The following is a 288,358-nucleotide window of genomic DNA, read 5'->3' on the forward strand; positions in this document are numbered from 1 at the left end:
TCTTCCTTCCCAAATCCACTCCTCGCCAATCTCCCCCATCTCAGTAAATTCCAGTTGCTCAGGCCAAGAAGCGTCATTCCTTATTCCACTCTTTCCCTTATATCGTATATTCAGTTATTTTGCATCTTCAGATTATACCTGGAATCTTTCCATTTCACATTAGTTCCAGTTCTACCACTGTGTTTCAAAACTACCTTTATTTGTTTCTCACCTGGATAACTGCAATAGCCTCTAACTGGTCTCCCTATTTCCTCCCTTACCACTTATACTCTACTTTCCACTTAGCATCCAGAATAAGCCTTTGAAAATGCAAGTTACTGTTGCATAATCAATGCCTAGAATAGTTGTCAGGATGTAGTAGATTCTCCATAAATATTTACTGAGTGAATGAATGAATGAAGGAAGGAAGGAATCAAACATGGTCCTTGCAGGGAGGATGATAGGTACATGATCGTACTACAGGGTAGACAGTGGTTAAGTCTTACTTTGGAGGTACAGATAAAGGGTTCTTGGGAGCTCAAAGAAGGGAGAGGTCATTCAGATATGGGAAGTGAGTCAGGGGAATCCAGGAGGGCTTAATGGAGGAAGTAGCATTTGAGCTGGGACTTGAAGAATGGGTAGTATTTGGACTTGGGATGTAGAGGGAAGCACAGGGAGTTCAGTTAGGCTTAAGTAGGGTATGTGAAGGGTGGCAGAAGTGAGAAATAAGATTAGAAATGAAGTCTTTGGCCAAAACATGAAGGTCCCTGAATGCCAGGTTAAAGATTTTGCCTTTAGGTGTGATATGAAATGGAGTGGATATGAAGGTTACAGAATTGGGTGAAAAAATTTGAGTCATAAATCAGTGATTTTCTCTGATTTAACTTTCAGGTCTTTACTCAATTGTCTCTTATTTTAAGTTGTTTACAGACTTAATGATATGGTTCCTAACCTACTCCAGGTAAGAATCAAACAGGAAAAAGAAGGAGAAGATATTTAATCTGAAAACAGATACACCTCCAGGGAGAGAAGGGCTAGATGACTGCTAGAAGGAAGAAGATGGAAACCCTAAACTGTAGGCTTAGAACCTCTGTTACTGTACAATCTAATAACTTTTTCTTGCTTCCACATTTAAATATTCTTTTAATAACTTTTTTCTGATTACAGAAGTAATGCATATTCAATATAAGACACTTGGACAACAGAACAACACAGAAAAAAAATCCCTCTGTGTCTATCTACCATCTGGAGACAAGCACTGCAAACAATTTGGTATCACCCTTTTCTTTGCACGTATCCACAAACGTATATACATATATATTTACATATTTTAAACAAAACTTACATCATGCTGTGCAGATATGAAATAGACTGCTTTTCTCACTTAACAATAAACGTATCATGAATATTTCTGAAATTGACATCAGTTTTAATGGCTATATGATATTCTCTTAGCCCTAATTTTGCTCATCTGGATTGTTTCTAATTATTTGTTATTAAATATCCTTCTTACATTCATCTTAGCACTTTTCTCTGCCATTTTTAAGGGATATATTTCTAGAAGTGAAATTGTTAGAATAACATATGACTACACTTTTAAAGTCTTCTCCCTTCTGAAAGGTTTTACTGTTCACACTCCCACCAGCAGAGAGGGTGTGCCTATTTCCTTATGCTCAGGATAACATAATTTTTTTTAATGAGACCTTCTATTTGATTAAGAGCTTCACATCTAAGTCCTCAACTCTTATCTTTCCTACATTGTATTTATAGACATACCAGTTGAAATATAGTTGCATTTGGATTACTTAATTCTAAATATCAGTTAAGATATTTTACCTAATTATTACCACAACACATAACTCAAACTGGCTCCCTTAAGGGGTCAAGCATCTCATTTGCCTGGAAAGTCTAAGTCTAGGCCTTGTGTCTCATCAAAATTAATAGTGGCAACGCTGCCACTCTTAAAACTTTCTCAGTTTTGAGTGACATATCTTATGGCCTCCATTAAAATTTTATTATTTTTATAGTTTTAAAGGTTACTTTCCATTTACAGTTATTGCAAAATATTGGCTGTATTCTCCGTGTTGAACAATACATTTCTGAGCCTATCTTACACCCAATAGTTTGTACCTCTCACTCCCTCACCCCTATATTGCCCCTCACCCCACTCCCCACTGGTAACCACTAGTTTATTCTCTGTATCTGTGAGTCTCCTTCTTTTTTGGTATATTCACTAGTTTGTTGTATTTTTTAGATTCCACATGTAAGTGACATCATACAGTATTTGTCTTTCTCTGTCTGACTTACTTCACTTAGCATAATGCCCTCCAAGCCCATCGATGTTGCTGCAAATGGCAAAATTTCGTTCCTTTTTATGGATGAGTAGTATTTCAGTGTGTGTGTGTGTGTGTGTGTGTGTGTGTGTATCACAACTCCTTTACCCATCCACCTGTTGATGGACACTTAGGTTGTTTCCATGTCTTGGCTATTGTAAATAGTGCTGCTATGAACATTGGGGGATAGTATAAACTTTTGTATTCATTTTCATTTTCGCTTAACTTTTTCCTTTTGGGGGAGATTTTAAGGAACTTTCAGGACCAGGGGACTCAGCCAATCCTGTCTGCTTTGCAGTCCCTGGTTGAGGCATTGGCATATTCCCTTTTCTCCTGAGCAGAACGGTACACTGAGGACAGCTTTGCTTGACTCCATCAAATGCTGATGCCCTAGGGACAATGAGAAGGATGAGGCAGCTGCCTGCATCTGAAATTGGCTGAGCCTCAGCCCTGTGGTGAGTAGAGCACACCCTCAGTGCAGTGCTGCTCTGGCCAGGGAAGGAAGCTTATTGAGGCTAAGAAGGGCAAGAACCTATGAGATTGGCTGTTAGGAGCTGACATGTGTATTAGTCACTCGGCAGGGACCAGATGGGTAGGTAAGAGACGAGAGGGGGACTTGGAAGGCATTTGTATCTGTTGGGATCTATAGCCTGTAAATTCAGGGTAACATCTATCAGGAATCAATGTGTATCTTGATGCGTGTAAGCCTGTCCTGATGTTTCAGAGAGAAATGAAGAACCAGAGGGGCCACTCAATCTCCGAAGTGTGCACTTCTGGACCAATAGCCTTTACGTGAGTGAGATATACCTGCTTCCCTGTGAACGTGAGCTGGGATGCTTCTATTCCAGCCCTCTGTCACTACGAGTGACTGGGGTGAGAACAGCCTGCTTTGGGGGTCAGACAGACTCAACAAGCCTCCTTTACTCCACTGCAGAGGACAGCCTCAAGGTTGCACACTAGCTGAAGCAGCTGCTGCTAGAGGCTCTGACTCTGACGCTGGATGCAGCAGAGCAGAGTTATGCTAAGGTAACCATAGAGAGTCATTCCAGACTGGCCTTGGGGCCTGGTGTCTGCAGTAGGTATGATTTTATTTTGTCTCTGTGCCCTTCCAAGTGAAGGAGGAGGGAGTCATGGGCCAGCTGGGGGAAGAAGGGGTGAATACAGTTGCTAGAGGGTTCACATGGGAGATGGTGGCAATGAAGGGTCTCTACCTGTGGCTTCTTCCACCTTTGTCCCTCAGGACTCTCGCTGCCACAGGCCCTGCACTGTCTCTGGCTCGCCAAGTTGATAACAGTGCAGATTCACTTCCTGAACACTGGCCAGAACACAATGCTCATCAACCTGGGCCGCCACAGTCTGATGGACCCTATCATGGCCCTACTTGGTTCTATTAGGTGAGCAAGCAAGAAAAATGTAGCCAGCAATGCCGGCATCCTCTCTCTCGCTGTCCCACTCATGGGACCCAGAGGCTGAGTGACTTGCCTAAGGTCTCAGGGCCAGTGACAGAACCGGGGAGTCCAATTCTTGTGACTTAGCTGTCTGATAAACCAAATGTCCATTTCACGGTAGTATTTCTCACTAGCATATTTGGGCAGAGGTTGGAGAATAGTGAGACAATACTGTGTCCTTTTCCACAGGATGTTAGGTCAGCAGAGGGGACAGGCACCTTTAGCCCTCCAGACCGTTGAGATTCAGAGTAACGTCCCTGCTAGTGGTCCCACGAGCAGGTCTTAGCCCCAGCATTTCTAGAATGGTGAGCCTGGGTTAGCATAGCTAGTTATGGCTGCTGGAGGCTGGTTTTAGCCATTTAATGAGCAAGGATGTTTATCAGGGAATCAGCCCTTTCATTGTTCCATGTGTAGTTGAGTTAGTGGAAGAATATTCTTTCTCAGTAGTTTTCTCATAACTAACGTTTTTAGTTAATAGTCATTGAGTCATTTGATATGGAGTCATCACAGCAAGGTCAGGACAGGTCAAGAACGCTCTATTTAACAGTATGGGAATGGATGTAAAACATCTTAGGAATGTTTTCATTTAAATTGATTTTTTAAAAAGGTTGGTACTGGAAGGGGCATGTTTCAGTTATCTGGTAAACTCATTTAAATACCTCAATGTCTTCTATTGCTGAATAAACAAAGCGTGATTGCTTGTAATACCGGTGTTGCTAAGTGCTGCACACGCTTCTGTGTGTGTATATGTGTGTGTGTGTGTGTGTGTGTGTGTGTGTGTGTGTATGTGTGTGTGAGTGAGTGAAAGAGAGAGGCAGAGGGAGAGGGAGCGGGAGAGGGGAGGGTGAAGGAGCTTATTATGTGAAAAACACTGAATTCAACATTCCAGGTTTTTCTCTCTTGGACTATATGGTTCTGGTCCACCGGGTAGAACATATTTCGTTCATGTATTAAAGCCCACTAATCTTGACTCTTAGAGCTCCTCCTTCAAACTCCTCAAGGACAGGTACACTCTCATATTCATCCTTGCATCCCCTATTGCTGGTAGAATGTCTTGGACAGAATAAGCACTTGAGCAGCGTTTGAATTGAAATGTTGTATTTCATGTCTTGAGGTCCAGCCACATGGAAACAAACTGTTTTACTGGTGTGGGTACAAAACTGTTTTTAAAAAATGGGAATAAGATAATGTCTTATATTTTGTTTCTATTTTTTAACGTGTTTAGAATTTGTTGTCTTTTTATGATTCCAACCACACATTGGACTTCTCTCCAACAACTCCCAGATCCCTTTCCTTTGCCAGAAATGATGGTTTGGAGACTAACATCTTGTGAACAGCATTTGTCTCATTTTCTCCTAAATGCAGTACTTTGTGTTTGCTCACATTGAAGCTCATCTGTCACTTCTTCACCCAGAAATACAGACTTGTGGGACTCTCCTGCCAGTTTTGTATTGACTTAGAATTTCACCATTTCAAAATGTACAAAAAAATCAGTATCTCTATCATTTGTAAAATTTATTGCTACTATGTGATGGGCACTGTTCTAATTTATAAACATTAATATATTTAATGAAACTAATCCTGGTCCCACTTTGGGGGCTCTCACTTTATATTTCATCAACCTCCTCTATCAGGAGTTTCTTTTCTTAACCTAGAGACTGTGGGAAGAACTTAGGAAGTGTGTGAATTTGGATGGAAAAAATACGTTTAGATTTTCACTAACCTCTAACTGAAGTTTAGAGTTTTCTTCCATTATAAATGTAAGTAAACAAAGTACAGAAGTATTAGCAGGACCTGTGACTTTTTCACAAGTATCACAGATATTATCATATCACAAGTTATTGCAGATTTTTTGAAATATTTATGTTTATCTACTTCAGAATTATAGTAGTTATTAGACCTGTCATTGCACGTTGCTATTTAATGTGTTATAGGAGCACATACGCTACTATGTCACACATGTGTTTTGATAACGGTATTATTTCAATACAGTTGTTTTCCTTTGTATTTTATTTCATGTATTTAAAAATGTTATTCTGATAGTTCACAGGCTTCACCAGATTTCCCAAGGGGTACATGGCACCAAAAATTAAGAACCCCTCCTTTATACTCTCTCAGCCATACAAGGCAGAGGCTCTGAAGGGTGGTGGAAATTGGGAGGACTCAGAGGAGTCCTGCATTCTCACTCCAGCTCCACCATCCATGTAGCTGTGTGACCTGGGGTATGGCTTTTCTCTTTCTGAGACTTGTTTTCCTTCATGGCAATAATGGGGAGGGAACCATCTGCCCCTGCAGGGTGTTGTGAAGATCAGATGACATAATGTCTGTGTACAGAGTTGGTTTGAAAACACTTTGAAGCACAATATGAGGTATTTGTTGAGGAGTATTAATGAGTTAAGGTTGCAGAGGTCTGATGCCCCAGAGATCTATCAATTTTAGGGTAATCTAATATTCAAACAGACTTGGAGTGAGCACAGTTAGGTAAAGAACACTCTTTCTTATGTCCTGCATCCATTTTCTACCCAAGATCTGAGATCATCTCCATAAGGTTATACAGCCTTGAGTGCTTGTACTTGTGTGTGATCAATTCTTTTCCTTCCCTCTGTTGCCCTAAGCAATTGCTTCAGTATGCCTTTGAGATCTTCCACCCAGATAGAAAATTTAGGCAAGCTGAGATCTTCAAAGCCTCCTGCCAAACTGGAAGAATGGAATGGTGTTATGGATCTTGGGATATGGGAAAGAAGATTAAGCCCCCTCTGGCCGCCTTATGACATGTGGTCTGTCCTGTGATAGGAGGGGTAAAATTGGAAGGTTACTGGAGACTGTATCATAAGACAGCAGAAGGAAGTTTCTTCCCTATGTCAGGCTTGGGCCAGGCATTACTTACCTCTGATGGAGCATTGTTCAGTAAAATCTCCTGAATTTTTCTGAACCAGCCAGTCTCATTCTTCTTTTGAGTTACCTGTGGCCCTATGGGATTCCCAATACTGGAAAGGTAGCTCTGGTGTCATTAAAGCATTGTTAATATGATTATTAGTTGAATAATTATTATAGCTCCTTATTGAGTATGTATTTTGCCAAGCATAGTTAGTAATGGGCACTTTGCACTGAGCAAAGCCTCTTAAATGACCCTTTGAGGGAAGTACACTTAGATTTCCACTTTATAGATGAAAAAACAAAGGCTCAGAGGGGTTAAGTGACAGTGTTAGAAAGTGGCCTTGGGGATCATGGTATGATAGAGAATAAATTGAAGCCAGGCAGATTGGGCTCAAATCCTAGACTTTGTCACATACTAGCTGTTTAACCTTTCTGAGCCTGTTTTCTCCTCTTACCATATTTCACACTTCCTGACATTTGCGAAGCCTTTCTTGATGTCCCTCCTGCAGAACCTTGTACATGACTGTGTCATTTAGCAAGCATCCCCACCAGAGTGTCCACTCTTGAAGGAAGAGGTCATATTTTGTTCCCTTTTGAATTTCTAGGACCAAGGCTTGTACATACCAGGTTCTCTATAATGGCATGTGAATGTATTGAATACAACATAGGGTTTGTAATAATTCTTAAAAATTGGGTTGATATGGAGGTTAAATAAGATACTGGGCCATTAGAAAGTTTTGAGTTTTCAGTTGGGCAGACCAAGATTCAAACCTCGTCTCTGCCTTTTAGGAACTTCTCAATTCAGAGTCTCAGCTGAAACAAGGAAGTGCTATCTACTTTTGTTTCACAGTTGTAGTAAACGATGAAGGATTTAAGCTCAGTGTGTTAAAGCCTACCCTTCTAGCTCCCTGAGGGCAAGGGCCAGCCATGCTCCTTTTTTTCTTTTTTACATCTTTATTTAAGTATAATTGCTTTACATTGTTGTGTTAGTTGCTGCTTTATAACAACAAAGTGAATCATCTATATGTATACATATATCCCCCATCCCCTCCCTCTTGCGTCTCCCTCCCACCCTCCCTATCCCATCCCTCTAGGTGGTCACAAAGCACCGAACTGATCTCTCTGTGCTATGCGGCTGCTTCCCACTAGCTATCTATTTCACATTTGGTAGTGTATATATGTCCATGTCACTCTCTCACTTCGTCCCAGCTTACCCTTCCCCCTCCCCGCGTCCTCAAGTCCATTCTCTATGTCTGCGTCTTTATTCCTGTCCTGCCCCTAGGTTCTTGTATACCACAGTGTCTGGCAGAGTGCCTGGGACTGAGTTAATGTTCCGAATATGTTTAAACAGCTGAATTTCCTTTCTTGAGGCCTAGCAACATGATGTAGCCCACAATTCTAGGTGTGAACACAAAAACATTTTTCTTAAAATGAGAGCAAGGTCACGACTCTTAATTACTTTTGACTGAACCATAATCATAAAATCGTAACTCTTTATTGTGAATGCACTCTGGGCTAGGCACTGGCTGAGCAATTTTCAGGTACTATCTTATTGAATCTTGACCACCACTCTCTGGGGAAGGTACTATTTCTCCTTAATTTAAAAAATGGAAGCTCCCATTGTGTCCACAGGTGGTAAATGACTTTAGGCAGCATGAGAGCATAACAGTTGCTCAGTAGATGGTAGCAGTTGTGGTGAAAAGTGAATCCAGGTCTTTTTGATAGACTGTCCAAGACAGCTAAGAATCCGAAGGGCTCACGCAGTCCTAGCAGGTGAGTCAAAAGGTCTTGCACATCTATGCTGTCTTTTCAAGTAACATAGTTTATTCTGCATTATATGAAAAGCATACATTTTGGGGCACAATTAAATATGAAACACTGTATAACTTGAACACAGATATGCGTCCAAGATTTGCTCTGAAAACTAACTTTTCCATTTGCATTGAAGACATTTAACAAGCAACTTGGTAATATTAAAAAATCAGAACTGGTGATGTCACAGGACTAGGAAGGGAGATGAAATAATCATTTGTAAAATAAAAGAATGCTTCTATTCATTATTATCTGGAAAAATCTAACTACTGTATCTCCTAAAAATAACAAAACAGTAAAATTTCAAAATTCAGGAGGAACAACAGAACAATAAATAGCATTTGTAAGGAAAAAATAGCTTCTTTAATAGATTTCTATGGTGAATGAAAAGGATTGTGAGAGATGGTATGTGCTGCAATTTGATTATGTAATATAATGCAAACATACTCTATTTTTTTAACACTGCTGTAGCATTCTCCTTTACTCTTTTTTAAAATAGATCTTTATTGGAGTATAATTGCTTCACAATACTGTGTTAGTTTCTGTTGTACACCAAAGTGGATCAGCCACATGCATACATATGTCCCCATACTCTATTTTTATACATTTTGAACAACTTTGGACTAGTGCGTTAGGACTTTCCGAAGAAACAGAACCAATGGGATGTATATGTACATACATACATATATATATATGTATATATCTGTATGTGTATACACATGTATATATGTGTGTGTGTATAAATATATATATATATGTATGTATGTATTTATTTTAAGGAATTGGCTGATGTGATTTTGGGTGCTGGAAAGTTTGACATTTTGCGGGGCTGGCTGGCAGTCTGGAAATTCTGGCAGGCGTTAACGCTGCAGTTTTGAGTCCAAAGCAATCTGGAGGCACAATTCTTTTCTCCTTGGAGGACTTCAGTCTTTTACAACTGATTGGATGAGGCCCACCCACATTATGGAGGGTAAGATATGTTGCTCAAAGTCTACTGGTTTAAATGTTAATCACATCTCAAAAATACCTTCACAGCAACATCTAGACTGGTATTCAACCAAGCAACAGGGCACTACAGTGTAGCCAACTTGACACACAAAATTCACCATTACAACTAGTATATTCAAGCAGGCTGGGAGAAGTACACCTGGACTAAGTTGGCAAGAATAATAGGAAGAGAGCATTTGTACTACAAGTAGATCAAGTGAAGGAGAGCAAGGGGCCTGGGTGTGGCAGTTGCTTTAAATGCATTTTATTTAACTTATTTAAATAAGAAATAACTGTTAAGTGGCAAATTTCCCCTATTTCATAGGTGTTATTAAAACAAGGTATTGCACGACCCCTGAGACTGATGAATCAAAGCCTGTAGCGTTGATGACAGAGATGCTTCATTGAGGAAGCTACTGTAAGAATAACCCTCGCTTCCTGCTGGTGCCACAGCTGGTTGCTTAGGGGGAAGCCAGCTTTCAGCATGAATGGGCTGCTGTGGAATCCTGTTTTCTAGCTGTCAAAGCAGAAGGTTTAGCATCTTCTTCCAATATTCTGGTAACTCAAAGGAAGAAATTGAGATGATTTACTAAAGGATTACTTAGAGAGCAAGCAATTCAAAACAGGACACCAAACTGAGGTATAAAAAAGGAATATTTATCTTTTAAAAATACAACTTTGAACACTACTGACATGTGATTTACAAAGTATTTTTGTGAAATACTCTTCACTGGCTTTGCTTAGTACATTCTCTTATTTTCAATCAAGACTCAAGGGAGGGCATGCTTATGTTATTACAAGCACCACCAACACCACAGAAGAAAAGACCATCTCTGCCTCAGGATATTAGTCCCCAGTTCTCATCCTTTCCATTTCTTTTCCATCAGCCAGGACTTCCTGACTGGTCCACGCACGCTCTGCCATTGTAATCTGCTGGTGGGCACCACAGAACTAGAGGAGTCCCAGTTCTCAGGACTCTAGGTGGAGCCGACCTATTTGTGCAAAGCTTCACACACCCTAGCCTACTATTTATTCATTACCAGGAATTTTCTATTAATACTCATATCAACTCTTTGCAGACATTCAGCATGAAGTAAACATAGTATTTACAGCAGTACATGGTTTGCAATTCAACACACTGACAGCAGAAGAAAAGGGACCACCAGACTTTGTAAGAAGACCAGAGGGGAAGCATATCAAAATAAATCCCTTCCGCTAATGTGTGTGTGTGTGTGTGTGTGTGTGTGTGTGTGTGTGTGAGCACACACGTGTGTTTTAATTCATAGAAAACTAAACATGCCCTCCTTTAAAAGCAGGCTATTTACAAGGTGACTCTGAATACCACATACACATGCCAGTCATACTGGACACTTGCTTTCTGTGAATACATCTAGTTTTTTAAAAATTCTGAAATAAACCTTTTATCTGATACATTAGAGAAAATAACTTTGAAACATTTGTCAACTTTTCGTTCACAGTAATTTTGTAAAAAGCCACAAACCATGCTTTGTCTTTTAAAAGGTGAACCTGGTCAAGCACCTTCTAGAAGACACTGATATGTTATTCACTTACTGGCCTACTGGGAATTGGAAAGACAATGTCAGTTATGGAGTCCCTAGTGCTCCTCACATTCCTCTCACCAGTAGCAACATTAATGTGAAGAGAAGTTCTGAAACACAAATCACATATAAATCATCAAAACATTTCAGTTAACAGTGTTTAAAAAATACTAAAGCCTACAACAGTAGTACAGACACTGAAAACACCCCAAATACTCTGTACCTCAGGCCTTTTTAAATACTACTAATAAAAAGAGACAACCAATTGACAGAAAAGGAGGAAGTTACAGCACTTGAGGTTTGAGTCAATTTCTTTACAGGGCCTGTAGCTTGAGGTGCTGCTCTAGGATCCTTATTTTAAGTCAAAAGATATTCCAGGAATGAATTGACAAATTTAAAGCAATTTCCACTTGAAAACCATTGAAAATACAAATCACTTTCTAAGCTTGTCCAACACACATTTATTTTCAGGATCCCAGGTTGTCAGGCAAAGGGATTCAGGTCAGTTTCAAGCCCTCAAAGCCACAGAATTTCCATCTCTTCTCCAGACTGGCTCCAACTCCAGTCATTTCCTGCTTGAAGGTATGCTGGAGTCTGCTCATGAGACATTCTACATCACTGGTACAGATCTGTGGGACAGAGAGGACATCTCCATTCAGAACCAGTCCCACCTTCCTAATCTGGCTTTCCCCCCAATGTTGCTTTAGAATGCTGACGCGCACGTGTGTGTGCTAGGCGTGGGGTTGACCTTCCCCTCCCTGTGTGTGTGTATGTGTCGGTTGAGTGGATTACAGATGGAAGCCTTCTTCTGCTTGGACTGCCTGAGTCCACTGAAATTTCTTTTTGTTTCTGTATTTCATAACTGCTTTATTTAGGCATAATTTACATACAATAAATTCACTTATTTTACATGTACACATTGATGAATTTTAGTAAAGTTATACAATAGTGCAACTGTCACCACGATTCGGTTTTAGAACATTCCATCACCCCCCCCACAAAGGTTCCTTTGTGCCCCTTTGCAGTCAATCTTTACTCCCAAACCCTGACTCAGATTGTTTTCACTGTGATTTTGCAGTTTTTGGAAATTTCATATATGTGTAATTGTACAATATATAGTCTTTTGTGATTAGTTTCTTTCACTTAGCATGATGTTTTTGAGATTGATCGCCACCAAGCTTTCTCTGGGAAAGAGCTGGTGTCGGTCATGCGGAGAGGCTTGGGTCTGCAGCCAGCTGAATGATGGCTTATCAGTTCTGGTGATGTTACGTTCAGGCCCACTGAAGCTACAAAGCCTTTGGGGAAGAGGGGGAGGCAGAAATGGCTGCCACCAGAGCAGACGTCTTCACACCCGTCTTAGTTCACAAAGGAAAAGTGACAGGAATAGAGAATGCTCTGTGTTCCTACTTCTCTGCTCCCTCTCCCCACTCCCCCCTCTCTCTCTCTCTCTGTCACACACACACACACCCCAATATAAAAACAAAAACAAATCTGTTGACCCTTAGGGTTTGCTTCATCTTTATGTTAGTAGCATAGTAGCAACTTTCCTAACTGTGAACCTGGATACTAGGGCTTGGCTGAAGAGCACTACGGGATCCTTAAAGAAACCCCAAGTTGCTGTCACAGTAAATATTTATAAAGGTGGTAGGAGGGACCCCCCAAATTCTTATAGTACCATTGCAGGCTCTCTTTGGGAGGCCCTGGTACTACCCTGGCAGGAAGCTGCTCGGGAGGAACTGGCACTAGACTAGGAGTGAGGTCATGCGTTCTCCCCAGTGCTAGTAGTGAACTGTATCCAGTTAAGTGAATGAAGCACACTGCACAGTAGCATGTAGAGTTGAATCCCCATTTCAAAAAACATAAATCTATAATGCTTATAGATATATACATACAATATAGGTGCAGCAGATGTATAAAAAAGGTCCGAAATAAGATATGCCAAACTGTTAACAATGGTTATCCTTGAGAGATGGGACTGTGGGGAACTCTCCCTTTGCCTTTACTGTAGTTCTATATTGCTTACATTTTAAAGAGAATATGTTTGCATTATTTTTGCAATTAAAAAAACCGGATCGTTTTTACTGACACAGAGTTCAGTTTCAAACCACCTCAACAGACCACTTGGTCCTGGTGCTCACATTGAATCCCTCCCTTCACTGCCAATGGGTTGGCCGCTTAATTGCAGAATAGCATCACTTCCCAGAGACAAATGCCAGGCGAGTGCTAGCTAAAACTAAAACAAATGCCGTGAGGAGGATGTATCACCACAGCTGGATTACCAAATGGGCCAGTGCCTCTGTTAAGAGGATATATGCTTATGTACCACAATGTTCATTGCAGCTCTATTCACAATACCCAGGACATGGAAGCAACCTAAGTGTCCATCGACAGACGAATGGATAAAGAAGATGTGGCACATATATACAATGGAGTATTACTCAGCCATAAAAAGAAACAAAATTGAGTTATTTGTAGTGAGGTGGATGGAACTAGAGTCTCATACAGAGTGAAGTAAGTCAGAAAGAGAAAAACAAATACCGTATGCTAACACATATATATGGAATCTGAGAAAAAAAAAAAGGTCATGAAGAACCTAGGGGTAAGACGGGAATAAAGACACAGACCTACTAGAGCATGGACTTGAGGACATGAGGAGGGGGAAGGGTAAGCTGGGACGAAGTGAGAGAGTGGCATGGACATATATACACTACCAAACGTAAAATAGATAGCTAGTGGGAAGCAGCCACATAGCACAGGGAGATCAGCTCGGTGCTTTGTGACCACCTAGAGGGGTGGGATAGAGAGGGTGGGAGGGAGGGAGACGCAAGAGGGAGGGGATATGGGAACATATGTATATGTATAACTGATTCACTTTGTTATAAAGCAGAAACTAACACACCATTGTAAAGCAATTATACTCCAATAAAGATGTTAAACGAAAAAGAGGATATATGCTTAAATGGCTTAACATTTTGGACATCCAACTGTCAGAAGTCTGCATTGCAATGGCACTTCTCAAAAGGCCCAGATCCTATGAAATAGTGAGTACAATCCATGAGCAGCTTTAACTGAATGCTGCTTCTGAAAAAATTGTGTCATGAGTTTATTTATTCTGAGGGGTCAAGAGTCCCCTCCTGCCTATATGAGGCAGGCATCCTTGACTTTCCAGGAACTGGCACTTACCCTTGCTCCTGATGCTTTGTGAGCTCCCCCACAGGATAGCATTCAGGGAAGGAATTGGCCCATGAGATCAGCTGTGAGCAAATACGCAGTCTGTATTACAGACTTATCGTTCCAAATTTTTTTGTCCCTGCCTTGATTGTGTCATTGTAGATAATGGCAGTGCTAATGGCTAAAGGCCCAGGGCAAAAGTTTGACTGGTGAGAAATATTTGTTAATTAGCATGTGATATGTAAAGTAAAAGGAGGAAAATTCTTCTAAGATATATCTTGGAAGTAGGGTGGCCAATTCATTCAGGTTTGCCCAGGACTTCCCCGGTGTCAGCGTTAGAAGTTCCAAGTCCCAGGAAACCCTTCGGTCCCAGGCAAACAGGGACAGACGGTCACCCTATTAGCAAGAGAGAAGCTTTACGCTGAATCACAGTGAGAGAATAGGTGAGGGAAATTTCCTTACAGTGATTGCTAATGACTTATTTGTGCTTGAGGAGAGTGAGGCCACCTGTTCACAAAGAACCCTACATCGCCTTGCATGGCCATCTCAGGCCCCCACATACCTTATTATCAAGACGGTGCAAGTAGGAGCAGATATATTCAATGCTTGCTCCAAATGGGTGGACATGAAGGAATGTGGAGATAATCCCTATAGAGACAATAGCATGGAGGTTACACTTGAGCATTGTATTCGTTGAGATGCCACATGATGGCGTCTAGCAAGAGTCAACTCATATGTACATCATATTATGTATTGGGCACTACTCTAAGTTTATATATATTTTACACATTTAATCTTTACAACGACCCTGTGAGGTAGGTATTACCTACCATCCCCATTTCACAGATGAGAAGACACTGAGCCACAGAAAGTTTAAGCAAATTGCCCAAGGTCACACGGCTGGTAAGTGGCAGGTATTTGAATCCAGACAGTTGCTCTCAACCACTATGTGTACTGCCTCTCACTGCACTATACCGCATGCAGAAAATCTGGCATTTGAGGAGTCACTTCCATCATTCATGATGGCTAAACGCCATTTGAATTCTACGTTTTACAATGAATTTAGACTTTTACAATGACTTTAGATTGTGCTGGGTTTTTGCAGTTCCTCTGAACCATCTTTAAATTGGATTTTAGCCTCTTATGCATTTAATAATGTCTTGCTGTTGTGGCAAAAGTACAAATCATGGACTTTGCCTGATTAACCTTGTGCCTCTCACAAGAGAATCTGCTGATTGTATTTGGGTTTTATTCCGTGAGTAGGTCTGTAAAGAAAAGCCAAACATTTCCTTCATTCAAGTGGTGACTAGCATTCTGTGTGTCCTCAGAGCCCTGAATCTCTTCAAGTAACAGAATTCTTATAGCAATTTACAGCCTCCAGGGATGTGCATGATTTCTAACTCTGGAGTGATTGGCAGCTACACATATTGCCTTGATTATTCTGGCCACCAGGTTAATTGTGCTAATACTACTTCTTTCTCTGGCAACAGGCAGCATATAAATTGTTCAAAAGTCTACTACTTTTTCTTTATTTTTTTTGAATTCATCTCCTTTCATAAGATCTTAGGTATATCAAACAGACCCAGAACTTAGTTTGCTGAAAACTGCCAGGAAATAAAAGCTAAATTTGATTTGGTTTATAAACTATGACTTGTCTATATCCCTTTAAGCACCTGGCAAAGAATATCACAAGTTTAAATTGTAGCTTAAAGTTCAAATAAATTCTCTGTAAAAGTCCTCCAATATTAGATGGCAAGCGGGTGGGTTGGAGGATCCAGGAGGAACTGATGGTAGGGTTCAAAACTTTATTCAGAATGGATACTATTACTTATAACACTACTTTACTCTTTTTTTTTTTTTTTTTTTTTTTTGCGGTACACGGGCCTCTCACTGCTGTGGCCTCTCCCCTTGCGGAGCACAGCCTCCGGATGTGCAGGCTCAGCGGCCATGGCTCACGGGCCCAGCCGCTCCGCGGCATGTGGGATCTTCCCGGACTGGAACACGAACCCGCGTCCCCTGCATCGGCAGGCGGACTCTCAACCACTGCGCCACCAGGGAAGCCCTACTTTACTCTTAAATGACTTGGTAAATTGAATTTCTAAACACTGACTCAAGCTGAGAAACTTAAATTCTGAAGAAGACAGTCCATATTCAAAGGAATTCTAGATACTATGGTCAAGAAATCCTGTCAAATACCAAGAAGTAACTCCATAGATTTCAAAATACGAAGCAGTTTTTGTGGGTTCACACCCAAATAACCAATTTAAAAAATAGATTTTCCTTTCTGTGAGTTCAAGACTACTTTCTTTAAAAAGAAAAACACTAAACACTTAAGAATCTTTGTTTCTAGAACTATCCATTTACAGAGGTTTCCTCCTACCCATAGCTCTTCTCTGACAGGTCTCCCTGTTGCCATGCCAATTTGTTAAAGAACTTTGAGTTCGAAAACGGAAATAAGTTGTCACTCTTCTTGAAGACTCACTGGCAGATCCCCCTGTGCATCTTTATTAACATATCAAAGTGTTAAATCTGAGTACAATATCCATTACTGAAGGAGGCGGATACATCTTTAAAATATGCAGAAGCTAATTAGTGTGGAGAACTTTTGAGATTGGGGTGAGGCTACAGTGTGGCCCAGCTTCCTAGAAGGCAGCTGGGATTATCTGCTGAGGCCCAAGATTAGCCCCTTTTAAATGACTGAATATTTTAGTCATTTTAAAGGGGCTCAATCTGCCACTGTTCTCCAAATAGAATATAAAGTTAACAAGCATTTGTGAATAGTGCTGTAAGTGCAAAATGTTTCTCATTTATTGAGGGCTTACTATGGGCTGGGCACTGTGTTTAGTGATTTAGATGAATTGTCGTATTTAATACTTGCAGCTACTTTTAGACAGGTAATATTATTATGCCCATTTTGCAGACGGAAGAACTGAAGCTCAGGATGGAAATGGTGGGGTCAAGACAGAAAGCCAGTTCTGTCTGATTCATTAACCACTTATGCTACCTTGCCTCTGTGAAAAAATTTTTATGTAACGAGAGCAATTGTAGCATTTATCTCATCAGAGCCCACCAGGGTCCAACACCCCACAGACAGCCTCGTGAGTCACCTGCCAGTAACCTGGAAAGACAGGAGAGAGACACACACCTTCTCCGGAGGCCCATCTGGAGAAGCTCTCTGCCAAACAATGTCTGCACTGTCCCTTGAGTGGGAGTGAGAGGGCTCACCTATCTCTGCTTAGAGATTTAAAAAATCTACAACGTGTTTCTCCAGTGGACCCCCTCTTAGCATAGCACTTATACTGACACACTGGATGTGGCAGTGGTCACCAGGAGTTTGAAGAGGGCTGGGAGCCGCTATTACCATTTTGATTGAAATCTGTACTTGTTCTTACCCTGTTGTCTTCAGGACTCTGGGTCCTTGCACTGTCACGCTTCATAAATGCTTGGCATGTGCTTATGCATCTTAGGTTAATGCTTCCCCCCACTCCACTGCACTCTATCCGTTGAATGTGTGTGTTAGCTTCCTTACCCACTAGCAGTGCTTCGCGTTCAGATTTGATAGGACAGCTGTTCAGGGTCTTCTCCAGAGGGTAGTCACTATCCTGGCTCGATGCACACAGTCTAGAGGCACAGCTTTCCTGTGGGAATAATATGTCTCCTGGGTCAGTGCACCTTATATGGTAACAGACTTGGTTTCAATTATACAACAGGGAACTTCTTAACGGCACCTCGAAAGCAATACTGTACAATTTTGCTTATTGAATGGGAGGAAAAATAGCATAAATTACAAAAGCATCACCAATAATCCAAAGCTTCCTTATAAGCCTTCAAAACACACAAAAATTTAGACATTCATCTTCACTAGTCTTTTTTTTCCCTTCTGCCTTTATCATTCTTGACTCTATGCAAGTAGTCTGGGGAACCAGACCCAACATTTATTGTCTGTAAGATGCCAGGTACTGTTAGGTATGTTTTATCTCCATTCTACAGGTGAGGAAAGTGAGGCTCAGATAAATCAGGTAACTTGCCTAAGATCACATTGCTAGAAAATGGTAGAGCCAGGATTTCATCCCAGGCCACCCAATGTGAAAAGGACCATTCTTTTTTTTTTTTAATTAATTAATTTATTTTTGGCTGTGTTGGGTCTTCGTTTCTGTGCAAGGGCTTTCACTAGTTGTGGCGAGCGGTGGCCACTCTTCATTGCGGTACGCGGGCCTCTCACTATCGTGGCCTCTCTCGTTGCGGAGCACAGGCTCCAGACACGCAGGCCCAGTGGCCATGGCTCACGGGCCCAGTTGCTTCGCGGCATGTGGGGTCTTCCCAGACCAGGGCTCGAACCCGTGTCCCCTGCATTGGCAGGCGGACTCTCAACCACTGCGCCACCAGGGAAGCCCAGGACCATTCTTTTTTATTTTAGGTCCACACTATGCTAAAGGTCAGTCCCATATTGGAATGGAGAATCTACAGTGTAGCCGATCCACTCACAGGTAATCAACTGTTGGCTCTTGAACTAAAAATTAGAGCCTCTATTTATTGACTGTCGGCTCTCTCTCTCTTTTCTCTGATAAGGACATTATCAATTAGGATATTTATGACGTTACAGCAAGAAATGACCATGACAGTGGACTTCTTTGTTGTTGAAAGTTTTCTCTTTCTGAGCATAGTGTGTATGTTTCATAAGAGATACTCAGGTGAAATCCATGACCAGCAGCCAAACTGAAAAATGCCTCCAGACCGTTCTCGGGATTTTCTTTCTCTCTTTGGTACTGAGAACATCTTTTCTGTATTATAAATGTGAAGCAGGAGCCTTCAGAAGAAGGAATAAAAGAAATCAGTGCTTCAGTCTCACTGCTGTTGTAAAAGAGAGTGCTGGGGAAATGTTCCGGAGGGGGGAGCAGATCATGGATGACTCGGATGCTTCGTCACTTCTTTCCTTCCAAAAGCCCTCAGCAGGGACAGGTTTCCTTCTTTTTTCTTTAAAGATGCCTTCAAAGCTTCCAGGATGCTGCCCCTGAATGAAACTAATGGTCTTTGCTGCGAGACATGTTGTTTTGTGGATTTACAGGCTTCCAGGCTGTAGTCAGAAGGGAAACCTTTCTTGATGACCTATTCAATCTTTGGTGTTTAGAATCCAATCCAGTCAGTAACCATCATGCCAAGTTTAATTTAAACTGCTGGCTCACTTCTAAGCCACGGGCTGTACATGTGCTTCTAACCCCCTTAAAACATTAAATGATCCAGTAAGCCATTTCTTAAGTGTGAGAGTTTAACAGATTGGGGTTCATTTAAGATATGTAGACATCCTGAGAAGTTTTAGCCATCTTGAATCAAAATGTAGCCTTACTGAAACCTGACTTCAATTTTATTATAGCTGGCATTTAAAAAATTAGAAGGTATATTGAAGGGATGCTTATCACCTTGAATTTTTTTTATAAACAAATATGAAGCTGCTTTATTAAGATACATCATCAATTCAGAAAAAATTAGATCCCCACAAATAAAACAACTAATTTCACAGATGACAGTATTAATCATGAAAAATAATAAAAGTAAAACATTATGAATTACTATGAAGCATATTCAACAGTTACAGAAAAGAGAGGAATAGTATTTTCCTAAAACTGGAAATACTGGAATGATCTCAGAGTGTTTATAACATAAACTTCATTTAAAGAAAAGCACACAGTTAAAATGTTAAATTAAAAATAAATGAAAAGGAAACAAACTGGAAAAAAAAGTTTAATGGCTCTTTTAAAGGGTAGAATGGCCAATAAGGTAGTAGGAAATGGGCGATCAGAATTCAAGGGAGGGTTCATGATATCACCTTGAATTTTACTAGCAGATTCCAAGAGCTAGTTCTTTCTGCAGTAAGACAGACATAAGTCACATTGTTATATTGCAAAACACTGACAATAACTCACACTGTGGTTTACTGTCAAGAAACCCAAACAAAAAGAAAAAATGTCCTTCCTCACCAAAACTTATTGCTTTCCTTTCAACCTGGAATTATTTTTGCAGTCTAATGTGATGGTACTTTGCTTCCTAACCTAATTGTGACAGTTTGAAATATTTGGTCACAAATCAGCTTCCCAGAGAAGATCAGATTATAATGAACTGTCATGACTTTCCCTGAAGGAAACCTCACTTAAAATAACAGGACAGAAACATATTCTGACTCACAGTTTTCTGATTATCAGTTGGATTTCTCTCCCTGTCCTCTTTAGCTGCCACTTCAAGGTATATTTAGTTGCAAATGGGAAACACTTAGACTTAGGTATAATATTGCAAGACTTTTCAATGCCATTTGACCCTTCACTTCTTTAAATGAAATACTTTACAAAGCAGAGAGCTGCTTACACGAAAATGTCCTCAAGTCAATTTGTGATGTCAATCCTGAAGAGTGATTTTAAGCTTGATGTCATTAGGATAACCCCACGTTCATCTAGAGTCTTCTGGCTACACTACACACACACTCCATCTTATGCAAGAAGGGAAACAGAGCTAAGTAGCAGCTCTGGGACATTTTAGAAGCTCTGATCGTATGAGGAAAGTCCTGCTAAATAGAGCAGCTTTGGCACTTTTCAATTAAATGCTTGATAAATGACTTTGTCTGGGATTATGCTCATTTCTTTAATAACACCCACAAAACTGGAAAGTGAGTTGGTTTTATGAAGTGGAAAAATTAAAAACATATTGCAAATGGCCTCCAGAAGAAAACACTTCACACTTTCAATCATTTGCTTCAATTACACCAAGGTTGCCAGTTCTTTTTTTTTTTTTTTGCGGTACGCGGGCCTCTCACTGCTGTGGCCTCTCCCATTGCGGAGCACAGGCTCGGGACGCGCAGGCTCAGCGGCCATGGCTCACGGGCCCAGCCGCTCTGCGGCATGTGGGATCTTCCCGGACCGGGGCAGGAACCCATGTCCCCTGCATCGGCAGGCGGACTCTCAACCACTGCGCCACCAGGGAAGCCCCCAGGTTGCCAGTTCTTAATGGCACTCTGGGGGAAGTCACTATGCTGGCAAACACACCCAGGGCTCGTATGCATTGCATCTTCCTGCCCTGAGCACAGAAGAGAAATAGCACGAGCTCTTGTGGAACCGTAGAACTGTGGAATTGATTTCTGGCTCTTGGTCTAAGCTCCTAATCTTCTCTCTCTTTTATTTTTTCTTTGTTATTTTTATTTATTTATTTTTGGTTGTGCTGGGTCTTCGTTGCTACGTGGGCCTTCTCCAGTTGCAGTGAGGGGGGGCCATCCCTCACTGTGGCGCGTGGGCCTCTCATTGAGGTGGCCTCTCCCGTTGCAGAGCACAGGCTCCAGGTGAGCGGGCTTCAGCAGCTATGGCACGTGGGCTCAGTAGTCGTGGCTCATGGGCTCCAGATGCGCAGGCTCAGTAGTTGTGGTGCACGGGCTTAGCTGCTCCGCAGCATGTGGGATCTTCCTGGACCAGGGCTCGAACCCGTGTCCCCTGCATTGGCAGGCAAATTCTTAACCACTGCGCCACCAGGGAAGCCCCCTAATCTTCTCTTTCTTCTGAGACATTAAGTCAGGCAGCTATGGTCAATGGGCCTTTCTTTCCAGAGGATAAGTTAACTTGAATGTTCAGGCATAAAGGAAATTAGAGACGTGTGACAGGGAGACGCCATCAGTAGACTTTACATACCTTAAATAGACTGGGCACCCGATGCATGGTTGAGATACATTAGTCCATCTAGAAGTTCGCAGACTTTCTCAGAGGTCCTCACTGGAGGTTCTATGGCTGCAGGCTCTCATTAGGCAAAGTCCCATTTTGCCTTCCCAGTTGCTATTATCTAGCTTTAGAATAATGTGTCTCCTTGTTTGCTTTCCAAGTTTCCCCCCTTTTGGTTTTGGCTGTTTCAACCTGCAGCAGCTCATTATTACACTAGATGGAGTGTCGGCAAAGAAATGGCAATGTTCTGTTGTACTTGTGTTCCTTCGTTTAATGAAATGCTTAATTGAAAGTATTTTGTGTCACATGGGCTTTCTATGTTGTTATTTCCTTGACTAGATGAAGCAGGGATGAGGTGTATACTCTGATCTTCTCCAAGAAGGAAGACTGAGGAATGTTAGGGATGGACAGACATTTTATTCATTGAAAAGTATACTCTCCAGAACCTTTAGAAATGCCTCATACCTAAAAGCAGAGCCCTTGATTCAAGAATTACCCTGGAGAAGGGCTTTTAATCCCCAATCAATCAACCAACCATTCCACATTGATACCTATTGGTAGGAGCTTCCAGGGCATTTTCATTGTCACTGAAAAGGGGGAAGGGGGCCAGGGAAAAGGGTCACTTAGTACTCATGTACCTTTTCTTTAAGATTTTCCAACATTTTTTCCACCTGTAACTTGTCATCTTTGATTTTTTCAAGTTCAGCTTCTTTCCGTTTGTATTCCTCTTGGACTTTGAGTAGATGCTACAAGAAAGACCAAAGACAATCAAGTCTTAAGAAGCCACACTTCACTTAAAAACACTGGCTGAAGTTAGATATTAGGCAGGCCTGCCTCACTTTCCCCCAGTACACACAACCATTTCTCCATGCAAAGATACTAAAGGGAAAATCAAGATACTTTTCACTTGAAGTTATTTTATCTGGCTCTTATGAATCTTTTGGATTTGTTCATATTTTAGAAAGAGTCTGAGAAACTAATTGATCTAATCACTTAACTTTCCTATTCCAGCCAGATGTAAGGGTAGGGTGCAGTTAATACTATGTGGACAATATCTTGATTTTGGCATAGAACTGAACTTAATGTGTAAAGCATTCTTGCAAGTAGCCATTTTCCAAGCCAAGTTCAATTTCTGTGAGAAAAGTAGTAAAGAATCCAAATTTCACAAATGTTAGTTCCCTTATCAGTAGGCAAGGAACTGGATTTATCATTAATGATTACTACAAATACTATGTATTTAGCATCTAACATGTGCCAAGTATTGGGCAAAGGGTTTCATATGCATGATCTCATTTAAGCCTCACAATAAAACTATGATACATAAGCCTGAAGGTTAGAGAGGCTTAATGGTTTGCCTAAGACTATTCAGATAGTCAGTGCCAGAGCTGGGATTTAAACCCAGGTTGAGTCAACCCCACAGCCCATGCTCTTAACCATCATATTAGACTATACATCTATCGGGGATAAGATGGGAGAAATTTTACCATTGTTTACAAGGCTATTGTCCAATAAAAAGTAATCAAAATGAGTAAAATTAATTTTTCAGGAGGTAGAGACCTAATTGTCTCACCGAAGTTTTTGAAGGGATGGAATGAAAAAAAAGTTCATTAGTTTTAAATTGAACCACTCCATTCTTATGTGGAGTGGTTTCAAATCAAGGTAAGAGGGGAAAACAACAACAAGAAAATGTTTTCAAAGTTTTGCTTTTCAGAGGCTTGCAAAAGACCATTGGGAGGGCTAAAAGACACAGTACGATGTACATGGTTGAAATTCTTTGAAGTCCAGCTGAGGAGATGTATTTTTTGGTGGAAAGATATTTGATGTAATTAAACTAGATCCCTGATCTAATTAAACTCCACGGTGACAGTAAAAGGAAGGTAAGCATTACTTCACACATTTTGTTAATAGGAAAGGTGAAATATTAATGTGATATTGCTTGTCACATAGGAAGACAATGATAGCAGAAGTAATAGGAACATGGGGCTCTTAGTGCCAGAAGAGACTCCCTGTTCACAATTTGTGATTTCTAAACATCAATAAGCTTTGCCCTAGATAATTCCAAGGCACACAATTAAAAAATTATTGGACAGTTTAAGTTGTGAGGAAAATGGCTGGTAGTCTGGCAAGACAGAAGAGGATAGTACCCTTACTCAGAAGTACTACTCCTTTACTATAATGGAAACAGATGTTGATATCTTTTAAATAGTAGTCTTGCTGTGGTGGTTACATAAAACTTCTAGATATTGACCATCTGCTACACAATGTTGTATTTGAATGCATTTACAGTTGGATGCACTTATTTACTTTACTTTTTATACTTGGGATAACGTGCTGGTAAACTCATTCACATAAATGACTGAAAACAAAACAAAACAAAAGCACATTGGTATTATGTGCCCAAAAGCACTGATACTTAAAAACCCATAACACCCCTCCTTCCAACCAAATCAAGGGTAGGATTCTTGCCATTTCTTCTAAAAGACTGTATTATTTAGCATTGTATCAACTAGATACTTATTCACCAGCACTGTTGCATATCTAAGTAATTAAGGTTCTTCATAATGACCTTGAGACCCTGTCCAAATCCCAAAGTACATTCTGTAGCATAAAGAAAAGATTAGGTTATGCTCAGTGTAGTTTTATTGTTAAGTATTTTTTACTGAATGCACATTCTTTGAAAACTGGTGATCCATTGCTATCTCTGCATTTGCCAGAATATTTCATGAACTATAATACATAATCCCTTCCTCAGCCATGCCAGAGAACACAATACCAAGAAAATAAGAAGTTTGCTATTCTATTTGCTTGCAGGGGCCCTTTTACAAGTGAGGAGCTGATTACTATCCTTCCAAAAAGCTCAGAGGACCAAAATGTCTTTACCTGTTGCATTCCTTGCAGGGCTTGCTGCAGGAGTTTCAGCTGCTGTTCCTTGTTTGGGTCATCTTCTCTGTGGGCTTTGCCTTGTTCTTGCTTTAGCAGTTCCACCTCATTCCGGTAGGCATCAAGCTGCCAACGGAGGCTGTCATTTTCTTCTTTCAGAGCTTCTGCCTGTGATACTAAGGCTAAACAATCAATACAAAGGAGTAAAAACCATATATCCAGATTCCGTTGTGGTTCACCTTAGTACCATGAAAACTTGGTGTTTTAAACTGACGTGTATAAAAAGCCTCTCAATGAGAAACTTTAGATCTGAGTTGGCCATGGTAGCAAGAGATGGACACAAAAGCACAAAGACTCGTTTTTGTAAATGAACACCGAATTCCAACACACAAAAGTCCTCATTGTGTTTCAAATTCTTCACCTCAAACATCACTAAAATATTTCTAGGTAACATCAGTTACTTTTACTTGAAATGCTGCAAATAATAAGAGCCTGTAATAATAAAATAGAAGGCTAATTGTCTTGAACTGATGACTGTCCACACAATAATTTGGCTGACAGTTATTTTTTAAAAGTGCAGCCTTAACTGATCCTATAGAGGAAAGGTAAATGTAAAAATTAAGACACAAGACTTCCTGGGGAATTCCCTGGTGGTCCAGTGCTTAGGGCTCTGCGCTTTCACTGCTGAGGGCCCGGGTTCGATCCCTGGTTGGGGAACTAAGATCCCACAAGCCGTGCAGTGAGGCCAAAAGAAAAAAAACTTCCAGTTTATGGTCTAGCATGTAAGGAGCTTAGAAGTCACCACTCCATCCTAACAACAAGTAAAAAGCTGAACAAACTGAAAAAAACCAACAATTCTTCTTAGATACAATAGAGAAGTGAAGTAAGAGGGCAAACTCATACACCCAAAATTGGAGAGACAAACAGGTGAATACAGAGAATCACAACTTACCAGACCAGAAACCCATGAGCAGATATCGCCACAGGAAACAGTGCCAAGGTAGGAAAACCTAAACTGTACTTGGCAATTTGCTGTAGGCTCAGTGTAAATAAGTCTGAGAGTTAAAAACTCCAGGGAGACCCAGTCATAGCTAGGTCCCTACACTTTTGTGAGTTTTATCTCCAGGGGCTCCACCTGGTCCTCAGAGTGAACACTGGAGAAAAATTCCTATGTGCTTCCAGCAGGGGAGGGGAAAAAGAAACCCTCTTGAGATATGCCAGAGCATCATGTTCTTCTTTAAAAGGGCTGCCTTCATAAGAAATGATTTTACCATAGCCTAACATACTGGGGTAGTACCAGAGCCTAACCAACCCAGGGAGCCAACCAGCTCCAGACCCCTCTAGCCATTCTGTCCCACCTAAAGGGGGAGAAGAAACTGAGAAACACTTGTGAAGTTCAAAGTCCAGAGGTATAGGCTCACTAAAAGACTGAGACCTAATCATAGGACTATAAAATGATTCTCCTCCCACCACATCTTACCACAATACCACAAAAGTCCTATTTAACAGAGTTCCTTTCACCTAGTACATCATGTCCAGATTTCAACAAAAAATTACAAGGCATACTAAAAAACATAGTTTGAAGAGACTGAACAAGGATCAGAACCAGAGTCAGATATGGCAGAAATGTTGGAGTTATCAGACAGGGAATTTAAAACAACTATTATTGGGAATTTGCTGGTGGTCCAGTGGTTAGGACTATGTGCTTTCACTGCTGAGGGCCCAGTTTCAGTCCCTGGTTGGGGAACTAAAATTCCCACAAGCTGCATGGCACAGCCAAAAAAAAAAAAAAAACACAACTATTATTAATATGCTACAGGCTTTAATAGAGAAAGTAGACAACATAGAAGAACAGATGGATATTGTATGCAGAGAGATGGAAATTCAAAGAAAGAATCAAATAGAAATGCTAGAGATCAAAGACTCTAACCGAAATGAAAAATCCCCTTGATGGACTTATTAGTAGATTGGGCATGGCTGGGGAAAGAATTTCTGAGCTTGAGGATATGACAATAGAAACCTCCTAAACTGAAAAGCAAAAAGAAAAAAAAATTACCCCCCCAAGAACAGAAAATGCAAGAATTGTGAGACAATTACAAAGATGTAATGTATACATAATGAGAATATCAGAAGGAGAAAAAAGAGAGAAACAGAAACAATATGTAAAATAATAATGACTGAGAACATGTCAGAATTAATGTTAGACACCAAACCACAGACGCAGGAATCTCAGAGAGCATCAAGCAGGATAAATGCCAAAACATATTCAAATTTCAGAAAATCAAAGAGAAAGAAACAATATTGAAAGAAGCCAGAGGAAAAAAACACCTTACCTATAGAGAAGCAAAGATAAGAATTACATGCTACTTCTCCTCAGAAATCATGCAAGCAAGAATAGAATAGAGAGAATAGTCAAAGTGTTAAGAGAAAAAAAAATCCACCAACTTAGAATTCTGTACCTTGTGAAATTATCCTTCAAAAGTGAAGGAGAAATACTTTCTCAAAGAAGAATTGAGGGAATTTGTTGCTATTAGGCCTGCCTTGCAAGAAATGTTAAAAGAAGTTCCTAAGACAGAGGAAAAATGACATAAGTCAGAAACTTGGATCTACATAAAGAAAGGAAGAACATTAAAGAAGGAAAAAGTGATGGCAAAATAAAAACTTTAATTTTTCTTATTCTTGAGCTAACAGATAATAGTTTGTTCAAAATAATACTGACAATGTGTTCAATTATGTATGCTTGTGTGTGTGTGTGTGTGTATGTGTGTGCGCGTGCGTGCGCTTATGTATAAGTGAAATTAATGACAGCAATGATATAAGGAATGGGAGGAAGGAATTGGGATTATGTTATCATAAGGTATTTGCACTACCCACAAACTGGTATAGTGTTATTTGAAAGTGGACTTGGATTAGTCATAAATGTAAATTGCAAATTCTAAGGCAACCACTAAAAAAGTAAAAAAAAAAAGAAGTATAAGCAATATGCTAACAAAGAAGAGAAAGTAGAATCATATAAAATGCTCAATTAAAACCACAAAGGGCTGGGAAAGTGTAGAAGACAAAAGGAAGAACAAAGAACAAGAGCAATAAATAGGAAACAGTAACAAATATAGTGGATATTAATCCAACTACATCAATAATCATTTTAAACATCAGTGGTCTAAATACAATTAAAATTCAGAGATTGTCAGAGTGATAAAAAAACAAGAAACAACTATAGTGGTATCTTTAAGAAACACACTTTAAATATAAACATACATATAGATTAAAAGTAAAGGAATGGAGAAAGATACTATGCTAACACTAATCAAAAAAAAGTAAAAGTAGCTATATTAATTTTAGACAGAGCTGACTTCAGACCAAGGAAAGTTATCAGGGCTAAAGAGGGGCATTACATAGTGATAAAGGGGTTAGTACTACAAGAAGACATAACAAACAATGTGTATGAGCCTAATAATAGTGTGTCAAAATAAGTGAAGCAAAATCTGGTAGAACTGCAAGGAAAAAATAGATGAATCCACTATTATAGAGACTTCATACCTCTCTATCAAAAGTGGAACAATCCAGTAGGAAGAATATCAGTAATGACACAGTTGAACTCAACAGCACCATAAATTAACTGGATACAGTTGACATGTATAGACTGTTTCATTTAACAAAGGCAGATTACACATTCTTCTCAAGCACACATGCAACATGCACCAAGATAGATCACATTCTGCATCATAAAACACATCTGAACACATTAAAAGAATAGAAATCACAGTAGGTATGCTATCAGACCACAATGAAATTAAACTAGAAATCAATAACAGAAAGATAGATGGAAAATTCCAAAATACTTGGAGATCAAACAACACACATCTAAAAGGCACGAGTCAAAGAAGAAATCTCAAGAGAAATTTAAAAATATTTGAAATAAATGGAAATAAAAACACAACTCTCAAAATTTGTGAGATGCAGTGAAAGCCATGCTTAGAGGGAAATGTATAGCATTGAATACATAGATTAGAAAAGACCTAAAAAGAAGAAAGATCTAAAATCAATTATCTGAGCTTCCACCTTAGGAACCTAGAAAAAGAAGAGCAAATTAAATCTAAAGTAAGCAGAAGAAAAGATATCATAAAAATAGATCAGAAATCAATTAAATAGAAAATAGGAACTCAACAGAAAATTTATGAAACCAAAAGCTGGTTCTTTCAGTAAAATTGATAAACCTCTAGCCAGTTTAACTAAGAAAAAAATAAAGAAGACACAAACTACTAATGTCCAAAATGAAAGAGAGGATATCACTATAGATCCTATGGACATTAAAAGGATAATAAAGGAATATTATGAACAACTTTATGTCCAACATTTGATAACCTAGATGAAGTGGGCCAACTCCTTGAAATACACAATCTGTTAAAACACACACAAGAAGTAAACATGGGAAGGAAATCTAAAAAGTATATGTATATGTATGGCTGATTCACTTTTCTGTACAGCAGAAACTGACATGGCAGTGTAAAGCAACTATAATATAAAAAAGAAGTAGACAGGGCTTCCCTGGTGGCGCAGTGGTTGAGAGTCTGCCTGCCGATGCAGGGGACACGGATTCGTGCCCCCGTCTGGGAAGATCCCACATGCCGCGGAGCGGCTGGGCCCGTGAGCCGTGGCCGCTGAGCCTGTGCATCCGGAGAGGGGCCACAACAGTGAGAAGCCCACGTACCGCAAAAAAAAAAAAAAAAAAAAAAAAGTAGACAACTTGAATAGGCCTGTATCTCTTAATGAAATTGAATCAATAATTAGTAATTCTCTAAAACAGAAAGTACTAGGCCCACATAAGTTTACTACTGAATTCTTTTAAACATTTAAGGAAGGAATAATACAAAATTTCTACAATCTCTTCCAGATGATAGAAACAGAGGGAATACTTCCTAACTCATTCTATGAAGTCAGCATTCCCCTGATACCAAAACCATACAAAGACATTACAAGAAAAGAAAGCACAGACTGATAACTCTCATGAACACAGATGCAAAAATCCTCAACAAAATATTAGTAAATCAAATCCAAGAATGTATTAAAAAGAAATACACCACAATCAAGTGGAATTTATCCCAGGTATGCAAGGGTGGTTCAACATTCGAAAATCAATTAATGCTATCCATTACATTAACAAGTTAAAGAGGTTAAAGTCACATGAAAGTATCAATAGATGCAGAAAAGGTATTTGACAAAATCCAACACCTATCCATGATAAAAAAAATCTCAGTAAACTAGGAAGAGAGAACTTCCTCAACTTGATAATGAACATCTACAAAAAACTTATAGCTAACATCATACTTCGTGGTGAGAAACTTGAATCTCTCCCATTAAGAACAAGGCAAGGATGTCCCCTCTTACCACTGTTTTTTCAACATTGTACTGGAAGTCCTAGTTAATGCAATCAGACGAGAAAAGGAAATAAGATGTACATACAATCGGAAGGAAAAAATAAAATTGCCTTTGTTTGCAGAGGACATGGTCATCTATGGAGAAAATCTGAAAGAACTGATAGAAAAACTCCTGGAACTAATAAGCACTTATAACAAGGTTGCAGGATATATAAAAAAGTTAATATACAAAAGTCAGTTGCTTTGCTATATACCAAAAATGAATAAGTGGAATTTGAAATTCAAAACATACTACCATTTATATTAACACAACAAAAATGAAATACTTAGGTATAGATGTAACAAAATGCATATGAGATCTATATGAGGAAAACTACAAAACTCTGATGAACGAAATCAAAGAACTAAATAAATGGAGAGATTAATGTTTATGGATAGGATGACTTTATATTGTCAAGATATCGGTTATTTCCAACCTAATTTCTGGGTTCAGTGCAATCCCAATCAAAATCCAAGCAACATAGTAATCAAGACAGTATGATACTGGCACAAAAACAGAAATATGGATCAATGGAACAGGATAGAAAGCCCAGAGATAAACCCATGCACATATGGTCACCTTATTTCTGATGAAGTTGGCAAGAATATACAATGGAGAAAAGACAGCCTCTTCAGTAAGTGGTGCTGGGAAAACTGGACCACTACATGTAAAAGAATGAAATTAGAACACTCCCTAATACCATACACAAAAATAAACTCAAAATGCATTAAAGACCTACATGTAAGGCCAGACATTATAAAACTCTTAGAGGAAAACATAGGCAGAACACTCTATGACATAAATCACAGCAAGATCCTTTTTGACCCACCTCCTGGAGAAATGGAAATAAAAACAAACATAAACAAATGGGACCTAATGAAACTTCAAAGCTTTTGCACAGCAAAGGAAACCATAAACAAGATGAAAACACAACCTTCAGAATGGGAGAAAATATTTGCAAATGAAGCAACTGACCAAGGATTAATCTCCAAAATTTACAAGCAGCTCATGCAGCTCAATATCAAAAAAACCAAACAACCCAATGCAAAAATGGGCAGAAGACCTAAATAGACATTTCTTCAAAGAACATATACAGATTGCCAACAAACACATGAAAGGATGCTCAACATCACTAATCATTAGAGAAATGCAAATCAAAACTACAATAAGGTATCACCTCACACCAGTCAGAATGGCCATCATCAAAAAATCTACAAACAATAAATGCCTAGATGGTGTGGAGAAAAGGGAACCCTCTTGCACTGTTGGTGGAAATGTAAATTGATACAGCCACTATGGAGAACAATATGGAGGTTCCTTAAAAACCTAAAAATAGAACTACCATATGACCCAGCAATCCCACTACTGGGCATATACTTTGAGAAAACCATAATTCAAAAATAGTAATGTACCACAATGTTCATTGCAGCTCTATTTACAATAGCCAGGACATAGAAGCGACCTAAGTGTGCATCAACAGATGAATGGATAAAGAAGATGTGGCACATATATACAATGGAATACTACCCAGGCATAAAAAGAAACGAAATTGGGTTATTTGTAGTGAGGTGGATGGAACTAGAGTCTGTCATACAGAGTGAAGTAAGTCAGAAAGAGAAAAACAAATACCGTATGCTAACACATATATATGGAATCTAAAAAAAAAAAAAAAAAAGGTTCTGAAGAACCTAGGGGCAGGACAGGAATAAAGACGGAGACGCAGAGAATGGACTTGAGGACACGGGGAGGGGGAAGGGTAAACTGGGACGAAGTGAGACAGTGGCATGGACATATATACACTACCAAACGTAAAATAGCTAGTGGGAAGCAGCCGCATAGCACAGAGAGATCAGTTCGGTGCTCTGTGACCACCTAGAGGTGTGGGATAGGGAGGGTCAGAGGGAGATGCAAGAGGGAGGAGATATGGGGATATATGTATATGTATAGCTGATTCACTTTGTTATAAAGGAGAAACTAACACACCATTGTAAAGCAATTATACTCCCATAAAGATGTTAAAAAAAATCCAAACACGTTATTTTGTGGATGTTGACAAACTGATTCTAAAGTTTATAAAGAGGGAAAAGACCCAGAATGGCCAACTCAATATTGAAAGAGAAGAATAAAGTTGGAGGACAGTTGCTACCTGACTTCAAGACTTAACAGAAAGCTGTAGTAACTAAGACAGTGTGGTGTTGGTGAAAGAATAGACAAATAGATCAATGGAATAGATTAGATAGCTCAGAAATAGACCCCCATAAATAGAGTCAACTGATCTTTGACAAAGGAGCAAAGGCAATACAATGGAGAAAAGATAGACTCTTTTAACAAATGTGCTGGAACAACGGGACATCACAAAGATTAACTCAAAATGGATCACAGACCCAAATGAAAAATGCAAAACTATAAACCTCCTAGAAGATAACATAAGAGAAAATGTAGGTGACCTTGAGTATGGTGATGACTTTTTAGACACACCACCAAAGGTATGACCCATGAAAGAAATAATTGATAACCTGGACTTAATTAAAATAGAAACTTCTCTGTGAAAGACAATGTCAAGAAGACAAGCCACAAACTGAGAGAAAGTATTTGCAAAGGACACATCTGATAAAGGACTGTTATCAAAAACATACCATGAACTCTTAAAACTCAACAATAAGAAAATGAACAACACATTTGGACTAAAGACCTGAACAGACACCTCACCAAAGATATACTAATGACAAGTAAGCATATGAAAAGATTTCAACATCATATATCATTAGGGAATTGCAAATTAAAACAAGAATGTGATATCACTAGAAACATATCAGAATTGCCGAAATTCAAAACAATGACAGCATCAAGGACTGGTGAGGATGTGGTGCAAACAAGAACTCTCCTTCATTGCTGGTGGGAATGCAAAATGGTACAGACACTTTGGGAGATAGTTTGGCAGTTTCTCACAAAACTAAACATACTTTTAGGATATGATCCAGCAACCATGCTCCTTGGTATTTACCCAAATGAGCTAAAAACTTTGTCCACAAAAAAACCTGCACATGAATGTTTACAGCAGCTTTATTTATAATCGCCAAAACTTGGAGGCAACCACAATGCTCTTTAGTGGTTATCTAACCACTGATATACTGTGGTGCATCCAGAAAATGGAATAATAAATGGCACTAAAAAGAAATGAGCTATCAAGCCACAAAAAGACATGCAGGAAAAGTAACTGCATATTACTAAGTAAAAATAATCAATTTGAAAAGGCTGCATACTTTATGACCCCAACTATATGCCAGTCTGGAAAGGGAAAAACTATGGAGTCAGTATAAAAGATCAGTGGTAACTAAGCATTTGGGGGGAGGGAAGGATGAATAGGTTCAGCACAGAGGATATTAAGTTACCTGAAACTATTCTGTATGATACTACAATGGTGAACACATACATTTTATATATTTCTCCAAAACCATAGAATGGATACCAAGAGTGAACTCTAATGCAAATTATGAACTTTGGGTGATGATGATGTATTCAGCTACTGTAACAAATGTACCCCTAGGGTGCGGGATGTAGATGGTGGGGGAGACTGTGTGTATATGGGCACAGGCAGTATTTGGGAACTCTGTACTTCCTGCTCAATTTTGCAATGAACCTAAAACTGATCTAAAACTTAAAGTTTATTAATTGAAAAAAATAAGACACATAGGGAAACCTAGGTTAAATTTAATTATTTATGGTTATTGCATATTTTTCAAGATCACAAAATCATAAAATCTACTTCAAAGTGTTTAATAAGAAAATTTTCATTCATTCAACAAACATTTACTGAGTTCCTTCCATGTTCCAGGCTTATGACTATTGTAAAAAATGAAATTCCACTAATCTCTATTGTTTATACTCCAAATTTATGGAAATATTTGTAGTTTATTCCCTTTTTGACTCCTAACAGAGTATAGATGAACGCCTCTGTACTACTATCTTCTATGCCTTCTACTTTCTTCAACCCTGATTTGTATACAAATCCCTTACATCTATTTCCTAACTACCTACTGTCTGAAGCTGTTTTCATTATTTTCTGCAAATCAGTCCCATCCATCAGTCCATTTCTATCAATTCTACTGTTATGGGTTGAATCTGTCCTCCTAAAAAAGATACTTTGCAGCCCTCAGAATGTGACCTTATTTGGAAATATGATCTTTACAGAGGTAATCAAGTTAAAATGAGGTAATTGGGGTGGGCTTATAGATTTCTATGACTGGTGTCCTTAAGGAAAGGGGAAAATTGGACACAGAGACAGACATGCACACAGGGAAAATGTCACGTGAACAGGAAGACAGAGATCGGGGTGATGCATCTTCAAGCCAAGGAATGCCAAAGATGGCCAGAAAACCACCAGAAGCTGGAGAGAGGTCTGGAACAGATTCTCCCTCAGAGCCCTCAGAAGGAACCAACCCTGCTAGAGCCTTGATCTCAGATTTCTAGCCTCCAGAACTGTGAGATGATAGATTTCTGTTGTTTAAGCAACTCAGTTTGTGGTTCTTGTTATAGCAGCCCTAGCAAACTAATAAAATCACCAACCTTCCATTCTCCCAGATTAGAAAACCTAGGCTCATTCTGAATTCTTTCCTTTCTTCATCATTTATATTCAATCTAGCACAAAAGACTTTAGTTTATTCCCCCAAAATGACTCCTAGCATCTTTAATGTCATACTCTCTGTTACCTCTTTTTCTTCTATCATTTTTCTCATTTCCTGTTGCCTTCACTAGTCCCAATCATCATCATTTTATATCTCAATTCCTATAAAAGTCTCTGGTTTGTCTCTATCAATCCAAACTTATCTCCTAAAATATACAATTCATGTTGCTTTTATCATACAAGTGCCATGGTTGAAAGACATGCTTATAGTGACATATTGCCTACTATGCTAAGTCTAAGCTTGGCATTCATGTCCCCTATGGTCTAGCCTCCTCTTGCCCATTCAATCTTTTATACCCTTAATCACATCATTCTTATTTCCCTCTTTGAGCCCTGCTCCTTCTCCCTCTCTGCATCAAGATGCTTTCTTACTTTCTTGCCTTTCATCCAAACCTGTTCATCTTTCAAGGCCTTGATCAATTTTCACTGACTGTGACTACTCTGGCCCACACTCTCTTGCCCTGGCTGCATTCTAATCAGTACCTTCCAGGTTAGCACCAAGTGGTATTCCTTATATTTTATGTATGTTTACATATATTACATCTTTATTTCTATCAACTGATAGGATATAATGCTTGTTAACTAACTGATCAAACTCCTAAAGTGGGAATAATGGGAGGTAGGAGGAGAGAAGGAAGGAGATTGGATACCAGTGGAAGAGAAAACTTTGGCTAGAACAGTGGAGAATTAGTCTAAGTCAATGTTTTCCAAATGTGTTCCCTGGACCACGATCATATAATTCATTTAGGATGGCTGATAAAATTTAGATTCCCAAACCCTATTACAGGCCTATTGAAGCAGACTCTATAGCACAGAAATCTGAATTTTAAAAGGTAACCCAATGATTCTTATATATATATATATACCAAATCTGAAAACCACCAATTTAAGTGAAGAAGGCAGAAGACAGATGCTGAAAGGGAACAGCTATCCTTATGTTTACTGGGTACATGTACTTTCCATCATGGTTAACAATAGAATGAAGTAGTTTCACACTATCATGATTTGCTTTGATGTGATTCTCCCTCTTCAACACATTGCTTTGAGCGCAGTGGTCTTTTCTTCCATGGCAAGAGTATTTCCAGTTCTGAATCACAAATATGGGCTAGCTACCATAGAGAATCTCACAGAACAGAAATTTTGTGGCACTTCAAGGAAAGGTAACAGACTGCTAGCTTTGACTCAGACTGGGAAGTATATTTAACCAAAAACATGCTATATGCTCCTGAAATTCAAGTTTGGTAGCATGAAGAGAGAGAAAAAAAAATTTTTGAGTTCTAGTTGCTTAAGCTTTTCATTGGAACCAAGCGATAACTAAAACATGTAGCTGATTTAGATAAAAACTGAGGACCTGCTCACCGGCTCACACTGAGCAGGATTTCTGCAGTTGAGTACTACAGACATGCAATAACAAAATTAGATACGATCAAGGGGAAGAAAAATGCACAGAAGTCCTTGAATTAAAATGAATTGAAACCTTCTGGGAGAAAAGCTATTTGGTAAGCTCCATTAAGTCCATTGTACATAGCTTTATTTGACAAAGCAGCATCCTGGCATGTGGAACAGGAAAGAAAATAGCTATAAGATGATCTGTCAGGGAATTTCCAGTCTCTAAAGAAATAAGATTCTGTGCAGTAGCCAATACAGCTTTTAACTCAAAAGAGATACAGAAGCAAAATGCAATTATATAACCCTAGTAAGTACATTCAATCTGAATCTCCCATATACCCCTCTCCTCCCCCAATAATTCCTCAAACTCAGCAACTTATCAAGTGGATGCTCAAACTTATGGTTGCATTCATTTCAGGGTAACAGTGGATTTATACTGTATACAATACTGCAGATACTGAGGTGGAGACAATCCTACAAATCAAAGATTAATCAGCTATAAAATATCCTGGCTAAACACTTAAATAATTTGAATAGCTCAATTATTATTAAATTTTTTGTTTATCTTGGCTATAAGTTTATAGTATGTGTCTACAGTTATTAGTTTGCTGTTCTGAAAATATTAACTATTCACTGATTACAAAGGGTTTATTTAATATATATGGAGGTTTATATGTTTAGGGATGTAACATATGGCAAAAATAGAGGAAATTCAGATGTAACAGCTAATGAATGCTTTTAAAAAATTCTGACTTGGTGATTTTCTTTCCTTAAGAGTTTTTGTTCATGGAGTGAAGATTCTGGGATCACTCAAGTGGCTAGAGCTGCTCACTTCAATATGCAAGTACAGGAACCAATAAATTTTGATTTGCATTATAATCAGTCTGTTTTCTATCTGTCTCACACAGACACACAGACACTCACAGAGACATAGACACACAGACACACAGACACATACACACAGTGGGGGCAGTATACTACCATATCTCCAATGTCTAGCACAGGGCTGGGAATGTAATAGTTATTAAAGGAGTGAATGAATTCACTTAACCATTACAAAATCTTTGTTAGATAGTTTTTATAATGTATTTCTTATAAGTGTGGAAGCTGAGGCTCACTGAGGAAGAAGTCCTTTCTATGTCAAGAAAGGCAGAGCTTGGACTAGAACTCAGGTGTTCTAACTTTAGGTCCAGTGTCTTGTCCACTGTGCTTTACTGACTGCTAAGATTGTATAGAATGGTTTACCTGAAAACACTCATCTTTTAGCTGATGTTTTAATCTCTCCCATGGTAACCCCCCTCCAAGATGATTTGTTATGAAATTGAAGGGTGGTGTCTTATATTGTTCAACAGTTTTGCCATTTGAGTTCCACTGGGGACCCATACCATGGCTGTCGTCTCACAGTGAGGTCCTGACTATACTAGGTAAAAGCAAAAGGCTTTACCCAGACAACTGTTTGTAGACCCCTATTTGGTTCCTAATAAACCTCCAGGTAACCACAATGGAAGGCAGCAGATAGGTAGACTCATATACTGTAGATATTTCCACTTAGTTTGTAGATTCTCTCTTTTTTTAAATAAATTTATTTATTTATTTGTTTTTATTTTTGGCTGTGGTGGTCTTTGTTGCTGTGCATGGGCTTTCTCCAGTTGCGGCGAGTAGGGGCTACTCTTCTTTGTGGTGCGCGGACCTCTCGTCGTTGTGGCCTCTCTTGTTGCAGAGCATGGGCTCTAGGCATGCGGGCTTCAGTAGTTGTGGCACGTGGGCTCAGTAGTTGTGGCTCATGGGCTCTAGAGCTCAGGCTCAGTAGTTGTGGTGCATAGGCTTAGTTGCTCCAGGGCATGTGGGATCTTCCCAGGCCAGGGCTCGAACCTGTGTCCCCTGCATTGGCAGGCGGATTCTTAACCACTGAGCCACCAGGGAAGCCCTCGGTTCTCTTTTAACTTTGTGATTTTTAAAGAGAAATATTTAATTTTTATGCAGATACATATATCAAAAATATCCTTTAAGATTTCTATCTTTGGAGATCTTCATCCCAAATTATATAACCATCTCCTACATTTTCCAACATTTCTTTTGCTATATATGTATTTTGTCATTTGAATCTTCAATCCATCTGCTATTAATTTTGGTGTAAAGTATAAGTGATGTAGGGATATAACTTTTTTCCTAAAAGTTTGGCTAGTTACCTATTTATACATAAACTGTCTTATAGTTTCTACTGTAGAACGTCTTATTAATAAGTCCAAGCCAAATATAGAACAATACCACCTAAATGTCCAATGCTCCTAGGAAAAGAAAGCCCACTTTTAGTTAGGTACTATGATGAAAGATGGCAGTAAACTAAGACCACAGTAAGTCCTGTAGCCACAGGGTTGACATTCAGCCAGTGTGTACTTATACAGCCTTACCAATTGTCTCTAGCTGCTTCCAGTCTGATGGGTTTGTGCCCATACCTTATCGGTTGTTAATGGTTTTAAAATATCATCCCTTCCAGTAGGTGTTAGTTAAATAAAGCAAAGCAGAATAATCTTTACCTGATTCCTCAGTTTCTTTTGTTTCTGTTGTTTCTTCTATTTCATCATCAGACATCTCCATTTCTTCTTCTCGCCTGATTCCCATTAATTCATCATTATGTATGTTGCGAATTTCCTAAGGTTAAAAGGTATGCTTTTTAGGTGGGAAAGCCTTGAAAATGTTGAGGAAATAAACAGAATTAAGGACTAGGTAAAGCAGGGTCTTTTTAAACGTATAACAAAACTTCAGAGTAGTCTTAAGGCAAAGGCAAAGGCAAAGGCAAAGGCAAAGGCAAAGGCAAAGGGGCATGTTGAGGCTGAGGACAGTCTCAATACACAAAGCAAACTTTGTACACTCTGTCCTGCATAGGCTTTCTTTCCATACCCAGAGCTCTAGCAGCCGATGATTCTTGTATCCCTCCCATTTTAGAAAGTACCGTTGACCATGAAATACCTTCCACCTCTTACATGGATTTCTGGACTTTCCCTTAAGGTTCTGCCATGTTCACCTTCCCATGTCAAATCCTTTGATCTTGCTGCTTTCTAACCTCTTCTCTCTCCCTTTACAGTCTTACTCAACAGAACTCTTAATCAAACATTTGCAGGTTTAGTAGTTAGAGTAAAAATGAGCTGTCAGGACTGAACTCCTACCAGATCAACCCTTCTGTGGATAATATCTATATTCTGTGAACAAAAAAACAAACCAAACCAAATCCCTAACTACTTGATGCCATTGGAGAATGAACAAAAACAGGCATATTCTGAAGAGGAGCCAACACTTGGAAGAAGGGTGTGGGTCTTCCAGTTTTAAAGGGACTTTTAGTCTGAGAGCAGACAACAGCTAGCACCTCATATGGTGGCTAAATTTTAGATAGAAAATCCAAAGTCTTCATATCCTAAAGAAATAAAGGAGAGAGTTCAGGGCAACCACTGGAAGCCAATGGAAAGTGAGGAGGGGATCCCAGAAAGTAGGTAGCCAAAGAGAGAGGGATCCAAATTCTGTGTATAAGAACTGTACAAATTTCTGCATGACCCTTGAACCATGAAAGCACATGGCAGATTCCAAACAACCCAGCTAGGCTAAAAAACTGAACTGAGATTTGAGTTGCCATCTAAGAGAGACAATTTCTAGCTTAAATTCAATGAAGTAAATTGACCATTAAAACAAAAGAAAACAAAATCAACATTCTTTGAAAGAATATAACAGAATCCAAAGACTTAAAAGCAAAATATTCACAATAAGCAGGTAAAGCCCCCAGTTAATTGACATACCTACAAGAACTAGGTTGAGATGACCCATTTTCAAGAGAAAAGACAATCAACAGAAACCAAGCTTGAAATGAACTAGATATGGAAATTAGCAGAACAAGGAGTTAAAGCAGCTATCATAGCTATCTCAATGATGTAAAGGAAATATGTTAATAATGAATGAAAAGATAGGAAATCTTAGCAGAGAAATAGAAACTTTGGATGAGCTTAACAGTAGAATAGAGATGACAGTATACAGAGAAAGCTTAAAGAGAGAACAATACAAATTTATCAAATCTGAAGAACAGAGAAACTAGCTGGAATCACAGAAAGAGAGGAGAGATTAAATGATTCAAAATATTTGAAGAAAAAATAGTTGAGGATTTCTTAAATTTGATGAAATATATTAATCTATATATTCAAAAAACTCAGTGAACCCCAAGCAGAATATGTGTGGAAAAACAGTATGTCTAGGAACACCATAGTCAAGCTGCTGAAAATGAAACATAAAGAGAAACTCTAACTCTTTAGCTAACTAAATTTATTGTGACAATCATTTCACAATACATGTAAGTCAAGTCATTATGCTGTACACCTTAAACTTATACAGTGCTGTATGTCAATTATATATCAATAAAGGAAAAAAGAGAAACTTTTAAAAGCAGCCAGAAAAAACCAACATATTATAAACAGGGGAAAAACAATTTGAATGCTTTGATTTCTTTCAGAAACAATAAAGACCAGAAGTTAGGGAAACAATTCTTTAAAGTGCAAGAAGAAATAAAAATTATCTATTTATTCAGAATTCTATATTCAGAGAAAAATTCTTTCAAGAATGGAGATGAGATAAATATATTTTCAGACAAATGTAAATGCGAGTATTTGTCACCCAAAGACTTGCACTATAAGAAAAGCTGAAGAAAGTTCTTCAGGCTGAAGGGAAGTGCTACCAGATGTAAACACAGATCTGCAGAAAGGCATGAAGAACATCGGAAATGATTGAGATCACACTGGAAAAGTCACTTTTTCAAAAAAAATCAAGCATGAGAACTCCATTTTGGAACAGCTTGCAATCATTTAAAGGCTACTTAATGCCTGTCAGAGGCTCCTCAGCAGTGAGCTGAGAATTCCTTGCCTAGGTTAGCTGCACTTGGGCCATAATACAGAAAATGTGCAAAGCCGTCTGGTGAAAATTGCCTCCATTTAGGGAGATTATAAGTATTTTAAATGGATTTCTTAATAATTAATGCTACAGTTAATCACTATCTCAACTAATATTCTCCTTTTTTATTCCTTTTATCAGGAAAATTAATGATTTCTATATCAAGTTAAGTTTACACTAAATATAAATAAAAGTACCTATTAAAAAGTGAGCTATTCAGTGTTATCACTGAGAGTTAAGAAGTAAAGGAAAAATAGAAGAAATAGAAAATAGAAATACTACCATAGGATCCCTCAATGTGCTGCAGAGGCATTACTTAAAATAGAAGAAAATAATGACTTGTTTGAGAAAAATGAACTTTAAAGGACTGTGTCAAGAGAGACATTTGCTATGTCTTATTGCACAGAGAGCAATAAAGGAATTGCCATTTCTAAGAATTCATCCTTTCTCAGGAGTCTGGATTTCAGTTATCAAAGAGCTGTTACTGGAAAGGTGATCATAATGAGGTTTGACACTGGCAAATTCAAATATTGTACAACTTACTTCATCAGGAAAAGCTGTGGCTCTCCTAGCTGCCTAACAAAAATGTAGACTGTCAGAGGGTATAAGCAGAGACCAACTCTCAATTCACAAACATGTTGTCTAACTCTGGGAAAGTTTAAATTGTGTTTCTCAGAAGAGTAAATTGTGTTCCTTCTAGGGAAATGTCCCAGGGCCGGAAGATCTAACTGATAGCTAAGACACGCTCTGTAGCTGCTCAGCATCCGCAAAGCATCTTTTCTGCTTCCAGCTGGGCAAGAAAGCATAATCTCTTCTTAGAAGTATAAAATGTTCAATAACTAAGTAATACAGCTTATCTAGAGATCTTTCACACCTTCAAAAAATCCCTAGAAAAATAACGGACCTATGGGCAAATTTTACCTCAATGCCTCAAAATACTTCAGAAACAAGAGTTACCAGTTCTTTTAGCTGATAATGAAATGAGGGTAAGAAAAACTAGGGAGAAGCTTGCTCTAAGTATTCAGCAGGCAGGCAAAGTGGCAGAGCCCAAAGCCCTCTAACTAGACAATCCTTCTTAGCTACAGAGAAACTAAGGTCCGTACCATTACTTTTTCTGTAAATATCGATACTAAGTCACATGAATGGAGATAACGCAGAGAGAACAATAGAGGCTATAGGATACTATACTGCAATAAACTTAAGGTGAGCGTTCAGTAAATGACACTACCTCTAAGTAAAGCAAGTGAGATTTTAATTCTTTGAAAAGTAAAGCACTTGATATCTAAGATGCCTATTTTCTATATTCTCTGGTGGATCAAAAAAGCTCTACTTTTGGAATCAAATCCTAACAAATACCTTCAGAGCGAAGGACTAAAAGGTGGCATTTACCTAAGGAAGGCATTCTACCTAGCTTGGACACAGGAGCAGGCAACAGGAGGACTTTGAGCCACTGAAGTGCAGGCAGCAAGAGAAATAGCTGCCTCCCAGATCTGCCCCTTTTCCCATCCTGATAGTTGGATCCAGTGCTGAAGCCAAAAGAGTGGCAATGACATGGAAAAACATTTTCCAGAAATTTTCATTTGTAATTCTCTACCTGAAATTGACTGGGTCACATCACTGATAGAGTACATAAAAAAAGGTAAGATAGCCTTCCTAAAGTTTTGATACCACACTATTGCCCACAGTAGACCTGTGATATTTAATCTAAACAGTGAACTGTTAGTGACTTCTCAAAATGCATTATAATGCCTTTAAGTCTATTCTAGTGGTAACTTTTTGCGAAGCTTAGAAATTCGCATATTGCTCCACAATGGAGGACAAAGCACTTTTAACATAGAATAAAACTGAAACCCTAGACAGAGGAAAATGCTGAAAAGAATCATTTTTGTACCAGCTGACATTTTTGATTTATCATAAAGTAGGCAAATCATAAATTATTGAACGTTAATTATCTAACTATATAGTTTCCAAAAAATTTATGTGGACTTAAATTCATCTTACTCATGTTTTATGATAGAAACATGACTATAATAAAAGCAAAGTTCCTTATGAACTGTGTAACAAAATTGTACTTACCCATACTTTGAAAATTAACAGGATACTCGGTGGGGAATGGGCCAGATGAAGGAATGGAAAGGAGCAGAGGATAGGAAGATAGCTCCTACACTTACACAGAAATTTGATTCTGAGATATCATTCAAGCCAATGAAGCAAAGCACAAACACAGGCTCTTAATCAATGTCCATTGTATGCTACATAATGGAAATACAAATTAGGTTGATCCAAATTTTGTTAGCATGGGGTTTGATGGCTGAAAGCCAATAGCTAGTGTTAGTGCAAATGGGTCCTAAAACGAGGGTATGCAGATAACTTGAACATCTATCTGCAACCAGTTCTTTGGGGTTTGGAATGATAGGCCTGGAAATCTAGAAAGTTATTTTAGCAATCACAGTATTTCATTTCATGAGAATGCTAGTACGTAATCACCATGTACGCTTTCTTCTGGTCCAATGGTATAAAAATCTCACATTAGGGAGAATGCAAGGGAGTTTCTTTGTGCCTACTGCTATGGCTCTAGCTTCTTAAATGCCATCCAAAGTTTAACTTGTAATCTAGGCCAGGATCTCGGTAAGATAAACACACAGGTTTTGAATGATTCTATAGAAAAAGAGTTCCCACAACACAGCACTATCAGTAAAGTCACTGTAGATGCTAACTTTTAGTAAGGGGAGGGACTTCAGCCTTCTCTTATTTTTATTACCTTTCAAATTGTATCAGCAGGAGCCTCACACACATGTAAATCAGGAAAGTAAACCAATGAAAAAGACTCATTATCAAACTAGTCTGCTTGGCAGATGCTACCAGGGTGAGTGCCTTAGCTCCCTGAAAGTGGGGACTTTTTCTTCTTACTTTATAACTTCTCTCTCACCAGAGTGAGACAGTGTCTGCTGCTGGAAGCATGATGACAATGAGACAAATAACAGGTACCTTGTGATGCGAGGAAGTCACCAGCTGGCTTATTCCCTGAGGCAACTGGTAGAAAAGGTTCAATGTCAGACCCTTCTACCTTGATGAAACCCCTAACTTAGGAATTGTAGCTTTTATGCCTAGGTCAAGAAAAAGTCAGTTTAGTTGATTAGGTCACTGAGATGCTCTGATTCTCAGTGGGGTGCTAAGAGGCAGTCCCAATTTAAGAGGACAGTTTTGTCACTTTCTACAGGATACCTCCTTTTAGTCCTCAGAGTTGCCTGTCATCAAGTGAAAGTACACAGAGGTTAAAAGAAATTTAAAGCCATGATTTAAAGAGGTGCCAATATAGAGTAGAAGAAATCTTTTAGGTTTAGGGAATGCAATGGCAGAGAAAGGTCATGAGCTATGTTCCACTGTCAGTAGTTTTACTTATAAAGATTGAGGTATTCAGGGTAGACCTTAATTTAGTCCAATCCAACAGGCAGGAAGCATTTTTCTGGGTTCCTACAAAGTCTACAAGGCATATCACAAAACATGTAGCAAGTCATGCCGGCCGTGTGCTTTATCCTCATCAGTGTGCCAAGGAAGCTCTACCTACAATATTAGGTGATAGGGTGTACAGCTCTCAGCTCTCCACAGCTCCAGAGAAATGTCCGGCTTACTGGCATAGCTATCTTTACTGAGGAGGTAATCAAACTCAAGCATATACCCACCAGATAGGTAGGCTTGCTATAACTACAGAGAGCCTTGATGAATAAAATTAATGGAGACTATTTTATTGCAAATTTGTTTACAAAAGGGTTGTGGCCTAGACAAGTCAGTTCTCCAACCAGAGGCTTCACTCCTCCCATGAAAAAGGAAATACTGTATCAGCAGGGCTTTCTGTAATGGGTGGGGCACTTCAAACAGCCTCTTCCACCCCCTAAAATGGATACATGTGTGCGTTGAAGGGAAGGTAGAGACTAATACTGCTTTGCTACAATTGGAAGACATATTGAGCATTTTTCTCTCAACTTTAATTTTTCTGAATTATTCAAACTAAATTAAGGATTTTGGATATTTTAAATTTAGGTGCTATGTGAAAAGATGCTCAATATCACTAATTTTTAGAGAAATGCAAATCAAAAGTACAATGAGGTATCACCTCACACTGGTCAGAATGGCCATCATCAAAAAATCTACAAACAGTAAATGCTGGAGAGGGTGTGGAGAAAAAGGAACCCTCTTACGCTGTTGGTGAGAATGTAAACTGGTACAGGCACTGTGGAGAACAGTATGGAGGTTCCTTAAAAAACTAAAAATAGAGCTACCATATGATCCAGCAATCCCACCCTTGGGCATATATCTGGAGAAACCATAATCCAAAATGATACATGCACCCCAATGTTCATTGCAGCACTGTTTACAATAGCTAAGACATGGAAGCAACCTAAATGTCTACCAACAGAGGAGTGGATAAAGATGTGGTACATATATACAATGGAATATTACTCAGCCATAAAAAAGAATGAAATAATCTCATTTGCAGCAACATGGATGGACATAGAGATTGTCGTACTGAGTGAAGTAAGTCAGACAGAGAAAGACAAATATCATATGATATTGCTTATATGTGGAATCTAAAAAAATGAACTTATCTACAAAACAGAAATAGAGTTACAGATGTAGAAAATAAACTTACGGTTACCAGGGGGTTAAAGGAGGGGGAGGGATAAATTGGAAGATTGGGATTGACACATACACACTACTATATGTAAAACAGATAACTAATAAGGACCTACTGTATAGCACAGGGAACTCTACTCAGTACTCTGTAATGGCCTATATGGGAAAAGAATCTAAAAAAAAAAAGAGTGGATATATGTATATGTATAGCAGATTCACATTGCTGTACACCTGAAACTATCACAACATTGTAAATCAACTATCCCCCAATAAAAATTTTAAAAACAAATAAATAAATTTAAGTGCTAAACGCCAACCCTCCCCTTGATCACTTTTGTTACCTTTTTAGCTCCCTGAGGGCAAAGATCATCTCATCCTGCATTGCCTGTCATGATACCTGAGACAGAGAATCTGTTCAGTAAACGTCTGAATTGAAATGTTGAATTTTGTTCGTTGGGCTCAACAACATGAGGTAGCCCTAGCATTCTAAAATCATTTTGTGCTACACTAAGATAATTGGTTCCTTTTCTGATCCAAATTATTATTTTTTTTAACAATTAAAAACTTTACTGGCTTTCTATGACCCTACCCTCCACTGGGCTGATGTCTTCAAGGATTTCTCCCTAGTGACTCATAGATCCCTTTGCTGAGTCAGAACTGATGGCTCAGAGACTGTTGGTTTATGAGCAGAGGTGGGCTTATCTTCCTCTAATCTCTCTTCACGGTTCTCAAATTGTTGCCACACAAACTATGTCATGTATTCTCATGAAAGACAGAGGAATGGATTATTATCTTCATTTTATAGATTAGGTAACTGAGGTTCACAAAGATTAAATGACTGACTCAAGACCACAAGGCAGTTTATACCAGAGCACAGATTGAAGAAGAATTTCCAGGCCTGAATTGACCACTTACTAGCTGTATAATTGTCTGTACATCGCTTAACATTTCTTTTTTTAAATTTTATTTTATTTTTGGCTGCGTTGAGTCTTCGTTGCTGCACATGGGCTTTCTCTAGTTGCAGAGAACGGGGGCTCTTTGTTGCGGTGCACAGACTTCTCACTACGGTGGCCTCTCCCGTTGTGGAGCACGGGCTCTAGGCCCATGGGCCTCAGCAGTTGTGGCACACAGGCCCAGCCGCTCCACAGCATGTGGGATCCTCCCAGACCAGGGCTCGAACCCGCGTCCCCTGCATTGGCAGGCAGATTCTCAACCACTGCGCCACCAGGGAAGCCCACATTGCTTAACATTTCTATGTCTCAGTTTCCTCACATGTAAAAAACGGACACTCTACTTACTTATTATTCCTTATGGAGTTGTTAATGATAAATTGAAATAATACTATTTCTCATTTATATAGCATTTACATTTTCATACTGTCTACATATCTCTTACCTCATTTAATCCAGGTGAAGTAATAAGGACTGAGAAAGGCTGACTAACTTGCTCAAAGTCACGCAGCTATAACGTTGTCAGAGCTGAGATTTGGATTCATGTCAACTCCAAGTCCAAGGTTCTTTCCACTACACCACATCTATTGAGGGGCTCGCATAGGTGAGCTAACCAATGTGAAAGTGCCTTATAATATGTAAGTTCCATACAAGTGCTATTTAACTATTAAGGAATATGACAACCTGCATTGATAGATATAATGGGACTGCTACTAGACTGGCAAAGAGGACTCAGAAACGAAGTTGAAAGAGTTGCTGCATACATAGATGGAAAGTGTCAGGGCTGGCTGGGTAAGGAAGCTACACATAGGAACAGAAAAACTTGAGGACTGTGTAACACCATTCCAAAGGCACACTGGTGTAAACAAACCTCCCATCTCGGTTTTTAATCTCAGATTTAGAATCGCAACCTAATCACATCAGATATGTTCTAGTGTTATGCTAAAAATGTCACTTGAGCACAAGCAGAGAGGTGTGTGTCAATCTTAATTTGAAATCAGAGTCCTCTGTTACCTTTAAAGCTGCCACCTATAAAGGTGGCTGAGTGGGTTTGATAAAGGAAGCTCAGAAATTTCAGTGCTCCAACGTAACACCAGGCAGCTTTCAGCCTCAACTGTCAAGATGCTCTAATAAATGTAAGACAGCCCTAATATTACTAACACTAGATGCACAGGTCAGTAATTATTGTTGTACCCAAGACTAGCTAGCTTAGGGAAGTAAACTTATTAATGATCGCGGCTACATTTTCACTACTAAGGTTTCCACCCAGCAGAATGCATTCAAGACAACATGTGCACATTTATTACCCTTTTGGCAGCAGGTGGTCTGGACACAATGACAGGCTATAGAACATGTCTCAGTGTTTCATTAGGGCCTTGTTGTGGCCATGGGAGCTTGGCACTATTTAATTCTAGCTAAACTCCAAATCAATAACTTGTTAAAGAAAGAAACTGTCCCCCTGAGGGGCTACCAGAGTAAAAAGTTACTAACCTCAGCTTGTTTACACCAAACGCTGATGTTTTTACGCTGGGCTTTTGTGAAGTGGTCCCAAGCCTTTTGTTTGGAGGCAGAATGGTACACAGCTACTATCTGCTCAACTGTAGCATCAGATCAATAGTTGAATCAGCATCATCCAGGGATGGCAAAAGAGAGGAGAAAAGAAATAAGAAAAGCATTAGGCTTAGTGTGTCTCCTACGACACTACTGGACTAGAGCTGTGCTAAAAAAAAAAAGGCTATGTGTGTTGGCATACCATGAGTTTAAAGGGGACGCAAAGGCAAAGATATCAATATACAGAAAGAAAAAATGAATTCTAGAAGGTTTAGGGTGAAATGGTGACTAAAGTTTTTTAATACAGGCAGTCTGTATTCATTCAGGCAGGAGAGGCAAGAGTCATGGTGAATGTGATTTAGCACCATTGACCCTGCACAACAGGACAGCAAGTGGTGAACTGTACCAGCTCCTTTTGACCCCTGGCTTCTTAAACTAGCCTTTCAGAATGAGCCTGGATGCTTCATTTCAATGGAATCCATCTTTTTATTATTCTGAGGTATGTTTAACCAGAAGCAACAAATCAAAACCTAAAATGGATGGGATCTATTTTAAGTCTACCTAGATAGGCTTGTTGACTGGAGAAACACAAGTTTTATGGAAGAATAGTGTGTAAGCACAGTCCTAGGGAGTAGTTTTTCAGGGTCGCTTAAAATGTCAAATGAGGAAATGTGGACAAATATTTGGGGGCTTTATCGCAATCAGTTCAAGAGAAGGAAAACTTAGTCATGACTTTTTTCTGGGGAAAGAAAAAAAGGACAAGATCCTGTGCCTGGCTAGGATTCAGAGATGTTATTTCTTTCTTTACAGCCCTGTTTGTACCCTGTCTACTAATGATTTAAGGATTTATATTCCCATGATGCTTGCTGCTCTCTTTTTCTATTTATTCTGAAGCCCTAAAAACATATGCTTTCTCTTCCTGGATTCCATGCCCATAGATACTTTCAAAATAGAAATGGAAAATGAAACAACTCCTCCTTAATCCCATTTATGTATCAGTCAGGTATGAGAAGAGTGGGCCATAACTGTTTAAAAGCAAAGTCATAAAACTGTACCTTTGTTCCTAACGTGAATAGTTTCTTACTCAAAAGATAAGAGTTCATAATTTTATAATACGGTGAACTAAAAACATTATTTGAGAATTTTTCTGCTCATTTAAGAGACCTTGGATAGGTTTGGAGTGGTACTAATTTTTGAAAATGTCTATTTCAGTGGCTTCCCATTCCCTTTCAGTGTCTACTGACATCCAGTAAAGGAAATGTTGAAGAAAGGAAACTAAAAACAAAAGGTAGAAGTAGCAAATTTGGCTTTTATTCAATTACCTTGGGAAATATAATTACATTTATCCCTAAAATGGAATACCTGAAAAGCATAATGATGCAAATCTGAAGCAAAGATGCTTACAAATCCTGATGCTACATTCTAACTTCAGCAGTGAAATACCGAATTTTCCACTGGAGCCTGAGGCTGCTTGTAACTTACTTTGAGAACAAGCGAAAGTAAAATCACAGGATTGTGGTCTAAGCGTCAGTGTTTCTAAGGAGCTGAAGTAGATATACCACAGAAAATGAACATAGGAGGTGCGCACGTGATTCCCATGAAACCAGAGCTCAGGCATTTGGCAATATAAGGAGAGCACAAGGCAGAAGAGGGCATTCCTTCTTGACACAGGATGGCTCTGGAGCCCTGGCTCCTGTGTAGAGAGAGTGATGACTAAGTGAAGTGCCCTCTCACCCTTCTGGCAGAACTATGACTTCCACTCACATTGAATGAGAATTCCAGAAAGGGCCTGCTTAAACTTCTCCTTTGCTTCTTCCATGTCTTTCTCATGGGCAGCTTTCTCATTCACTAGGCGGCGGACGTGGCTGTTGGCCGACTGGATCATGGAATAGAAGTTGTTGGCGCTGCGACGGTTCACCTCTCCTCGCTCAATCCAGGTAAGCAAGGTCTGCACGGCTTCTGAGAATTTGGAATCATCTGAAAAAAAGAGAATTTATTTTTAGAGTCATCGAAAGTAACCAAATCTCCATCTATTTTCCAAACATGCTGGCAAGGAGGCCACCATGGCTTTTTGGCAAAGGTTGTGAAATGAATTAATTGCAGAGGGCGAGGAACCATGCATGCACACGTGTGCACACACAGGCAGCAGGTGAGCAGAGAGACTGAAAGAATGAAAGATTCCAAAAGTAGGCAGATTGGTTGTAGTCTACGAAGAATTTTCAGAACAAGAGTATTTCTTCTTTTCTTAAAGTTTTCTTTACTGACATAGTTTTCACATATTGCAAATTTCTTAACCTCTGTGTGTGTGTGTGTGTGCATGTGTGTAATATATAAATTAGCGGTGAGAGAACTTCAGAATTCTACAATCTTATTTTTTAATAAGCACAAGTAAACTTGAGCCTTGAGCTTAACTTGCATTTGACTTTATCCTGGATCCATGGAATTAAACCTTTGGAAGGAGACTTAAGAAAGAGTTAAATGGCAATTCTTTAGGTATAAACACTTACATCTTTGACTTTTTGTAACATCACTCCTGCATCCAATCCAGCCCCAGGCCTTCCATTCAGTCCCAGTCACAATCTATTTTGATGTAATTCATTCTATTTCTACATTTTGCCACATCCTGTTTCTCTTGCCTGAGGAACCATCCATGTAGATTTCTACAGCTAGTTAGGAGTTACTCTCTGATGTTAAAATAGTAGTCTCTGGTTCAGCTTCCAAAGCCTCTGGTTCAGCTTTCTGAGATAGCCACTTACATATTCTGCTGTTAAAGACTCCTGAGAGGGAGAGTCCATTAGCATCCCATTGAAGGCCCACTGTAGGACTCCACATCCCTCTCTAGCCAGGAACCCTTATGTCCAGTGGAACCATCTCTCACTGTAATGTGAACTTCTTACCACTTGCCTTTGTAAGTGCAGATGTGTAATGAGAGGTCAGCCTCACCGTTATAGCAGTTTTCATTTCATTACTTACATACAGTCTTTATGTTGATGCTCAGTTTTTAAAAAATTATTGATGTATAGTTGATTCATTGATGCTTACTTTTTGCTTGAGTTCCACAAAACCAGCAAATTCATTTTTTTATAAAAATTCAAACTGAGCTGTTTGGTCTTATATGAACAGTTAAGTCTTGGACCTGGCATCTTACCAATGCTTTCAGCCTTTCCAGCTTTTCAAAGTGTACCATTATTTCTGTGTCTCTACTCTGGACTCTATGTTTCCTGCTTTTCTCTTACAGGAAGACAAATCAATCCAAACAAAGGATTTCTTTAACGTGTGAAACCCTTAGGCTATAAGGTGCAAACAAGTTTGGTGAATGAGACCTATTTGCAAAGGGGGAATTAGCAGCATCTTGCTGAGCCTAGAGCACAAGAAGCAAGAAAAATTCATACTGTTAGAGCTGGGTTGGTGTCACCAATAAGATCAATGGGACACCAGCACTCATCCAGTAAAATCAACCATACTCATAGAATGAAAAAACTGGATTTGAGCTACTAACACAGGAGACCAGGCAAGGCAATTAAGGTTAAATTAGCAAAATGGCTCTGAGAGTTAAGCAAGGGGAACAGGAATCAAAACTAAAGGGAAAGCAGTCTGATTTAGCAATGTCTGGAAGTCTCTGTAGTTACTGTGTGAAATAAATGTGTGATTAAAGGAGTCCTCTTTTAGTTGGTAGTAGCTACGTCTTTGAGTAATCTAAGAAGAATGTATACTGTAACTACTCTGGCCCTCCATTTTCTCATCTATAAAATGGAATTTGAGAGTTTTCTGAGGTCACATCAAGTTCTATTGTTCTGATTTATTCTGACTTAGAATTCAAAACTAACTTGCTATCCACAATGAAACGGGGTGGAGGTGCTTACAGGTCCCAAGTCATGCATGGATCACAGCTAAAATTCTCTGATGTGGAAAAGTGGGAAAAAAATGTTTCTTTCTAGTCACCTGATGTATGGAGAGAAAAAGTAACTTGAGACAGTTAAGGATCACAGACACAGGTGGGAGGGACAAATTTTTGGCTCTTGAATTACTAGGTACACCTTTCTAACTGCAAGGCTTCAACGCAAGAAATGCTTAGAATCCCTCAGTGGGAAATTCAAGGATAACTGTCAACAATACAAATATATTTATTACATTTCTCCAAAGAAAAGAGTTATTTTAATCACAAAGCTCGAGTGTTTTGTATACCTTTTAGTTTTTCAGCAACAATGCTGCATTCATGATCTGAATAGTGGACCACTGGAGGTGGGGATGGTGGGCGCAACCTTTCTTCTTCCATCCTTCTACGGTGGCGTTCCTCTCTTGCAAGCATACGCTGTTTGCATTCCCACTCATACAGGTCATCTCGAGCCTGTGCAAAATCAACATGAAGCCTACCTGTGTCCTTTTTGTCAGTGCTAGAGCCCAGGCGAATGCGGTAACCTAAGTGCACAAGAGGGAGAGAGAGGAGAGAACAAGAACAGCCCAGTGAGTGAGCCACTGTAAGTAGCTTTTCAAGTTCGGTACTTCAGATGCAGTCACAGCAGTTTCCAGGGACCACATAACCCCAAATTCTCTCCCCACTACTAGCAAGGAGAACATTAAAGACTTGGATTATAGTCTCTATCTCTGATAATAGTTTATTATTCCATGGTTGGGTCAGTCTTATTCATAGGACTTTCATTTCTCCATCTGCCACCTTACCTGTGACAGAGGGAAGCTCTGTGGGTAACTGTATCAAGAATAAGCTTTATGTGGCACCATGGGCTGGGAAGAATGCAAAAGGTGGCCTCAAATTGTGGTGTCTTTGGATAACTTCAAGAGTGTCAGTCATTCCGCCACTCAGAATTTTGATAAAATTTAGATAAAATTTAAATAAAATCAATAAAATTTTGATAAATTTAAATCAGCTCGACATTTCAATCCCCCAAATTGCTTCCTAGATGTATCTGGTGACTTGGAACCATTTTGGAGGGGGTGGTGGAATAGATATAACGGGGAGTGGTATGTGATCCAGGTGACATATAATTTTGGATCCTTAAAAAAAGAGGTAGTATGCTTATAGTATACTGGTATAGGACTAGGATTCAGATAACCAGGATTCAAGTCCACACCTCCACTTTTGGTGTCAGTTATAGCACCAAAGTTAAATCTCTCAACAAAAAAATCAAAAAAAATTAAGTTTTTATTAATCTTTTAAGTTTCAGAAGCTGAGCTAGCTGCTTCCACACACATTTATCTCATTTCATTCTAAGCACAAGTTTGCAGGGTAACTCCTGCCTTAAACAAGTAAAAATATGGACAAAATGTATGAAACAATAGTTTTTAAGACATTGGACATTAGGCAATGAAGACAGAGATCACTAAGAGACAAGAACCAAATGAAGTGATCCCTAAGATTTCCCCAGCTTATTGCCTGGAGAGAGTTTCCAGGCCTCAGCACAGGGAGGGGAACTCAGGCAAAGCATGGTGATCTCCCTGAGTTGAGGAGATTGAACTGGGAATCCAGGGAGACTATGGCAGACAGTTTGCATGGCAGGGTACTGGAAAGAAGAAAGCTACACAGAGAAAGAACTTCAGAGATCTGAAGAGGGTCCTCCCCTATTATGTAGCTCAGTATTGATGTCTATCTATGTGTGAATTACCTGAGCATTAGAGGTAATAATTCCTGGAGCTCATACAGGGCTAGGACTATTTCCTTTTCACACCAGCCGGAGGAGGAAATCTAATAATTCAGAGAGCATTGGATAGAGTAATCAAAAGAGTTTTGCCTTAGTGAGGAAAAATTAGCCCTAGACTAAACCCTGCTCTGGTTCTGCTGAATAAAACTTAAAAACAAGACCTAAAAAGATTAAAAAAATTTCAAGTTACTTAAGTGCATCCCAGAACAAAGGTCAAGAATACTTACAGGAATGAAAAATATTTGTCACCTGGTAAAATTCACAATGTCTGATGTTCAATAAAAATTTACCCAATATGCAAAGAAGCAGGAAAATCATAATAAAGATAAAAATCAGTCAACGAAGCAGGCCCAGAAGTGATGCAGATAATATAATTAATAGATAAGGACATAAAAACTATTATAGTTGGATTTCATATGCTTAAGAAGCTAGAGAAAAGATAGAACATATTAAGTAGAAACACAAAAGACATAAAAAAGAACCAAAATCAAACTTTTATAGATTTAAACTACAATGTCTGAGTTGAAAAGAAATCACTGGACAGGACCAATGACAAATTAGACATTGCAGAAGAAAAGATTAATGAACTTGAAGACATAGCAATAGAAACTATTCAAAATGAAATACAGAGAGAAAAAAGACTTAAAAAAATGAACAGAGTACTGGTGAGCTGTTGACAACTTCAAGGGGTCCAATATATGCCTAATTGGAGCCATGACTGGAGACAGGGGAGGGAATAGAAAAAAATATTTGAAGAAATAAGGAATGAAATGTCCAAATTTGATGAAAACTCAGATCTAAGAATTTCAATGAACCCCAAGTGGAAAACCATGAAGAAAATTATACCAAGACACATCATAATCAAATTTCTAAACACCAGCAATAAAGAGAATATCTTAAAAGCTGCCATAGACAAAAGACACATTTTATGTACAGAGAAACAAAAAGATAAGGATAACATCATATTTCTTGTTGAAAACAATGCAAGTAAGAAGATAGTGGAGCAACATCTGAGAGAGAGAGAAAAAAACTGTCAACCTAGAATCCTACACCCAGAGAACATATCTTTTAAAAAAAGTGGAATAAATTTTTGATACGTACAAACGCTAAAAGAATTTATCAGGAGCAGACTTGCACTACCGAAAATGTTAAAGGAAATTCAATTACAGGGAAAATGATACCAAATGGAAATCTGGATCTATACAAAGGAAGGAAGAGCATACAAAACATATGATTTCATTTATATGAAAATCTGGAAAATGCACACTAATCAGACAGAAAATAGATCAGTGTTTGCCAGGGGAGAGAACTGGGGAGGGTTAGGAAGAAGGGATTACAAAAGAGGCATGAAGGAAGCTTTTGGGAGAGGTGTACATACTCATTATTTTGACTATGATGATGGTTTCACAGCTGTATGTATGTGTCAATAGTATCAAATTGTATTTTTGAAATATGTGAAGTTCATTGTATGTCAATTATACCTAAATAAAGCTGTTATAAAGAATAATTCCCAGTCACACTAAAATATTCTTTTTAGAAAGAGGAAGAATAAATACATTTCATAAGTAAACTTTGCTAGGGCTCTTTAAAGTTTACAATGTACTTTCACACCCCCATTCATCTTATTTAATTATCTGAGCCATCGGAAAAATGGGGCTATTAATGATTACCTTGACTATTCTCCCAGGATTGTGGAGAAGATCAAATGAGAGGAGGAAATGAAACTTTTGCATAAACATACACAAGATACTGTGATGCTTTGAGGTGGTGCACTTTGTACAATGCCGGCTCCCAAAGGTGCTCAAACTCCAACAGAAAAAACAATTATGTCTACATTTCTAGCCCCTTTCTAAGGGATTTTTGTTTGTTTTAACCTCTTTCTTTTACAAAGTGGGAGAACAGCCATCCAATTCAGGAGTTTTCTAGCACGTGTAAACTTTCAGGGAGCAGGTTCAAATTTAAAGGGAAAAATTAGTTGTTTTCACATCACTGATTGCAATCTCCTTTCCTTTGGCAGCTGTGAGAATGTTTCCAGGTGGCTGTTACCAGAGAGCTGATTTCAATGACATTTAGATGGATACCTCCTGAGCAGCATGTCGTCTTTTATGTACAACTGTTCAGGGCTTTTCAAGACCTTTAAGTTTTTATTAAAATAGTCTATTGTGGAATGCTCTGTTATCATTGCTAAGGGCTATTAAATCTTCAGTAGTTGGATTTTACAGCACTTAGCAAATGTAAAAAGAGCATTCTACATCTGCCTCCCCTTCTCCTCTCCCATGTTACCAGCCTAATTTTTCCAATGCTCATTACCTTTTCTTTGGTCTATTGCAACAGGTATCTAACTGACCTCCTCTCCTCTTACCCATTTTTATACAGAGCGGTCACATTAATTTTTCAGAAACAATCTTCCTTGTTCAAGAATTTCTTCAACAATTCCCTATTATCTGAGAAGTAAAGACCCAACTGTTAAGCCTTTCAAAGTGTGCTGACGATGGATGTTTTCCCTCCTCCTTTCATGTCTACTCAGTACACAAACCACTACTTATTGTTTCCTTGAATGTTCATCAAAACCTACCACCTCTGTACCTTTGCTCATGCTGTATCTATGCCCCATTGTCCACATTCAAATGCTTTCTCTTTGTCAAAGACTTGGTCTAAATGCTACCTTTTACCTTGATAACCCCAGTCAGGAACCAGACAATTTCAAATTCTCGCTCTCTCTCTCTTTCCCCCTCCCTCTCTCCCATCCTCCCTTCCTTCCTCCCTTCCTCCCTCTCTCTCCTCTAAACTTCCATAACACTTTACCATACTTCTCGTACAGCACACATAACTTTCAAATGTCATTATTATTAGCAATGAGTGTGTCTTATCAGTGTCTTGAGCAATGCCAGGTGCTCAATGTTTCTTTAATGAATGTATGACTGCATACTAACCCTGGGTTCATTAAAGGGAAGAACTAGGTTTAACTCATTTTCTACTCTGTACAACATTTAGCACAATAGCTTACACAAAGGAGATGTCCAACAAGCGCCTGTTACGTGAATGAAGATTCTGTAAAATGTCTAGCACTTGGACCCAATTCTCCAAATTGTTAACCCTTAGGGAAGGGTTAGTAGTTAGGGAAGGAAGTAGTTAATTGTTCTATGCCCTTTCCAATTACTCTGTCTTCTGCCTTCATCTTTGTCCACTGCCCCATAAAGAAAAATAACAATTCAAATAAGCAAAGGATCAGCCATGAAACTTTATAATATTTACAAAGAAAATCATTCCAATTCCAATTGCCTCAGTCTCCCCAAATCTGAACTTTTACCAGGAACAAGTGACTTTATGCAGAGTAGTTCTTGCTATCTCCACTCCAACTACCATAGTATATAAGCCGCTATCACTTCTGGATTGGACTAATGCTATGGTTAGCTAACTAACCACTAGTCACCACACTTGCCCATACCCTTCAGTCCATTCTTTACCCAGAAGTGATATTTCTAAAATGTATATCAGATCACATCACCCTACTCCTTAAAATCCTTCAATGGCTTCCCATTGTATCCAGAATAATAAACTCGTTACTACAGGCATAACTTGGAGATATTGTGGGTTCAGTTCCAGGCCACCATAATAAAGTGAATATCGCAATAAAGTGAGTCACACAGTTTTTGATTTCCCAGTGCCTATTGAAGTTATGTTTACACTGTACTGTAGTCTATGAAGTGTACAATAACATGACATCTAAAAAATGTAAATACCTTAATTAAAAATACTTTATTGCTAAAAATGCTAACCTTCATTTGAGCCTTCAGTGAGTTGTAATCTTTTTTTTAAATTTTTATTTTATATTGGAGTATAGCCGATTAACAATGCTGTGATAATTTCAGGTGCACAGCAAAGTGACTCAGCCATACTTATACATGTATCCATTCTCTGCATGGGGGAGTTTGGGGGAGAGTTGTAATCGTTTTGCTGGTGGAGGGTGTCACCTTGATGTTGATGGCTGCTGACTGACCAGGGTGGTGGTTGCTGAAGGTTGGGGTGGCTGTGGCAACTTCTTAAAATTTAAGACAACGATGAAGTTTACTGCATCAATTGATTCTTCCTTTCCTGAACAATTCTCAGTAGCATGCATGGCAGTTTGATAGCATTTTACCCACAGTAGAACTTCTTTCAAAATTGGAGTCAGCTAAGTTTAACAGCTAAGTTTGGGTAATATTCTAAATCTTCTGTTGTCATTTCAACAATCTTCATAGCATCTCTTTACCAGGGAGTAGATTCCATCTCAGGAAACCACTTTCTTTGCACAGCTTTAAGAAGCAACTCCTCACCTGTTAAAGTTTTATCATGAGATTGCAGCAATTCAGTCACATCTTCAGGCTCCACTTCTAATTCTAGTTCTCTTGCTATTTCCACTACATCTGCAATTACTTCCTCCACTGAAGTCTTGAGTCCCTCAAAGTCATCCATGAGGGTTAGAATCATGTTCTTCCAAACTCCTGTTAATGTTGATATTTTGACCTCTTCCCATGAATCACGAATGTTCTCAATGGCATCTAGAATGGTGAATCATTTTCAGAAGGTTTTCAATTGACTTTTCCAGATCCATCAGAGTAATCCCTATCTATGGTAGCTATAACCTTACGAAATGTATTTCTTTTTTTTTTTTTTTTTTTTTTTCCGGTACGCGGGCCTCTGACTGCTGTGGCCTCTTCCGTTGCGGAGCACAGGCTCCGGACGCGCAGGCCCAGCAGCCATGGCTCACGGGCCCAGCCGCTCCACGGCACGCGGGATCCTCCGGGACCAGGGCACGAACCCGAGTCCCCTGCATCGGCAGGCAGACTCCCAACCACTGCGCCACCAGGGAAGCCCCCGAAATGTATTTCTTAAATAATAAGACTTGAAAGTTGAAATGACTCCTTGATCCATGGGCTACAGAATGGATGCTGTGTTAGCGGGCATGAAAACATTAACCTCCAGCAGAGCTCTTGGGTGACCAGGTGCATTGTCAATGAGCATTAATATTTTGAAAGGAATCTTTTTTTCCTGACCAGTCAATCTCGGTAGTGGGCTTAAAATGTTCAGTGAACCATGTTGTTAAACAGATGTGCTGTCATCTAGGCTTTGTTGTTCTATTTATAGAGCATAAGAAGAGCAGAATTAGCATAATTCTTAAGGGCCCTAGGATTTTTAGAATGATAAATGAGCACTGGCTTCAACAGAAAGTCACCAGCTGTATTAGCTCCTAAAAAGAGTGTGCCTGTCCATTGAAGCTTTGAATCCAGGCATTGACTTCTCCTCTCTAGCTATGAAAGTCCCAGATGATATCTTCTTCCAATAGAAGGCTGTTTTATCTACAATGAAAATCTGTTGTGTAGTGTATCACCTTCATTAATGATCTTAACTAGACCTTCTGGATAACTTGCTGTAGCTTCTACATCAGCACTTGCTGCTTCACCTTGCACTTTTATGTTATGGAGATGGCTTCTTTCCTTAAGCCACATGAACTAACATCTACTGGTTTCAAACTTTTCTTCTGCAGCTTCCTCACCTCTCTCAGCCTTCACAGAACTGAAGAGAGTTAGGACCTTGCTCTTGATTAGGCATTGGCTTAAGGGAATGTTGTGGCTGGTTTGATCTCCTATCCAGACAACTAAAACTTTCTCCATATGAGCAATAAGGCTGTTTCAGTTTTTTATCATTTGTGTGTTCACTGAACTAGCACTTTCAATTTCCTTCAAGAACTTTACATTTGCATTCACAAGTTGGCTAACTGTTTGGCATGAGAAGCCTAGCTTTTGGCCTATCTCAGCTTTAGACATGCCTTCCTCACTAAGCTTAATCATTTCTACCTTTTGATTTAAAGTGAGAGACTCTTCCTTTCACTTGAACACTTAGAGGCCATTGTAGGGTTATTAATTGGCTTAATTTCAATATTGTTGTATTTCAGGGAATAGGGAGGCCCAAGGAGAGGGAGAGAGATGGAGGAGCGACCAGTCGGTGGAACAGTCAGAACACACACATTTATCAGTTAAGTTCACCATCTTAGATGGGTGCAATTTGTGGCACCCCAAAACAATGACAATAGTAATATCAAAGATTACAGATCACCATAATAAATATAATAATAATGAAAAAGTTAAATTTTCCCAGAATTACCAAAATGTGACACAGAGCCACGAAGTGACGAAATGCTGTTGGGAAAATGGCTTTGATAGACTTGCTCAATGCAGGGTTGCCACAAATCTTCAATTTGTAAAAAACACAATATCTGCAAAGCATAATAAGGCAAAGTGCAATAAAAAAGGTATGTCTGTATAGATTAAGGGACCAACATAATTTGGTACTGTTTACCTCTGACTTCATTTCCCTTCACTGCCTCTCTCTCATTTACTGTGCTCTAGTCATGCTTACCTTCCCTCCTCTGCTTGAACATGACAAGTCCATTTTCATCTTAGGGTCTCTGACTTGTTCTTCCTTATTTTGGAATGCTTCTCCTACAGATGTTTGCATGGCAATCCCCTTCATATTGTTCAAATCTCAATTCAAATGTTAGAGAATACTTGCTTTCCTAGCAACCCCAGGTATGTTAGCTGTTTTTGTCTTCTTCATAGCATTTATTGGTACCTGATATTGTTTACATATATATCATATTTTGCCATCTTCAGAATGTAATATCCCTGATGGCAAGAATTTTGTATGCCTCAGTCTTTGCCATATCCTCAGCAACCTAGCATTCTGATTATCAGTCAATAAATATTTGATAACTAACTGACTTCCATAATTATTTTTGAGCATCTACTTTTGTACCAGGTTATGTGCTAGATGCTGGGGATTCAAAGTTAAATAAGACACAGTCTTTCCCCTAAGGAGTTCATTCTCTGTTGCAGCAGACAGAGGTAGAAAGAGACAGTTCTCATATGGTGTTACAGGTGTCATGCTAGGAGGAAGCACCAGGCATGGCAGAATCACTGAGGAAGGGGTGCCCAAACCAGCCTGGGGCAGAGTGGGGAGAGAAGTCAGGGAAAGATTTCTAGAACAGGTTATGATTGAGCTGGAGCTTTAGGGTATGAAGATGTGTGTATGGTGGGTGGGGATGGAAAAGGTAATTCTAGTCAGAGGAAAGGGCATAAAACACCATGGGCACATTCTGGGAACTAGAATTAGTTTAGTGTTAGGACATGGTATGTGAAGGAAGGATTGGGAGATAATGTTGAGAGGTAAAACAGATAATCAAGGCCTTTAACACTACAAGTAAGGAGTTTTGGAGTTATCCCATAGGCAATTGGGAACTACTTAAGAACTTTTAAAGGAATACATCAGGTAGTAACATGCATTTTCCATCTATGAAGGCAAGAGAGGTTGCCATTAAGCCCAAACTTTAACTGCCAAAGGTGCAAATACACTGATCCCCAATCTCTGTGCTGTGCCTGGTGGGCACAATCCTCATGACTAAACACCTACCAGAAAGATAAAGGGCTTTGTCCACCATGTACTCCTCAGCAAAGCGAATGTGACAAAAGTTTTTTTTGCTCTTCCGAATAGCAATGATCTCTCCACACTGCTCAAACACTTCCACGATGATCTGCTCTGTACCGTTTTCAGGCAGGCCGCCCACAAATACTGTTTTGCATCCTGGTGGTCGTTCTCGGGTTGCAGGAGGTGGAAGATCTAAGTGTAAGTGCAAAAGCATTTGAAATTAAAATGTTTGCTTAGGACAGACCTCTAAGAAACTTAACATGTCCCAGAGACAGCCCTACTGTCCCCATCAGACTTCTGCCTAAGAGTCCCAGAAGCATGTGGCCTCCAAGATGCTCATCTCTGCTCCATAGCAAATTGGTTGCCTGACCCTGAGAATTATTTTATTCAGTGATTTGGTGATCGTGATGTATGTATACAGGATAAAGACTTAGACCCATCTGTCTCATCAAAAGTTCTTTAATTTTGTTCTTTACTTTTGTTGTGACAACCCAGCTATGCCCAATTTTCAGTCATTTTTATTAAGAAGACAATTAGTGGAAAGAAATCCCACTTGGTTTAAACTTACTTTTGAGAATTCTTAGAACCAACGTCCTTGAGAGAAGGATTTGTTTAATTCAGTTTGTAGTTATTGTATTCTCCCTGTTCATGCTTACAGAAAGAACTGTTTCAGGATTAATTTGACAGTGAAGGGGTGAACATTTACAAAAATATTTACAGCTATCAGAATAATTTGGTTGACAAAGTCAGCCAGAGTACAGATCATCCCTTTTAGGTTTTTTGTTTTTTGATACCAGTGAGCTCTTCCTCAGATTCTTTGCTGGAGAAGTGAGGTCCAGAGCCAATCATGCAGCATTTAGAGGAAAGTAAGCTCATCTGGGAAATCATTAAATAAAGTGAGATAAATTTGGCTGTAGAGTTATTAAAAACCTACTTAATGGGCTTCCCTGGTGGCACAGTGGTTGAGAGTCCGCCTGCCGATGCAGGGGACATGGGTTCGTGCCCCAGTCCGGGAAGATCCCACATGCCATGGAGTGGCTGGGCCCGTGAGCCATGGCCGCCTAGCCTGCGCGTCCCGTTGCGGAGGCCATGGCAGTGAGAGGCCCGCGTACCGCAAAAATAAAACCCCCCAAAAACCTACTTAATGAGATGATTCTCCTTCTGCTTAAAAAATGTGCTTTCTACTCACTTATACATAAAGCCGGTTGTATCTGCCAGCTCCTTGTTGCTGTTTATATGTAGCAAAGCATTTCCCAAGCAAAATCCTACAGTTCATAGCCCAACAAAACAAAGCATGATGGTCAAGGGTTTTCTAGTGTTGGTTTTGTATCTGCAAGGATTTATTTTGTGTAATCTGTTCTTCCCATTCAGCTCTTAACAATAATTCTCCCAGCTCAAGATTTGGAGAGCTTGACAACCAGTGATTACAGCTCACATGCAAAACTAAATGAGTTTCACTTGTAGATTAGGCCAAGGCCCCCACCTGATTCTTATCCAAGTTGGCAAGCAGATGATTTGAGAGCTGCCTCAGCTATTAGCATCTTAAGCTTCCTCACTCTGCTTATTAGTGTGGGTCAGAATAATCAAGTTCTCATGATGCTCTCTTTCCCTCTATTTAGTCAGTAAAAGGGGTAGAGGGATTCAGGGAACCTACAAAATTTCTGTTAAAATTTTAAATGTCTGCAATTTCAAGAACTCACTGTATTGGTTTTTTATTCCATAGGAGAAGCTTAAAGGGAAAAGAAGATAACCTAGTGAGCAGGAATCTGAAATGTCTAACATTAGAGAGGTTATAACTTTAGCCAAAAAGGGAAAAATGAGATCCAGAATCTCTTGAGACTTATACTTCTGAGTTTTTTAAGAACTGTAAAGGATTCTAGATATCACACTTCCAGTGATTCTCAACTCTGGTAGCACATTAGAATCAACTTGGGAGTTAAACAAACAAACAATGCCTGGGTCTCACTCCAATGAGTCTGATTTTATTAGTCTGGGGTGTAGCATGTGCATCATTTTCTTAAAGTTCCTCAGGCAACTCTAATGTGTAGCTATAGTTGAAAACCACTGACTTGGCCTAAACTTATAATATTCTGAGGAAAAACCTTAGCTGAGTGAGGTTAGGTAACTTATTCAAGGTCAACAAATCAGATAGAAAGAGAAGGAAAATGAACCTGGAGCAGTTAAACCTGGACTTAAACCTTAATTACTCACTGTCTGTATGACCTTGGGAAAATTATATAACCTCTGAGAACTTTGTTTTTTCATCTTAAAATAGGGATACCATCCTCTACCTTACAAGGGTTATTGTAGGATAATTCCTACTGCCTATATTGCATGTGGCATAATGCCTAGCACTTGATAGGTTCTCAATAAATTGTAGTTATTATAGTGTTATTATTATTTACTATTATAGAACTCAGGTTTCCTAATTACCACTCTGAGGCTTTCTAAAATCCTACTACAAGTCCGGAGTGGAGTGATAACTAAGACCTGGATTTCTAAACCCTCAGCTCCTTGCTTTATCCAGATCTTTAGATAAGGCTGGGTTTGGGAAGGAATCACTCTTATTGGTAGAGAAACTGTTACAGAACTGAACTTGGGTCTGCTTCACACCCCACCCTCCCAGCAGCAAAACCAATCTACCAAAATCAGGTTGTACTGAAGGAAAGTATAGCATTTATTGCAGGCACCAAGCAAGGAGAATGGGCAGTTCATGCTCAAAAGACCTAAACTCCCTGATGGCTTTCATGGAAGGGTTTTTAAAGGCAACATTTGGGGTGAGGGTTGCAGGGTGTATGACTTTCTTCTGACTGGTTGGTAGTGAGGTAACAGGGTGGTGTTTCAGGAATCTTAATCATAAACCTTCTGGTTCCAACCAGTCTGGGGCATATTCCTTGCAGAGTAACTAGGACTCTGTTTTATTGTTGAATTATTGTTCAAGCTATCTTGCTCAACTGCTTTTCCTTTGTTTCTGTATTCCTTCACTTCTCCAATTAGTAACTGCTTGTGCCTGCTCTTTGGCACTCAGAAAGACCTAGGAGACAAAAATCTTTTCCTACAAACAAGAAACAGGGGACATGGAGGGCCTTTTGTATCCTGTAGGGCCCGTTGTGTCCTGCTCAGTTTCAGAATCTACAGCTGTGAAGACACACATGATTTTCACTATAGAACACAACCCGGCCACTGACTATATTAGGTAAAGAATTTTTAACAACATCTATTTAGTTAGAGCCATGTTTTCAAATCTAAGGCTTCAGAATAAAATCCTGCCTTAGAACCCTTCTGAAGTTTACTATTTAAATGAATTCGATAAAGAATCTTTTTATGAAGCAAATAATCACCTTTTTATATTATTTCAGTTAGCCTAGGTTTACCTTTAGGTCCATTGAGAGACTCTAAGGAATGTCTGGTTACTGCTATAGTTATATGTAATACTGACAATACCAAGGCTCTTTCCCTTGATGAAAGCATCACCCTATTTAGATGCTGTGATTATTCTGTGGTGACTGTCTGCTAAGTAAAGGCGCATAAAAGCCACTAAGAGTAGTGTCAAGAATGCTGGGGATTTATTTATTTTCCTTGGGTAAATGTAGCATTTGTTGAGATTTAGGTGTATGCCACCAGCAAGGCAATGGGCTGTACTGTCTTCCTTAATGGATAGTACTTGTTCTTTAATTAACAGCTCAAAGTACTTTGTTGTCTGGGCCCGATTTTCTAATCCCACCGAAATACAGTGATATGGGCATAGCAATGGTAACTCCATAGGAGTTAACCCTATTAATCAGGTAATGTGCTAAGCTCCTGTAACACCCCAATCACCACTCCGGATGGAGAAGAAGAAACTTCCATGTAAAAAGATGCAAGATAACTGGGAGTATAAAGCACTCTAATCTCTGGTAATGGAAAAGGAAGGGCTTCTAGCAATTCTAATTACAGCTAAGCACCCACTCTGGGGAATTGTGTTGGGGCAATCAGCATTAACATCAAAGTCACTGCTCATCTTTGAGAAGTGAGGCAGGGAGCAGCATAGAGGCCCAATAAACCACTTGCATCTTGCTTTTCAAAGGAGCATCACAGATCACTCAACTGGTTTGCCAGAATTTGCATCCTGCAAAATCTTTGAGTTGATTTTATCAGAAAGCCCAAGATTGAAGGTCCCCTAGACAATCAGCAGGGGTCAGATATATCTTAATGTAATCCCAACTGATTGGAAGTAATCAGAAGGCCAGCGAATCTTTATTAATTCTCAATTTATCCATTGTCTCTAAGTTTCTTTATAGAACCCAGCCCTAGGAGCCAAAATGAGTTCAGCCTGTTTTGGGATGGTAAAATGAAATGATTGCTCTTTTTCTGGCTCCTGGGTGCTTTCCCACATGCCTGCACACAGATAGCAGATGATATTCCACCGTTTATTCCATGTTCACTGTTATTTCACAGTAGATGAAAAACGCAACCTCTCCATACAGAAGGTCTGTCAGCTGAAGTGAAAAATCTTGACAGAATTGAGTTCTCTTCAGAGAGGGTGCTGTCCTCTTCTTATACCACCAACTGAGGACTGTTAATTGGGAATGCAGTAAATCTCTGATAGCCACCCTGTGAAAAAAAGTACCTGTGTTCCAGGGAGCTTTCTTTTGCCATATCTCTGACTCCTAGGAATCAGAGGATGTTGCTCCTAGGACAATTCACCATTTATCTTTAGGAGACTGGTGCACAGTCAGCTCCAGTCTAGTTTGATCTGTTGAATTTTTAGACCAGAACTGATTTTGCCTAGTCTAGATCAGAGAAGTTAAGTTACTTACCCAGGATTTCATGGCTATTTAGTATGGAGGTCTGGGATATGAAAGCAGGCCTATGTCACGTTGGGGCTGTTAATTATTATACCATACTGCCTGTTCCACTGAAGGCACAAAGCTCTACGGGCCACCTGCCAATTTGCCCTTGCTTTTCCTAATACATTTTGAGGGGCTTTTGCCTAGGTGAATAATTATTGTGGTAACTACATTTTTAATATCAAGAATCATATTTTTAGAACTGGATGAAACCTTGGAGGTATCTACGGTAATCTAACCCAATAGCCTCACTTTACAGACAAGGAAACTGAGACCTGGGGAGGTCATGCAACTAACCTAAGATCCCTCAGGTAGTTGGTGACAGAGCTGGGGGTAAAACACAATTCTCTCGACTTTTAATCTAGTAGTTTGTTCACTATACTATAATGCTGTTTTTTGCACATTTGATGTAGATACACCTGGAAAAGTCTAGTGGTCAGTTGGCTATATGTGTCTGAAGCTCAGAAGAGAGCCATGGACTGAAAAAATAGATTTAGAAGTTGTCAGCATGTGGTGTAATTACCTCATGCTCTCTTGGTTTGATTTCTAGACCTCTGACTTCTCCTTTTGTATTCATCCATCCATCCCTCCATCACTCAAGAGATATTTATTGAACACGTACTATATATATCAGATACTTTTCTCAGTGCTGGGGATATATCAGTGAACAAAACAGACAAAACTTCCTGCTTTTGTGAAGTTTACATTCTATAAATTGCATAGTTTGTTAAAAGGTAATAAGTATTAAGTGAAAAATAGAGAGGGTAAGTAGGACTGGGAGTGCGGCAGGGAGGGCTGAACTTTTAAATAGGTTGTCAGGGTTACTGAAGAGGAGACATTTGAGCAAAGACTTGAAGGAGGGAGGTGAGTTAGCCATGCAGATATTTAGGAGAAGAGTATTCTAGGCAGAGGAAAGAGCCAATACAAATGCCCTATGATGGAAGAGTACCTGGTGTGTTCACAGAACAGCATGGAGGTCAGTATAACAGGAACAATGTGTGATGGAAAGGAGAGTGGTAAGAGACAAAGTCAAAGAGATAATGTGAGAGAGGGAGGATCTTCTTTGCCATTAAAGGTCTTTCTGTGCCATTCAAGATAGGAATAAAGACGCAGACCTACTAGAGAATGGACTTGTGGATACAAGGAGGGGGAAGGGTAAGCTGGGACAAAGTGAGAGAGTGGCATGGACATACATACACTACCAAATGTGAAATAGATAGCTAGTGGGAAGCAGCCGCATAGCACAGGGAGATCAGCTCGGTGCTTTGTGACCACCTAGAGGGGTGGGATAGGGAGGGTGGGAGGGAGGGAGATGCAAGAGGGAAGAGATATGGGGATATATGTATATATATAACTGATTCACTTTGTTACAAAGCAGAAACTAACACACCATTGTAAAGCAATTATACTCCAATAAAGATGTTTTTAAAAAAAAGTCTTTCTGTGCCATTAAACAGACTTTGGCCTTTATTTTGAGTAAAACAGGGAGCCATTAAAGGGTTTTGAATAGAGGAGGGACATAGTCTGACTTAGGTTTTAAAAAGGATCACTCTGCCTGCTCTCTTGAGAATACATTGTAGGGGGCAAGGGTGAAAGAGGAAGACCAGTTAGAAGGCTATTGCAATAGTTCAGAAAATGTATTATGGGGGCATAAACTGGGTCATAGCAGTAATTATCATGAAAATAGTAGAATTCTAGTTATATATTTTAAGGTAGACCTGACAGAGTTTTCTAACAGATTAAATATGGCGTGTGAGGGAAAGAGAGTAGGTAAGGATTACCCTTAAGTTTTGGCTGAGTAATTGAAAGGATGCAGTTGCCATTATCTGAGATGGAGAAGGATACTAGTGGAGAAGGTTTGGGGGTAAATATTAGGGGTTTTGTTCTGAACATATTAAACTTGAGATGTCTCTTTGACAGGTAAGTGGAGATATCAAATAAGCAGTAGGATATGAGTTTGGGGTTCAGAGACAAGCTCTGAGCTAAATATATAATTTAGAGTATCACTGGCATACTTTTTTTCAGCCATGAGATTGGATGAGCATATCAACGGTATGAGTACAGAGAAGAGGTCCAAGGATTGAGTCATGGGGCTCTCCAAAGGTAAGAAGTCAAGCGAGAACAGAAGGTTATCAGCAAAGGAGACTGAGAAGGAATGACCAGTGTGAGAAGGAAAACCAATAGTGTGGTATCCTGGAAGCCAAGTGAAAAAGTATATCAGTGAGTAAGGAGTAATCAACTGTGTCATACATGGCTGTTAGGTCAGTTACGAAGAGAAGTGAGAATTGACCACTGGATTTAGCATTGTGAGGTCATTAGTGTTCTTTTTTTTTTTTAAAGGTATGAGAAAGTTTATAGCAACTAGTAACATAAAATAAATACATATTATAATGTGGTATCATTATTGTCTATCAATTTATCAAATATTTTAAAAGCATATTATGTAAATATAATTGCCATGGTCCTTATAAAAGACTGGTTTCCAGGTATGAATGAGAATATTTGTCTAACTAACTTTATTAGTGCTATAGACATTAGTGTTCTTAAGCAAGCATTTTGATAGAGGGGCGGGGCAAAAGCCCAAATGAAGAAGATTTAAGAGAGAAGAGGAGAAGAACTGGAAACAGTAAAGATTAAGTGCTTTAAGGACTTTTGCTGCTAAGGGGTGTATAGAAATGCAAATTCCCCTTTCTCTCTTAAATTTTGAAATGTTAGAATTCCTTAGGGTGCCCTGCTTGGTCATCCTCCTTCTTGATCTATATAATCTCTCTGGTGGTCATTCTAACACCTTCAAATGACCTAATGTTTCAAGAAGGACGAAGGGGTCACTAGTTCTAAATATAGTAAGAGAAATAAAGTAATTTAAGGACTAAAAAGTATCCATTGGATTTAGCCCCTAATACTTTATTGGAAATGCATTAGAACGATGAAAGATTAACTACCGTTTTAATTTCAGTACCTTCCACATGGAAGTGTTTGGGAGATGGCAAGCTTGGCGTTGGGCTGGAGAGGTGACAAGGACCTGGATGAAATGTTAGGTGGGAGAAAGGGGAAGGAATTGATGGTAAAGATACTTTCTAATGAAGAAACAAGACAGAAGCAGATCAGATGGGTGCATAAAGAGACTGTGAGAGTCCCTAAATCACATGACCTTATTGCTGAGAGGCCACTGAGTGCAAGAGAATATACCAGAGACAGGCAGGAGTAAGTACTGGGGTTTATAATCAAGGCTTCATCAGACACAGTTGGTGGGCTCTGGAGAAGATAAGTCAACATACCAAATTCCTACTCTTCCCATAGCACTTGCTCTTTCCATTCACCTTTACAAAGTCTTGGGGCTGTTAACAAAAATGGCACTTTTGCCACGCTCTCAGCAGAGAACTAAGGGAGGCTTATCCGTTAGTGTTTTCCCCACCCAAATAACCTGAGCCCCCTTTCAACAAAATTCAAGTTCTAAAAAGGAACTAGAACACTAGTTTACTTTAAGCTGTGTCAGGAGTCTTATATTTTGAATTCAATTCCAAAGCCAGGTTCCTTCCCAGAAGCCACCACTTTACAGGCACTAATTGCCCTGACAGCATTCTTAACACAAAAACAAATAACCAAGGGACTGAGACACCAAAACATTGTGACTTGTGTGGAGAGAAAGCAGAATATTACTTGGATTTGGAGGGAAGAGTGTGCAGCTTTTACAGTGTATGATCTCTTTTACTACTGGCATATCTGGTGGAATTGGAGGAGGTACTATTCCCAGGCCAGGCATCATTGGAGTTATTGGTGGAATTCCAGTCATCATTCCAAGAGCAGGATCAAAGTCTTAAAAAGGAGAGGAAAGAGAGAACAATAAATTACACCAGGCAAGATCAAGTAGAGGCAGAATGCTACCTTATAAGCTTCAAACCAAAGGTCTTTCTAAGACAGAGGCAAAATATTTAAGAAAACACGTTATTAGCATTACCAGGTCTTAAATATCGTGCCCTTAATTGTGCATTTTTCTTTTGGGCTAGGCCTGTTTGTTTTTGTTTGCCCAGTGCCTGTTTTGTTTTTGTTTGCCCAGTGCCTGTTTGTCTCTACCTCTCATTTTGACATCCAAGGCCCTTTGTAATATGACCGCGCCTTGTCCATTGATCTTTCCTTCCACTACTTTCCAACACACACCCTCTGCTCCATTCAGACAAGGCTTCTTGCTGTCCCTTGTAACACTTCCTGTCTTTTTGCAGTATAGCATGGTGTTAAGAGCATACAGTTTTGGGGTTCAGGAAGACCTGGGTCCTAGTTCTACCATTTGATTAGCAGGATGAATCTTTTGAACCTCCGTTTCGTCATTTGCAAACCAGGGTTAATTCCGCCTACTTTTATAGGGAGCTATGAGGAATAAAGAAAATGATGAATGAAATGTGCCTAGCATAATGCATAGCACAAAAATGCTGAAGAAATAACTATTTTCTGTGCCTTTGTTCCTGTTGTTCTCCCTGCCTGCCTGGAGTCATTCAAGCCTCCCCAAATTCTCCCCATGCTTCAAGGCCTGGCTTAAAGTCCCACCTTTCCAGATAATACTGGTTCATTCTTATCTCTTTATCTAAAAACTGTTCTACACCCGTTGCCACCGAATTTTATTTTGCATCATCTTTTGTTTCATTCAGGGGTGCTTCTAGGATGTGTGGGAGCTCCCCAAACATATTTTGTGGGGCTTGTCTAGATACACAATTGATTCACCACAAATCAGCATCAATACTATTCTGGTAGCCCATTCGATACCATGAAAGAAATACCATACCATATAGCTGGAGTGATTTACTTGCCAGGATACTCTCCTGGAACCAAGACTCTGGGAGGACTCCACAGGCACAAGTTCTGAAGCTTCTTGGGGGCATTTACTTGAGTCTACATGTCGGGTAAAGGATTGAAGAGTGCCTCAAAGGGAGAAAATGGGGACTGAGGTCCACATAGGTTCAATTTGAGATTGGGGCTCCTTGCTTAGATGACACTGCAGGCCTTTGTGAATCCCAGGCACTGGAGGGGAACCTAGAAAATGTTGAGAAAGCTGCTTCTTGCCATCAAGACCCACAGAGGAGCTGCTCTGGACTTGGGGCACCTACCCCGATGGCACTATCTACCTGGCCAGTCCTCAGCTCTGGAGAGGGACTTAGAAAATATCTGGACAGTCATTCCAAAGCTCGGGGTCCCCTGATGTGAGGGCCCACGGCAGGGGCCCCGCCTACCTGGGTCTAAAGGCGGTACTGATTTCATTGTTTAAATTTTGTCTCTATAACAAAATGCATGTTCTTTGAGAGAACCTCTCACCCCTGCCCTCTGTTATAGAATGTGTATTGCAAACAAAGAAAATATTGCATAAGGAGTTCTGATAATGTAGGGGTAGTCATGGTAGCAGTAGCAGGTCCTACTCCCCCAGACTTTACCCTGCTCACCACTCAGGCCCAAGGGACAGTGCCTTTAAGTATGTCCTCAAGGTGGCTCTGACCCCCCTGGGTGGTTCTCTAAGATGTTGAAGGAGGTGTATCTAAACAGTGGGAAGAACCTGTGGTTCATACAGAAGCAGGACTTCAAGTATGATAGGCCCAGAAGGAGGGAGTCTTGTGACTGGGCAGATAGGCAGGTGGGTGGCCCATAAGCACCTCCCATTGCAAGCCAGTCCAAGAGAGCTAGGGCATTCCGCATCCTCCCACATGCCTGTCATGCTGAGATGCCAAGACCTTGAACATGTTTATGAAGAAAGAATTTTCTTCTAAGAGGAAATTTTATTTTTCTGAAAACAAATTTACTTTTAGCCCTCATATGTTATCTCACCCAACATGTAAGTATTTACACATGCCTGTGCGTGCACACACACACACACACACACACACACACTCCTTCCCTTCCTCCCTGTGACTCTCATCTCTCTACTCTCCTCCACATGCTAGTTATATGACCTTGAGGGATGTTTCTTAATATCTGTGTGCCTCCATCTCCTTTTTGGTAAAAGTAGGGACAAATAATGACAGTTAGCTCAAAGGCTGAAAGGACAGAACAGATATGAAAACCTTTGGCATGATACATGGTGGTCCTGATAGGTAAGTTTCCTTCCTTCCATTCAAAACATGCATCCACACACTAATATATTCACTTATTCAGGCATTCACTTCCACATCCCACAAACATTTGTGATAGCTTCCTATATGTCAGGCTCTGTGCGGGGGGACAGGGCGTCCAGGTCTTTTTTTCCATCTTGGAGAACTTAGGAGCCCTGACACTCTGTGTTCCTATGCTGTAGAATGAGAGCACTGTGGTTAAGAATGCCATTTATGTCTTTGGAAAATTTGATTCCTTGTGTATAAGATTTTAGAAAAATTGTTAACATTATCTCCCCCATTTACAAACTGTTAATTTTCAGTAGGAAAAGATCAGATTAGATTGTGTGCCAACTAAACAATCCCATCTATTTCCCCCCGCTACTGAAATGTTTGTCTTCCTTTTATTGTTCTGCCTGCCTCCTCATTGTTATTCATATAGTTCTGTCACTCACAACTCTACCTTACCACAGATTACAGAAACATCAGTTCATTAAACAAGTTCTGCCACTTCGACTGAGAAAGAAATGCCTGCCTCCATGTACTGTCTACTAATAAATGGAGACAAACAAAAAACAAATACACAGGATAAAAATAACTCCTGACTGATGTACTCACCACTGTGCTGTTTGATATGATTACATTAATATTTTATGAAATTCATTTAAAAGCAAGTGTATTCATGACATATGGCTAAAGCCAGAGTAGATAAACTCCCTTTCTTCTTTGCATTCAATATGCCAAGAGTTCCATAGGCTACACTGCCTAGCAGGGCTTGCTAGAGGGCAGGATGTACATTGTACATGACATTTCAAGGGCTCCTATCACATTGATTATTTCTTTTGTTTATCTTCAACCATTAAAACCAAAGTAGACTTGAATTTCCAATACCAACCAAGAAAATAACCATTTGAAATCATGGGCCTTATACAAGTATTGCAGAATCTGAAAAAAATCAAAGAAGTCCAACACTAAAATACACTGGGAATAGAACACCAGAGAAATTCTCTCCCTTTTTCAGGCCCTATTCTGGCTTGAAGAGTACAGCCAACATGTACATAGTATTACCACTTATGTTAGGAATTTAAACTTCTGAAGGAGATTTGAAATCATTTTATAAAAGGGTTGTTGAGGGACTTCACTGGTGGCCCAGTGGGTAAGACTCCATGCTCCCAGTGCAGGGGGCCAGGGTTTGATCCCTGGTTGGGGAACTAGAGCCCACATGCACGCTGCGACTAAGAAGTCCACATGCCGCAACTAAGAGATTGCATGCTGCAACTAAGAAGCCCGCATGCCGCAACTAAAAAAAAAGATCCGGGGCTTCCCTGGTGGCGCAGTGGTTGAGGGTCCGCCTGCCGATGCAGGGGACGCGGGTTCGTGCGCCGGTCCAGGAGGATCCCACATGCCGCGGAGCGGCTGGGCCTGTTGAGCCATGGCCGCTGAGCCTGCACGTCCGGAGCCTGTGCTCCGGCAACGGGAGAGGCCACAACAGTGAGAGGCCCGTGTACCGCAAAAAAAAAAAAAAAGATCCTAAATAAATAGATAAATACATAAATAAATAAAAAACAAAAAGAAAAGATCCTAAATAAATACATAAATAAATATATAAAAAACAAAAAAGATCCTAAATAAATGGATAAATACATAAATATATATATATATATTATTTTATTATTTTTTTTGTGGTACATGGGCCTCTCACTGTTGTGGCCTCTCCCGTTGCCGGAGCACAGGCTCCGGACGCGCAGGCTCAGCGGCCATGGCTCACGGGCCCAGCCGCTCCGCGGCATGTGGGATCCTCCCGGACCGGGGCACGAACCCGCGTCCCCTGCATCGGCAGGCGGACCCTCAACCACTGCGCCACCAGGGAAGCCCCAGTAAATAAATATTTTTAAAAAGGGTTGTGGAAAAGGCCAGGGTATTCCCCTAAAGTCCTTTCACAATAAATATCCTGTTCTGTTTTGCTTTTACCACCATCTCTTCTTCTAACGCCTTTTCCCTACTGCCTTCTTTACTCTTGGCACTGCCATTGATGGAAATGTCATAAGATGTTGGTTTGTATTCCGTCTTTTGATTCATGTACATTCCAAACTCCCAGCTTACTGGAAATGCTGCAAATGCTGTTTTTCAGTTGCGCCACCTTGCTCCTCTGAGTTGCAGCTCTATTACATCTCTATTATATGATTTTAAGTAATGTTTCAGTGTAGCCTTAAGTCTTCCTGCTGCCTAGCAACTTGCACTTAACTCAACATAGAGTAGTTATCTAGCAATATTATCATCCTCCATTCTCTGTATACATCTGAGCCAGGGAGCTACAATGGAGGAAAATGTCATCTGTCCAGTCATCCATATATCTAACCATTTGTATGTCCTTCCGTATTTTGATGCCAGCCCCTCTGCAGGTGTTGGGGTTGAAGGAATAAGATAAAATCCTCGACTTCAGAGTACAGTTTGGGAACAGCCATGCAAACAATTATAATGCTTTATCATCAATTATTATTATCATCACTATAATTGTTTATTGGGTGCTTCCATTGTGCTAGGGACTGTGCTTAAGCATTTTATATAATCTCATTCCAAAAGACCAGTGGGCTAGGTACTGTTATTATCCTTCATTTTATAGATAAAGAAACTGGGGCTCAGAAGGGTTTAGTTACTTGCCCAAGATTCCACAGCCAATAACCTAGGCAAGACCTAGGATTCAAATCCAGGTTAGTTTAACTCTAATGCTTTTAACCACTGCACTGCCTGTCAATGTAGTATGGCAATTGTTTTAATGAATTAATTTAATTACAGGTATAAGGTGAAACAGGTATGCTGAAAAACATGGCAGACGAATAACAAAATGCTTCTATATAATTCTTTTTTGCAAGTGTGGTGGATTAAAGGTGGATACGAATTCTTTGTTTCCCCTCCTGTCAAGAGGTGAGGTCTATGCCCCATCCCCTTGAGGATCTGGATGGGCTCTAGAACCACTTTGACCAATAGAATACAGCAGAAGGGATGTTGTGCCTGTTTTCAGGGCCAGGCCTTAAGAGAGATAAAATTTCCACTTGTCTCTGGGAACACTTGCTATGGGAGCTTTAGTCACATAAATAAATTTATTTAGTCATGTCTGACTACCATGCTGGAGAGACCATGTGGAGAGGGCCTTAGTGTAAACGGAAAGGGAGGGATACAGCTGAGCCCGCTGTTTTATCTGTCCCTGCCAAGGTGCCATGAGTATGAATAAAATTGTATTGGAACCTCCAGACTATCCCACCACAGCTGAGGCATCCCAATTGATACCATGTGGAACAGGTGGATTGCCCATTTGAGTCCTGCTTAAACTCTTTATCCAGAAAAATCTTAAAATATAATAAAGTCATGTGTCTTAAGCCACTAAGTTATAATGTGTTTGTCATACAGCAATAGGTAAGCAGAATATGCAGCACGTCTGAAGAGTGGGGTGTGATTGGTTAATAGAGTTAGCTATTTTCAAGTAATTAAAATAGAAAGTACACTAAGCACCTAACTAGACTGCCATTATTTTTCCGATTATTGAAAAGGTGCTTTGGGATCCAGCAGGGCCCCACAGCCACTGTCTTTGAGCAATAGTTGTCACTGTACTATTGCTGTGTAGAAGGACCAGTTGGAACAATGCCAGATGACAACACACTACCAGATGTACAAAGACTACAGATGTCTACAAAACACTAGAAACCTTAGAGGTTGCCCATCTTTAATGCCTGACAAAGACACCACATATGCCAATTTTATGGTTCAACCCTTGATATTTTCTGGCAGGCCAGTTCACGATGGCTTTCTTCCTATAGACAGCAACATCTACTTTTGTGGCAGGGGAAGAGGATGCTGTCCATAATACTACTGCCCACTGACCAGGTGTATATGAATTTTCAGGTTTTATACACATCATCTCATTTAAACTTCAGAACAATCCTAAGGAATGACCAATATTATTATTCCCTACTTTACAGATGAGGAAATTGAAGCTTACAGAGATAACACAGTAAGGCCACACAGTATGTGGCTTTTACTAGTTATGCTCTCAATCATTACTCTACTCTGCTTCTCACAAAGTCCATGGGTCCACAGGAAAAAAAGATACTTCTTGTCAGACTAAGCTCTGTTATCTACGTACTCAACCTGTAGAGTCCTTCAAATGTTCCTGTCCAAAAGGCTACCATAGGATTGCTTATCTCTACAGCCAGAACTTCCTGTTGAGATATTCAATATATGTGTTGTCACAGCATTAGATAATTTAGAGCCCTCTGTTCTAAATCTGAAGTCTCAACTTTGACTCACAGGAGAAGTTGGAATTGTGGCAATGTATGAACTGGAGATAGGCAGATATAGGAGCTGACGTATTTACTATCCTGCTTGCCTTTTCAGAACTGGACCTGGTTCTGGCTGGCTGGAGTCCTCTTCATACCCTCAGAAAGCCTCTGCTTACACTTAGTGACTTCTCCCCATCCAAGTCCCCCGCCCAGGTCCATTAAAGGCATTTCCAATCTTTTAGGTATTCCAGAGACCCTTGATCACCAGGAGGTAGTTTGTATTCACAGTAAAACCACTGAAATGCAACTATGGATTAGTCTAAAATAAATGTTCCAAATAGGATCTAATTATATATGCATAATTAAGCTATTTTATAGAAAATTATGATTCTAATTCAGGTATACATTTCTGGTACATTATTGCTATTTCTTTACAGTTCCTACAAAATTCACTGGAAAATTAAGAATTATGCCTGGGTATTGAGAAATTTTAACTCACTACAGTCCTGGCTGCCTCCTCTCTACACAGATCTTGAAAAGACTTTTCAGGCAGCCAACCTGAAGAGGGAACACAGATTTCTAAGGAGAGCTTGGCTGAGCTGTGAGATGACCTTGGACTTACCACAAGCCCTCTTGGAAATAGAACACAAGTTTCTAAATTTTTGCACAATGACTCTCAAATTCACCAAAATCTGTCTTGCTTCTCCAGAAGATCATCAAAACCCTTGTTTCAGGTCAGTTGGAAAGTTGGGGTAGGGCCTGGTTCATGTACAATGACAAACGAGGCAGCAAGCTGGGCTTGGGTGGGTTATGTGGCATAATTTCAGCTCATAAAGACTCTCCCTAATAAATATCAACTTTGATCCCAAATTTCAACCAATGAAGCTTTATTTCATTAGTATAAGGACTATATATCTAGTCCACCTTCCCCCTATTCCTCCCTATTTTGTTCTTTGTGTTCTTGCCTTCTTAGAACATTTGACAGATTCAGGGTCATGCCCCTGACTCTCATCTAGGGATTCTGTGAACACCTTTGGAAAGGCATTAGGGAGGACATTTCACACTACATCTTTGGTTCCTAGATTTCTGGATTTTAGAGATGAATAAGAAATATATATATACATATATATATTTAAGGTTGCCAACCTCTTAATTTGCTAAGAAAAGACATGGAAAAAAGTAACAAAAATTAACCACATACCATTCATGCAATTCATAAAAGACAGAACATTTCAAAACCAAAAATATAGGAAATCTATAATCTCCAAATAAAGAACAGTCCTTTCAATTGAGCAAATTTAGCTTCATGAAAAATTCACTATATTCTTAGTTTCTACATTTTGCAGTGGATGACAGAAAGCAATATCAACTGGTCCTGGGCTCCAGCCCAGTGTTTGGAGATGACTCAACTACCTCACTTAGTGTGCACCCTTATGTATGAAGATCCCTATGAAAAAAGTCTTTCAGAGCTAAAGAGTCAAACACACACAAGTGTTAAGGGCCATGAAAAGTTTGACTTCTCCTGAGGACTGGTATATTTTCTCTTCAGGGAAAATGCAAATTATATAACTGATCAGGTTTCCCTTTTTGTTTTGGCTACCTGGTCACAAGTGCAGTTCACCTTTAGAAACTGGGTGGGATCCTATGACCTACATATCTCAATTCTAATTAACCTCCCTACCGGGGCTTCCCCTTCTATTCTCATTTATATTTTCCCAGATGATGGTTTATTTTACTTGTAATTTTTTTCTTTTACTGTAATCTTTCTTATAAGCTGCCTCAAATATTTTGTGGAATGGGGTGATGTAAATCAGCTCAGTATTTTTTTCCCCACACTGTATAGTCTTGCATACCTTCCGGTCGTTGGTGTACCACTTTCTCTGTTTAGGCTGTTCTTAGTTCCTTTTTTCCATCTGACACTTTCTTATATATCCCTGGACACTGAGCTCAAATGTTGCCACTTCTGTCAACCTTCCCTGATCACCACTACCCACCTAGCACCCCTTCCATCCTACCCTGGCTAAAACAATACTTTTCTACATCTATCTACTATGGCTAAACAATACTTTTCTACATGTATCTACTATGACACTTGCTACATTGTAGTGTAGTGATATGGACTTTGCTGCCTCTGCCACTGGATTCTGAGCTTGAAGGCCCATTTGGTATCCCCTTGACCTAGCTCAATATATTTAAGTTCATGGATGGGTGAATAAAAGCACAAAGGAACAAAATGTTTAGGAAGTCTTTGAGTTGTTGAGGGTCAAGAGGCAGCTCAAATGAGAACAGGTTTTATTAGGGATAAAATATGGGGGTTCTAAAAATACTCTAGTCACTATGAGGGAAGGAATCTTTCTCTTTTTTGTTCACTGATTTATCCCCAGGGCTCCTCGCAGTATCTTGCTTACAGCAGGCCTCAGTAAATATTCCTTGTATGAATGAATAAATAAACCATCTCACTCTACTGGACTCTTCATAATAGTTTCCATGGGGGAATCTTGAGAGTCCCATCACTTGGTAGGATTCAAGCTTGATTTGGAGAGACATTAGTTCTATTTGGTACAGTGGTTTATATATTATCGGCTCTTGGTGAAGTGTCCACCATGATGATGAACAGTGCTCTCCTTTCTCAGGATCTCAACATTATCTGCCACTGAAGCATATTCTATTTGTGGAAGATATTAAAATAATAGAAACCCAAGTCTGGGCCTCCCTGAGGAGCTTGAAGAACAGTGGCCTATCATGTGTCACACATCTTCATTCTTTCTTTCTGTTCTCATCAGAGTTTGCCTGCTGCATCCAGTGAGAACTGCCTCCTTAAGAATGACAATTCTCATAGATGGGCAGCGTCTTGCTCTGGGAATAAGGGCCATGAGTCATATTTTCCAACATCTCTCGTTATGGAGGAGGCATAGTCAATACAGTGGAGACACCATAATGAGGGACACTTCTTCTTTGGGACTTCACAGGCTCCACACTTGGATGCTAAGGATATTTTAATTTAGGGGAAAGTAAAGGAAGCAGCACACAGTATTCACTGAGTACCCTTTAATCAGTCCATTCTTGGATTCATCTGGGATGATGGGCAGAACAATGCTCCAAAGGTGGCCTGACTCTTTTTGGTGCCTCCCTTCATGTGAAAACTAACATTAGTCTTGTTTGACGAGCTTGGAGAAGCAAATAATCTTTCAGGAAAGACAGGTGCTGGCCAGAGGGGACCTTCAGATCTGCCATCACTGTGGATTAACTTTATTGAACAGCAGCTGTACAAAAAACACCATGTTAGATGAAAGGGAGCTCTACACCAAACCCCAGAGATGGCCAGTTTCTGCTCCATGCTCAAGGAATATAATAAGCTAGACACTGCCCAGATGACAAGTATGTGTCTAAGAGATTCAGCATCCATGACAGTATGGATTTGAGCTCTCTGGGGAAAGTCAAGGAAGCTTATGTATCATTTGTTTTTCATCAATGCCAAAAGCCTTTTCTGTTGTCACAGATAGGCCAGATGAGACAGGACAAAGAAAAACTCTGCCGGCTGAGAAGGAAACCTTCTAAGGGGCAGAAAAGTAGCTAAATTACTAAGCCATCAATGGGTGACCTCAGGAAAGAGTTCCATGTGGCTCCTTTGCTTCCTTTTCCATTTTAAGGAATTTGGGGCAGTAGGAAGAGGATTAGGGGGATGTTTTATCCCATTCAGTTAAAACATTACATAAAAAGGTGGCAGGCCCCCTGTTTCCCAGACTCTAGCAAGAAGAAGGGTAAGCAGCATTGGCGTGTGGAGCCAACTTTCTGCTTCTCTGGACACCCCCCACCAGAATTACAGGGAGCAGTCACCAGCATTGTCAGACACACACTGTTCTCTTCACCTGCCATTGTCCAGTTCTTCTCCAGGGAAAAATTTGTCCCTGCATTCATTATACTTCATTGTTGTTAAGAATAGAAATAAGCCATAATTCAACTTTTTGTGAGCCATATATCAGATGTGAACTTGAAATAATAATAATCATAGCTGAGTTCACTGAGGAATTACTGTGAGTCAGGCATCATTCTAAGACTTTACATGTATTAACTCATTAATCCTCATAACAATGCTATGTCATAGGTGCTATTATTATCTGTTTTACAAATGAAGAAACTGAGGCATAGAGAGATTAAGTAAATTGCCAAAGGTTACACAGCTACTTAATGTCAGAGCAGGGATTTATTTGAACCCAGGCAGTCTATATCCAGAACCCATGTTCTAATCTGATGAGTAAATTGCTTCCCTAAAATAATATGGAGAGGAGAAAAATCATTTCACATACAACTGAAGTGATTTTACACATAGCTTTACAAAGTATGTCTCAGCTTTACAATAGTAGTGTTATTGCCCTGTATACTTTTTTTTTTTTTTTTTTTTTTTGCGGTACGCGGGCCTCTCACTGTTGTGGCCTTTCTCATGGAGCACAGGCTCCAGACGCGCAGGCTCAGCGGCCATGGCTCACGGGCCCAGCCGCTCCGCGGCATGTGGGATCCTCCCGGACCGGGTCACGAACCCGCGTCCCCTACATCGGCAGGCGGACTCCCAACCACTGCACCACCAGGGAAGCCCTTTTTTATCGGGGAGGAGTATTTTTTTTATTTTTTAAATTTATTATTATTTTTAAGAGAACTAAATATCAGTATTTCTAAGACCAGGTTTCCCAAAACCCAAGTAACTTTACTTGGAGCATAGCTAAATGATCCCTGAGTCACAAGGTTGAAGGGGACCATGAGAAGCCATTTCTTCATAGTCCTTAAGAAAACAAGAGGGAGGCAAAGGGGCTTGAAGTAGAAATTAAAATCACTCTTGAGGTTTCAAATGTCTAGTTGGGGTGGATGTGATTAGCACTGACACTGGCTGCCTAGTACCCAAGTACTTTCAGTCTAAATGGCAGCTTAGCAGCTATTTGAAGGAAGTATGTTAGTATTTCCTTTATCTTAAATAACATGTAATATGACTAATAGCAATAATAATGGCACCAGTTAACCTTCACTGAGTGCTTATTATATACCAAGCATTGTGCTAAGTATATTATTTAACATTCACAGCAATCCTATGAGGTAGATACTATAACCGTCCCCATTTCACAGATGAGAAAACTGAGGTACAGATAGGTCAAGTAACTTGCTCAAGGTCACATAGCTAGCAAGTGACAGAGCCAGGATTTAACCCGAGCAGTTTGTCTTTGAGGCCTGTACTAAGCAAGGTACTGTCTCTGCAGAAATAGCCCTCTGAGCTAATGTTATGAAAACCTACCCCAATTTTCTAGGCCTGATATTGACCCTAGCACAGCTTTGGGCCTGTAACGATGGCCTGGATGATTTTTTACTCCCAATGTTAGGCCTTTTTTTGTTCCACATTATAGATGGGTGGCAAAGCACTGAAGATTACTTTGTGAGCATAGAGTTATGTTTAAATGTGGTAATTTACAAATAATCTAAGCTAACATTTAGTCCTCTTAGTAACAGAGTAGGTCTGGCCTCAAGATTTTTTCTGGGACATATACCCATACGGTTCAGTCTTCCATAAATTGGTAATATTTAAGCCAAATCAGATAATCTAGTCACTCTAGACTATAAGAGATAGTCTAGAGTGATTGTGATTGTGATTCAGGACCACTCTATATAAAGCTATAAAATAATATATAAGATTTTAGTTTAAATTCTATTATAATAAAATAATGAAGAAAAATGAAATAAAAAAATTACGCCCTTTGGAAATGTTTATGAGAAATATATTAATAATGATTTTTAAAGTATTTTAATAGCCAACATTTTTGAGCACTAACTATGTGCCAGGAATTTTACTAAGCACAATTTAATTCTCACAGCAACCCTAAGTGGCATCACTCTAGATCTGTTTCTCAACTTTAATGTGCTTATGAATCACATGGGGATCATGTTAAAATGCAGCTTTGATTCAGTAGGTCTGGGCTGTGGCCTGAGATTCTTGGATTCTTAACAGCTTCCAGGTTATGCAGACCACACTTGAGTAGCAAGGTCCTAGATTGGCCTAGATTGTCTTGGTCCTGTCATGCTTTTAAGTAGGATAACAAGTGAATCTGGGAGATTAATGTTTAGGATGTTTAAAAAGCACCCCAGGCTTCCTGATATGGCAATTCCCTAATGTCTTCATAAACCCATTTTTTGATCAAATTTATAATTATTTTATAACATTTATATCATTATTCATGATTTTATATTTGCAAATTTGCCTACTTGCTAAAATTTCTTTGTAACCTCCCAAATCAATACTCACAATACTTTCATGGTCATTTAAGGTCATATGCAGAGCAATAAAAAATTTGAGTTGCCCAAGGCACATTCACAAACCTATTTTTATGGTTAATGGCTCTGATAGTCCAGGAAGCTTTTCTGTGTCTAAACTAAGCCCTTCAGATGACATGGCATTTTTCTTCTGATTTTATCTTTAGTGGAGATGGAGTTAGTATACCATGCCCATTCTCTTACAGGTTACTTTGTTCTAAAAAATATGAACAGTTATTCAATGCTAACAATAGTCTTTGGGATGTTCCCCGCTATCTCCTGTCCTTCCCTCTAGGAACCTAAGGTTTTTGGGATATCTAAGTCAGTTCTCATTCTAGCTCCATGTTTATTTGCTTCCTCTAAGAAATGTATAAAATTAGACAAACTTTGTAATTCTTTGCCAAATCCTGCTGTACTTTTATGGCAATGAGTTAAATATTCAGTGACCATATCCTGCATCAGATATACCCCCAGCTTGCCCATAGTGCAATAGGGACTATACTAGTAACTACAGGCCACCCAGCCTATAAAGCTCATATTACAAAAATGCACACTCTAGGCAGAATCTGATAAATGTCAACTTCAAAATAAGTTGTGTCATATTGTTATATTTATGTCCATATGGTCAGTAAAAAGAAACACTTGTGAGGTGATTAAAAATAGCATACCAGGTAAAATTGGTTGTCCGGCAATTCCCAGCGGTGCCATTCCGAGATTATTCATTGCTGTGGCCCATGCAGTTGGATCAGACATGGGTAGTGTCATTGCAGTGGAATCCACATTCAGAGTTCTACTATTATCAGCTAAGAAGAAATGACAAGCAAAATAATTTGTTGTATTAAGGTTTCAGTATCTAGTTCACTTATCAATGTAAACTCTGGCAACTCTTTACAGAAATGGACTGATGGACAAGTGGTGGACACAGCCTTAATTTCAGCTCTTTACAAGGGTTAAAACAATACAGCTCGAACTGGCAGGAAGTTATAGAATTTGAAGGCCCTTTACCAGATGGCATTTTAGTGTTTCTTTCTTTCTCTCTCTCCCTCTCTCTCTCACCCCACTCCCCTCCCTCCCTCCCTCCCTTCTTTCTTTCTTTCCTCCCTCCCTCCCTCCCTTCTTTCCTCCCTCCTTTCCTTCCTTCCTTCCTTCCTTCCTTCCTTCCTTCCTTTCTCCTTGTTTTAAAGTCAATGAAAACTATTTTTTAGAGTAGTTCTAGGTTCACAGCAAAATTGAGGGGAAAGTACAGAGATTTCACATATACACCCACCACCCCCACATGCATAGCCTCCCCTATTATCAACATCTCTCACCAGAGTGGTTCATTTGTTACAACTGATGAACCTACACTGATGCATCATAATCATCAAAAAGCCATAGTTTACATTAGGTTTCACTTTGGTGTTTTACATTCTACAGGTTTTGAAAAATGTATAGTGACATGTATCCATCATTGTAGTATCATACAGAGTATTTTCACTGCCCTAAAATTCCTCTGTGCTCTACTTATTCATCCTTCTCCCCTCCCCAACCCCAGCAACCACTGATCTTTTACTGTCTCCATAGTTTTGCCTTTTCTAGAATGTCATATAGTTGGAATCATACAGTATGCAGCCTTTTCAGATCGGCTTTTTTCACTTAGTCATATACATTTAAGTTTCCTCCATGTCTTTTCATGGCTCCATAGCTCATTCCTTTTTTTTTTTTTTTTGCTGAATAATACTCCATTGTCTGGATATACCACACTTTATCTTTTCACGTACTGAAGGACATTGTGGTTACTTCAAAGTTTTGGCAATTATGAATAAAACTGCTATAAACATTTCTGTGCACGTTTTGTGTGAACATAAGTTTTCAGTTCCTCTGGGTAAATACCAAGGACTGCAATCACTGGATTGTATGGTAAGAGCATATTTAGTTTTGTAAGAAGCTGTCAACCTGGCTTCCAAAGTGGCTGCACCAGTTTGCATTTCCACCTCCAGTAAATGAGAGCTCCTGTTGATCCACATCCTCACCAGTATTTAGTGTTGTCAGTGTTCTGGATTTTGGTCATTCTAATAGGTTTGCAGTGGTATTTCATTGTTGTTTTAATTTGCATTGCCCTGATGACATATGATGTAGAGCATCTTCTCATATGCTTATTTACCATCCATATATCTTCTTTGGTGAGGTGTCTATTAGTCACTGGCCCATTTTTCAATCAGGTTGTTTGTTTTACTATTGTTGAGTTTTAAGAGTTCTCTGTGTATTTTAGATAACAGTCCTTTATCAGATGTGTATTTTGTAAATATTTTCTTCAAGTCTATGTCTTGTCTTCTCATTCTCTTGACATTGTCTTTCACAAAGATTTTTAATTTTAATGAAGTCTAGTTTACCAATAATTTCTTTCATGGATCATAACTTTGGTGTTATATTTAAAAAGCTATTGCCATATCCAAAGTCATCTAGGTTTTCTCTTATGTTGTCTTTTAGGAGTTTTACAGTTCTGTATTTCACATTTAGGTCTATGATCCATTTTGAGCTAATTTTTTGATGGGTATAAAATCTGTGTCTAGATTCATTTTTTTGCATGTGGTTGTCCAGTTGTTCCAGCACATTTGTTGAAGAGACTATCTTTGCTCCATTGTATTGCCTTTGCTCCTTCGTCAAAGATCTGTTGACTCTAATTATGTGGGTCTATTTATGGGCTCTCTCTTCTGTTCCATTGATCTATTTGTCTATTCTTTCACCAGTACCACACTGTCTTGATTACTATAGCTTTACAGTCAGTCTTCAAGTTGGGAGGCATCAGCCTTCCAACTTTGTTCTTCTTCTTCAATATTGTGTTGGCTACTCTGGGTCTTTTGCCTCTCCGTAAAGTTTAGAATCAGTTTTTTTTTTTTTTATATCCACAAAATAACTTGCTTGGACTTTGATTGAATCAAGTTGGGAAAAACTGACATCTTGACAATATTGAGTCTTCCTATCCGTGAACATGAAATATCTATTTATTTAGTTCTTCTTTGGCTTTTTTTTCATCAGAATTTTATAGTTTTCCGAGTTTTTTTTTTCAAGTGTACACACCACAGGAGCTTGGGATGATTAAGATGTTTCCCATTCTTCTCATAGTCTAGTTGCATATGATTACTTCAGCAGCTTTCATCCAAACTACTCATGCATGCAAACCAAGAAAAAACATCCAAAAGGGGTTTCCATAGTAGCAATGAAAAGGAAAAATTATATTCCTGATGGAATTTCATATCTTTGAGGCAGTACTTTTGAGTTGGACACATGATCAACAAACATCAATTTAACCAATTGAGTATTTGGGGGGTTAGGATAGCAGAGTCCAAGCAGATAGGAGACATAGTCCCTGCCTTCAAAGGTTATACAATCTAACTGAAGAGACCGATGATGATGGTGATGATGATTATTATTATCACTACTCTCACCACCTCCATCCATTACTACCACTAACTATTGAACATTTGCCATATGCTAGGTAAAGCTCTTGGCATGCATTATTTTCATTTAACTTTCAAAACAACCCTATGAGATAGGGGCTCTTTATATCTCCATTTAATAGATGAGAGGCTTTGAAGGGTTACATATATAGTCCAAGGTCACACAGGATGTGTACTTTTAGGCACCATGCTTTAGTATCTCCAAATAAACAATTAGGAAACAATGAAAGACTCAAAGAGTATAGACTAGGAATGTTATTGAAGTTTAAGGAATGAGGCTTTGTGGAGAAGACAGGATTTGAAAGAATGGGCCAGATTTCTGTAGCGTATGTCTAGAATTATGGGTAGTTATTAAATAGGTAAGGAAGAGGGGGTAAGACATTCCAGAGCAGGGATGACATAAGCAAAGACGCTGAAGCAGGTTATACATGCATGTGCATGTATATATTGCACAGTTGGGAGAGATATAGTCGTAAGTCATCTGAGCACAAAAAGTCTTTTATTTTGGTAAATTTCCCTCTGACTACTGATAGCCATTAAAAAAAAACTTTCCACTGCTTTCCTCCTACCTCCCAGTATGCACTCCTGCCAATTACACCCCCAAAGGCAACTCTATTCTAATAGTAGCTTGCTAACATCCATCCATCACATCCTTCCAACCTGGCAATATGAGGGATGATCCTTGGCTGGGTTATTTATACAAGTGCTATTTTGGTCACTGATTGGTCATTACAAGAAAATGCAAATGGCCAAAAACATTATTTCTGAAATATTAGTTTTTATTATTCTCTACTGCGAAATTGCCTATGCTTCCCCTCCATAAACCCCACCCCCCACACACAGAGTGATTGATGGCCCTAAGCATTTCAGAACTGGTGATTTCTCCGTCTGTAGGAGCTCTAGTCCTCACACCCAGTTTTCAGTGGTCTCTGAGAACGCATACAAGAAGGCTAGAAATAGCATCTTGTAAATATTATCAAGAAAACAAACATGGGGCATCAAATATCCTTTGGGTCAAGAGTTTATATAATGATTATTAGGTTCATCTTGACTCCCAATCCCCAACTAGGGAGACAAGTTTTAGAGAATGTTATAGCTAGAAGGGACCTTTAGGACGTTACTGAGTATGCACTTTGATTTTCTCTGCTGGCTGGAGAATGACTCTTAGAGGAAACAGGTTCAGAAGGACTGGTCCCCAATGCTAAAAATAATTTTTTGCAACAGTCTGGCTACTCACTGGCTCTGCAGGCATGGGAAATACATAAGAGAATTAGGAATTATTCTCAATAAAGAATTTTGAGATCAAAGATTAAGAATTTACAATGTACTTAGCCAAACTCTGGACTAATTTGGTGGGGGTGGGGGAGAGAATGATCTAAATTGTCCGTTTTTTTAAAGGACAACATAGTATCACTATTTTCAAACTACATATTAATTCACAGTGCTTGTTAAAATGTTAGCAAGTAGAGTTCCTATTAGGCTTGTTTACAATGAACAGATAAGGAACATGCTAATTAACAGCATTATTTCGCTACAACGAACTCGGTTCTTAAATCCTTAAGGAGTTCTGCTTTAAATGCCCTTCTCATCACCCTCCCTTCCCCCAACACCCATCTCCACCTGTCAAGTCCTACTCATTTTTCAAGGGTCGTCTCAAATGCCACCTTGTCTGTGAAGCTACCTCACTGGAATTAATTACTCCTTCCTATGTGTTCTCATAATATTTTATGTAGAATTTGATTTTCATCTTTGTTTATTCTCTCACTTCTCCCCAAACCAAACTTTTATTGAGTCTTAGTATATGCCACGTTCTGTGCTAGTGACTAGGAATATAGAGAGGAACAAAATTCATTTACTGTTCTGGAAGAACTCACAATACAATGAGAGGCATGACATATAAACAACTAAATACAAATCATTATAATAAGTACTGTAAAAAAACTATGAGGAAAGTGCTATGGGAACAGAGAAGGAGTAATGAAATCTCTGTAATGGGTCTGGACATATGTGTTTGGGGTTGAGAGGTGGAGGAGATGAGGAATAGTCAGGGAAGCCTTCACTGGCAAAGAATCATTTGAAGTGAATCTTTAAGGAGGGATAGGATTTTCCTCTAGGTGGTGAATGGAGGATTAGGGTTGAGGAGCATTCCAGGAAGCAAGAACAACTGAACATTTACCATTGACTGCCTTGAATTATAGTTATTGGATACATGTCTCTCTTCTGCTAGCCTACATGCTCCTTTAGGTCAGGGACTGGGTTTTAGGCATCTTTGTTTCCCCATTTCTTAGTTTGGTGTCTGGTATGAAGTAGGTATTCAAGAAATATTTGAATGAATGAATAAAGAAAATCAACTTACATTGATTTGGGGCACAAAAAGCAATCTATGCAATGACACTCATTTATTATTTGTATACCTTTTCAGAACGATAAATTGGGATGCCATCTTAAAGGGGATGGTATAATTGCTAAACTGATTCACTCTCTAGGACAACTGAATTTATATGTAGAAATTTATTTAGAGTTATAACCAGGGATAGATGCACCCAACTAATAATTCAGTTTGATTTTATTAGCTATAATCTTTTCCCCATATAGGCACAGTCATATATATAAGCAAGCTTGTAAATTTTTACTTTCAAAGAGAAATCCCAGATGATCATCTCTGGCAGCAATCTGGATTTAAGGTCTGTACTAACAAAACATGCTGTGCTACACATCTGTTACGAATTATCACTTAATGGTGGAAAAGTTAGGTCCTGATTCACTTTTCAGACTAAAATTGCACATCTAATAATTTCTTTAGGTGTTTTATAAAAGTAGTCCTACGTCACTAAAGGAAGAAATTGCTCATTTTCCCATGAGTCCTATACTCACTGGCAACAGCCAAGAATATTCAGAAAGTAAGTGCCAGTGGTTGTCAAATGGTATTCAAAATACCTCACCCAAGTCTGTAGATCATGTCCTGCTATGCTGGTTCTATTGTTCTGCTTGTGTGGCAACTCCTCAAGACATCAAGTTGTAGAGTGGCTGTAAATGAGTGCCCTCTAGGTAAACTGATTGAAGATATGGCACTTTGGAACAAGAGTTCATTAGCACGAAAAAAATTAAACATTGGAAACTGAAATCCACTTTAAGCTGGTATCACCCCAAAACTATCAAATCACTACTGCCATCTGTTTATTTTTACACTGTTTATGCTTCACTGATTAAGTAGTCAATTACTGTCAAAGTTATTTGATCTTGAAGACAATACACACACACACACACACACACACACACACACACACACACACATATTCTGTGATACACCTCATCCTGTAGTGGAGTTAATTATTTCAAATGTTTCCCTTATTTCCTTTGAAACAAGTTCAATATGTTGGTGCCATCTTGCCAAATATATTTTATTAAGACATAAACTCTTCTTCTCTGACAGTTTACTCCCCTATAATTTTTCTTTCTTTAGTTCAGTTTTACATCCATTGGTTTTTATGCTTGCTATAACTTTATTACACAGTATTGTACATTATATTTTTGTCCCCTTTTTCTGTGGCTGTCTCTCCTCCTAGACTTTGAAGTCTCTTACTCCTCCTTGTTATTCCTAGTGCATACAAACTGTGTCTGACATAGAGAAGATGTCCAGCAAACAATTTAAAACAAATTAATAAGGAAATCTATGAGTATATATATAAGGGAGTCTTGCACAGACATTGTTGTTCCCAGAAGCAGATGCCAAGCTATTTAGTTATTGTATTGTAATGGCAAGCTATTCTGTTGTTGTATTAAGATAAAAAATATTTTAGTGAGTTTCTTATGAATATTTTAAATGGAGAGAGAGACAGATGAAGATAACATGGTGATAATTTGGGGTATTATAATCTGAACATGCTGATAATGTAAGAGAATCACGATTACGGAAATACTAACTTTAAGAAAGATAAGTCTGGAGATGGGGAGATAATTTTCATCACAGAAAAATTCTTTATAGGTAAGAAGGCAATGATTGGAATTACTTTGAGAATGTAAGGTTATTAAATTTACTAAAATAAATGTGCATGTAGCAGCTATATTTGTTAGCACCTTGAGGGCAGGGGATATAAACCTCATTTACTTTTGTGTATTCTCCAGTGACTAGCTCAAAGTATGTGCCAATAAGTTGGCTTTTAAATAAGTGAAGTCTAAGAACTCAGTAATTGTACAAAGTAGGGCTTACCTGCAATGCCTATTTCATAGACCCATAGCCATTTAAAATTTCTTGGCATTGTGTGGTCCTGAACCGTGGATTTAGCTCTCTAGTCATTTCTGCAGAAGGAAAATAGTGGGTCAAAACTGGGTGAGACATCAGGACTCTGGAACATACTAGGACTTAGATAAATGGTGAATGATAGTATTAATGATAGTAATTATAACAAGATTAATAATAGTTAACACTTCTTTAATTCTTATTATGTGCCAGGCATTCTCCTAGACACTTTATGTACATTAATTAAAAACTCATAACCCTGTGAAGTAGGACCTCTCATTATCCTCATTTTACTGATGAGGTAGCAGGAACAGAGAGGTTAAGCAACCTGTCCATGGTCATACATTAGCTTGCAGTGGAGCTGGGATTCAAACCCAGGCAATCTGGCTCCACAGTTCATGCTCTTAACCACTATCTTATACAAAACTAAAGGAGTCAGAAGGTTAGAGAATATTTGAGCTGGGAGGGCTATAGAGCTCATCATTACATATGGGTGCTCCCCATGTCCTGTATTGTAGTGATTCTTAATGGGGGCTGAGTTTACCTTCCCTCCCAGGGACATTTGGTAATATTTGAAAACACCTTTGGTTGTCACAACTGGGAGTGAGGAGGTGCTACTGACATCTAGTGGGTAGAGTTCAGGGATACTGCTAAACACCCTACAACGTACAGGACAACCCCCCACCACCAAACAATTATCTGACCCCAAATGCCAATAGTGCCAAGTTTAACAAACCCAGCTCTATTGTAGCAATTTTCATATGTTCTTACTGGAGGGTGCCTTATACTCCTGGTTTCTTTACACTTCCTTCCTGTCCACCACATGTGCAGCCAATCCCAACTTCTGCAGCTTATGCCCTACACCCTTACGCCACTGTGCTAAGACTAATCTGATCACACCCCTCCCATCCTCAACCAGGAATCTATTAACATTTTTAGCAAGGTTAATTTTATGCTTCATGCCAAAGAAATTATCCTTATGGTGAGGAATCCAGGTGCTGTGGAAGGCTGATGGGGTACTGTTTTGAGAGTGGTCCTGGAAATAGCACTAGGAATACCATGACAAAGGAAAAGAGAGAAGTGTAGAAAATGCTTGTGTGGAATACAGAAGAAAACCCCATCTCCAGCATATCACACAGGACCTTGCATACAGTAGACATACAAGAAGTATATGTTGTGGAAGATTATGGCACAAGGTCAGGATGGGGTGTCCTAGAACTCAATAACATTGTATTTTCTGTTCTCTGGCTAAGGGAAAGGAAACAGCAGGATAACTCATGTTTTGGGTCTATGTTAAGCCTAGGGCTCAAGGGTTTATCTTCTGTTTGGTATTTATTGTTCAGGAAGTAATATTGTGCGTTGTAGGTGTTATTTTGAATCCTTCTTCATTTTCTTTGAGAATTAACAATCCATTATTGTTTGTGAGCAAGGCACTGAAGCCCTGGGCACCTCTCTCTCTGACCACAGACATCACCAGCAGTGACGCCACAGCTTGCATCATGGCTATGCAGGGTGAGAGAAGTGACGGGGGCTTTAATACAAGGCTCCCAGGAGGCTTGAGAGAGATGACGCTATCAGGCAAGCGAGGGCTTTATCTCCTTATGAGTGTTACCAAGGATGAATCAAAGAGCCATTCAAGGGGATCAGGATGCCATAATATATTCTTCCTTGGGGAGGGGGAGGGAAGGAGAGGAAAAAGAAAAAATAACAGGGAAAGGGAAAGGTTTTTATGCTAGCCCATATAGTAGGTAATTATTCTCACAGGAGCTGTGAGTGTGGTGGGGTTGGGGGTGGGAAAGAGTAGCTTGATCCTCAAGGTATGCAGATGAGAACCTCAGGTTAGAGGGTGCTTTCACAAACTAACCCCCATGCTGGAAGACTCACTGTTCTAGTCTATAAGCCAAGGGGTCTTGGAGAGAGCCACCTCCATATTGGAGCAGTTATAAGAATGTTCAAGGTTTTAAACTAGGTGTATAAGAAGCCAGGGCACCAAGCCAGCCCTCCAGATGGCAGTTGCAGTGGGGGTGTAGTGAGGAAGAAGAAGGCCAAAAGTTTTGGCATACATCTCTTCAAGGAACTCACAGCATATACCCTACATTTATGAAGGGAACAGGGTATAGTGGGAGGAGTACAGATCTTGGGGCCAGACAGATCTCAAATCAAGTCTTGGCTCTTTTACAAGCTGTGTGATTTTAGGCAAGTTTTGAAAACTCTAGCATGTTTATTCACCTTCAGTTAGAGATAATGATACCTATCTTTCATGTACTAAGCCAATGATAATAATGTTGATCCCTAATATTGATTAAATGCTTATTATGTACCAAACACTGTTTCAAGGCTTTATATTATTATTTAATCTAATCCACATAACAACACTATGAGATAGGTAAGATTTATCATTAGACCCAATTTACAGATAAAGAAAATGGAACACAAAGAAGTTAGGAAGTTGCCCAGGGTCACAGGTGGAGTTGATGCTGGAGGTGAAATTCAGATTCAGGCAGTATGGCTCCAGAGCCCAAATTTTAGCCACTGAGCTATATCCTGTCACTACAGTATAAAGTACACAGAACCTGAGACACAGAGCATGTACTCAGTCATGATTTAACCCCACTTCCTTTATCTTTCCCTTCCTTTTTTTTTCTGTTTAAGAAAGAAACCATTCAGCTGCCATGTGAGGGTCTCTCCTCCCACTTCCCTAAGCTGGAGCCAGGGGCCTCCTTTGTTATTTCAAGATGGGCTGGCACGAGTGAGTTGAGGAACCTCAGATATAGTGCTTGTCACTTCAAGGTTATTAGTTGAATGTGAGCCAGGAGAATAGGTTGAAGTCAGATGTAGGAGTCCTAGAAAACCAGCAGGCTCCACCATGGGAACCTTGGAGGGCTTCCTCAGTCAGTAAGAGCAGTGGCTAGCTGTACTAGAGAGGCTCTCTTGGGCCTTTCCACACTAAGGTCCATAACTTCTCACTCCTGGTTTCTTGGGCTTCTGAGATACCAGTGAACTCATATTACTCAGGTCTAGGGTGAATGGTTGACTGTGGCCATTAGTCTTAGTCTTTAGGATTACATCATCACATTCATTCCACATTTCCTCACCTAACATTTAGATAAAGAACACCAGGGATTTCCCTGGTGTTCCAGTGGGTAAGACTCCATGCTCCCAATGCAGGGGGCCCAGGTTCGATCCCTGGTCGGGGAACTAGATCCTGCACGCATGCCGCAACTGAGAAGTCCACATACCACAACTAAGAAGCCCACATGCTGCAACTAAGAGTCCACATGCTGCAACTAAGAAGCCCACGTGCCGCAACTAAGAAGCCCGCATGCCACAACTAAGAAGCCCGCATGCTGCAACTAAGAGTCCGCATGCCGCAACTAAGAAACCTGCATGCTGCAACTGAGTCTGCATGCCGCAACTGGGAGTCCACATGCTGCAACTGAGTCTGCATGCCACAACTAAGAAGCCCACGTGCTGCAACTAAGAAGCCCATGTGCCACAACTAAGAAGCCCACGTGCTGCAACTAAGAAACCTGCATGCCGCAACTAAGAGTCCACATGCTGCAACTAAAGATCCCGCATGCCGCAATGAAGATCCTGTGTGCTGCAACTAAGACCCAGTGCAGCCAAAATAAATAAATAAATTAATTAATTAACTAATATTTTTTAAAAGCACCAAAAGAATAATTGGGCCACAAAAAATACTACCATATATCAGCTACTTTAACATCTCCACTAATTGGCCTGTTAAGCCTCACATTTCTTTTCCTAGTTTTGAAACAGACACATTAACATTACTGTCAGGTCCCAAATATTGTAGCTACTGGTTTTCAACTATAAATCTTAATATTTAACAAATCAACTAATTGCATTTCAGGTACTGAGCATGCTCTTTAGGTTAATGGCATGGTCGGTGGTGGAGGGGGAAATGGAGAAAGAACAAATTAGAAGCATAAACTCTGAAAGTTCCCAAAGTCCTGTGGTCAATGCTTTTCTGAGGTAAGTTGCATAAGAGATGATTTGGCAAACCTGCTACTATGCTGTTGGAAGTCTGGCAAGATCTCTTGGAGGAGCAAAAAATAGACAGCCCTGGGGTTAATCTACAAGCCGTTTTGCTTTAGCCCTTTTTGCTGAAAATCTTTCCAACATGTTTCAGTCCACTTCCTTGCCATAGGAGATAGAGTACAACAAAGATAAATATAGCATGGGCTAGATCTGGAACTAGGAGGGCTGAGTTTGAACTCTGGCTCCACTATTTACTCGCAGTGCAGCAATCACTTACACCCGTGTTTGTCCAAGTGCATTCCAACCATGTGCACCAGAATCACCTGCAGCACTTGCTAAATAGCCAAGTTCCAGGGTCCCTGGCTGAGGTTTTCATCTGGGTGGCGCTGGGGAATCTGCCTGTTGAACAAGCACCCTAGATAACTCTTATTCCCACTACAAATTTGAGAAACAGAGTTTGTTTTCTCATCTATAAATGAGAATGGTACCACCCCTTTCCCAGGGTTGTGGTAAAAACAACACAGGTGGTCAATATGTGCTAGGCGTACCTGAATCTTTGAGTGAGGCTATGGCAGGGCTTCAGGATACATTCTGAATATTAATTTAACAAACATGTTAAATCCACACAGCGTTTGATGGTACCAAGGTGAAAAATCCATGTTTCCCTGCCCTTTGAAGGGTTCATAGACTAATGGGAGAGACAAACGCGAAAACAAAATTATTGTTTGATAATGGCTAAACAGATATGAAGAAAGGCGAGGTAGCCACTTTGCTAGGACGAGAGGTGGTGGTGGAGGAGGGAGGGGAGCATAGAGGAAGTGATGTTAAGCTGGAGAAGGTTATTTTAAAGTGAGTTTTGAAATATAAGTCAATTATGGTACTGTGGATATCTTAAAAGTGTAGGAGATAAGGTTGTATTTGTGCTAAGTCTAAAACCTAGAATAGAAATTGTTCTTATTTGGGGGGATGGGCATGAGTGGAGAATATTTTCCATATCAGTTTACTTATTATTCCTTGCTCCTAAAAGTAGAATGTTAAAAAACTGGAGTCATTTTGTGTTCTCCAGTTCGTTGGACTCTGAGAGGATGGGTATTAGCCTACGTTGTTGACTTGCTTTGCAAGTCACTGGCTGCAAGGCCATGGTCTAAGTCGGGGGGGGGGGTAGGACACTGGCCATGACCACTATAAACAAGTCAAGTGTTAAATCCTACTGATAATGGGAACTTTGGCTTGAGAACTAGCTGCCTCAGCAGAGTCATCCTCAAATACTAAGGGCAATGCTATATATACACATACAGCCGCAGGAGGCAGTGACTAATGGCTCTGCTTTGGGCCAGCAGCCCTGGCCCCTTTCTAGCTTCTCCACCTCTATAGGCAGCCTAACTTGAATTTTCAAACTCCACCTCAATTTGACAAATAATCAGAAAACAATAGACTTTACTATACAGAACTTCACACCATCCCCACTACCCTTCATTTTTCAAAATGATTGAGGTTTTTTTGAAAACTGCAACACACTTCCAGCAATCCCCATCATGCCTTTGGCCAGACTAAGAATAACAAACTCTCAACCCTTAATGCTGTGTGACCTTGAATGAAGAAAAAATGGGGTTGTAACAGGAGTTAGGATCATGCTCTTTGGATTAGATCCAAGTTCTAATCTTGGCCCGAAACTTATTATCTGTGTGATGCTAAGAAAGTGACTTAATGTCTCTGTTCTTCATTTTCTACGTCTGAAAAATGATAATAACAAGTACCTATCTCATTGGGTTGTGGTAAGGGTTAAAGGAGAAAATATGTGAAAAAAAAGACCCACTGCAATGCCTAGCTTAATAAGTAGAATGCCAGTAATTATTATTAATATATTAACCATAGTGGGTATTACCTCTGATATCTTATGGAAAGCAGGGGCCATTGTGGGTGAGGAGAGAGGGGAGTGTTATGATTACGTCAGGTGAAAAGGGCAGGAAAGTACCAGTATAGGAACCAGCCATTAATAACAGTGGGGAATATATTTAAACAAAAAAGAATAAGATGGCTTCTCTTTAACCAATTATTTACCAAGAGCACTGCTAGAAAGAAAAGCAGGACTAATTTATATGCCTCTCATCTGATCGATGCATTTTCTAAAAGTGGTACTGGTAATAAAATCCTCAAAAGATTTTCTAGTGTTACCCTCCGCCCCCACTGTATATACATACCACAAACCCATCAGATCTGCTGCCAAAACCCACTTGCTTTTTTCTCCAAAAGCATGGATGGCATTGCATCCAGGCTCTCTTTTGTGATCACCCCATCTGTGGTGAAAGAAAACCAGAATAACTTAGTATTACGTCTCGATTATCCATGACCAGGATGGGAGGCAATGTGGTAGGCAGGAGAAGAGGTTGCTCTTCATGGCAAGCTTTCCAGTAAGACAAAGGGAGGTTAGAAAGGGAGGTCATGGCTGTGACCTCTGTGACAGCTGAGCAGGGGACACCCACTGTATGTGTCAGCCTACTCCAGGAATAATCCATATGCAAGTGATTTGGTCAACGGTTTGTGATTCTGGAACAGTATTAACAATAGTGCCTTTCCTGGAATCTATCTTATATATGATGTATTTCTTCCCCACTTAATTCAATAGCTCTCCTGAATATTTTAATACAACAATAGTAGTCTGAATAGCAAACACATGTGAGTTATTGACTTGCTTTCCTTTTATCCATTTCTGCTGTAACTTAAATTTTCTTCCTGAGTGAATCTCCAGGCCACTAGTGACATCACCTTTAATCCATTTGTATTTCTTTTTTTTTTAAATTGGCATTAACATGGAGGAGACAAAAGAGGTTAAAAAATAAAAGACGTCTACATTGGTGATGATCTCCAGAGCAAACCTTACAGGGATTGGTAGAGCAAATTTGATTTGAAAATGATTTCAAAGGGTGAATTCCCTGTAAATAATGAATTGGAAACAAAATAAGGCTGAGAGTATTTGCTTATCCACTTATTTCCACATGAAGAAAAGCCATAATTCCTGTCAGCCTGTGCTTACAGCATGCCTAGACTGGCCAGAGAGAAACCAACCAGTGATGAAAATAAATACACAAGCCCACTCGTTGACTGCATTCTCTGTCAGGTCCAACACCAAGGAAAGCCTAAAGATAATATGTCTTTGGGTAACAACCCATAAAGCCACAGTTACAGTTCAAGCACTTAACTTCAAATTCCCAAATGACCATGCCACTGTTCTTTCCTCTTCCAGAAGCTAGAAGTTCACTGTCAAAAAGGAGGGGATGAGAAGGGAGGGGCAAGGCAGCTGAAATGCTCAACGACCCTAGCAAAATTCTGGGAAAGCATGCCCTCCTCACAAATCACAACTTCTTGAGAAGCTAACTGGTATGTCACTGGAAGACACTGTCAGAGCAAGCTTGCTAAGGATTTTATCAAAGTGCACTTAGCTTTCAAGAGCAGTGTTCCTTAAAAATGTAAAGTTGATTTCTGTATAGCAAATCCTATTTTTCCACTGACTCACACTTTCTTCTATTTTTTAAAAATTAAATATTGAGTAGGTACAAAGAGGAATTTATGAGACAAGTGTGAAGTATAAAAAACTATGGTGCAATGAAAATTGTATGTCCGACATGCAGTTGAAGAAAAAGAATATAACTATTACCTTTAAAGGCCACTGTGTGCCCCTCCTGTAATTCCTTCCATCTCCCCTCGGAGATACCACTATTCTGAATTTTGTGTTCATTATTCCTTGCTTATCTTTATAGTAGTACTATGTATAATGACGCTGTCTCTTCAGAAATGTTTTATCTGAATTTCGGAAGGATTCTTCAGTTGCCAGGAGCTTTAATTTGTGGTGTTCTCCTTCATATCCCTCCCCTCTGCCTGGCTTCCCCCACCCACCTCCATCTTGCCCAGTAGTTGGTAATGCATGAACAAACACGAGTGTCAAAGGTATCATTTAGTAGTGAACCCATACGGAGAGTCAGTAATTCTTTTGTAACAAGGCTACTTTCCTTTTGTTTTTCAAGCAAATCCCTGCATGGGTCTTAATTTGTTTACCCAGAGATCTGGGGACATGGCGGTGGCAGTGGGCTAGTGAGCAGGGTGACAGTGCTGTGTGTATTGCCTAGCAGGGGTACCTCAGGGTTTTGGGGTCAGAAGGCTAGGTTATTTGCCAGCTATGTGACTTTGGGCAAGTCACTTAATGTTTCTGAGCTTTGGTTCCCTCATCTCAAAAACACAGACAGCAATAATACTGATCTTACAGGGTTGGTGAGATGTTTAAACAAGAGATATTTATTGTAAAAGTATTTTGAAGGGTATAGGATACTCCATAAATGTTAGCTGTTAATGTTGTGTGGCTCTGCTGCTGTTGTTGATGCTATGATATCAGTGCTGTTAAAGTCAAGGTAAAGGACTAGATGGTTATGAATTTCTAAAGTCTGGAGCGAATCCACAGATTTAGCCTTGCCACCTGTCTGGCAAAGCTGGCACAACACAGACAAAATTAAAATTTCTTTTCCAACTCTGTATTACTGGTCTATGTGGAAACTTTCCACCTTTGAACATCTTCCTCAAATCCCACTGAACCTGTCCAATCTGCATGTGTGAGAGTTGTGTTTGCTCTGGCCTATGTCGGTGCTGAAGCCTAGGGCAGAAAGTAGTCACACATTACAGGCATCTAACATTTTCTCTTCCTGGTTATTTCTCTTAGGACAGTGCAGGCTGGTGACTCAGCCATGTGTACAAGATGTGATGAGTTTGCGCCTGAGGAGCCTTCTGAAGGCCCTGACTTTTGCCTGTGTGATATTAACATAACCATTTGCATGTCATTTCCATTTTGTTTTTAAAAAGGTCTCTCCTTGAAGATCTATAAGAATGAGAGTAAGCAGTGGAAAGCAACGTTTCCATTCTACAAACGATATAATCAAATCTGTAAACGGGCAAAAATACACACGAGACGCTCCATAAAACTGTTGGCAATTATTTCAGTGAACAGACGCAAGTTGTGCACAATTCCCCACAGCTGCCGCAGGTGTTGAAGGAAGAGATTCAAACAACAGAGTGGAAATATCGATCATCTTTTTGAATATGGTGCTAGGCTACCTGCTTGGGCGCCCAGGAGGGGGTGAGGGAGGAAGAGTGCTGGTAATATTCCCACACATGTTTCCCAGCCTTGAGGCTGGACAGCCACATACCCATCTGCTGCTAAGAAAAAAAAAAAAAAAAAAAAGACAGGGCTTAAACGCATGGGACAGGCTGTTTGACCTCTGAGGTTGCAAGGCTCTTGGCCTCCGCCTAACAGCTGACGCCTGGAATAAGCAGGCCAGCCCCTCATGGCCTCTGCAAGGGCTAGCACGAGGGCTCCAGCTGAGGGGTGGCTGCAGCTATGGCAACAAATGCCCAGGAATGAGTTAACACCAGCCAAAGGGGTTAATGGGAGAGGCAAGGGCTTTTATACGAATGTGTTGGGGGAAGAAATGCGATACAGTGGGAATGAGGCCCATTAATAAAGCTGAGTGATAAAATCCACCACCATTCTTAAATTGGACTTGCCTACTTAAACTGCTTTTCCAAATCAGTCTCCTGTATTCTAGCTGTTCATTGAGACACTAAGCTTATTTAAAGAATAAAAACAATACCATAATATGCAATATAAAAGGAGAAAATAGGATAGACAAAGGAAGAAAGAAAAACAAGAAATGTGTACAACTATGTTCTGAATATGTTCAAACAGCTTGTCATTACTAACAATCACCACCTGACAATAAATTACCCCCCTACATGTGGATCACAAGCTGCATTATTATGATGCATTAGAATCAATCTGAGTACTAACGATAATGGGTGGTTGGGTGGCTAAACATGGCCCCCAATTACTGCTGAGTGCCCTCTCTTTCTGTGGCTACAAAACAACTGCCATCAATATTCTCTCATAGAGAATGTTTTCTTATCAGCATTATGTCCTCAAAACATCCCTGGAAGGCAGGTCGATATTGATGGGCTTTTTTGAAGAAAACAGGGAGGCATGGAGAGGTTAAGTGAAAATTAGCAGAGGCAGTACGACCACCCCACATCAGAATTTGGGTTAGAAAGAGAGCCAAGGTACAGAGGCAAAGGGCTTTGGGCTGCTCCTTTGATGATAGCAGCACCTACTGAATGCAGTAGATCAGAGTTTTCAGCCACTCTCTCAGCTACAGTGAGAAGCGTAGATTCCTTAAGCCACTACAATTGGAATATCTGATTGTAGTTCAAAGCACAGATCCACAGAGTACATTTTTACTTCTGGCAGAGTACAATACAACCTCAGAGTAAAATTTCATTTCTGAGAAGAAAAAAAGAGTACACTGGAATCCAGAAACAGTATAGTCCATTTGAATAGTATTTCCTAGTTTCATGAATGAACAAACGGTACTTATTGAGCCCCTATTATGTTTTGTTAGACTGAGAGGGACACGAGAGAAACAAAAGACAGTTACTTCCCTCAGATAATTTATAATCTACTTGGGGCTAGAGGTTGGCAAATTCACACACAAAATGAAGACCGAACAAGACTCCATAGGAGACCTGAGTATGAAGTGACAATCCTGTTTGTCCTACTGGTTAGAGGAAAAGAGTAAGAAAATCTTAAAGGTGGGATGTTGGTAAGCTCCTCCATGAAAGATACCAGAACTTAACCTGACAAGTATATTAGACATTTCCATCAGCAGTGAATGCACTCACAAAAGGGGTACACATAGGAGGTGAACAGGAGAGAGCATGAGGTACATGAGAAGGACAGATGAGGTTATAGGGAACCAGGACAGAAGTGTCTGCCATTATTTTAATATGATCATGTCATTTTGGAACCAGACTCCACTGATGATAGGGCCTGCTTCCCTGGAGACAGCACTTCTTAGGCAAGCACATCTGGTTGGCGTGTCCCTATATATAGCTAAGAGCTATAGGGCAGGTAATTCAAGAGGGAGTGCTCTAGTGAGCACATGGAAGGCCGACAGTCTGTTGTGGGCTGAAGAGAGGCCCACATGTTTTAGCTATTAGACATAAAAACTGGCCAAGCTGTCATTCTGTTTCAGAAATTAAGGTGTTTGACTTATGTGTCTGTCCAGATGGAATGTTAGCCCCCTCATAGGGTATCTGCAAGGAGGGATTGAATTTTCCTGAAAAAAAAACATTTTGGATCTGTTTTAGTGACTTAGCTGGTGTTCAGTATTCCAGATGATGCCTTCCTGAGTCACTTCACTTTCTGCTTTCCTCTGCTCCAGAGCCTCAGGCTATACATCTCACCTGGCCTTGTCTTGCAAACACAACTGGCTATAGGAGACTTGGGCAGAGGATGAGGATTACTCAGAAAAAAAGAAAACAACTCAACCACTGAACACACACGTCCTGCACACAGTGGGTCAGCAGTATGACTGCCACAGGTGAAAGCTGAACGTTGTAAGGAACAAAAGGCTACAGAGCTTCCCTAGGTCTATTTGTAAATTTCTCATTGAGAAAAATTAAATTCAGAATTGCAATCTGACTATATCTCCCTCTATTCTCTGGAATAGAAAATTGACTATTGCTGTCTCTTCTAAGGAAATTTGAAAGAGACCACAATTGTGCCCAAAGGAACTGTCATGATATAAGAAGTTTGTGACCCCAGCCCCTATAGCCTCAAGGTATTGTAGCTCTGACAATAGCCTGGATATGACCTGAGAGCCTCAGATACCATCTTTGGATTTTTCCAGGAATATAAATGGCAAGTTATTATTACATGAATGTTACTTGTAGAACTTGAACTGATGAGTATATTAGACACATACGTCAGGAGTGCATGAACTCACAACAGGCTTGGCCAAGAGAGGTGAGCTGGAAAGAGAGAACCCGTGGTAAATTAGGAAGACAGATGAAGGTTAAAGGGAACCAGGATAAAGGTATCTGCCATTATCTGAATACGATTATGTCTTTTTTTGAGCCAAACTCCACTGATAGGTCCTGCTTCCCTAGGGGCAGCACTTCTCAGCAAGTTTAGAAGTCATTTGGGAAGAAATATTCCTTTTCTCTGACATGAGCAGCTATGTGGAAAAGATGAGCAGACATTTGCTTTGGGAGCAAGAGGTGCTGAGCTTAATGCCTATCATCTCCTGGAGATGATGATGATGTATTGTATATATATATAAAATCACTGCAGCTGCTTGCTTTTTCCAGGGGGTCAAAGTACACAGTCTTTATCTCCAAATGTCTGGCTCTCAATCTGGCTATATCTTGAAATCTGTTTTGAATACAGCTCAGACAGGAAGGTTTTGGTCAAGCATGCAGTGACTAACCTTCAAGCACAACAGAACACCAGGAGAGCAGCCTGACCTTTGCAGTAAAATTAATTTGATGCTTACAATCTAACCTAGAGTCCATAGCCTTTATTCATATGACAGAGTCACAAGACAATTTAGCAGGGATTATTAAAGTCCACTTAAGCTCATCAGAGGGGAGAATTGAGGTTGATGCATTTCAGGATACCAGTGAATTGGCCAAAACATGTGGGAAAGGAAAGGAATATAGACTTCTAGGAATAAAGTAAAAGAGGCTACACTTAGTGCACAGTAGGTACTCAGTGAGAATTGATTCAGTGAATGAGGCAAGAGTAAGACAAATGTGATGTCTGACACCTAGGGAGCCCCTTCCCTACCACCCACTGATGCAACTTCAATCCCTATGAACTTCTCACATAGGGAAGCCATTTGGCAAGTGTCAGAGACCCCAGCATGAGGCTGGAAGGTGAGCGGGTTAATGATGGTACGAGATATATCAGCCTGCATTCCCCTACCCATTCCAGCTGGTGGTAGGAAGTCTGGAGCAGAAGATTGCTAACCAGAAATGAAGAAAGCCAAATGGATACCAACAAATTAAGAAGGATGCATCCTGTCCGAGATGGCTAAGAGAACCTCACACAGGAGAATTCAATTGGGTTTCCAGAAAATCTCTGCGACAGTAGTACCAACTCCAGCATCACCTAGGAGGAATAAGTGTTCTAGTCACTGCACTTTAAACAAGTGTGTTATACACAAAGGCCTGTTTGCAGTGGGAAATCCTGGTTGGTTTTATTTAGGCAATATAATAATGTAACATTCTGAATCTGATGCTGTTTATTTGAACACTCATTATAATGATTCATCTCTGCTCTTCTTTCTTTACCAATGATATTTTCATTCTATTAGCAAATACAATTTCATAGAGGATGATAAGGAATCAAAATTATCCAATTTGTTTCCATCATAGGAGCAGAAGGAATCCTTCAATGGTCTGTCTTGCATCATTGTACTGATTTCAATAAGCTTTTCTTTGGTAATCAGGGTTTGTAGCATTAAATATTACTCATCATTGTAGTTAGTACTAATTTACTATCACAGAGATGATAGTCTGGTTTTGTCTAAGTGAACCCCCTCTTATTTTTTCTTATACGAACTGAACATTTTCCAGTCTGGGGGTTCCCTTGTACAACAGAAAGTATGCTGACATTGTATTCAATACATATCTAAGAGATACTTCGTGCTAGTACGATTCTCTAAATGGCCATCAGTATTTTACCTTGTATGAATAATTATCTGGTAACCTGCGATATTTCCTCTGCTGGGTTGTAAGAACTTTGAGGGTAGGGATGGTACCTTATATACCGCTAACTATGCTCTGGGATATGGCATAGTGAATGAACAAACAGCCGAGTTTGATCTCCTTCAATTTGCTGACAGCACTGTACTACCTGACACTAATTGTGGCTCACAGTATTTACTGGTTATTTTTTTAAGTAAAAATGCTTTCCCCAAATTTTATACAAATTTTCCCCAAGTTAATCTTGCTAATATTTTCCCTATTAATTTCTTCTTTCACTAACTGAAGCTAGCCTACATAAGAGCAGAACAGAAACTCTACTAGGGGTTCTCTGGTTAGCTGGTTGGTTCTGTCTACAGAAATGATCTGAAGTCATGGGAATAAGATCAGGGGAACTAGGAATGATATTCAAAATATTCAAACACCAGTATGGCATGAGCAACCAAACAGAACCTTACCACTGGAGTAGGGCCCAGGAAATCCCCTTGTTGTGCCAGAGGTCAATCCATTATTGCTAGACCGTGGGAAGTCTGGAGGATACCAGGAGGATCAAGATGGCCTGGGTGACAGGCAGTCACTTAGGGGGGATCTGGACAGTGATTATTTATTGGCAGGAATGGCTGGTTATCACTTATGGGGCACCTGGCAGTACCTATCTACCAACTGGAAGAGAAGTTTTCCAATATTTTAAAACTGGTATGACCATCCAGGGCACATTGGCTGAATATCAGCCTGGAGGTTGTGGACCTATCTTCACCTGGGCATGCAGCATAATAAGCAGATAATCCTACCCACAGCTGCAGTCTCCTTAAGTAATCTGTCTTAATGTTCAAGAAAACCACTGTGATCAAAGTTATCACTTATATTAAACCCCAATGCAAAAGAACCCCTTTTCAACAGAAATATTAATCTATCTCCTCTTACTCTGTTTTCCCAGGGGATGATCTTCTAATCACTTTTAATCTGTTAAACATGCTCTTTGGTTCCTGTAAAGAGATTTTAAAAAATGCCTCTCAGTGATGTTTTGAGCCTAAAAAGGAAAATATCCCAACATGTATAGTTTTTCCACTCCATGCAATGGAAGGTGAGTCAGGTAGGGGTAGCTGGGAAGCAGAGACATACAGTGGGAGACTGGGTAGCTGTGCTTGCTGTCTCCTGCTTGAGTAGAGAAAGCAAATTTTTTTTTAAAAAATGGCAGAGGCTGGACAACAGGGAGTTCTTTGTTCAAACCATTAGAAGCAATGGAAATAAAAGTGCCATGTTTTTGCGCCCTTTAAAGTCCTTTGTTATGCTAGTTCAATATCCAGGTCTCTGGGTAGCAGATCCACTCCACGTGAACATGCAGTCTCTGCTTAGGCACCTTACTGCCATCTACCCCCACCTGTACATGTCCACTCACTGTGTTGCAATGAGTAGCAATTGCTTCTCTGTTGGGGGACTGGCTGGATTCCAAGGCCTTGGTTTGGGTAAGCTTGTCTTTGCCATTTAGTGTTAATTTTACTTTGTAGGAATGCTAATGAAATTGCTCAGAAAGTTGGATAGGATGTGTGGGAAACTGGCAAGGTGACTAATTCCTATTTCTCTAGAGGTGATGGCTGCAGCTATACTAGCTATTGTGAGTAGATGTCAGTCGCAAATTTCCTTACGTATAGGCTGGGTAAATGGATGAGTCAGAATCACAGTTTCTGCCTGGAAGGAATGTCTAAGCAACAACATTGGGCATGAAGTGTTCAGCGTACCCTAGTGTTGGGGTATTAAACCTGAAATTCTTGCTTAGTAATAAAATAAAATAAGTAGGAATAAATGAAATAATACAATCAACAAAGTAGGAATCCTCACAAATGTATGTTTAAAAGAAAAGCTCAGGAATATCATGTATAGTTTACTTTCTGGGACACCTCTAAGATTGCAAGTTGGACATACAAAGGAACTTGGAGTGCACACTAACGAACAGTTTCAAATGGCATGTTGCATAGTAGCCAGGAGGCAAAGGACTTGCTGCAAGTATTTATTTGTGAGTTCCAAGGAAATATCCCAGAAATGGCCCCTTCACTCCTCATCAACTGTAATATAAAGAGATCTCCAACAAAACAAAGCCCTTTCCCTTATGTGTGGGATTTCCTTGTGAAGCAGTGGCTCCTTGGGTAGGATCGATGCCTATGGAACATACACTGAAAATAATGGCTCAGGCTCCATAGAGTGGAAGAGCTCTAACAAGCATGCCCAGTGGGAGAGACTGATTAGACAGTTACAGACTTCTCCACTTTTTATATTTATCCCTGCCTCCTGCTAAGTTGCATGAGTTCAAAAAAGGTTAAGATGTCTTACCCAGAGATTTCACTTATGCAGTAGACCAACCAGATATTCATACATGAGTATAAATGGCTGCTTATGAAGCACCTGAAGTTTTTTCAGTAAAGCAGGAGTTTTGTATGTGTCACTTGGTCTGCACTCTGCCAGGGGCATATCGCTCTGACAGTAGAAAAACGTGCTCTTTTCAACACGATTTAGTCTCATTTCCTTTTTCTTCCAAGTCTCTCTCTAATGACTGGAAGTAGAATGAGACTTCGATTTTAGGATGATTTAGAGGTCTGTGAGTTGGCTCTTTCTTCCCTTGGTGTGTAACCAACTTCAAAGAAGCAATTGTGTAACTACTAAGGAAATTAGTTTTTTGCCAAGGGATGGAGACCTTTTGTCATAAGCCAGAATGAATAACTAAGCCCTTCTGTCTCCATCTCAAGAGGGCCTCTGGGCTGAGAGGAGTGTCTGGCTGGTGGTCTAGGTTTGCTCATGAGAGCAGCAGGCAGTCGGCTGGTCAAGAATATTGTTTTTGTTCCTTCTGTAGGCAGAAGCACAGAGTAGGGAGGCTAGGGTGAATGGGGGGAAGACAAAGGGGAAATAAGACAGTAAACAAATTAACAAATGTAAAGTACATAGCACAATGCCTGATAGGTACACCTCTATGTAGAGCTATCACTTATTGAGCACCTTCCTGTGTAACTTACTGCATTAAGTGTTTTATTTGCATGTTATCCTTACAACAACCTTATGAGGCAGGAGTTATTATGATTCTCACTTTATGGAGGAGCAATAGGTGTCAGGCATTATATTTGGTACATTACTTATGCCTAATCCTCACAACACTCTTGAGTTGCAGGTATGATTATCTTCATTTACAGTTGAAGAGATGGTGGTTCAAAGAAGTTAAGCAACTTGCCCAAGATCACACAGGCAGTAAGTAGCAGAGTGAGGATTCTAATCCAAGCTTGACTCCAAAGCCCATGCTTTTAACCACTGAACTCTGCCACCTCTACTGCAATCTGCTATATGTTAGACATTAAGTAAATGCTTGTCCCCATCCCAACTGGTACAGCAAAGGTAGCTGGAGAACAAAGAGTTGAAGGTAACCTGATTTTAGTAGTCAGAGAAGAAGAGGTTGAGTAGTGGAGATAAGAGCTATAGCTGCTATTTTCCCCTGTGGCTGTTGTTACATAGGATGTGGGGAGAGGCGATAAAAGATAGGGAGACAAAGGGTAACTGATTTCTATCTCCTCATCCCAAATTGTAAGAGGAAGAGAGATCACTCAGAACATGAGCTGGGGCTAGGAGCTAACACTATTAGAGAGTTACTATTACCTGAGCTAGGTTGGTGTGCCAGTTATCAATTTGTTGCCTCTTACCTTCAAATTCACCCTTATTGCTTGCTCTGTGTAGAGTTCTTGGCCCTTTAAATATTTTACCTTTGCCAGCTGGCACAGTGTTAAGCTTTGTCAGTAGGGGGCACGAGAGAGACATTTCAGCAGGAAGGAGCTGTGTTTCCTGGTCCCAGTGTGCTGGTGCGTTCACCTGGCAGGCTCCTGCAGCCTAGGCCCCCAGTTTCCTATGTCCAGCAGCACACACAGCCTTCCCAGCACTAGGTTCCTGCAGTGCCTGCAGTTTCTGTAGTACGGGGCAATCAGAAGCACCCAGAAGCTTCTCCCAGTACCCCTCCCTCAGGTAGTTTTGTAGTGAAGTGTCTTATGTTGAGATACCTCCCTGTGAACAGCTCTCCTGTCACTGTAGAGGGTAGATATTCCAAAAGTTCCACTGGGCAGATTTCTAGAAAGTTCCAGGAGTCATAATTCCAGAAAGTTCTGCCAGCAAAGCACCACAGCAATTTCTCTGCTATCCAGTGAACCACAGCTGTGCCCTCTCCTGCAACGTCTGGATCTCATCCCTTTTGGAAGGGTTCTCTCTTGGGTGCTTTAACTCAGTCTTACGGTATAGTGGTTGTTCCTTATATTTGCTATTCCTACGTTCTTTACAGTTCTCTTTACTTTTCACTAGCCAATCCCCCATTATTGTTAATAGCTACAGTAAACTTCCTCTGTTTAAATTACCATGTGGTTTCTCTTTCCTAATTTTCTCAAACCAGTACAGTTCACTCCCTCTTCCCAGGTATCAAAGTAAGGTGCTTCCTTATGCAAAGGGATGCTTCTAGGAGGGAAGTGCAGGTAGGGAGGATGGCCTTTTTCCCCAGAGACAATTTCTAAAGAGAAAAGAATATCTTATTTTTCCAGGAGGCAGGAGATGACTTCTCTGTCTTGCTTTCCAGTACAAAAAAATTAATTAGAATGCCTGTGGCCTTTCAGTTATTGGAATTCTTTCAATGAGGAGGAAAGAATCTGCAAGATAAGAAAGGCAATTGGAAACTTGAAGACTGCTTAGGCAATGAGACTCAAAGCGCTTATGCTCATTCCTAGTCCAAATTGTCCCTGAAGTTCTATAGCTCAAGTGCTCCAAGGGATAAGTGGGTATTTGTAATAACAGCCTCAGATTGACCACCCTCTTTAAGAAAACAATGAATATTAAACTCAAAATCTCTATCATTGCCCACAGAACCCTTCTTCATAGCTCAAGGTTGTCTTCCAGAGATAAAATATTTTCCTGTTTTCCCCCTGGCTTTACCATTGACACATTTATAGGCATTTTCAGACAGCTTAAAATGTCATGAATTCTGGAAAAATTTCTGAAACCAGGATATAAGTTAGGTGTTTGGAGTTGGCGTGTCAGGATATTTTCCAAGTGCCATGAGGAGGAATGGTTTTCACCAGTGAAAAAACTCCATCATAATTTTTGTATTACCCATGGATTTGTGCAGCTGGGTTCTTTTTGAATTTGAATAAAACGTTTTCCAAAACACGTGTTGTTAATTAACAACTACCTTTCTACTTTTGTCCTCTTTATGCCTTCATGCTTCCCCACCCCTCCAACCAGCTCAAACTACAATATTGCTTCCCCAAAGCTCAATGGATGCAAAATGGAAGGCAAGCAGTTAAGTAGGAGAGAATAAGGAAATGTGAATCTCAAGGTCTGATAATCAACAAAAATGTTCCCTTTACATAATACAAGGTCATCTTTGGAGAATTTAGGAAGCACTGGCCCAGATCAAATTCAGAGACACTAAAAGCATCACAGCTAATCAGCCAGGCTGCTCAACTGCTAGGAAGTTTTCCATATACACTTTCCATATGTTTGAGGCCTCACAGCAATAACAACTGCATTTGGAGCCATAGCAGTTTTCAATAAAGAGTGTTTAGCCAGAGTGGTTATTGAGGGGGTTCCAGGTGGTTTTCTGGATCATCCAGGGCACCAATATGTTCATGTTTGGGTGAAGATCTCAAGCAACATGGGTGAAAGAGGGAAGTTTGAGTAATTTTACATACTACGATTCTCTTGCTAGAAAACTAACAAATTGGAGTTTCAGAAAATCAGTCCAACTATAGCCTCTGCTTCCCTTCCTCTGTTTGCCCTTTCCAATCTTGACCCTGGCCCAAGTCCCTGCAAACCTTCACTAGCCTTCCCTCTTTCCCTTTGTCCCCCACATATAAACACACATATACACACAGAAGGATCCCACAGCCAAGAATGGAATGTGGAAAGGAGCATTGCCTCAGAGCAGTCTGATGGTTTATACTGTGGCAGCTGGTAAGGTGGAATTGGTGACATGTAGGGGTTTGTTGCCCTAGTTAGAATTTCTTCCTAAAGAGTGAGAAGGTCATTGATATAAACCAGGGGTTGTAAACCAGTGCAGACTTACCATCACTTTCAAAACAGGAATAAGTCCTTTGTTGCTCTCATTATAATGATTATAGATTAGAGTATTGGTTCTTATGCAGGGTGGTTGGACAGTCTGGCACATGAAGAACTGGTGTTGAGAGAAGGGGTAGCCTAGTGGTTAAGATAGGCCCTGAATCAAAACCTGGGTTTGACTCTCAGATTCACCACTAACCATGAGCAAGGTACTTAACTTCTCTGAGTCAGTTTTCTCATCTGCAAAATGGTAATAATAGTATGTGCATTATAGGATGTTGTGAGGAATAAATAAAATAAGGTATGAAAAGTTTCTGGCACATAGGAAACACTCCATATATGTTAGCTACTATTATTTATATAGTATTATTTACTAAAAAGCACACTGACATAACATCCTTGGCTGTCTTAACTCTCTTTTGTCAGTTTTGGAGATGTGAATGGAGGTGATACTGTCAGGGGTAAAAAAGATGTGTCCCAAACAAATATTCATCATTTTTGAAAAAGGTACAAAACCAATTCAGTGATTTTCAACAAATGCTGTTCAGGCAATTGGGCATGTGAAGAAAGAAAGAAAGGAAGAAAGGAAGAAAGAAAAAGAAAGAAAGAAAGAAAGAAAAAGAAAGAAAGAAAGAAAGAAAGATACTTGACCTAAATCATATACCTTATACAAAAATTAACTCAAGATGAAACATAGACTTAACCATTAAATGTAAAACTTTAGAAGAAAAACAGGGGAAAATCTTTGGGAACTAGTGATAGGCAAAGAGTTCTTAACTTTGACACCAAAAACATGACCCATAAAGGGAAAAATTGATAAACTAGATTTCAACAAAATTAAAACTTTTGATCTGCAAAAGACCTTGTTAAGAAGATGAAAGGCATCCTGAGGAGTAGTAAAAAATATTTGCAAACCACAGATTTAACAAATGAATGGTATCTAGAGTATATATAAAACTCAATAGAAAAACAAAGAAAAAGATTCAATTAGAAATTGTGCAAACGATGTGAAGAGATATTTCACCAAAGAAACATGCACATGAAGAGATCTTCAACATCATTAACCATTAGGGAAATGCAAATTAAAATCACAATGAGAGACTACTACACACCTTCAGAATGGCTAAAAGAATAAAAAATTGACTACGCCAAATGCTGGTGAGGATGTGAAGAGACTGAATTGCTCATACATTGCTGGTGGTACTGTTAAATGGAAGAGTCATTCTGGAAAAGTTTATCTTTTCCTTTAAAAAATTCAATATTCACCTACCAGATGACTCAGCAATTGTACTCTAGACATTCATCCCTGAGAAATGAAGATTTATGTTCACACAAAATCATGTACATGAATATGCATAGTATCTTTATTCATAATAGAAAAAAACTGGAAAAAAACAAGATGCTCTCAAGAGATGAATGTTAAGCTGTGGCACATCCATACAATGGAATACTACACAGTCAACTACTGATACACACTATTATTTGAATGATTTTCAAGGGAATTATGCTGAGTGAAAAAAAGCCAATTCAGGAAGATTACATACTGTACAATTCCAGTTATATGATATTCTTGAAATGCCAAAATTATAGAAATGGATAACATATTAGTAGCTAGTATATGGCAGGAGGGAGGTAGGGTAACATGAGGGATCGTGTGGTGATGGAACTGTTCTGCATTTTGACTGTACCAATGTCAATATCCTGGTTGTGCTACTGTACTACAGTTTTGCAAGATGTTACTGGGTGAAAGGTATATAGGATCTCTGTATTATTTCTTACAAACATCATGTGACTCTTCAATTATCACAAAATTTAAAAGTTTGATTTTTAATAAAAGGAAGGGGCTTCCCTGGTGGCGCAGTGGTTGAGAGTCCGCCTGCCGATGCAGGGGACACGGGTTCGTGCCCCGGTCTGGGAAGATTCCACATGCCGCGGAATGGCTGGGCCCATGGGCCATGGCCGCTGAGCCTGCATGTCTGGAGCCCGTGCTCTGAAACGGGAGAGGCCACAACAGTGAGAGGCCCACATACCACAAAAAAAAAAAAAAAAAAAAAAAGGAAGGAAAAAAAGATGTGGATAGACAGAAAAAGCTGAGTAGAGATAGACCTGTTCTTTTCAATACAGTTCAGATTTGTGTCCCAAATTATAGCAGGGTTTCCAGCTTGGCAGGCTTATCCAAGGGACTGCAGACATCCCCTCAGTGTAGGAAAGCAAGGAAGCCTTTTCATGCAGAGATAGCACTTGTTCCTCTCACTGGGATATTAGTTATTGCTCTCACAAGTTTGCAAACTAGGAGGTATATGACACAATTAATGAAGGTTAGGAAGCTCTGGGTTAGAGTCAGTAAAGTTCCTGAAAGTCCTCCAAGCAGCTCTGTTGCTGGTACCCTGGCTGCTACTGAAGATGCATCCTGTGAGATCATTTAAGCAGAGGGGATCTCGGAGCAAATAGTATTCTATTGCTTGGCCTCTGAAGAAGAGAGACAAGGGAGGGCAGCCATAGGACAGCTCTCTTCTTGAAGACAGTGTGCAGAAGCAAAAGAGAGGCCTGTGAGTGGTAGGGGAGAAAGACTGAGGATCACAGGCTTGAGAAGGAAGAAAGCAGAAATTTCTCTGCCTCCCATGTCTGGGTAATTGAGCATCTCTTTACCTATCACTGATGTCACGGAGTACTTAAGGCAACTTGGAAGGAAAGTGTTGGGTAAAAACCGAGTGTTGACATCTCATTTTTAAAGGCTAACTGTTCACACGTGAATGATTGTGCAGAATATTAGGGCCCAGTCTGCTTTTCCATCTGGACGATGGATCACCACAGGGAGAATGCATTTCTACTACTGGCTGAGTATTTTCAAACAGACACAATATTCTTGCTGCTCTCTTCTTTTTCGTGATGTCATTAAACTATTCGATTTGGTTAACACTGACTTTTATGCTTCCCCACACACTGGTTCCCTGTTTACCAAATCTGCTGAAAAATGCCCATCCAGGCGGTCTACCTACAGTCAGCAGAGTTCCCTGTGTTCCCGTGAATCTCCAGTAAGTCTGAATTAAGGCGTTTTAAGGTGACCTAAGAACCTCATTCATGTGAATGCCTGCTGCAGCAATGGGGGTGTGGTTGTTTCACAGGAACGGTCCAGGGATAGTGCCACCTCTGTGCCCATTTCCCATCTCCCCTAATAATGCTCAGGGGCACAGAGGAGCTTCTTGGGCCTCCGAGTGCATTTTGTCTTTAGCCCATTTCCACAGGGCATAGTGCCTTCCTGTCTTTCTCACCTCTTCTGACTGCTAGCTCTATTACCTCCATCAGAAATTTGATCCTGCTAGAAGAGCTGTGGGGCTTTTTTTGGCCTATTCTTTTAATAGAGCCTTCCAGTTTCCTTTGGGCCATTATGTTCTCTTGAAGCAATGCTTCACCGTCACTCTTTAATATTTAATGTGACTAGAAGCTTTCACAAAAACCTATTGAGATGCACATGCTTTAAGTAGCAAAACTGTTATTTAATGATCTTGGGTGGGTACACTAATTCAACCTACCTGTGAGGGAAGGTGACCTCCTAGTCCCTCTGGCTCTGTGTCTGCATTAATACAATTGAAATCTCTTGCCATTTATGGAAACATCCATTCACCCTAAAAGAGAGGGCTGTAGGATTTTTCTGACATCATAAAAGTAACTGATGATTTATGAAAAATTGGAAAAGAATATAAAAAATACAAGTGTGAAAAGACATACATATGATGAATGTCTGCATTGCCATAAGAAGAAAATAAATTAGGAACAATCCAACTGTCCAATAATAGAGGATTGGTTAAATAAATTAAATGATATATTTATAAATGGAATACTCTGTAGCCAGTAGGAATAATGATGTAGATCTATGTTTACTGACATGGAAAGATGCCAAGGTACATTAATAAGTGAAAAAATCAGGCTAAAAAACAGTGTGTACCATATGTTTCAATTGTTTTTATTTAAAAAACTGACACACTGGCCATAAAGCCAGAAAAGGTATATGCCAAAATGTTAATAGGTGTTCTCTCCAGGTGTCGTTATTGTGATTTTCACATCTTTCTTTACTGTGTGAACTTTCAAAAAGCATACACAACAAAATTATTTTGTTTAAAAAGTATTATGGGATTGTAGCTATATAACTTACAAATTACTTTCACTTAACAGTGCAATCCAAGCAACCTTTGTATTTCCATTCAAGCCCCAGTTTTTAATCTAGAGCAGAGGTTGCCAAACCTCTATAAAGGGCCAGATTGTAAATATTTTAGGCTTTGTGGGCCATGTAGCCTCTGTCATACTACTCCACTCTGTACCTGTAGTCTAAAGCAGTCAGAAACAATATGTAAACAATTGGCATGGCTATGTTCCAATAAAATTTTATTTATAGAAACAGGCAATGGGTCAGATTTCACCTACAGGCTAGAGTTTACTGAACCCTGCTCTAGAGTGCTGAATAGAAGAGGCTCAGGTCCCATGTGTCTTGAGAATTAATCTTGTTTCCTCTGTTCTTCTGGGTCAATGCAGGTTATACTACTAGTTGCTGCTCTCCAAAATTAAGGCCAAAGTGGCTTGGAGACATCACTGGAACTTATTATTTTTTGCTACTTAGTTTGAGAATTTTCCTACTCCATACTTGGGACATGCTTTATATAGGGTCACCCTGCCCACCAAAGTGAACCTTAGATCTGCCACAGATAAAGCCATGGCTACAGAAGTCCCATAGTGACTCAAAGGGTTGAAGAATTCACAACAACCAAGTGAGTGACTTTAGCTAGAACTAGAAAGCCCAAAAGGATCAGTGCTTCCTATAGCTCACCAGTATTAACACACTCCATAAAGCAGTTTTCTGAGGAGATGGATCATTATAGTCTGTCACCAGGAGAGCTTTTAAGGAGTCTTAAAATGTTCAACAAAACCCTAATTTAGGAGTTTAAAAGACTTATATAGCTGAAGCAAAATACACATGGGGGAAAAAAGGAAGTTTTAGCTGAAGAAGGGCAGCCACTCCTGGTCACAGACAGCACCCTGATTCCCAGAAGAGCAGTGGAACTAGGTTAACTGTGTGGATTTAGTTCACGTAATTGCCTTTGCCTTAAGTTACAATCAGTGCTGCGGATTCTTAAAGCAGTTTACTTGACATATCCAATCCGTAAAGAATATTTTTTATCTTTTCTTTTCAAAGTAGAGGGATTAAATTATTGCGTGCGCACACACACACACACACACACACGAAACGCTTCCAAATTACACAGCTTTCAGATCACCCCAATTCTGTTATCTAAAGTATTATTCAATCACACTTAATGGTCTGGCCACTCAAAGGAAGTCACCTAAGAATAGAATGTATTAGGTACAGGACCCAGGGAGCCAGAGCAAGATACTCAGGATTCAGGGTTACAGCAGAGCTAGATGTCCTGAATTCCTAATCTGGGAAAATCTGACATATAGCATCAAATATTAATGATAGAATCTCAGGACATGTAGGTAGCCCAGGGCACTTGTGGAGCCCCATCACAACACTCAGAAGAGTGGCCAGTTGGCTAAGGTGGGTAAAGGAAAGGGGAAGCAGGAAAAGGTCTTCAAGAGAACCAAGAAAATTCGATGGACAGTGTTTCGAAGGTTCGGAAGGAAGTGGGGGTTGGAGTCAAGGTGTTGGTTGAAGTGCGATCTAAGGGCAAAAGGGCAAACCAGAGAGGGAACACAGATGTGCTGCTAGTACTGTGGTTTCCATTTGACAGAGGCAGGTTAGGTGACTTGTTCAAGGTCCCTGTCAATTATATTGAAGCTAAATTAACTCTTTCAGTTTACTCTGATGTTCTATCCCACCATGCCACCCAACTGCTCATGAAGATGGTGCCTGTTCATTTTCCTTTAGATTTAAACAACTTAGAAATACTGTGTAGTATGTAGATGTGAAATAGTTGCTTGACTCCTCTGTGGAGATGACAGAAAATTTAAGGTGTGGAAAATTATTTCCCTAAAAACAGTAAGTGCCCGATTCTAAATAAATGGGGATGGGACATTCCAGATGTTCCTGGCTAGTAGACTACAGGCAGCTTTTCCAATTTAGAGAATGTCACTAAAATTGCTACCACTTCTTAAAAAGTTGCTAAAGTCTAACTTAAATGAACAGATGTAGAGGAAAGTACGGTGGGCAAGAAGTATGAAGACTTGGGAGAAACTTGACTTCTAGTGTCAGCTCTGTCACTAAGTTTACTGTGTGATCTTGAATAAGTCACTTCCTTTTTCTGGATGTTAGTTTCCTCACCTGTGAGATGAGGCAGTTGGACTCCATAATCCCTAAAGGGTCTTTCACCTCTCCCATTTTATGATCCTGTAATTCCTGGTGGGTTTTTTCTCCTGACATTTACTTGCAAGGGCCATTCTGCCATCCACACAATTTAAGTTTTCATTAAATCACAGATGGTCTTAAATAAAATCTCCCCCTTGAAGAGGGGAAAAGAACAGGATGTTTGTGCTGAAATGGCTCATGTCAGGTATGACCTTTTTAATTCAGAGCAGCTCTCTAGTGGTTCATTAACTCACCCCAAGGGCAGCACAGCAAGCAAGTACCATTACAAAAGGCCCCAACTGTGCAGCCAGAGAGAGCTGCCCTATTACCTAGTGAAAACAAAGTGGTTTCCTCTTTGTGCCCACAGTGGTCAATTTTTAGATCAGGAACATATGATTCTATCACTGAAGGAATCCTGGCCAACTCACAGAAACCCTGTGCCAAGTCTAATACTTGCTTTGAGGACTAAGCTAGAGTCCTTTCCGCAGGAAGTAATGGAATTACTTCTAAATAATTGATAACTGTGGCTCTCTTTCCCAGATAATTAAAAATGCTTAGAAAATATAATATTCTAATAGCCCAGTTCTGCATAATGCTTTATATTTTACAACACATGCCAATAAATTTATTTTCTCATTTACATTTTCTTAACAACCCACTAAGGTGGGGAAAGTAGGTATTATTATCCCCATTTACTAGATAAGGAAACTAGGGCTCAGAGAAGTTAAGGACATGTCCCAGGTCTCATAATAAGTGTCAGAGATGACAGTAGAACCCACATCTTGACTGGTTCAGTTAATTCACCAGTACCCTTTTCAACTGTCCCGTTATACTAATTTAGGTGTTGTCAGGAGTGCAAGTTAAAGATAAGAGATTTTAGTACTGTGTCTAGATATTGCAAAGTATTTTTACACTCATTTGAAGACTGTGGCATAGGTTTAATTTCTCATAATGGGAAGAGTGGCTAGGAGAACTCTCAGAAAATATTCAATACATATTACACAATGAATTCGGTTGGTTATTATATACCTACTAGAGTCAAAGCAAATATTTATTGAACATCTATAAAACTGACCCTGTGCAAGGTGATATGGAGATACACAAAAATATAAAACATGATTTCTGACTTCAAAGAGAGTCATAAACACTAAATAGTGTATAATAAAGTGCTAAATGTTGGAGTTGCAACAAGTGCCATAGAGGCATGGGAGGGGAGAAGTTGGTGAGGAAAGCCTTCTTGGAACAAATGGAATTTAAACGATGGGTACAATTTCATCGGCAGAGAGGAGGAAGAGGTTAAAGTGCAAGTGAAAGGTGTGGGAAGGGAACAGCATGAGCTAAACCAAAGGGGCAGGCATACATGAGATTGGACATCTGTGAGAATACTGATCTGAGTGAAGAGCAGTGGGGGAGTGTCTGGTAAAGCTACAGTTCATCCTAAGTGTTCAGGCAGAGGGCTGTCTGCCTTTCACAGCATTCTATCCACTCATGAATAAAATGGCATCGAAGGTAGACACAATGATGGCTAAGAGCTTTGGCTCTGGAGTCAGAGAGACTTGGATCTGAGTCCCAGAATTACCACTTACTTGCTGTATTACCTTGGGTTAATTAATTAACCTCTTGGAGCTTAGTTTCCTTCTCTGTAAAATGGGGCTGCAATATGGATAAATTAAAAAAGCGGTTTTGGTCCAAACACTTGTTTTAATTTTTTATTCAAATTTTGATTTAAAAACCATGATGACCATGGTAGTGGAGACAGAGTAGGAGATGGTACTGAATAGGAAAGTTAAGATCAGATCCTGCAGGAGCTTCATGGTTGGTTTGAGAAGATTGCCCTGAGAGGAATACATATGCCTTCTGACTGAGGAGAAGGAACCAGAGGAATCAGTGCAAAGGCACTCAGCCAACTGCTGGCAAAGTGTTCAAGCTTGCAAACTGCTCACCCTTACCTCCATTCACTCATCCAATTGACACTCTGGACTCCTCTCATTTTTTCTAATGAGCATTTCTTAAAGGTATGGTATGCTGGGCACAGTTGCCATCCCTCATATACTTTCTGATAGATGGGAATTTTGGATCCTAATTTTGTCCTGGAGGCCCTGGGTCATAATTAATTTCTAATAAGGGGTCAGGGACATCTAAGCAAAGGGTCAGATTCACTGAGGAGTAGTCTGAGAAACTCTAGGGAAGTAAATTCCTGGCTTGAGTGAAGTAGGAGGAAATAACAGGTGCCAACAAAGATAAGCAATAGAATCCCAGAAAAAAGCAACTGTTACCTGAGCCTGGAAGGTCATGAATGTGAAGCACATTTGCAAAGTAGGATCCCAGGGACATAGCTGTAATTACCAACCAATGAGCCTCCCCTTAGTACCAGGAAAACAGATGGATACACTAATTAAAGGGGGATAGAGAGGGAGAGACAGAGAACAATGTAATATTTAAACATGAGGAACTCAAGAGAGTCAAACTAGCTTTGTTTCTGATAAAGAAAATTAGCCTTTTGATTCCAGATAGCTCTAACCACTGCCTCCTCCCCCCAGAAACCTATGCCAAGTTAAGTGTTTTCACATAATCATATATAATTTTCCTTGGTCCAGGGTGTACTGCAGTGTTGCCTTTGAAGTAAAAGAAAGCTTGAGAAGCTACCCTTACGACCACATGGACCATCTTTCTTATGCTTTTCTCCCCTTTCTTTCTCAAAGGGAGGGGAAACAAATTTTTTTAAATGACAGCTTGCTGAGCTTGTTGGCTATCATTGTAAAAGAATGGTTTATTAAACAGATGATGTAAGTACTTAAGAAAGTAAGTGGTGACCAGAGACTCCAGTGTGAGAACATGTCTGGTTAAGTAGATACTTTTTTCTTTGAAAAGGATACTAGAATGACAGCTTTACAGCAAATCCTTCAGAGTTGCCTTATAAAAAAGACGAATAAATATGGATCAGATGATAATTTAGTTATAGCTGTATTCCTAGCTGGTTGAAGAGTTGTACTCAAAGAGTAGTGATGAATGGATTGACAACAGTTTGGAAGGAGGCCTCTAATAGTTGCTACAGGGCTCTCTACTTGCCCATGTCCTATGCAATATTTTAATATATGATTTTTTGATGAAGTTATAACAGGCTTGCTTGTTACAACTGTAGATAAGATAAAGCTTGGGAGTAAACACACTTGATTATAGAACTGAGTTTCCAAAACAATTGTCACCACCATTTATTGAGTATCTTCTAGGCACTATTGTATAGAAGCTATCTTGTTAAAATCTTAAAGACACAGAAAACTAAGGCTTAGAGATGTTTTAAGTAGCTTGTCCAAAGCTACACAGCTAGTAAGTGGCATTGTTAGTATTTAAACCCGAATCTGTCTGCTATTAAAGCTCATGCTCTTTCTCATACACTATACTGCCAGCCACTACTCTATATTGTTTTGACAAGCTAGAGTAGAATGTGATTTCTCCTGAAGATAGGACAGAACTGAGCAGAAGCTGAAAGCTCTGGGAAACAAGAAAGGATCAGACCACATGATTTACTATGGCTTTCATGAAGGATCAGAGTGGTGCTAAGGTGATGGTGAAAACCAGCACTTGGACTAATAAATTGCTGAGAATATTCTGAGCGAGAAGACAGTGAATGTCACTATCTCCTAGCTTTGTTATTATATCTATCTTTATTTATATGAGGAAAAGTGGCTGGAATGACAAATCCAGAATTATGAAAGTGGAATGTTAACACAGGAAAAAATGGAGGGTAGCCATAGAAGAACAGAATGGAGGAAATATGACTTCACTGTAACTCACATTACAAAGATCTAGGGGATTAGTTTCCAACTTGAATATGAGATAACAATATGAAGTAGCTTCCAGAAAAGCAGATGTAACTCAGGCTGTATTAATAGAAGCCTAATTAAGTGGACTCTAGAGGCTGAGAAATAACAGACACAGTTTTCTGCTCTGGCCGCTGTGTTCTGCTGTGATGGGCAGGTAATAAGAGCAATACTGAAATATCACCAAAGGGAAGCAACTGGGGTGAAGTGTTTGGAAACCATCTCTTATGAGGTGCATTTTGAAGTAACTAGAATATTTAGCATAGTGAGGAGAAAACTTGAGAGCATTGAGCTGTATTCAAATATTTAGAGGACCATAGCAGCTTAAGGTTCGATACAAGAAATACATTTGTAATAATTAGAGTGGTCCCACTACAAAGTGATAATAATAGTTAACCTTTAGGTACCCAGCACTATGGTCTACGGCTGACATGTCAGCTCATGGGATCCCCACAAGAACCCATGAAGTCCATGGAGAAGGGACTAGCTGCATTTTAAAGCAGTGATCTTAATATCATTTGGAATATTTAAACACAAGCTAGATGAATGCCTGTCAGGAATGTGTCATATGTGATTCTGTATTGAGGTGGTAGGGTAGGGAATAGGAGTTGAATTAGATGACTGTGTGAGGCTTTGTCTAATCTAAGACTCAGTAAAATTTCTACTTTACCTGTTTTCAACTTTATAACATTAAACATTATAATCTGGCAGTCCAAATACAGCATTTTGAATTCTTCATAAGATTGTTGCTATGTGTCTGTGTGTATATGAACACACACACATACACTCATATACGTTAAAAAAAATCATACACACACCAGGGTTTAAGGAGAAAGATAGGGATACCAGCTGGGTATGTGGAGGCTTCAAATAATTTGGAATCCTAACAATACTCAATCTATTAATTAAGCCCATGCAATAAAGTGAGAAAATATGATGTGCTGCATTTATGATGGGCAGGAATTGAAATATACATCATGCTTTCAAAATCAGACACTGAGAAAAATTTAGAAAACATAAATTTGAAAAGGATTTCCTCTCAATTACTGCATCACAGGATGATTCTCTTGCTCTGTCTTTGTGGAGCACAGACATAATAATAATTTACAGACCCCTAACTTCGACTTTGTGTCCATCACTGTGCTAGAGGATTTCAGTGTATTACCTTACTTAATCTTTGCAACAATCTGACAAGGTTGGAACGGAGATATTACTTCTGTTTTAAAGCTGAGGAAACAGAGTCTCAAAGAGAAGCAAATAATCCAAGATCACACAGTTAGGATATGGCAGTGCCAGGATTTGAACCCAAGTATTTTTGACTTCATATTGTCTACTATGCTAAATCAGTATCTTCCTTCCCTTTTCTTTCCTCTGTTAATTCAGAGCTCTTAAAAAATGTAAAGTATAGCACAAATGGTAATAGCTATCATTGATAAACAACTATAACATCCAACATCTAGATTCACATGATCCCTGCCTTGAAAAAAATTTACATTAAAACAGAAAACTTGCTGGGGCTTCCCTGGTGGCACAGTGGTTGAGAGTCCGCCTGCCGATGCAGGGGACATGGGTTCGTGCCCCGGTCCGGGAAGATCCCACATGCCGCGGAGCTGCTGGGCCCATGAGCCATGGCCGCTGAGCCTGCGCGCCCGATGCCTGTGTTCCGCAACGGGAGAGGCCACGGCGGTGAGAGGCCCGCGTACCGCAAACAAACAAACAAACAAACAAAAAAAAAACAAGCAAAAAAAACAAAACAGAAAACTTGGGGACTTCCCTGGTGGTGCAGTGGTTAAGAATCCACCTGCCAATGCAGGGGACATGGGTTTGAGCCCTGGTCCAGGAAGATCCCACATGCCACAGAGCAACTAAGCCCATGCACCACAACTACCGAGCCTGTGCTCTAGAGCCTGCGAGCCACAACTACTGAAGCCCACGCGCCTAGAGCCCAGTGCTCCGCAGCGGGAGAGGCCACCACAATGAGAAGCCCACGCACCACAAGGAAGAATAGCCCCCGTTCACTGTAACTAGAGAAAAGCCTGTGGGCAGCAACAAAGACCCAATGCAGCCGAAAATAAATAAATAAATAAATAAATAAATAAATAAATAAATAAATAAATAAAACAAAACAAAACAGAAAGCTTGGTACTTTAGCACAGATGGGGAGAAATTTGGGGACTCCTGGCCTGTTCTATAGGCTTGATTTAAAGATAAGAATGCACTTGAACTATTGGAGGAAGAAGTCATAGTAAAATGTGCTCCTCTATTTTCTGCAATCTAGATTCTAAATTGCTGAGAGATGAGAAACATGAAAAACCAAACAGTCCATGTGATATCACTTATTGCTTATCCACTATATGCAGAACGCTGCAGTGGCTACTGTATGAAGATCCAGTGGAAGAAGAAGGACCGAGTTCCCTACACGGGTGAGCCCCTAGTTGAAAGGTACCATTAATGAAGGTATTAAAACAATGCAGTGAATTTCCTGATCAGTCTAAGATCTACTGCTGCAAAGGTAGTCATCTATTTGATGGAGCTTAATGCTCATCCTCCCTCCTGCATTATTATAAATGAATTAAGTTTAGAGAAAGTCCTGAGTTCAACTGGTTCTTAAGTAAGGATTTAAAGAGTAGAGACAAAAGATGTCAATGAAGTACTAAAGACTGCCAGGAAAGAAAATTTGGTTGGTCAGCTCCAACTTTAAGCCCCTTTTCAGGACCTGTTATTTGTTCTCCACAGCCTATGATGAATTATAACCCCTGAATCAAACAGACCACAAGTTCTCACTTCCGAGAAGGCATCAGTGGTGTGAAGAGAAATTGGTACTGTGACAATTCAAGCAGTTGGTGAAAGGCCAGTGCATTTCCCAGCTTACACATTCCTCTTAAGCTTCCCATTAACAAGAGTCAACGGGCTTGCCAGCAGACACTGTTTGTACTCACCATTTTTCCCATCCAGACAGGACACTCCAGGAACAATTACAAAATCATGAATTTGAGCCACATCCGTAGTCTGACATAGTTTTATTTCCCTAGTGGACTAAAGTGTAACTGCTTCACTGCCAGTACAAGACTTCTCATAAACTCACAGCCTCGTCTTTCTCTACATTGGGACCTTGCTTTTTGTCTTCTCTTATATTTTAGTTAAGATGTCCTCCTTGTTTTAGGTGCTGAGGATAGTAATATAACAGCAGCAAACCAGTGCTTGGTGTCTACCAGAGGTCAGATTTACTTCTGCCTTAATTAGCAGTGCTTTTAAACATCCCCGCCATCATCCCCAACTTGATATGAATCTGAGATCCTCATTTCCCTCCAAGAAGGATTTCCCATTGCCAAAACTGCCTACCACAAGGGAAAGAACAATTAAGCTGGTCTCCCAGCACAAAGAAACCCAACTAGCTGATGAGGAATTTAAAAGCGAGACTAGGGTCTATTCAAGGAAGAATGGGGAAGATGATTTGCCCCTTATCCCCAGTCCCAAACCAAGCTGGATGGTTGTGTCCTTGAGGGGCAGGCACTGGCACAGCCAGAACGAGGGCTCCTATGAGGGTCTTCTCTCTTCATCACAGTGGGACAGCTGTGTGCAAGCCAGAGATGGGTTAAACATCTGGAGGCTAGGAGGCCAGCTGAAAGGCTATTCAAGTGTGACATAGGCTGGTGACAATGAAAATATAACAAGAGTGCTATACGTGCTTATCTCCCACTCTTATATATTAACAGGAATATGAAGGAGACTGGTGCCATGGGGTTAATCAAAGTTGTTTGATGATGGCAGCTAGTACCATCAAACTCAAGCTTTTAAGTTTGGGTGGAAGGGTGATTTGAGGCATTTTCCTTGGCCAGGGAGGCAGGGAAGTCAAGTTATGAAAAATATCCGTGAATCACAACTTAAACAATTATTCTAAATGAAGCCCTTGTAAGTTACATGTGGTCTTAGATTGTACTCTCCTAGTAGACAGGAGACAAGTCTACCAAGTTTCTATTTTTTTTCCAATACACCTAAGACAGCAATTAGCACTTAGCAGAAAGTTTGAATTCCCCTAAACCTATTTATATAGGCAGTGGCCTTTCAAATGAAAAAGGCTGAAACATAAAGGAAATTGGAATCAATTCCCAGCTTAATACCAAGAGCTTCAACTTATTTTCAGAATTTAATTTCTATGTTCAATTTTGTAATAGTCCATGCAGATAAAAGGAGCCTAAGTGCCCCCTGATTTCAGCAGAATATCGATCACTATCTCCATGAATTTACTTTGGAGTTTCACCCCTTGGGTGACTCCAGATACTATATAGAGATGACCTGTTTTAAGACACAAAGCAGCTCCAAGCTGCGGGCCTGGTGCCCCTGAAGCAGGGCTTTTCAAAGAGCTTCTCTGCTGATCAAGCTCTTTGCACACTGCAATTAGGCTCAACAAGCAGACGAATGGTTTCCCATCCTACGTGTCTTCCAATAATAGAGATTTGCAGCAATGTGTACCAGACTTGGAGTATTACTCAGATCTACCAAGTCCCCAGTTTGGGGAAGTGGCTCTGACTGAGTTTGGAATCTTCATTGTCTTTGGACAGATGTATTTATTCAACATGTGGAGGCCTGTGGACAATTCAGATTCTAACTCAGGCTGTAGCCTCTATTTGAGAAGGCCTGCAGACAATGACCAAAGATTAGAAGCAAATGTGAGGTGATGTAGTTAAAGGAAAATGCTCATTAGGCTCTTGTTTCTCCCAAAGTTGTGAAAATTCAGAATAACAACAACAAAGGGCACTGCTGGTGCTGCAAAGGCAGAGTGCATATTAAGTACATCACTATACTCTGGTGGGTACTCCATACATCCCAGTTTTCAAAGGAAACTGGACCTGGAATCAAGAGGCCATAATTCCATTGAGTCACTTCTTTCTGAGCTAATAATAAGAAGTAACATATTAAGCATCTATTATGTGCCAGATACTGTAGGAAGCACATTACTCCTTACTTACATTATCTCATTTATTTCTTCACAACCACCCTATGTCTATCGTCTCCCCCATTTTTCATGAAGCACAGAGAGGTCAAACATTTGCTGAATGTAACACAGGATACACAGAGCCCAGGTTAGCCTGAGGCCTAACCTCTTTGTCTCACTGCCTGTCTTTGACCTTAAACTCCCTACTTAACTAGGCTACAGTATTTACTATACTATATTACCACTCTTCCTTCATTTCCTTGATTAAGTGGGACTTAAGGACTGCATGATCTTACAGCCTGCCTAATTCTAAAAATCCAGTAATTACATAAAGAGTGAGAAGAAAAAAGATATCTTTTTTTTTCCAGGTAAGTGTGGATACAGTTCCAGTAGACAGCATTCCAACTTAGATCTTAAATCACATGCTGTGTGATTTTTTCTCCTGCAAACGTTAGGTACCTGATGCTCTGGAGGACTGACTTTCCTGTTCATCTCTCTATAGCGTGAGTGGCCTCCACAAAGCAGGCTGGGGAACTTTCCAGGAGACCAGACCACTTCTGTCCCCTGTACTCCATCTTAGCAAAGCACAAACCATGCAGACACCCTCTCACTCTCTAGTTCCCTCAGGTCAAATGAAAAATGTCCAGTGGTTCTAGGAGGAAGGCTAAGCTGGTTCTTAGCATCTAGCTCATAACTTTCTCCTTCTGGGCAGGAACTGGGCTGACTAAAATCACCTGAGACTTGGTAGTGACAAAAAGGCCACCTATGGAGCCCATCTTATTTATCTGCACATTGTTTATACAGTTGGGGGCAGCAAATATCAGATGCCAGTCATAATGAAGAAAAAGCCAGAAGTCCCTTGAAAACACTTAAGGTGAAATGCTTATAGGAAGAAGAGAAGTTTCCCCTAGATTTTTCATTTAAAAAAACGAAAATAATGTTAAACTCTTTGGAGCTGCAGCTGAATATTAAATAGAAACACATCTTAGAGAAACTTGCCTGAGAGCTATATGAATTCTAAACTATGAAAACAAGACACTCAATAGAAAACTGTAATAGAGAAAAGCGATAAGTTTGCTTTATCAAAGAAACAAAACATTTTCCTCCAGGGAGGAAGGAAGCATGATGGGAAATCTGCAAACAATGGACTTCTGAGAGATTTCATGTGTTTGCTTAAAAAAAAAGTTAACAACAACCCAAACCCTACAGTACTGACAAAGAACAAATGCTCACAGTATTGACATGGGACAAGTATTCTCCTACCTAATAGCACATGGGCCCTGGGATATTTCCAAAAGGCAAAGAAGTTCAGATTCCATCTCCTTCCCAGCATGATTTGAACCTTCCCACAAATCTCTACCATGTTGCAGGCACCTTGTGAAAATTCCTCCCCGTTATCCTCTATGTAAGACTAAACAATGAAGGGCATATGTAGTGGTGATGGTGGGGAGAGTTGGGGTGAGGCATGAAAGGGTGCCTCTGTGTATTCTGCAGTTTGCTTTTCTGACCATATTTTTGGGTGTCTGTCTCTATGTCAGATGTCTGTTTTTCTGTTTTTTGGTTCTGTTTCTGTCTCGCTGTTTCTCTGTTAGTCTCCCAGTCTGTCCATGTCTCTTTCTCTCCTCCTGTCTATCCTTGTCTGTCTTGATGCTCTCTCTGTCTGTCTACCTTCTTGCTTCCTGTCTCTGTATATCTATCTCTCTCTCTCTCAGGTTCTGTCTGTTGATACGTCTTTGTTGGCCTGCAGCTCTGACTGTTGGTCTCCATCCTGCATTCTTTCTCAATCTCTCTCTCTTTTCTCGCTCTCTCATCCCTCCCTCCCTGTGTCTGGCTGCATCTCATTTTGCCTCTTGATTGGTCTATTTCTGGTTTTGCCTGCCTGCCTTCTATTCTGTCTCTGTCTGTCTCTTACCAATGACCCCTGACCATCTCTTTATATTCTTTTTCTCTCTTTGTTTGAATATGTCTCTGTTTCATCGCTCATGTCTGGTTCTCAGTCTGTCTGTCTGTCTTTTGGTGTGACTATGGTGCTGTATGGCTACCTTCCTGTCCCTTTGTCAGTCTCTCTGACACTCTGTGCCTCTTTCTTTCTGTTCATTTGCTTCTTTGTCTCTGTTTCTGTCAATTCTTTGTCATTCTATCTCTGTATATGTCTCTTTTCGCTTCTCTCTTTGTCAGTTTCTTTCTATACCTGTCTGTCTGTCTGTGCTCTGGCTATCTATGCAATCTGCCAGCCTGTCTCTCCATTAGTCTGCTTCTGTCTGCTTGTTTCTTTGATCGTTTGCATGTATTTATATCAGTTTGAACTTCTGTCTCTTAGTCACCTGACTGTTTTTCTCTCTTTTTCTTTCTCTCTCTTCCTCCCTCTGTATCTGACTCTCTGCCTCTTTTGGCTGCTGTTTCTCTCTCCATAGGTCTCTCTGTCATGCTGTTTCTCTCTCAGCTTCTGTATTTTTTGTCTTTTGGTCTATCACAAACTGTCTCTGTCAGTCTCCCTCTGTCTGTCTCTGTCAGTCTCTTCTCTATCTCTGCTTTTCTGTTACTCTCTCTCCCTTCCCAATAGTCTGTCTTATGGTCTGTCTCTTGGTCTATTCTTTCTCTCTGTCTCTATTAGTTTTCTTTTATCTCTCTCCTTCTCTCTGTGTCTGTTTCCCTCTTCCTGTGTCCTATGTTGTGTATCTCCCCACATTAGTCCTCTGTCTGCATTCTCCTCTCCTGTGTCTACCTGTACTCTTTATCTCCCTGTCTTTAGACTCTATTTGTGCTCCTCTGTTTCTGTCATTATCTCACTCCATCTGTCCGTCTCCCTCTCTCTGCCTGCCTGCCTGTCTGTGTATCTATCTGTTATCTGACTGTCTGTCTGTGTTTACCTTTCCTTCTAGCAGTCTGTCTGTCTGCCTGATTCTCTCTCAGGCTATCTTCCATCTCTCTCTCTGTCACCTTGTCTATCACTGTCTGTGTCTGTCTTTCCCTTTGTCTACTTCTCTCTTTCTTTCTTTTTTTTTTTTTTTGCGGTACGCGGGCCTCTCACTGTTCTGGCCTCTCCCGTTGCGGAGCACAGGCTCCGGACGCGCAGGCTCAGCGGCCATGGCTCACGGGCCCAGCCGCTCCGCGGCATGTGGGATCTTCCCGGACCGGGGCACAAACCCGTGTCCCCTGCATCAGCAGGCGGACTCTCAACCACTGCACCACCAGGGAAGCCTCTACTTCTCTCTTTCTTAGTCTCATTTTCTTCTTCTCTCTCTGTCTCTTTCACTCTTTTTATTGAGGTGAGATTCACACAACATAAAAATTAACCATTTTAAAGTAAACAGTTCAGTAGCATTTAACACATTCATAATGTTGTACAACCACCACCTCTACCTAGTCCCCAAATATTTGCATCACCTCAAAAGGAGAGCCAGTACTCATTAAGCCGTCACTCCCCATTTCCCCCTCCCTAGCCCCTGGCAACCACCAATCTATTTTCTGTCTCTATAGATTTCTTATTCTGGATATTACATGTAAATGGAATCATATAATCTGTGAAATTGTGAGACTGGCTTTTTACATTTAGCATAATGTTTTCGAGGTTCATCCACATTGTAGCATGTATCAGTATTTCATTTCTTTTTTCCCCTTCTTTTTTCCCTTTTCTTTTATTGAAACTTATTTTTTTAGAGAAGTTTAAGGTTCACAGCAAAAATGATAGGAAGATACAGAGACTTCCCATATAGTCCCTGCCCTCATACACATATAGCCTCCCCCATTATCAACATTCCCTATCAGAATTGTATAACCAGAGTGGTAAAATTTGATACAATTGATGACCCTACATTGACACACCATAATCATCCAAAGTCCACAGTTTACATTAGGGTTCACTCTTGGTGTTGTACATTCTATAGGTTTAGAGAAATGTAGAATGACATGTTTCCAACATTATGGTATCATACAGAGTATTTTCACTGCCCTAAAAATCTCTGTGCTCTGCCTATTCATCTCTTCCTCCCAGCCCCTGGCAATCACTGATCTTTTTTACAATCCCCATAGTTTTGCCTTTTCCAGAATGTCATACAGTTGGCATCATTCAGTATGTAGCCTTTTCTGATTTGCTTCTTTCACTTAGTAATATGCATGTAAGATTCCTCCATGTCTTTTCATGGCTTGATAGCTCATTTCTTTTTGGTGCTGAATAATATTCCACTGTCTAGATGTACCACAGTTTATTTATCCGTTCACCTAATGAAGGACATTGTGGTTGCTTCCCAGTTATGGCAACTATGAATAAAACTGGTATAAACATCTAATTTGTTGTTAGGACTGAGTGTCGAATTCCAAGCTCCTTAGATGCAGAACTGGACACTGGAAGTCCTATTTTATTTCTTTTTTATGGCTGAATAATATTCCAGTAGAGATATATCACAATTTGTTTATCCGTTCATGTACTGATGGACATTTGGGCTGTTTCTACCTGTTGATTATTGTGAACATTACTGTTATGAACACGCATGCACATATATTTATTTGAGTACCTACTTTCAATTCTCTTGGGTATATATACTTGGAGTATATACTTAGGATATATACTTGGGTATGTACTTAAGAGTAAAATTATAATATTAGATCAATGGTAATTCTATGTTTAGATTTTTGAGGAACCGCCAAACTTCCAAAGCAGCAGAACCATTTTACATCCTTATCAGCAAGTGGGACTAGGAGGGTCCCAATTTCCCACATCTTCAAAAACAGTTGATATTTTCTGTTTCTTAGATTCTAGCCACCCTAGTGGATGAGAAGTGGTGTCTTGCAGTTTGGATTTGCATTTCCCTAATGACTAATGATGTTGAGTTTCCTTTCACATGCTTAGTGGCCATTTGTATATCTTCTTTGGAGAAATGCCTGTTCAAGTCCTTAACCCATTTTTCGATTGAGTTGTCTTTTTGTTGTTGAGTTGTAAGAATTCTTTATATGTTTTGCATGCTACACCCTTACCAGATATCTGGTTTGCAAATTTTGCAAATCTTTCCTCCCAGTCTGTTTTTCTGTTTCTTTCTCTCTCTCTCTTTTGATTTTCATACTTTTACAATTGAGAAATAATTGACATATAACATTAAATTTGTTTCAGGCATACGACATAATGATTTGATATTTGTATATATTGTGAAATGATCACTGCAATAAGTCTAGTTAACATCCATCTCTTTTTCTCTCTTTTTATTTCCCTCTGTTTCCTTCTGACAGATTGAGTCTTTCTGTCCAATTGCTCGTTTCTGACTACTTTTCTATTGGCCTTTTTGTATCAGTATGTCTCTGTCATGTCTCTATTTGTTTGTTCTTTCTCCTACTCCCTCCCCCTCCCTCTCTGTTTCCTCTCCCTTTCTCCCCCTTCTCTCTCTTTTTCAGTTTCTCTCTGGAGCTCTGTCTTCCTGTCAGTCCCCATATCTGTCACTGACTCCGTTCTCACTATTTTTCTCTCCCCCCCAGCCATCTCTCAGTCTGTCTAACTGTCTCTCTGTCTGTGCATTTAGTTGGCTCACTTTCTCACTCTCTCTCCACTTTTCATCTGGCTCCGTGTCTTTCTGATCTCTGTCGGTTTGTCTCTCTGTCAGTCGGTTGATCACTCTCTTTCGTTGTCTCTTCTGGTGTGTCTCTGTCCCTCTGTATCTTTCTCTCTGTGTTGGCCTTTACCTCTGTCTCTGTCTCCCTGAGTGTGTGTGTCCCAGTATGTCTCTCAGTCAGTCTCTCTGTATCTCTGTCTCTGGCATGTTCTTTCTAGCTCTCTTGACTGTTTTTCTCTTTCTGGATCTGCCTCTCCATCTCTCTGCACCAGTTTCTTTTGGTCTCTTTCTGTTTCTCTCTCCTTACTTGTTTCTCTCCATCTTTCTATCTTGCTGCCTGTCAGCCTCTGAGTCTCTCATTCCGTCTCTCCATTTAACTCCCCATCTCTTGCTCACTATCTCTCTCCCCTGCTTCTCCAACATAACTCTGTCTGACCGACTGTTTCTCTGTCTCTCTATTTGTTTCTCTCTCTCACTACCTTTCTGTCTGCTTTTTTGTTTTTCTGTCTCTTGTAGTGTCTTTTACTCTCTATGTTGGTCTGACTCTGGCTCTGTGTGCACCTCCCTCTCTTCTCTCTCTGCCCATTGCTCCTTCTCCTTCACTCACTCTGTATGTTCTCTCTGCTTCTCTCTTCTTCCTGTCTCTAGCTCTACTTCTCCTTCTCTCTACAACTCCTCTGCCCCAGTATTGTGTCAGACTCTTAGGCTCTCTCTTTAATGAGAGTGACTCTCTTCCTTTCTCTCTCTGTGTCCATTTCATTCTCTCTTTTTTCTTTGTGACTCTCTTCCTCCCTCAGTTTTGGTCTCACTTTCTGGCTTCCTCTAGTTCTTTAGCTCTGTTTCTGAGTCTCTCTTTTTCTCTGTACCCCTTTCTCTCTCTCTCTTTTAGACTCTCTCCCTTATTCTGTCTTTTCCATTTGCTTCAGTCTGTCTCCATCTCCCTCTCCCTGTTCCTCACTGCTATCTTTGGTCCTCTTTCTTTCTGGCTCCCTATCTTGTCTTCCAATTTGTCTGCCTCTCCTCCTGTCTGCCTCTCTGTGTCTATCTGTCCATCTCTCTTGATATGCTTCCATTGTTCTATATTTGTCTGTTGACCTCTATCCCTTTATCTATCTGTTTTTCCCTCTGTCTCTCTTTTTTTCCATCTGCCTGTCTCTGTCTCTTTTTCTTGGTCTGCCCTTCCTTATCTGCCCATCCTGCCTCTGTCCAACTATCTGTCTATCTCTCCCTGGCCAGCTACCTGTTCTTCTCTGCCTCTCCTTTGAAACTGCTAGGGAGATTGATGTTAATGGCACTAGTCTTTTATAAAAGCTGAACTATAAATCTCTTCCCAACCTCTACCAGTTGAACACATGCATCTCAGAGAAAAGACTTTCAGTCTCTGGCTTGACAAAAATGCATGGATTATACAACTTTCTGAAATATAAGTCTAATATGTCAACTGGGTACCTTTAAAACACAAGTATACACTAACTGTGATGGCTTTCAGCATTGTTACTTATTTGTTCATTATTGAAAAATACAACAAAATCTATGTACTCAAAGCACGTCTTGTCAACCCTTCACTGATCTTATATCTTAAGTAAGCTTCCAGAAGTCAAGGAAGTTAAGAAACTCTATTATAATTGGAATAGGAGTTAAGGAACAGACCACATAAAATATAGACTGGAACAGATTTTCCTTGAAAATTATATTTTCACTGAAACATAGAGCAATCCAGAATTCAGCAGAATGTATTACATCAGAACAACCACTTGATTTTTGCCTGACAATCTAGTTTGGTAATCTTATCATCCAAGCCCCTATAATAAGGAAATCTTTAGAGGCATTAGAGGAACAATGTCATTAAACCTCTCTGTGTCTCACTTTCTTTGTCTATAAAATGGAGCTTATGATAATAAATGATGTCAGAGGGTTGTTAGGAATAAATTAGTAATCCATGTAAAGGTCTTAGAATAGTGCCTGGCATAGTAGGAACTCAAAAAATGTTAGCTATTATTACTTCTATTGTTGTTATTATTGCAATTGTTGTCACTGAAATTGTTATACAAACATCTAAACAGCAGGTCTACTCTTTAGGCAGTTTCCTATCTAAAAAATGAAGCTATACCTCTAAGATCATTTATGGTTCTACGGTCCTAGAATTCCATATGTCTCTGAGTGCAAAGCACATGGGGTCATGTTTGTATCAGGCTCCATGATACAATTTTCATTCTCAAAAGTTTGTCACATCTGTAAGTTACCAAGGAAATAAAAAAATCCATGAGGATTAACTGTTGATTTTCAAACATTTCTAAATCCAATCTGATAGCTGCAAACCTCTGCTTTCTCATTGACTTATTTACCTCTCACAGGATCACAACAGAAAACATAAACTCAGGAACAACTTTCATTCTCATTCTTTCTCCAATGCTGCCCATATCAGACACTTAGGGTAGTTGACATTTCCACAAAGAGATGAGGACTTGGATCCCTTATTAGCTAGAGTGACACACTTTTCAATAGGGATGTGCACTTTGCTTCAAATTACTACCTGTGGATGCTGTACTTTTCCTGGGGATGGTGTTCATGGATATGGTATCTTTCTTGGGAATGCTGTCTATGCATGTTCTACCTTCCCTAGGAATGCTGTCCATGGATGTTGTACTTTGCTTCAGAATACTGTCCGTGGATAATGTACTTTCTTTGGATGCAATTTGTAGCAAAGTCATCTCCCACATTGAGGGACTCTCGAACACTGTTCAACCTTGAGTTTCTCTTTGAAGCTCCTTGTCCTGTGTAGCTTCTGAAGGAGAACTGTATTAGTGTATACTTGTGTTTTACATTTCTGGAATTTGGGGTTTGTAACTTGACTATTGGCAAGCTGATTAATACTTTCACCAGACTGAGTGGATCTCATGCTTAAAACTGTGTTCAATGAATATAATTTGGCCTATTGTTCACATTTTCTGGATGGGGAGCTGGGGGTGGGGGCCTATGGGGGAAAACCAAGAACATCAATCAGAAAATTGACTTCAGACCTGAGAAAACAGCCCGTAGCATGCAATTTCTAACTTATTAGCTAGGCAAAGCAATTGGCAATGGTCCCTCTGAAAAAGATGAAAACTGTGGAAGCACAAAGCATATTTATTCATGCAAAAGGCATTGCTTCCAAATATCTTGGCATAATGTACCCTGCACTGTGGTAAATGAATCTTCACCTTTAGAGGCACAAATCTTATTAACCACTCTTCCATTTTCTTTGTCTTCAAGATTTGTTTCGAATGAAAATGGCAAATTCCCTGTAGGTATGTAGCAACATTCATCTATCCTTAACACCTGTCTTGTCCCTGCTCCCTTAATCTTGCCAGCTTTAGCATGCCTGTGCTCATTCATATACATGCTTGCTCCCTCACAAACTCATGTTCTTCACCCCTGCAGTCATACAGAATGCATTTTGTCCAAGCTGTACAGGTGAAAGAACAAGGTCATGTAATAAGGAATACTGACCTTGGGGGGAAGATCCATAAAATTTACACAAAATATTTCCAGGACCCGTCCTGTTTAGTTCCTACACATTCACCTTTTCTGCAACAAAGCTAGATAGGCAGTAAAAAAAATAACCTGTCATGGAGAAGATTGGTTCAAGATGGCGGAGTAGAAGTACGTGCACTCACTCCCTCTTGTGAGAGCACCGGAATCACAACTAACTGGTGAACAGTCATCGACAGGAAGATACTGGAACTCACCAAAAAATATACTCCACATCCAAAGACAAAGGAGAAGGCACAATGAGATGGTAGGAGGGGTACAATCACAATAAAATCAAATCCCATAACCACTGGGTGGGTGACTCACAAACCGGAGAACAATTATACCACAGAAGTCAACCCACTGGAGTAAAGGGTCTGAGCCCCACGTCAGGCTTCCCAACCTGGGGGACCGGCAATGGGAGGAAGAATTCCCAGAGAATCAGACTTTGAAGGCTAGCAAGATTTGATTGCAGGACTTCACAGGTGTGGGGGAAACAGAGACTCCACTTTGGAGGGCACACACAAAGTAGTGTGTGCATCAGGACCCAGGGGGAAGGAGCAGTGACCCTATGGGAGATTGAACCAGACCTACCTGCTAGAGATGGAGGGTCTCCTGCAGAGGCAGGGGGTGGCTGTGGCTCACCATGGGGACAAGGACACTAGCAGCAGAAGTTCTAGGAAGTACTGCTTGGCGTGAGCCCTCCCGAGGTCTGCCATTAGCGCAACCAAAGGGCCTACAGGGTCCAGTGGCTGGGTCGCCTCAGGCCAAACAACCAACAGGAAGGGAACTCAGCCCCACCCATGAGCAGACAAATGGACTAAAGTTTTACTGAGGTCTGCCCACCCGACCAACACCCAGCTCTACCCACCACCACTGCCTCCCATCAGGAAGCGTGCACAAGCCTCTTAGATAGCATCATCCATAAGAAGGCAGACAGCAGCAGCAAGAAGAACTACAATCCTGCAGCCTGTGGAACAAAAACCACATTCACAGTAAGACAGACAAGATGAAAAGGCAGAGGGCTATGTAACAGAAGAAGGAACAAGATAAAACCCCAGAAAAACAACTAAATGAAGTGGAGATAGGCAACCTTCCAGAAAAAGAATTCAGAATAATGATAGTGAAGATGATCCAGGACTTCAGAAAAAGAATGGAGGCAAATATCAAGATGCAAGTAATGTTTAACAAAGACTGAGAAGAATTAAAGAACAAATACCTACAGGAACTAAAGAACAAACAAACAGAGATGAACAATATAACTGAAATGAAAACTACACGAGAAGGAATCAATAGCAGAATAACTGAGGCAGAAGAACGGATAAGTGACCTGGAAGACAGAATGGTGGAATTCACTGCCACAGAACAGAATAAAGAAAACAAGAATGAAAAGAAATGAAGACAGCCTAAGAGACCTCTGGGACAAAATCAAATGCACCAACATTCGCATTATAGGAGTCCCAGAAGGAGAAGAGAGAGAGAAAGGACCTGAGGAAATATTTGAAGAGATTATAGTCAAAAAATTTCCTAACATGGGAAAGGAAATAGCCACCCAAGTCCAGGAAGTGCAGAGAGTCCTAGGCAGGATAAACCCAAGGAGAAACATGCTACGACACATAGTAATCAAACTGACAAAAAATTAAAGACAAAGAAAAATTATTAAAAGCAGCAAGGGAAAAATGACAAATAACATAAAAGGGAACTTCCATAAGGTTAACAGCTCATTTCTCAGCAGAAACTCTACAAGCCAGAAGGGAGTGGCATGATATATTTAAAGTGATGAAAGGGAAGTACCGACAACCAAGATTACTCTACCTTGCAAGGATCTCATTCAGATTCAACAGAGAAATCAAAAGCTTTAAAAAAGCAAAAGCTAGCAGAATTCAGAAACACCAAATCAGCTCTACAACAAATTCTAAAGGAACTTCTCTAAGTGGGAAACAAAAGAAAAGAAAAGGACCTACCCAAACAAATCCAAAACAATTAAGAAAATGGTAATAGGAACATACATATAGATAATTACCTTAAATGTTAATGGATTAAATGCTCCAACCAAAATACACAGGCTGGATGAATGTACACAAAAACAGCACCCATATATATGCTGTCTACAAAAGACCCACTTCAGACCTAGGGACACATACAGACTGAAAGTGAGGGGATGGAAAAAGATATTCCATGCAAATGGAAATCAAAAGAAAGCTGGAGTAGCAATACTCATATCAGATAAAATAGACTTTAAAATAAAGAATGTTACAAGAGACAAGGAAGGACACTACATAATGATCAAGGGATCAATCCAAGAAGAAGATATAACAATTATAAATATACATGCACTCAACATAGGAGCACCTCAATATATAAGGCAAATGTTAACAGCTATAAAAGAGGAAATCAACAGTAACACAATAATAGTGGGGGATTTTAACACCTCATTTACACCAATGGACAGATCATCCAGACAGAAAATTAATAAGGAAACACAAGCTTTAAATGACACAATAGACCAGATAGATTTAATTGATATTTATAGGACATTCCATCTAAACGCAGCAGATTACACTTTTTTTGTCTCAAGTGCACAAAGAACATTCTCCAGGATAGACCACATCTTGGGTCACAAATCAAGACCTGGTAAATTTAAGAAAATTGAAATCATATCACGCATCTTTTCCAACCATAACACTATGAGATTAGAAATATATTACAGGGAAAAACATAAAACATACAAACACATGGAGGCTAAACAGTACATTACTAAATAACCAAGAGATCATTTAAGAAATCAAACAGGAAATCAAAAATTACCTAGAGACAAATAAAAACAAAAACACGATGATCCAAAACCTATGGGATGCAGCAAAAGCAGTTCTAAGTGGGAAGTTTATACCAATAGAATCCTACCTCAAGAAAGAAGAAAAATCAAATAAACAATCTAACCTAACAGCTAAAGGAACTAGAGAAAGAAGAACAAACAAAACCCAGTTAGTAGAAGGAAAGAAAGCATAAAGATCAGAGGAAAAATAAATGAAATAGAATCAAAGAAAACAATAGCAAAGATCAATAAAGCTAAAAGCTGCTTCTTTGAGAAGATAAGCAAAATTGATAAGCTTTTAGCCAGACTCATCAAGAAAAAGAGGAAGAGGACTCAAATCAGTAAAATCAGAAATGAAAAAGGAGAGTTACAACGGACACTGCAGAAACACAAAGCATCATAAGAGACTACTACAAGCAACTCTATGCCAATAAAATGGACAACCTGGAAGAAATGGACACATTCTTAGAAAGGTATAACATTCCAAGATTGAACCAGGAAGAAATAGAAAATATGAACAGACCAATCACAAGTAATGAAATCGAAACTGTGATTAAAAATGTTCAAACACACAAAAGTCCTGGACCAGATGGCTTCACAGGTGAATTCTATCAAACATTTAGAGAAGAGCTAAAACACATCCTTCTCAAACTCTTCCAAAAAATTGCAGAGGAAGGAACACACCCAAAATCATTCTACGAGGCCACCATCACCCTGATAACAAAACCAGACAAAGATACTACAAAAAAAGAAAAATACAGACCAATATCACTGATGAATATAGATGCGAAAATTCTCAACAAAATACTAGCAAACAGAATCCAACAGCATATTAAAAGGATCATACAAGATGATCAAGTGGGATTTATCCCAGGGATGCGAGGATTCTTCAATATATGCAAATCAATCAATGTGATACACCATATTAACAAATTGAAGAATAAAAACCATATGATCATCTCAAGAGATGCAGAAAAAGCTTTTGACAAATTCAACACCCATTTATGATAAAAATGCTCCACAAAGTGGGCATAGAGGGAATCTACCTCAACATAATAAAGGCCATATATGATAATCCCACAGAAAACATCATTCTCAATGGTGAACAACTGAAATCATTTCCTCTAAGATCAGGAAAAATGCAAGGACGTCCACTCTCGCCACTATTATTCAACATCGTTTTGGAAGTCCTAGTCACAGAAATTGGGGAAGAAAAAGAAATAAAAGGAATACAAATTGGAAAAGAAGAGGTAAAGATGTCACTGTTTGCAGATGACATGATACTATACATATATAATCCTAAAGATGCCACTAGAAAACTACTAGAGCTGATCAGTGAATTTGGTAAAGCAGCAGGATACAAAAATAATGCACAGAAATATCTTGCATTCCTATACACTAACAATGAAAGGTGAAAAAGAGAAATTAAGGAAACAATCACATTCACCATTGCAACAAAAAGAATAAAATGCCAAGGAATAAACCTACCTAAGGAGGAAAAAGACCTGTACTGAGAAAACTATAAGACACTGATGAAAGAAATCAAAGATGACACAAACAGATGGAGAGATATACCACGTTCTTGGATTGGAAGAATCAATAATGTGAAAATGACTATTCTACCCAAAGCAACATACAGATTCAACGCAATCCTGATCAAATTACCAATGGCATTTTTTACACAGCTAGAGCAAAAATCTTAAAATTTGTATGGAGACACAAAAGACCCTGAATAGCAAAAGCAATCATGGAAAAAAACGGAGCTGGAGGAACCAGACTCCCTGACTTCAGACTATACTACACGGCTACAGTAATCAAGACAGTGTGGTACTGGCACAAAAGCAGAAATATAGATCAATGGAACAGGATAGAAAGCCCAGGGATAAACCCACGCACCTATGGTCAACTAATCTATTACAAAGGAGGTGAGGATATACGACGGAGAAAAGACAGTCTCTTCAATAAGTGGTGCTGGGAAAACGGGACAGCTACATGGAAATTAGAACAGTCCCTAAGACCACACACAAAAATAAACTCAAAATGTATTAAAGACCTAAATGTAAGACTGGACACTATAAAATTCTTAGAGGAAAACACAGGAAGAACACTCTTTGACATAAATCACAACAATATCTTTTTCAATCCACCTCCTAGAGTAATGGATATAAAAACAAAAATAAACAAATGGGACCTAATGAAACTTAAAAGCTTTTGCAAAGCAAAGGAAACTACAAACGAGACAAAAAGACAACCTTTAGAATTTGAGAAAATATTTGCAAACAAATCAATGGACAAAGGAGTAATCTCCAAAATATTTATGCAGCATATGCAGCTCATTATTAAAAAAAAACAAACTACCAAATCAAAAAATGGGCAGAAGACCAAAATAGACATTTCTCCAAAGAAGACATACAGATGGCCAAGAGGCACATGAAAAGCTGCTCAAAATCACTAATTACTAGGGACATGCAACTCAAACTACAATGAGGTATCATCTCACAGCAGTCAGAATGGGCATCATCAGAAAATCTACAAACAAGAAATGCTGGAGAGGGTGTGGAGAAAAGGGAACCCTCTTGTACTGTTGGTGGGAATGTAAATTGATACAGGCTCTATGGACAACAGTATGGAGGTTCCTTAAAAAGCTAAAAATAGAATTATCATATGATCCAGCAATCCCACTACTGGGCATATACCCAGAGAAAACCATAATTCAAAAAGACACATGCACCTGAATGTTCATTGCAGCAGTATTTACAATAGCCAGGTCATGGAAGCAAGGTAAATGCCCATCAACAGATGAATGGATAAAGAAGATGTGGTACATACATACAATGGAATATTACTCAGCCATAAAAAGGAATGAAAGTTGGTCATTTGTAGAGACATGGATGGACCTAGAGACTGTCATACAGAGTCCGTAAGTCAGAAAGAGAAAAACAAATATCGCATATTAACGCATATATGTGGAATCTAGAAAAATGGTAGAGATGAACCAGTTTGACAGGCAGAAATAGAGACACAGATGTAGAGAACAAATATATGGACATCAAGGGGTGAGGGGGGTGGAGGTGGTGCTGGTGGGATGAATTGTGAGATTGAGATTGACATATATGACTAATATGTATAAAATAGATAACTAATAAGAATCTGCTGTATAAATAAAATAAAATTTAAAAAAAAAAACCTGTCGTGGATGAATTATTTGTCCATGCTTTAAGATGGCCAGAGAGGAAAGGGTGAAGAGGTCACCAAGTCAAAAACAGCTCTCTTTCAATTTTTGTTTGTTTGTTTGTTTAACATCTTTATTGGAGTATAATTGCTTTACAGTGGTGTGTTAGTTTCCACTTTATAACAAAGTGAATTAGTTATACATATACACATATCCCCATATCTCTTCCCTCTTGTGTCTCCCTCCTTCCCAACCTCCCTATCCCACCCCTCTAGGTGGTCACAAAGCACCCATCTGATCTCCCTGTGCTATGCGGCTGCTTCCCACTAGCTATCTATTTTACGTTTGGTAGTGTATATATGTCCATGCCATTCTCTCACTTTGTCCCAGCCTACCCTTCCCTCTCTCCATATCCTCAAGTCCATTCTATAGCAGGTCTGTTTCTTTATTCCCGTCTTGCCCCTAGGTTCTTCATGACCATGTTTTTTTTTTAGATTCCATATATATGTGTTAGCATATGGTATTGTTTTTCTCTTCCTGACTTACTTCACTCTCTAAGACAGTTCTAGATCCATCCACCTCACTACAAATAAGTCAATTTCGTTTCTATTTATGGCTGAGTAATATTCCATTGTATATATGTGCCACATCTTCCTTATCCATTCATCTGTTGATGGATACTTAGGTTGCTTCCATGTCCTGGCTATTGTAAATAGAGCTGCAATGAACCTTGTGGTTCATGACTCTTTTTGAATTAGTTTTCTCAGGGTATATGTCCAGTAGTGGGATTGCTGGGTCGTATGGTAGTTCTATTTTTAGTTTTTTAAGGAACCTCCATACTGTTCTCCATAGTGGCTGTATCAATTTACATTCCCACCAACAGTACAAGAGGGTTCCCTTTTCTCCACACCCTCTCCAGCATTTATTGTTTGCAGATTTTTTGACGATGGCCATTCTGACTGCTGTGAGATGATATCTCATTGTAGTTTTGATTTGCATTTCTCTAATGATTAATGATGTTGAGCATTCTTTCATGTGTTTGTTGGAAATCTGTATGTCTTCTTTGGAGCAATGTCTGTTTAGGTCTTCTGCCCATTTTGGATTGGGTTGATTGTTTTTTTTGATATGGAGAGCTGCATGAGCTGCTTGTAAATTTTGGATATTAATCCTTTGTCAGTTTCTTCATGTGCAAATATTTTCTCCCATTATGAGGGTTATCTTCTCGTCGTGTTTATGGATTCCTTTGCTGTGCAAAAGCTTTTAAGTTTCATTAGGTCCCATTTATTTTTTTTTAATTTCCATTTCTCTAGGAGGTGAGTAAAAAAGGATCCTGCTGTGATTTATGTCATAGAGTGTTCTACCTATGTTTTCCTCTAGGAGTTTGATAGTGTCTGGCCTTACATTTAGGTCTTTAATTCATTTTGAGTTTATTTTTGTATATGATGTTAGGGAGTGTTCTAATTTCATTCTTTTATATGTAGCTGTCCAGTTTTCCTAGCACCACTTATTGAAGAGGCTGTCTTTTCTCCACTGTATATTCTTGCCTCCTTTATCAAAGAGAAGGTGACATATGTGTGTGGGTTTATCTCTGGGCTTTCTATCCTGTTCCACTGATCTATATTTCTGCTTTTCTGTCAGTACCATATTGTTTTGATTACTGTAGCTTTGTAGTTTAGACTGAAGTCAGGCAGCCTGATTCCTCCAGCTCCGTTTTTCTTTCACAAGATTGCTTTGGCTATGCACAGTCTTTTGTGTTTCCATACAAATTGTGAATTTTTTTTCTAGCTCTGTGAAAAATGCCATTGGTAGTTTGATAGGGATTGCATGGCTCCGAAGCTTCCCCCCCGCCACCCCCGTCTCCTCCAGTGAAGGGGCTTCCTTGTATGTGGAAACCTTTCCTCCTTCACAGCTCCCTCCCATTGGTGCAGGTCCCGTCCCTATTCTTTTGTCTCTGTTTTTTCTTTTTCCCTACCCAGGTACGTGGGGGGTTTCTTGCCTTTTGGGAGGTCTGAGGTCTTCTGCCAGCGTTCAGTAGGTGTTCTGTAGGAGCTGTTCCACATGTAGATGTATTTCTGATGTATTTGTGGTGAGGAAGGTGATCTCCACATCTTACTCTTCTGCCATCTTGATGCTCCTCCTCTTTCAATTTTTTTACCACAGCTTTCCAGAATGAGAATTCACCTGTACTTAAGTATCCTAAAACCTTGGTTTGTCATTCATTTGCCTTATTTTTTCTTTTCAATTAAACTTTTAATTAGAAATAATTATAGATTCACTTGCAGGTAAAAGGAATAGTACAAGAGACATCCTTTACCCATTTCTCCTCAATGGTAGCATCTTGCGAATCTATAGTGCAATATAACAAGAAGGATATTGACATTGATATGGTCAAGATACAGAATATTTCCAACACAAGTATCCCTCATGTTTCCCTTTTATAGTCATACCCTCTTCCCTCTCTCGCTACCTCTCCTGTTAACACCTAGCAATCACCAATCTGTTCTCTATTTCTATAATTTTGTAGTTTCAAGAATGTTATATAAATGGAATCACATAGTATGTAATCTTTCAGAGTTTGCTTTTTTTTTCACTCAGCAAAATTCTCTGGAGATTCATCCATGTTGTTGGATGTATTAATACTTTGATTCTCTCTATTGCTGATTAGTATTCCATGTATGGATATAGCACAGTTTGTTTAACTATTCACCCACTGCAGGGCATTTGGGTTGTTTGTAGTTTTTGGTTATTATGAATAAAGCTGCTATAAACTTTCAGGTACAAGTTTTTGTATCTCTGGGGTCAGTTCCCAAGAGTGTAATTGCTGGGTTGTGTGGTAGTTGCATACACCACAGTTAGTTTTTTTAAGAAACAACCACACTTTCCCACAGTGGCTGTACCATTTTATATTCCTACCAGGAATGTATTACTGATTCAGTTTCTCCACATACTGGCCAGAATTTGGTGATTTCATTATTTTCAATTTTAGCCTATTCTGATAAATGATATCTCATTGTGATTTTAATTTGCATTTCCTTAATGATATTGAACATCTTTTCAAGTACTTGCCATCTGTATATATTCATCAATGAAATATCTATGTATGTCTTTTGCCCATTTTATAATTGGATTATTTCACTTTTTAACTGTTGAACTTGGGAGTTCTTTATATATCCTAGGTACTAATCTTTTGTTGGATACATGGTTTGCAAATGTTTTCTCCTAGTCTGTAGCTTGTGTTTTCATCCTATCAATAAGGTCTTTCACAGAATTAAAGTGTAATTTTAATGAAGTCTAATTTGTCAATTTATGCTTTTATGGATTGTGCTTTTTGGTGCTAAGTAAACTGGTGGTGTCTAAGTAAACTGTTTGCCTAGCCCCAGATCCCAAAGACTTTTTCCTATTTTTTCCTTAAAAGTTTTATAATTTTACATTTAAAAATTAAGTCCATCATTCATTTTGAGTTAATTTTTGTATAAGCAGTGAGGTTTCGATCTAGGTTCTTTCCCCCCCATGGATGTCTAATTGCTCCAGCACCAGTGGTTGAAAAGATTAGCTTACTTCCATTGAATTACTTTTGTTCCTTTAAAAAATCAGTTGGGTGCATCTGTGTGGGTCTAGTTCTGTTTTCTATTTTGTGTCACTGATCTATGTATCTACCACTCCACCAATACCACACAGTCTTGATTACTGTGGGTATATAGCAAGACAATATTGGGTAGATTGATTCCTCTGAATATATTATTTTTTCAAGATTGAATTAGCTCTTCTTGGTCCTGTGCCATTCCATATAAATGTTAAGATAAATTTGTCTATGTCTCCAAAAATACCTTGTTGGAATTTTGATAGGAATTGCATTGAACCTAAAGATCAATTTGGATAGTACTGACGTCTTTACTTGTACCTCCTGATACATGAACATAGTGTGTTTATCAATTTACTTAGGTTTTATTTGATTTCATTAGTGTTTTATAAATTTCAGCATATAGATCCTGTACATGGTTTGGTTAATTTATACCTAAGTATTTAATTTTATTTGGATAATTTTAAATAATTGTATTTTTAATTGTAGTGTCCAAGAACTCATTGCTAATATATAGAAATACAATTGATTTTTGTATACTTATCTTGTATCCTGCAACCTTGCTGAACTCATGTATTAGTTCTAGGAGTTGTTTTTGTTGTTCTTGTTGTTAGATTCTTTGGGATTATCTATGTAGATGATCGTGTCATCTGCAATCGTTCTGATCTGTATGCCTTTTACTTCCTTTTCCTCCCTTATTTCACTGGCTACAATTACTAACATTATGTTGAATAAGAGTGGCAAGAGTGGACAGCCTTGCTTTTTTGCTAGTCTTATGGGGAAAGCAAATTAACTCTTTCATCGGAAAGCACAACGTTAGCTATAGGTTCTTAGTAGATGCTCTTTATCAAGTCAAGGAAATTACCCTTTATTCCTGTTTTTTTCTTGAGAGTTTTTATGATGAATGGTGTTTAATTTTTAAAATTCTTTGTGTACATTGATTGATACAATTTTGTGGTTTTTCATCTTTAGCTTGTTAATATAATAGATTACATTGCTTGATTTTCAATATTAAACCACCCTTGCAGCCCTTGGTCATGATGTATAATTCCTTTTATATATTGCTGAATTTGGTTTGCTAATATTTTGTTAATAATTTTACATCTACATTCATGAAGGATATTGGAATATAGTTTTCTCTTTTGTATTGTCATTGTTTAGTGTTGATAGCAGGGTAATAATTTCTTCATAAAATCAATTGGAAATTGCTCTCTCCTATTCTATTTCTTAGAAGAGATTGTGTAGAATTGGTGCTAATTCTTCTTTAGAAATTTGATACAATTATCCATGGAAACCATTTGGCTACAGAAATTTGATTTTGGGAGATTTAAAATTATGAATTCAATTTCCTTAATAGGTATATGACTGTTTAAATTAGGTATTACATATTGACTTTTGGTAGTTTGTGTTTTTCAAGAAAGCGGTCCATTTCATATAAATTGTCACCTTTACTGGGTACACCAAGATGGCAGTGTAGGAGACCCTAGCCTCCATCCCCCCAACAAAGATCAACAATTATATAGCTATCCATGATCAAAAACAGTTCTGGGAGAGCTCTGGAGTCCACGTAAGAAACTTCAGCAAAACAGTGGAACAAAAAGCCTGAGAAAAACTTCCCAAAAAGGGAAGGAAGAAGAGCTTCATTTTGCCTGAATCATCTCATTTCCCAAGCCAGCACTGCTTAGTGCCTACAGGAAATGCTCCAGATAGAAAGAGTTCCTGATGCTGGGAAACGAAGAGTGGGATGAGCAACCAGCTTCCCCAGCCTTTTGGGCCACTACAGGAAGGACTCACTTTGGTTTCACGCCACCCAGAGAGTGGCAAAACTGAGATGTACAGAGATCACTAGGAATAAGGAGGAAAAGCAGGGACTACCAATAATAGTCACAGAGTGAGAGTGACTGTAGTTCCCAGTGACATGCTCTGCAGAGGACCCAACAGCTTTTGCCACTGAAGAAACCTATGGCCAACACAGCTGCCATGGATTCCTGCAGATTTCACCATTTTTCATCTCATGGGTATTCACATTCGTTTTTGCCAGCTGCCTGAGTCTCTTTCTCCCTCCCCCGCCAGAGGCTGGGAACTGCACCAACTGCCAGCCCAGGCCTCTGCAGCTGCATGAAAGCAAGACACCAGCTTAGACCCTCCATGGCTGAGCCAAGGCCCCCACAGCTGCTTACAGGTCATGATTCAGCCCTAAATCCTGTCACTGGCCTGCAACACCAGGCTTATCTGCAATTAGCCCCCTTAGCTGTGTTCCTACATGCCCTCAGCCTGAACCTCATCACTGACCTCTACTGCTGTGTGCATGCCTGTGAGGAGACTACAGCTACAGAAGTGTACACTGACAGCCAGGACCCCTGAAGCTGTTTGTGAGCCCAGTTCTGGTCCTGTCTCCTGTCACTGGCCTGCCCCACTGGGCTCACCTGCAGCTAGCCCCTCCAGCTATGCACCCCCACACCCCCTGACTTCCAACACCAGCTTCCACTGCTGTGTGCCTGTGGTGTGACCCAGCAACCATAGTAGTGAACACCAACAGCCAGGGCCTAGTATGCCCACAATTGTTCCCAGCCAGTTCCTTGTCCTGGCTCCCACCACTACATGTGTGCCTGCACCTGTTCCCTACCACAACACAGTCATGTGTAGCTGGTCCCCACAGCTGAATGTATGCACACCAGTGACTCTGGCCACCACTGCTGCCTGCCATGGTCCCTAGTTGATGGACCTGGAGAAGCCACTGATGACCTCAATGGTCCTTGCAGCTTCTATGGACACATGCAACACTTGCCAAGGACAACACAGTTGTCGATGGTTGTGGACTCCAGCAAACTGAGCTGATGAGTCACCATGACCCACTGGATCCTAAGCTATCACAAGCCCCCTGCACATGATTCCCTGCACCATTAGACTTGGGGTGACAGCATGCTCCAGCATGCCTCCATTTGCAGCTGAAGGTCTTTCCTTACTGAAGTCAGTCCATAAAGTCTGCAAGAGGTGACTGTGCATTCAAATGCATAGACACCTATGCAAGGATACTGGGATCATGAAGAATCAGGGAAACAGCACCACCAAAGGAACACAGTATATTTCCAATAACTGACCATAAAGAAATGGAGATATTCAAATTGCCTGACAAAAAATTCAGAATAATTGTTCTAAAGATGCTCAGAGAGATACAAAAGAACACAGATAAACAATGAAATGGAATCAGAAAAATAATACAAGAATAAAAAGAGAAGTTCAACAAAGAAATAGAAAACATAAAAAGAATCAAAGAGAAATTTTGGATCTGAAGAACACAATTACTAAACTGAAGAATTCAATCAAGAGCTTCAAGAACAGATTGGACCAAGCAGAAGAATGAAGCAATGAGACTGAAGACAGATCATCTGAAGTTATCCATCCAGAAGAGAAAAAAAAAAAGAAAAGGAATGTAGAAATCCTACAGGACATATGGGACACCATTAAAACAAACAAACAAAGACCCCTACACAACAATGGAGTCCCAGAAGGAGAAGAGAGAAAGAAAGGAATACAAAGCATATTTAAAGAAATAATGACTGAGAACTTCCCAAACCTGGGGAAAGTTTTGTATATCCAAGTTCATGAAGTAAATAGGTCACCCCAAAATGTCCATCCAAATTATCTTCTATAAAACACATGATTTAAAAACTGTCTGATATCAAGACAAAGCGAGAATTTTTAAAGTAGCAAGAAAAAAAAATCTCTCATACAAGGGGACCCCCACAAGGCTATAAGCAGATTTCTTAGCAGAAATCTTGCAGGCCAGGAGAATGGGATGATATATTCAAAGTGCTGAGAGAAAAAACTTCTAACCAAGAGCACTTTACTGAGCAAAGTTGTCCTTCAGAAATGAAGGTACAATAAAAACTTTCCCAAACAAACAAAAGTTGAGGGATTTTTGTCACCACTAGACCTGCCTTACAAGAAATGCTGAAAGGGCTGCATGTAAATCCATGAAGTTAGAACGCACCCTCATACCATGCACAAAAATAAACTCAAAATGGCTTAAAGACTTAAACATAAAACGTGATGCCATAAAACTCCTAGAAGAGAGCATAGGCAAAACATTCTCTGACATAAATCGTACCAATGTTTTCTTAGGTCAGTCTCCCAAGACAATAGAAATAAAAACAAAAACAAAGAAATGGGACCTAATCAAACTTACAAGCTTTTGCACGGCAAAGGAAACCATAAAAAAAAGGAAAAGACAACCTACGGAATGGGAGAAAACATTTGCAAATGATGCAACAGACAAGGGCTTAATCTCCAACATATATAAACAGCTCATACAACTCAACAACAAAAAAGCAAACAACCCAATTGAAAAATGTGAAGAAGACCTTAATAGACATTTCTCCAAAGAAGACATATGGATGGCCAGTAAGCACAAGAAAAGATGCTCAACATCACTAATTATTAGAGAAATGCAAATCAAAACTACAATGAGGTACCACCTCACACCAGTCAGAATGGTCAACATTAAAAAGTCTACAAATAGCAAATGCTGGAGAGGATCTGGAGAAAATGGAACCCTCCTACACTGTTGGTGGGAATGTTAAGTTGGTGCAGCAACTATGGAAAACAGTGCGGAGGTTCCTCAGAAAACTAAAAATAGAATTACCATATGATCCAGCAATCCCAGTCCTGGGTATATACCCAGACAAAACTATAATTCAAAAAGATACATGCACCCCTATATTCATAGAAGCACTATTCACAATAGCCAAAGCATGGAAACAACCTAAATGTCCATCGACAGATGAATGGATAAAGAAAATGTGGTACATATATACAATGGAATACTACTCAGCCATGAAAAAGAACAAAATAATGCCATTTGCAGTAACATGGATGAAACTAGAGACTATCATACTAAGTGAAGTAAGTCAGAAAGAGAAAGACAAATACCATATGATATCACTTATATGTGTAATCTAAAATATGACACAAATGAACCCACCTACAAGACAGAAACAGACTCACAGACATAGAGAACAGACTTGTGGTTGCCAAGGGGGAGGGAGGTGTGGGAAAAGCAGATGTAAACTATTATATATAGGATGGATAAACAAGGTCCTACTGTATGGCACAGGGAACTATATTCAATATCCTGTGATAAACCATAATGGAAAAGAGTATTAAAAAAAAGAAATGCTGAAAGGAGTTCTTCAAGCTGAAATGAAAGTATGCTACCAAGTAACATGAAAACATGTGAAAATATACCACATATCTGTAAAGGTAAATATATAGTCAGATTCAGAATACTCTAATACTGTAATATGGCAGTGTGTTAAACGCTTAACTCTAGTATAAAGGTTAAAGGACAGAAGTATTAAAATATCTATGGTTAGGGACTTCCCTGGTGGTGCAGTGGTTAAGAATCTGCCTGCCAATGCAGGGGACACGGGTTCAATCCCTAGTCTGGGAAGATCTCACATGCTGCAGAGCAACTAAGCCTGTGTGCCACAACTACTGAGCCTGCGCTCTAGAGCCCATGAGCCACAACTACTGAGCCCATGTGCCACAACTACTGAAGCCCGCATGCCTAGAGCCCATGTCCACAACAAGAAAAGCCACTGCAATGAGAAGCCCACACACCGCAATGAAGAGTAGCCCCTGCTCGCTGCAACTAGAGTAAGCCCACGCGCAGCAAAGAAGACCCAAAGCAACCAAATAAATAAATAAATAAATAAAATAAAAATGCCAATCTTTAAAAAAATATCTATGGTTAAAAAATAAAGCAACAGTAATTTTTAATGGATACACAACATAAAATCATGTAAACTGTGACATCAAAAACAAAATGTCAGCTGGGGGGAGTAAAGGGTAGAGTTTTAGTATGAGATCAAAGTTATCTTGTTAACAGTTTAAAATAGACTGTTACATCTATAAGATGTTTGAAGTAAGCCTCAGGGTAACCACAAAACAAAAACCTATAGTAGATACAAACAAGAGGAAAGAATAAAAATATACCATTAGGGAAAATCATCAGTTCACAAAGGAAGATAGTAAGAGAGGAAGGAAGGAACAAAGAAACTACAAAACAGCCAGAAAACAATTAACAAGGTGCAATAGCAAGTCTTTACCTATCAACAATCACTTTAAATGTAAATGGAGTAAATTCTCCAATCAAAAGGCATAAAGTGGCTGAATGGATTAAAAAACAAGACCCAACTATATGCTACCTACAAGAGACTCGCTTCAGCTTCAAGGACACAAATAGGCTCAGAGTGAAGGGATGAAAAAACATATTCCACATAATTGAAATCTAAAGAGAACAGAGGTAGCCATACTTATATCAGATAAAATAGACTATAAGTCAAAAACTGTGACAAAAGACAAAAAGGTCATTATATAATGATAAAGGAGTCAACTCATCAAGAGGATATAAAAATTGTAAATATATATGCACCCAACACTCAAGCACTGAAGTATATTAAGCAAATACTAATAGATTTGATGGGAGTTATATACGACAATACAATAGTAAGGGACTTCTATAACACACTCTCAACAATGGATAGATCAGCCAGACAGCAAATCAGCAAGGAAATATTGGACTTGAACTATACTTTTAGACCAAATGACCCTAACAGATGTATGTAGAACATTACACCCAATAGCCCCCAAATACACATCCTTTTCAAGCACATGAAACACTCTCCAGGAGAGATCATATATTAGGTCACAAAATAAGTCTCCGTAAATTTTATTTTATTTATTTATTTATTTATTTATTTATTTTTGCGGTACGTGGGCCTCTCACTGTTGTGGCCTCTCCCGTTGCGGAGCACAGGCTCCAGACGCGCAGGCTCAGCGGCCATGGCTCACGGGCCCAGCCGCTCCGTGGCATGTGGGATCCTCCCAGACCGGGGCACGAACCTGTGTCCCCTGCATCGGCAGGCGGACTCTCAACCACTGTGCCACCAGGGAAGCCCAAGTCTCCGTAAATTTTAAAAGACTGAAATCATACCAAGTATCTTTTCCAACCACAGTGCTATGAAAATAGAAATCAATAACAGAAGGAAAACAAAAAATTCACAAATATATGGAAACTAAACAATGCACTACTAAAGAAACAATGGATCAAAGATGAAATCAAAGGGGAAATGAAAAAATATCTTGAAATGAAGAAATATGGAAATACAACATTAAGAAAAAAGGCCTCAAATAAACAACCTAATTTTACACTTCAAGAACTAGAAAAAAACAAACTAAGCTCAAAGTCAGCAGAAAGTAAGTAGATAACAAGATCAGAGCAGAAATAAATATAGGAGAGAAAAACAATAGAGAAGATCATTGAAACTAAGAATTGGGTTTTTGAAAAGATAAACCAAACTGACAAACCTTCAGCTAGACTAAGTAAAAGAGGACTCAAATAAATAAAGATATGAAAGAGGAGACATTACAAGTGATACCACAGAAATATAAAGGATTATAAGAGATTATTATGAACAGTTATATGCCAACAAATTGGACAACTTAGGAGAAATGAATACATTCCTGGAAATGTACAACCTACCAAGACTGAATCATGAAGTAACAGAAAACCAGAACAGACCAATAACAAATATGGTGATTGAATCAGTAATCAAAAACCTCTCAATAAAGAAAAGCCCAAGAACAGATTGCTTCACAGGTGAATGCTACCAAACATTTATATAAGAATTAATGCTAATTATTCTCAAACTCTTCTAAAAAATAGAATAAGAGGTAACACTTCCAGACTCATTTTACAAGGCTAGCATTACCCTCATATCAAAGCTAGATAAAGACACTACGAGAAGAGAAAACTACAGGCAAATATCCCTGGTGAATGTAGATGCAAAAATTCTCAGCTAAATACTAGCAAACTGAATTCAACAGCACATTTAAGGGATCATACACCATGACCATGGGGTATTTATCCCTAGGATGCATGATGGTTCAATATAGGCTAACCAAGATATGTGATATACCACATTAATAGAATGAAAGATAAAAATCATGTGATCATCTCAACAGATATAGAAACAGCATTTGATGAAATCCAATATCTTTCCTTATAAAAACTCAATATAAAGATGTTAAAAAAAAACAAAAAACCTCTCAACAAATTTGGTATAAAGGGAACATACATCAACATAATAGAAGTCATATATGACAAGCCCACAGCTAAAAACATACTCAACAGTGAAAGGCTGACAGTTTTCCCTCTAAGATCAGGAACCAGATAATAGTGTCCACTCTCACCACTCCTATTCAACATAGTACTAGAAGTTCTAGCCAGGACAATTAGGCAAAAAAAAAAAAAAAAAAAAAGCTTCCAAATCAGAAAGGAAGAAGTAAAATTGTCTCTGTTGATGACATGATGTTATTTATAGAAAATCCTAAATATTCCACCAAAACCCTGTTAGAACTAATAAATGAATTCAGTAAAGGTGCAGGATACCAAATCAACATACAAAAATCAGTTGCATTTCTATATATTAACAATGAACTATCTGAAAAAGAAATGAAGAAAACAATCCTATTTACAATAGCATCAAAAATAATAAAATACTTAGGAATAAATTGAACCAATGAAATGAAAGATCTATATACCAAAAAACCGTAAGACAGTGATGACAGAAATTGAAGAAAACACAAATGGAAAGTTATCTTGTGTTCATGAACCATAAGAGTTAATATTTTTTAAATGTCCAGGCTACCTAAAGCCATCTATAGATTCAATGCGATCCCTATCAATTTCCTATTTTTCACAGAAATATAAAAAACAATCCTAAAATTCGTATGGAACCACCATAGACCTTGAATAGCCAAAGCAATCCTGAGAAAGAAGAACAAAGCTGGAGGAATTACACTTCCTGATTTCAAACTGTATTACAACGCTATAGTAATCAAAATGGTGTGATATTGGCATAAAAACAGACACATAGACCAATGGAACACATAGACCATTGGAAACAATGAATCAGAAATATACCCCTACATCTATGGTCAACTAATGTTTGAAAAAGGAGCCAACAATATTCAATGGGGAAAGAATAGTCTCTTCAATAAGTGGTGTTGGGAACACTGGACATGCAAAAGAATGAAATTGGATCCTTATCTTATATCTTTCACAAAATTAACTTAAAATGTATTAAAGACTGAAATGTATGACCTGAAATTATTAAAGAAGAACATATAGGGAAAGAACTCCTTTACATTGGTCTTGGTAACAAATTTTTGGATATGACACCAAAAGTGCAAACAACAAAGGCAAAAATAAATAAGTGAGATTACATCAAACTAGAAAACTTCTGCACAGAAAAATGAAAAAGGCAACCAACAGAATGTGAGAACATACTTGCAAACCATCTATCTGACAAGCACGTTCATAATTTCTCATTGAAAGATTTTTATCATGGCTGCTTTGAAATCTTTATCAGATAATTCTAACATCTCTGTCATCTCAGTGTTTGTATCTATTGATAGTTGTTTTTCATTCAGTTTGAAATCTTCATGGTTCTTGGTATGAGTGATTTTCAGTTGAAACCTGTAGATTTTGCATATTATGTTATGAGACTTTGGATCTTATTTAAACTTTCTGTTTTAGTTGGCATTGTTTAACATCTTTCTAGCAGGGGTAAGGTGGCATTGCCCCATTACTGCCAGGTGGAAGTAGAAGTCCAGGTTCCCCATTTAGCCTCCATTGACATCTGAGGGAGGTGGTATCCTCATTACTACTGACAGGCAGGGGTCTGAGTTCCAGCTCCTCATGTAGTCTCCATTGACACCTGCTGGAGGCGGCCTTGTTACTCCTGGGTGATGATGACAGTCATGAATCTCTATTACCTCCTCTGACACAACAATGAGGAGGGGCAGCCTTATAACTTTCAATTGTCAGAGAGGAGTAGAAGTCCAAGCTCCCCAGATGGTGTACCCTAAAAAATTTGGGGTGGTGGTAGTTTATTGCTGGCTAGTGGAGATGAAAGCTCCAGCTAGGTACCTTGTATTCTCTGACACTACCCTGGCAGGAGTCCCTGGCAAAGGCACTGGAGTGCCTCATTAGAGCCTTGTGGCAGATGGAAATCTACGTTTCCCTCTTGGCTGGGAGTGGGTGGGAATAGGGCAGCAGTTTTTTCTGTGCTGTTTGGCTGGAGCAGAGCACTTAGCTGTATTGTCTGTAAGTTTTCCATCTTACTAGGCTGCTCTTTCCTGGTCCTTTGGCTAGAGAGAGCAGGCTTTTGTTTGGGCTTGTTTTGGGTCTGTACCCATTGGTGTTTATGAGTTGCCAGCTTCTTCAGCTCCAAGTGTGAGATATATGAGGTAAAAAGAAAACCCACAGAACTCACCACCATGTCATTCTTCAGGTCTCAAGCTTCCTAGACAGTCTGCCTTCTCCTCTGTACCTTTCAGTCTTATTAATTTTTTAATATAATATCCAGAGCTTTTAGTTGTACTTAGTGGGAGTAATAGGGAAAACTATGTCTACTCCATCTTCCTGGAAGTAGAAGTCCCCCTGTTTGTCTTTAATTTTAAGATGCTCATGCTTAAAGGGACATACATAGCCTAATATCTTCACTTTGTCCCAGAAAATGAAGACTTAGAGAAGATAAATTACTTGCCTAAGGTCAAACAATGATATGAAGGCAAAAGCTTAGACTAAACTCCAGGTCTTTTGGCTTCTCATTCCTATATTTTTCTCCCTTTACTACCCTGTCTTTCTTACCCTTACCATTTTCTTTCATACAATTTCATCTTCTGCTAGTCCTTCTGTTTTCCTTTTCCTACACTAATCCCTCCACCTTAAAAACACACTGAGATCAGACAGTCACCTCCAAGTCATTTTTACTCCCATTGTGACATTAAAAACTTGTTCTCCTAAGAAGTTATAGTTCAGCTCTTTTGATATTGGGAATAGAGGAATGTTTGTGGCAGGGAATGAAGAAAAGGTACTATGTAAAATCTAGTAAATAATCATAGCTAACAGACTTACAGATCCAGGCTAAGAGCACAAGTTTTTTCTCTAACTACCCATTCATCACATACTATAATCTTCTAGCAGAGTGCCCTAACTCAGTACCATCTGCCGCTATTATATTAAATTACTATTATGATTTTGAGTACCAAAGTCATAATATGCAGAGGTTAAAGCTTTTTGGTATTGGTAACATCCTAGAAGTACATGTGCAGAGTACTTTGATAATTTTTTAAAAAAGCATAATTCAATGAAAGAGGTCTAATGGATTTATAAAAGGTTGAAAACTCAGGAACTATTGAATTTTGAACCTCGTTCTCTCAGTCATTTGGAGTGACCTCATGTAAATTAATATTTCTAATCATTAATTCTCAGGCACAACATGAAAATTATGATTGCTTGACAGGAGGTAAAATGAAGAGGGGTTGGAGAAAGAAGAAATGCTAGCAATGACAACTGCCATTTACCCAATCTTATTTTGCACCAAAAGAACAGGGCTAAGTACTTTATTTTACATGTATTTATTTGAGGCTCTCAGGTACATGCAATTGTATTAATCATGATACTTAGTTCATGATCTACTTTCAGCACTGGTCCCCTAGTTATTTAGTTAGTTATTTTTAATAATATAATAAGTACCTGCAAACTCACAGCCACCAAATAAAGACTAAGACCTTGACAATAATCTCCACCTAAGTATAAGGATTCCTTCACCCCCATCCTACATGCTCCTTCACCCCACCTCTCAGCCAAGGTAACCATCATCTTGAATCCTGTGTTCATTATCTTTTTGCTTTATAAAATTAGTTTTATTACACCTATATGTAATATAAAACTTAAATTTTTTGTACTTTATAAAATATAATATGTTCTATGTACTCTTTTAGGGTTTACTTTTTCATCTAATATTATATTGCTAAGATTAATCCATATTTTTTGTGTGGCTGTAATTCATTTGTTCTGAATACTGCATAATAATTCACTGTATGAATATACCATGGTTTATTAATCCATTATTAACATTGATGGAATTTAGGTTGTTTCTAGATTTTTGTACTGTGAACTGTGCAGTTATAAACATAGTTATATGTGTCTCCTGTTATGCATGAGGAAGTTTCTCTTAGGTATGTATCTAGGAGAATTTTTGTGTCATAGGGTATATGAATGTTCAACTTCAGGAGATAATGTCAAAATGCACCTCAAAGACTTTGCAGCAATGTATATATATTCCTAATAGTAATATATAAGAAATCATGTGACTCTGCATCTTCTCTAATACTTGCCTTTCTGAGTGACTATCTCCTCTGTTCTCTCAAGGATGATACATAAATGGTACCATTCTAGATGCATAGAAGAGAAGTTAATTCTTTACATGTAACGGATACCTTAGGGCATTAGCAATTTGTTCTCTCCAGGAACCTCAACTGAGAAAGGTTCCTTCGTATTATCACCTTTTACTTTTTTTGCCAACCAATTGGATATAAAATGGTATCTTACTATGAGTTGATTTTTATTTTCCTAGTTAATAATGACATTTTAATTGGCCATATGTGTTCGCAATTTTGTGAAATGTCTGTTCATGTCTTTTGTCCATTTTTCTACGGGATTACTTGTGCTTGCTTAATAATTTTTACAGCTCCTTTATGTATTGTTGACATTATTTATTTGTCAGTTGTGTTTTGTGAATATTTTCTCCCAGTTTGTAACTTGACTTTCCTCATGCTTTAAGGTGTATTGTTTTTGAGCCTTAAGATAGCTTCTATTTCAAAGTTAGGAAGATATTCACTGACATTTTCTATTAAGAGTCTAAAATTTCTGTTTTTGAAACTTATACTCAGTTGATCCTGTATGAGATATGATTTATTTTCATCTTTTCCCACATGAATAACTATTTTCCAGCTTCATTTATTAAACAGTCTCTACATTTCCCACTGATCTCTCATGCTACTTCTTTTATATATCATAACTCCATACATACATGGGTTTACTTCTGGGCTCTCTATAAAAAGTTTAGATTCATTATTCAATGCAGTCTCCATAATAAGCAATTTAATATGGATTATTTCATGTAATCTACAAAGTCATACTATGAGGTAGGTGCTATTTTCTCCATTTTACAGATCTAGGAAACTATGGCTTAGAGAAGTTAGTTACTTGTTCAAGATCACAGACTAGTTTATGGCAGCTCCAAGTCCAAGACTCCAGAGCCCACGGTTTTAAGCAGTAATCGATACTGGATTTTACCCTACTACCTCATAAGGATGTTGTGAAAGTCAGTAAATATCACAGACAGTGAACTATATATTTAGCTCTGTACTAAATACTTAGTGGTTTGAGGTAGGGTTGGGGTAGTCTTGTAAAGGAAAGACAAAGTCTAGATGATCTCTAAGTGCCGCCTCTTTCTCATCTCCCATTCATTCTTCCAAATACCTCACTGCATGCTCTAAGCTTTCAGTATAACAGTGGACACCCCCTGTAGAAGTTGTTTGGCTCTTCTGGAGGTGCTCAGGGCCACAAATTCTTTTTTTTTAAACATCTTTATTAGAGTATAATTGCTTTACAATGGTGTGTTAGTTTGTGCTTTATAACAAAGTGAATCAGCTATACATATACATATATCCCCATATCTCTTCCCTCTTGCGTTCCCTCCCTCCCACCCTCCCTATCCCTCCCCTCTAGATGGTCACCAAGCACCGAGCTGATCTCCCTGTGCTTTGCGGCTGCTTCCCACTAGCTATCTATTTTACGTTTGGTAGTGTATATATATCCATGCCACTCTTACTTTGTCACAGCTTACCCTTCCCCCTCCCCATATGCTTAAGTCCATTCTCTAGTAGGTCTGTGTCTTTATTCCCATCTTGCCCCTAGGTTCTTCATGACCTTTTTTTTTTTCCTTAGATTCCATATATATGTGTTAGCATACGGTATTTGTTTTTTCTCTTTCTGACTTATTTCACTCTGTATGACAGACTCTAGGTCCATCCACCTTGCTAAAAATAACTCAATTTCGTTTCTTTTTATGGCTGAGTAATATTCCATTGTATATATATGCCACATCTTTATCCATTCATCTGTCAATGGACACTTTGGTTACTTCCATGTCCTGGCCATTGTAAATAGAGCTGCAATGAACATTTTGGTACATGACTCTTTTTGAATTATGGTTTTCTCAGGGTATATACCCAGTAGTGTGATTGCTGGGTCATATGGTAGTTCTATTTTTAGTTTTTTAAGGAACCTCCATACTGTTCTCCATAGTGGCTGTATCAATTTACATTCCCACCAACAGTGCAAGAGGGTTCTCTTTTCTCCACACCCTCTCCAGCATTTATTGTTTGTAGAGGGCCACAAATTCTTGTCTTGGAAGAAAACTAACCAAGAGTGGCCAAAGAAACCTGAATGACTTGAGCACCTGCTCCATAGGGAAGGAGATAGAATTACTGGGCTGCTGATAAGTTGCAAAAATAACTCCTGAGCTCTCGTGGAAGTGAAGGCATCCTGATCCTTTCAAAGAACAGTTGTGAGAAATGGTGTGAGTATGAATGTTGTGGGTAGGGCGGGGTGCAGAGAGAGAGAATTCAGAATTGCAGAGCTATCCTCGAAGTTCTGATGCTTTAGAACTTCCCCACTGGGTCTAAACTTAGTTTGCACGGGGAGCGGGAAGGGTAAGCTGGGACGAAGTGAGAGAGCGGCATGGACATATATACACTACCAAACGTAAAATAGATAGCTAGTGGGAAGCAGCTGCATAGCACAGGGAGATCAGCTCGGTGCTTTGTGACCACCTAGAGGGGTGGGATAGGGAGGATGGGAGGGAGACACAAGAGGGAGGAGATATGGGGATATATGTATATATATAGATGACTCACTTTGTTATAAAGCAGAAACTAACACACCATTGTTAAGCAATTATACTCCAATAAAGATGTTAAAAAAATAGAATAAATAAAAATAAAAACCAAAAACAAAAAACGTTGAAGTTTGGATGGAGGTGAGAGGGTAGGTTAGAGAGGGAAAAAATGATCAATCTGATATCCATAGTCGTTTTTTTAAGCTGACCTATACTCTTAAGAAACTTTTAAATTGCATACACAAATGAAATTGTACCTTCAGCATGAAGCTCTATGAGGTCTAATTATCAGAGCAAATGTTTACTGAATTAATTTAAGAACTACAATACCAACACTGCCTATTTCATAATCTAGGGGAAGCATTTTCTTCTCAAGCCATGTTCAGTGTGCAATGGGAAGCCAATTATCAACCCAGAACATTTCTCAGTGAAAAATATGTCATTCTTTAAGACACTTAGGGCTTAAGCAGGCTTAAGGCCCCTATCTCATCGTTTCTCTTATTTCTACCATCTAAATACCCATCAATCCAAGCCAAGATTATGTTCACCATTTCATAGCTTAAAGGTGTCAATGACACGTGGACAAAGAAAATTTTGGCAAGAGACAAGGCATAATTTTTACTTACTTGAATGCTCATACCAGCTTTTCTGAAAACAGAGTATAATAATGGGGCTTCTGAGAGAAAAATACAGTAAACAGGCACTGTTACTGATTAAATGAGGGTGAAATCAGTTTTATTGCTTTTAAGCAAGCGCAGTAATTCTAACTAAAAACTAACCAATATGGTCCCTTTAGAATTCCCAGGGATGTGTTTTTCATCAATACAAGAAAATACTTTCTATTTACCAGATGTAGGCACCTTATGGATGAGAGCCTTGTTCATATTTCATCTTATTCATCTTTCAGTTTCTAGCAGTTTCTGCTAGAAAGTAGCATTTTCATCTACCCCTCCATCCAATATCACCTGACACACAGTAGGCATCCAATAAATGTTTGCTGAATAAATATATTAGCATATTATTTGTTTGTAATTGTTTACTGCTCAGAATGCTTTTAAACTGGCTGTATAAATAGGCTAAATACTATCCTGACATTTTAAAAACTTTGATTATCAGAACTTTCTATTTCTTAAATACAACTAATTTTTATAGTCCTAAAGAATATGGATAGGAATTTAAGAGATTTTTTGGTGTGCCAGAAGAAGTTCCATTTCCCTTTATAGACACCAGGCAGAACTTTTCCAGACCTCCTTCTGTGTAACCAAACACTTTCAAGTAGCAACCAAACATCCCAAAGTGCCTAAGCTGGCTGAATGTCATAGCAGAAGACAGCTGGGGACATGATGTTGAGAATGACCAGTGTTTACACGATATTTACATACCAGATTCCACAGCTTTAAGACAGGTGTGTCCTGCTACCCTATTTTTTTTCCCTCAAAGAGCACCTGGATCCTGTCTGGAAAACAGATCAAGAACTGCACTGCCAATCACTATAGGTGGGATGACTAAATTTTCTAACTCTATAATTGGAAAAGCATGATTTGACATATGGATTTCTACTTTTGAGGACAATGGGATGGAACATGTAACACTGGGGCTGCTCTAAAAAATCCAAAATATGTGTTTTTTCCATACTCACAGGAATGACAAGAAAATCAAGAGGGACATAACTTTATAAAATAAATTCAATATGAAAGAACACAGCATAAACAATGTTAAAATACATGGGAAAAAATTCACAACACATTTAACAGAAAAATGATTAATTTCCATGACATAAAAAGAACCCTTACAAGTCCAAAATTTAAAGATAAATAACCACAGAAAAATGGGCAAAGGATATCACAAATGATATATAAAAGAAACATAAAGGATTAGTAAACATTTGAAAAAGATGCTCAAACTCACTATTTATTAGAGAAATGCAAGTTAAAGCAATAAGGAGCTACAATTCATCACTTGTCTAATGGGCAAAAAGTCATAGGATTAAAGGTATTGTGTGCTGGCAAGAAGACAAAGAATGGCCCTCTCAACACTGGATGTGTTGACTTGGTGAGGCCTTTGTAGAAGTCATCATGGTATTGGCCATCAAAACGTACAAAGCCCTTAACACTTCAACTCTGCAATCCTACTTCTTAGACTCTATTCTAGAGTAACACTTGCTCACATGTACAGGCTAGCATGCTCATGGATGTCCTTTGCAGCATTTTTGTGGCAGCCAAAAGATAGGAATAATCTAAATATTTATCAACAAGAGGATCCCAGTAGTAAATTTCCCAATCTCTAACATGGTCTACCAGGCAGTTATTAAAAAGAGAGAGAGCAAGTCAGGGCAGAAATTATTCTTGGAGGGGAAGTAAGTGTCTACAAAAGGGCACCAGGGTCTTCTAGGGTGCCAGAAATGGTCTATGCCTTGTCTTAGGTGCTGGTTACATAAGTGTGTTGTTTGTGAAAGTTCATTGGTGTACACGTAAGATTTTGCACTTTTATGCACATCAATAAAATATTTTTTAAAAAATTAACTAAAAAACAGATTTGGGAGACCCCATGCTTTAGTGGAAAGAGTACTATACTAGGAAGAAGGAGTTCTGAGCTCCAGCTCCTTTCTGCCCAAACTAGTTTGGGACTTTGGGCAAGTCACTTGGACTGAATTGCAGTTGACTCAATTCAAGGTAGGAATAATTTTATTCTGCTGAAAGATAGGGAACTGGGCCCAATGATTTCCATATCTTTTTCATTTTTAGGTTTTATGGCTCTTTAAGCCATAACAGTTCAGTATTATTTACCTCCATTAAGTTTCTTTTATCTATCCCCTCTTCTCCATCCCTACTCCCATAACACTGATTCAGGCCCATATTTCACTTCCCTGGGATATTTCAAAAGTCTTCAAACTTGTCTCTCCAGTTCTGCCCCTTTAAAATCTATAATAAGTGACAGGGCGAGAGAGAGTCATGGACATATACACACTAACAAACGTAGTGAAGTAGATAGCTACTGGGCAGCAGCCGCATGGCACAGGGATATTGGCTCGGTGCTTTGTGGCAGCCTGGAGGGGTGGGATAGGGAGGGTGGGAGGGAGGGAGACGCAAGAGGGAAGACATATGGGAACATATGTATATGTATAACTGATTCACTTTGTTATGGGGCAGAAACTAACACACCATTGTAAAGCAATTATACCCCAATAAAGATGTTAAACAAAATCTATAATAAAACACTTTGGTTAGAGTATCTTTTGACAGTACAGCTCAAATCACGTCGCTGCTTTCTTCAAAAACCTTATAAATCAGTGGGGCATGGTGCAAAGTGCACAGAACCATTATTGGAAAATCTGGGTTTGAATAGCTTACTGGCTGTCTAATCTTGGGCAAGCCATTGAGCCTCTGAATCTCAATTACCTCATCTGTGAAATGAGTGAAGTTATGGGACCTTCTTCCATTACTGCATGTCCCATGTACAAAGAACAGACTTTTAGCTACTGATGTGTCAAGTCCCAAGTCACACTTAACATCACCTGCCAGGGGGCCAGAGTAACGGCAGAGAATCAAGTTTCTTAGCTACCTTTACTTGACTTACTCCAATCAAGAGAGAGAATACTTCTGGGCAGACAGCTTCAACACAAAGCTCTACAACTGACTGGCTGTTTGACAGGAGAACAAAGAGTGAAAGGTGCCTCCCTCTTTGCAGGCTTTGCCACAGAGAGAGTGGCACCTCATAGCGAAGGTTAACAGTCTTAACTGATAGGAAGCCCAGCCTGTAAGATCTATAGACCTCTCTGTACACACCTAATGTTGGTAAGAACTGCTTAACAGAGATCTGGCACAGAATCAAAAGAAGCTAAAATCTTGTGGTTACCCTGCTGAGATAATTTAGGATGCATTAGTCAATGTTTCTCAGGCTGTTCATCCTGGATCAGGATAATTATGGAGAGGAATAAAAAAGGCCAGATTAGAAAACAGCTTGCCAGCAGAACCACTATATTTGCATGGGTTGATATTTAAATCAGCATCTGAAAACAGTACGTAGTTATGACTTGTTGCCTGCTCAGACTTTATGCCAAGTTCTGAAGCAAATTCAGCACTTGGCATTCATTTCAGAGGGAAAGCCTGGTTCCTTGTTACACAAGCCTCTTAAAATCTCTATCTTGCCAGATACAAAGGCCACTCAGGCTGAGGATGCCCCTCACATTAGATGACTTGCATGATCTCCAGGAACTAATTTTGGAGAAAGAAGGCATATTCTTAACTTGATCTCTCTTCTTCCCAGGAAACTCAACCAAGAATCTTCTGAAATTTCACCTCCTTCCCTCCAAAGCTTCCTTGCTTGTCTGGAGGAATGAAGGTGTCTTCATTAACCTCACCCTGATCTGAAATAAAATTCCATGAAAATGCCTTTACTCTTCATCCAATTACGCATTTGCACTCAATTTCTTCCTGGCTTAGTGCCCAGCACATAATGGCCACTTAGTAAATATTTGCTCTTATTTACTGAGTATTCACTGTAAGCAGTCACTCTTTGATAGCACTCAGCATAATTACAAATAATTATTTGCTTAATGACTGTCTTCCTTACTAGACGGTGAGCATCACAAGGCCAGGGTTGGAGTTTGTCTTATTTACAGCTGTACTCTTAAAAACTACCACAATGCTTCACACTTAATACCCAATAAATATTCATTGAACAAAAGAACTTAATCCTAAAACAACCTGTACACTGGTATTTTTTTTTTAATTTTTAAAATTTTTTGCTGTACGCAGGCCTCTCACTGTTGTGGCCTCTCCCGTTGTGGAGCACCGGCTCCGGACGCGCAGGCTCAGCGGCCATGGCTCACGGGCCCAGCCACTCTGCGGCATGTGGGATCTTCCCGGACTGGGGCACGAACCCGTGTCCCCTGCATTGGCAGGCGTACTCTCAACCACTGCGCCACCAGGGAAGCCCTACACTTGGTATTATTATTTCTATATTATAGGTGAGGAAACTGAGGCTCAATACTTCAATAACTGTGCTTCAATAACTTGCCTAAGGTCAGAGCCAGGGTTCTGAGCACGTGCTCTTAACAACCATTGTATCCTGCCTCCCTCTTTTTAAGTCCTGTTCTACTATATACTAGCTGTAGCCTGGGAAAGTTTCATAAGTTTTCTAAGCTTCGGTTTTGCTGTCTATAAACAAAGAAAATGGTATCTATTTTATAGATTTGTTATGAAATTTGCTTGAGTTTATATATGTAAAACACTTGGTTATAGTGGTTGGCATACAATCAATATTTAATAAAAGCTGCTGCTCCTGTATTGTTGTTATTGAATCAAATATTCAGAAGAAAGGGACTGTAGCTAGGGAATGCCACTTGCTGAAACCTGTCTCCCCTGCAAAATAGCACATTCCATTTGAGCAGTTGGACACATCTAATGGCTTTCTGTGCCACCCTCATCAACCCTCACTCAGCACATTCCATAAAACAGCTTGCATGTGAAAGTTGCTTTTGCTTAAAATTCAAATGTAGGAGAAGCAAAATATTTTAAAGTTAATTCTATTACACAAGCAATTGCTCAATAGAAATACTACAACCTGCATGGCTTAAAGTGAATAGCTCACGTTTTCAAGGAAATTGAGATTGGAAAAAAAAACCAAGACTGCCTCCCAACCCCTTACAAGAGGGAACTTCATCATTACAGATTTTTATTTCAATAGATAGTAAATTGATATCAGGAAACAGAGCAAAGAAAGAGAAAATTGCAAATTAGGCAGTCACTTCTTTCTGTGTTGAAATAGCTAGAGTGGTCAACATATACACAACCACTTTATTTGTCACCTTCTGGTCTACTGCATCACTGTCACTTTAGTTCTTAACAGAAGACTCTAGACATACTTTATCATAGAATACAGTATCCACGGTTTTGCTTTCTGTGGTGTCAGTTATCCGAGGTCAACCACAGTCCAAAAAATATTCAATGGAATATTCCAGAAATAAACAATTCATAAGTTTTAAATTGCATGCTGTTCTGAGTAGCGTGATGAAACTTTACACTGTCCTGCTCTATCCCACCGGGGACACGAATCATCCCTTTGTCCAGTGCATACCACCTGTAAGTTACTCAGCTGCCTAGGTTATCAGGTCAACTGTCATGGTATCAGCAGTGTTTGTGTTCAAGTAACCCTTATCTTACTTAATAATGGCCGCAAAGCGCAAGAGTAGTGATTCTGGCAGTTTGGATATTCTCTTACTGTGCCTAATTTATAAATTAAACTTTATCATAAGTATGCATGTATAGGGAAAAAACATAGTATATATAGGGATTGCTACTATCCACAGTTTCAGGCATCCATTGGGGGATCTTGGAACATACACCCTATGGAAAAGGGGGGACTACTGCACTACGAATGTCCAACATTCTGAACCACAGTGGTCTAGGTACACCTAGTTGCCCTGATGCAGTGTGGGTAGCTGAGCTGGTCCTTAAGCCTGACTGCATATCGGAATCATTTGCAGTGCTTTTAAAGAACATTGATGCCCGGATCTTCCTCAATATCCATTCTGATTCAACTGATTTTTGACAATAATTTTAGAGCTATCCTGCCTGGGTTTGGATCTTATCTCCTCTACTTACTATTTGGACAAATTACTTAACTTCTCTGTACTTAAGTTTCCTTACCAGTAAAATGAGGATAATCACAGAGTTGCCATGAAAGTCGAATAAGTTAACACATTTGAAATACTTAGAAAAGTGTCTGGCACACTAGTAGAGGTAGTAATAAAGTATTTTAATTATTATACTCTGGTGTCATGGAAGAGAAAGGAATACTTGTAGAGTTTGCAATCACATGTGGAATGACAATGCTAAAATGGCAGCAAAGGTGTCTGTGTTTGAAGTTCATGAAAATGAAATCTCCTCACTGTAAAGTACTACTCTGAGGCAAAATCAGATGATATAAAATTGAGTTCCATCTGGAACTTGTCTTGACTTTATACATGGAGAAGTAAAAATCTAAACATAACACATGGTTCTAGAACAACCCTATTTATTTGTACCCTCAATGGACCATCATTGCTAGTTTCCCCTGGCTAAAAAAAATTCTAAGGATAGAAAAATCCAAAGTCATATTTATCTGCAAATAAACAGCAACGTTAGGATGGTGGGGGTTCTCTTCACACTTGGCACCATTCCATGGGGAGGAGGGAACATCCATTCTACTTGTGAGAGAGGACAAAGAGTACTAACGGAAACTTGTCTGGGCTTTCTCTCCACCCCTGCTTACTCCTTGGCACAGCAGGAGCATCGACTTATCTGATTTGTAAGATTAGAATAAAAATAAGTGCTCATTCCTGACTTAACCTCTGCATTCTGGCTCTTGGGTCAGAATGTCCTCAAGTTGACATGACCCTTTCTCTCTTATGAAGTGCGCAGAGCTTTTATTCAACCTTCAAAATAAAGACGCAGACCTACTAGAGAATGGACTTGAGGATACCAGGAGGGGGAAGGGTAAGCTGGGACAAAGTGAGAGAGAGGCATGGACATATATACACTACCAAGCGTAAGGTAGATAGCTAGTGGGAAGCAGCTGCATAGCACAGGGAAATCAGCTCGGTGCTTTGTGACCACCTAGAGGGGTGGGATAGGGAGGGTGGGAGGGAGGGAGGGATACGCAAGAGGGAAGAGATATGGGACATATGTATATGTATAACTGATCCACTTTGTTATAAAGCAGAAACTAACACACCATTGTAAAGCAATTATACTCCAATAAAGATGTTAAAAAAAAGATCCTCTAGACAAAATTATCCAACAAAGTTTAAATAACAGATAAAACATGATTATAAAATTTTTTCCTATTTGGATGGAGTGGCCTTAGGGTAGGCTTGGATGGGGGACACAAACTGTCCCCTGCCAAGTAAGCAGGTGTCACAAAGAGTTTCTTCTGTGATTTGCTGAGCTGCTGGAGTTCAGCTCTATAAAAGCAATTCCCTCATAGGTGTTTCCCAGACTCAAACTCCTTTTCTAGTTTGAGATCAAAGGGCCCTCCCCTGTGTGGCAGACAGAACAGATATGGGACCTCATACACCACTGGGTTAGCTTGCTATAGATCACGTAATACTACCAGCAAGGGGGAAGCCAGCTCCTCTAGGTTATAGATATACTTTCTGCAATACAAATGAATCAATCACATGCCACAGTCCTAGCCAACTTGAAATGATTATAAAGATCTGGTAATAATCAGTTCTAGATTTGCTACTAATTAATCATGTGACTTTAGAAAAGTCCCTCTCTGGCTTTCAGTTTCTTCATTTGTGAAAATGATGGAGTTAGACAAGATTGCCTCCAACTCTAAAATACTATGATTCAACAGCTTCCACTTGCCTCTATATTACCAACACATGAGGCTGACTCACACTTAATGTCTGTGAGAGAAGAACTTATGAGGTACAATGAAGTCACAAAATCATTCCAAAGCTATTCCAATTGTTGGAGCAACTTAAGAGAGACATATTTGCATTTTTCTATGTTGCCTCTTCCATTTCACCCTCAATCTCCCCTCCCCCTGACAGTCCTTTAAGATGAAAAATTTCACACTGAGTTTCTATCAGAACTGAGAAAGAAAGAAGTCAGCTTACTTTTTTGATCATCTCATTATCAAGATAAGGTTTTATTTTTTTGAAACTGTAATCAGATAAAAATGTCCAAAGGACTAAAGAAACTGAGTAAGGCTATTAGTCTACTCATTTTCTTATTTAATTCCATCTGAGGGAACAATAGGCTCTTCTTGCCTTTGGCAATATAATAATTCAGCTGACATGCTAGAAATACCACACACCAAGATATAAAACGGTGGCCTTTTCTCTCTTTAAAAACAATCAATGCTTTCATTTGTGGACTTCAAAGTACACGTGAAATGAAAGTCTCAGCCCTGTGAGTCTAAGGTAAATCAAAGGGCTGTAAGTGTCATAAAAAAGTTTCCTGGTTCATTGCCCTTCTTCTAGGTAAGAAAGGAAACAAAAGTACTCCCAGGCAGATGAGTGTTCATCTCATTTTTATATTTCTTTTCCAAGCAGGCTTAAACAACTTCCCCTGATAACTCATTCCAATACAGTTCTCCCTTATGTCTGACTGAACCTCTCCTTGCTGCTTTGAAGGCCTACTTCCTCTTGTTAATTTAGTCTTGGCAGTGCTGAGACTGTTCACTGTCTTTCATATTGTCATCTCATTCTGACTTCCAGAAATTCTAAAAGAAACCTTGAGAACTGAGTTAGGGACCTATGATCAAGTTTAGATATTACCTGGAGGTCCTTATCATATCCTAACATTTCTGGTGATGCTATTCCACCTCAGTCAAAGTTATTTCTCCTCTCTGGTTATTAGTACCTCAACTGTAAAATGAAATGAATATGAAAATATGTTAAGAGAAAGAAAGAATCACAATAGTGATGCAAATTATTATTGAATTGAAGGGTCTTCCTGGAGAACTTGAACTCTTGGGGTTCAATCATTATTGCAAATTGAAAATGGTTGAAGATCCCTCTTTTCATACTGAGCTATTCATCATTCACATGAACTTTGGCAAAACTGCTTAGTATTAGGCATCACATAATTAAACGCAAACCTATCTTTCAATGCAGAGCTATGAGAGAAGACAATAGAAATAGGACTATGTCCACATCTGGATGATCATTCTGGTATTATAATTATCCCCAGGTTAGTTGCCCACTCTTCCAATGAGCTGGCACCTTCTTAGAATGCCAGTGTACCATGATGTTGGTGCTTAAAACAGTCCATTTGGTTTTAGTCATCATCTGGTTGGCCTTGCTGACTCATGGATTCTTCCACTTTAGTGGAAGTATTTGAGAAGAGGGTTGGTATCTGTTTCTACAAATCCAGGTGGATCTCAAACCAGGAGACAGTTCGTATCTTCTGGACAGAAACTTGGCACTATGATTTGACAAGGGTTTAAAAATCTTCTACTCTTTGGCCATAGAGCATCATGTGAATAAGTGGACTAACCACAATCTTAAACAATTTGTGCAGCTGCAGCATCACCAAGGAAACATTTCCATGGGGAAAAGGTGAAATTTGAGAGCAAACACATTGAAGAATTCTGAGCTCACCTTAAGATAAAAGCTGCAAAGCAGCCAGATCCACATAGCAAGAGTTTATGGCCAAATATTGCAGTAATATCTAATCCAGGTTACGGATCTACTTCACAGAGGAGTTGGGACAGGACACCCAATTCCACCTATCAGTTTCCCTTGGACACTCATGAAATTTCATCTATTTAAGAAGAAGAGATTCCATTAGGGCCAGGTTTCACAAGCACCCAGATTCGATGTGTGGTTGCTCTAGGGGTATAATCTCACGAATGTCTGGAGTCTGACCTTTAGGGACAAGTGAGGCAGTCAGTTGATCAACATTAGATACCGAGTGCCCAGTTTGTGCACAGCTCCACCCTGGGAGTGACAAGAGAATAATAGAGAATATTAAGGCAAAGGGAAAGCAATTCTTCAGCCAGATATGTGATCAATCAACACATATTTCTTGAACATCTATTGTATGCAAGACACCGTATCTCTGCCAAAAGACATGAATCAGGGGCCCTTCCAATCAGGGGCTGATGACTAAGTTGAAAGGTTAAGACATATTACTATGAACAGATAGCCAATAGTTCAAGGTGGTCTATAATCAGTGTCAAGTGATTCATATGAATATAACAACCAAGGGGTTTCAGAGGTACAAGTGAACAATTCTAACTGGGATGATCCAGAAGGCTTCCTGGAGAAGGTAGGACTTGTACTAGGTGCTGTCAATTAGATAGGATTTTGACACATGAAAGAAGAGGACAAGCATGCTAGGCAAAGGAAATGGCATGAGCAAGGTCCTGAAGTAGGCAGGTCCAGTGCCTATTTGGAGAGAGGTAGCAGACAACCTTGGCTGAAATAGAAGACTTGTTGAGAGAAGCAGAAAAGAAAGCTGCACAGAAGGAACCATGGGATCTCAGAGTTTGAAGGGATCCTAGAGATGATCAAATCCAAGCTCTGCTTGCCTTATTCTCACACAAACACAGCTTTCCCTAGTGTGCCAGCAATGCTTAATATGCATTTTAATAATGGGTCCAGATTCCTAACATCTACAGACATAGTAATTCTGGGAGAGTAGTTAGAGAAAGGCTTTGGAGTTGGATGCCTAGTTAAACCACTTGCTAAATGTTCACCCTTGGGTAAGTTTATTTATCCTTTATTTTTTCACCAATAAATGTGGATAATAATACCCTCACTTAAAGTGGAGGTAGGAAGAAAAGGAGATAGAATGCTTGAAGGAGTCAGAAAAGGAAGAGGAATCTGCAAAGTGTATTGCCAAAGAAAGCAGAAGTAGAAAGAATTCAAGCAAGGGGAGGTTGTTAACAGCATGAAATAAAGCAAACAGGTCAAGGTAGTTGAGACCTGTCATAAGGCCACTAACTGTGACAATTTGGAGGTCGCTGGTGACCTTTAAGAGATCACTTCTCGTATAAAAGGAGAGAGGCAGTTTGTAGAAAAAGGTGAGAAAGGAGGGGTGAGAAAGGAAGAAGAATAGAATGTAAAGGAACTGGAGCTGCAGGCACAGACCCTTCCATCATTTGTAGTGACAGAAGAGGGAGAGAGATGGTTTAGATTCAAAGGGGTCACAGGGTTGAATGATGTAATGGCTGGATGAGTATCTCAACTTACAACTGAAATGGCTGGTAGCTCCTGTAAGGACTTCTAACCCTAGCTTTCCTCCTTACCAAGAGGCAGGGAATGTGATAAAGGAAGAAGGAAGTTCCTACTCACAAAATATCTTCCCTCTTCCTTTTGTCTAGAACTGCATAGGAAAAAAAAACCTTTATAAAACAATCTGCCCATTTATAATACCATAAGATTGTCAGCTGAACAATTATGAGACTCCCTGTGTAGTAAAATCTCATTAATCTGGACTACACTAATTTGGAATTTGTGGTAATTTAACCTGGGCTGGAGTTACCTTTGTACTACTTACAAAGAAAGGGTTCACTAAGCAAATAGTGTTGAAAAGATTACAAGGGAGCTAATTTAGCCTGCCAGGGGCCTAGTTCACCTATCTTTAAGAACATGCTGTTTTTTAAGAACTGAGGCATATTCATTATTTGAATGCAAATTGATTCTGCTAATTATAGATGAACATAATCTACTGCTAAAATCCTATATCTGCAACAGTTACTTTGCTCTCACTGAATATGCTCATTAGAAATAAAATTGCAATTCTTTATAGTTGGTTCACAATTCAGATTTATACATACCCCCTTTCTCCACCCTCATGAGTTAACCAATGTTCAGGAGGTATTACTCTAAACCAGCACATCACTTACCATGAACACAGTGGAAAAACTAATAAGTGATCAAAAAAGGCCTCAGAGCAGCCAAAATAGATGTCTTAAAGTTGATGCCTAAATCCTATATATCTCTCCAGAGCAGGTTCTCTCACAGCTGATTTAACTCTTACTTAACATACTAAGTTGACACACCAACTTGGAGATCTTGCTTGTTTGTTTTTTAAAGTTTGTAACTAAGAAGAAGGAGAAAAAGGGTTGTTAAATGAAGGGACACTGAGAGAAGCTAGAAATGACTGCAGACTGCAGAAAGGAGACAGGACGTGGATAAAATGTGGCTGTAATAACTAAAAAGCCACCATAGTCTAGGACAATTTAGAGTTAAAAGGCCTATATTCCTTAGTAAACCCAGAAAACTATAATAGAATATTATAGAGCAGTACAATGACTAATGACTAAAATTTTCCCTTTAAATGATCAAGCAAAGTTTAGATTATGTTGAATATATGCCTTAAAAAGACAGATAAGTTTACAAACACACATACACACACACACACGGTTTGTATTCATAATGGTTAACCTAAAAATGTGAAGTGCATTGATACTTAAAACAATGAAGTTCATAATATTATCATATAATAATAATAACAATAAAATAGCAACATTTATTAACTGATTTTTTAAGTGATGAAGTATGTGCAGATATCAAGCTAAGCCCTTTACCTACATAATTTCATTTAACTCTACTAATAATCCTAGGAAGTTTTAGTACCATTTCTAACTTTACAGTTGAAGTGAAAGTCAGAGAGGTTAAGGAACACACCCTAAGCCACAGAGAGAGAGGTGGGACTACAACTACAACTCAGTCCAGTTCCTTGGCTGTATACTATGCCTTTCCAATGCTCCAGAAAATACAGCTCTCTAAAAATCATACTTTTCTTGAGGGCTCCAGATAGCTAATGTCTTACTGTATTTTTGTTTTCCAAACTTGTATTTAATAAATATCTTGATTCATAAGCAGAAAGACCTATGATCTAAGAGTCAGGTATGATGTTGTATGTTTGTAAACATGCTCCATTTTATAAGCTGAATGTAAAAGTAATAGTAAAAAACAGAACAAAACAAAACCAAAAACCCCATGAACATGTCTATTAGGCCCATCTTAAAATCTCAGATCAGTCTCTATAGACTACGGATACTGTTTTCAAATGAATAGCCAAGTAACAAAGAGATGAAATTTTAAAAAATTAAGTGATCAGTTAAGATCTGGTCTCCCATTGTTTCCCCACTCACTCTGGAGAAATTTAACATGAGAATGGGCCAACGGAGCACGAAGGATGGGGGAATTGCAGGGGAGGCTAGAAATTCAGTTGGCTGTTATACAGGATTTAGGACAATCTGTTCATCAGCTGTTCTAAGAGAGCTATGAGGGCATAGAACACATGTGGGCATAGTGTGTACTGGGGGAAACAGGGGTGGGGTGGGGACATGCAAATGTATGCAGTTATCCACATTAGGTGTACAAGTGAGGGTAGCCACCACTTGTATATACAAAGAAAGACGTATAGTGACATCATTCACTCATGTAATTCCTTATACCTAAACCAAATGTTCTTTACTCATCTCTTCTTGTCTTAGGTCTACCCATTCAAGGGCCAGCTACAAATGCCACTTCTGCTGTGAAGTGTTCCATGATGCCTAAAGCTGAATTAAACTCTTTCCCTGTTTGGGCTCCCATAGTTTTTTTTCCCTTTTACACATTTACCACAGCACTGATGATACTCTATCTTATTATTAGAGTTATTCAAGTATGTGCTTTTTCTGCCCTCTATTCTACCATGAGTTCCTTGAGGGCAGGGGACTCTTTCTCATTTCTGTAGCTCGTACAAATCATAGCACAGTGCCCACTACATACTAGTTTCTGGGACAATGTTGACTCAGTGGCACTGGCCTAAGAGAATGGATTATCGTCTAGCTTACCTGAAGGAGCATTTGTTCTCTTTCTTTTCTTGCTTGACTCCCCTCCATTCTCAATGAGGCCTTCTGTGACCAGAGGGCCACTGGTACTGCCAAACTGCAGGGGCTCGTTGTTGTTGGCAGGGTCAAAGGGCAGCTGGTTCAACCCTAAAGAAGAAAAAGAAAGCCAAAATCCAGACTCCATTAAGGACTGGGATGTCTCCAGATTTTATTATATGAGCCACTAGAGGAAAACTCTCTAAATCTTAAGAGCCCAGGAGTAACAGGTGAATTCCTTAAAGCCAGTTGCCCTCTGCACTTTTTTACAGATCTTGTTGATAAATACAGAATTAAAATATAGGCTCTTCTAAGACCATGACTCTGTCATTTGTAAGATCCCTCCTGTTTCTCGGAAATTAACATTTTTGACCGCAAGCTATCAATTATCTTCTACCTCCTCCTCCCTTAAAGAGATAGGGCCCTCTTTAAATGTGGCTATGGATGGACCCACTCTTCCTTTGAAAAGCTTTTTTAGATTATCTCCTGACATTTTCCCCATTCTTTCATTGCAAGGGTTGTTGAATTGATGCAGATATAATCATTAGACTACCCTGGTGTCAAAGTCATTTCCACTGATAATATAGAGGTTGGCTTCCAAAAAAGAAAACCATAACTCCATAGCAAACTAGAAAAGGAAAAAAAAAGATATAGAACACGCAAGGGGATTATTTAGTAATTGGAGTGATGGGGAATTACAACCCAAGTTTGAGCAGGGTTAATCCCATCTTCTTCAAATGATCCCAGAGCATGGTCACTTTACTAGTAGCTGCTGCACCATATAAAATGGCAAAAGGCATTTTCTGTTATCCAAGTCCTATAGGTTTCATCCAGGGATGAGCAGAGATAGTTTCTTACTCCCCTGGCAGCAGCATCTGGAATTTCAAGTGTTTCAATTCAAACTTCATGAATACCATATGACCCAGCAATCCCACTACTGGGCATATACCCTGAGAAAACCATAATTCAAAAAGAGTCATGTACCACAATGTTCATTGCAGCTCTATTTACAACAGCCAGGACATGGAAGCAACCTAAGCGTCCATCGACCGATGAATGGATAAAGAAGATGTGGCACATATATACAATGAAATATTACTCAGCCATAAAAGGAAACGAAATTGAGTTATTTGTAGTGAGATGGATGGACCTAGAGACTGTCATACAGAGTGAAGTAAGTCAGAAAGAAAAACAAATACCGTATGCTAACACATATATATGGAATCTTAAAGAAAAAAAAGTTCTGAAGAACCTAGGGGCAGGACAGGAATAAAGACGCAGATGTAGAGAATGGACTTGAGGACATGGGGAGGGGAAAGGATAAGCTGGGACGAAATGAGAGAGTGGCATGGACTAATATATACTGCCAAATGTAAAACAGATAGCTAGTGGGAAGCAGCCACATAACACAGGGAGATCAGCTGGGTGCTTTGTGACCACCTAGAAGGGTGGGATAGGGAGGGTGGGAGGGAGACGCAAGAGGGAAGAGATATGGGGATATATGTATATGTATAGTGATTCACTTTGTTATAGAGCAGAAACTAACACACCATTGTAAAGCAATTATACTCCAATAAAGATGTTTAAAAAAAAAACTTCATGAAATGTGGAATGAAAAGCCTTGTTAAAGTCCAAAGTTAGGTGATCTCTCCTAAGCCTTTTATCTACTACTGGTCCTCTAATCCTATCAAAAGAGGAATCAAGTTGGCCTGCTATGGCTCACTCTTTAACCCTCAATTTTTCTATGGCCCGCAGCTGTACAATTCTTAAGGTAATGTTTGTAAAATGTCAATGAAAATTTGGAATCCAGTCAGCTAAAGGTCAACCAAGTTTCAGTAAAATGAATGCTAAGGTTCTAACAAAATGGCTTTACATTCTTGTTTCTTTTTTTTGCGGTATGCGAGCCTCTCACTGTTGTGGCCTCTCCCGTTGTGGAGCACAGGCTCCAGACGCGCAGGCTCAGCGGCCATGGCTCACGGGCCTAGCCGCTCCGCGGCATGTGGGATCTTCCTGGACCGGGGCACGAACCCGTGTCCCCTGCATCGGCAGGCAGACTCTCAACCACTGCACCACCAGGGAAGCCCTACATTCTTGTTTTTAATAAAAAATATCCCTATGCTGTTTTCAGCCCATGTAACAAATACCATTTCTTCTGCAATCAGATTCCACTTGGAACACCTCCATTAAATGTCTTCTGAGACCTGTCAAACATTTTTCCTTTACATCATCTGAGTGAGTAAGTGAAAGAATGAAAACTTGCTTCTGTATCTTAAGTCAACCATTCACCGTATCATATCCATGTCCTATTAAATCCCTACCATGACTAGAACTAAAGAAACACTGATCACTATGTATTAGAAAACATTCAGATCATGACCAAGACTATTTTCAAAGAAGACTAGATTTTTATATAACTTGCAAATGAAGATGTTTCTTGCACCTGAGTAGTCACAGAGTCAAATGTGATTAGTGTACTATTCCAAAACTTTTCTTGGTATTTCTTTTGGCAATATCAGAATGACCAAAAAAAGTTCCACGGAAGATGGAATAGTATAGTGGAAACAATATGTGCTTCGAAGCCTGACAGATCAGGGTTCTAATCCTGGATCTGTCCTTTACTATCTGGGTAGCTTCTGGCAATTCATGTAATCGCCCTTAGTCTTAGTTTCATAATGTGTAAAAGGGGGATGATAACACTGCACAGAGCTGTTGTAAAGATAAGCAGAAAAATATATATTCTACGTGAATTAAAACAAACTTTTCCCCTATAAGTTTGAAGTTTGTAAGCAGCTCTTCTAAGGAGGACCTCTCTCTCTCTCTCCCACAACTGTATCCCTGATGCCTAGCACCATGCCTGGCACATAGTGAGTGTTGAATGAATTAATTCTCAATAGGGAGGAAGTAGGTGACGCATTCTATTAACTCATGTAGTTAGAATAAAGAATTAATGACAAAAGTTCTGATGCTGATTATATCAACATTACTTAAAATAATTAGATTTCAAATGCATCTCCATCATTTGAGTACTATACTGCAGGATGGTAAAATCTTGATCAAAAGGAATGCTCAGGGATTAGGAGGTTCTGATTAATAATGGCTAATCAGAAATTTTTTTCTTTTGCATTTGATAATTTTACAGAATAACATATTAGTCCATTTTCCTGCCTTATTAAGTTGGTAACTGATGATATTACAGAGCTTCAGAGCTATGACCTGTAAAAGGAGGCTGATAACAGTACCTAACTCATGGGACTGTTAAAAGGATTAAGTGAGATCACATATGTAGAACATTCTGCATCACATCTGGCATATAGCAGATGCTCAATAAATATTAACTGCAAATTTCCATTTCTAATTTCTAGAATTTCTGATGTACAATGTGAGATTGGTCTGAATTTACTTTTATCCAAGGATATACCCTACTTTCATCATTGAACCTTTTTATTGCTGTTTGTACTGTTTTCTAAAAGTTGAAGGAGTCCAGGAACAAAATCTGATGAATTAAATGTATTCAGTTATAGACATTTGGCTATAATTGTTCTTCCCTTTTATTTAGTCCCAGATGGTAACTTTAGGGCTTTAGGTATTTTGCTCCCTGTACTAATGTACAGATTTTTGTTTGGCACTGAATAAAACCGAGATTTCAAGTACCTTCTGTGTATCCACCTCATAAATGATCCAAATATATGAAAATCTTGATAATTCAACACACCATCTCAGGCATTGTTTCTTATAGAAAAAGACCTCATATCAAGGAGAGAGAGACATCCCACTCAGTAAGCTGATCCATTGAATACCAATCCACATTTTATATTATCCAAGACCCAATACAGTCTCCAAAGATTTGTAGCTTGAAAACAAGAGCTATAGACATAGCAAAATTCTATGACACTAGTGCTTCCCAGCTACTTTTATTGTATTGTTTCAGTCCTCCTTTAAGACAGCACTAAATCAACCAGTAAATCAGTAGGTACTTATAGGATCTTTTCTGTGTCATGTATATGTGGTCCACATTGGGAGTGCTATTTTAAGTAAAATAGCCCCATTAAAACTACCTAAATTCTAAAAGGAAAACCACCACCACTTTAATTTCAAGAATTCTTATTGCAGAAATTTCAATTATGACTTGAATATAAAATATTAGCAATTATGATATTTTAATTCTCACCCAAACTACAGAATTTACCTTTAAATCTCTTATGGAAGCTATTTCTACCATTTTTCTACTAGACATGATGGAACTATTAGATAATGAAGATATTAGGAAAATATTAGATTAGGAAGAAACTTTTTTTTTCTGTGCCATGCAGCCCATAGCAGTGAAAGCGTGGAGTCCTAACCACTGGACCACCAGGAAATTCCCTAGGAAGAAACTTCTGAGGCTATTTAGTTGACTCTTCTATGCAAACCAGAAATCTCATCTATAGAATTCAGGACAGGCCTAAATCCAGGGGTTACTTCTTAGCCTGGGGACCATTCCTTGCTATGCTCCTAGGGATTCAGCTTGCTTTCCTTACCTTTTTTAAAACTACACTTACTCTATTTTGAGGGTTCCTTTCATCTCCCCAAGACTGCCTGTGAAGTAGGATACATTTTGTTCAATTGTTAACTTGCTTATTGTCCCTAAAATGAGCACATGGGATGTCTAACTTTTTAAGGACTCTACTGATAATCACTGCAAGAAAAACAAATGAGGGAGTCATCAAGAATTAACAGAATAAAGAAATGTTCTAAAGTCTTATATATTTCCTCATATTATTTGCCCTTTTATTCCTGAGGATAAATTTAATAAAACTTTGATCCTTGCTCATTCATTTCTCCTCCCATCTTGTCCCCTCATCGCCTAACCCCACAAGCTACACAGTTTGTCTAAAAGGAAGCACGAATTGTTAAAGTAAAACAGATAATAAACATTAGTGCTACAGAATTCTATTTCTGTATCTTATGTTCACAATTAAAGTCCATGTGGTAATGTAATCTCGTCTAAAACCAGGTTGACTGGTTTAGACAGCTGACCAGCTGTTATTTCATGTCATGTCAAAATACAGATTCTCTGACTTTATAACCCACATGAGGCCACTACAGAAAGTATGCATATTGGGGAAGGGTGAGGATGGGGTCGTTGGAGAATGACATTTATTAACCAATGGAACCAGGGGATTAAACATCTCAGAATGAAGTGTGGTTCCCAATGAATCCTCCAATCTGCAGGTCAAGGAGTTCACATGCAATGATGCCTGCCATATAGATACAAATGATTCCTGGGCTTTGAGGAAAACACTGAAGAATTTTCATGATTCTTGTGAAAGGTCAATGATCTCTTTGTGCCCAGCTGCTGTAATAGTTACTGCCACAATTCACTTTACAGAGCTTTCTACTATCAGGTCAAATTAGGACTAACCTTCATGATGCAATCTAACACGTTTAATGATTGCCCCAGGTTACAGCACCAAAACATGACCCTGTGGGTCCCTGTCACTTCTTATTTGCAGCTGCAGCCCACAGACTTAAGGTGGTTCAACCTTAGCACAAAGAAACACAATTCTACTCTGGATTAGTTCTCTTTAAAAGAAAATGGTCAGGTCCTGAGAAATCTGGTAAATTCAATTCAAGGCAGCAATCTCCAGACAGACATTCATGTTGAAAAAATAGAATGTCAGTTTTTGGCAAAAGGAACTTTATAGCTAATTTGTGTATAAAACAAATTTCTGTAACCCGAGTCCTATTTTCCAATTGACTTTAGTTTAAAATCAGATATGGGACTCCATGGTAAAGAAGGTCTCCAAATTAGTTTTTAATTCAAAACTCTTGAAGTAAGGGGTTAGAATAATAGCCAAGCCCTTGATGTGCTGGCAGGTGCTTTTGTAGGATTTATCCATCCTTGGGAGACCCTCCTCCTTCCTCAGTCCTGGCCTGAAAACTCCTGACTCCACATTTTCAGTTCTCACTACCCAGCAATTCCACCTGCTACTTCTGAGAGAATATTTACAATTTCTAAAGAGTTGGACTGTAGTATCACTCTCCAGCCACAGGGGTTAGTAGCCAAAACAAATGAACATTTCTCAGTTCCAGGTCTTAGTTGATGTCAAACAAATGAAACCTACTTTGTCAATTTTGAGGGTTCAATATTCTGTATAACTGATTTAGCTGAAGCAAGGGTAACTGTAAAAGATTAATGGGTGAGTGAAGGGAACGGGGAAGTGATCAGAAAGAAAAGGGCCAAAGTCTTCTTTTACTAAGGAGCTTGCTTGAATGGTAGTGAGCATAAGAATTTTCAGAGCCAAAATGATGCTTAAGTCACCTTTTTCAAGGTGTGATACAGGTCACAGGTGGATTTTCATTGACAGTGATCCTACAGCAACTTTTTTTTTTTTTTTTTTTTTTTTTTGTGGTACGTGGGCCTCTCACTGCTGCGGCCCCTCCCATTGCAGAGCACAGGCTCCGGACGCGCAGGCCCAGCGGCCATGGCCCACGGGCCCAGCCGCCCCGCGGCACGCGGGATCCTCCCGGACCGGGGCACGAACCCGCGCGCCCTGCATCCGCAGGCGGACTCTCAACCACTGCGCCACCAGGGAAGCCCCTACAGCAACTTTTAATGACTTCCCAAACTACTTGGTCAGGCATTCAAGCCCTTCCTAATAAGGTCCCACCATTCTGAGCCTTGTCTCCTACTATGCTCCAGCTTGTGCTCTACTTCAATACTTCCTGAACTTTAATGTGCACACATGTTCCCCGGGAATCTTGTTAAAATGCAGATTTTGAGTCAATAAGTCTGGGTTGTATTCTGTTTTTCTAACAAGTTCCCAGGTGATGCTGACCCTGCTGGTGTGGGGAATCGTACTTTAGGTAAAAAAAAAGCTGACACTCTAGCAAAATAGGACTACCTAGCATTCATTGAATCATTCCAGTACTTTCCTACTTCCACAGCTTTGGCTCACGCTGTTCCTCCACTTAATTCTTGATTTCCAGCCTTCAAAAGACTATCTTTCCTTTAGGGTTTATCTCAGATGTTATTTCCTTCATGATGCCTTCCCTTATCCACCTCCACCCAACCCAATACATACACAGCAGTGGAGCAGGGCCACCAGGGGAACTACCATTCATTGACTGTTCAGAATGTGTCCTGCCTTGTATTCATTATCCCACTATTTTATTTTCTAGTTATTTGCCCCATTTACAACAAAGAAAGGTAAATTTATAGAATTTAAATTTCCCAGGGTCACACAGCTAATAAGCACTATTACTAATAAACACCATTCTGGCCTTCCTCAGATCTAAATCTGTACTTTTCCTATGCCTTTCAGAGCATGCCTTGTGTTATAGTTTGAGTATTTGTCTTATTCTCCCTTCCCTCCTGCCTTAGCCCATCACCACTAAGTTGTAAACTCCCTGAGGACAGACTTTATGTCCCAGTCATTTAAAAAATCTCTCCTCCTCCAAGATGCCTGGCATGGTGCCTTGTACAATATTATAAGCACTCCAGACATGTGTATAGAACTGAACTCAGCTACAACTTTGGGTATAATAGTTGTGTTTCCCATCCCAGATGCCAACCAACCTGCTGCTGGGGCTGTTATGAAGGGAGAAGGAAATATGGTTTGGGGGGTTCCTTCGGCATTCCTGGTATCCCCTCTATCCTAGGATCCCCAAAGACTCTTTGGTGAGTGGTGGTAGACTATCATACACTGTACCCCTGACTATGACTCTGCATAACTTCACTATCCCTTTCCAAGAAGCGAAGCAGTCCTTCTACTGACTAAGACCTTTCTATAAGAAAACACTATAAAAGAAATCCCATATATGGATCTTCTCCTAATACATCTACGGACACCAGGTTACAGATTCCTGCTTTACAAACTACAGTCAAGAAAAGGCAATCCCTAGAGATGTACCATCCAACACAGTAGCCATTAGACAGATGAAGCCATTTAAATCTAAGTTTAAATGAATTAAAATAAAATAAAAAGTTCAGTTCCTCAGTTGCACTAGCCACATTTCAAGTGCTCGGTAGCCACATATGGCTAGTGGCTACTGTATTGGACAGCACAGTATAAAGTATTTCCATCATCACAGAAAATCTTATAAGTTGCTCTAGAGTCAGACCTGGATTCAAACCCATATCTGCCACTTACTAGGTGTGCCACTTACGAGGCGTATAAAACAAGTCACTTGATTTCTCTGAGATTGTTTCTGTACTGCAGAATGGGGATGATAATGACACCCCTTATAGGGAAGTGAAGAAAATTAAATGAGAGAATGTATGTCTAAGGTCTATCATATATCAGACACTAAATAAGTGTTAGCTCCCTTCTTCTAACTCAGTTGGGGATTTATATGTATTTGTCCAAAAATGGATTAAGAAAATTTGAATAGTGTGGCTCCTTAGGTCCCCACACTATATCCTATTTATGTCTTAGAAGATGTTAGCTTTGCATTCATTTTATAGTCCTGTTTTTCAGCTAATACACAGCCGTCAAGGTAAAACATTAGTAAATAATGCTGGGAGTAGTCAGTGACTGCTCTTTGCTTGTACTATTTTTAGGAAAGGAGACCATATTTGTCACCACCTTGAACTTTCCAACATGAAAGAACCATATTTTCCCCTTACAACTTAAATGCCTCCTCCCAAAGCTTTCATCAGTGCTCACTTTCAGCTGGTTGCTGTATTATTAGAACACTGCTAACAGTGACACTTGAGCCGGAGTACAGAAGGTCCATTTCTCTCTAAATCCATATTTTCCTATGCTCAGAATGTTCCCTGTGTTTTTCCTAGGAGGCTGATATCTCCCAGGCCTGGTAAAGGTGAATTATTTGAGAGAAGTCTGAACTAAATCTGTTAAGGTATTTGAGTTCCGTGAGCAGGAAAGCAAAATACATATTTCTAACTTCAACGAGAATGCTTCAGGACTCTTTTCCCCTGTTCAACTTAAGGCTTGGGAAACACAGCGAAATCACATTCCTCAATGAAAACAAAGTTCAAAAAATGTTGATTTGATAGAACAGTTCAAAGTGACAGATGGTAGACAGGCGATCTATCATTTTCCTTAGGATAAAGTCTGGCAGTCTTCAGAGAAAGTCTTATTTTCCTCTACTTTAGCCCTGGGAACGGTTATAGCAACTACCCTTCTCTCCACATCTTTGGGGGTGGAGGATTAGAAAGATGGTGATTCATCAGTGCCCGCTTTGAGCTGGCTCTAGGCCGTGCTGCAATTCCTGTTGACCAATTTTCTACTTGAGTGACAGGAAAGGGGCAGGTTGCTAACATACTGACCATTAGGTTAACTGTTTAATACTTGCCTGAGAACGTGCCCAGAGGTACCATATTATGGGTGTCTCTGTCTAAATAAAATAAATAATTGCAGATTTCAGAGCCTGAGGGCAGAGAGTTGTTCTGGTATTGAAATTGGAGTCTATCTTGTCAGATCTGTAATGAGGTCTTCCCTTCAGGCTGATTGATTTCATAAAGCTGAGGTAATTATCAAAAGCAAGCACAGTTCTCCCTGTAGAAACCACTCCACTGGTTTTGACAACTAGCTAGTCAGTTGGATCTGGTCAGGGGCCTAGGCTGAGCCAGCTCTTTCAGTAGGAATGGTTACTACACACACTAATTTACTTTAATAGATTCTTAAGACGCCAGTAAATAAGTTGTAAACAAAGTGCAGCAAAATTTCACATGCTGTGAGTGAGTGAAAATTGAAGTAGCAGTCAGATAAATCTGCACTTCCGTGCAGGATGCTTTTAAGGGAGAATGAGAGCTAAAACTCTTGTGGTCTTTGGAGAATTAATTTTATCAACTAATACTAGAAGGATATTGGTTATCCTTTAAGACTGATATGCTGTATGAATAACGTGTATCTTCGCTTTTCCCCAAATGTACACAGTCATTTCACCAGATTTCTTTTATTCATTCATTTAGCCTTCATTAACTATTTATCCAATCACTGTGCTACAATTTTAATTACTTTCTAATTAACCAATGATGAGATTGTGATTTAGCATCCCCTAAATATAGAACTACATAAATACAGTAAACCTCCATTTACACGTCCAAAAATATTACCCTCTCTCCTTTCCCCTACACCATTAATTTTGCTATACTGTATCATTAATGTTCTGGAGTTATGCTTTCTGTATTCCTAACGTTTGAGCCTCATTTGAACTAGTTTTTCAAGAATGTATGATAAACAATCCGTTGTTGGCTGTGAAATTAAACACACGGGAGAAAACAGAGATTCCTGTAATATGCTAATGCATCTTTATAGATCCACACTTCCTTTACAACAATTCCACCACAGGAGTATCAGTATAGGGTGTTGACAAGTGATTAACTCCTTTAGAGAGGTACCTGGGCTGAAATCAAACTGACTACTGAGGAGAAAGCTAGAATCTACTCCTCGAGAAAACAATGACTATAAAGGAAAAGCCTGCAAAAAAGAACTAATCTGTGTTTGAAACAAGTCTTACTGCTGTTGTTGTATAAAAGAATAAGTAGGATCTTAATTTTGCTTCAGTCTGGAGTCTAATTGAAGTATTCAATACATATTGGAATGAATGAATCAATCAAACAATATTGACAGCCTCTCTCCTTATTCATCCAATTCATTCAAACAATTCTATGTACTTGGCAGTATCCTAGGCCCTAGGATTTCAGGACTTGATAAGACACAGTTTTGTTCCTCAAAAAAATCGCAACCAGAAAGGAGGGCAGATAAATACACAGAAAATCTGGGCCAAATTACTGCATCTTCATCTCTTGCCACTTCCCCCAAGTATCCTTTACTTCATTCATACCAAACTTCTCAAATTCCTCAAACATGCTATGCCTTTGCATGTCTCTGCGCTTCTGTTTTAAAAACTTAATTTTATTGTGGTAATAACACTTAACATGAGCTCTACCTTCTTAACAAATTTGTAAGTGTACAATACAGTATTGTTAACTATAGGCATGATGTTGTACAACAGATCTCTAGCATTTATTCATCTTGCATAGTTCAAACTTTGTGCTTGTCGATTAGCAATTTTCCATTTCCCTGCCACTCAGCTACTGGTAACTACCATTATATGCTCTGATTCTATGAGTTTGACTATTTTAGATACCTCATACAAGTGGAATCATGCAATATTTGTCCTTCTGTGACTGGCTTGGTTCATTTAGCATAATATCTTCAAGCTTCATCCATGTTCTTGCATATTGCAGGATTTCCTTCTTTTTTTAAGTTGAATAATATTCCATTGTATGTATATACTGTGCTTTCTTTCTTCATTCATTTGTTGGACATTTAGGTTGCTTCCATATCTTGGCTATTGTGAATAATGCTTCAATGAACATTGGGGTGCTAATATCTTTTAAAGATACTGATTTCAATTCGTTTGGATAAATACCCAGAAGTGGGATTGCTGGATCATATGGTAGTTCTATTTCTAATTTTCTGAGGAAACTCCATATGTTTTCCATAGCAGCTGCAACAGTGTACAAGGGTTCCAATCATTCCACATCCTTGCCAACACTTATCTTCGTTTTTTTTATAATAGCCATCCTCACAGGTATAAAATAATATCTCATTTTAATTTTGATTTGCATTACCCTAATGATTAGTGATGTTGAGCACCTTTTCATATACATGTTGGCCATTTGTATACCTTCTTTGGAGAAATGTTTATTTGTGTCTTTAGCTCATTTTAAAAATTGGGTTTTAGGGGTTTTTTTCTATTGAGTTATAGAAGTTCTTTATATATTTTTTTGAAATTAACCTCTTTTGTTTTCTCCCATTCAATAGGTTGGTTGACTTTTCACTCAGTTGATTGTTTCCTTTGTTATGCTAACACCACTTAGTTTGATGGGGTACCATTTGTCTATTTCTGCTTCTTTTTTTTTTTCTTTTTTGCGGTACGCGGGCCTCTCACTGTTGTGGCCTCTCCCGTTGCGGAGCACAGGCTCCGGACGTGCAGGCTCAGCGGCCATGGCTCACGGGCCTAGCTGCTCCACAGCATGTGGGATCTTCCTGGACCGGGGCACGAACCCGTGTCCCCTGCATCGGCAGGCGGACTCTCAACCACTGCGCCACCAGGGAAGCCCTATTTCTGCTTTTATTGTCTGTGCTTTTGGTGTCATATCATGAAATCAGTGCCAAGACCAATGTCACAAAGCTTTCCCCCTAGATTTTCTTCTAGGTATTTTACAGTTTCAGGTTTTATATTTAAATCTTTAATCCATTTTGAGTTGACTTTTGTGTATGGTGTAAGATATGGGTCCAAATTCATTCTTTTGTATGTGGATATCAATTTTCTCATCACCATCTATTGAACATACTATTTTTTTCCCAAGGGGCACTCTGGCACCCTTGTTGAAGATCAACTGATGGTATTGGATGGATTTATTTCTGGGCTTTCTATACTGTGCTTCTGTATATACCATTCCCTCTGCTTGAAATACAATTTTCCCTTTTCTCCACCTGGAAAGCTTTTATTCAACCTTCAAAATAAAGACAGACCTACTAGAGAATGGACTTGAGGATATGGGGAGGGGGAAGGGTAAGCTGTGACAAAGCGAGACAGAAGCATGGACATATATACACTACCAAACGTAAAATAGATAGCTAGTGGGAAGCAGCCGCATGGCACAGGGAGATCAGTTTGGTGCTTTGTGACCGCCTGGAGGGGTGGGATAGGGAGGGTGGGAGGGAGGGAGATGCAAGAGGGAAGATATATGGGAACATATGTATATGTATAACTGATTTACTTTGTTATAAAGCAGAAACTAACACACCATTGTAAAGCAATTATACTCCAATAAAGATGTGAAAAAAAAAAAACCCTACTCAATTGTTACCTATTCAATGAAATGTTTCCTAATCCCCAAAAGCTCTCTCTATAGGAGTATACAGAGCCTTTTTATCAGAGCACTTATTGTAGGACCTCAGGGTTCATTCTCGATGTTTATGGGTTTGCAGGTGTTCTGGGTTGTCAATATCTGATATCTGCCTTAGAAAGTTCATGCTTATGGCAGAATGAAGGACACACAGGAGGTAAGAAGGCACCAGAGACAGAGAGACCAATTACAATACCAAAGTGACACAGTGGAGAGATGACAGTAGTGTAACCTCAGACCAGTAGCAATGAATGGAAAGAAATGGATTTCAGAGATATTCATGAAGTGAAATCATCTGGATTTAGTGTCTGATTGAATCTGGAAGTTGAGGGGAAGAGAGGAGTCTGAGATGATCCATTTTAAAATTAAGTCGCAGTCCTGAAAATCCTACACGGTTTGGGAGTTCAGTATGAGAAAAAGCACAATTTATTGGAAGCATATCCACAAAGCTACACTGGAAAAGAAAACTGCTTCCAATCTCTATTTGCCATAGGATAAAGGCTGCCAGGAAACACCATCAAATGGCTTACTCTTGACCTTTACTATGTATTCTTAACAAAGCCTGTCAAAAGATATCAATTCATCCAGAAAAAAAAAATAAATCATAATAGTCTAAGAGTCAGGGTAACATAGTATTGGGCTATGGAGGGAGAATAACATTTTAATAATAGGTCTCAGACTTGGTTTATTTTGTTTGCAGCATTCACTGACGAAAGTGTCTTTGAAGGTCAGGAATACTTAACAGATTCCTTCCCTTTCCCCTGCATACTTCTCCCTTTTCTCCTCCTCCCAAACAACTCCTCAAAATGATCTTATTAGAAAACCTTGCATTTTAATAGCAGTTGTATTTTGGTTATTATCGTATGTTGGATTAAGCTGACAATTCTCCTTTTAACAATACTCAAAGAAAGGTTGAAAAAATTAATGCTACGTTGTTTTTCTCCCTGCCAAAGAATATAGCATTGTAATTGTCTCCTGGAGACGAAGCACTCTAATCATCTTTAACTTTAAAGTAAATTCATTTCAGGAAGATGCTTTGAGACAAACAATTGACAGAGCAAATCAGGGCTCCTAGGAGATTGTGAAGCGTTGGATTGAGTCGAAGAGAATGCCATAGCCGAATTCAATTCCGTGAACATTTTCAACTTAAGAGTTTCTCTGCAACAAAATAGCACTGTATGGGAGTTAGAGTCATGTTCCATTGTGGGAGATAGGCCTTAAACATTGCACAGATTCTTAACACCTAAGAGTTCTAGGCACCACAGAGGCAACAAGCATACAACACAATTATTCTGATTAAACAATAGAGGAAGCTGTTATACCACGTAAAGTCAGAGTGTGAAAGCATAGTAACTTTCCAAAATTGTGTTTAAAAAGAATCCAGGACTGGAAAAGACTTAAGAATCCTCTTGTTCCAACTGATGTCATAGGAATCTTGGAATGGTCCCAAAAGCCAGAGATCATTTCAACTTTCACTCCCTCCCTAATTAAATCCATCTCCATCTTCCATTGTTCTTGCTTTGTTATTTTTTGAGCCTCTCCTGTTCAAGGTTTGGGGAAATACATCATTTGGATACAGATTTGGATTGGTAAATTTATAGCCTTGGTAAATTAACAGGCTCAGAATTTCCTGGAAATTGGGCACTTGCTTAGGTTGATGGTGGAAAGAAGAAACGCAATAACAATGAACTAAGGCCCTGAATACCTGACCAAGCAGACTAACCTCCTGGACAGATGCCAAGCATGAGCATAAAGCCATAGTGCAGTAAACCAATTCTATTTAAGAACCCTCCCTTTGGGCTACTAAAAGGCAATTGTTTTCTTTGATACACATGTGACCCACATCTGGTTTTCTATAAGGTGAATGGTGCCAAAAGCCGTTCCCACATTATTTTGTTTTTCACCAGCTACTTCTTGCCTCAACTCAATCACAAACGTCAAAGACTTGTTAGGAGTATCTCCAGAAGAGAGTGAGACTTTAAGACAGTGCCTCATCACTGTACATATTAAAATCACCTGGGAAATTTTTAAAACATACCAATGCCTGGTCCCCACCCCCAGAGATTCTGATTTAATTGGTCAGGGTGGGGCCTAAGTGGCTCATTTTTCAAAAGCCACCAGGTGATTCCTTTTTTTTCTCTCTCTCTAGTTGTGGCACATGGGCTCTGTAGTTTGCAGCATGTGGGCTCTCTAGTTGAGGCGCGTGGGCTCTGTAGTTGTGGTGCGCGGGCTTGGTTGCCCCACAGCATGTGGGATTTTAGTTCCCTGATCAGGGATCGCTCCCGTGTCCCCTGCATTGGAAGGGAGATTGTTTACCACTGGACCACCAGGGAAGTCCCCCCACCAGGTGATTCTAATGTGCAGCCAGGACTGAAAACCACTGGTCTAAATGGAGCAAATGCGCATACACTACCCAAAGTGTTGTGGTTTTTTTAAGGTTAAAACCAAACAACACTTAGAGAATAAGTTCATTTACTCTCTACCTACAATATGCAGGGCACTGTATCGGTTGTGTGGTATAAATAGGTTAGACCTAAACTTGTCTGGTTTATGATGCTTCTAAGGAAAAGATGGAAAGAAAAGGTTAGAAGGGTTGCTGGCAACCACAAAAACCCTAAACCAAAACCTGAAGTCTTGGAAAAAATTCAGGCAAAATATAATTACAGGATTATGTCCTTTTCCTTGGTTCAGGAGATTATAGCTAAAATGCTTCAGAAATATTCTGTTTTCTTATCTCCAGAGAAAGATTCCACACTGCCTTGGGAATTAGTCTCCAATCTCACAACTCTTGGGACCCCAGGCCGGTCACCCCTGCCCTCAAGTAGATCATTCATTTACTCCACTACACGTACAACGTCATGAAGGATGTTGGGAAGTACTGTGTCTAAACTACAGCTACATTTAATAAAATCAGGCTGCAGTGTGGTTTGCCTGTATTACTTGTCACCTCAATGATTCCTTAGTGATTCCACTGAACTTTAGGAAGGATCTGGTAAACTAAAAAATGCAAAGGAAGCAGTTAAGTATAGTGGAAGAACAGGCCACAAAAACACAAGCTCTGGTCTCTGATCTTCCATTAACTTAGTGGAGAACCTTGGGCAAGTCATTATTGGTCAAGGTTTCCTCATCTGAAAGATGTGTTGAACCATGATCTCTAAGCTCTGTAGTTAAGATAAAACAACAATAACAGAAGTGTGGATAGAAGACATTAATAGAAACCTGATATAAAAGTCAGTAATGGGGTAGAAAACAAGAGAGGAGGGAGGCCTGGAAGAATGCCTTCCTGGTACCACCTACTCAAAACTTATTTTTCAGTCAGTAAATGATTTAATGGTAGTACAGTTAAGGCACCCTGAAAAAATTCAAAGCATTTCCAACACTGCTCCAAAAAAATTCTCCTTAAGAATTTTGCTAATTATAAATAAGAACTTACAAGTGCAGAAAAGTTGTTTTTTAAAAATAAGATGTTTAAATACCAACATATCTTCTAAGTAACTTGCTATCAATTCATATTATTTAGATAACAAGTATTCTGAAAATCAGAATAAGAATCTAATGCTGAAATGCTAAAAGAATGCCTAACATGTTAGGAATAAATTACCCTAATTGACCAAAGCTTTGCTCACATATGAGATATTTCAAAATGTAATGATGTGCTAACAAAAGTTCTTGTATCCCTCTGCCAAAGTTATAGGGACTGCTATTAAATCCAAGTATGGTATTTGTGTACACATAAGAGCAGGCAACAATTACAATCTAGAGATATTTTAAATTTAATCTTTTTTTAATTTATTAGTATTGTTATGCAGCAATGAGCATTCAGGAAAAAAAACCAATCAGTGTGCATTATGCAACAATCAGACAAAATACTCCTAATCCTCTTCCTTGGCCCCTGGGTACTCATTAAAGGTTAATTTATTTAAATCTCTCAAACATTAATTTCAATCTACTTTAATAAACTAATGAATCTTTGGAACTTTGCCTAATCAGCTTATGTTTTCTATTTTAAAATATGTATAAAATATCTTTTTTTAAAGCTCATTTTTAATAGTTATCTTCCCTCTTGGATATAGAATTGTGCTTCAGTAACAACCTGATGTGAGCATTTGGTAACACACTTATAACCTCATCCAATACAGAGAGAATGGCTGTGGCTTGCCTATTGCTCTTAAACACAGTTATACTTTAGAGGATAGTGAATTGATTTATGTTTAGTAGGATAATAATCCTCCAAATTTAAATGGTCATTTTGCAGTTTAGTGGGAGTGACAATTATATTGAAGCAAAGCTCCTAACAACTTTGGTGCTTGTCAAATGCTATGAGGGCCTATCAGTGAAACAACTCCATTCTGGTCATTGCAAACCAGAGCAGTGCATGGTACATGCTATGTGGATTGGCAAATATAAGCGAAGTCTTCAAAAGAGCAGCATCTAAATGGAGTCAAAACTTCTACCTTACAATCTGTTCAACTTCCATGTTAAATACATTTTGTTTAATGGTAACTTTAGGAAATCTTTCATGTAACTATCATTAAGTTGAATGTTCCCAGGGTGGTGGTCAACATTCAGGAACTGCACTCCACACTGTATACCAGAATGCCAGAAATCAAAGTATTGGAGCACTAGGACATTATTTCTAACTCCTTCCCCAACAACTGACACTATAGAATTTTACAGCTCATCAAGTGCTTACACAACATCCTTATACTAGAGGAAGGGATTAATGTCCTTGGATTATAGAGGAGAAAACTGCAGCTCAGGGGAGCTTCAGTGATTAACCCAAAGTTTTAACATGAATGTATGGAGGAGCTAGAACCCAGACCCCCTGGCTACAGATCTTTCCCCTATACCATGTTGCCTTACCTGTAGCATTTGTGTTGAGGTTAATGTTTTTACTGTTGCATGGTTCACCATTGATGAAAGAAAAATTGTAAAAGTTACTTCCAAGATGTTTTGGCAGTAAATAAATCAAATTGATTAAAAATAATTATGATAAATTATTCAACATAACTTATCTTCATAATATAGTAATTCATTGAAGTGTAACACCAAGTGTAAGAGCTGGAATTCTTAATTTTAAGTTTTGTTTTCATTCTACATACAAATCAGTAAACATAATAAATGTATTCCCCACCCTTGGTCTAGATTTCAAATATTTAAACTTCTAGTGGAAGTAGATGCTTGGCTCTCAGTTATATTGCTAAAGGTTTTCAAGTTGTCACCTCTGCTTTTCCACACAGTAACTCCAAGGAATTACCTTTCAAAGTTCACTGTTCATTCATTACTCGTCTGTCCACCCATTCATTTATCCAATCATTCAAATGACATTTATGGAATGCCTACTTTGAGCCAAGAGACATGACCGATGTGGACTCTACCTGAAGCTCCTGCTGCTGCCTTACTTCCTTAGACTAAGAACTCCTTGAAGACAGGAATCCTGTCATTCTGTACAGAATACAGCCAGTTCTACTTGCAGAAAATCACTTAAACACTCTTTTGACAGTGAGATTTCTGGCTCCCCTGCCACCCACATGCCCCTCCAGACATATGCAAATTAGGGGAAGAAACAGCAGAGTCTGCTTATCAAGTCTGACCTTTGGATAATGACTACAGTTCTCGCATTCGAGCTTGCTGCCATTCTGCCTTGTGGTCAACAAAATGATTCGGCTCAAAAACGGCAATATGTCTGTTGCTGCTTCCCAGATATCCTCTAGCAAGCTACATTTTAAAAAAATTTACTTCTGCCCTTCAACATAGTGGTGAACTGCATCACCAAATGTACTGTCTTATCTGATTCAGTGAGAAGTAGGAGCTTATGGACAAGATGCAGATAAATTTGGAAAAGCTGCAAAATCAGGAACATTCCATTACTCCCATCACTAAATAGATGCTTGATTTTCTTATTTTAACAATAATAACTTACATTCAGAGACTGCTATTACCTTTTCAACTCTCCTTCACATCCACCTCAAAGCTACCTTGTGGGAAGCCGCAGGAGGGGTTAGAGCAGCCAAGCTGCGAGGACAGCCCAGGACAGCAGTGGTGACCAACTGGAGCATCAAGTCTGACGGGGGAAAGATACATGGTGGACTCCCAAATGTTCTGTGAGCCTGGAGCCTCCTGGATACCACATGTTATGTAGGTGGTCCTACTTCCCCAGAGCTGGGAAATTTGTGGCTTACGCTTCCTGTCCCCGTCATATAGCCGTGTGGCTGACAGGGTCTTGGTGCTCTGGCCAGGTGTCAGGCCTGTGCCTCTGAGGTGGGAGAGCCAAGTTCAGGACATTGGTCCAACAGAGACCTCCCGGCTCCACTCCACATAATATCAAATGGCAAAAGCTCTCCCAGAGATCTCCATCTCAACGTGAAGACCCAGCTCCACTCAATGACCAGCAAGCTACAGTGCTGGACACCCTATGACAAACAACTAGCAAGACAGGAACACAACTCCACCCATTAGCAGAAAGGCTGCCTAAAATCATAATAAGGTCACAAACACTCCAAAACACCACTGGACGTGGTCCTGCCTACCAGATAAGATCCAGCCTCATCCACCAGAATACAGGCACTAGTCCCCTCACCAGGAAGCCTACACAACCCACTGAACCAACCTTATCCACTGGGGGCAGACACCAAAAACAACAGGAACTACAAACCTGCAGCCTGAGAAAAGGAGACCCCAAACACAGTAAGTTAAGCAAAATGAGAAGAAACACACAGCAGATGAAGGAGCAAGGAAAAACCCACCAGACCAAACAAATGAAGAGGAAATAGGCAGTCTACCTGAAAAAGAATTCAGAGTAATGATAGTAAAGATGATCCAAAATCTTGGAAATAGAATGGAGAAAAGACAAGAAACATTTAACAAGGACCTAGAAGAACTAAAGAGCAAAAAAAACAATGATGAACAACACAATAAATGAAATTAAAAATTCTCTAGAAGGAATCAATAGCAGAATAACTAAGGCAGAAGAATGGCTAAGTGACCTAGAAGATAAAACAGTGGAAATAACAACTGCAGAGCAGAATAAAGAAAAAAGAATGAAAAGAATCGAGGACAGTCTCAGAGACCTCTGGGACAACAGTAAATGCACCAACATTTGAATTATAGGGGTCCCAGAAGAAGAAGAGAAAAAGAAAGGGACTGAGAAAATATTTGAAGAGATTACACTTGAAAACTTCCCTAATATGGGAAAGGAAATAGTTAATCAAGTCCAGGAAGCACAGAGAGACCCATACAGGATAAATCCAAGGAGAAACACACCAAGACAAACATTAATCAAACTATCAAAAATTAAATACAAAGAAAAAATATTAAAAGCAGCAAGGGAAAAACAACAAATAACATACAAGGGGATCCCCATAAGGATAACAGATTATCTCACAGCAGAAACTCTGCAAGCCAGAAGGGAGTGGCAGGACATATTTAAACTGATGAAAGGGGAAAACCTACAACCAAGATTTCTCTACCCAGCAAGGATCTCATTCAGATTCGATGGAGGAATTAAAATCTTTACAGACAAGCAAAAGCTAAGATAATTCAGCACCACCAAACCAGCTTTAAAACAAATGCTAAAGGAATTTCTCTAGGCAGGAAACACAAGAGAAGGAAAAGACCTACAATAACAAACCCAAAACAATTAAGAAAATGGGAATAGGGGCATACATATTGATAATTACCTTAAATGTAAATGGATTAAATGCTCCAACCAAAAGACATAGACTGGCAGAATGGATACAAAAACAAGACCTGTATATATGCTGTCTACAGAGATATTAAATGCTCCAACCAAAAGACACAGACTGGCAGAATGGATACAAAAACAAGACCTGTATATGTGCTGTCTACAGAGACCCACTTTAGACCTAGGGACACATACAGACTGAAAGTGAGGGGATGGAAAAAGATACTCTATGTGAATGGAAATCAAAAGAAAGCTGGAGTAGCAATTCTCATATAAGACAAAATAGACTTTAAAATGAAGACTATTACAAGAGACAAAGAAGGACACTACATAATGATCAAGGGATCAGTCCAAGAAGAAGATATAACAATGGTAAATATTTATGCACCTAACATAGGAGCATCTCAATACATAAGGCAAATGCTAACAGCCGTAAAAGGAGAAATCGACAGAATACAATCATAGTAGGGGATGTTAACACCTCACTTTCACCAATGGACAGATCATCCAAAATGAAAATAAATAAGGAAACACAAGCTTTAAATGATACATTAAACAAGATGGACTTAATTGATATTTATAGGACATTCCATCCAAAAACAACAGAACACACTTTTTTCTCAAGTTCTCATGGAACATTCTCCAGGATAGATCATATCTTCAGTGTCAAATCAAGCCTCGGTAAATTTAACAAAATTGAAATCGTATTAAGTAACTTTTCTGTGCACAACGCTATAAGACTATATATCAATTACAGGATAAAATACAAACACATGGAGGCTAAACAATACACTACTAAATAACCAAGAGCTCACTGAAGAAATCAAAGAGGAAATCAAAAAATACCGAGAAACAAATGACAATGAAAACACAATGATCCAAAACGTATGGGATGCAGCAAAAGCAGTTCTAACAGGGAAGTTTATAGCAATACAATCCTACCTCAAGAAACATCTCCAAAAAACAACCTAACGTTACACCTAAAGCAATTCAAGAAAGAAGAACAGAAAACCCCCAAAGTTAGCAGAAGGAAAGAAATCATAAAGATCAGAGCAGAAATAAATGAAAAAGAAATGAAGGAAACAATAGTAAAGATCAATAAAAATAAAAGCTGGTTCTTTGAGAATATAAACAAAATTGATAAACCATTAGCCAGACACATCAAGAAAAAAAGGGAGAAGACTCAAATCAATAGAATTAGAAATGAAAATGGAAAAGTAACAACTGACACTGCAGAAATACAAAGGATCATGAAAGATTACTACAAGCAACTAAATGCCAATAAAATGGACGCCCTGGAAGAAATGGACAAATTCTTAGAAAAGCACAACCTTTGGAGACTGAACCAGGAAGAAATACAAAATATAAACAGACCAATCACAAGCACTGAAATTGAGACCGTGATTAAAAATCTTCCAACAAACAAAAGCCCAGGACCAGATAGCTTCACAGGTGAATTCTACCAAACATTTAGAGAAAAGCTAACACCTATCTTTCTCAAACTCTTCCAAAATACAGCAGAGGGAGGAACACTCCCAAACTCATTCTATGAGGCCACCATCACCCTGATACCAAAACCAAAGATGTCACAAAGAAAGAAAAGTACAAGCCAGTATCACTGATGAACATAGATGCAAAAGTCCTCAACAGAATACTAGCAAACAGAATCCAACAGCACGTTAAAAGGATCATACACCATGATCAAGTGGAGTTTATCCCAGGAATGCAAGGATTCTTCAACATGCGCAAATCAACCAATGTGATACACCACATTAACAAATTGAAGAAGAAAACTCATATGATCATCTCAGTAGATTCAGAAAAAGCTTTTGACAAAATTCAACACCAATTCATGATACAAACCCTCCAGAAAGTAGGCATAGAGGGAACTTACTTTATATGGTCATAAAGGCCATATATGACAAACCCACAGCCAACATCATTCTCAATGGTGAAAAACTGAAACCATTACCTTTAAGATCAGGAACAAGACAAGGTTGCTCACTCTCACCACTATTATTCAACATAGTTTTGGAAGTTTTAGCCACAGAAATCGGAGAAGAAAAATAAATAAACGGAATCCAAATCAGAAAAGAAGAAGTAAAGCTGTCACTGTTTGCAGATGACATACTATATATAGAGAATCCTAAAGATGCTACTAGAAAACTACTAGAGCTAATCAATGAATTTGGTAAAGTAGCAGGATACAAAATTAATGCACAGAAATGTCTTGCATTCCTATACTCTAATGATGAAAAATCTGAAAGAGAAATTAAGGAAACACTCCCATTTAACTTCGCAACAAAAAGAATAAAATACCTAGGAATAAACCTACTTAAGGAGCAAAACACCCTTATGCAGAAAACTATAAGACACTGATGAAAGAAATTAAAGATGATACAAACAGATGGAGAGATATGCCATGTTCTTGGATTGGAAAAATCAACATTGTGAAAATGACTCTACTACCCAAAGCAATCTACAGATTCAGTTCAATCTCTATCCAACTACCAATGGCATTTTTCACAGAACTAGAACAAAAAATTTCACAATTTGTATGAAAACACAAAAGACCCCGAATAGCCAAAGCAATCTTGAGAAAGAAGAATGGAGCTGGAGGAATCAGGCTCCTTGACTTCAAACTATACTACAAAGCTACAGTAATCAAGACAGTATGGTACTGGCACAAAAACAGAAATATAGATCAATGGAACAGGATAGAAAGCCCAGAGATAAAACCATGCACATATGGTCACCTTATTTGTCATAAAGGAAGCAGGAATATACAATGGAGAAAAGACAGCCTCTTCAATAAGTGGTGTTCAGAAAACTGGACAGCTACATGTAAAAGAATGAAATTAGAACACCCCCTAACACCATACACCAAAATAAACTCAAAATGGATTAAAGACCTAAATGTAAGGCCAGACACTCTAAAACTCTTAGAGGAAAACACAGGCTGAACACTCTATGACATAAATCACAGCAAGATCCTTTTTGACCCACCTCCTAGAGAAATGGAAATAAAAACAAAAATAAACAAATGGGACCTAATGAAACTTAAAAGCTTTTGCACAGCAAAGGAAACCATAAAGAAGATGAAAAGACTACCCTCAGAATGGGAGAAAATATTTGCAAATGACACAACAGACAAAGCTAAGACTTCTTTCATAGCCCCTTCTAACCTTGAGATGTGAAGATAAGTGGTATAGAAGATGGGTAAGTGAGTTGTATATGTGAACGGGTTAGAAAGTGCCGGTTCCAATATTTAGCCATAAAGCTGGAATAAATAAACAAACAAAAATGCACACAAAATCACCACTAATTTGGTATAAAGAAGGGCATATGCAACTTTGGAAAGAAATTTCAAACTGTGTAACACCTGCAAAGATCTCAGATATCTGCTACTCGTAGCAAGGAAGGTAGACCCCAAACTTCGGCAAATGTGATTTTGGTGGTATAGAAAAAAGCCTAACAAGACCCTCAAAAATGCCTTCTGGGAATAACCCTATAGCATAAGGAACTCTCCTTAATTTGTATTATCCAAGTACATGCAGTTTCTATCACATTATTGAGCTATGGAATGTATAGTTCTTCATTTTGTATATTGTCTCCCATTTCACAGAACTAGAGACTAAACTAGCAATTTTATATCTCTCTTTGTATACCATAGAATGCATGTTTATGATAAGCTCCTAATTGCCTTAGTGTGTGATATAAAGATCAGTAGGTTTTTAGTTATTTTTAATTAGCTAAGGCTGATCAATATTTTCTTTAAAATCCTCTGGCCTGGAAGTGAGTTCCTGTTATGTTCCTATTGACCAACAAGAAATGGTGATAAAAGTGACAAAAGGAGCAAGTGATAATATTCATGAGAGTTTTATTAAGTTTATTAATAGAAACATGTTGCTTTAGTTACCTAAAGATATCAGAAAATTACAATTTGTTTCATCTTTGTTGGTAGCTGCACTAGCTATTCCATTACAGAGGAGGAGTTAATTTATGTGTAGCTGTTGAAAACACAATGAACCATTCACCACAATTTTAACAAGTGTTGATGCTGGAATACCTACTTCAGATAGCATCTGTAACACTGTCATGAAGAAAGTTTACAGTACACTACCTAAAGTAATGACGCCATATGATCACCTCAATAGATGCAGAGAAAGCTTTCGACAAAATTCAACACCCATTTATGATAAAAACCCTCCAGAAAGTAGGCATAGAGGGAACTTTCCTCAACATAATAAAGGCCATATATGACAAGCCCACAGCAAACATCATCCTCAATGGTGAAAAACTGAAAGCATTTCCACTAAGATCAGGAACAAGACAAGGTTGCCCACTCTCACCACTCTTATTCAACATAGTTTTGGAAGTTTTAGCCACAGCAATCAGAGAAGAAAAGGAAATAAAAGGAATCCAAATTGGAAAAGAAGAAGTAAAGCTGTCACTGTTTGCAGATGACATGATACTATACATAGAGAATCCTAAAGATGCTACCAGAAAACTACTAGAGCTAATCAATGAATTTGGTAAAGTAGCAGGATACAAAATTAATGCACAGAAATCTCTGGCATTCCTATATACGAATGATGAAAAATCTGAAAGTGAAATCAAGAAAACACTCCCATTTACCATTGCAACAAAAAGAATAAAATATCTAGGAATAAACCTACCTAAGGAGACGAAAGACCTGTATGCAGAAAATTATAAGACACTGATGAAAGAAATTAAAGATGATACAAATAGATGGAGAGATATACCATGTTCTTGGATGGGAAGAATCAACATTGTGAAAATGACTCTACTACCCAAAGCAATCTACAGATTCAATGCAATCCCTATCAAACTACCACTGGCATTTTTCACAGAACTAGAACAAAAAATTTCACAATTTGTATGGAAACACAAAAGACCCCGAATAGCCAAAGCAATCTTGAGAACAAAAAAAGGAGCTGGAGGAATCAGGCTCCCTGACTTCAGACTACACTACAAAGCTACAGTAATCAAGACAGTATGGTACTGGCACAAAAACAGAAAGATAGATCAATGGAACAGGATAGAAAGCCCAGAGATAAACCCACGCACATATGGACACCTTATCTTTGATAAAGGAGGCAGGAATGTACAGTGGAGAAAGGACAACCTCTTCAATAAATGGTGGTGGGAAAACTGGACAGGTACATGTAAAAGTATGAGATTAGATCACTCCCTAACACCATACACAAAAATAAGCTCAAAATGGATTAAAGACCTAAATGTAAGGCCAGAAACTATCAAACTCTTAGAGGAAAACATAGGAAGAACACTCTATGACATAAATCACAGCAAGATCCTTTCTGACCCACCTCCTAGAGTAATGGAAATAAAAACAAAAATAAACAAATGGGACCTAATGAAACTTCAAAGCTTTTGCACAGCAAAGGAAACCATAATCAAGACCAAAAGACAACCCTCAGAATGGGAGAAAATATTTGCAAATGAAGCAACTGACAAAGGATTAATCTCCAAAATTTACAAGCAGCTCATGCAGCTCAATAACAAAAAAACAAACAACCCAATCCAAAAATGGGCAGAAGACCTAAATAGACATTTCTCCAAGGAAGATAAACAAAATGCCAACAAACACATGAAAGAATGCTCAACATCATTAATCATTAGAGAAATGCAAATCAAAACTACAATGACATATCATCTCACACCAGTCAGAATGGCCATCATCAAAAAATCTAGAAACAATAAATGCTGGAGAGGGTGTGGAGAAAAGGGAACGCTTTTGCACTGCTGGTGGGAATGTGAATTGGTTCAGCCACTATGGAGAACAGTATGGAGGTTCCTTAAAAAACTACAAATAGAATTACCATATGACCCAGCAATCCCACTACTGGGCATATACCCTGAGAAAACCAAAATTCAAAAAGAGTCATGTACCAAAATGTTCATTGCAGCTCTATTTACAATAGCCCGGAGATGGAAACAACCTAAGCGCCCATCATCGGATGAATGGATAAAGAAGATGTGGCACATATACACAATGGAATATTACTCAGCCTTAAAAAGAAATGAAATTGAGCTATTTGTAATGAGATGGATAGACCTAGAGTCTGTCATACAGAGTGAAGTAAGTCAGAAAGAAAAAGACAAATATCGTATGCTAACACATATATATGGAACTTAAGGAAAAAAAAATGTCATGAAGAACCTAGGGGTAAGACAGGAATAAAGACGCAGACCTACTGGAGAACGGACTTGAGGATATGGGGAGGGGGAAGGGCGAGCTTTGACAGGGCGAGAGAGAGTCATGGACATATACACACTAACAAACGTAGTAAGGTAGATAGCTAGGGGGAAGCAGCCGCAAGGCACAGGGATATTAGCTCTGTGCTTTGTGACAGCCTGGAGGGGTGGGATAGGGAGAATGGGAGGGTGACGCAAGAGGGAAGACATGTGGGAACATATGTATATGTATAACTGATTCACTTTGTTATAAAACAGAAACTAACACACCATTGTAAAGCAATTATACCCCAATAAAGATGTTTAAAAAATAAATAAATAAAGTTGGCAGTGAACAGCCTAACAAAAAAATAAATAAATAAATAAAGTAATGACGCTAGTTCCACATTTGCCAAGATTGGTGTCACTGCTATAGTACTAGGTTCCACTGGGGTGGCAATGAAAATTTACTCTTTCATGGTCTTTTAAACAAGGCCAAGACATATGTCTTAGAATGCTGTTTTTTATTCTCTTCTTATGGTCTAAGCTTTATAGCACGTGGACTGGGCTAATATGAAGTTTATTTTGGTTGTCCACAAATAAGTCACTCCTTATATGTGTCCTCTTCTTATTCTTTTTTTTTTTTTTTTTTTTTTTTTTTTTTTTTTTTTGCGGTACGCGGGCCTCTCACTGTTGTGGCCTCTCCCATTGCGGAGCACAGGCTCCGGACGCGCAGGCTCAGCGGCCATGGCTCACGGGCCCAGCCGCTCCACGGCATGTGGGATCTTCCCGGACCGGGGCACAAACCCGTGTCCCCTGCATTGGCAGGCAGACTCTCAACCACTGCGCCACCAGGGAAGCCCGGGGTACATCTTTATGACAAGTGAAAATTAAGTTTACGGAATGTGTGTAGTGTGTGTGTTTGCGGGACCTGCAGAACAGATATAAACAAGTAGCCATAAAACAAGGTGTTGGGTATAAACAAAGTGCTCAAATGCAGTGACTAGGGGCTTCCCTGGTGGCGCAGTGGTTGAGAGTCTGCCTGCCAATGCAGGGGACACGGGTTTGTGCCCCGGTCCGGGAAGATCCCACATGCCGTGGAGCGGCTGGGCCCGTGAGCCATGGCCGCTGAGCCTGCGCGTCCGGAGCCTGTGCTCCGCAATGGGAGAGGCCACAACAGTGAGAGGCCCGCGTACCGCAAAAAAAATAAATAAAATAAAATGCAGTGACTAATTCTTCAGTGACCTGTTCAATAAGTCAAATTTGAGCTGGTTCTTAAAGAATATGTAAAGCAGATGAGGGGAAGGCAAAAGGGATTTCTGGAGCAAAGATACTGAGTGCAGAGAGTGCAAAAGTATATTTAAGGAAAAGTTAGTGGTCTATGAGGCTTGAGTATAATGTAAAAGGGTGCTGAGGAGCACAAAAGCCATGCCTATCTTTTTATTTTGCTATGAGACTTGGATGCTATCTGACTTCCTGCACAGTTTCATTAGCATCACCTAGAAGTCCTACAGAAGAATACCACCCACACTAAGATTCTCTAATGAAACTGGGATACTGCAAGATAGATAAAGGGACAGTAAAAATGCACAATGAAAGATAATTAGGAAAAAGAAATTGGAGACTGTAAAGTAGAGGAATGATTTAAGGATGCTCACTTCAAACACACCGGACACAGTGTTGGGGTGCAGCAGTAGATCTTAGGGATATAATAGCTATTTCTGAGCCAGGATTTGGGCCTAGAATATTAAAAGCACAATCACATTTTTTAAAAGTCATCTAGTAGTGGCTTTGACTGCAAATCAGGAGGTAGTTTTCACATGGAAGCCGAGTGCAAAAGGCAGTCATTTGCCAACAGAGATCAGTAGCCGTGATAAGGGTCATCTTTAAATGCCAAGGGCAGTGTTTTGTAAGTCAGATACTGCTATGGATGCATTTGCCCAAGATCCACATATTTGACCAACTGACCTCCACAGAGTAGACCTTCTGTTCTTTATTAAAGCAAAAGCATTTTTTCTGACTTTCAGAACACAGGACACTGATGGCTTTGGTGTTATGGAATAGTGCTGAGACTTCCCTTCCAAACACACGTCACTATCTTCATTCCCTCTTCCTTTTCTGACCTTATACAATTTGTCTTCTTCTTAATTCTCTTCTCTTAGCTTAGGTCTTCCAAGAACATCTACAGGAGTTGTTTTAGCACTACTGATGACCTCCCACAAAGGTTCAAAAGGGAGTACAGATGTATATTAGAAGACCTCCAAGAAATGCTAGTGGAATTCTTGAAAATCTGCATGATCTGAAATTGGGAAAATTCTTATTGAACATTTGAAAGCATTAGACCATACTATAGAACTTTTAGAGTTGTAATGGGCCTTAGAGAACACATAATACAATTTCCTTACTTCATATATGAAAAAAATTAGTAGAGAGGTGAAATGACTTGTCCAAGGAACACAGTTATTGATAAATAAAGGAACTAACACTTAGATTTCCTGTGAAATCACTGTTTTTTAAGGTTGAAAGGACATGTACTGAATTAGTTAGTTTCTTTTTTATTATGGCAAAAAAAACCCCCACGTAACATGAGATCTACCCTTTTAACAAATTTTAAAGTGTATACTACAGTATTGTTATTTACTGTACAATATGCACATTCTTGTACAGCAGATCTCTAGAACTTTTTCACCTTGCATAACTTTAGTTTCTTTAACGGTCTGTTGAAGTTACATTTTTAGTGATGGCCATGTCAGTGCTTTCTAGGTAACCTCTTGAGCTTTTATTTTATATGAAGTCATATCAATATAATCTGGTGTCTTACTTCAAGTTGCTTTATTTCAATTTAATGAGAAGGACTCCAGGTTGTATGGGAATGATACTGTCTTACACACAGTTTTATATTTAAAGGATAGGTCCTTGATATATTTTATTCAATTAAAATTTAAAAGTTCTGTTCAACAGAGGCAGGATAAGCAAAGTTAAAAGACAAGCCGCAAACTGGGAGATGATATTTACAAAGCACAAGGGATTAGTAGGCAGAATAGATAATCTCCTTCAAATCAATTAAGAAAAAGACTAACAACCAAATAGAATAACGGACAAATGATATGAATAGGCAATTCATAGAAGAGGGAACACACGTGGCCAGTAAACACATGGAAGGATATTAAACCTCACTAGTTAAGTGAGAGAATGGTCAACAGTGAGACATCATTTCATGCCCACAAAATTGGCAAAATGTTTTAAGTCTGACAACACTGAGTGCTGAAAAGTGTGGAGAAACAGGAACCCTCTTTTACTACTTGTGGAAGTATAAAATAGTTGTTATGGACTGAATGTTTGTGTTTCCCCAAAATTCTTATGTTGAAATACTTAACTCCAATGTGTTAGTACTAGGAGGTGGAGTCTTTGGGAGGTAATAAAGTCATGAAGGTGGAACCCCCATGAATGAGATTAGTGTCCTTATGAAAGAGACCCCAGAGAGTTCTTTAGCCCTCTTTTCTGCCATGTGAGGATACATAAGTTGACAGTCTGAAGCCTGGAAGAGGGTCCTTACCAGATCATGACCACACTGGCACCCTGATTTCAGACTTCCAGTCTCCAGAACTGTAAGAAATAAATTCCTATTGTTTATAAGCCACCCAGTCTATGATACTTTGTTATAGCAGCCTGAGCTATAAGATAGTGGTATTACAACTCTGGAGAACAACCTGGCAATGTCTAGTAGAGCTGAAGATGCACACACTGTGGAACACAGAAATGCCACTTCAAAGTGAAACACACATACACAGGAGACAAATACAATGATGGTTTTGGAGTACTTTTTGTAATAGTGAAAAGTGAGAAAAAACGTAAAAACTCCATCAAAAAGGAAACAGACATGTTGAGAAACAGTCATTCATAAAGTGAAATACTCTATAGCTGCTAAAATGAATGGGTATGTATATCAATATAGATAAATCTCAGAAATATTAATATTGAGTGAAAAAAGAAAGTTGCTTAAAGATATATAAAGTATGACATAAATATTGTAAATACTGAGCCTATGCAAAATGTTTCTAGATGCTTACATGTACAAACACATGGATGGGCAAGACCCACACCAACTTCAGGATGATAGTTCCTTTGGGGAAGAAGGGAGGAAAATGTGGCTAGGGAGAGGTACAAAGTAAACTTCAATTGGTCAACCCTATCTGTATTCTTAAAGGACTGTTAACAAATGTGGAAAATATTAATGTTTAGTAAGACTGTACATGTACGGTAGGTATAAACGTATACCACGGTTTTCTCTATATTTGAAGTTTTTCATAATACAATACTTTCTGAAAGGATGGAGAAGTACATTTCCTTTACAACTATTGTTGCTTACTTTAGAAAACTAAAGTTAGCCATATGGTAGATATTATGTCAACTCTGAACCCTGTTTTGTCAGCCATCAGCTTATGCAGTTCAAATCGAGAGAGCTGGGCTTAGGGTCCCTTTTTTATTTTAAATAAAGCCCCGCAAAGAGATAAGCATATGCAATTACACATCATAAACTTTCACTATATATATTGTCAAGTGCATACTAGGATCACATTTTAAATCATTCATTTGTTGTGCCTCAAAAGTGACAGCATCTGCAGACATTAGCTCCATATTCAAGCCAGTGAGATGAGTCACCATGCCCTTTGTTAACTTCATAAAACACTCTCTACTTTCAGGTGAACTTTCCTGTGCTTGGATTAGGTCTAGACACTAATTTGGAGTGTACACTGTTTTTAGTTTGAGGAAAACACAAGGCAGCAGCCTGATGCTTCGCAAATGGTGTAGAAAAATTCTTAAAAGTCAACATGAAGTAGTTCAAACATATACAATTGAAAGCTCTTTAGTAGCCAGAGCTCAGTGAGGAAGAAAATCCTAGAACGTTTAAGAGGGAACTAACTTCAACTAATTTTAGAAAGTAATTTACATGGTCTTAAAAATGGTTTATAGAGAAATGGTCACTATCCAAATCACATAGACTAGTGGTTTCTGAGCCTATGTCAATATCAGGAAATTATACACGCTTGCTGGGGTTTATGTAGATAAAACAGACTGTGTTGATGGACACAACTCTCTACTAATAGACTAATTAACCCGGCCCCAAATTCAGAAACTCATGAAAAGCATTTAAATTCATGTTAAATGTAAATGTGCAATTATCTGTAATCTTGATACCCAAAATAAACAGCACTCAGAACCATAGGAAAGCCCTAATAAAACATTTGAGATTGAGAACTTGATTTTTAGGAGTTAGAAAAGTAATCAAAGAGCAAAACCAGTCATGCTAGGGCAGGGTTTCATTCATACACTGTGTCTAGGGACAGAGCTAATAATCCATAAGGTCTGAAAAGTCATGAAGTTCCTCCAAATTTAGGCAGAGGCACAGCTATCTGTAAATGGGCTGATTTCTAAATGTGGATACATGCTCCAAAATACTACAAAGCTTTGCAGTGATACTGTCCCCTCTGATTGGAATACTCTTCTCCACTCCTCTTCGCTAGGCTATAATTACTCATTCTCTAAGCCTCAGTATGAACATCACTTTCATGGGAAGTTTTTCCACCTTCTCTACCCTCCACATTTCAGGTTCTGTATTCCTGACAGGTATTCTATTACCCTCTTAACAATCACCCATTATAGTACTTTAAACTTTGTCATCTTCCTTCCTAGACTTAAGCTCGTGAGCCAAGAATCAGTCCTGTCTTGACTAGTATAGTTTTCTCCCAGCAAAGCATAGTACCTGGCACACAGTAGGAACTTGACAAATATCTGTGGAATATATTAATGAATGAATGGACGCATGCATAGCCAGATATAAGTATGTTAATGTGTTGATCAAATTCCACACAGTGCAAAGTTACCATTTAAAAAAAGCATATTAGATAACATAAGGTTTTGTATGTATGTTTCTTTAAATGTGGTGATGGATTGTATTATGCATGTGTTTATGAAGAGGGAGGGACTTTCTAAAAACACAGATACTAGTATGTCTAAATCCTGAGGAGTCATAATTCTTCAGATTTATGTATTTATGCTCAAACTGTTTCCATCCATGTTTCATTTATTCTTACAACCTCCAAGAAAAATAGATAAGGACAGATATTATCACTGTTATTTTTCTGAAGGGGAAATGGATTGAGAAGTGAAGTGAACTTCCCCAACTGTAAATGGTATTCCAATATCCGAGTTGATGCTCCAGCCACTAGAACAGTGTATCCTGGCAAGATTACAATTATTATCACAATCATTTTAGAGTGGGAGAAACAGATACGTGCAAATATCTGAGACAGAAAGCAAGCTCATAATTCATACTCACTAATCTGCTTTGCAGGCTCTAGCAAAGGTAATTTAACTTCTGAGTTCAAGTTACTTTACTTAACCAGCACATACACACAAGGAGATATTAGGGCTGGGATGGAAGTTTACTTTGAGTTTTAAGTTGATAAAATTCTGCATTAATATTAGTCATTCAATTTCATAGAAGAAATCAACAGTCTGATTAGATGAAATGCATTTAACAAGAATGACCAAGATTTTAGAAAGAAGAATTAAATCTAATATTTTTATGAAATACTATTGATAAAAAAAGTTGAGTCTGATTTATCTTTGTAATTAATACCATGTGGAAAATCACATTGAGATTAAAATATCTATATTAGTTGAGCTCCTTTCTGAGCCCTTTATGATCTAGTTTAATTACCATTACACGAAAGCACTGAAATGAGCTTCTATTCTCCATATTTCTTTTCCTTAAGAAAATCAATAAAATTCAGTAGGGTGTTTTCAAACCCAGGAAGCAAAGTAGGTACTGCTCCCAAAGCAGTTCTGAGGGTCAACTATGAATGAGATTTTATTACATTTTCAGCCTCATATGATGCCTTTCCATCAAAGAACTCAAGGACTTCATAGGAATGGCCACTTCCCTGGAGTTTGATCAGCAGGGATCCATGGAAGATGCCTTTGTCCCGAAGTGAAAGGCAAAGGTGACCTTAGACTGAGCCAGGTGGAGATCAGGCATACTATTGTCATGGGCTCTATTAACCAATTTTCACTGGCAGATAATATTCAAACTCCAAAGGAAAATTTCAATGTTAAATGTATTCTATGTGTTTATAATATTTATTGTAACAAATATCAATGTGCACTTCTTTATTCTAGCCCTTCTAGTTTCACCCTATCTCTAATGTACTTGCTGATCCCGCTTTTCCTTTTAGGTCTTTCCTTCTGATGGGCTAGTTGTTCCTCTGTGCTCCAGGGAAATAATAAGTAATAAGGACAAAAGTTACCTATACCTCAAGAGCTGACATAAGAAGGTAAATATTAGGGCAGGGTACCATAATTATAATAACTGCTTTGATTAAATGCCTACTATATGCCACAGTGCCACCCTGAAGCAAAATGATGTGCTCTAAATATGGTGTCGGGTGGTATGTGAAATACCAAGCTTTCATATCTTTTATGGCCAAAGGGATGATGTAGAACTTGTTGGGATAATAATAATGACTAACATTTATTAAAAGCACAGTACAGGCACCGTTCTATGAGCTTCAAATGCATTGACTCATTTAATCCTTACGATAACCCTACTAAGGTATGTGGTATTTTAATGCCCATTACAAAGATGAAGAAACTGCTACTGAAGGGTGAAATCACTTACTCAAGCTCACACAGCTGGAAAGTGACGGGGCTAGAATTCAAATCCAAGCAGTCTGGCTCCAGAGTCTACATGCTTAACCACGACATTAATAACAAATTGGTTGAGATTAGGAACTGTCCCAACAGAAAGAAAAAAAATCACACAGTTTTAGGGCTGGAAAGAAACCTAAAGATTATTTAGTCCGCAACCTAAATGTCCATTGACAGATGAATGGATAAAGAAGATGTGGCACACGCATAGCACAGGGAGATCAGATTGGTGCTCTGTGACCACATAGAGGGGTGGGATAGGGAGGGTGGGAGGGAGGGAGACGCAAGAGGGAAGAGATATGGGGACATATGTATATGTATAACTGATTCACTTTGTTATAAAGTAGAAACTAACACACCATTGTAAAGCAATTATACTCCAATAAACATGTTAAAAAAAAGACGTGGCACATATATACAATGGAATATTACTCAGCCATAAAAAGAAAAGAAATTGAGTTGTTTGTAGTGAGGTGGATGGACCTAGAGTCTGTCATACAGAGTGAAGTAAGTCAGAAAGAGAAAAAAAAAAGTATGCTAATGCATATACATGGAATCTAAAAAAAAATGTACTGATGAACCTAGTGGCAGGGCAGGAATAAAGACGTAGACATAGAGAATGGACTTGAGGACATGGGTGGGGAGGGGGAAGCTGGGGGTGAAGTGAGTAGCAGTGACATATATACACTACCAAATGTAAAATAGTTAGCTAGTGGGCAGCAGCAGCATAGCACAGGGAGATCAGCTCGGTGCTTTGGGACAACACTAGAGGGGTGGGATAGGGAGGGTGGGAGGGAGGCTCAAGAAGGAGGAGATATGGGGATATATGTATGCATATGGCTGATTCACTTTGTTGTACAACAGAAACTAACACAGTATTGTGAAGCAATTATACTCCAATAAAGATGTATTTAAAAAAAGAAAATGATGATAAGGCAGTCAGGAAATCAGATTTTTTTCCCTTTGATGTCATTAGGTGATTTGATCTCTGGACTTGATTTTCCATTGTTGAGCTTTACAGATTTTGTGGAGGCTAAAGCTTGAAGTCATAACATTTTTTTAAACATCTTTATTGGAGTATAATTGCTTTACAATGGTGTGTTAGTTTCTGCTCTATAACAAAGTGAATCAGCTATACATATACATATATCCCCATATCTCTTCTCTCTTGCATCTCCCTCCCTTTTGATAGGGAGGATCAACAGAGGAGGAATCTCAGGCCAGAACTGCTGCTGGGGAGCTGCAAAGTGTTTCTGGACTAGGATCAAGAGGGAGTCTTCCCTGCACAAAGCAGTTGGCTAGGTTTGTCTTCCTATTTGAGCTTCAACAGACAAAGACTGCAAGAGAAGACAAGATAAACTACTAAGGAGGCCTGGAAGATGAGAGCCCTGAGTTGGTACTCACTGGCTTGTTGACGTAAGAAAAACAGTATCACCAATACATTCCCCTGCTCAGAGGCATAAGCAACAGAAATGCGGTGGAGTTTAAAGCAGGTTGCAGGGGGAACAACCTGGCAAAACCAGACACCCCCCGCTCCCTCCCCCAGGATAGGTAAATAAATCTCAGCAAGACATCTTATCAAGCATCCATTTCTAGGGTATTGGATCTCAGGGTGGGTAGGTGCTTCTCAACTTGTGTTCCTCATGGGGCCTGAGGAAGATTCGGTGAGGACCGCAGGAGAAATCCTCCAGGGAGCAAGGAGCCTTCCATTCTTTGGGTAACAGCAACTAGATCTGATTAAAGTAATTTTCTGAAAGTCTTTTAGACTTGGAAATAATCTGAGATCATCCTTTTTTCATAGATTGAAACAGGGATATCAAAAGAGGTGAAATGACTTGCCCAAGGGCTCACCCTAAGCTGGTAGCAGAATTTAGGCTCTGTCATGTTCTCTGACGGCTCCCTGCCCCCATCCTCCTCTAGCCCTGCATTGTATCACACTGGTGCCTCTTTAGGAATGAGCTAAATTAAACTGGCAAGATTCAGCTTTATTTCTTTTATAGATAGAATGTTAGTGATATACCTGGAATAGAATATAAAGAAGTAATGCAACACACACACACACACACACAGATTATTTAGTCCAACCTTCTTATTTTACCAATGAGAAAAGGGAGGCAGAGCAAGGTTAAACAACTGGCCTAAGGTCACACGGTTTGCAAGTAGCTTGAACTTGCATTACAGTGCAGGTCTTCTAAACCCTAGTCAAGCGTTCATTCCATTATATCATATTATGCTTTCCCAGATACATTCATATGGCAAAATACAAGTAGAATTCAGTTATACTGTCTTTTCTGGGCCTGCACCTGACCTATTGAACATGGCTAGAGAACATTCCCATAGCTGAGCTGACAGGCTTCACTTTCATTTAGAGTAATCACGATCACAAGCCTCAACTGAGTGCTCATCTCTGTGCAGCAATGCTACTTCTGCATTAAACTTGCTTCCCCACTCTTCAAAGTGACTATGATATATCTTCAGGTCTCTCCTCAATCCTCCCACATCTTCCCCACTCCTCTCCCACTTCCTGCCCTTAGCTGATGATCTTGCCTCATATTATGGAGAAAACAAAAGTCATCAGAAAGAGCTCTCTCATCTTCCCACCACCAAATCTACAAACTGACCTACATCTTTATCTATACTCTGTCTCTTCTGTCTTTTTAAAATAGAGTGTCCCTGAATCCCATCTTCTCTTGCCTGCTCAAAGACTTTGCTCCTGCAGACATCCCTTTTCTTCTGCATCATCAGTTTTCCCTTTTTACTGGATGTCAGTCTTTATTTCTACTATTTCAGTGTCCTGTATTTCTCAACCATCAGTAAATCCTGCCTATTGATTCTAACTTCAAAATACATCTTGAATCTCTCCATTTCTCTTCATTTTTGCTAATATCATCTTTGTCCAAGTCACCATTTTCTCTTACCTAGACTCCTGCAATAAAAAGAAATGGCCTTCTAATAGGCTGTCCTGCTTCCATTCTTGCCCACCTTTAACTCATTCTCCACTGAGCAGCCAAATTAGTCTTTATAAAATATATTTTAAAATTCATATTACTCCCATGCTTAAAAACTTTCTATGGATTCCCACTGCTTTTAGAATAAAATCCAAAATTCTTGAGGTCTATAAACCCTGTATGATGTGGCCCCTATTTACCTCTCCCAACGTCATCTCATGGCATGTTCCCTTTCACTCAACTGTGCTAGCTTTCCCTCTGTTCCTACAACACACCCAGTCCTTTCTTGCCTCAGAGACCTATGCCTACTGTCCCTTAGGCTCTTTGTGTGACAGATACCTTTTCTGTTACCAGATCTCAGCCGAAATGAGTCTTTTCAGAGAAACCTTCCTTCCATTATATCTATGTAGGTCCTGCCAATTTTTTTTTCATCAATAGCTGTGCTAGCACTTACCACCATCATTAGGAATTTTACACATGTACTTATTTCTTTGCTCACTTGTCTGCCTCAAAGCTCAGTGAGGTCAGGGACCTTTGTATATCTTTTTTCACTGTTGTATTTACAATATCTAACAGAGTATGTGGCACCAAGTAGGTGCTCAATAAATTTTTGCTGAATTATGAAATGAATTAGTGGGTCCCATTGAAAAATATCTAGGACAATGGTCAAATGGGGAGAGACACAGTACTTAGAATAAACCAAAAGAAAAGGAGGAAGAAGTCAATTCATGCCATCCAAAATATGGATGCTCTTCTTCAGGTCTTCTATAATCACTTATCAACACATTGCTATCAAAGGTACTCTAACCAGGGGAAAATAACTCTGATTTCTTTAGGGAAAGAATCTGGCTGGTTTCATGATCCTAAATCTTTTGCCAAACTGTAATCAGCAGACAGCAGATTCTGATCTCCTTTTGTGGTGATCTCTTTCTGAATGGGAAAAAAAAAAAGAATATCTGCAAAGTTAACCCATATACGGGACAGGACCTTGAGGATGATAATCATTTGTCAGATATGCTCCTTCTCACTACACACACTTGAACAGAAAGTGGGAGTTACATTTTACTTGGTTATTTTTACCTCAAGTCATTTACTCCTCTGCTAAGTAGTTTATCGATTCTTCAACATCAATTTAGAGCTGGAGTTTACAGCACTCCGTCAGAAATCTTATAGTGCTCAAAATAAATGTCTTGCCCAAGCAATACCATGTCAGTTGTTGAAGATGCAAGTCAGGAAAACAAATGCACCTAAAGTTAGAAACTAAATACAGATATCACCTCATACACACACACTTGGGATGTGACCTTTCTAAGAACAGAAAATAAAAGAGAAAAAACTCTATAACATACGAAGAATTCAGTAGTATAAGGAGGCTAATAAGGAAAGTGTTAGAATTCACTATAGTCTACTACCTCCCACTGATGTTCCATAAGAGTTATTTTAGACAGGAAGCACAAGGTTGCCAAATGTTCTTATTCTACATTTCCTGTACTAGCTTCACATCCTACACATCTAGCCCTAGTATTAAAAATATTGCCCATGATATTTTACTTCCTGGCCTCTAAAGCATGAGCCTCCAAGGCCTGCCTATAAACCTTTCGGCATTCAAATTCCAACTTTCATCCTGTAGAAAGCACATCTGCCTACACAGACCACCCCCTTCTAGCCAAATGTTGGTTATGCTCAAATGCTTTGGGATTAGGAGTGAGGAAGTCTTGAGTTACATATCTAAGTATAACCCATTAACTGATGGGCCAGAGAAACACAAGAAAGACAGAAATGTTTTAACAGTGTCACCCAAGGTGTAAGTATTCATGTATAATGACACATACATATAGGACTAAATTTCCTTTTCACCTTAGAAGGAAAGGAGGTGCTAAACTTTCTTGAGTCTTAGCATTGCACATTTAAAATAACTGCTTTACACGTTTGATTTGGAGTTGCAACTCATCTGAGACACTTAGGGGATTCCCCAAAGTGTACCAGAATTTGGGCATATATGAAATTTTAATTACTTTCCATTCCTTTTCTCCAATTTCCTCATAATTGCTCTTCCTGATATGGTCCTATGTTCTTTAGGGGATTGTGGAAAGGGTTCCAACACACTAGGTGGTCTTATAAAACTGCATGACCAGGCAGGGCCATTCCTTCAACAAATATTTATTGAGTACCTGCTAGGTGCCAGGCACTGTTCTAGAGGCTGGCATAACAGGCCCACAGAAGGGATGCACATGTTAAGAGAGTAACAAGGAGAGAAGGATATCTGATTTCTAAGGCTGTTCCTTTTTTGTTTTTAATCAGGCAATGGAACAGCAACTACCATAGGCTGTCAGTAGCAGGTGAGATATCAAACAAGAGGTCTCTTCCTCAGGGCACCCTCCTTTCTAATTCCAGCATAGCACACCTCAGGATCCAGGGAAAAGAGATCTGAAAATTGGAGGCAATTTTGTGCTGAGTAATTGAGACAAACGGAGCACTCTCCAAAGCCAGCTACCCAAACCATCCCTGCCCTGAGCCCAGTTCATTGCCGCTTGCTTTATATCTTGGGTTTAAGGTCACCTTTTTTCTCCTCGTCCTTCTACTGCAGCACATAGAGGAAGTTCAGGTACACAAATATCTTTACTCTGGTGAGAGGAAACCTTAAATTTCTACGCAGATCATTCATTCATTCAACAAATATTTAGTAAGCACCTACTATGTGCCAGGCATGGCTCTTGGTGCTGGGACTGTATCAGTGAACAGACAGATATTAAGCCCTACTCTCATGGAGTTTACAATTTAAATGGGAGTTGTTGAGGTAAGTTACAGTTAATGTTGCAATAACCCCACAGCTTAATAGTGGTTCAGGTGATTACACATTCCCTTCTTGTTTTTCCTTTCTCTAGCTACTACTACAGAGCCCCGCCTTTGGGCCTATGTCTTTTTGCTGCTTTTTTAAAAACTGAAGTGTAGTTGATTTACAAACCTATATCAATTTCAGGTGTATAACACAGTGATTCAATATTTTAACAGATTATACTTTATTTAATGTTATTATAAAATAATGGCTATATTTCCCTGTGCTGTGCAATATATCCTTGTTGCTTATCTATTTTATATATAGTAGCTTGTATCTCTTAATTCCATAACCCTATTTTGCCCCTCCTTCTTTCCCTCTCCCCATTGGTAACCACAAGTTAGTTCTCTGTATCTGTGAGTCTGTTTCTGTTTTGTTATACTCACTAATTTATTTTGTTTTTTAGACTCCACATATAAGTGATAACATACTGTATTTGTCTTTGTCTGACTTATTTCACTAAGCGTAATACCCTCCAAGTCCATCCATGTTGTTGCAAATGGCAGAATTTCATTCTTTTTATGGCTGAGTAATATTTCATTGTGTGTGTATATATATATATATGCATAAAACATCTTCTTTACGCATTCATTTGTTGATGAACACTCAGGTTGTTTCTGTATCTTGGCTATTATAAACAGTGCTGCTATGAACAGTGGGGTGCATGTATCTTTTCAAATTAGCATTTTCACTTTTTCAGATCTATACCCAGGAGTGGAATTGCTGCCTCATATGGTAGTTCTGTTTTTAGTTAAAAAAATTTTTTGGCTGTGCTGCACAATATGCAGGATCTTAGTTCCCCAACCAGGGATCGAACCTGTGCCCCCTGCAGTGGAAGCATGGAGTCTTAACCACTGGACCCCCAAGGAAATCCCTATTTTTAGTTTTTTGAGGAACCTTCATATTATTTTCCACAGTGGCTGCACCAATTTACATACCCAACAGTGTGCAAGGGTTCCCTCTTCTCCACATCCTTGCCAACATGTGTTATTTGTGGCTTTTGTAATAAAATGGCAATAAGTATATTCCTATCAAAAATTACTTCACCTTCTTGGTGTTTTGATGTTTCTATATTCCACTTTCACACCTATATATAGCCTGGATGCTCTCTTTCAGCTGCCTCTACTCCTCTTTCAGGTCCTCAGGCACATCCCCTTTAGTTGTGATTATCTCTAATGAACAGAGCTCTCCTTACAATGGTACCCCATATTTCTTAAATCCTGGTGACAGCAATTTGACCCAAAGTACCAGGGCACTGGGCTCTGGCTTTTAGTCTTGGGAATCTCTGATCAGCCTCTTAGCTGAGCCTCCAACTCCATTTACAAATCCTTGCTTTCCTTAATTCCTCTCTAATATTTTCTTTTTGTTTACTTTGTACTTCTATTTTTTTCCTGACAAACATTTCTCAACCAAGGTGAGAAAGGAAGACAGCTGGGAATATGAAACAGCAGGATTCAATTTAAATAAATCTATTTGTTAAAAAAAATCTGGATTGTCAAGGATGATTTGAAAAAGAAAGTTTCGGAGGCCAGGTACCATGTCTTCATAAAACTCTGATCTCATATATACACTATTGCTTCCTGTGGAATTTCTGCAAGCTGTTCTTTAAAATAATTGTGCTGTGTGTTTCTGGGTTCTTATGAGGTTTTAACATTTTGAAACCACAGGGGCAAACAGGAAAATCTTAAAATGTGATTGCTCAGTAGTCAAGGAAGAAATTTCCCATTTTCCCCACCCTCCAATTTTTTCCATCCCATCTGAAATAGAAAACAAGCTGAAAATATTTCAGTCCAAAGGGTAATTTTATGAAAAAGATAAGCACCTAGGAATAGAGGCTTATAATGAAAGTGTCTCCTCTACCATAGAGCAACACTAATGTAATTCAATAAAGTTTATAAAACCATCCCTGCCAATCAAAATCTAGAAAAGACAATTTCCTGTTTGTGGAAATAGATGTGATACTGAACAGAACCAAATCAGGCTGCAATTAACTTTGAAAAAAACCTGATACACTAGATTCAGGTTAGCTAGAAGAATGTTGCTGCATTTTAACACATTTGCATACTAGTTTAATAAAATTAAGATTTCCAAGAGAATTCTCATCCTAGGGCATGGAGAGGGGGAGCGGAAGGAGTTATATAGAAAAAAAGTTATATAGGAAAAATAGCTGCCAGTCACTGAGAGTTTACTATGTGCAAGGCACTTTTTCAAGTGCTTTATATATATTTTCTCATTTAATTCTCACTATAATTTTAACAGGTGGGTGTTCTTATTATCTCAGTTTTACAGATGAGGCAACTGAATCTCAGAGATTAAGTTAGATGTGTAAATTTACACAAGTAATAATAAGTAGAATTCAGACACATGTCTGCTCTTAACTGCTAGGCCATGTTGCCACTCATAGAATATATAAAAAATATATCTATATAATATATACTTACATATAATAAATCTATATATTTATAATAGATAAATTCTAGATACCCAGACTGCCTAAATCAGTTACAGTCAACTATAATTTACATCACACAGGAGCCCCTGGGAGGTACAGAGAAGCAGGGTGAGGGAAGGTAATGAGCACAGGCCCACATCAGGACCCAGGCAGATCATTTCTACACTCTTGGGACTGTTGCAGGATGAAGTTCCCAGGCTTCTTTTTAAACATGAAAACACCCTTTTCTTCTGATTTTAAAATAATGCATGCATATTATGATTGTTGCTGTTTTAAAATCAGACAATAGGAAATGTTTAAAAAAGCAAAAATTTAAAAAAGCAAATGAAAATCTCGCCCTTACTCCTGCCAACTGGTAATAACATTCTGTGTAAATCCTTCCAAACATTTTTTTGTTTGTATACCTCTAGCCTCCCCCTCCAATAATTGTTTTAAAAACAGGACTGTACTGTGATTTTATTTTATCCGTTCTAACATATCATAAGTATCTACCCAAAGAATATAGATATCTGTTGCCGTTTTAATGGATTTATGATATCCATTATAGAGATGTACCATAATTTGCTTAGCTATTCCTCTCTTAAATAGTTTCCAATTGCCATGATGATAAAGAAAGCTGCAGCAAACACACTGATACATCTTTGGTAAATATTTTATCCTGTGGTCATTAACCCTGAACTTGAAATTCCACAAGACTTCAGGAACCTCGACCTTACCTATGTGCACTCCCTTGATAAGTTACGGCTAAAACATTCATTCACTCATTCATTCATTCAACAAATATTTATTGGGTGAACATGTTGTTCCAGACACAGGCCTGTGCTCTGTGGATATGCAGTGAGTAAAACAGACAAAAATCTCTGCCCTCAGAAAGCTCACATTTAGAGGATGAAATTAATGATAAACAAAATAAATGATATTGTGTAAGAAGGTGGCAAGTGTTAAAGAGAAAAATAAGCAAGAAAAGGGGAATTTCTTCTACAGTCATTCAGCATTTATTCTCTCTATCATCATGCTATTCCATTTAATTCACTAAACATCTGTTGAGCCCCTACGTTATGTTCTAGGTTACTGTTCTAGGTATTGGGAATGGTGCATGTAGAGCTGAATGAAATATGAGTCTTAGGGTAGAGAAGCTCACAATTATTTTCTTCCTTGTGACTTAATCATTTCATCTGTGTGTGTTTTGTCTTCACAACTAGATTAGAAAACCCTCAAGGGCAAGAGTCCATGTTTTATACTTCTCTTGTGTTTTCCTGAGCTTTTAGCATAATGTTTCTTTTTAACAGAATTAATGGTTAATAAATGCTTGTTATGTACTGTAAAAAAAAATTCTAAATGAATTAGCTAGTCATGAAGCAGCATGACAGAGTAGAAAGAGCACTTGATTAGGAGCCCTGAGACCTAGCTTCTACTCTAAGCTCTGATGCCAATTAATTGTATTGGCTTCAGATGAGTCATTTAACGCCTCTGAACCTCAGTTTCCCCATCTATAAAACAAGGATATCAAGCTAAAGGTTCTATAACATCCCAGTTAGCTCTGCCATTCTATTACTCTACTGAAATGAGTTATGTCACATGTATTACCATGAATGTTTTGCCTTTGGGGATAACATACACTAGAAGCAACTCGAGGAATAAATTCTGCTAAAAAGTGTAGCCTTGATGCAAGCAGATCAGCTAGAAAGAGGGAGATGATTTCGAAAGGAGAAACTTTTTGCGATAGCAAATGGAGCTGCCAGCATAGTCTTTGAACTCTCCTTCACCATCAGCCAAAGAGAAGCTTCAGTTAATCTTCACTAAAAATGACAGTCTGCAAGTATTTTGGACCTCCAGGTCGAGGCTAAGTTGGCAAGAACTAAATGAAGAGAAACCATTTTACAGGGTCACTGCTAAGCCCAGAATCATGGGATTTCTGAAGAAAGTGTTTATGGGTGACTAAATCAAAGGCCTCAGTTAGGTCAATAAAAATGGTTCTAATAATATATGCCTCATACATTGTTTCTGAAATATCATTGGTGCTTTAAGTAAAGTTGAACTGAGAGAAAGGCTAGCTGTGAAACATAACTAGACTACATTTAGAGAATTCTCTTCTCTAGGGGATTGAGCATCTGGGAATTTTATTAAAAATTCATGTAATGTTGGCAAGGCACATGGATCAGTGTATGAGAACTCTGATTTTTGATCATTTGTACAATGCATAATGCCAAATTGATCAGTGTCTCCAGAAAGAATGGACACATTCAAAGACTCAATTGGCTTTCAATGGGGATTCCAGCCAGTTTGAGGAGCAATTGATTGAAAAATCTTATGCTTTTTTTTTTTTGCGGTACGCTCCCGTTGCGGAGCACAGGCTCCGGACGCGCAGGCTCAGTGGCCATGGCTCACGGGCCTAGTCGCTCCGCGGCATGTGGGATCTTCCCAGATCGGGGCACGAACCCGTGTCCCCTGCATCGGCAGGCGGACTCTCAACCACTGCACCACCAGGGAAGCCCAAATGTTATGCTTTTATGTTTGTATTTCTCCAGAGAAGTTCTTGATTAGCTTCTCTCCAACCCACTGTCTTCCCAGATCATCTTTTGTTGTCATCTTTGCCACAGGAAGTAGTGATAAGCACACTCCTAGACGCCCTTCCAGTTCTCTCAAGACAAAGGAGGTTAATGATAGTGTCGTCTCACTTCTACTACTGACAGTGATGGAATTCCTAAAGAGCTCATTTTTCCCTGAAATACTTTATTTTAGAAAGGTAGACAAAAAAAGGTAAAGAAAGGCTGAGGAAGAGAAAGAAAGGGTAAGCTATTTAGCTATATCTGTGGGTTATTTTCCTCATGGTATGGTACATTTGTATTTTTCAGTTAAATGAAACCCTTTGTGTTCTGGGTGAGAATGCTATACGAATCACAGATGGCTTTTGTAATTGGCCAATATTAGAAATACAAAGGTGTCTGAATGAATAGATAAGTGACATTATCATAAGATTGTAAAGGGAAGAACCATATGGCAGATTAATGCAAGAAATTATTAAAATGAAAGAGTTGGAATTTGAAAGTGGGTGCTAATTTCATTTGGATTATAAACTATTGCAATTAGAAAAGAGAACCCTGGAAGCTAATCAGTTTTCATTAATGGATTTCTTTTGGTCTTGTCCAATGATTTATAAATTTGTTTTTGCAACAGATCATTGGAATGACTTCTCTCCATGTGATGGACCAGGGCATCAACTTATACTTTTCCTGTGCGAATAGCTCATCTACATGGTAACACAAGTGAAGCCTGTCTACCTGTGAGCTCTGAGTACCCAACTAAGTCCGCAAAAGGCCTAGAAAGGACACGGCTCTCACTAACCAGTAGATGTGTCAACTTAGATTCATATAATTTTAAGAGTTGAAATGGGCCTTTGAGTTTACCTTACTCTTAACCCCGCTTTCAGTGAAGTAATCTCACGCACAGCATGTCTGAAAGCAGTACCTAGACCCTGCTTAAATACTTTCAAGGCTGGAAAAGTCCGTGCTTCACCAGAACACCCATCCCACTGCCAGACAATTTGAGTAGAAAGGTTTCCCCATTACGCTAGGCTAAAATCTGCCTTTTTATGACCACCTGAGCTCATATCCAGGCTCCCTCACTTATATGATGTTGAGTATTGATACATTACTTAATCTGTGCTTCAGTTTCCTTATGTGTAAAATGGAAATAATAATAGTACCTACATTTTAGGATTATTGTAGGGATTAAACATGTTAATATAAATCAGTGCTTAGCACAGTTCCTGGCACAAAATAAGTGCTCAATAAATGTCAGCTATTGTTTTTATTGCTAATACTATTGCTACTTTTATAACAACTATTACTGTCATGACCATATCAATCCTAATCCTCTCCTTTAAATCAGCTCTTCAAATATTTGAAGACTCCTATCTAAAGCATGAGCTTTAGCACTGTGTATCCTATCTCTGCTCTTTATTAACTCTATAATAGGTAAGTGATCTGACACCTTCAAACCACATATCTCCAAGAAAGATACTACCTCCTGCATAGGGTGGTATGAGGATGAAATGAAGTGATATATGCAAAGTGCCTGGCACACAGTAGGTACTTAAATATATGTCAGTTCCCTTCCCCTTCTCCATGCCTAAGTTTTCTCTTTTCCAGGCACTAGAAGCACCAATTTCTAACCTTTCTTTATATGACTGGGTTTTCCAGTCCCTGATCATCTTTTTTTTTTTAAAGCTTAGCAAGAATCATTTATTTATTTATTTTTTTTTTAATCTAGTCTTTGTATTTTATTTTCATTCACGTTTAAAGATGCTAAATCTTTTAAAATATATATTTATTGGAGTATAATTGCTTTACAATCTTGTGTTAGTTTCTGTTGTACAACAAAGTGAATCAGCTATAAGTATACATATATCCCCATATCCTCTCCCTCTTGAGCCTCCCTCCCACCCTCTCTATCCCACCTCTCTAGGTCGTCGCAAAGCATCGAGTGGATCTCCCTGTGCTATGCAGCAGCTTCCCACTAGCTATCCATTTTACATTTGGTGGTGTATATACATCAATGCTACTCTCTCACTTCGTCCCAGCTTCCCCTTCTCCTCCGTGTACTCAAGTCCATTCTCTACGTCTGCATCTTTATTCCTGCCCTGCCACTAGGTTCATCAGTACCGTTTTTTTAGATTCTATATATGTGCTTTAGCATACGGTATTTGTTTTTCTCTTTCTGACTTACTTCACTCTGTATAACAGACTCTAGGTCCATCCACCTCATTACAAAATAACTCAATTTCGTTCCTTTTTATGGCTAATATTCCATTGTATGTATGTGCCACATCTTCTTTATCCATTCATATGTCGATGGACACTTAGGTTGTTTCCATGTCCTGGCTATTGTAAATAGAGTTGCAATGAACATTGGGGTGCACGTGTCTTTTTGAATTATGGTTTTCTCAGGGTATGTGCCCAGTAGTGGGATTGCTGGGTCACATGGAAGTTCTATTTCTACTTTTTTAAGGAACCACCATACTGCTCTCCATAGTGGCTGTATCAATTTACATTCCCACCAACAGTGCAAAAGGGTTCCCTTTTCTCCACACCCTCTCCAGCATTTATTGTTTGTAGATTTTTTGATGATGGCCATTCTGACTGGTGGGAGGTGATACCTCATTGTAGTTTTGATTTGCATTCCTCTAATGATTAGTGACGTTGAGCAGCTTTTCATGTGTTTGTTGGCAATCTGTATGTCTTCTTTGGAGAAATGTCTATTTAGGTCTTCTGCCCATTTTTGGATTGGGTTGTTTGTTTTTCTTGATATTGAGCTGCATGAGCTGCTTGTATATTTTGGAGATTAATCCTTTGCCCTGACCATCTTTGTTTTATTCTAGTTTTTCAAGTGTTTTTCTTAAGATATAGTGCCCAGAACAGAAAGCATTATTCCAGAGGTGTGATCCAAGTATGCCATGCAGAGTAGAGTGAAACTTCAGTCTTAAGGTTCTTTAGTCTTGGGAACATACAATTCAGCTAAAGGCATATGTGGGCAAGGCAGGGGTTAGGTGTATTCTCTTATCACCATGATTCCTTTTGCTCATTGATTTCCTTTTCCCTGGCCCATGGGCTAATGAGTGATCAATTCCATCAAAACTTCAAGTTACGTATTGAATCAGAGCAGTCGTGCTGGCCAGCTCTGGTAGCTCTTTCCTAGGACTCCACTTTCTCAGCAGGTTGCGATGCATACATAATGCAGTGAATCTAATTCCTGCCACATATATTAAGGGGCATTACTGCCAAAGTGTCTCCTCCAATCCATTTTATGTGGTTGCTTTCCAAAGCAACTTATTGAATTAAAAAGATAACAATTTTAATCATGCTGGTTAGTGCTGATTAAGCACCTCCGGGCATGTACAGAGGTAGAGTGCATGCTTTGAAAGTGTAAGGCCAGAGTTCAGTTTCCACCTGTCCAATTTTCTAGAGGCAGTATAGAATACCTTGAGGCACTAAGAATCAGGGAACTTGAGATAGAGCCCTTTCTATGCCACTAACTTAGTGTATGATCTTGGATAAGTCATTTAACCTATTTGTATCATAGTGCATCATCTGTACAATGAGAGGGTTGGATTGATAAATTTTAATGTCTCTTACAGGTCTAATAATGTATTCTGTTCTGTGGCCTAATGACTAATTAAAGAATTATATTTTCCCACACCATCCTTATTTTTTCAATCAATTATTGCTGAGGAATAGCCCAGACAAAATGGGATTTTAAAACAATTTTTGTAATTTTAATAGAGAACTGAAACAGTTGAACATTCCTCCTCTCATCCTGTTGCTTATATACTTTTAAATCAGTCAATTAAATTGCGTTTTACAAAGATTATCATTATATATCCAAGCTGAAGTGGAGAGTTTAACATCTACAATCGAGGTACGACAGAAAGAACTACATTGAACAAGACCGTTTATAATGTATTAACCATGGGAAATGCCTTAGAACTTGACTTTGAGTAAACATTATATTCCTCACAGCTCAACTTAGTAATATGCTGTGAGAACATCTGAGAACATATATCATCCATAACTTTGAGTCAGCAATCACACAATAAACATGTTTTAAATTTTTGGTATTAATTTAAATCTTAAGGTAGTAGTCAAAACTACTGTAAAGGGGCTTCCCTGGTGGCGCAGTGGTTGAGAGTCCGCCTGCCGATGCAGGGGACACGGGTTCGTGCCCCGGTCCGGGAAGATCCCATATGCCACGGAGGGCCTGGGCCCGTGAGCCATGACCGCTGAGCCTGCGCGTCTGGAGCCTGTGCTCCGCAGCAGGAGAGGCCACATCAGTGAGAGGCCCGCGTACCACATAAAAAAAAAAAACTACTGTAAAGCAATGCCTTTTTACCCCTAGTGCTTATAAAAGTATTAATTTACAAGAGATTTCCAATATGCAGGCTTATCTTTTGGATAAGTTATATTCTTTTTTTACAATCCTGTAATAAAACAGCTATTAAAGCTCTTACTCTGCTCTTATGAAACCTATAGTCTTAAGAATAAACATTGCTGGTGATATTTATTAATAAAAAATGTATCATAACACTGAAAAAACTTGTGTCTTTGTGGCTTCTAACTCAAGAAACACCAAATTGAGTCATGGGCTATGAATTATGGTATTTGGACACTGACAGTAGCATAATAGGACTGTTTTAGAGGATAACATGGTCTTTTCCCTCTATAAGCATGCTCCTAAATGTTAAGAATGTTTAGTAAGTAACACACATACACACACACACTGGTGGGTAGGAGTTCCTATAGTATTTTGTGGAGTATATTCTATTTGTTATCACCTATTTCTTTATCAGGCTAAAAAGGCAGTGCAAATGAAAACAAGAAAACTATGAAGAATCTCTCTTTTTCTACATTTTGGCATTCTTCAGTTAGATTCACGCAGTGACTGAAAGACGAACCCAAAATAATAGGGGAGGGTGAAACCTTGGCTCACTACAGCATCATTTATACTGATATTTCTAAAGGTCAGAAGAATTTAGGCTGAGGCTAACTTCCCATCGTTAATTCACTCCAACATGACAATTGCTTCTATGATGACGAGGTTTCCCAATAATCTTCTCTGTGGCTAGAGAGGAAGAAACAGCAGAATTTCCAAAGGCCTATGTCTTTACTCTGCTTTCCCCAGGTGGGATCCTTGCTGTTATCCCTGAACGGTGACTGAAAGGCCACTACACAGCAGATGGTAAGAAAAGAAGACCAAAGTTTAACAACCATCACCACCAACATTAAGCCTCCCTTTGAAACAACAGGAACTGTGAAATCTAAGTCTACATTTCCGTTTAAGGTCAACAAAGCAGAGCCTTCTTAGGGGAGAGAGGGTTTACTGCCTTTCTTAGCAAAAATACACCAAGCAAGAATACATCAAGCAGAAGATAATAATGCATCCCTAATTCAGTAATTGTCATAGGACTCTTTCCTTCTCCTCAATTAAACAGTTAACAGGGAGCTGGGATTCACACAAAGAAATTCACTCCTCCTCTCCTCTTTCCCAGTTTGATTTATGTATAGCCCCTAGAGACATAAATTAATGTCTTCATAGACCAAAAGTCCCAGCTGTTTTGGAAAACCTGTGACAAAGCTTAACTAAGGTTCATGCATGCAAACATAAAGCCCCCATAATTACTAAGCTGGGTATTACAAAGCTGGCTCCTCAATCAAGGGTCTAAAGCCAGCATTATTGCCTCTCTCATTCCCAGCCTGTCTGGCCTGAATATACCTATAGTGCTAATTTAGTACTCCCTGAGGCATTGTGGATTCTGGGTAAACAGACACCTTAAGTGAAGCTGAGGAAGAGATATAGAACTATAGGGATTTAAAACCACAATTCATCATTTATTAATATCAGACAGAAGCACTGGAAATCTGTGAAACTCCACTTATAGATCTGATTTCCTTGGTTTACTTGTTCTTTTTTTTTAATGGTAAGAAATCAAAAAATGACATGACAAATTTAAAGAAAACTCTAAAAGATACTTGACAGCCTCAATTAGTTTTTTTTTTTTTTTTTTTCGATACGGGCCTCTCACTGTTGTGGCCTCTCCCGTTGCAGAGCACAGGTTCCAGCACGGGGCCAGCCACTCTGCGGCATGTGGGATCTTCCTGGACTGGGGCACGAACCCGCGTCCCCTGCATCGGCAGGCGGACTCTCAACCACTGCGCCACCAGGGAAGCCCCTCAATTTAGTTTTAAATGAACAAAAGACAAGCCTCCCCTCCACACCCTGCCCCTTTGGGAACATGTGGCCAGCACCTGCTGTTCCCACTTCCTCTTCTCTCATCCACTCCTTAATCACTGCATTCTGGATTCTGTCCACAGCATTTTACTGAAACAACCCTTGCAAAGGTCACTGACACTCATTGTTGCCAAAGTCAATGATCACTTTTCAGTCCTTATCTTACTTTCTCCCTGCAGCACTTAACTCTGCTGACCATTTCAGCTTTCCTGAAACTCTTTCCTTGCCTTCTCTGACACCCCGTAACTCTCTGGTTTCTCTTTCTCAGTTTCCTTCACGAACTACTCTTCCACTACTCATTTCTTAAATGCCAGTGTTTCATCCTTATGCCTCTTTTCTTCTTATTCCACAACCAGGGGTTCTTCATCTAGACATCATAACAGTTCGCAGATATGCTTCAAGAGGTCTATGAACCTCCTAAAATTGCATGTGAAATTGTATATGGGAAAAGGGTCTATAATTGTTAGATTCCTAAAGGAGTCTTGCAGAGACAGGGAGTGGGCCGGCGGGGGCAGGGGGAAGCTTTGGAGCCACGGAGGAGAGCACAGCAATAGGGGTGCAGAGGGCAAAGCAGAGAGATTCCCGCACAGAGGATCGGTGCCAACCAGCGCTCACCAGCCTGAGAGGCTTGTCTGCTCACCCACCAGAACGAGTCGGGGCTGGGAGCTGAGGCTCAGGCTTCTGAGGTCAGATCCCAGGGAGAGGACTGGGGTTGGCTGCGTGATCACAGCCTGAAGGGGGCTAGTGCGCCACAGCTCGCCGGGAGGGAGTCTGGGAAAAAGTCTGGACCTGCCTAAGAGGCAAGAGACCATTGTTTCCGGGTGCGCAAGGAGAGGGGATTCACAGCACCGCCTAAATGAGCTCCAGAGATGGGCGCGAGCCGCGGCTATCAGCGCGGACCCCAGAGACGGGCATGAGACGCTAAGGCTGCTGCTGCAGCCACCAACAAACCTGTGTGCAAGCGCAGGTCACTATCCACACCTTCCCTCCCGGGAGCCTGTGCAGCCCACCACTGCCAGGGTCCCGTGATCCAGGGACAACTTCCCCGGGAGAACACACGGCACACCTCAGGCTGGTGCAACGTCACACCGGCCTCTGCTGCTGCAGGCTCGCCGCGCACTCCGTACCCTCCCTCCTCCCGGCCTGAGTGAGCCAGAGCTGCTTAATCAGCTGCTCCTTTAACCCCGTCCTGTCTGGGCAAAGAACAGATGCCCTCAGGCGACCTACACGCAGGGGCGGGTCCAAATCCAAAGCTGAACCCCAGGAGCTGTGGGAACAAAGAAGAGAAAGGGAAATCTCTCCCAGCAGCCTCAGGAGCAGTGGATTAAACCTCCACAATCAACTTGATGTACCCTGCATCTGTGAAATACCTGAATAGACAACGAATCACTGCAAAATTCAGATGGTGGACGTTGGGAGCAACTGTGGACTTCGGGTTTGCCTTCTGTATCTAATTTGTTTCTGGTTTTATGTTTATCTTAGTTTAGTATTTAGAGTTTATTATCATGGGTAAATTTGTTTATTGATTTGGTTGCTCTCTTCCCTTTTTTAAATATATATATAGATATATATATTTTTTCCTTTTTCTATTTTTGTGAGTGGGTATGTGTATGTTTCTTTGTGTGATTTTGTCTGTATAGCTTTGCTTTTACCATTTGTCCTAGGGTTCTGTCTGTCTGATTTTTAAAATTATTTTTAGTAGTTTTTAGCGCTTGTTATCATTGGTGGATTTGATTTTTGGTTTGGTTGCTCTCCTCTTTCTTTCTTTTTCTGCTTATTTTTTTAATCCTATTTTTAATAATTGAAAATTTTTTTATTTTAATAATTAATTTATTTCTCTTTTTCTCCCTTTTCTTCTGAGCTGTGTGGCTGACAGGGTCTTGGTGCGCTACCCGGGTGTCAGGCATGTGCCTCTGAGGTGGGAGTGCTGAGTTCAGGACACTGGTCCACCAGAGACCACCCGGCTCCACACAATATCAAATGGTGAAAGCTCTCGCAGAGATCTCCATCTCAATGCTAAGACCCAGCTCCACTCAATGACCAGCAAGCTACAGTGCTGGACACCCTATGCCAAAAAACTAGCAAAATAGGAACACAACCCCACCCACTAGCAGAGAGGCTGCCTAAAATCATAATAAAGTCACAGACACCACTAAACAAACCACCCGATGTGGTCCTGCCCACCAGAAAGACAAGAACAAGCCTCATCCACCAGAACACAGGCACCAGTCACCTCCACCAGGAAGCCTACACAACCCACTGAACCAACCTTACCCACTGGGGGAAGACAGCAAAAACAACGGGAACTACAAAGCTGCAGCCTGCAAAAGGGAGACCCCAAACACAGTAAGTTAAGCAAAATGAGAAGACAGAGAAAAACACAGCAGATGAAGGAGCAAGGCAACAAACCACCAGAGCAAACAAATGAAGAGGAAAGAGGCAGTCTACCTGAAAAAGAATTCAGAGTAATGATACGAAAGATGATCCAAAATCTTGGAAATAGAATGGAGAAAATACAAGAAATGTTTAACAAGGACCTAGAAGAACGTAAGAGCAAATAAACAATGATGAAAAACATAATAAATGAAATGAAAAATTCTCTAGAAGAATCAACAGCAGAATAACTGAGGCAGAAGAAAGGATAAGTGACCTGGAAGATAAAATAGTGGAAATAACTACCTCAGAGCAGAATAAAGAAAAAACAATGAAAAGAATTGAGGACAGTCTCAGAGACCTCTGGGACAACATTAAATGCACCGACATTCGAATTATAGGGGTCCCAGAAGAAGAACAGAAAAAGAGAGAGACTGAGAAAATATTCGAAGAGATTATAGTTGAAAACTTCCCTAATATGGGAAAGGAAATAGTCAATCAAGCTCAGGAAGTGCAGAGAGTCCCATACGGGATAAATCAAAGGAGAAACATGCCAAGACACATATTAATCAAACTATCAAAAATTAAATAGAAAGAAAAAATATTACAAGCAGCAAGGGAAAAACAACAAATAACATACAAGGGAATCCCCATAAGGATAACAGCTAGTCTTGCAGCAGAAGCTCTGCAAGCCAGAAGGGAGTGGCAGGACATATTTAAAGTGATGAAGGAGAAAAACCTACAACCAAGATTACTCTACCCAGCAAGGATCTCATTCAGATTTGATGGAGAAATTAAAACCTTTACGGACAAGCAAAACCTAAGAGAATTCACCACCACCAAACGAGCTTTACAGCAAATGCTAAAGTAACTACTCTAGGCAGGAAACACAAGAGAAGGAAAAGACCTACAATAATAAACCCAAAACAATTAAGAAAATGGTAATAGGAACATACATATTGATAATTATCTTAAATGTAAATGGACAAAGTGCTGCAACCAAAAGACACAGTCCGGCTGAATGGATACAAAAACAAGACCCGTACATATGCTATCTACAAGAGACCCACTTCAGGCCTAGGGACACATACAGACTGAAAGTGAAGGGATGAAAAAAGCTATTCCATGCAAATGGAAATCAAAAGAAAGCCGGAGTAGCAATTCTCATATCAGACAAAACAGACTTTAAAATAAAGACTATTATAAAAGACAAAGAAGGACACTACATAATGATCAAGGGATCAATCCAAGAAGAAGATATAACAATTGTAAATATTTATGCACCCAACATAGGAGCACCTCAATACATAAAGCAAATACTAACAGCCATAAAAGGGGAAATTGACAGTAACACAATCATAGTAGGGGACTATAACACCCCCCTTTCACCAATGGACAGATCATCCAAAATGAAAATAAATAAGGAAACAGAAGCTTTAAATGATACACTAAACAAGTTGGACTTAACTGATATTTATAGGACATTCCATCCAAAAACAACAGAATACACATTTTTCTCAAGTGCTCATGGAACATTCTCCAGGATAGATCATATCTTGGGTCACAAATCAAGCCTTGGTAAATTTAAGAAAATTGAAATCGTATCAAGTATCTTTTTCAACCAGAACACTATGTGAATGGATATCAATTACAGAAAAAAATCTGTAAAAAATACAAACACATGGAGGCTACATAATACACTACTGAATAACAAAGAGATCACTGAAGAAATCAAAGAAGAAATGAAAAAATACCTAGAAACAAATGACAATAAAAACATGACGACCCAAAACCTATGGGATGCAGCAAAATCTGTTCTAAGAGGCAAGTTTATAGCAATACAATCCTACCTCAAGAAACAAGAAACATCTCAAATAAAAAGCCTAACCTTACACCTAAAGCAATTAGAGAAAAAAGAACAAAAAAACCCAAAGTTAGCAGAAGGAAAGAAATCATAAAGATCAGATCAGAAATAAACGAAAAAGAAGGAAACAATAGCAAAGATCAATAAAACTAAAAGAAGGTTCTTTTACAAGTAAACAAAATTGATAAACCATTAGCTGCACTCATCAAGAACAAAAGGGAGAAGACTCCAATCAATAGAACTAGAAACGAAAAAGGAGAAGTAACAACTGTCACTGCAGAAATACAAAGGATCATGAGAGATTACTACAAGCAACTCTATGCCAATAAAATGGACAACCTGGAAGAAATGGACACATTCTTAGATAAGGACAACCTTCCGAGACTGAACCAGGAAGAAATAGAAAACATAAACAGACCAATCAGAAGCACTGAAATTGAGATTGTGATTAAAAATCTTCCAACAAACAAAAGGCCAGGATCAGATGGCTTCACAGGCGACTTCTATCAAACATTTAGAGAAGAGCTAACACCTATCCTTCTCAAAATCTTCCAAAATATAGCAGAGGGAGGAACACTCCCAAACTCATTCTATGAGGCCACATCACCCTGATACGAAAACCAGACAAAGATGTGACAAAGAAAGAAAACTACAGGCCAATATCACTGATGAACATAGATGCAAAAATCCTCAACAAAATACTAGCAACCAAAATCCAACAGCATATTAAAAGGATCATACAGCATGATCAAGTGGGCTTTATCCCAGGAATGCAAGGTTTCTTCAATATATGGAAATCAATCAACGTGACACACCATATCAACAAACTGAAAGAGAATATCCATATGATCATCTCAATAGATGCAGAAAAAGCTTTGGATAAAATTCAACACCCTTTAATGATAAAAGCCCTCCAGAAAGTGGGCATAGAGGGAACTTACCTCAACATAAAGGCCATATATGACAAACCCACAGCCAACATTGTTCTCAATGGTGAAAAACTGAAACCATGTCCTCTAAGATCAGGAACAAGACAAGGTTGTCCACTCTCACCACTATTATTCAACATAGTTTTGGAAGTTTTAGCCACAGCAATCAGAGAAGAAAAAGAAGTAAAAGGAATCCAAATCAGAAAAGAAGTAAAGCTGTAACTGTTTGCAGATGACATGATACTATACATAGAGAATCCTAACGATGTCACCAGAAAACCACTAGAGCTAATCAATGAATCTGGTAAAGTATCAGGATACAAAATTAATCAGAGAAATCTGTTGCATTCCTATACACTAATGAGGAAAAATCTGAAAGAGACATTAAGGAAACACTCCCATTTACCATTGTAACAAAAAGAATAAAATACCTAGGAATAAACCTACCAAAGGAGCAAAACACCTGTATGCAGAGAACTATAAGACATTGATGAAAAAAATTAAAGATGATACAAACAGATGGAGAGATATACCATGTTCTTGGATTGGAAGAATCAACACTGTGAAAATGACTATACTACCCAAAGCAAACTACAGATTCAATGTAATCCCTATCAAACTACCAATGGCATTTTTCACAGAAGTAGAACAAAAAATTTCACAATTTGTATGGAAACACAAAAGATCCCAAATAGCCAAAGCAATCTTGAGAAAGAAAAACGGAGCTGGAGGAATCAGGCTCCCGGACTTCAGACAGGACTACAAAGCTACAGTAATCAAGACAGTATGGTACTAGCACAGAAACAGAAATATAGATCAATGGAACAGGATAGAAAGCCCAGAGATAAACCGAGCACATACGGTCACCTTATCCTTGATAAAAGAGGCAAGAATATACAGTGAAGAAAAGACAGCCTCTTCAATAGGTGGTGCTGGGAAAACTGGGCAGGTACCTGTAAAAGTATGAAATTAGAACACTCCCTAACACCATATACAAAAATAAACTCAAAATGGAATAAATGCATAAATGTAAGTCCAGACACTATCAAACTCTTAGAGGAAAACACAGGCAGAACACTCTATGACATAAATCACAGCAAGATCCTTTTTGACCCATCTCCTAGAGAAATAGAAATAAAAATAAACAAATGGGACCTAATGAAACTTAAAAGCTTTTGCACAGCAAAGGAATCCATAAACAAGATGAAAAGACAACCCTCAGAATGGGAGGAAATATTTGCAAATGAAGCAACTGACCAAGGATTAATCTCCAAAATTTACAAGCAGCTCATGCAGCTCAATATCAAAAGAACAAACAACCCAATCCAAAAATGGTCAGAAGACCTGAATAGACATTTCTCCAAAGCAGATATACAGATTTCCATCAAACACATGAACGGATGCTCAACATCACTAATCATTAGAGAAATGCAAATCAAAACTAAAATGAGGAATCACCTCCTACCAGTCAGAATGGCCATCATCAAAAAATCTACAAACAATAAATGCTAGAGAGGGTGTGGAGAAAAGGGAACCCTTTTGCACTGTTGGTGGGAATGTAAATTGATACAGCCACTTCGGAGAGCAGTATGGTGGTTCCTTAAAAAAGTAGAGATAGAACTTGCATATGACTGAGCAATCCCTCTACTGGGCATATACCCTGAGAAAGCCATAATTCAAAAAGAGTCATGTGCCACAATGTTCACTGCAGCTCTACTTACAATAGCCAGGACATGGAAGCAACCTAAGTGTCCATCGACAGATGAATGGATAAAGAAGATGTGGCACATAGATACAATGGAATATTACTCAGCCATAAAAAGAAACGAAATTGAGTTATTTGTAGTGAGGTGGATGGACCTAGAGTTTGTCATACACAGTGAAGTAAGTCAGAAAGAGAAAAACAAATACAGTATGCTAACACATATATATGGAATCTAAAAAAAAGAAAACGGTTCTGAAGACCTAGGGGTAGGACAGGAATAAAGACGCAGACGTAGAGAATGGACTTGAGGACAAGGGGAGGGGGAAGGGTAAGCTGGGACGAAGTGACAGAGTGGCAAGGACATATATACATGACCAAATGTAAAATAGATAGCTAGTGGGAAGCAGCCACATAGCACAGGGAGATCAGTTCGGTGCTTTGTGACCACCTAGTGGGGTGGGATAGGGAGAGTGGGAGGGAGGGAGACGCAAGAGCGAAGAGATATGGGGACATATGTATATGTATAGTTGACTCACTTTGTTATAAAGCGGAAACTAACACAGCATTGTAAAGCAATTATACTCCAATTAAGAAGTTAAAAAAAAGTCTTCAGTGACTTCTATATTGTTCTTAGACTGCAGAACTTCAAACGCCCTGACATGGCAAATGAGGTCCTTTATGACCAGGCTTCTTCTTATCTCTACAGTCTCATGCATATTCTCAGTTACCTTAACCAACCCGCTTAAGAATCCTGCTGTTCTACCCTTAACTACACTATATTCTCTAGCCGTACTGAACTATTTTCAGTTCTTGCCTCAGGGATTGCATATACTTTAACATCAGCCTGGAACACTCTGCCCCATCTTGCCCTGGGAAACCTCTGCCAGGAAGTAATCCCTAGCCACCTAAAGCTGTGTTAGGGAGCACCTCTTATATGCTTTGTTAGCATCCTCCATGTACTATGGAAACATATCATTCTGTACTATGATTGCCTATTTCTCCACTTCTCTATTTCCCACTAGAGTTTGGTGAAGAAACTATAAGCTCCTTGAGGTAGGGACCATATGGTGTCCTTAGCACCTAGCACAATGTCTGGCACATCATAGTTAGTCAATAAATATATGTTGATTAACTGAACGAATTAATGGACAGATGGCAAATAGAGGACTTTGCCTCTATACTCTTAATCCCCACAGTCTTTGCCTTCAGCTTGGTGTAGGAAACAAAACAGTGGACTCCAGAGAAGTCAGCTGATTTGGTCATTAACTCCCTGGGTGTTACTCTCCTCATGTGCATAAGTAAGGAAATATTCTCTATGGTCCCTTACAACTTGAAAATTCTCTATTTCGTCTTCCTTAACATATCTGATTTTCATGCCACATACCCCACTTCAGGACCTCCATCTCCTTCCATACACGCCCCACCTCCATCCAAATTGCACTGTGACGATCTGGTTTGACATAAGTCCAATGTGTTTGTGTGTGTGTGCACGCACACGTGTATGTGAGAGGGAAAAGAGGATGAGAGAGAGTGAGGGGGAGAGGGAGAGGGAAAGGAGAGATATTGAGGCAATTCCTGGGCATCTTTCCCTTCCCATTTCTATCCTTTGTAAGGAATGATAGTTGGTCTCAGAGGGGTAATCTTAAGATGTTCACAATGTTAAATTTCTATATGGTAATGAAATTTCTAAAATTGTTTAAGAATACTTAGAACAGATGGGAAAAAAAGGTAAGGAGAAAGATACGCCATTTAGATATTTTACCTTAAAAAGGCTAAATCCCAGTAAATTAACCTAGTTTGGTGGAATAAGGCTTACTAAAAGTTGAAAAGGGGGACATCTTCTTTGAAATGAGACACAACCTGAACTTCTTTGGTCAAGAGAAGTGGAGGAACTATGGTTACAAAAGTATCTGAAGTTACTGCAAAGCTATGGAAATATGTAACAAAAATAACCAGCACTTAGAATATAATAATGCAAGGACCAATGTTCTACTGGTCCCTGCAGCAGGAACCAGATGGCCTAAAAGACCAATTCTCATCTCTTAATTTCTTTGATTGATGAGGAAGGATACACTTCCATTTAGTTCTCATAAACAGTGACCCCTTTTGTCATCTGTGGACAAAGATGATGTGCTACCACTTTTGCTTTCAGCTATTAAGCTTGTATTTAATGATATGTGTGCTTGGTAATGTATGCATTCAAAAACTTTCACTGACAAAAACAGTCCTGCCTTCATCTATTTGTCTTTCAGCTGCTGCCAGCAGAGAAGTAGGGAATTTAAATGCACAGCAGGCAGCTGATGTATTTCTCCATGAACTAGTCTACATATCATGGCAAGAGTAGAAGCAAAGAAAACCTCATATGCATTCTTCCCCATAAAGAGACAAATGAAGCCAAGGGGCAGGGTAGTAAGGAGGAGAATGAAAGGCTAAAATGAGATTACTAGTGCATACCCTTTTAAGAGCAAATCAAAAGAACCATTCTCCTTGCCAACATTAGAGATGGGTTAAACTCTTTCAGTGTAAAGAACAAAGAAGAGTGTCCACTTTCTATTCTAAACAAAACTAATAGCAATTTCAACACTGTTAGACAGATGCCATTTCACTTCAGAAGTGGTTATACCACAGTAGTGGATAGAGTTAGTATGTCATGTAAACGATTAAGAGGCAAAATAAAAATATTTCGAAGAAATAGCAACATACAGAAAAAAAGAGAAAACCTTAGCAATGTGCACTGTGCCTACTGATCTTGGATACCATGGAACTCAGATAAATACATAAATACATATGTTTATAGGGCTCCTATACAGATTCCCACTATACTTCACATATAAATATACACATATATAATTATATTTTGATATATTAATATATGATAGCCAAGTAGAGATTGGGGGCAGAAAAGTACACCTGAGTCACTGGGCTAATGAAGAAGGAAGAAACCTCAAAAAACCATAGGAGATCAGGTTGAGAAATCAGGGTCTAACAAAGGGGTCGTTCCTTGAAAAATTCTATGTGGGGATCCAGACTATAGGTGTGCCCTATTTTAAGAAAACCTATATCCAATTTACAAATCAGAGAAGTTAGGAGTGATTATGTGCATTACAGAAGGATTCCATATAGCAATATTTTAAAATGCCAAGCTATCACTGAACTTAAATTTAAGTAAGATTTATTTCTACAAATATGGAATTTATATATTCAGTTTCTTAAAAACACATTTTTAAAAAATAAAGTGAGGTATCCCTGTACCACCAAGTTTCAGGTGGACTTTGTTTTGATTCTTCTTTTGTAAATTTACTATTGTCATAGTGATTCTCCTTAAAGCTTAGAGTGCCTGTACGGTGGGGGATAAACAGAGGAAGGAAATCCATACTTCAAAACCAGAAGCCTGAGACTATGTCCAACTAGTCACTGTCCCCATTGAGGAAGTAGAGTTTCATGAAAAAGTGAATGAGAAGATATTCTTGAAACATTTTAAAGGCCTGAGGCCAAATTCAGGAGAATGTAAGAAATGAGAGATAAGAAGGTCCCTAAAAATCTCCTGAAAAGGATGAATTATATTGTCTATATTTGGAAAGAAGTGTGTTTTCACATTTGAGTTAAAGATGAATCTCTGTAGAGAGCTCAGAGTGAGGTAAGCACTGAGGTCTAGCTCAATGGAAGATAAAGTGTTTTTTATACTATATCTAATTATTGGTCTGACATACTTAAGATCTATGAATAAATACATATAAATAGGATCCTTTTGAGGAACCTCGAAGTCTTTTCTTCATTGTCTATGGATATTACTATACAAGCATAATTTCTGGTTGGGTGTGCAGCTGGTGGTTTCTACCAGAATACAGTGTTTTTAAAAATGTCTCAAGTTTGTAAAAATATATTCTTCTACTGCATAGAGTGCTTAGATATTAATTCCATTAATGATAGATGTCTTATTGAGTCCAATCATAAAAAACAGTCAAGTTGATGCGTTAGCAGATTGGTATCTATTAGGTGATCTCTAAGAAAAAAAGGTCAGAAGATAGAGGAACTACAGAAAAATCATGTCTAAAACCCAGACAGCTGCCTATTCTTCTAACCCAGACACACATCTTAAAGAATAATTGATTTACATCAATACTATAAAAACTTGAATTTGTAATAGAACACATTTAAATCAACCGTTATGAAACTAATACTTTAACTCCTAAGATGAAGGGTCATAGATAATAAATGTTTGTTAACTATGATAAGTGCAAACTATTGTCTTACATTATATAATGTTCAAGGATTTCATTGTGTTAAAGATAAAAGTAACTCTAAGTAAACCTTAGTTCCACCATGATTCTAGGGTAGAAAATCAGCTTTCAGTCTGATAAACTACCCAAGTTTCTAAGTCATAGTCTCATGCCTTCAAATCATCTAAAAACCCCAGTTACAAATCTTTTCCAAAACTATCTTGGACATCCTCTATCTGGAACTGATGAAACCGGTCCAGGTTTCTCTGAACCTCTAGGCTTTAAAAATGATAACTTCACAGTAATTACAATTAAGTATAGTTAGAAGATCTTATGAATATAAAAGTCATATTTCTATTTATCAATGTCATCAAATAAAAATGAACACCTGAAAAGACTGAATTATAAACTCTCAGTACATAAGATCAAAATCTATACCACGATAGATGCACTGCTCTATGAAAATCCATCCATTTAAAAATGATTGGCAAGGATAGGATATACTTGTCATTCAGTATAACAAAGTCATTCATAAGGCAAAAAAAGTGGGGGGCAAAAGAAAACTGTGCAAGTAGCCTTAACAAATGTAAAATAGCTAGTGGGAAGCAGCCATAGGTGCTTTGTGACCACCTAGAGGGGTGGGATAGCGAGGGTGGGAGGGAGATGCAATAGGGAGGAGATATGAGGATATATGTATATGTATAGCTGATTCATTTTGTTATAAAGCAAAACTAACACACCATTGTAAAGCAATTATGCTCCAATAAAGATGTTTAAAAAAAGTAGCCTTAAATTAAATATTGCAAACCTAGCATGAACTTTTAAAGTGGAGGTCCTATTTTTTTTTTTACTAAATGGAGACTGAAGTTCTACCCTTGAATTCTAAACTCTTGTTAAAATGTTTTTTTCTATTACTAGGGTGCTAATAAGAAAGAGGTAACAGCATCCAAAAGCAAGAATAAACTGGAAAAACAAAACCCAATTCTGTCTCGCCACAAAGCCAATCTACTCTCTCCCACTGCACTGGCAAAAGCAGTAGCAGCAGTGGCTGGTGGCAGGAGACCCTCCATAAAGCACTCTCAAAATCTGTCAGAGAGGAAACATTCTGACCAAACTGGTCCTAGAGGATCTGTCTGAAAGACATGAAAAACTGCAATCCTAAGTAATCTCCCCTTGAGGAAAGCTCAAAATCCTTGTCGGTAGTATTGGTAATTTGGACTGGAGAAGACATCCAACTGAAAAACAGAGTAAGCAGGCAATAGGGGAGGCAAAGGAAGAGGGAACCAATGAAACCCACAAAACTAGGGAAGCTAGCACAGCAAGTACTAAAAGCACTAATTAAAACAAAACGTGCAGGTGTGGAGATGCAGTGAGAAGTCAAATGATGGTGCAACAATACTTATGTTTTCAAACAATCAAACAACAAAAAAAAATCCTAACTAAACTCTCAAAAGCATTTTAGTACAAGTCGTGTTTTACAGTCATTTATTTATTTTCTTAATCTTGACGATAGACAACTGTTAAGTGTTTCATAGTTAAACATGTAAGCTAAAACATGCAAGCATTTAAGTGGTAGCTATGGTTAGAACTTCCTATTTATGTCCCAATTTCCATATCCAGTCCACCCCCAGGACTGCAGTCAGAGAACATGAGCAAGAAAGCTGTTTAAAGGGATGGGAGGGGGGAGACTATGAGAACAGGTTAAAAGGATTAGAGTGCATTAATCTGGAAAGATTAGACAATCAATCATGAATAATCACCACCATTACAACCACTACCATTAAGCACTTACTGTATGACAGTCACCTTGCTAAGTGCAGAGATACTGAGCTATGTCTAAGGACAGATGAAGTGCTGTCAAAGTAGATTTTAACGTTCCTTCTTTCAGTTATGACATTTATGTGTCAAGCAGTGTATTGGTCAAGCAACAGTTGTAAACTAGTTAACAACAGAATGTCATAGAAAGAACGGCAGATTGGAAGTTAGAATATTTAGGTTTAAGTTCTAAGAGCATTAATAAGTATATGTATGACCTTGAGCAAATTACCTAACCTTCTTAGGCCTATCTAAAAGATCTATAAGATAAGAGGTGATGGACCAATCAGTGGCTTTCGGTTTTTTATTTTTAAGCAGCCAAACCTTTCTTCAAATAAAATCTTACAGGAATGTCCTCCATATGAAAGGGCTGAAAGTGCCAATCTTATGCTTGAAGCACAGTGAAGGTCAACAGTCCCACCATCCCTCTACGGGGCCTCCCCCACTCCCTGGAAGCAACCCTAACGGTATCTATACAGATACCCTTTGAAAATCTATGGGATAGATGATCTTTAAGGCCCCTCCTAAATCCAACATCCTATGACTAGCTCTGAAATTTTCTTCACCTACGTCTTCAAAAATCTTTGTTCAATCTAGTCCAACAAGTATTTGTTGAATGTTTAGCATCACAGAAAACACAAGATAGGATTTCCACCTTAAAGGAGCTCACCATCTTTTTGGGGAAAACAAAATAAAATGGGTATGCACTTCAGAGGAAAGAGGGTTGTAAGGAGCAGGCCACCATCAAGGGCCCAAGAAGTAGAAGATTCACTTCTCTATCTTTTTTGTGGCTATATCATCAATGCAGGTATAGCAGGTATTCAATAAATATTGAATAAATGAATTACTCATGGTCACTGAAATTCAGCCAAAAGGTCTGTAGAGTTAAAAGTATTTTCCATATGTTAGAGATTTTTTCTTATAAGCACAGTGTTACAAGGAAAGCAAACAAATTTCTTCATTATTCATTCTACTATCCACTAGCTACAATTAAATGGTGATATTTTATTAGAACAAAAACAAAGCAACAAAGTACACCCCATATGTTAGCTCCCCAATTTGAGTCAGCAGAGGAAATAAAGGCAAAATTCAGCCCAACCATTTGAAATGTAATTTTGTGGGAGCAAATCATTATATTAAATTTTGCTTTGGCAGGAAATCTTTCTTTCAATGAACTTATTTTTATGGAGGCCATTCATATACTGCAAGTAAGCAAGTCACCAAAGTAGGTAAATCAAGATAGAAACGAGGGCCATTTTGGCTCTCATCTCCATTAGTAGTGGGAAGAAGGCAGGGAGGTCAAAAAGAAGGCAGCTGTTTTTCTTTTTCCTCCCTAGCTTGAATTCTGTCCCATAAGATACACTTTGTCTTTTTGGACTCAAAGTCAGCCAGCAAGCACTTAAGTAAAATTAAGACAACTGTACCAATGGCAAAGAATTTGATGGAAAGCTTGTTGGAGACAGCTCATTTGAGTAAAAGCTTTGCCTGTTCAAGGAACAATATAATTTCTGGAGGAAATCTTTCTGGAAAGGGCTGGGTGGCTCTGCAGTTTTACGGCTCAGTTGATATCAGTTATCCAGGACAAGTGTTGTATATAACTAATGTTCTCAAACCTGAATTGTGTTTCCCTAGAAGGCTATTACATTTGAAAGGACATTAAGGTGAATTTAAATTCCATTTTTTTGTTTTAGCATAGCCCTAATATTTTATTATAGTATAATATATACTACTCCTATTCTGCATATGCCTTATGAGTGGACATATTTTTATAAACATACTGGGAGGGTATAAAACAGTTTTTTTTTTCAAGCTATGGTACCTGACGCCTGAGTTGCTTAGAGAGATATCAAACTAATAGATGAAATGAGAAATATCACATCACTTTGTAGTCTTTCTCCAAGGTACAGTGATATCTTAGGGGAAAAGTTGCATCCCTTCCTTTGCTGTGACAAGCAAAGAGTTCCCAGTCTATGTGGAGCTCCATACGTAGCTGCAACAAAAGTCATATGGTGAGTAGAAATATGATGGGGTCCTGACTGCACAGAACAGATGACATCACTGCTTTCTTCTATTCATTTTAACTACTTGCCTGTAACAACTGGATTCAGCACAAGGTCTTGAGCTTCATTTGAAAGACCGATTTCCAATGACAGACGAATGGATAAAGAAGATGTGGTACATATATACAATGGAATATTACTCAGCCATAAAAAGGAATGAAATTGGGTTATTTGTAGAGACGTGGATGGACCTAGAGACTGTCATACAGAGTGAAGTAAGTCAGAAAGAGAAAAACAAATATCATATATTAACACATGTATGTGGAATCTTAAAAAATGATACAGATGAACCTGTTTGCAAGGCAGAAATAGAGACACAGATGTAGAGAACAAAAGTATGGACACCAAGGGGGGAAAGCAGGGGCAGGGGTGGTGGTGGTGGAATGAATTGGGAGATTGAGATTGACATATATACACTAATATGTATAAAATAGATAACTAATAAGAACCTGCTGGATAATAAAATAAAATACAAAAGAAAAACCCAAACAAACAAAAAGAAGGACCTGCATTTGGAATGAATACAGTTACTCCAGGGACCACATGAGTTTTAATGCACCTGGGGCAGCTAGCCAAACTGTCACTTGCTTCCATCATCTAAGCAAAACGTGGAAATTTCTGGTCAGGTGGCTTCAACTTTGCCATTTCCCATAAGAGGGCTATAACTGCCATATTTAAAAAGACTTTGCTCCTATGCTAAAGTATTTTCATAGAATAAGAAATGTGGTTTAGATGAGAGGAAAAAAGAAAAAGTTATTTTTGCCCCTCACACATTTTGATCTAAGTTTGGTCTATACATGCTAATCTGGAGGTTACTGTCTAGTACCATGTAAGTTAGTTATAATTCTTTAGACTAGGTGCCCAGAATTTTCCATTCTCTTCTCCCTCTTTCACCCAAATCCCTTGTGAAGTATTCATTCATTCAATCAGTTAAAATATTTACTTAGAGCCTGCCATATGCCAGGGACTTTTCTAAGCATTGGGGATACAACAGTGAACAAAACACAGCCCCTGTCCTAATAAACTCTTTGTATTTGGGGGGTAGAGACAATGAACAAACACACAGATATAAAATATCAAATAGTGATAAGTGATATGAAGAAAATAAAGCAGAGTAAGTGTACAGAGAATGGTCATGAAAGGCCACTCTGAAGAGGTGACATTTGAGCATAGCTTTGAATGAAGTGAGGATTCATCTTAGCTTTTTTCTCCGTTAAAAAAATCCAGGCAGTCTCTAAAATTACTATGTTCAGAGTTGGAAGTAAGAACAGACATCAGAGTTGAGAAATTTGGGAAACACCATCAGGATATTCAAAGAAGTCATCATGGAGTTGAAGATCATCTACTGAAGGTCAACTAAATGATTCAAGGGATGAAGGAAGGCTGAGAGGTAACATGATTAAAATATATAATTTCAATGACCATTATGAACATTATGAATGGGGGTCTGTAGGCTGATACATCCAATTCTAGAAGAACACCTTACAAATGGTAAATTAGAATAATAAAAAGTGTATCTGAGATCTTATTTGCAAAGCAGAAATAGAGACACAGACGTAGAGAACAAACGTATGGATACCAAGGGGGAAACGGGGTGGTGGTGGTGGTGGGATGAATTGGGAGATTGGGATTAACATATATACACTACTATGTATAAAACAGATAAATAGTGAGAACCTATCGTATAGTACAGGGAACCCTACTCGGTGCTCTGTGGTGACCTAAATGGGAAGGAAATCCAAAAACAGGGGATATATATATATACGTATGGCTGATTCACTTTGCTATATGGCAGAAAGTGACACAGCAGTGTAAAGCAACTCTACTCCAATAAAAAAAAGTGTATCTGAGTTTCTGGTTCCAGCACAAAATAAAGAGATGCACTTCTCCCTACTTTTCCCAATAAATACAGCTAAAAACCTGAGCATTATATATAAAACAAACGTAAGAAGGCTCTGAAGGGTGGAGAAAAAAAGGCAGACTGGCTAGGGAGTTTGGGATCCAAGGAATGACAAAGTGGTGAGTTCCCTGGGTGTTTTTTACTTCATATATCCCAGACTAGGTATTGAAGAAGCCAGCAACCCAGAGACACGAATGGGCACAGACAAAAATAGTTTCAAGAAAGCCTTCTCTCTCTAGCCAAAAGACCAAGAAAGGGGCAAACAGCAATTCAGAAAACTTGTAGATAATAACTACCCTACTCCAGCCAAACAATATAGGAAAAACTTGGGCCTTACCCTCACTCCCATGAGCAAAGGCTAAGTAGGGAACCTAGACTTCCACTCTCCAGACTCTAATGAGGTGACCCAAATTTCTCACTGGGGTAGTGTATAAGAGAAGGCCAAATGGATCTTTCATTCCCAATCAATGTCAGTGGAGGCCACGTGGTGAGCAGAAATCAGGTGCCTTTCCCTCTCTATCAGCCAGGGTGGTGTCAGCAAAGGCCTAGAAGGGAGCTTCAACTTCTAAGTCAACCAGCAGTAATGGGGTGCCCCTCTACTTCTCCAGAGTGTCAATGGAGGCTTAGTGGAGAACCTGGACTTCTATTTCCACATGGTAGTAATGAAGTGGTGACCACTTCCCCTGCCAGCATGATGTCAGGGTAGACCTACCAAAAGAAAAGATTTAAATAAGATCCAGAGTCTCATAACATAATACCCACAATGTCAAGAATTCAATAAAAAATCACTTGTCTTATCAGGAACCCAGAAAATCTCAAATTAAAGAGAACAGACACCAACACCAAGATGACACAAATGTTGGAATTATCTGACAAGCATTTTAAATAAACCATCATAAAAATGCTTGAAAAAGCAATTACAAACATGATTAAAACAAATGAAAAGTTTGCTGAAAGTTTCAGAAAAGAAACAGAGGATGTAAAGAAGAACCAAATGGAAATTTCAGAACTGAAAAATACAATAACCAAAACATAAAACTCACTGGATATGCTCAAGAGTAGAGTGGAGATGACAAAGGAAAGAATCAGTGGACTGGAGATAGAATAACTGAAATCACCTAATATGAGCAATAAAGAGAAAACAGATAAAAAAAGTGAACAGATCCTTAGGAACCTGTGGGACAATAACCAAACATCTAACATTTGTATGACTGAATTCACAAAGAGGAGAGTAGGTATTTATAGAAAAAAACGGGTGAAATTTGCAGAAATTTGGCCCAAAACATAAATCTACAAAATCAAAAAGCTGAGCTAATCCCAAATAGGACAAACAAAAAATCCACACCGACACATATCATAATCAAACTACTGAAAACCAAAGACAAAGAAAAAATATTGAAAGCACTGAGAGAAAAACAACACCTTTACCTATAAGGGAAAGAACAATTAGAATGATAGCAGATATATAAGCAAATCATGTCCAAGTGAGGTTTATTCCAGGGATGCAAGGCTGGTTCAATGGAATCCACCATATAAACAGGCTAAAGAGGAAAAATCACAATCATATCAATTGATGGAGACAAAGCATTTGAAAAATTTAACAGCAATTCATGATAAAAGTCTCAGAAAACCAGAGTAGAGGGGAACTTCCTTAATTTAGTAAAGAATATTTACAAAAAGCCTACATCTAACATCTTACTTAAAGGTGAAGGGCTAAATATTTCCCTCCTATTATTAGGAACAAGGCAAAGATATATTCTGTCACCACTCTTATTTGATACAATACTGGAAGTTCTAGATAGTGCAATAGGCAAGAGAAGGAAATAAAAGACATACAAATTAGAAAGGAAGAAATAAATCTGTCCCTATTTGCAGATGACATGATGGTCTAGGTAGGAAACCTCCTAGAAATAATTTGGAATTCAGCAAGATCAGATAATACAATACCAACACATAAAAATCAATTAATTGTATTTCTATATACTAGCAATGCACATGTGAACACCAAAATTAAAAATACAATACCATTTACAATTGTTCAAAAAAAGAGAAATACTTAGGTATAAATCTAACAAAACGTGTGCATGACTTACATGCTGAAAGCTACAAAAATGATGAAATAAATTAAAGAAGGTATCAATAAATGGAGACCCCTACTGTATTCATGGACTGGAAAACTCAACATAGTAAAGATGTCAATTCTCCCTCAAAATAACATACAGGTTGAATGCAGAATCTGTCAAAATCTCAGCAAGATTTTTTTCTAGATATAGACAAACATCCTAAAATTTGTGTGGATAGACTAAGGAACTAGAATAGCAAAAACAAGTTTGAAAAAGAAGAATAACAGAAGAATCAGTCTATCCAATTTCAAGATTTATTTAGCTAAAGTAATCAACAAATGGTGCTAGAGCAATTAGATATGCATAGGCAAAAAAAATGAACCTTGATATAAAGCTTACGCAAAAAAAAGACATAGTGTATGATCTCATTTATATAAAGTTTAGTAACAGACAATTCATGGTGATAGGAGTCAGAATAGTGGTTGCCTGTGTAGGCTGGAAATTGACTGAAAGGGATAATAGGGGAACTTTCTGGTGTGATGAAAGTGTTTAATGTCCTCACTGTGGTGTTGATTACAAGGGTATATGCATTTGTTAAAAGTTGTCCAATTGTACACTTAAGATCTGTGAATATCACTATGTAAATTTAATCTCAATATTTAAAAAGTATTTCTTTAAATAGCAAAAGGTAACTAGAGAACTCTTTTGTCTCAAATATAGTAGAAAGTTTTTTTAAAAAGTGAATAATTTCATATAAAATAACAGACAATAGATTCATAATGGACTATTGAAAGAAGTTAGAACTTTTCCTCCCAGGAACACATCTATCTATTTTTTTAACTTTTCATTTTATATTGGAGTATAGCTGATTAACAATGTTCTGATAGTTTCAGGTGTACAACAAAGTGATTCAGTTATACATATACATGTATCTATTCTTTTACTCTGCTCAATATTATGTAACAACCTAAATGGGAAAAGAAGTTCACTTCTATCTATTTTGAGATTGGTATTAGGGAGACATATGATGATTTCCTAATAAAGCCCTCTCAGAAGCAGAATACTGGATGACAGGTGTGCCTCATCATGGTCATTTTTACATTTCTACCTATGAAATAAAGGCCAATAGTGAAAAAACTCTAGCTTTATCCTTTTAGCTTATGATAAATGTATTAAAAAGTCCAAGATGACAATACCTTCTTTCTCCTTAGAGGTACAAACAAATTTGAATCTTCCCATAAGAATTTATTTTACATGGTAAAGGTATCCCAGAGAGGTAAATGCAGTAACCTAACAAATCCAACTTGCGAGGACTGGCTGTATTACAGTAACTCAGATGTATATTGATTACACCAGGGTAGATGATATCTCAATGCTATCAAACCCATAGCATATTGTTATTCGGAATGCTGCTTCTGCATCTGAAGTGTGAATCAGTTATTCTGTCCCATAACTAGTTATATACGAATTTTAAATTGAAGAATTGGAAACAATTCAAAGTTGTAGAGAAAAATTTATAACCCTCTAAACTGAAACTGACATATTCAGAGCAAGGAGAAAAAGTGACCACTCATTTATTCATTCATTCATTAAACATTTATTAAGTGCCTACTGTGTGTCAGACCCTGTGCTAGGTGCCAATCATTTAAAGATGGGTAAAATATCATCTCTGCCCTTTAAGAAATAACAGCTTAAATGGGAGAAACAGATATATAAACAGATAATTATAAAATAGTATGGTCAGGGCAACAATAAAAATATGCACAAGGCATAACTAAAGTACAGAGGAAATACCAGGGAAGACTTTCTGAATGAGATAGTACCTGAACTGAGTCTTGAAGGGTGAGTAGGAGTTAGCTAGGTGATGAAAAATGTAGGGAGGGCATTTCAGGCACAATGGACTACAAAAGTAAAGGCAGAGGCATGGAGGACAGAAGCAGCAGAGTGTGCATAAACTACAAGTAGATTAAGCGTTTTAAGCAAGGGAGTGACGGGATCCAATTTGTGTTTTAAACAGAAAAGTCTGGCAATGTGGGGGTGCAGCCGAGGGGATATGAAGGGAGGCAAGAAGACCAATTAAGAGCCTGCTGTGGTTTAGACAAGTAATGATGAGCTGCTGAACTAGGGAAGGCAATAGAAGACAAGAGATTATGGTCAATGATCAATTTACTTAATTTGGCTTTCAAGATGCCATGCTCTCTCGATTTTCCTCCTACCTCTTACTGGCCATTCTTTCTCAGTTTTCTTTGCTGGTCCCTCCTCTTCTCTCCAACTTTTTAACTCAGGGCTCAGACCTTGGATCTCTTCTCTGTTCTCACTCCCTTGGCTTTAAATACTAGGTATGTGCTAAAGACTCCCAAATGTATAGCTCTTGCCCAGACATTTCCACTGCACTGAAGACTCATATACCCACCTACCTGCTTGACACTTCCAATTAGATGTCTAATAAACACCTCAAACTAACATGTCCAAAACTGAACTCCTGCATGTCATGCTTACTCTGCCTACAGTCTTTCTCATCTCAGTAAATGTCACCTCCTTCCTCAGGCAAAAACTTAAACTTTTTTTTAAATTGAAGTATAGCTGATTTACAATGTTGTGTTAGTTTCTGCTGTACAGCAAAGTGATTCAGTTTTATATACATATTCTTTTTTATATTCTTTTCCATCATGGTTTATTATAGGACATTGAATATAGTTCCCTGTGCTATACAGTAGGACCTTGTCGTTTTATCTATTTTATATATAGTAGTTTGTATCTGCTTAATCCCAAGCTCCTAATTTATCCCTCTCCCACCTCCTTTCCCCTTTGGTAACCATAATTTTTTTTTTTATGTCTGTGAGTCTCTTTCTCTTTTGGAAATAAGTTCATTTGTATCATTTTATATTCCACATATAAGTGATATCATACGGTATTTGTCTTTGTCTAACTCACTTCACTTAGTATGATAATCTCTAGGTCCATTGATGTCACTGGAAATGGCATTATTTCATTCTTTTTATGGCTGAGTAGTATTCCATTGTATAAGTGTACCACATCTTTATTTGTCTGTCGATGGACATTTGGGTTGCTTTCATGTCTTGGCTATTGTAAATAATGCTGCTATGAACACTGAGGTGCATGTGTCTTTTAGAATTAGAGTTTTCTCCAGATATATGCCCAGGAGTGGGATTGCTAGATCATATGGTAGCTCTATTTTTAGTTTGTTTAAATCCATACTGTTCTCCATAGTGGCTGCACCAATTTACATTCCCACCAACAGTGTAGGAGGGTTCCCTTTTCTTCACACCCTCTCCAGCATTTGTTATTTGTAGGCTTTTTAATGATGGCCTTCTGACTGGTGTGAGGTGATACCTCATTGTAGTCTTGATTTGCATTTCTCTAATGGTTAGTGATGTGGAGCATCTTTTCAGGTGCCTCTTGGCCATCTGCATGTCTTCTTTGGAGAAATGTTTATGTAGGTCTTTTGCCCATTTTTGATTGGGCTGTTTGTTTTTTTGTTGTTGAGTTGTTTGTATATTTTGGAAATTAAGCCCTTGTCAGTCGCATCATTTGCAAGTATTTTCCCCTAGCCCGTAGGCTGTCTTTTCGTTTTGTTTATGGTTTCCTTTGCTGTGCAAAAGCCTATATGCTTGATTAGGTCCCATTTGTTTATTTTTGCTTTTATTTCTATAGCTCAGGCCAAAACTTTGAATTCATCCTTGACTTCTCCCTTGTGTGCCCCATATCCAATCTATCAGCACATCCTGTTTGTTGTACCCTTATAATATATCCTGAATGTATCCACTTCTCACCATCTAACACTGTTTCCACCCTGCTCCCAGCCACCATCGTCTCTTGCTTGGACTATTGCAGCAGCTTTCTATTAGTCTAACTGCCTCCACCTTGCCCACAACCCTATAATGTATTCTCAAGAATGCATCCAGCACGATCCTTTCAAAAGCCTGATCGCATCACTCTTATGCTCAAAACCCTCCAAAATTTTCTTATTTTATTCAGAGTAAACACCAATGTCCTTATAATGGCCTCAAGGCCCTATTAGAGCTACTCTTTCCCCCAATTATACTCTTCTGAATTAATCTCCTATATTCCCCTTGCTCACTCTGTTCTGGCCATACTAACTCCTTGAACACTAGTTCCTTGAACAATCCAGACACTCTCTTGACCGAAGGCCTTTCAGTGCTAGTTGTTTCCTCTTTTTGAATGTCATTCCCTCAGATAGCCACTCTCCTCCAAATAATTGTTTAAATGTCCTTTGTCAGTGAGGTTACCCTGAACATCCTTTTTAAAATTGCAAACTGCATCCCACCAATGCTCTCAATCCCCCTAATTCTGCTCTATTCCTTCCATACCATATTGAAAAATATACATATATATACACACACACATAATCACCTAAACATATATGTATATATCATAGGATTTTGTGTGTGTGTGTAATACTTGCCTATCTCCTCCTTTTAGAAGCTAAACAATAGGGCAGAGACTTTTTTTGGTACTCAGATGTTTTTCCAGCACCAAGAACTGCGCCTGGCACATAGTAGGCACTCAATAAATATTTGATGAATAAATGAGTATGAAACAGAACCTAAAGGGGATGAGAAAATATGGGGCAACCACCTTAGTTAAATCTGATAAGAATAGGGGAATTTGAAAAGAAGATCCTATTTGAAGAGAATTTCCTAGGGGCATAGGGAGGGCTAATCATAGCTTCCCTCTTATTCTAATGGATTCCTGAGCTACAGAGAATACAAAGGTGGGTTATGTCTGTAAAGCAATTATCTACATTTCTCAGTCGGACACATAAAGACTGAGCATTCTACTGCAAGGTACACAGCACTGCCCTACTTCCATAACCTCCAAGCCCAGATGCCTTGAACAGGTGTACACACATGCACACACACACGCAGACATTTAGTATTGACTCTAATAAAGTTTAGGCTAAAATGAAGTTTAGGGATGATCTACAGATTTTAATTATGCATGTTCTCTCATTCTCCTTAACACAAATAACCAAGACTTATACCTCAAATGTATAATCTGAACATGGACTCATAGAATGCTAAAGCTAGGACGTACCTTAGAGATCATCTAATCCAAACTTTTCCTATATCATTTATTATTCTTCTTTTTGAGAACAAAGATATCTGTCACTCCAAATAAGAAATAACTACTTCATTAATGTATCCTTTTTGAAATACACATACATAAACACACCTCTTTTAAATATTATACATATTTTCTTTCCTCAGTTTCAAATAGGCATCTGACTTTGTTATGATTAATAAAGCACTTTTCTCTCTTACCTTACTCCTTTCTTTGTCTCTGTAGACAAGAATAGGGTTATATCTTTTATTTGGAGTAAATGGGATATGTTTTATGAATCTAAATGAATACTTATAATGTCTGGATTTAGATAGAACAACCCAGACCTCATGAAATTAATTTAGTTAAAAATTGAATTTAAAGATGTGTTGCAAGACAGCATTGCTCTGCTTCCTGTTAAATTACCATTTTATCACCAAAATGTGTATTTTTATAATTTTAGTTATTAAACTAAAATGTAATAGAACTAAAGAAAAGAGGAAGAGATAGTTATGACATATGAACTATGGGGGAAACTATAATATCTGTTTTCAGAATTCAATTTCTCACTGGTTTAGTCTATTTTTCTTATCTCTGCAAAATATGCACTAAAACAATATATGGGGGCTGCATTTAACTGTATCATATTTCATATTAACTTACATTAATTGGATAATAGCACTGAAATGAAAATGGAGTTACTGTTAATGTCAAACATTTTCTGCTGTATTTCTGGGTGGTTTTGTAATTGAGGAAATCACTTGAAGATAAATTTTATCTCTTCATGTTAATTTTTTTTCTCACTTGGCTTTTCAGTTTCTTCTCACACCCTTTCAGTAAATACAATGTCTTTTAAAAATCTTTAAATATATATATGTGTGTATGTATAAAATTATATATAAGTTAATATAAATCTATTTAAGCTTTAGACATTTTTCTAAAATTCTTTATCCTTTATAGAGAAAGACAATTTTTCATCAAGATACAGGATGTATTTCTAGTTTTATCACTAAGAAGTTGACTTTAGCTCTCTATCTTTGCTCTTTCTACAACTTCAGTTGTGTGTTTTGAAGGTAAAATATTTGTCAACAAATCTGTGGTAGGAAGCTTCTAAGAATGTCCTCAATGATCCCTGCCTCCTGGTATTCACAAACCCTTGTTTAATCTCCTCCCCATGAATGTGGTCTGGATATACCCACTTACTTCTAACAATTATAACATAGCTGAAGTGATAGAATGTCACATCTGAGATTAGGCTATACAATGACTGGCTTCTGTCTTGGGCATTCTTCCTCACTTTCTTGAATTGGTCTCTCTGGGAGAGCAAGTCACCATGTTATGGAGCAGCCCTGTGGAGAGGCCCATGTGGCAAGGGACCGAGGTCTGCCAGCAACTACACAAGTGAGCTTGAAAGTGGACCCCCATCATCCATTCAAGCCTTCACATGAAACCACAGCCTCAGCCAACAGCTTGACTGCAGCCTTATGAGAAATCTTGAGCCAGAAACATCTAGTTAAACCATGTCTAGATTCCTGACCCACAGAAACTGAGATAATGTTTGCTGTGCAACATGCTAAGTTTGGGGATAATTTGTTACACAGCAGTTTATAACTAATACAAAAACCCAAGTTCAAAACACAGTTACTGCTATATAACTAGTTTATGAGGAAAGCCATATGAATATCAAATAATTTGTTTCCTCTAGTAAAATCACCCATATTCCTCCAGTATGTCCATCATAGTAACTCATACCCAAACGGAAATAAACAAACTACTTTAACCACCAAATTGGACATAGTCTTTTCAACCTAACCAATGCACTGGTCTTCTGAAAGACTTGCAACTAAAATTTATGAACCAATACCAAAATAAATTTGAACTGAAATCAAATTTCTTAATGGCTATGATTATGACTGTTTAAATTCTGAAGTGGTTACTCACTTCAATGCAAGATTATTGCACCAGACACTACCAACAAAAGAATATATCCTATACAGATGAATACCATATGCTAAACAGGACTAGAAGGTAAGGCTACCAACCGTGTTTTGGTCCGTAGAGTTATGCAAATAGATATACATCATCTACATCCCTCTGGCTGCCTCTCAGGAAAGTCAGCAAGACTAAATACCTCCATTTTCACTGTACATTTCAACAACAATGTGATAGCTCCCCAAAACAGTGCCTGATAAGCAAATAGAATCACTGTATCTACAGAGGTTTGTATCTGAAGATGATGGTCACTAATTATTTTCCTTCCATGTATTTATACTTATATAGTTTGCAAAACTTTTCACAGCAGTAGCCAAGTATAGTTGGCCCTAGAACTACATGGGGGTTAAGGGTGCCAACCCTCTGTGTACTCAAAAATGTGCGTATAACTTATAATTGGCCTTCCATATATACACGGTTCTTCCATATCTGTAGTTCCTCTGTACCTACAATTTTGCATCTGCAGATTCAAACAACCACAGGTCATGTAGCACTGTAGTATATACTATTAAAAAAATCTGCATATAAGTGGACCCATGAAGTTCAAACCCATGTTGTTCAAGGGTCAATTGTATATTCATTTATCTATTCATTACCTACTATGTTCCAAGTATAATTCTAGGCACTTAGGAAACATCATTGAATAAAAAATACAATACAACAAAGATTCTTGTTTTCACTGAACTTACATTATATATTAAATCTTCTATTTTCTGTAGAATCTGACATGGCTGATTTCCACCTTGTTGAAAATCTGTATTCCCTTGGTTTCTGCAGTCTGGTGTTATTCTGTTTTCCTAATAGTCCTCAATTGTTTCTTCAGTCTTCTTCACTGGCTCCTCCTATCAAAACCTAATAGCTTTAGATCATAAGTCAGTTCCTGGGCTCCTGATGAATATAATTTGTTCCTCAGAAAACTCATGCATTTCCTCAAACCCAATAATCATCTCTCTAAATGTAGCCTCTCAATTTTATATTTCTCATCCAATTTCCCATCTAGTGACTCCTTATGCTTACACATTTCTATTAGGATAATCCCACACCTTCAAGTAATGACCTAACCATTATCAACTACTTAAAATGGGTCTCCATATGCTCTTTTTTTTTTTTTGCGGTATGTGGGCCTCTCACTGTTGTGGCCTCTCCCGTTTGCGGAGCACAGGCTCTGGACGTGCAGGCTCAACGGCCATGGCTCACGGGCCCAGCCGCTCCACAGCATGTGGGATCTTCCCGGACCGGGGCACGAACCCGTGTCCCCTGCATCGGCAGGCAGACTCTCAACCACTGCGCCACCAGGGAAGCCCTCCTTATGCTCTTTTATATTCCATCAATGACAGCACTATTCTCTCAGTCATCCAGTCTCACAATTAATCTTCTCTTTCTAATCAGTCAAGTCCTGCTCACTTTGCCTTTATAATATCTCTTGTATCTATTATTTACTTTCCATTCCCATGACTAGGTCCTCATCACTTCATGAATGGATTGACTATAATATTGTCCTAATTGATTTCTAGTCTTTCTATTCCAATCTCTCCTTTACACTACTTCTAGGTTGATTTTTATGAAATATCACTTTCATCATGTCATCATCCTGAATCACGAACCATTAATAGCTTCCCATTGTCCATAAAATCTAAATTCGTCATCCTGACATTTAAAGCTCTTCAAATCTGCCTCTAGCCTATTTATTAAACTAATTTCTTGCTATTCATCAATGCAAACTATTTATTCCAGTCAGAATGGTCTCCTTAACATCCCCAGAGCATATTACGCTTATCTGGGCCTCTACGATTTTGCTTATGATAGTCATCAAGCTTGGAAAGAGTCTTCCCCACTCTTTTGTTCTACAAAATCCTACCTATGTTTAAGTCTCTCTTCCCAACAAATCCCTTACAACTTTAGTCCATACTCTTCTTTTTCTTATTTAGTGCCTACTGTATATGGCACTTGCTTTGCCTCTTAATCATATTTTTCTATACTATATTTTTTCTTGTCTCAGTTTCCCTTGTAGGAGTCTAGGCTACGTAACAGTAAGACAAGTGTCATCATTTGTTCCCTCCACCACTTTTTTTCAGTAGTCCACAACAGCAGATCCAAAACTTTTTGAAAAGTTTAAAAAAATACTGAGAATCTCAGAGTCTTTGATTTTTGCAGGTTATATCTATCAATACCTACTATACTAGAAATTATAACTGTGACATTTTAAAAGTATTGATTTATTTACTCATTTAAATATAACAATAAATCAAATATATATTTACATAGGTAACATGTTTATGAAAAATAACTATATTTTCCAAAACAAAATAAAAAGTGAGAATAATAGCATTGTTTGGCCAGTTTGCAAATCTTTTTTATAGAAGAGAGTTTACTAGAAGACAGTTGGATTCTTGTGTCTCCTACAGCAATCAATATGTTGTGATATGATTTTTGTGATATGTTCTTTTAAAGTATATGAAGAAAATCTGGCCTAATGTAAATATGTAACTGGAAAATGGAGGAATGTTTGAATAATTGTTTCACATAATTGTGGATACTCTTCTTTAATAGTATACCAAAATTTGACAGTGGTATAGTTTCTTTAAAATAAATGCAGTGGGGAATCTGAATCCATATTAATGAATTTTTTGGACTTTGTTATATTAAAATTCACTGGTCAGCCTTGTACTTTAAATGAATCTTTTACCCAGGCATGATTTTACAACATCATGCATTGATCATTTGACAAATACTGTTTCACTGAGCTATGCAGATCTTCCAAATGGTGACACATTTCATTATATAATATTAAAAAAATCACATTAGTTAATATCACTGCTGATCTCATCAGAATAGGCTATAAATATTGCGAAGTTCTCAAGCTTATGGTGGCAGATACAACTGTTCCAAAATTCTAATTTTCACGTAAAGCTCCAATTTTATTGTTGAAAACAAATACTGTCAGTTGTTTTCCTTAAAGTGACAGACTTACTTTATTTTTGAGAAAATGGCTGCCAGATACCCAGGTCTGAATAACCATTGTTTGTCAGTTGTTCTTTCAAGTAAAATTAAAGTTTTGTGTAAAAATCTGCTAGTTCAATTTACAACTCAATCATGCAAGTGCTTTACCTCCAGATGTTGTCATACTTCAGTATGTATGAGAAGTGCTTTATGCATGTTTCCCATTTTGATACATAGATGATTAAAAAGATATGTACTCATCAAACTGTGCACATTAAATATGTTCAGCTCTTTGTATGTCAGTTATATCTCAAAAAAGCTGTTTTAAAAGATATATGCACAAAGATCAATATTTAATAAAATTAATAATATTTACTGGTTTATCAAAGACATTATTAAGTGAAAATGGATTTTTTAACCACGAGCGTGTGGTGGTAAAGAATACAATTACTAACAAGTACCATTTGGTATCACTCCCTTGATTTGTGCCAAGGCACCAGTAGTATTACTCTTGCATCATTAGTGAAAATGTCAACACAGGGAAAAAGGCAAATAACATCTTAGAATTATTGTGAAAAGAGTTTTGACCTCTCAGACTCCCTGAAAGACTCCTGGGGAGCCCAGGGGTCCATGGACCACACATTGAGAACCACTCAAAGTGATTCTATACTATGAGTCTACACTTGAATCTACACTGTGAGAGGTCTTTGAGGTCTACACTATGCTGGGAACTCTTTCCTCCTTTAGCATTACCTCTGGTCACTTCACTGGTTTCTTGTTGACCTCAGTTCTCTTCTGTTAACATTCTAAATATACTCTAATATACCTAATTTACCTAAATGGTTTCAGCTACAACCTATAAACTAATGATTCCCCCAAATCTATACCTCTAATGCATACTTATCTTCTGACCCTCAAATCTATGTTTCTGATTAATATCCTGTAGATACCTCCAACTTGATACACCCAAAACATAATTCATCTTTTCTCTCAAATTCTTTCATACTCTTGAATTCCCAATGTAGGCCGTTAGCACCTTTGTTCATCCAGTCACCCAATCTAGAAATCTAGGGGTCATCCTTAACTCCTTCCTCTCCCTCACCCATAAAGGGCCAGCCAGGCAACATCAATTTATGATATTGTGATAACATCAATACTGTAATACAATAGGGAGTGGCGAAACCCAAGTCAAACCAGAGAATGCATGTTCCATCTAAAGGTATTCAAATTCAAACACTGTGTGCGCCAAACCGAACATATTTGTTAGTTTCTAGTCTGTGATACTTGGTAACTCTGAAATATATCTTGAATTTGCACCTGTCTTTCCATTTCCACTGCCATTCTTCTACTTTAGATCCTCCATCATCTCTTACCGAGACTATTGCAATAGCCTTATAACTGATCCTCTGGCTCCAATTTCCACAAATACTCCCTCTTCCCTGCCCCACCCAGGTTTATCTTTCAGAAGGCAAACAGTGATCTAAAGTGCAAATTTGGTTACTTATTTGAAACCCCAGCTTAAAATTCTATAATTGTTCCCAATCCTCTATAAGGAAAATATACACATTTCTTAGCACAGTGTTAATCTGTCCACTTCTGCTTATTACTTTAGTTTCACATTTCCCCACTTTCCTATCCAAAAGCCAAATTCCAGCTATCAATATCATGATAAGAGTTAAGACTTTTAAATCACTTCTTATATGCCATGTACTGCTCCAAATTACATATATTAACTCATTAGTCTTCACAACTATATAAAATAGGTATCATTATTAGGCCCATTTTACAGATGAGGAAACTGAAGCACAAAGCCAAACTGAATCATTAGGAATTCATTCAAAGTTGCTCACGTTGTTTCAGGATTCTGTGTCTTTGTATATGCTATTCTCTCTGACTAAAATGCTTTTTGTTTTCTTTTCTAACAAATTTACCATCTTTCAAGATTCAGATCAAATATTATCTCTTGCAGCTATCTTCTGTAGCTATCCCGTTCCCCAGGTAAAGCTGATATTCCTTCTCACCTTTGGAACATAAACTACATATTACAACTCACCAAAAATAAACATCTGCCTAGCACTTACAGTAGAACAGTGGCTTACCAGTAGCAGGTAGTCCTTGCTGTAAGCAATACACTATGTCAAGAATGATAATTTCTACTTTTTATGGACGAGAGGAACAAGGTGAAGGTGGTTTTGTTCCTAAGCCCCCTTCCTAACCTCACTCCCCCATAATCACTAGCACGTCCCATGGCAGATAGTCCTTTAGAGATGATCCAAGCACAAGTCATAACTTCTACAGGTTGGATAACCCCTATCTGGGGCCTTATAATCCAGGAGGTTTAAACCCACTTCATAATCCCTCAATAAGGTGATGTCTGTTTGGATAATTGGAACTGTAAAAATCCATAAGAAAAGTTTAAAAACAGTCATGACAAGCCACTCCAAAATGAAGAAGAAACTATAAGTCACTGATTTCTATGAGTTTTTACAGAGAAATCTATATAGTCTTTCCTAAATTGAGCATTAAGGTATAAAAGCTCCTTATTCTCTAACACATTTAGAGTTTGAACACATGTAATCTAGCATCTTCTACTAGGCAGGGATTTAATGAACATTTTGTGAGAACATCTGTTTGTTATTTATCTTTGTCTCATTTTACACATCAGCAAATCCCTTTTTACCACCAGGACAGAATAAAAATCACCATTTCATTATACAGCGTTCATAATTTTAAACTTCAACTGGGGGAAAGAGAAGTAATCGTCAGCACTGTATTCTACCTGATGTTACAAGGAAGAAGTACAAGGGTGAGGAAGTGCAGAGGGGAAATGATTAAATATACAAATCCTTTTAATACACACTCTGCCAATGGCTACTGTATTTTACTGTTCCAGCAACTGCTAAGGAAAATTAAAAGCCACTCTATCTTTCTAGAAGGGTATTCTTGTTTGCCCTCTTGAGTCTATGTCAAAGAAAAGGGATGGTTTTACCTAAATAAACTTTTTTTCTCTATGTTCTACAGAGAGAACTTTAACAATGAAACAGCTATTGATATTATCAGGTCTAGATATTTCCCCCAGATTCATTCAGATATAATTGACATAAAACATTGCGTAAGTTTAAGGTGTACAATGTGATGATTTAATATATATACATATTGTGAAATGACTGCCACAATAAGGTTAATTAACACTTTGAAAATCTGGAAAATTACAGAGAGAGCTACTGCATTTTCTTCAAGGCTCCTATCCTATTTCAGGAAGCTACCTAATGGCATTTCTAAGTGCTGCCACTATTCATTATGAGAAGGAGCCAATATCAAGGCCTTAGTCATCAGGAATGGGCAGTGCCATGAGCTAAGGCTAGTACAAAGCAGGGAAAGAATGCTGCCAGCTTAGGCAGAGTAACTGAAGCCATTTCTGGAAGCATATCCATCATAGCATCCACTTGCAAATGTAATGTTTTAAGGGAGATAACAGTATAAAACAAAACAGAAGTTACAGTTGATTTTTCCCTAGATCCAAATATACTGTCCTATTTGCCATAGAAAATAATTAAGTAAGGAATAAGAAAGGCACAGTCCTTGCCTTTAAGAACTTACAATCATTTCTTTCCAACAGTCATTTATAGTACACTTACATCACTAGTCTTGTATAAGGAGAACAAGTTTAGCACATATAAACTCACTAAATAATAGGAGGAGATACAATACCTAATTGAACATTGGATTGGGTGGTATAGATAGTAAACACTGTTGCAGTTCAGAAATCAATGTAGGCTGGCAGGAGAGGGGGAAGCTTTCTGTGATGTGTAGAATTTGAGTTTGGTAAGTTGGAGAAGATTTAGAAAGGTGAAGAAGGAGGATAAACTAAGAATCAAATATCATGCAGCTTCATCCTATCCCAACACTTGAGTTCTTTATCACAGAAGTGTTTTGAAAGTTCCTCCCCATAATACCAACAAACAGGTAAAGGAGGAGATAAAGAGATGCACATACTTCCCTTACACTTTCCTACTAAAAGAGATGCACATACCTCCCTTACACTTTCCTTTCTAAGCCACTGGGGAACAGAAACCTCAGATAGGAATTGATCTGAATAACTGATTAAAATAACTGATGTTAAAATATGATTGAGGTTTAACGTTCCCATGAGACATTTGTGTCTTAATAGAGGAGATAATCAACAAATACAGAATCTCTAATTAGTACAATTACATGGAAAAAGCATTTTGAAGCTGGGAGAGGGCCTCCCCCAAGCATTTTGCTTCTCGTTGTCCATTTCAGACAGTGGGGTTCCCTTCCCCCACATAATCTGCTCAAACTTAAGATACACAGGATCACTATAGTATTACATGTCTTTTCCCTTATGATTATTTTTTTACAGGTTCTTTTTTATTTTTGTTTTTTATACAGCAGCTTCTTATTAGTTATCAATTTTATACATATTAGTGTATATATGACAATCCCAGTCTCCCAATACATCCCACCACCATCACCCACACCCCCGCTTTCCCACTTTGGTGTCCATATGTTTGTTCTCTACATCTGTGTCTCTATTTCTGCCTTGCAAACCAATCTATCTGTACCATTTTTCTGCATTCCACATATATGCATTAATATATGATATTTGTTTTTCTCTCTGACTTACTTCACTCTGTATGACAGTCTCTAGGTCCATCCACATCTCTACATATGACCCAATTTCATTCCTTTTTATGGCTGAGTAATATTCCATTGTATATATGTACCATATCTTCTTTATCCATTCATCTGTTGATGGACACTTAGGTTGCTTCCATGTCCTGGGTATTGTAAATAGAGCTGCAATGAACATTGTGGTACATGACTCTTTTTGAATTATGGTTTTCTCAGGGTATATGCCCAGTAGTGGGATTGCTGGATCGTATGGTAGTACTCTTTTTAGTTTTTTAAGGAACCTCCATACTGTTCTCCATAGTGGCTGTATCAATTTACATTCCCACCAAGAGTGCAAGAGGGTTCCCTTTTCTCCACACCCTCTCCAGCATTTGTTGTTTGTAGATTTTCTGATGATGCCCATTCTAACCACTGTCAGGTGATACCTCATTGTAGTTTTGATTTGCATTTCTCTAATAGTGATGTTGAGCAGCTTTTCATGTGCCTCTTGGCCATCTGTATGTCTTCTTTGGAGAAATGTCTATTTAGGTCTTCTGCCCATTTTTTAATTGAGTTGTTTGTTTTTTTAATATTGAGTGGCATGAGCTGTTTAAATATTTTGGAGATTAATCCTTTGTCCATTGATTCATTTGCAAATATTTTCTCCCATTCTGAGGGTTGTCTTTTCATCTTGTTTATAGTTTCCTTTGCTGTGCAAAAGCTTTGAAGCTTCATTAGGTCCCATTTGTTTATTTTTGTTTTTATTTCCATTACTCTAGGAGATGGGTCAAAAAGGATCTTGCTGTGATTTATGTCAAAGAGTGTTCTTCCTATATTTTCCTCTAAGAGTTTTATGGTGTCCCGTCTTACATTTAGGTCTTTAATCCATTATGAGTTTATTTTTGTGTATGGTGTTAGGGAGTGTTCTAGTTTCATTCTTTTGTAGCTGTCCAGTTTTCCCAGCACCACTTATTGAAGAAACTGTCTTTTCTCCATTGTATATCCTTGCCTCCTTTGTCATAGATCAGTTGACCATAGGTGTGTGGCTTTATCTCTGGGCTTCCTATCCTGTTCCATGGACCTATATTTCTGTTTCTGTGACACTACCATATTGTCTTGATTACTATTGCTTTGTAATATAGTCTGAAATTAGGGAGTCTGATTCCTCCAGCTCCATTTTTTCCCCTCAAGATTGCTTTGGCTATTTGGGGTCTTTTATAACTCCATACAAATTTTAAAATTTTTTGTTCTGGCTCTGTAAAAAATGCCTTTGGTAATTTGATAGGGATTGCATTGAATCTGAAGATTGCTTTGGGTAGTATAGTCATTTTCACAATATTGATTCTTCTAATCCAAGAACATGGTATATCTCTCTGTTTCTGTCATCTTTGATTTCTTTCATCAGCGTCTTATAGTTTTCCAACTACAATTCTTTTACCTCCTTAGATAGGTTTATTCCTGGGCATTTTTTTAGTTGCAATGGTGAAAGGGATTGTTTCCTTAATTTCTCTTCCTGATCTTTCATTGTTAGTGTATAGGAATGCAAGAGATTTCTGTGCATTAATTTTGTATCCTGCTGCTTTATCAAATTCATTGATTAGCTCTAGTAGTTTTCTGGTGGCATCTTTAGGGTTATCTATGTATAGTATCATGTCATCTGCAAACAGTGACAGTTTTACTTTTTCTTTTCTGATTTGGATTCCTTTAATTTCTTTTTCTTCTCTGATTGCCTTGGCGAGGACTACCAAAACTATGTTGAAAAATAGTGGCAAGAGTGGACATCCTAATCTTGTTCCTGATCTTAGAGGAAATGCTTACAGTTTTTCACCATTGAGAATGATGTTTGCCTTGGGTTTGTCACATATGGTCTTTATTATGTTGAGGTAGGTTCTCTCTATGCCCGCTTTCTGGAGAGTTTTTTTTTTTTTTAATCATAGATGGGTGCTGAATTCTGTCAAAAGGCTTTTCTGCATCTATTGAGATGATCATATGATTTTTATTCTTCAATTTGTTAATATGGTGTATCACACTGGTTGATTTGCATATACTGAAGAATCCATGCATCCCTGGGATAAACCCCACTTGATCATGGTGTATGATCCTTTTAATGTGTTATTGGATTGTGTTTGATAGTATTTTGTTGAGGATTTTTGTGTCTATATTCATCAGTGATATTGGTCTGTAAATTTCTTTTTTTGTAGTATCTTTGTCTGGTTTTGGTATCAGCGTGATGGTGGCCTCATAAAATGAGTTTGGGAGTGTTCCTTCCTCTGCAATTTTTTGGAAGAGTTAGAGAAGAATGGGTGTTAGCTCTTCTCTAAATGTTTGATAGAATTCACCTGTGAAGCCATCTGGTCCAAGACTTTTGTGTGTTTGAACATTTTTAATCACAGTTTCAATTTCATTACTTGTGATTGGTCTGTTCATATTTTTTATTTCTTTCTAGTTCAGTCTTGATAGGTTATATCTTTCAAAGAATTTGTCCATTTCTTCCACGTTTTCCATTTTACTGGCATAGAGTTGCTTGTAGTAGTCTCTTATGATGCTTTGTATTTCTGCCATGTCCATTGTAACTCCTCCTTTTTCATTACTAATTTTATTGATTTGAGCCCTCTCTCTCTTTTTCTTGATGAGTCTGGCTCAAGGTTTATCAATTTTGCCTATCTTCTCAAAGAACCATCTTTTAGTTTTATTGATCTTTGCTATTGTTTTCCTTGTTTCTATTTCATTTATTTCTGCTCTGATCTTTTATGATTTCTTTCCTACTACTAACTTTGGGTTTTGTTTGTTCTTCTTTCTCTAGTTCCTTTAGGTGTAACGTTAGATTGTTTATTTGAGACTTTCTTGTTTTTGAGGTAGGATTGTATTGCTATCAATTTCTCTCTTAGAACTGCTTTTGCTGCATCCCATATGTTTTGGATCGACATGTTTTTGTTGTCATTTGTCTCTAGGTATTTTTTGATTTCCTCAGTGATCTCTTGGTTATTTAGTAATGTATTGTTTAGTCTACATGTGTTTGTATATTTTACTTTTTTTTCCCTGTAATTTATTTCTAATCTCATAGCGCTGTGGTCAGAAAAGATGCTTAATATGATTTTAATTTTCTTAAATTTACCGAGGTTTTATTTCTGACCCAAGATGTGATCTATCCTGGAGAATGTTCCATGTGCACTTGAGAAGAAAGTGTAATCTGCTGTTTTTGGATGGAATATCCTATAAATATCAATTAAATCTATCTGGTCCATTGTGTCATTGAAAGCTTGTGTTTCCTTATTAGTTTTCTGTCAGGATGATCTGTCCATTGGTATAAGTGAGGTGTTTAAGTCCCCCACTATTATTGTTACTGTTGATTTCCTCTTTTACAGCTGTTAGCATTTGCCTTATGTATTGAGGTGTTCCTATGTTGGGTACATACATATCTATAATTGTTATATCTTCTTCTTGGATTGATCCCTTGATCATAATGTAGTGTCCTTCCTTGTCTCTTGTAACATTCTTTATTTTAAAGTCTATTTTAACTGATATGAGGATTGCTACACCAGCTTTCTTTCGTTTTCCATTTCCATGGAATATCTTTTTCCAACCCCTCACTTTCAGTCTGTATGTGTCCCTAGGTCTGAAGTGGGTCTCTTGTAGACAGCATATATATGGGTCTTGTTTTTGTATCCATTCAGCAAGCCCGTTTATTTTGGTTGGAGCATTTAATCCATTCACATTTAAGGTAATTATCGATATGTATGTTCCAATTACCATTTTCTTAATGGTTTTTGGTTTGTTTTTGTATGTCTTTTTCTTCTCTTGTGTCTCCCACTTAGAGAAGTTCCTTCAGCATTTGTGTAGAGCTGATTTGGTGTTTCTGAATTCTCCTAGCTTTTGCTTGTCTGTAAGGCTTTTTATTTCTCCACTGAATCTGAATGACATCCTTGCTGGGTAGAGTAATCTTGGTTGTAGGTTCTTCCCTTTTATCACTTTAAATATATTTTGCCAGTCCCTTCTGGCTTGTAGAGTTTCTGCTGAGAAATCAGCTGTTAACCTTATGGGAGTTCCCTTGCACGTTATTTGTCATTTTTCCCTTGTTGCTTTTAATAATTTTTCTTTGTCTTTAATTTTTGTCAATTTGATTACTATGTGTCTTGGTGTGTTTCCCCTTGGGTTTATCATACCTGGGACTCTCTGTGCTTCCTGGACTTTGGTGGCTATTTCCTTTCCCATGTTAGGGAAGTTTTCTACTATAATCTCTTCAAATATTTTCTCAGGTCTTTTCTCTCTCTCTTCTCCTTCTGGGACCCCTATAATGCAAATGTTGGTGTGTTTAATGTTGTCCCAGAGGTCTCTTAGGCTGTCTTCATTTCACTCTTTTTTCTTTACTCTGTTCTGTGGCAGTTAATTCTACCATTCTGTCTTCCAGGTCACTTATCTGTTCTTCTGCCTCAGTTATTCTGCTATTGATTCCTTGTAGTGTATTTTTCATTTCAGTTATTGTATTGCTCATCTGTTTGTTCTTTAATTCTTCTAGGTGTTTGTTCTTTAATTCTTCTAGGTCTTTTTTAAACATTTCTTGCATCTTCTTGATCTTTGCCTGCATTCTTTTTCCAAGGTCCTGGATCATCTTCACTATCATTATTCTGAATTCTTTTTCTGGAATGTTGCTTACCTCCACTTCATTTAGTTGCTTTTCTAGGGTTTTATCTTGTTCCTTCATCTGGTACATAGTCCTCTGCCTTTTCATTTTGTCTATCTTTCTGTGAATGTGGTTTTCATTCCACAGGCTGCATGATTATAGTTCTTCTTGCTTCTGCTCTCTGCCTTCTGGTAGATGAGGCTATCTAAGAGGCTTGTGCAAGTTTCCTGATGGGAGGGACTCATGTCTTTTCCCTTGTTTCCAAGAACTTCTTTACCTCATTGGGCCCCTGGATATAGCACATTGCAATTATTGGAAACCATCTGTGAAGTTGGCTGTTCTAAGTAAGTTTCTATTTTCTTCAGCATTAGTTTTTTTCTATTTCATTGTGTAAGGCAAAAACATTGATTAAAAATACAGAGAGTCATTATAGGTTGATAAAATGCTCATGAATCATATAGCAGTCATTTTTATTTATTTCAGTGATTCTTTACCAGGCTGGTATAATACTTACTGAAGATCATATCAGAATCTCCAAGAAATCTTTTTCAAACTATGTCTCCCCAACCTCCGATGGTTTGATATTTCCCCAAGGTAGTATATTCCCTCTCTACTTGATTTCAGCATCAGCCTAGACTTACTACTTACCAACTATTACCTACCTTCATTCCCAATCTATGTCTACATGGCAGATCATCACACTAATGAGAACAATGAAGAAAGGAAAGAAAGGAAAAGAAAAAAGGACGAAAGACAGTAAGTTTTTTTCCTTTAAGCTAGAGGAAATATACAACCCTAGCTTCCTAGTTGTAAGCTTTAAAATCCTGATTGCATTCAGTTCATTCTTAAGAACTGGCTTCTATTCTCCATACTCTGAGAAGCATTTGCCATGGCCTAGAATGGCAAACACTCTGTTACATCTGTAACTGGGAAAAGCTTTTGGCACTACCTGAGATATGAGGTCTGAGGGAATTACAAAGGCTCTGCAGAAAAAAAAAAAGAAAAGAAAGAAAGGCTCTGTATAACAAGTGATCCCTTGGTAGTAAGAGGTGGGAAGAAAGGACAAAGGACAATAAATCAGCATTGCAAGATTGGCAGCACAGGTGATCACAGCAGTTCAGGGAGGTAAGTCAAACTATGAAAATCATATGGAGCTGCAGCTTAAAAACCAAGAAGCAAATGGAGAAACCAGCTTCAAGCAAGGGAATAAAGTAGAGGAAGGAAAGCAGAGAAATAAAAGAGAGATTGTAAACACCTTTTTCAGGTGAGACAGCCAAATTCATGTGTAACTCTGAAATCTCGATAAGCTCAGCTAAAAGGATGAAATGCCACAAAGCTTATTTGAAATACTCTATTCCATTATCAAAAGGTATTGTTGCTAGGGTTCAAAAGCAAAAGCAGAACAGAAGACACAAAAACCACACACACATACACATATGCACATATTTGTGCACAAAGATTAAAACAGAAACATGCATAGAGATCACATACACAGCCAGTCACCATCACACTGACACTGACACATGTACACACAGTACACACACACATACACACACACACACACACACACACACACACACACACACACACACACACACACCCATACATGCCTGTACTCCAGGATGGGACTGAATGAAAGGAAATCATCTCTGACTTAGTTGATTTTCTCCTTCAACTCTGTTTCTTGGTTTCTTCACTTAGATAGGACGAATCCCAGTCAAATGTAAGAGATGTGTTTGTCACTGAACAGGGCACTTCATTTTGGTTGTCTCATATTACATATTTACACCATGCAGATTCTGGCTACTTCAGAAACAAAAAGTTAGTTGTGAAAGGTATAAGCTTTGATTCAGAAGTGGTGTTACTTTGTGTATGGAGCCACTCCTTATGGGGTCTCATTTTAAGTGAGGTTTGTGCCTTTAAAAAATCATTCACCCTATGGATTCAATGCAACCCCTTTCAAAATCCAAGCTGGCTTTTTTTTTTTAAAGGAAATTGACACACTAATTCTAAAATTCATATAAAAATGTAAGAGATGCAGAATAACCAAAACAATCTTGAAAAAAACGTACAAAGTTGGAAGACTCTCACTTCCGAATTTCAGAAATTACTACAAAGCTACAGTAGTCAAGACAGTGTGGCGTAAGGGCAGACATATAGAGCAATGGAACAGAACTGAGTGTCCAAAATTAAACACTTATGTTTATCATCAATTGATTTTTGACAAGTGTGCTAAGATCAGGCAATGGAAAAAGAATAGTCTTTTCAACAAATGGTGCTGGGGCAACTGGATATTCACATGCAAAAGAATAAGGTGGGCCCTGACCTCACATCACACACAACAATTAACTAAAAATGGATCACAGACCTATATGTGAAAATGTAAAACTGAAAATGTAAAACTCTTAGATGAAAACATAGGAGTAAATCTTTTTGACCTTGAGTTAGGCAATGGTTTCTTATATATGACACCAAAACAAGCTACAAAAGAAAAAAATAGATAAATTTGCTTCATCAGAATTGGAAATGACATCATCATGAAAGTGAAAAATAGTCTACAGAGTGGTAGGAAACATTTGCAAAGCCACAAGATACCACTTTGCACATATTAGAATGGCTGCTTATTATTATTAGATAATAATAGTGCTGACAGGATTGTGGAGAAACTGGAATCCTTATTCATTGTTGGTGGGATTTAAAAAATAGTGTGGCCACTTTGGAAAGCAATTTCAGTGGCTCCTCAAAAAGTTAGATGTAGAGTTACCATATGACTCCTGGGTATACACCTGAGAGAAATGAACACATATGTCCACACAAAAACTTGTACATGAATGCTTATAACAACATTATTCACAATAGCCAAAGAGTGGAAATGACCCAAATGTCCATCAACTCATGAATAAACAAAACTTGGTATAGCAATACAATGGAATAGTATCTAGTTGTAAAAAGGAAATCACGATACATGCTACAACATGGATGAACCTTGAAAATATTATGCTAAGTGAAAGAAGCCAAATGCAGAAGGATACACATTTCATGATCCCATTCATATGGAATGTCCAGAGAGGCAAATGCAATAGAGAGATAGTAGATTTGTGGCTGTCTAGCACTGAGGGGAATGGGGGGAAAGGGAGATAGTGGCTAACCCCTCAGAATTTATTTATTTGTGGGATAATAAAAGTGTTATAAAGTTGGATTTTTAATGATGGTTGCATAACTTTGAATATACTAAAGATCATTAAATTATTTAAAGAAGTGAATTATATTTATGTAAATTATTCCCCAACAAAGCTGTTAATAAAAAATCAGTCACTTGGGAAGCACATGATTGTTTTCCAACATTTGAATGGTTACCATATGGAAGCAGGGTGAGGTTGCTTGGTGTAAGCTCCAAGGGGTAAGAAGAATCGGGGCTACCACAGAATACAACTCCAGAGGGCTCAATTCGTGTTGTAGTTTGTATTCTAGGCCTGAGAGTAGGAGCAATGAGTGGAGGCTGAAGGGAAAGAGATTTGGGCTTATTTATGCAAACATTCAATAACTGGAGCTATTCAAAGATCAATGTGCTACCTCATAGTGGAAAGTGCCAAATTATTGGAAATATCCAAGCATAAGCTGGATGACCACTTGAGGATGGAGTAGATGGGTTCACATAACAGATTGCATATGTATGTACTGGAGCAGGGGGGAGATGTGACTGGATAGCCTTTAAGGCTTCTTATAACCCTAATATTCTATTAAAATGTATATATTACTAACTTTCATCTGTAAACCTTTTTTCTCATTCTTAATAATTTCCTCATTATCCAGGAATAAATGAGTACTTAAATATTCCCAATAGACTCATAAGTCCCAACAGTGATTTCCTGTGAAATACTAAAACTTGATGTTGTGGGTTAGGCTATTTCTAATAGTTATATGCTGTCTCTGGCTCAATCATTTAGCAACGGGCCTATCTATTGGATTACTCTTTTTGAGTCTACAGCTTTAAGGGTAGTACTCCATAAATATTAGTAAGAACAGGATCCTACATTGTACTTAATACTAATAATAGTTAATTAATGCAAACTATCCTGGACTCTGTCTTTTCTCTCTTTCCACCCTTCTCTGTTTTTTCACTAGATACAGAATATGTAGTCTGCTGATTTTTATAAGTTGCTTCTAAAGCTTCAGAATGAACCCTTTGGCTGAAGTTTTCAAACATTTTGGCCTAAGTCCACAAATGCCATAAGAAACTGGCACTCCATTCTGCAATGCTTTTCTCTCTGTCAATAACTTTAACTTGGGATCATAACGTGGAATCATTTGTCAGATGATCCATTATGATCTAGATTTAAAACCACATTTTAGAGCTACTGGGAATGATTCTATACTGAAAAAGAGAAGTTCAGATAAAAAGAGAAAAGCTGCTTATCCATCATCTGTTTCACAACAGCAAGGGGCAGTTTAATATCTGGGAAGGGGCAGCTTACCAATAGTGACATGGGATCAGAAATGGCTAAACAGCTTCAAGTTAAGTACCTCCCTCATTGGAGTGGTCAAGTATAGGTAACACATATAGTAGGTGCTAGCTACGTAGTGCTGACTGAATTATGCTGGCTCACTGACATCCTAGGCATACATAAAAACCCTATATCAAAAATCTGAAATGGAAAACATCTGCAATGAATGTGTACCCATTGTCCAGCTAGTACACCAGAGCCTTACTATAAATCCCAACCTCAAGGTTCATGACTTGGAACTGTGTTCTAATGTTCTAACATAGCCCTTCTGTTACTTCCAGTAATAAATCTCCTTGGAGAAGTTCCAAGAAGGGTATTGCCTTAGATCATATTCCATGTTAGAATGAGGTTCTTCTTTACAGCTTGTGCTTCATCTGGTCTTGATGTGAGGCCAGAAAAGGAAATGTTCTGGAGAGTTTGCTGCAAGGTGGGGGTTCTTTTTATTTTAAATAGTTGTAAATATTTGACAAAACAATTATGCCCTTCTCATTTCAATTCCTCCAGATCACTTCTTCCCAGACCATTTCTTTCCCTTCTTGTTAAAAGCTTCATGAGGCCCATGGTAGGGCATTCATGAACGCTACTTGGCAGGGGGAAAGATACTACTGGAATCCCAGGCTCATTTCTCCAATGGTCATATTTCTGCCTGTGCTTATCCCTTTTTCTGCCAGATTGAGCTCTTTATTGCTCACACCACTCAAAATAGCCATGAGCACCAATATCCACCAACTACTCCAGCTGTCTTTATTGTATTTACTTTGTATCCCACCCTCATAAACCACTCTCCCTAGATCCCTTAAGCTTTTCAATTGCTCTTTTCCATTTCAAGCATCTCAATTCCAGAGAATGGAAACTTGGGCATAGTCGTATTACCAATTAAAAAGGGATTCTCACTACTTTGCTCTAAGAAGTTATTTGCCCATATCCATGTCAGTTACTCAAAACCATATTGGCTTTTTAAATGCCATATCATATTGCACACTCTTAATATAGTTTACTATCTCTTATCACCTGTAGACTTTAAAAAGCATGAATCAAATTTACTTTTGATGATGATCATTTGTGTGATATTTATAACCAGGAAGAATGTAAAATGCCACCCAAAAACTTTTCCAGAATAGTCAGAATTTTTATTAATATGGATTGTCACAATTATTTTATATTCTTTACACTCTTTATCACAAATTTAGGTAAATACAGATTGCACAACTTCTGCTGAATAAGCTGGGCAAGTTTCCATGACTCGGGAAAGCATATTAGAGTTGTAGTTATTTGTAGTTCCTGCCCAACCTCCAAACCAAAGGGCAGTGTTTGGGAAAATGCCAACCATATTTATCAGCAAGAGTTAGCAGTCTAGCATAGGGGAATGGGAGTGGCAATGAGTAAAGTATATAAAGAATCTAAAAACTGTTTTCTTTACAACCTCTTCATCAGAAGCTTTAACTGGGTACATCCCAATCCTTGTTTGGTAGACAGTTAACAAAGGGAGTGTTTTCTTTACATTCTCCCACTTTACACTAATCTGAGTTTTTTTGTAAGGGAGCACCCTAATGCTGAGAATCTCCTCTCTCTGTCTCTCTGTCTCTCTGTATCTGTCTCTGTCTCTGTCTGTCTCTCTCTCTCTCTCACACACACACAGATGGAAAACATAACCATATTCCTAAGTAAACATGTAAGTAAAAAGCAACAGGAATGTAGACTTTGGAGTCTAGACACAGAGCTGTAGAAAAGTTAGTGGTATATATAGTAAACCAACATTTACTGAGAGGGCTAACGAGGATTAAATGAAATAACTTATGGAAAGATCCTAGCACAGTCCTACAACATACCTTTACAACATATTTGCCTTCTTCTCTACCCTGGTTTGAATTATGAAGCATCCTGATCAGAGAGAACTTTTTCATTGAAAACTGAAATGTCTGGCTTCCTAAACAACATAAAAATGTCACTAAAAACTGTAGACGTAGTTTGGGGGAAGTGAGAGGCAAGGGGTTAAAATTTTCCTTTAGTTCCAAATGGGTTTTGTCTTTATGCATTTCTCTCGAAACTGTAGCTGTAGCACTATCTCTTTAGTCCTCAAAACAAAAGAACCTATTTGCAGAGTGCTCCAGGGTGGCCCTGAGTGGCACTTTAAAACACCCGTTTTGAACTGCTCTAGGCAGTTCAGTGAGGCTGGATACAACAATAGATTCTGGGAGTGAGTCTGAATGGTACAAAAAAAGGGGGTGGTGGTCTCCTGTCCATTGAAAACAGAAAGCAGAGCTAAAGAAAGTGAAGAATGTGAAAGGAGAGAAGGGAATTTCAGGATGTGCTAAAATTTTTTGCAACCAAAAAGAGTACAAAGAACTGGGATCTAGGCAACAGAGGGCAGGTCAAGCAGGCATAATTATTTATCATATAGTTTCCACAGATGGCAATAGTCAAGTACATTATTTTACCTATGTGTTTTTCCTTAATACTATAGATTTTGACACTGGGTTCTTTTTAGAAAGCCACCAAGTATAACTAATACACATAATGAACTCCACACAATAATAAAACAGAGTGCCTAGATTTATGTCTCTTTATGTAGAGACTGCAATCCATTTCTGATTCAATTCCTCCAAAGTATTAATGCAATTTAAATAATGAAATCATCCTGAAAGGGGTACACTACTGGTTCAAGGAAGATTTTTCAGAGAAAGAAATGGAAGCTGAAAAGTAATGAGTAATGAGTGGCTAAGGGGCTGATCAATCCAAAAGAGAATAGTTAAAGGGTCTAAGAGAGCTAAAATGCATAAAAATGTCTATGACCTAAACATTGGAGCTAGAAGCTCTTTCTTCTGATTAACTCTACTTTCTTATCCCTAGCTCAGAAATCAAGGCTTAACAATTAACTCTCAATAGCAAGCCAATATGATTAGAAAAATAATACAAAAATATTTAAGCTGTTCAAAAGAGAAATGCAATGTCCTATGTGTCAAAGGAAACAATGTTCCTGTTTGATTCCCCATCCATACAATGATCATTGTAGCCATCTAGACCCCTAAGAGAATTATTACTCCTAGACAGCCAAGCTTTTTGGAGCTGCACTTCCAGCACTGCATCCAATACCCACATGTAACTATTTAAATTTCAATTTAATTACATTTATATAAAACAAAAAATATTCAGCTCCTCAGTTGCAGTAGCCACACTTCAGTGCTCAGCAGATACATGTGGCTAGAGGCTACTGTGTTGGACAATAAACATAGAGATTATTTCATCATCACAGAAAGTTCTATTGGACAGCACTGGGCTAGACACCAGGAGGTCAAGACTTTGAGTTTAGACCAAATCATTCAAACCATTTTTAATGATAATTTTTCCACAATGTAATTAATATTTGTATCTACAGAGAATATAAATTAGGATTGAACATCATACTTTTGACTTTGGACAATGGTTCTTGAAAGTCAGTTGTACAGAAGAATCATCTGTGGAGTTTGCTAAATGCAGATAACTCATAGAGTGATTCAGTAGGTCTGGAATGAGGATCCAGGAATCTGCATACTAAACATGTGCCCTAGGTAATGCTAACAAGGGTAGGTCCTAAACCACATTTTGAGAAACACTGTGATTATAAATCAAAAACTTCCAGTGATCAGTTTACACATTCTGATTCATTTTCTTGTACGGGTAAGTATTAATATGTGTACATAGGCAAGCCCTTGTCTCCTTACAAAAGTGCAAACTGTTCCACAAAGGCAAAGGAAGGAGATTTCAAGGTATAGTAGATCTGAGTAAGGATGAATACAGAGAGAAAAGTCAAGAAGACAGACGCACTAGAAACAAATCTTTTGAACAGAAATATTCCAGAATATCTATACAGGGCGGAAGCTGTATAGCCATTCAGCTTCTGGAACTCGAAGGCTCTGGGAACAGCTTTGAATCTTGAGCTAGCAGGAAAGGAGAAAAACTCTTAGGTAATGTAGTTTCTGAAGATCTGAATATTGCACGTAAATGCTAAGTATGTACAAGATGCTAGCCTATGTGCTAAGAGATTAGTAAAATAAGGTTTTTAACTTCAAGGAGCTCAATCTAGTGCGGGAAGAGAAGCCAAAAATAAGTATAATATAGTAGCAGGTGTCATTTCAGCTGAACCTTAAATGGTGAGTTGCTCTGGAGTTATTGGAGAGGTAGAAGAATGACAATTAAAATACAGAGAACAACATGAAGAAAAGCACAAGAGCTTGAAAATTTGGAGCATACCTGGTGACCTACAAGTGGGCTAGAGTGGCTAGTGAATAGGGTTTAGAGAAGTTTGTGTAGTGGGAGGTAGGGGTACAGATGCATTCTGGGTACCTGGGACAAGACCATGGATGGCACTGAATGCCTGTTTGGGAAAAAAGTATCCTTTAGAAGGTGTTTGAGGAGAGTAGTGATATGAGATCTGCATTTAGGAAGAACACTAACAGCTAGGCATAAAATGGAGTGGGGAGAGAGTAGATACTGGGAAGATGTGCTATGATTTGGCCATCTGGCTGCATGGAAGAAAAACTGCACTCTGGTTGCAGAGAGAGAGAAGCAACAGAATATGAAAGAGATTCTTTTAAGCTGAAAATCTGAAAAAAGAGCATGAGTAGTGGCAGTGTTTAGAAGCTGTTGGGAATGCAATGATCCATCATGACTCTGGCAATAAAAAGTACCAGCAATGAGGGTCAGAAAGAAAGTAGAATTCTCAGCAGTCTGGTGAGCAGACAGCTCTACACCATCTATGTCTTCTGAAGATATGGACAATGGGGTATCTTCTATGGGTGGCACACAAGTGGGCAAACAGCTTCTTCAGTGAAGTGCCCTCAAAGACATACAACATACTGCATAGTAATTAAGGGCTTAGGCCCTGGAGACAGACTTCCTGGAATAGAATCTTGATTCTGCTACTTAGTAATTGTGTGATCTGTAGGCAAGTTACTTATCGATAAATTCTGTCCTGTTTTTTCTACCCTTAAAATGAAAATAATATCACCTACCTCACAGGAATGCTGTGAAGGTTGATGAGTTCATACATAAAAGGTATTTGTAACATGGCCTGGCACATAGTAAGCTCTCAATAAATGTTAGCTATTATTATCAGGTGTATGTATGAGTGAAAGACACACACTTAATTGTGCTAAGTTCAATGTTCAATAACCCTTGAAGGTATAAGTGCTATATCTAAGGAATGGTGATCAGTATAGTTTAGCAGCCCAAGGGACATCTGCAGTACACTGTCCTGCATAGGCAGCATGCCTTAATATTACTCAAAATGAGTATCTTAAGTCCATTTTGAAAAAAGACAGATATGAGTAAGTTTTCCAGCTTGTAAATATTCTTAGTAATTCCCCTTAAGTAAGCTAGTGCAAGTCGGCTCCAGCATACCACTGGCTGGTGTAAACTAACCCTTATACTCACATCCATAAGACCTGAATTTCACTTCCCTAAAACACACTCAAAGGTATACTGAACGGAAAAACAGCCAGAACCTAGAAATCTACTCCTTTTCTAATTTCTCTAGGCCTCAAACAGCAGGGGGAAAAATGATTATTTTGCAGATGAAAGACTTTCTTTCACCAATCAAAAAATATCAATTCCTTTAAAAACCATAATAAGCTCTTTTTCGTTTATATTTAAAGGGCTCGCTTCCAGAAAGAGGAATGGAGTGAGGGGTGTTAGCCAGAGCTTCTGACTGCACAGGAAATTTGCCACCTGAAACCAAGTTTAACATGGAGCTTCCAATCACATGCCTAGTTTTCCCTCTAACCCTGACCCATTCCCTCAAGTTCCCTCCTGCATTTTTTTAAGTGTCGAATTCCATTTAAGTTAAATAACGATAAAAGAGCTTTATATCATCCTCCTTTCCTTTTTGCTAGGAGGGGAAAAATATAAGAATAGCTTTACTTTAAAATATGTTAAAATACAAAGATATCTTAAATAAGGATAAATTCTAAGTTACATGGTATCTGAGACAATATTTCTATTACCATCTTTCTAAAAGTCTCATAAACAGGTCATAACAATACTTGCCCTATGTCCGACTCATGTTCTTGATAGCATTCTCAAATATTCATTGTCAAATGTTAAAGAAGAGTTGTCTATGGTGTGAGCATCCAGTCATTTCCCCAGTAAATGGCATAGTCTCTAATAAATTCAGATCTAAGAATGACTGCTTCAAGAATGTTTCCTGAAGAGGTTTTAAAGAACGTTTTGCCAGAGAACTAGCATGAGCTACTCAAGCACCTGGGTTCATCTTTCTCCTTTAAAGGAATGAATTTAAAATTGAGAAAACATTTGAGAATTTTAAAAGATGAGAAAGTTCATCTATTTTAGATAGATAGATAGAAACAGAAAAGTGTGAAACTGAGTTAGCTGTATATTTTTTCTGTTGATCTGGATAAAATACTCAAATTTTAAAACATAGCCCTTCATATTTGGCTAGTATATTTTAAAGTATACACATAACTTTTACCAAAACCATCGTATATGTTGAGCAGAATATTAAAAACGAACTAGCTTGTTTTAGAAGGAAAATATTCCACACTAACCTTTTCAATCGGACATTTTACTTCCCAATAACTTTACAAGGCTCTACTTTCATTCATATTGATGTATAAATTAATCAAAACACTAATGTTTCTCCACATAATCTATAAACTTAATCTGGAAAGCACTCACATATTAAAATAAATGTTATGTTAAAAATAGCTCAGAAAAAATCTCTACAGTTCTATCAACACTTTTTTTTTTTTTTTTTTTTAGTAAATGACTGAACTTAGTCTTCTTGACTAGTAGCTTAAGTCAAATTTACCCTGGATCCATCAACTGAGAGGCAGCCTGGTATAAGGGTGAGAAAAAGCACAGATTCTTGAATCAGATCAATTAACCTATGAGTTTGGGCTCTGCCTCTTGTTAGATGCGAGACCTCAGGCCAGTTACTCATTCTCTAAGTCTCAGTTTTCTTACCTCTGAAATGGAGATCATAACGCCACTGATTTCACACAGGGTGGTTATGAGAAAAAATTGATCAAGTATATGTTAAACCATTGTGTAAATGTTTTACATCATATCCACTATGAGTCAATTACCAACAGCTATACTGTAATTTTAAGTTGTTTTTTAATAGAGTAAAACCATGACGGAATTAAGCATGTATTTACTATTAGGATACAAATACAAGTCAGTCATAAAAGCCACCTAGTTAGCTCTGACATTATTCATTAGGTCACCCTGGAATTGAGAGATGGCAAGGAGATAATGTCACTATTTTTTTTAACATAAACACTTTTATTAGCATAGAGAAGTTCTTTCCAGATATAGTAATTCCAGTTGCATAACATTTTCCGCATTTTTCACTGCCAGAAATTTAAACCAGTAACACAGGCCCATGAGAAACCTCTACTTATTGAATAAAGCAATATTTTCCATGAAAGTATATCTATTTAGTTTTACAGTGGAGAAAACGAGATATTCTCTGGTTTTAATCCAAAGAGAAAAACCTCAACAACTTTGCATATTAAAAATGTACAGAGATGGCTCTTCTGGAGTCAAGCATGAATTAGAGTATAGAGAAAACATCCAACAAGCACAACTCTCCAACACTTAGTGAAACAAACCAACCGCTACCCAAAGAAGAAACTGAAGCTATAAATTCAAATAAATGGGCTGCAGGGAGACTACACAAACCTGCTGTTGCTTTAATTGCAGACAATTCAATTCAGCAGCTGTTGGTCCAGGCACTAAGGTTCACTGTATGCTCTTCAGCGTAACCTTGAAATATTCTCACTCACTCACTTCTCCACATCATCTGCATGCTGTCCAATTAATGAGGAGCGAAATCAACTGTCAAACCACGTATCAAAACAGAACATGATCTTTTAGCTCTTAAGCACAGGAGCACAATATTTTAAGGACAATAAAACAAGAATGGAGGTGTAAGTCCTTGACAATAAATGATATTCAAACTTATCAAAACATGTGGTTGTAGAAACTAAGCTTCTGTTCTGTTCAGCAAGAAAGTGAAAGTTTCTTGAGGTTTTTTTTATTTGGAAGGATCCTTTCTATCAAACTGCTGTATAAGAAGCCTTTCAAACAACATTCACCAATACCTGATCAGTCTCCAAGTTCTTTATTATTATGGACCAATATTGTTTCTGAAAGCTTAAGAGAATACTTAAGGAACACTTCTGGTCCAACGATATTTTACAATACAGATGGTTTGGAGCTGGCATGTTTAGCCTTGCTGTTTTCAGCACTTTTTTTCTACCAGGAGAACAAACAACAACAATAATATGTAATGTTCATCAATATGAGTTAAATAATGAAATAAAAATAAATTTACCAAACAAATGTGTTCTGGAATGCTTCCTATTTGAAATTTACTTACTCTTAACTGTATATCTCAAATCTAGACAACCAATTAACAAACACAGGAGTTAATAAACTCAAGAGGAACACAACATACTAAGTGTTTTAAAAATTGCTTTTTTTCTTCCAAAGCACTGTCTTCTGTGCGAACACTCTAGGCTATATCACATACTACCAGGTGCAGACATAAGACTTGAGAAATTCAATACAAGAATACAGCAGAGAAGCATGCACAATTAAGGGATCAGGACTACCAATTTAACAGAGAACCCAGATTTTACATAGCAATCTGCCACAAACATTATAGCTAGGGGCAGGCATATTTTATGCAGCTATTTTGTTTAGCTCATTAGAACCTTATTTGTCCTTCAGTACAGTTGAACTGGAGGCAAAATAAGAGAGGAATGCACTTTGAAACAAAAGGAAAATTTCAGATAAAATAAAACATACTATACCTGAATATTGTACTAGGAACATCGTGACACTCTTCAGGGAACTGTTTCACGTTGTATCCTACTGTGAGTTATTCTCCCCTAACCTCTTCTCTCCACAAAAAGAAAAGCCAAAGCACCCCAAATCCCCACTACACACTACCCCTAACCCACCCCCGCACTGAGGAAAAAAAACCCAAAAAACAGATACAATTCAGCTCAGCTCCGATGATGCTTCTGTTTAGCTCAGCTCCAGCCGACAACTGAGCTCTAGCAACAGAGCATAGGGAGGTGGATTCTGATGCCAGGAGCACTTCCATCCACTTCACTTACACAAAAGCAGGCAGTGGAAAATCCAGGAGCCTTGAAGACAAGGGCTGGAACTGGCTTTTATGAATTGCTATTACTGCATGTGTCACCATCCATCTCCAATGACGGACACTTACAGGCTGAATTGGGAGTGGAGGGGGTGGGGTGGAGGAGGTTGGAGAGCAGGTGGAGAAGCAATTAGCAGTATGTTCATCGGAGAATTCGTTTGGGATTTCATACATCAGTGCCTAAAGAAACAACATGCAGTTGACAAATCAGAACTTTACGATTTGCATGCCTTAGAAGAAATCTTAGCTCACAGCCCCGAACAAAATAATGCTTGCCCACTCGTAGAGTGCATGGAAAGTCACCCCTTTGCTTTCTTTTTCCTCCAGCTACCCTTGTTCCTGAGAAGTCAACATTCAGAATGAATATTTGCTAATTTTCCCTAAAGAATTGTATTTAAAAGTCTGGAAGCAAAGGAAGTATAAAGAAATTAAATTATATTGAACATGACATCTCTTAACAAAAAGGCAAGAAGCTAATTATTTTAAGCCAACTTTTCATCCCTAGTCCCATTCCCCAGGTGCAGCTTTCATACCTATAATCAACGGATCACACAACTTTTGTGCATATATTTAACACTGAAAAACAATCTATGTATACCTAAAAATAGTTCCATTAAAGTCAAGGTGAGAAGCTAGGTGACCTTTAAGAAGGCACTTTACCTGTAAGTGCTTTAGTTTTACTCATCTGCTAAACTGAAGCACACTTTTTTAGACTTCAAAATGGATCATGAGTAGGAACAAAAAGGAGATAGTCTCTTAGGAAGGAAACATGACACAATTGGAGGAGTACTGGGGCTGGGTATCAGGAAACCTGGGTTCAGGTTCCAGTTCTACAACTTTCTATCTGTGTTACCCTGGACAAGTCACTTAACTTCTTGGAGCATAAGTTCCCTTATTTTATAAATTGTACATAATTGCACCCATTCTGACTGCGTCATAGGATTGCTGTGAAGAGCTAATGAGATAATAGATATAAAAACACTTTGGTAAATTGTAAAGAGCGATAAAATTGTATGGGATTATTATTATTATACCCTGAGACAAATCTTGCCTAAATGACTGAAATGAGGCACCTGTATCATATAAGAAAAATAAGAAAGGACCAATATAATTTCATGAAACATTATCCAATTCTTCCAATTTTAAAATTAGAAGGAAGTACTGTTTCCTCTGAAAATTCCACAGGAGGAAAATCTTTTGAAAAGAAAAAAAATTAAATCTGATATACAATACATCAAAAGTTTATTAAAGAGACAAAAGTCCTGTAACTCCTTCTTTCCTTTCCAAAAAGTCAGTCAATTTTTCTGTAAGGTCTAGTATTATGTCCCATCTGGAATGCAAGCTACTAGACAATGAGCATCTCCTTTTGTTAAATCTTTCTATTAACCTGGTACATCCTCACTGCCCAGTGTGTAGAAAAAGTTTCAGGTTGATTATCTAAATCTAAATCCACAAGGTAAAAATCCAAAGTCATGCTTTATGAGGCTCCAAGCTGCCTCGATACTATATATACAGTGGCCAGCTGGTTTCAGCTGGGACACAGTTTTAGCACATGAAGTCCTGGGGTGGCCACACCTGGGGCACTAAATGATCCAGACAATGTTTGGGGACCTTTGGTTCAGCCAAATCCCACATGTCCTGATTTTCATCTGCATGGTGGTTTCCCAAGTATGTGTCTGTCCACATGGGCCAAATCTGAAGCAGCCAAAAGAAAGGTGGGAGCTGTAGCAGAAATATCAGATATCAGCTCCCCATGGCCCCCTCCAATGCCATCCGTGTCCTCAAATAAGTGCCCAGAACACTTCCTGTGAGAAGAAAACTTTTTTTCTAATTGTCCCCTTGAATGTCATTGCCAATACTGAAAATTCCAGTAAGATATGTATCCAAAATCTATATTAAATCAATGGGTACAATGGATAATATGAATCACAAAGAGTTAGGTGAGGTAGCTAATAGCAAGTAAGCCATTAAAGGAGGAAAGGGTGGGGAAAGGAGCAGAGGAGAAGAGAGGGGAGGGAAGGAGAGTGAAAGAATCTGAAGTGAGAGCTTCTTTTTTTTTTCTAAGCAGAAAAACACTTGCTGGAATCATCCAAAACCTCACCTCCTAGAAAGTGCTTGCCTTTTGAGGTACTGGAAATGGCCCATTTACTACCACAGCTGCAATCCTAGCCTTCCAACTGCTTAGGTAAACAGTCAAGAGCTTGAAAAAGCACTGATAGACCTAGCACCAGAACTCACTTTCCTTTGGCATGTGGAAAGCCAGGCAGGTGGGACACAGTTCTCTAGGGGCCTCATCACTGCAACCCTCCACCACAGCCTTACCGGTGGCATGGCTGGCCACTAATAAAGGTGTCAGCCCAATTTCAGGTTCGGCAAAGGAAACTGGCCTGAGACTTCTAAAAACACACGGGTAAGAAAGGAACAAAGGCTGTATTTCAGAATCAGGCTGTTCTGCCTTTGGGCATTGCAACTGAACTCCTCCACACATTTAAGCTGAAATTCATATTCCTCAAGTTCCTCAGAAAGGCCATTCAAAGTAAAGGGAAAAGGACAGGAAAGACGATTTTTTGTTAGCTTCTTTCCCCACCGTCAAAAGATGAGGATCATATCCAGAACATGACTGACAGCATGTACCAAAGGGCCATAAAGTGGAGTGGAAAGCATCAGTTTCAAGCCAGATTAGCAAGAATGGAAATTAAAGCATCAGAGAATCCTGATAAAAGCAAACACACAAACATATACACCAAAAACCACTGCAATGTTTCCATCATTTCAATCTCCAGAATGTAAGCACTAGCGGTTCCCTAATCCACCTGAACTTCTCAGCAGCTGTCACCAAGCCTGACGGATCTTTTCAAATGAATTCCTATTGTTAACCTCCTTGGATTCTGAGTATTTTTGTCAAAAACAAAAATCCCAGTGGAAGATTTCAAATAACCATGAACTTGAACCAAACCATGGACCTAAACTGAGAGAAACAACAATAATTTTCTAAACCCCAAACAAAACAGAAAGGTTAATAGCTTGAAAGCAACAACAACTTGTGAATCATGTTTTCTGAATCAATCAAACTTGTACCAAACCCTGAGAGTCCAATCAGTTCAAAGAACACACATCAAGACTTGGTTTCACCTGACTGACAGCCCACAAGGAACCACAGAATGGCAATAAATAAGGAGTTGGGAAAACTGAATTCTCCTATTTTTTTCACTGTTTGACCTTGGTCAAGTCATTTATACTCTTTTAGACTCGGCTTGCTTACTTTGAAATGACTGGGCTGGGATTACCAATATTCCAGGTCTAATACTCTATGCCAATTGTGAAATTTAGAATGACAAAATAGAGGATGTCACAATTTGGCCCTAATCTTCAGAAGCAGAGAGATGTACCACCCCAATTCTCCTAAGGGTTCATGTTTCTAGCTTTTTTGAAATATGCTTCACATAAGAGTTGGGCAACTGTCTTTGGTCATTGGGCAAATGTGCCTTGGGAACAGTCAGGCTAATATTCCTTTTCAGAATGTTTCTCTTCAAAAAATGTTTCAGGAGCAGTTTGTTTTCCTCAAATGAAAGCTACAGGTGAGTGGTCTGCCCCAAAAAGGAAGAAGGAAGAAAGTGATCTAAATTATGCTGAGCACCTATTGCATGCCAAACATAGCATGATACTTTATATTATTTTTTAAATTAGTCCTCACAACACAGCTATAGGGTAGGTATTATCATCCTAATTTTATAGGCAAGGAAACTGAGGCTTACTGATGTTAAGTGACATGCTTGCAGTCACCCTACTGGTAAGTGATAGATCTGGGATGTGAACTCAAGCAATTTGAATCCATTACTATACCAACATTCTAATGATTAAAGTCTGAATGACTGAATTCCTTCTTAATTCAGTGATTCAATTGCACTTGTTTAGTGAATAATCATCTGCTGAGTTAATAGAGGGAAAGTAAATCTCCTTGCATTTATGCTAGATAGACGACTTCCTAAAAAATTTCATCCAACAATGTGGTTAAGACCACTGGGCTCTGGAGTCAGACAGACCTGAGTTTCTTGAATTCTGGCTTATGGACAAGGTACTTAACCATGCTGAGTCTCAAGTTTTCTTACCTGGCAAATGGAGAAAGAAGTAGTATTTACTCATTGGGTTGTTGGAAAGTGTTAATGATGTGATAGCAACTAGCACAGTGCTTGGCACAAAATAATTATTCAATAAATGCATGTTAGAGCTATACTTGTATTCATAAGCAACAGAGCAAGAAAGAAAAGGTTATAAAGAGAAAGGAAACTAGGATTCAGTTAACTCAAGTGCTCTTTGGCCTGTAGCACAGATTTAGTTTGAAAGAGGTTTTCAGTGGCCCATCCATACCCTCTAAAACTAAGCTGCATCTTGCAGTAGATTAGCATATTCATGAAGCAACATGATTATACTAATTGGTGGTGCCTAAGTAGTAGCAAGGAGACTTGTCATGTGCTCTGCTGAGCAGCAATTGTCCCTAGTTTCCTGGAATCTATCCTTCTAAAGAGAGGGTTGGAAAGTGGCAGATAGAAGTACTGCTGGAAGTACCAGGTGGTCTAAGGCCCCCATCTTTCCCCCATTCTTCAAGTTCCAGCTTCTATTTCATTCACTCATGGCCCTCTTCGCATATGCTCCTCTCCTCCCTCAGTTTATTCTAGTTTTATTGTGATTCTCCCCCTGGCTCTAGCTCTGTCTCTGCTCATCAGCATCAAATGGTATTTATGGAATGTGTGTCTGGCACTGCACTAGGTGAAGTGGAGGGACATCCAAAAGTTAATCAAAGAGACGTGTCCCATGACCAAACAGATCTAAGATCCACAGGTAGACCAGAGTTTTGGCAACACAGTAAATGCAAGTATAATTGGATTATTTGGTTGATTTCAGAGCACAAAATAGTTTGTTCATCTAGTTAATGATACACATACTGAAGAATTTAGAAAGAATTATACAGTTGTCGGCAACTTGATTTGAAATGCAGAAAAAGATGGATGGATAAGTGATAAAGCAAATAAAGTGTTAACTATAGACTCTAAATGATGGGTATATGGGTGTTCACTGTACAATTCTTTCAACTTTTCTGTATATTTAATTTTTTTCATCATAAAAGGTCGAGGGAAAAAGGAGAGGGGTAGGTAAGGGGTACAGCTTTTTCAACTTCAAATGTTTCAGAACAAAATAACCATATTTATATGGAGAAGCATAAATCAAATAGGGCAAAATGTTAAAAATTGGTGAATCTGAGTGAATGGTATATGAGAGTCCTTATATGATTCTTTTAACTTTTCTATATTTACAATTATTTCAAAATAAAAATTTAAAAGTTAGTTTATTGAAAACTGACCCCTTTCACCTAGTGTCTCAGTTGCCATTTTTAGTAGAGAGGATATTAGGTCCATAGTAGCAGAGAAATTGGAAAGAACGGGGTGGGGGACAATAATCAACCCGTACATATACTTGGGTGCCTACTGTATGCAAGACACTGTGCTAGGCACTGTGGCAGATTCAAAGAGGTTAAAAACACAGTCACTGCCCTGAGAGGGCTCACAGTGTAGATGAGAGAATGCCAAAGCAGTGTCTGAAAGGGTAACTGGCTGGCCAGATAAGTTCTGTAAGACAGAAGTATGAAGATTGGAAAGGTAGGTTGGAGCCAGACTGCAGAAAGTATTGAATGACAGGCTAAAGAGTTTGGACTTCATCCTATGGATAATGGGAAGCCATTTATAGTATCTGAGTCGGAGAAAGAATATGCTCCAAAACCAATTGGCTACATAGAACAATTTGGGCACAGTTACCTTCAACATGCATTTGTTTTATATTCATGTACTTCTGGCCCTTGTATCTATTTCCCTTGTCTGGATGTGGCCATTAAGGGGTTCCAACATTCTGGATGCTGACCATTTTTTAAACAGCCATCTCTTCAGCCTCTGTCCCTTTCCCTCCCTCAGTCCCCAAGGGAGCTGACCATCACTCACCTCAGCCCCACTGACTCAGTAGGCAATAAATAAGCCTCATACAGTTTTTCAAACTAGCAGCTATGCTTTGAAACTCCGATTTCCTTCATGATAATCAAACCCCAATTACTACTGGAATCACTGATTTGAGTTGGAAAAAATGAGTATTCAGCTAACCAACATGTGAAGGAGTGCAGGAAGCTATGTCCTGTGTGTAGAAGGAAACAATTATTCAAAGTGATCTTTGTATGTTGAACAAAAACTTAGTGGAGATGGCATTCCTGAATAGCGGCAAGTGATTAGGGAAGGCCTCTCAGACTGCCAAATCAAAAGGTGGACTTTCTCTGTCTCCAGTTTTTCCCCATAAAGACCATCCTCCAATCCAATCATGTTACTACCGGTTTAAACCCTGTGCTGGCTCATCCCCGTCTATAGGATAAAGGCCAAGCTCCTTAACAAGCAGACTTCCTTCCACAAGATACCTTTCCAGATCCTTATCCTGTCCCCTCTTCTATATCCCCAGTGGTTCATACACAGTATCTCACCTTTTTCTGAACTATCCATTTTTTCGCATGTGTTCGTGTTCCCTCTTTCTGGAATTCTTTCCCACACTTCTTTGTCCACCGAGATTCCAGGCAATGCCCACTCATCCTTTGTGATTCAACAGAGTTAGACTCTGGTCTGTAAGTAGCCCACCCCTAGCAATAATTTCCTCCATTATGTTCCCAGGGCACCTTATAACATAGCTCTTTCTCTGAGCACCTTTGCCATTGTAATATAATTATTGGTTTGGGTGTCTATCTTCCCAACTTGACTGTGAGCTCCTTAAGGGCAGGCAGGGACTACTTCTAATTCATCACTGTATTCCTAGCACTTGGCATAAGGTCTGGTCCTGTATATGTGCTTAAATGTGTATTGAATAAATGAGCTTGAATATCAAGTGCTCCTTGAATTCAAACTGAGCATCTCTTGAAAGGTGAAAATTAGAATATTATGTGACCAAAGTAATCCTAATGAAGTGTGTCCGAGGACTTGATTGAAGAAGAAATGGTAGGAGGACATATTACGGGGCCTTACTGTGGGACAGTTTCTGCCCCAAGAAGCTCTTACTGGCAGTTGTTGCTGGCTAAAAAGAAGCGCAGCTGGAGTGGATGAGAAGGGCCCTTACTGCGGATTTCCCCCAAGCTATAATTCACCTTTCACCACTGAAGCAATGTTGTTTATGTAACATTCTCTACAAGGTGTTTCAACTCTTCTGAATTACAGCCAGACTTGTATTTGTATTCTGCCTGCAGATATATTTGGACAAGCCTTGTTAATGAGTAGTCATGGAAAGCTCTCCAGTTCCTATTCTCACTTATCATTATTGTGCTTAAGGGACCATTGAAAAACTGAGAGCCAAAAAAGGGGGCAGGGAGGAGCTAATAAAAACCATCTTTTATTTTTCTCCTAGATTGCCAATATCTTTCACAGCACCTCTCATCCTACACTGTTTTATAACTATGTATCAGTAAAGGCAAAAAAGAACAATGAAGACTTTAGCAAAACTTTACACTTTGCAGGCAAGAAAAAGAGGAAGCAACACTTAGGCCTGGCATATAAATCTTTAGACATATGATCAGTCGCCACTTCTAGAAAGTAAACATTTCAGCTGTTTTAAACAAATAGCAAAAGCAATTAGCCCTCTCTGTAGACTAAACTGAGGTGTATGCTGAATTTTTTTTTAAATCGGAGTCTGTTTTGATCTTCAAAAATGTCGAACTGGTAAACACTTTGCTTTTTTTGTACATATAAATCTAAAAGCCAAGCCTAGCTTGAGGAAGATTTAAGAGACATAAAATTTGTCTGGGGTGTCTGCCAAATCTCCGCAGCAGAGACAGAAACCCTGGAAAAGCTGACATAGTCATTAACTCTCACAACATCACCAGCAGGTTTGTGCAGGGCTGGATGTACAGAAAGTCACTGTTCCTTCCCTCAAACTGTTTGTAAACAGAGAAGTAGATTATTTGCTTATCAGGTATCTGGTAGCTCATTTTTGCCTATGTATCCTACTGGCAGGTATCCCAATTTTCAGTGGAGTAAATTTTCATTTATATGATGGACCTGCTTGTTGAAATCTTCTTTCTTTCATTTGCTCTTTCACACTCATTCTTGTATGTACACTAGATATCTCTGTCTGTCTGTCTGTCTGGAATGCATAAAAAAGGGGCATTTATAAGTATCTAGTGCAGTGCCTAGCAGAGTGCTTTGCACATAGTAAGCCCACAATAATTCGTCAGATGAACTGAAACTCTACCTGTAATTTCTATGTTCAACTTATTTGATCATGGAACAGAACTATGCATTCTTTTTCCTGGCGTATTTAACAGTGAGAATTCCTTACAAGGTGATATAATTTTATTCTGACAATTCATGCTTAGGACTTCTATCCTTTAAAGAGCATCCATTTTTGCACAATGGGTATTATCTGTAAGGAAAATGAAGGAAAGACCACACAGCAGGATCCTGAATGACAATATGAACATTGATACGTTTTTGTAGAGAAAATCAGATATCTCATATTCACCTGATTGTACGTCATCATGGTAATCCACTACATATGTCTAAGATCACTTAACAATGCAAGAATACAGTGCATGCATAGGCTGCATTCTGTAAATAGGATTAACAGTTGAATTCAACCAAGGTCTTCCCTGGGGACAGATTGCTGGAAAATATATCTACGTGACATTTAAAAAAATAAATTAACCAATGACACTGGCTCCCATGAGACACATTGTTTCTTGTACATTCAATTCTATCACAGTTTTCCGTAGGTCTCTGCTGACATCCCCATCCCCAAAGACACAGAATTTCAAAACAGAAAGAAAAACAGAGAAATTGGAGCTTTTCTGTCTCTCCTGCATGAAGTGTTATATACACAAAGGAAAGATGTCTGTATATTAACACAATGTGAACTGTGACGTGGTGAGGTCATGTCGGTCTGGACTGTTTTTGTTATGCTGTGGTCACATATAACTTGCCCAAGGGAATGAACAAAGTCTGTATGCACACTGACGAAGACTGGCAGGGGGCCTCAGGAAAATGAAAGCTGTATTATAGCAGGGGAGTTTGATTTTTTCTTTAAAAAATGTTCTTTATTATGATTACTTTTCTTCTCATTTTTATTTAATTAATTTTCCTCATCTGTAAAATAGGGATAACTATTGTATGTATTTAACATTTTTACTCTGAGGATGAAATGAAACCCTGGTGGATTGCCTGGCACACAACAGTTAACCCATACAATCCACACCGATATTTGGTTAGCATTAGCTAAACACCTATTATGTGCCAGGCACTGGCCTAAGAACTCCAAGAAAAAAGTAAATTGTGGGAGGAAAAAGTGACAATGGAAAGAAAAGCAGAGAGCTGATTTTCAAAGGTTTTATAAAGCAGTCTAAGAAATTTGGATTTTATCTTGAGGACAATAGGCTGCCTTTGAACTATTTTATGTAGAGCTGGATAGCTTTAGACTTGTGATTTAGAAACATCATTCATTCTGTCAGCATTGGTGGAGAAAGGATTGGAAGGGAGGCAGGCTGGAGGCAGTAGTAATCTCGGGTACAAGTCATATGTGTGTTGCAGGGTAGAAGGGGGCAGTGTGCCCCAAACTAAGGCGATGGCAATAGGGGTGGACATGGGGAAAGCATTTTTAAATAACTTTTTAAAAATGTACAAAAATGTCATTATAGAGGATTAGCAAAAATTATGGAAAAGGCTAAATAAAAAGAGAACTCGTATGTAATCCTTCTATTTATAGGAAAACTCTATTAACATTTTTTTGTGTGTTTACCATTATGGGACTTTTCCTATGTATGTGCACACAGATGAGGGGGGCTGTGCATGTGTGATATGTGTGTATGTGTGTAATGCAGACTGAGATCTGTCAGCTTTATAACCTGAATTTTCTCTTAATATATCACAAACAACTTTCCACATCATTAAATATTCTTTGGTAATATCAATTTATATGGTTACTTAGTAATCCATACATGTACCATAAATGATTTAATTCAAACCTCTAGTATTAGACATTTATCAATAAAATGTTATTTTTTCCTTTTTCTTTCCTTTTTTCTTTTGCTATTATAAACAGATTCTGGGCTAGACACCCTGGGAGTTAAATTTTTAGAAACTTCACATTTATTTTCTCAGCACAGAGCCCTAGAAGTTGAAGTGGAAGGTTGAAAGCTATGTTCGATTTTAAGATTTTTGATACATATTGACAAATTCTTTCCAGAAGGGTTGTATCAAATTACAGTCCCACTAGCAGTGTCTATAAATAGGAAGAGACCCATTTCAGAGTGATTTCAAGGATGGTGTCAACTGGTTTTGGTGGGTGGAGAGGAGCAATGGATCCTTGGCAGAATATAGGGGCAGAAGCAATGTGAACTCTGTCAAGAGGAGCAAAGCAATGGGCAGGCCTAAGGAACAGGAGGCTGGGTGGATAAATGATGAGGAAAAAATAAGAAAGGCAACCACAGGAGAGTGGGAGAAAATGAAAAAAAAAAGAAAGAAAACTCTAGTGAAGTTATACACTCAGGTCACTTTAATTTACTGCTTTATTCTGCAAAAGTAGCAAATGTAGCAAACAGCTAATCTTTTTTTAGTGTTTGGCACTCTGTGGTACCAAGGTCCAGAGTTACATTCATGTGAATATGTTGATCCATTCTTTTCATCCAGTCACCATTTATTAGGTGTCTACCATGTACCAAGTACTATTCTGGATGCTTTGGGTATGGAGATGAGACCTGGTCCCTGCTCTCAAGGAGCTCACAGTCTAGGGGAGAGGCAGACACATCCACAGACCAACACACTGTGGTTGGTCTAGCCTGTGGTACAGGCTAGAACAGAGGTAAGTACAGGGTCCTGTGGGAGCCAGGAGCCTACTATTGCTTCCTGTGTGCATATGCATGTGTGTGTGTGGTAGAAGGAGGGGGAGGTGTAGCAAAGGCTTCACAGAGGTGTTGATATTTGAGCTGAGTCTTGAAGGAGTTTCTCAGATGGCTAAGGATCACAGATCATACTCATACTCCTTGTATATTTGTGCCACTGCTCTCAAGGACACTCAGTAAGGCAGTGAGGATGCTCGTGTGTAATCTAAACCCATTTGTGACAACAGCCTCTACTGTTACCTTAATGGATATATGTACATAGCCTGATTTAGGCAATAATCTGCTCATTTTAGCATATAAAGGATAACAGGCACGTGGCATATAGGCTTTTAAAATAGTTCAGATGACACTAATAAAATAATAATAATATTCAAGTCTACCAAGTCCAAAGACACAGACATAGAGAATGGACTTGAGGACACAGGGAGGGGGAAGGGTAAGCTGGGACGAAGTGAGAGAGTGGCACGGACATATATACACTACCAGATGTAAAATAGATAGCTAGTGGGAAGCAGCCCCATAGCACAGGGAGATCAGCTCGGTACTTTGTGTCCACCTAAAGGGGTGGGATAGGGAGGGTGGGAGGGAGACGCAAGAGGGAAGAGATACGGGGATATATGTATACATATAGCTGATTCACTTTGTTATAAAGCAGAAACTAACACACCATTGTAAAGCAATTATACTCCAATAAAGATGTTAAAAAAAAAAGTCTACCAAGTCCTACAAATTCTACCCCCTAAATGTCTCTCGACTCTGTTCCCTCCTCTCATATGTTGCTCCCTCAGGTCCTCACCAACTCTCTCTGGAGCAGAGTACCAGCCTCCTAACTGGTATCATCCCCTTCCAATGCATCCTAAAGTGAAAATCTGATCATGGCACTCCTCATCTAAAACATTTTAATGTTTTTTTTGTTGCCAACAACCAGTATTTTCCAAATTTCAGTCATTTGAGTATTACTTGCTGATTTTCCCATATTCACACACCATGTGTACTATTATTTACTTAATATTCCTATTTAAATCAACTTAAAACTGGTTACTT

At 38.8% G+C, this 288,358-nt stretch overlaps 1 protein-coding gene across 3 annotated transcripts; it reads right to left on the bottom strand.

The window, feature by feature from the left end:
* Positions 1–11,492: 11,492 nt before the first annotated feature.
* Positions 11,493–197,587, bottom strand: ENOX2 (ecto-NOX disulfide-thiol exchanger 2). 3 transcript variants are annotated; one of them, XM_065900568.1, is made up of 14 exons: positions 197,503–197,587; positions 172,999–173,142; positions 83,548–83,682; positions 69,901–70,056; positions 61,397–61,603; positions 52,476–52,709; positions 50,055–50,267; positions 48,231–48,337; positions 38,766–38,880; positions 24,738–24,919; positions 22,496–22,603; positions 17,696–17,804; positions 14,729–14,814; positions 11,493–11,624 (listed from the first exon to the last, which is right to left on the bottom strand). In XM_065900568.1, the coding sequence occupies exons 3-14, from the start codon at positions 83,642–83,644 to the stop codon at positions 11,493–11,495; spliced, it is 1,746 nt and encodes a 581-aa protein (XP_065756640.1). In that variant the 5' UTR covers positions 83,645–83,682; positions 172,999–173,142; positions 197,503–197,587. The 3 variants fall into 3 exon arrangements, with proteins under 3 accessions (XP_065756640.1, XP_065756639.1, XP_065756638.1); XM_065900567.1 differs by lacking the exons at positions 172,999–173,142; positions 197,503–197,587 and adding an exon at positions 90,530–90,578 and having other exon boundaries at positions 24,738–24,913; XM_065900566.1 differs by lacking the exons at positions 172,999–173,142; positions 197,503–197,587 and adding an exon at positions 90,530–90,578.
* Between the last annotated feature and the right edge of the window lie 90,771 nt (positions 197,588–288,358).

Source organism: Phocoena phocoena, chromosome X (genome assembly GCF_963924675.1).
Source record: "Phocoena phocoena chromosome X, mPhoPho1.1, whole genome shotgun sequence".
Taxonomy (NCBI): Eukaryota; Metazoa; Chordata; class Mammalia; order Artiodactyla; family Phocoenidae; genus Phocoena; species Phocoena phocoena.

Bases quoted from the DNA above. Each gene is read 5' to 3' on its own strand.
- ENOX2 (XM_065900566.1), bottom strand. From the start codon at position 90,578: ATGCCAAGAAATTTTAAATGGCTATGGGTCTATGAAATAGGCATTGCA. The intron at 48,338-50,054 runs GTGAGTGGAAGT...CTGATGCTACAG, and splicing joins TTCTGGAATTCTCATTCAAT to TTGAGCAGATAGTAGCTGTG. The intron at 11,625-14,728 runs GTATGTGGGGGC...TCTGTCCCACAG, and splicing joins TGCACCGTCTTGATAATAAG to ATCTGTACCAGTGATGTAGA.